Source organism: Trachypithecus francoisi, unplaced genomic scaffold (genome assembly GCF_009764315.1).
Source record: "Trachypithecus francoisi isolate TF-2019V2 unplaced genomic scaffold, Tfra_2.0 Lachesis_group14, whole genome shotgun sequence".
Taxonomy (NCBI): Eukaryota; Metazoa; Chordata; class Mammalia; order Primates; family Cercopithecidae; genus Trachypithecus; species Trachypithecus francoisi.
In genome coordinates this window covers 56,180,766-56,418,565 of record NW_022681459.1, presented here as the reverse complement: position 1 = coordinate 56,418,565, position 237,800 = coordinate 56,180,766, and the positions used below count along the sequence as shown (strand labels likewise).

The following is a 237,800-nucleotide window of genomic DNA, read 5'->3' as shown; positions in this document are numbered from 1 at the left end:
AGGCCCCCACCCCATCCCTGCTGGCTTCAGGGTGTCTGCTCTGTCTGGCCTCTCTCCACTCCAGTACCCACTCTGTTCTTGGAATGGGGTTGGGGCCAAGCCCTGGGGCTATGAATGGCAGTAGGAGGCAGACAGATTACTAGGTAGGAGCAGATGAGTCCCCAGTAAGGCCCCACCTTCAGGCTGAGGAGAGCCTGAAGGCTGGAAGCCAGGCTGTCAGCCCCGCAGACCAGAATGGGGACTCAGGTGCCTCTTTTGGGCCCACCCATGGCCATCCATTGACCAATCGGCATGCACTTCCTCCCCTCTGAGGCCCATAAAAGCCCCAGGCTCAGCCAGAACAGGGTAGAGGATGGTCAGAGGACCCTCTCCAGGGCCTCCTCTCTGCTGAGACTGGAACACTCAATGATCTGCCTACAGAGAGGAGCTACCCCCTGTGGGTCTCCTCTGGACTGTTGTAACACTCAGTAAAGCTCATCTTTATCTTATTCATTCTTCATTTGTCTGTGTACCTCATTCTTCCTGGATGCAGGACAAGAACTCAGCCAAAGACGCCATGACCACAGAGGTTTCTGGCCAGAAAATTAACACCCCAAAGGTCCTCTAACGGTGTGATCACCGTTCACTGCAGCCTCAGCCTCCTGGGCTCAAGTTATTCTCCCATCTAAGCCTCCCAAGTAGCTGGGAATACAGGCATCCACTGCCATGCCCAGCTAATCTTTTTTTCTTTTTGTAGAGATGGAGTCTCATTATGTTGCCTAGGATGATGTCAAATTCCTTGGGTCAAGTGAACCTCCTACCTTGGCCTCCCAAAGTGTTGGGATTACAGGCATGAGCCACTGCACCTGATCCTGTCCATTTTATTAATCTTTTATTAATCTTTTCAAACACCTACCTGGGCTTTATTTTCTCTATTGCTCCCAATTAAGTCATTAATTTCTACTCCTGTCTTGATTACATTCTTTCTTTCACTTTCGTTTTCTTATTATTATACCTTAAGTTCTAGGGTACATGTGTACAACGTGCAGGTTTGATACATAGGTATACATGTACCATGTTGGTTTGCTGCACCCATCAACTCATCATTTACATTAGGTATTTCTCCTAATGCTATCCCTCCCCCAGTCCCCCACCCCCGACAGGCCCCATTGTGTGATGTTCCCCACCCTGTGTCCAATTGTTTTCATTGTTCAATTCCCACCTATGAGTGAGAACATGCGGTGTTTGTTTTTCTGTCCTTGTGATAGTTTGCTGAGAATGATGGTTTCCAGCTTCATACATGTCCCTGAAAAGGACATGAATTCATCCTTTTTTATGGCTGCATAGTATTCCATGGTGTACATGTGCCACATTTTCTTAATCCAGTCTATGACTAATGGACATTTGGGTTGGTTCCAAGTCTTTGCTACCTTTCACTTTCTTTAGGTTTAATTAACTCTGTTTGGGGGTTTTTGTTTTTTTAGTTTTGTGAGACAGAAGTGCAGATCATTGATTTTCAACCTTCTTCTTTTCTTTTTTCTTTTTTTTTTTTTTTGAGACGGAGTCTCGCCCTGTCGCCCAGGCTGGAGTGCAGTGGCGCGATCTTGGCTCATTGCAAGCTCCGCCTCCCAGGTTCACACCATTCTCCTGCCTCAGCCTCCCGAGTAGCTGGGACTACAGGTGCCTGCCAACACGCCCAGCTCATTTTTTGTATTTTTAGTAGAGACGGGGTTTCACCGTGTTAGCCAGGATGGTCTCGATCTCCTGACCTTGTGATCCACCTGCCTCGGCCTCCCAAAGTGCTGGGATTACAGGCGTGAGCCACTGCGCCCAGCCAATATTTTCTAATACATGCATTTGAAGCTAAAAATCTTCACTAAAGCACTTTTTAGCCACTTCCCACAAGTTTCAATGTTTATTTTCATTATCACTCAGTTCAAGGTATTTCCTAATTTCCACTGTGATTTCTTCTCTGACCCACAGGTCATTGAGAAGTATGTTGCTTAATTTCCAAACCCTTGGGGATTCTCCAGTTATCTTTCTGTTATTAATTTCTTATTTAATTGCACTATGGTCAGAGAACACACTCTTATGTGATTTCAGCCCTTTGAAATCTGTTGAGACTTGCTCTAGGCCCGGCATATGGTCTATTTTGGTAAATGTTCCATGGTTCCATTGTTCCTCTCCCACCTGGGCACCATTGATAGGCATTGTAGCATTTACTCCTTTATTTTTACCTTACGTAGCTAACATTTTTGTATATTCAGCCAATATTTCCCGTTTTCTGTGTTTTTCATTCCTTCCTGCAGTTTGAGGATTCCACTGGGGGTCCCTTTCCTTCAGCCCAAAGAACTTGCACTGGGATTTCTTGGAGGTGGAGCTGCTGGCAATGAATTTTCTTAGCTTTCGTTTGGGGACATTTTTGTTTATGCTTCATTTCTGAAGAATATCTCCTCCAAAAGGTTGGCCAGTTTGTTTGGGTTTTTTCTTTCAGGAATTTAAAGATGTTATTCTGTCATCTCCTGGATTCCAAAAATGTGAAATGTTTCACCAATTTGCATGTCACTCTTGGGGGCTGTGCCGCCTTCCATGTGTCATTCCAATTTTAGGATACGTGCTGCCCAAACAAGCACATAGCACCGTTTGTAAAGCATTGACACATGCCCTTAAAAATACCTTTCTTTCCAGTTTCTCTATTCGGTCCCTCCTCTCGATGAGGAGCAGAAGGGAGAGGCCACACACCCTCTGCTTGTTTTCTTGGTGCGGGTTTCCAAAAGGTCCTAAAAAAATAATACCCTCTTCCCTCACCCGGGTTCTGAGCAAGCTGAGAAGCACCGTGGGGAGAGGCAGGTGCAGCTCTGCCCCTTTCATCGTGGACACAGGGGCCCCAAGTTGAGAGTGGAAGTGGCATCTGGAACAAGGAGAGCAGCTCCCATTTAATGAGAGCCTGCCCTGTGCCCAACACCACAATGGGCACATCTCACACTTTTTCTCACTCCACCCAGAGCCCCATCCTCTGAGGCAACAGCTCCACTGGACAGGCAGGGGACCAAAGTTCTAAGAATTAAGCAACATTCTCGTAGCAGCCAGGTCAGGATTCAAATCCAAGTCAGTCTCAACCGAGCAAGTTTTTTTTTGTTTTTGTTTTGTTTTTTGGGGAGACAGAGTCTTACTCTCTCCCCTAGGCTGGAGCACAGGGGTGTGATCTTGGTTCACTGCAACCTCTGCCTCCCAGGTTCAAGCGATTCTCCTGCTTCAGCCCCACTGAGTAGCTGGGATTACAGGCATGCACCACCACGTCCACCTAATTTTTGTATTTCTAGTAGATACAGGATTTCACCATGTTGGCCAGGCTGGTCTCGAACTCCTGACCTTGTGATCCATCCATGTCAGCCTCTCAAAGTGCTAGGGTTACAGGTGTGAGCCACTGTGCCCAGCCTCAAGCAAGGTTTTAAAAGTGGAATGGGTTTCCGATTCCCAACTACCTTGTGGGCCCCTTTTCCATTTCTAAGACACTGTAAACTCTTTCCCACATTGGAGTCATCTGTGCTTTCCTTTGGCTGAGATGCTTGTCCTTGCCCTGTTCATCGGCCAGGTCCCACTCCTACAGGTCTCAGTGAAAATGCTCCTGTTACAGTTGTCCATCTTGACCCCTCCCCAATTTAAATCAGGTCCTCTTGATAACCTTTTATCATTCCTATTCATTTGTTTTCTTTCTAGAACTTACCATATTTTATTTATTTATTTAATATTTTTTGAGACAGAGTTTTGCTCTTTTTGCCCAGGCTGGAGAGCAATGACCCGCCCTCACCTCACCAAAACCTCCGCCTCACAGGTTCGAGCGATTCTCCCGCTGCAGCCTCCCGAGTAGCTGGGATTACAGGAGCCTGCCACCATGCCTGGATAATTTTTTGTGTGTTTTTAGTAGAGACGGGGTTTCACCATGTTGGCCAGGCTGGTCTTGAACTCCTGACTTCAGGTGATCCACCTGCCTCAGCCTCCCAAAGTGCTGAGATTACAGGTGTGAGCCACCACGCCAGGCCTATACTTTGTAATCATACAATGCATCTTGTTATTTTTGTAACCTGTGTTGCTTCCTTTACAAGGCACAGGCACATCTGTTTTGTTCCCGGCCACGTGGGCACCTGGCACTGAGTACTTACTTGTCCGTGCTGATTGGTGTCCTCCCCCAGCCCCCATCTTCTTTTCAGAAGTTTCCTCTCTCTGCTCTGAGAGGGGCTAAGCCAGCTGTGGCTCCCTTCCATCCCGATTCCAGTAGAGACAAGCTGGGGAAGTTTCTGGGAGCTGTGCGGGTGAGCGGAGTTGGAGACCTGGCATGGCTGTACTGGCTGGGTCACTGCAGGGTGACTGGCGGCTCAGCTTGATAACACGTTTACTTGAGTCATCTTTGGCAAAGGTTACCAGGCTCCGGGATGGGAGAAATGCCCCTTCCGTGACACGCCCACCTCGCTCTAAAGTGAGACGAGGGAGGGAGGACGCGGCCACCAGGTAATGAAGTCTGGAGGTTACTAGAGTTGAGGGATTGATGTGTTGGGTAGGGGCTGGGTCTCATTTCTGAGAAGCTCAGGACAAAACCCTGTTCATGTTAGAGTGCTTTAGTCAAACTCTGTCCTGTGGTGTTTGGGTGAAGTCCTGTCATCACAACTGGTTTTGGTTCCTTCAGAGTAAGAATTATTTGTATTTTATTGATTTATTATTTATTTATTTATTTGAAATGGAGTCTCACTCTGTCTCCCAGGCTGGAGTACAGTGGCACGATCTCAGCTCACTGCGAACTCTACCTCCCAGGTTCAACCGATTCTCCTAGCTCAGCCTCCCAAGTAGCTGAGATCACAGGCATGTGCCACCACACCCAGTTAATTTTTGTATTTTTAATAGAGACAGGTTTTGTCATGTTGGCCAGGCTGGTCTCGAACTCCTGACCTCAGGTGATCCGCCTGTCTTGGCCTCCCAAAGTGCTGGGATTACAGGTGTGAGCCACTGCGCCCGGCCTGTTTTTAAAATTTTCTATTTGACAAATGAGGAAATGGAGGCCCAGGCCTGGCTGCACTAAGAGAGCTCTGGATCCTGACCCAGGTCTGGGTGAAGCTCAGGCCTCTTGACTTTGGGTGGAGGTGTAAACAGGGGAAGAAACAAGCCAAACCAAAAAAATGCATAATCACTAATGGCGTTGAAAACAATTACTTAAAATTTTGAGGCCAGGTGCGGTGACTCACGCCTGTAATCTCAGCACTTTGGGAGGCCGAGGTGGGCAGATCATGAGATCAGGAGATGGAGACCATCCTGGCTAACACAGTGAAACCCTGTCTCTACTAAAAACACACGAAAAATTAGCTGGGCCTGTTGGCACGTGCCTGTAGTCCCAGCTACTTGGGAGGCTGAAGCAAGAGAATCGCTTGACCCCAGTGGGTGGAGGTTACAGTGAGCCGAGATTGTGCCACTGCACTCCAGCCTAGGCGACAGAGCGAGAATCCATCTCAAAACAACAACAACAACAAAAAACATTTTGAAATGTAAAGCTGTAAAACCCTGTACAGCCCCAGGCTTGCTGACAGGCAGAGGTCAAGGCCACGTCTGTGCTGTGTTTTCCACTGCCGTGGGCTCTCCTGCCACGGCTCATTTATCTGCAGCACAAGGGCCACGTGGATTTCAAGGCAAGGGGGTGGCACTGGTCTTTGCTTATGCTGGGTGGGTGTCACCCTGGACTTCCTTTCCTGGGACTGCATAAAACAAACCCCCAAACCTCCAATGAAATGGGGTGTAACAAATCAATGAAGGTTCTGCAGAGAGGCGGATGATCGCTGCAGAGAGGCGGATGATCGCGTCTGTAAAATATTTCCAGAAACCCTGGCAGTTCCAGATGCACGTGATGGGAACACTGCCTTCGTGGGTGACTGTCCCTTTGCCTCACCAGAATGAACCTCCGAGTGCGCCAGGAGCCACTTGAGGAAGATGAGAAGGTACAAAGCTCACTTCAGCAAAACAGATTTGTGGCAATCATGTTGTGGCAGTAATTACAGTGTATGGCAGGAGATACACACTTAGCAAAAATAAATACAAATACAAATAACACAACTCATGCGGTGGCATCCTTCACTCCGGTGCTGGTTTTTATTTATTTATTTATTTTTAATTTATTTTTATTTTTATTATTTTTGAGACGGAGTCTCGCTCTGTCGCCCAGGCTGGAGTGCAGTGGTGCGATCTCCGCTCACTGCAAGCTCCACCGCCTCCCGGGTTCACGCCATTCTCCTGCCTCAGCCTCCCTAGAAGCTGGGGCTACAGGTGCCCGCCACCAAGCCCGGCTAATTTTTTTGTATTTTTAGTAGAGACAGGGTTTCACCGTGTTCACCAGGATGGTCTTGATCTCCTGACCTCGTGATCCACCCGCCTTGGCCTCCCAAAGTGCTGGGATTACAGGCGTGAGCCACCGCGCCTGGCCTTTATTTTTTTTATTTGTATTTTTTAGACAGAGTCTCATTGTGTCACCTAGGCTGATCGCGGCTCACTGCAACCTCCACCTTCCAGGTTCAAGCGATTCTCCTTCTGCCTCAGCCTCTTCAGTAGCTGGGTACAGGCATGCACCACCACATCCAGCTAATTTTTGTATTTTTAGTAGAGTCACGGTTTCACCATGTTGGTCAGACTGGTCTTGAACCCCTGACCTCGTGATCCACCTGCCTCAGCCTCCCAAAGTGCTGGGATTACAGGCGTGAGCCACCACGCCAGGCCTTTTCTTTCTTTTTTTTCTTTTGTGATGCTAGTATAGCTGTTAGAGGCACACTGAATAAAATTCCCAGCAACTGCTTAGGGAGAGGCACATGTGTCCTTTGGAAATGGCTCCAAGCCCATAACCTATCAAAGCAGGGAGGAGATAAACCTGAGCTCAGGCAGCCACTGGCTTGATAGCCACATGGGTTTGGAAGAGAGGTCACTTCAACTCTCTGCAACTATTTCCTGGTGGATAAAGTGGAACTAATAACACCTGCCTCACACCATGGTTATTATGTGAATTAGGGAAACCACGTGACAGTCCCCCGCCTGGCACTAGGTAGGGGCTTTGAAAATGCAAGCTGGGGCCAGGCGCGGTGGCTCATGCCTGTCATCCCAGCTCTTTGGGAGGCTGGGATGGGTGGCTCACAAGGTCAGGAGTTCGAGACCAGCCTGGCCAACATGGTGAAACCCCCGTCTCTACCAACAATACAAAAATTAGCTGAGTGTGGTGGCGTGTGCTTGTAATCCCAGCTAATTGGGAGGCTGAGGCAGGAGAATCACTTGAACCCAGGAGGTGGAGGTTGCAGTAAGCTGAGATCATGCCACTGCACTCCAGCCTGGGTGACAGAGCAAGACTAAAAAAAAAAAAAAAAAGAAGAAGAAGAAAGGAAGAAGGAAGGAAGGAAGGAAATGCAAGCCAGCTATCTCTGTGTGCAATCACAACCATTGCTATAATTTACTATGCTGTCTCCATTTTAACTATGGGTGTGGGTCTGCACCATAATTTCTGCTGAGAACCTCCTAGCTTCTGGGCAAGAGGCGAGCAAATGACATCTTAGGGAGGTTAAGGGACTTGGCCAAGGTCACAAAGCTGGTAAGAAGCTGAGCTGGAATTAAAAGACAAAGTTTCTTTTTCTTTTTCTCCCTTCCTTCCTTGTTTAAATACCTCCCCAAAGTGTTCATGAGGTCAGCTTTTTGAAGGGCCACCTTTCAAGGTAGCAGTTGTCACATATATAAACCATTATTGTAAAGGCTGTCCTCTCTGTCCACCCCCTGCCGTCCCCGCCCCCTCCCTGCCTACCCCTGCCATCACCCCCTCTCCCCCCAGAAGTCGGGGGCCACGCAGATATTCTGGGGAAGCCCCCGAGGCCACTGTCAGGCAGCCCACAGGAGCTTGGCTAGCCAGGAAGGTGTGACCTCACAGCAGTCCTCTCACGAATTATCTCCTTCCCGTCCACGCACTGTTAATCTCACCGCATATCCCCACCACCTCTGAAGGCTCTGCCGGGAAAATTAAGCCATATGGGCTACTTAGTAGCTACAGGGAGAAGAGTGGCCCTGAGCAGCTGGAGGAGGATGTATGGGCTTGTTGACTTTGCTTTGTGCTTGCCCTTGCTCGCCAGTTGTCTGCATTAAGCTGTGAACTAGGCGGTGGGATGTGAACGTGGTGATGGCCTCGCATCCCTCCATTGGCTCCTCCAGCAGCACGTGTCAGCAGCCCAGGGCTGTCATGAGCCGTACTTCAATAGATACACCTGAGGTTCCCATTTTAAAAATGTTTTCGGTCAGGTGCGGTGGCTCACGCCTGTCATCCTAGCACTTTGGGAGGCTGAGGCGGGTGGATCACTTGAGGTCGGGAGTTAGAAACCGGCCTGGCCAACATGGCGAAACCCCGTCTCTACTAAAAATACAAAAAAATTAGCCAGGCGTGGTGGTGGGAGCCTGTAATCCCAGCTGCTTGGGAGGCTGAGGCAGGAGAACAGGTTGAACTCGGGAGGCAGAGGTTGCAGTGAGCCGAGATCACGCCATTGCGCTCCAGCCTGGGTGACAGAGCAAGACTCCATCTCAAAAATAAATAAATAAATAGATTAATTAAATTAAATAAAAATGTTTTCAAGAGAGGAAGCAGGGGGATGAAGCGGGAGAACGTGCTTGCGGTGTCTAAGGAAATGGTGCTGGCGGCTGGAAGAAGAGGGGAGGGGGGAGAGGTGAGCTGAGCCACCACCCCAGGGAGGTGCAATCAACCAAGCGGGCCATCCAACCAATGCGGATCCTGTATCAGGACCCGAGACCCCCACGTGGGCCGGGTGGAGCACCAGACAGGTGACAGCTATAATCACTACTGGCCCGGTGGCGCACCAGACAGGTGACAGCTATAATCACGACTGGGGATTAAGAGAGGCGCACACATCTCTTTCAGCATCACAAGAACCCCAGAGGCGGCCCAGCTGAGGGGAGCAGTATGGATAAGAATGGGGTTCAGCTGGGTGCGGTGACTCACACCTGTAATCCCAGCACTTTGGGAGGCCGAGGCGGGTGGATCACCTGAGGTCAGGAGTTCGAGACCAGCCTGACAAACATGGAGAAACCCCATCTCTACTAAAAATACAAAAAATCAGCCAGGCATGGTGGTGCATGCCTGTAATCCCAGCTATTCAGAAGGCTGAGGCAGGAGAATCGCTTGAATCCGGGAGATGGAGGTTGTGGTGAGCCGAGATCATGCCATTGCACTCCAGCCTGGGCAACAAGAGCGAAATTCTGTCTCAAAAAAAAAAAAAAAAAAGAGAGAGAATGGGGTTCACCGCGTCAGAGGAGGGATGCACAAGCCCAAGTCGACCAGGACAAACCGAGTGAGTCTGGGGGTTGCAAAGATCACCAAGACCCCGGGACAAACAGACAAAATGAGCAGAGGAAACTGCAGATTGGTTTACCCTCTGGGGGTACCGAGGAATACTGTGGTCTCCTAGACAGCCAGGGAGGGAGGGAGCCAGACCCCGCTCTCAGTTGCCCTGGCAACGCAGCCAGCCTTGGTTCAGGGAATTAGAATGAAAAAGCTGCATGCAAATGAGGTAAATTGCAATTGGGAGGAAGAGCAAACACTTGGTCTGTCCTTGAGGCCGCACTGGGGAGGAGTCCAGGAGGTATTTGTGCAGCAAAGAATGAGGCCACGAAAAGAACTTACATTGTGTAAAAGCCTACACCGGGCCCAGGGTGCCCAGGGGTCCCTTGGATCCTGGTGGATCCCCCGCTTAATGTTGGTGGTGGTCAGATGTCTGGTGAACGTCTGGAGTCCCACGGCTGCCCCTGACCAGTATAATGCCTGCTGCAGAGACCAGCAGGAACAGGATCAGCTGTCAGCACTACTAGAATTATCTCCTTCTTACAGATGAGACAGCAGAGGCTTGGAAAGAGTGCAAGTTCACACAGCTGGTGACAAATTCAAAAGTCAGTTTCCAGACCCCTCAACCATTCACTCACTAAGAACCCCAGGGGGCTGGGCATCGGCCCTCATACCAGAAACAGTTCTCTAAAGATGACCCCCCCATATTCTGACAAGTGTTCTGCTACCCACCTAGTCACTCCAAACTGAAACCCACCAATGCAGCCCTGCCCACCTGTATCTTTAATGACTTCCTAAAACATGAGGGAGGGCTGGGGACCATGATGCACGCCTGTAAACCCAGCACTGTGGGAGGGAAGCCAGAAGGATCAATGGAACACAGCCTGGGCAACATAGTGAGACCCCATCTCTATAAATAAATAAATAATAAAGTAGAAATAAAATAAAATGTGAGGGGACAACCAAGGAGCTTTGGACTTTGAGGAAAGCCTCTACATTCAAGGTGAAAGTAAACAGCTGGGTGCAGTGGCTCACACCTGTAATCATAGCACTTTGGGAGGCTGAGGTGGGGAGATTTCTTGAGCCCTAGAGTTCAAGACCAGCCTGGGCAACATGGTGAAACCCTGTCTCTTCAAAAAATAAAAAAATTAGCCGGGCATGGTGGCTGGCATGTGCCGGTAGTCTCAGCTGCTTAGGAGGCTGTGGTGGGAGGATCACATGAGCCTGGGAGGTTGAGGCTGTGGCAAGCTGTGATTGTACCACTGCACTCCAGGCTGGGTGACAGAGTGAGACCCACACATAAAAAAACAGAAGAAACAAACAGAAGAAAAATCCCTAAAGTAACAGAGAATTAAGGAAATTAGTGAGAACTTCAAAAACAACCACCACAAAGACCTCTAATCAGGATCCTTAGAGAGATTGGAGAAGATGCTGTATTCATAAACCAAGAACAGACTACTCTGAGAAAGGAACATTCTGAAAACAGGAGAGAGATCGTGTCTTCAGTGATCAGCAGAGCAAGAAATAAAGGAATAAGTATATTGCAGAAAAAGGAGGCACAACAAGAGGACAAGAAAAGGTGCGGGGAAACGGAAACTCCCAGCAGAGGAAGGCGCAGGAGCCGGGATTTCTGGACAGTGCCTGAGGTCCCTGGTAACTGAGTGGCCGGTCCTGCAGCAGCCGCTCACCTGCCCCACCCCCACGCCACCCCTGCCAGAGGAGTGCCCAATCTGTCCTTTCCCCATGGGTCAAGAGGCAAATTGTCTACTGTTTCTCTGGCTAACCCTACCTTTAAAGTGATTCCTTATCCCCCAGAGCAGGCAATGGAAAAAGAGAAGCATTGTGCTCTGGTCTGAAACCTGCATTCCCTTCTGTGGGGGCAGGGGAGACGGGGGTTTGGGGGGGGTGCCAGTGTTTATTTTCCTAACTGACAGATAGCCCGGGATTATGACCTAACTTCAAACCACCCAAGCAAGAATGTGCTTCTATTGTTTTGTCTGCAGAAGCCACCTTAGTGTGTAGTGCAGGGTCGACCCTGGAAAACAGAAGTCATGGAAACTAAGACGTGATGAGGGACTGGGCTGATCAATAGCTCGGAGCTGGGCAGGTGCCAGCTAATCACTGCTGCAGAGAAGCCACAGCTCTGATTCCCCTAAGTTAGCCCAAACTGGAGGAATGCTGACAGTACTATCTGCCTGGCCTGGGAGGGGGACACCAGGTCACTGGGATAAAGACAGGCAGGGCTGGGCAGTCAAAATCCTACAACACAGCCCCCAAGTGCAGAGAACTGTAGAGGCCACGCCTGCAGATGCAAACAGGATGGAGCCACACTGGCGGACCAAGATGCCTTCCTGTGACCCTGACATCGTGAAACCAGAAGGATTGTCTTAGATTCCCAAAGGGCAGCTGCTTCTCAAAGGGTTACTACTGTCATCCGCCCTTGGTCAAGGGCATCCTTGGTGAGGGTGGGCATTTGAAGAAGCAGTCACATTTTGTGTATTTGTGTTTGTATGTCTCATCCTTATGTCGCAAAGCATCCACTGAGCTGGAAGTGAAAAAACAGAGTCACAGAGACTTCGGTAAAATTCCTGCTTCTGCCACATGCTGGCCTGTGTGATCCCGGATCAGTCCCTGAGGCTTGCTGAGCTCCAGTTTCCTTGTCTGCAAATGGGGGAAGTTACTTTTTTTTTTTTTTTTTTGAGATGGAGTCTCGCTCTGTCACCCAGGCTGGAGTGCAGTGGCCGGATCTCAGCTCACTGCAAGCTCTGCCTCCCGGGTTTACGCCATTCTCCTGCCTCAGCCTCCCGAGTAGCTGGGACTACAGGCGCCCGCCACCTCGCCCAGCTAGTTTTTTGTATTTTTTAGTAGAGACGGGGTTTCACCGTGTTAGCCACAATGGTCTCGATCTCCTGACCTCGTGATCCGCCCATCTCGGCCTCCCAAAGTGCTGGGATTACAGGCTTGAGCCACTGCGCCAGGCCTTTTTTTTTCTTTTTTAAGATAATCTTGCTGTGTCACCCAGGCTGGAGTGCAGTGGTGCGATCTCAGCTCACTGCAACCTTTGCCTCCCGGGTTCAAGCCTCCCAAGTAGCTGGGACTACAGCTGCGTGCCACCATGCCCAGCTAATTTTTTTTTTTTTTTTTTTTTTTTTTTGAGACGGAGTCTCGCTCTGTAGCCCAGGCTGGAGTGCAGTGGCCGGATCTCAGCTCACTGCAAGCTCCGCCTCCCGGGTTTACGCCATTCTCCTGCCTCAGCCTCCCAAGTAGCTGGGACTACAGGCGCCCGCCAACTCGCCCGGCTAGTTTTTTTTTTTTTTGTATTTTTTAGTAGAGACGGGGTTTCGCCGTGTTAGCTAGGTTGGTCTCGATCTCCTGACCTCGCGATCCACCCGTCTCGGCCTCCCAAAGTGCTGGGATTACAGGCTTGAGCCACCGCGCCCGGCCAAACTAATTTTTATATGTTTAGTGGAGATGGGGTTTTGCCATGTTGGCCAGGCTGGTCTCGAACTCCTGACGTCAGGTGATCTGCCTGCCTCAGCCTCCCAAAGTGCTGGGATGACAGGCGCGAGCCACCGCGCCTGGCCGGGAAGTAATTTTTCCCGAGGTGAGGCTCAAGTAAGTCTCCCCTCCTCAAGGGAAGGCTCTGTTGTTGATGGGTTCCTGTTCTTATATCCTTAATGCCTGAAGGAAGCACTCCTTCAAGACACAGCTTAATCATCCTAACGGCCAGCACCCTTGTGTGGTGGGTACCATGGGCAGTGCCACTTCAGGGTGCTTTAAAGGCAGCAGCTCATTGGATCCTGACACAGCCTTCTAAGCCAGTGTTTCTTTGCATCGCCTCCTTTTGCCGATGGGGAAACTGGGGCTCCGAGAGGTTGTGTCATGGAGCCAAGGTCACACGTCAGCAGGAGCAGCAGAATTTGCTGGCAGAGAACCATGTTCAGACTCCCTTCCCTTCACCTCTGTGCTCTAGGGCCTCAGAATACTTTCTTTTGAGACAGGGCCTCGCTGTCACCCAGGCTGACTGTAGTGGTGCAATCTTGGCTTATTGTAGCCTCCAGCTCCTAGACTCAAGCAAGCCTCTACCTCAGCCTCCTGAGCAGCTGGGACTGTAGATGCACACCACCATACCTGGCTAATTTTTGTACTTTTTTTGTAGAGACAGAGTCTTGCTAGATTGCACAGGCTGGTCTCTAACTTCTGGCCTCAAGTGATATTCCTACCTTGGCATCCCAAAGTCCTGGGAAGAACACTTTTGAAAATGAATCTTCTGCCAGGTGCAGTGGCTCACGCCTGTAATCCCAGCACTTTGGCAGGAGGATCACTTGAGGCCAGGAGTTCAAGGCCAGCCTGGCCAACATGGTGAAACCCCATCTCTACTAAAAATATAAAAATTAGCCTGCTGTCGTGGCACATGCCTGTAGTCCCAGCTACTCGGGAGGCTGAGGCAGGAGAATCATTTGAACCTGGGAGGTTGCAGTGAGCTGAGATTGCGCCATTGCACTCCAGCCTGGGCTACAGAGTGAGACTCCGTCTCAAAAAAAAAAAAAAAAAATCTTCTCAGATGGGTTTCCATCAAGATACTATATTCTAAAACCACCTGCTTTGTTTACATTGAGCTTTTCCTTTCTTAAAAGTCCACTTAAGCCGGGCACGGTGGCTCACACCTGTAGTCCCAGCACTTTGGAAGGCTGGCCACCTGAGGTCAGGAGTTTAAGACCAGCCTGACCAACATAGAGAAACCCTGTCTCTAATAAAAATACAAAATTAGCCGGGAGTGGTGGCGCATGCCTATAATCCCAGCTACTCGGGAGGCTGAGGCATGAGAATCACATGAGCCTGGGAGGCGGAGGTTGAGGTGAACAGAGATTGCGCCACTGCACTCCAGCCTGGGCAACAAGAGTGAAACTCCATCGCAAAACAACAACAACAACAACAACAATCCACTTAAAGTATTTGTAACTGGATCATTCAGAAAAAAGAAGGAAAGAAAGAAAGAAAACCACAGGTAAATAACTCTGGAACTCATCCTGGGGGATGGGGGCTCAGCAAAGATCTCCAAGCCAGGCTCCCATTGTGCTCACAAGAAAACTCTGTAGTTAGGTCTCAAGTACGAACTGATTGCAGCTCAAACAATTACAAGCTGTAAATGGCCTCTGCTCAGGGGAGAGGTCCAGGGATCCCCCCATGCACGCATGCATCACTAGGAACTATGTAGAAATGTTCCAGATCCATTCTCTACATGAACTTAACCCAGTCAGACGAACAGCAGCAAGGCCAGAAGCATTCCATTTACTGAGTGAGTTTAAGGTTTTTTTTTTTTTTTTTTCTTTGAGGCAAGGTCTGGCTCTGTCGCCCAGGCTGGAGTGTGGTGGCACAATCTCGGCTCACTACCAACTCTACCTCCCAAACTCAAGCGATCCTCCCACCTCAGTCTCTTGGGTAGCCAGGACTACAGGCATGCATCACATGCCCAGCTAATTTTTGTATATTTTGTACAGATGGGGTTTTGCCATGTTTCCCAGGCTGGCCTCAAACTCCTGAACTCAAGTGATCCGCCTGCCTTGGCCTCCCAAAGTGCTGGGATTACAGGTGTGAGCCACCACGCCCGGCTTGATTCTTCTTTATAAGCCCTTCTGATTAGAATCAAATGAATCCAGCCATTGGAGTCTTTCAAAGATGACACAGATGTGAGGTGAGTTTCACAGAATCACAGCCTCGGTTTAGAAGCTGAGGCTGTGGTTGACTCCAGGAGCCTCTAAGGCCTTACTTATTTGTTTAGTGGCTGGAAGGTCAAATGGGGAGAACACTGGGTGATGTTTCCTGGAGAGGTGGACAGCTGTATTCCAGTCTCACCCACCTCAAGTCAGCTATTATTCCCTGCTCATTTGCCAGGAACCTAGCTGCAGATAGGCTGTCCTGCTGGGGTAACAGTTTTACCGGAAAAAAAAGTGCCCGTCACATTTTTTACTGGAAAAGTTGAGAGGGTGGGAGGCAAGACTGGCTGGTTTCAGATTCCCCTCCTTGCACTCAAGGCAAGCTGGACTCACAAAAGCACCACTCCCTTAAAACCCAGGGCAGGTTTTAGACCAACAACAGCCAAGTTTGGTTAAAAACGGTGGAAAATGTTCGTGCTTTCTCATGGTTTTGGCCCCAGATGGACTTGATGCCACTCCAGAGGTTCTCCCAGCCTCCAACTGCGGATTCTCAGTTCCTTTCAGAAAACAAGATGCCTCTCAACCAGCAAAATTGGTCATTTTCAATCTCGATTTCCTTCTTGCCATTGTGTAAGTCCAATCTTGCTAAACCTATGAAGAGTGAGGGTCAGAGCCGTGTACCCCTAAGTTATATCCCCAACACTTAGAACCAGCCAGCTGATGTGTAGTTAAGAAGCACAATCTTCATTGGTTTTTACAATTATCAGGAGAGGAGCAGATGTAAGTCACGGGGCAGGGCAGTTTTCTGAGTCTGGTGAATTTCACTGATATAAGAGGGAAAGTGATAGTTTCAGAATCTGAAATTTGCCATAGAACAATGTCTTCTCTCCCGACCTGTGCACGTACCAAGGCCCTGCTCAACCTCTGTCTTCTGTGTCCAGAGAAAGCCTTTCCAACCCCTTTCAGGATGAATGAACCCCCTCTTCTGTGCTCTCATCTCTTTTCTAGACCCCCAACTCATCGCTGTCTGAATAGCTCCATCCCACTAGAACAGAAACTTCTCGAGGCCAAGAGCTGTCCGACCCGCCCAGGACACCCTCATTTGCTTGAATGAATAAGCAAACGGCTCCTTCCTCCAGCTGCTCCAGCCACTAAGTTTCACCTTGACCATGACTGGTGCTTCTCAGACCCAAACAAAGTAGCTACTGCAGGAAAGGAAACCCCTATAAAAATGAAAAGATGTTCATTGACATGGGGGAACACCTGTTTGACCTCCCAGTGTTCTGCTTGTGGGAAAATATTCCAATTTTTCCTCAGCAAGTAGATTTCCCTTCCCACGCCTTCAATTTCTTTTCTTTTTTCTTTTTCTTTTTTTTTTTTTTTGGAGACAGGGTCTTACCCTGTCGCCTAGGCTGAAGTGCAGTGGCCTAATCTTCGCTCACTGCAACCTCTGCCTTCCGGGTTCAAGCGATTCTCCTGCTTCAGCCTCCTAAGTAGCTGGGATTACAGGCATGCGCCACCATGCTCAGCTAATTTTTTTTTTTTTTTTTTTTGAGACGGAGTCTCGCTCTGTCACCCAGGCTGGAGTGCAGTGGCCGGATCTCAGCTCACTGCAAGCTCCGCCTCCCGGGTTTACGCCATTCTCCTGCCTCAGCCTCCCGAGTAGCTGGGACTACAGGCGCCCGCCACCTCGCCCGGCTAGTTTTTTTTGTATTTTTTAGTAGAGACGGGGTTTCACCGTGTTAGCCAGGATGGTCTCGATCTCCTGACCTCATGATCCGCCCATCTCGGCCTCCCAAAGTGCTGGGATTACAGGCTTGAACCACCACGCCCGGCCTAATTTTTGTATTTTTTTAGTAGACACTGAGTTTCTCCATGTCGGCCAGGTTGATCTCAGGCGATCTGCCAGCCTCGGCCGCCCAAAGTGCTGGGATTACAAGTGCCAGCCACCTTGACCAGCCCGATTTCTTTTATAATCTGTCCCCAAAAAGGAAACTTACAAAATCCTCTTAAAAGAATATTCTCCACAGCACTGGCAGATGAAAAAGAATGTTATTGAGCCGGCCATGCCTGATCTACATTCACTCTACTCTTAGCCATCTATATTTGTCTGTCTGACCGGATTCCTTTGTACGTATTTGTACTAAGGAAATTTGACTTGCTGTCATTTGAGGTATTGTGGATAAATGGGCTTTTTAGTTGGCAAATCCAGAACTTTCCATCGTCATCAACACACACTTTGTGAGCTCCTGTTAAGGAGTAATCTCCTTGCTCTACTACTACGGTCTTGTTACATGAGCAAGGAGATTACTAAAGTTTTTAAAGTCAGCTAAGAAAATAAATCAACATTTTTGTTTGTCAGTAAGAGGCTGATGGCATATATATGTACTGTGTATATATATGTGTGTGCACATACACATATGTAAATAAAGGACACACATGGTGAAAGCGATGTTATTTGGTTAAGACTAAAGGCATTGTTGGGAAGGGAGGTGGTGGAATTAGATGTTGATACAGTAGGTGTTTCAAATGTCAGATTTCAATGGTAATGGGAAGGAAAAGAAAGAAGAAAAATGGCTCCTTTAAAATATATCAATTCATCATTTCCCATTTGCAAACACTGAAAAAAAAAAAATGAGAGAAGCTGTATGTCTTTCCTTGAGAGCTGCCTTTTAGCTCCCAGAGAGATGGAGTTTGGGCTGATGTCAGGGTTACTAAGGAAACGATGTATGCTTATGAATAGCAAAGCAAATAGACATATAAAACGCAAGTAAATCATTAATTGATTAATATTATTATTGATGGGATCTGAAGAGACTTACATATTCCTTCTTTATTCCAAGCTCTCAAAAGTTTTCTTTCATCGCAAAGCAAACACTCAGATGGCCACTTTATGGATAATTATTCCCTCTTTGCTTCACACTCTAGAGACGAAGAAGGGCTCACTCTTGGATTTTAATGGATCAAAGAAAATGGTAAACCAGGCAAGAGAAGTGTGCTTCATGTTTTCTGCCTTTTTAAAAAAAAAAAAAAAAAAAAACTGATGGCTGTGGTTTTTGAAGAGAATGGAAAATGCATTAGGGATAGTTTGACTTAAACACAAAGCACCTTTTGGTTTGACAAACAGATTTGAGTAGAGGCAAAGCCACATCTTCTGAGCCATGATTATGTCAGTTTCAATGGTGCCTTTCTCAGTGGCTGGATTCCACAGCAGAGGGGTAGGGCCAGGAGGAGGTGCTGAGTGGTGCCAGGTGCAGGGTGGCACGGTGTGGGGACGGCAAAAGGTGAGGGAAGCCAGCATGCTTCCCTCACTGATGGAAAGCAGAGGGGGACGCCAGCCTGGTGGCCAGGTGAGGCCGACACACCCCTGGGAGGCCACGGTTGCGACACGAGGGTGTGTCCCAGCTTCCTATTAGTGAGTCAGCATTTCCTCCTCTGGTGCCCAACAGCCCTGGGGTCGCTGTGGAGGTTAGAGAGAGGTGAACCGTCCCATCTGGGTGATCCTTGTTTGCCTCTGGCCCTTCTCGTTGATCCAGACCATGACCGAGAAACCTTCCCTTCACATTGCATCCTCCTCCCCTTGGCACTGCGAGCGCCCAACCTGAAATGTGTCCATGATCACTGCTACCCAGGAAGTGTGCAGTTGGAGATGGGCCCTCTCCGGGGGCCATACCTGGGGTAGCAGAGATGGCAGACGGAGAACACACCCTGTGCAGAGACCTCCTGGCATTGCACCTGCCTTGCTGTGTGACCTCAGCCAGCCACTTAACCTCTCTGTGCCCTGGCCACCAACCCCCTCACAGCACCTCCCTTGAAGGGCTGCTGAGGGCACACCTTTGCATGCGTTGCTCCTATTCTTACAGTGAGGGAAGCAGAAGCCAGGGAGCCAGCGTCTTGGTTGGCAACAGGTCCAGCTTCTGTCCCCAGCTCTAGATACTGTGGGTGCCCTCAGAGCCTCCACAGGACTATCAGTGAGAGGGGTGCCTTATCCAGCCCACCCCTGCATGTAGGCTAAGGGGATAAACTATCTCACATCCCCACGTGGCGGCCCCTTTCCTCCACAGAGCTTGCTCAGGGAGGGACCCAAAGCCTGTTTGTTCAATGGGCAAGGCTGGTCTGTGCAGGGAGGTGCTGTGGTGCAGGAAGGTGAGAAAAACCACAGGCCAAGAGCTGGGAGCCCCAGGGGCCTGGAGCAGGAGGCGGGAGCAGAGTCGAGGGCAGTTAATTCTGTTGGGGGTCGAGGGACAGGAACCCAGGAAAGCTTCCTGGAGGTGGCTTTTGAGATGGATCTTGAAGAATGCACAGAAGCTTGGCAGAGGCTCAGAAAGCCAAGAGGGCAAAGCCATGGAGGTGTGGGGGGGGGGGCAGAGGGTGCCAGGGGTACCCGCTGTCCTAGGACAGCAGCCAGGAAGGGGGTTTCTACTTCTTTCTCCTCCTCCTGGTGGATAATCCCAGACCCTGTAGGTCCCAGGAAGGGAGGAAGAACCTTGATTCTCTGAGCCTGAGGTCTCTGAGGGCAGACCCTGTCCTATCCTCCTCACACCCTCGGAGCAAGTGCCAGTCTGGGAAGCTCTGAGGGCTTTTTCTTTTCAGAATGGGTGGGGATGGCTGTGTCTCAGCCTTCACAGTTGGTCAGCGACACAGACCCTAGGCCTGTGGTCCCTGGTCAGGAAACTGTGCTGGGGACAGGGAGGGGCCTGCCCTCGGGTGCTGGGTGGCCTTGGTGGAGAGTAGGGAGTGCTAGGGGCTGGGAAGGCTCCCTTGGGTCCCAGAGGGAGGGGCTGTGGAGGTGCTTGACTTTCCCACCTCACTGTGGTGGCTCCTGGTCTGAGATACATGCACCTAACTTCCCCTTTGAAGGGACAGGGCTGGCAGCTTGCAGGCCTCGGAATGAGGGCACACAGGAATCCCGGGGTCAGCGGGCCCTTTGTCTTTGTAGCAGCTACACTCGGCCTGAAGGGCAGCCAAGCATTCACGTCTGCCAAGAACCTCAGACTGAATCCTGGAACACGGTCTACACGTCCCCAACCCCAGGGCTAAAATGGGAAGGTGGACAGGGGAGGAAGCCGACAGAGGGTCAACCCCACCCTCCCCGTCCACCCTGGAAGAGGCAGAGGGGTGCTCCCTTACCCACATTTTGTTGATTGGACAGTCTAGTTCAGAGAGGTTGCCTGATGGACCGGAAGAAACACAGCCAGGAAGAAGCGGTGGTAGCCCAGACCAGGAGCCCCTGAGGCCCATGCTCCTCCCTCAGGCATGCGGGCCTCAGTCCGGTCCCGCGCCCTCCTCTCCGGGGAGCAGCCAGGCTAGGTTCACAGTGCTCATGCTTCAGTCCACACTCCTTGCTGGGCTTGGGCAGGTGCAAGGCGCAGCGGCCCGGAATCCCAGCTCCCAAATCCCGTGAGCTTTGCCATGGCTCAAGCTTCTGGGCCCATCTGGAAATGATGCGGTCGGCCTTACAAGGTGCCTGTGGGGTTCACAGACCGGCGTGTGAAGAGGCAGTGGTAGCAGGGGCCCATAAAGCAGGGCTGGGGCTGGGCCCTGTGGGACGGTCACCCCCAGACAAAGGAAAGGCGTGGAAGGCACAAGTAGACTCTCATGCTGCTCTCAAATTACCTGAGACGAAGGTTCCGTGCAGTCTCCAGGCCCAGTCCCCAGAGATCCTGACTGGGAGGACTGGGGTGGGGCCCCAAAAGGCATAATTTTTGCCAGCACTGCAGGTGTGGGGTCTGAAGCAGGTGGTCTGTGCATGGCACTCAAGGCCTTGGTCCAGCGTCAGTGCGGGGTTCATGCAGCAGCCACAGGGCCGACTGCCACTGGCCCTGGGAAGACAGGGCAGGGTGAGGCCGGGCTTCCCCGTGGGCTTGGGACGCCAAGGGAACACACGGATGTAGGGTGTGGGCCTACAGTGCATCCTGTGCTCCCCAAAATGTGCCACCATTCAACATAAAGCCCCTTGCATTTACTGTCCATGAGGCCTTCAGTGAACCTGTCTACGGGCACACTCTCAGAATCAACAAATTACGGGGCTCAAAATCAAAATCCACCTCCTCCCCCTATACCAGAAAGAGCTGTCTGCACCCAAATGTTGAGGGAAATGCATCTGCCTTGACCCTCTCCTTTGGCGCGATCTCAGCTCACGGCAACTGCTGCCTCTGGGGTCAAGCGATTCTTCCACCTCAGCCTCCTGAGGAGCTGGGACTACAGGTGCGCACCACTGCATCTGGCTAATTTTTGTATTTTTATTAGAGACAGGATTTAGTCTTGTTGGCCAGGCTGGTCTCGAACTCCTGGCCTCAAGTGATCTACCCGCCTCCGTCTCTCAAAGTGCTGGGATTACAGGCTTGAGCCACCGTGCCCAGCCACCCTCTCCTTTCAATGAAATGCTTTTACTTTGGTTTACAGGCTCAGATGAGATACTCCCATCTGTTCATAAAGAGAACAGATTCCGACTTGTGTTCCAATCCTGAGTACCAAAAACCCCCTGGAAGGGAGCTCTGCGTTTTCAGAGGCTCACTCACGTGCCCATGTAGGGTCTGAGAAAGGCCCTGCATGGGTGAGTGATTTAAGGACAGGCGGTAAACTGAGGAAGTGACACAAAGCCTCCTGCACAGGGATCCCACATTCCACCCGGTATTACTCCCGTTCTCTGCACTGCTGACAGCTCTCAAACAGATTCTTTCCACAGGGAATTAGCCCGCACGCAACATGAATGGGCTCGTTTTCTATCAGAAGGCTGAATTTTAACTGACAAATTGGACAGGTTCCCCAAGGCAAGGGTTGCTAAGCTTTGTCATTCTCGCTAAAAATGTGATTTATAGTATATATTTGCTAGACACTCCTTTTCCCAGGAATGAGGACCCAGCACAGAAACAGGAGGTCTGCTCGGTATCCTGACCCCGTATACCAATATGCTCCTCAAAAGTTTTCATTAGCATATAAACAGATGTGCGTCAATCCATATGCAGCATGGCCACCTCAGCTTTATTTCATTATGTCTTAATGATATTTTAAGCAGCCAAACACTTACGATTCAGGACAGGGCAAGACTAACCCACAATTTACTTTAGAATTTTATGTTTTAAAGGAAAGATCTAAGGGTCTGATGAAAGGAGTTGTATTTCCTTGGATCTTTTCTTCCAGTTTATAAAATAAAAACCATTTTTGTTGCTTCTTAAGTACTCTGGTATTTACGAATGCAGAATATGTCAGATGTTAGAGATCAACCCACACACACCTTCAGCCAAGCTTCCTCAGAGATCCTTTGTAAAAAAAAAAAAAACCACACACAGAAAAAGTCGGTGAAACCGTCTGACTTCTTAGAAGTCTGAGTTAAAAGTTGCAAACTCATTTTGCCCAAGATAACCAGAAATGCTCTAAGCTAAGTGGGCAGAAACAGATTTGATCTCTGTATCTGATTGCCTGGCAGAAGTCAAGCAGCCAATTTTTCAACAATGTCTCCATATCATGAAACTTCCTAAAAATCTTCAAGGGAGTAACCTGAGCTTGTGAAAAATGATCCCGAATTCAATAGGACAAAGCTTCCCTTCCAAGATATAATTAGGGGAGCTTGGAGCAGGCCTTTCATATTTGAGTTGACAAGCATCTTTTTTTCTTTGTTCAGTCTGTTCTGGAGGGCTTTAGGAGAGCTTCGCCATTTCTTTGTTAAGAGGAATGGTTGAAACAAAATTTATTTAAGAGGAATCATTTAAAATTGAATCCATCCACTAGGAATGTTTATTTTACCCAACATTTTTCTGTGTGAAAATAACACTAGTTTTTCTAGGTAATATATGTCTTTTATTTAATCACATGCATATTTAAGCCTCTAAGTTCTTTGTTCAAAACACTGATTTTTTTTTTTTTTTTTTTTTTTTTTTGAGACAGGTCTCACTCTGTCGCCCAGGCTGGAGTGCAGTGGCACTATCATGACTCACTGCAGCCTTGACCTCCCAGGCTCAAGCAATCCTCCCACCTTAGCCGCCCAAGTAGCTGGGACTACAGGCGTACATCACCACGCCCAGCTAATTTTTCTATTTTTTGAAGAGGTGGGGTTTCACCATGTTGTGCAAGCTGGTCTTGAATTCCTGGACTTAAGCAATCTGCCCGCCTTGGCCTCCCAAAGTGTTAGGATTCCAGGCATGAGCCACCGCACCTGGCCCAGAACACCGATTAAAGACATACCGATCGGCCAGGCGCGGTGGCTCACCCTTGTAATCCCAGCACTTTGGGAGGCCAAGGGGGGCAGATCACGAGGTCAGGAGTTTGAGACCAGCCTGGCCAGCATAGTGAAACCCCTTCTCTACTAAAAATACAAAAAATTAGCTGGGCATGGTGGCATGCGCCTGTAATCCCAGCTACTTGGAAGGCTGAGGCAGGAGAATCACTTGAAACTGGGAGGCAAAGGTTGCAGTGAGCCAAGATCCCGCCACTACACTCCAACCTGGGTGACAGAGTGAGACTCCGTCTCAACAATAACAACAACAACAACAACAACAACAACAACAAACTGATCATAAGAGCAAAGCATTGCTAAGGAGCCTGATGTAATTGTTAGGCTCCACTGAGAGACATCTGGTGTCTAGAACTCACAATGTTCAGGCTGGTGGGAGCTGGCCTGGAGTTAGTACTCCATGGCGATAGAAACATGAATGTATGAAGAGTATCTACAGAAGGGACCAGAACCTTGAGAAGACTCAGAGCTCTCAAGCAGAGGCCAGTTGTGATGGCTCAAGCCTGTAATCCCAGTGCTTTGGGAGGCTGAGGCGGGCAGATCACTTGAACCCAGGAGTTCGAGACCAGCCTGGCCAACATGGTGAAACCCCCCACTCTACTAAAAATACAAAAATTAGCCAGGCGTGGTGGTACGTGCCTGTAATCCCAGCTGGTCAGGAGGCTGAGGCAGGAGAATTGCCTGAACCTGGGAGGCGGAGGTTGCAGTGAGCTGAGATTGCATCACTGCACTCCAGCCTGGGTGATAGAGCAAGATTCCGTCTCAAACAAAACAAAACAAAACAGAACAAAAACCCAGAACTCTCAAGCAGGACTTCTCAACCTCAGCACTGCTGACTTTTGAGTGGGACAATTCTTTGTTGTGTGTGTGGCAGGGTGGAGGTGCTACCCAATGTACTGTAGGATGTTTAGCAGCATGGGGGCCTCACCCCACCAGATGCCAGGAGTGGTCTCCCTCCTCCAGGTAGATCACCAAAAGGTCTCCAGACATTGCCAAATGTCCCCTGCAGGGCAAAATCGTCCTCGGTTGAAATTGTCCACTGTTCTAAAGAATGCAGGAAGTTGGGCACACTTAGCTCGAAATGAATATTCACAGGGAACATTAAAGCTGCTTGTAGGCATCGTACGAAAAAAGTTATTCTGATTGTTTCAGAAGGCTGAACAAGAACAAACGGGGCAAACCTGTATTTTGACTAAGGAACAAGGAGACCTTTCTAGAAAAACTGCTCAGCTCCCAGTTCCCAGAGTGTGTATGTTTAGACCGGGTTAGGATCCTGACTCAAGGTCCCAGGCTTTTTCCTCGGAAGGACAGACGGACCTATGGTCCTCTGGGCCTCCAGAGGAGCAGTCAGGCCTCCGTAAGTTCCATTTAATCTGCTGTTGGGAGCGGTACTCAGAGCTTTGCAGATGGGCCTCTGCCGTTCCTCAGGGCCCACTCCAGTGCCCCAGGGAGGGTGGGCCGAGCAGCGGAGGCAGGGGCCTTGCGGTGGGGCTGGGGCCGGCAAAGGAACAAACGGACTCACAGGACGTGGAGCAGGCAGGAGAGCCCTCTCCCGACCTGACCGTCACGGAAGCCTCCCAGCCGGTGTCTGGGCTGGGACTGGAACGCAGAGTCCTCAGTCAGGCTCTTCTCTCCGAGGTGGGGAGGCGAAAGCCCGGGGATCCGCACCTGCCCAGGTGGACTCCGCTGCTGCGTGGCGCCTGCGCTCGGACCCACCTGCGCCTAGGCCGCACCTCCCCAGGCGCCCAGCAGGTGGCGGTGCGCGGCCTCGAATGGCGGCTGGCAGGGCCGGGCCGCGGCGGCTCCTCGCCGGGTGCGTTTCCCTCCAGCACTGTCTCACCCTGCTCCATACTGTCCTGCTGAACCGCCTGCCCTCTTTCCGCCCTGCCCCCGCCTCCGCAATGCGCCCTTTTCCCTTCTGTGGTCCCCTTACGGTTGGCAATGTCCCCGAATGGGGCTCCCAACACAGCCTGTGGACGCCGCTGAACTCCGTGGACGACCCGCTGTGAGCGCCCCGGGGGCGGGAGAGGCCGAGGCGCTGGTGGCTCTGGGCGTCCCACCCCGGGGGTGAGTGTCTCAGCCCCCGCCCCAGGCAGGGTCGAGTCCTCATCGACGTCTCAGGACGCCTGCAGAGCTGGAACTCCTGCCTGTCGCCCTCTACCCTCCAGATTGTGAGCGAATATCTCCCCCACTTTAATGCCCTACACCACATAGCAAGGCACACGGTGGAGTGTGCTGTTTGGGGTTGATGACACTGAAGGAATAAAACAAGAAACCTTTTAAACGTACACAACCCTGACAAGGAAACTTGTTCAAAACCAATCATTGCGCTCATCATAAAAGTAAAGAAAGCAAGGAGGTGCGTGTCCACGCACAGGGTAAATGTGGGCTGGGTGTGGGGTCCTGACTTGGAGAGGGTTTGAGGGCAGTATCAACTCGCATTGCATTGTGAGGGAGGCCTTGGCAGGGCACGGGGAGAGCCCAAGGCATGGGCTATTGCTTGGGGGCAGAAACAGACATCTGTGGAGCAATGAGAGGCTTCTGGCTGCAGAGGGGCAGCCGGGAGACCTGCCCCAACCCTCTTCCCGCCCTGGGTCTTGTTTCCTGACATCCCAGGTCGTGTACAAATGTCTCCTCTCCCAGAAGCCGAGGTTAAAAAATGGTCGAACCATTAATTACTTAACAGTTTGTTCGGACAGTACTGTCTGCAGCAGTGGGGTTTTTATGCAGCATAAAAATAACAGAAAACAAAGTTGGAAAGCGAGGACCACTCAGGATGAACGTCCACCCTTGGCTCATGGTCCAGGTCATTGAGATGTATGACCATCCTGAGACAGCAGATGGCAGAGGTGCTTGTGCCTTTGGTTAGTGGGGAGTGGGTGGAATGTGGCTATTTTTTGGTAGTAGGGTGAACTTGTGAACAGTGTGATCATAATAATGGCTAACAGGTTATTTATTTTTCTTTTTTTTTTTTGAGATGGTGTCTCGCTCTGTTGCCCAGGCTGGAGTGCAATGGCATAATATCAGTTCACTGCAACCTCCGCCTCCTGGGTTCAAGGGATTCTCCTGTCTCAGCCTCCCAAGTAGCTGGGATTACAAGTGCCTACCACCAGGCCTGGCTAATTTTTGTATTTTTAGTAGAGACGAGGTTTCACCATGTTGTCCAGGCTGGTCTCGAACTCCTGACCTCAGGTGATCCACCCGCCTCGGCCTCCCAAAGTGCTGGGATTACAGGAGTGAGCCACCATGCCAGGCTAGCTAGCAGGTAATGAGCACTTGCCAGCCACCGTCCTATGCCCTCTCGCTGAATGCTCACAGTGACCCAAAGGGATGACCCTGTCACCATCGTCCATCCCATCTTTCAGAAGTGGACACTGAGTCATGCTGAAGTGATATAATATGCACTCAGGTCACATGGTTGGTAGCATCTGAGGCAGGGATCTGGACACAGACGGCTTGACTCCAGAGCTCCTCTCAACCACAAGCTGGTATTGACAAGCCTCCACCATGAAGGTGCTGAATGATACAAATAAAATAGCATTTGAGGGACAGTGATCTCCTTGGACGCAGACCAAGTGGCCCATTTGGCCGTGGGTATGTACGAAGAAGCTAGGACAACTGTTTGCTAGCTTGCTAGAATGTCATCGTTTGCAAAGTATCTTCATGTACATAATCATATCTGATTCTCCCAGCAGCCCTGTGTGCTGGGCAAAGCAGATATTAGCAAACCCATGTTACAGACGAGGAAAGTGAGTCTCGGAGGCTGTTGAGTGGCTGGCCTGGAAGCTGGTAGCTTCCTGGCAGCTTCGGAAGCTGCAGTCAGGGAGTGGGATTTCAGAGTGCAGTTGGAACCTTCAAGTGATGACAAGGCCCGGGGTATGGTTGGCCATGGTGGAACGGAGGTGAAGGTCACCACCCAGGAGGTGTGGAAAGGGCTGTGCAGCGCTGGCAGCCCCCCGGACACCTCGTGCGCCTGAGCTGGGGCTGGCCTGGGAACCAGCACAGTCAGGCACCTGCTGTGGGTCAGGCCTGTCGGTAGCTAGTTTCAACCACTCTTCATGATTTATCTCAGTTTATCTCCCTCTCCTCAGCCATGCTTTCCAACTTTGTTTTCCGTTATTTTCCTCCACTTACTGAGGCTGAGTGCTGTGACTTGTGCGAAAGCGTGACTGGCAGAGCCCACAACTGTCTGCCTACGATGTTGTTATTTCTGTCCTCTCCGAGGGCCTCCTCTCGGCTGATGTCCTCTGCACACTTGCCCACCGTGGAATCCAGCCCGCTTCTCAAGCCTCACTGTTTAGATTTGCGACGCCAGTTCCTGGGGATGGTTTTAGCTCTGAAAATGGAAAGAAGGACACTTAGCTTAGAAATGTTCTGGACAAAATAATTCTTGAGGATTTGTAATAGACTCTGGGGGCAGGGAGGAGCCGAACCAGCGAAGAAGAGGAGGAAATGAGTGACACAAAAATTGGGGGCTTGGGAAGACAATGATAGGGTGGTTTAAAAAGGGAAGGATTTGGTATAAAGAAAATAAGTCCTGTTCAGTAATGTTTGGTGGTGGTGAGATACTGCTCATACGGTAGACAGAAGCAGGAAGTGAGGGTGAGAGGTAAGGCCCACAGAAGCACACCTGTGAGTCATCTGGGGATGCATGGAACCCAGGAACCATGCACACAAAGCCTCGGAGGACTGCCAGCGCTGCGCCGCCCTTCCCACACCTCCTGGGCAGTGACCTTTACCTCCGCTCACTGTGGCCACCCACGCCCTGGGCCCTGTCATCACTCGAAGGTTCCAACTGCACTCCGAGATCCCACTCCCTGACCACTTCCGAAACTGCCAGGCCTCTCACGCCTCCGTCCCATCACACCCTCGACCTCGTCCTGATCTCAGCTCCCTGCACTTTCCCGTGGACACCAGCCACCCCGGTACCCCATCTCCAGGCCTCCAGACCACAGGGGACATTATCCCAGCCACCCTCTTCCCAGTGCCCTCACATGCCTGGTCCTTTTGTCCTTCCACCCTGCTCATCCGCAACACTCAAGCCAGGGATTTACACAGCACCTGTCTCCGCCACCGCATGCTAGCCTCCGCGCGCTGATGGGAGAGAGCCCACACCAAGGATGTTTGGTGCCTGCAAAGCCATGGTACCCGGAGGCAGCTGCTTGCTCTGTGCCCTCCGCCTCCTCCTCTTCCCAGCATGTATTCCACATATCTGCCATATTTTCCGGCAGATAGCTCTGCCTTCTAGTTCACAAAGAAACAGGGCAGGGCACAGGCATGGACACCCAGGGTGCTGTGCTCCCCTACCTAGAAATGCATTTTCTTTCTTTCTCTTTCTTTCTTTCTTTCTCTTTCTTTCTTTCTTTCTTTCTTTCTTTCTTTCTTTCTTTCTTCTTCCTTCCTTCCTTCCTTCCTTCCTTCTTTCTTCTTTCTTTCTTTCTTTCTTCTTTCTTCCTTTCTCCTTCCTTCCTTCCTTCCTTCCTTCCTCTTCTTTCTTTCTTTCTTTTTCTTCTTTCTTTCTTTTTTTTAGATGGAGTCTCGCTCTGTTGCCCAGGCTGGAGTGCAGTATCACCATCTTGGCTCACTGCAACCTCTATCTCCCAGAATCAAGTGATTCTCCTGCCTCAGCCTCCCGAGTAACTGGGATTACAGGCACCTGCCACCACCCCCAGCTAATTTTTGTATTTTTAGTAGAGATGGGGTTTCACCATGTTGGCCAGGCTGGTCTTGAACTCCTGGCCTTGTGATCTGCCCACCTCGGCCTCCCAAAGTCCTGGGATTACAGATATGAGCCTAGAAATACATTTTCTGTCTGTGACCACCGTGCCAAGTGCTTTATGGCTGTGTCACCTCATTCTTCCTTGCGCCAACTCCCCCTTTATTCTCATTTTGCAGGTAAGGAACCTGGGGCTCAGTGAGATGGAGTGACTTTGACCTCCCTGATGTTCCACAGGCAGCAGGTAGGAAAACAAGGCTGCGGGGTTTCACATGTCTGCCCTGAGTCCACAGAGCCAGGTATCAGGCTTGGTGCCAAGAACAGAACCACAAGCTGGATAGACGACGTTCCTACCCTCATGAAGCATATATTTTAGGACAGACAGGCAACAAACAAGGAGATGAGTGACTCCACTGAATAATTACAGACTGTGTAGGTGTTGGCAAAGGGAGATGCAGAGTTCAATGACCCAGAATGCAGAGCACACTGACTTAGGTGTGGGGTCAGTGGAGACCCCAGCCGGTGAGTCACGTCCTGCCTTGCTAGCCACCTGTTCCTTACTATCCACCTTCACCTGTTGAAGGGCCGTGCACTCACTTGTGCTTGGGATGCCAGCGTTAGCAAAGCATCTCACCCTCACTGTGGACAAGCAGCCTTGGTATAGATGATGAGCTTAGGGGACGGAGGCCTAGAGGTAGAGAGGTTGTAGGCGTATTTCTGGGGTCAATCATCTATGGAAGAAATGGGTTCTCATAGAGAAAACCAGGGGCCAGGCGCAGTGGCTCATGCCTGTAATCCCAACACTTTGGAAGGTCGAGGTAGGCAGATCGCCTGAGGTCAGGAGTTCGAGACTAGCCTCGCCAACATGATGAAACCCCATCTGCACTAAAAATACAAAAATCAGCCGGGGGTGGTGGCGGGTGCCTGTAATCCCAGCTACCTGGGAGGCTGAAGTGGAAGAATCACTTGAATCTGGGAGATAGAGGCTGCAGTGAGCCAAGATGGTGCCACTGCACTCCAGCCTGGGCAACAGACCAAGACTCCATCTAAAAAAAAAGAGAGAGAGAGAAAACCAGGGTTTGGGTCACCAGCCTTGGATGGGTGCCTCAGCTGGGTCCCTCCATCTTTGGACGATGGCGTGGGCCGCAATGGAGGCAGGTTAGTTTGATTCCTGTCAGCAAATAGTCAGTGAGCATCTTGTCCCAGCTGGGACTCCCTAGGACATGGGGGATAGAGGATTTGGGCATAGGAAATTTATTGGAAAGTTCTCTTGGGATCACAGTGGAGAGTAAAGGAAGTGGGATTGGGCAGGGGGAGAAGCTAAACGTTTGATGGTGGCAGTGGGCAATCAGTTTTAGTGAGTGGCTGTCCGTGCTGGTGGGCTCATGCATGACTTCAATCCCTGCCACTGTCGCCAATCGATTCATGAGAACATTGTGTCCGTTCCATGGGGGCCAAGGACAAAGGCAGGTGGCTAATGCCATTGTTGGTTGTTGAATGCCTCTTCTGTATTGGTCACTCTCCAACGCACATGAAGCTGTGATACAAAGATTTTTTTTTTCTTGTTGCCCATTCTCTTCGTTCATTCACACCTTCTTTCTCCTCAAGATCCTCTGATTCCCAATCTTCAGGCTTCTGACCAGGCTATTTGCCACTGCTCACGAATCTATATAAACTTCAACCTTGGGCCACCTCTCTTTCCTTGTGAAATAGATGACCAGCCCACCCTGTGGAGCTCTGTCCCTTAAGATTTCAACTTATCGCTGCTTTCAAAGCCATCCCCAGATGGGGCTGCAATCCAGCCACATTCCACTTTTGGCTTGTGCCCGCATACCGAGTGTGGTCGGCAGAACAGTCTCCCAAGGAGGCCCCAATCCTAAGTACTGGCACCTGTGAATATGTTAAATTACATGGCAGAGCTGGATTCAGGTTGCTCATCAGCTGATCTTGAAGTGGGAGATTATCCTAAATTATCTGGGTGGTCCCAATGTAATCACAGGCATCTTATAAAAAAAAAAGGAGAAAGGAAAGTTCATGTTAGAGACAGAAAGGAGGTGTGATAATGAAAGCAAAGAACCAGAAGGATGGCAGCGTGAGAAAGGATGGCAGCCTTGTGTGGCTGGCTTTGAAACTGGAGGAAGAAGCCATGAGCCAAGGAGTGTGGACTCCTCTAAAGGTAGAAAAAACAGGGAAACATTCTCCCCTAGAGTCTCCAGAAGGAGCTGATGGGCCAGGTGAGGTGGCTCACACCTGTAATCCCAACACTTTGGGAGGCCGAAGTGGTGGTTCACCTAAGGTCAGGAGTTCGAGACCAGCCTGGCCAACATGGCAAAACCCCACCTCTACTAAAAATACAAAAGTTAGCCGGGCTTGATGGCACGTGCCTGTAGTCCCAGTTACTCAGGAAGCTGAGGCACGAGAATCGCTTGAACTTGGGAGGCGGCGGTTGCAGTGAGCCAACGTCGCACCATTGCATTCCAGCCTGGGTGATAGAGTGAGACTCCATCTCAAGAAAAAAAAAAAAAAGGAGCTGATGGACACCTTGATTTTAGCCCAGTGAGACCCATTTTGGTCTTCTGAACCGCAGGACAGTGAGATATTAAATGTGTGTTGTTTTAAGTCACTAAATTTGTGAGTATTTGTTACTGCACCACCAGGAACTAATACATCAAGCAGTTCCATCTGTGCATCAAGCCTGCTCTTTTTCCTGGTGGCCACAGGTGTGAGCTTAGGGACACGTAACAGTGCAAGGGAGGTGGATGACATGAGTTTGGGCCACTGGCTTGTGTGATGTGCTTTTGCCCTCTGGCCTTGCCAGTTCTCAGTCCCGGATGTGCCACTTCCGTCCTCTGGTGAATTGCTGCAGCACCTGCCAGGGTGTGATAGAATCAGGCTTGTGATGCACGGTACTGGTCACATGGACACTTGACATCATGGTCAGGGTCTCCAGATCTACCAGGGCTCGGTAGCATGCCAGGAGCTTGTTTTCTTTAAAAGTTTACTGACTGGGGCTGGGCACAGTGGCTCATGTCTGCAATCCCAGCAATTTGGGAGGCCGAGGCAGGCAGATCACTTGAGGTCGGGAGTTCGAGACGAGCCTGGCCAACATGGTGAAATCCCGTCTCTACTAAAAATATAAAAATTAGCCGGGCACAGTGGCACATGCCTGTAATCCCAGCCACCCCAGAGGCTGAGGCGGGAGAATCATTTGAACCTGGAAGGCAGAGATTACAGTGAGCCGAGATTGCACCACTGCACTCCAGCCTGGGCGACAGAGCGAGACTCTTATCTCAAAAATAAAAGAATTTTGCTGACTGTTGGTAAATTTACTCAGTGGCACAATCAAGGCATTTTAGAGCACTTCCATCACCCCCAGTTTTTCCATTTGTGGTCTATCTGCAGTGTGTCCTGTGGTCATTTGCCAAATATCCCTGTTCCTACTCCCAGCTCCAGGCAAATACAAATCTACTGCTTGCCTGTATCATTTTTGGTCTTTTCTAGAGATTTCATATACATGTAATCATATACTATGTAGTCTTTTTTGTCTGCTGTCTTTCCTTTATCGTAGTGCTTTTTAGGTATATCCATGTCGTAGGTATCTCCCCACTCTGACAGTCAGAACTGCAATGTCTCCTAGCCCTGTGTGAGCCCCGGGAATCGTGAAGGTTACAGTTGTTCTTTGTCTTGTTCTGTGGACTCTCCCCCAGTGCATGCACAGTTTAATATTTAGTCCGAGACCCAAGCACATGCCTATCTGATTTCTGGAGTTCATTCTCTGCAAAGCTCCCACCTCCGGAAATTCCAGCCGCTTCGATTTGCAATCTGTGATCTCTGCCACCTTAATTCATCGAGATTGTCTTGCTATCCTGAGCCTCTGCTTTCTGTGCTGTGATGTGGAACGTGAGTCCAGGCAGAAAGCCTGGGCGATCATAAAGATCACCTCGTTTATTTCCTTCTCTCAGAGATCCCAGTCCTATTCTTCCTGTTAATCGATGTCTGAGAAAGCGTTCTGTTTCCCGTATATTTTGCCCAGTTTTTTAGTTGTTTGAGGCAAGAGGGCAAGTCTGCCACTAGTTATCCTTCATGACCATTATTGTTGTTGGATTTTTTTTTTTTTGGACAGAGTCTCGCTATGTCTCCAGGCTGGAGTGCTGTGGCATGATCTCGGCTCACTGCAACCTCTGACTCCCTGGTTCGAGCGATTCTCCTGCCTAAGTCTCCCAAGTAGCTGGGATTACAGGGATGTGCCACCACGCCCAGCTAATTTTTGTATTTTTAGTAGAGACGGGGTTTACCATGTTGGCCAGGCTGGTCTATGAACTCCTGGCCTCAGGTGATCCGCCCACCTTGGTCTTCCATGTTATCACTACAGTTTTGTCTTTTCTATAATTCCGTATAAATGAAGTTACACAGTACACAGTCTCTTGTACATGATACCCTTCATTTAGTATGATGTTTTTGAGACTCACCCACATTTTTGCATGTGTTAGTATTTTGTTTCTTTTTATTGCTGCACAGCATTTTATTATATGGCTGTATCACAATTTGCTTGCCCATTCACCAGGTGATGGACATTTGAGTTGCTTCTGTTTTGGGCTATTATGAATAATGTTACTGGAAGGATTCACGTACATGTTTTGTGTGGACATATGTGGACATGCTGGGACATGTTGTAAATGTATGGTTAGCTTTTGTTTTTCTTGAGACAAGGCCTCACTCTGTCATGCAGGCTGGAGTGCAGTGGTGCCATCATAACACACTATAACCTCAAACTCCTGGGCTCAAGCAATTCTCTCGCCTCAGCTTCCTGAGTAGCTGGGACTACAGGTGTGCACTACCATGCCCAGCTCATTTGTTAATTTTTTTGCAGAGACAGGGTCTCCCTATGTTACCCAGGCTGATCTTGAACCCCTGGGCTCAAATAATCCTCCTGTCTTGGCCTCCCAAAGTGCTGGGATTGCAGGTGTGAGTCAATGTGCCTGGCAATGTTGAGTTTTTAAAGGTATTGCCATACTGTTTTGCAAAGTGGCCATATCAATTTGCACTCCAACTAGCAATGTGTAAGAGTTCCAGTTACTCTCGGCCTGGTGCGGTGGCTCGCGCCTGTAATCCCAGCACTTTGGGAGGCCGAGGTGGGTGGGTCACCTGAGGTCAGAAGTTCGAGACCAGCCTGCCTAACATGGTGAAAACCCACCTCTACTAAAAATACAAAAATTAGCTGGGCGTGGTGGTGGGCACCTGTAGTCCCACTTACTTGGGAGGCCGAAACAGGAGAATCACTTGAACCCGGGAGGTGGAGGTTGCAGTGAGCCGAGATGGTGCCACAGCACTCCAGCCTAGGCGACAGAGTGAGACTCTGTCTTTAAAAAAAAAAAAAAGTTCCAGTTCCTCTAATCCTCACTGACACTCATAAACTTTGTTTTTTCCAATGGGTGTGTATTGATAGCTTATTGATTTCCTATTTGAATTAAATTTGCATTTCGGTCAAACCCATGTTTCTGGTAAGACTATCAAAACGTCCGGTATATTCCACTACCTGATGGGCCATTTAAATATGTATGGACAGATGTCATCTTCAGTGCCTGTTTTCTGGTTGTAGAAAAGCTTTCCCATGCAAGAGGACTGATTTTATGACAGTGGTTCGTTATGCTCAGTGTTTTCTCTCCAGGTGAAGAAAGCTTTTCATGGTTCCCTGACTGAGGGAAATCAACCCCTCCACAATCTAGAACCTGAAGACCGGATCTTCTGAGAACATCAGAAATAGACTGTCTTTGCCATCCACGTGACAGCAAAACTCTGGGACCTTGAACTTTGGGTTCATAATCTCACAACCCAAAAGGTTCCCTCCACACTCCCGGAACTGCATACCCATTGGAAACTTTAGGGTAAAGCTAACCAGGCAAGTGTCTCCTCAGAAGATGATATTCTTGATGTGAACAGCTTTTCCCCAAGATCATGAATCAAGATTTCTCTACTACCAGGAGACTCTTAACCTTTCAAATATTCCCCCCTTGCTTATGCCTCTATAAGCAATAGAAGTGAAGTCGGGGTCAGTTGTGCGCACTCATGGGGTATACTTTTATTTGTGAAGGATTTTGCAGCCAGTCTTTTTTTTTTTTTTTTTTTTTTTTTTTTTTGAGGCAGAGTCTCGCTCTGTTGCCCGGACTGGAGTGCAGTGGCCGGATCTCAGCTCACTGCAAGCTCCGCCTCCCGGGTTTACGCCATTCTCCTGCCTCAGCCTCCCGAGGAGCTGGGACTACAGGCGCCCGCCACCACGCCCGGCTAGTTTTTGTATTTTTTTTAGTAGACACGGGGTTTCACCGTGTTAGCCAGGATGGTCTCGATCTCCTGACCTCGTGATCCGCCCGTCTCGGCCTCCCAAAGTGCTGGGATTACAGGCTTGAGCCACCGCGCCCGGCCTTATTTTGATATTATTAATAGTAAGCTGTGGGGATTCTGGATTCTGTTGTTTTCCTCTGTGGAGTGTTGTTTCCTTTGTTTTCATAGACAATTTTCTTATGTGGGCTTGGGCTGAAAACTCTGTTTCTTCAGGAGTAGTTCAGATCTTTAGTATTTAGTTGAGCTGCTTTGGGTCTGTACCACATGATATGGTTTATTTAGTGGGCAGTCAGCTATATGGATAGAATTAATTTGGGGATCCCCTCTATCTTGGTCCATTTTCTGCTGCTTATAACAGAATATCTGAAACTGGGTAATTTATAAAGAAAAGAAATTTATTTCTTACAGTTACAGAGGCTGAAAAGTCCAAAATTGAGGGGCTGCATCTGGCGAGAGCCTTCTTGCTGAAGGGGACTCTCTCCAGAGTCCTAAGGCAGTGCAGAACATCACATAGTGAGGGGCTGAGGGTATTAGCTCAGGTCTCTCTTCGTCTTCTTCTTATAAAGCCAGCAGACCCACTCCCACGATAACCAATTAATCCATTATTCTGTGAATAGATTAATCCATTCATGAGGACAGCTCTCATGACCCAATCATCTCTTGAAGGCCCTACCTGTCAATACTGCCACATTGGGGATTAAAATCTCAACATGAGTTTTGGAGAGGAGAAACATTCAAACCATAGCACCCTCTCTGGCTCTTTCCCTTGTGGGATTTTTCCCATTCTCTTCAGTGTTCGTATTTTCATACATTTACTTTTATGCTTCCCCAGGCCAGAAAGAATGCAGAGTTTTGCACATGTGCCCCCAACCACTGCTGTGCACATCCACGTGCTACAATTAGTCCCAGGCTAAAAGCTACAGAGATGTGAACCTACTTGTATAGCTCCGCATCTCGCTTCCTCCAAGTGAGCAGGTACTCCTCATCAGAGTCTGCTTCTGTTCACTCTCAAGCCCTTCAGGTGGTTATTTCTTTGTAGTATATCTAGGTTTTATGACTATTTACTATGAAGCTCATATGTGTGGGAGTCACCAGCTAGGGTCTTTGTGCGTCTTACCCAGAAGTGGAAGCTTGTCATGACCTGCAGAGCACTTTGAATAGCCCTGGCCTAAACCACTGTCTCAATAATGGCCCCATTCAGAATGGCATTTGCAAGTTTCTCTTCCATAGTTTTCTACCAGATGTTTATCATTGAGGTTCAATACCAGATAATGTCAAAACTAATAGAGGAATTCCCAGTTCAGGCAGAGGGAGCACAGAGTGCCAATAATATCCAAGTATTGCTTGGTACTGATTGGCTTGACAAAGCTCATTTCATAAAAAACAGTTCTGGCTTCTACAGACTGTTCTCAATGGATTTCCCTTCTTCCCTGTCAATGGATTTTCTTTCTTTGCTGGCCTGTGACTTTCTGTGATCTTGGCTACTGGCAAGTGTAAGGCAGAGGAGGTCCTTAGGCAGGAGATAAACCTGGGCCTGTTCCTACAGAGATGGTTTTTTGAGAAGCCTGGGAGTACTAGCTGGGACAGCAGAAGGCAAAAGTCCCAGGTAGTGTTATGATGGTTTGGTGTAGAGCCATGTTTTATTTTTAACCCTATGAGACATTGTTGCTTTATGATTGTTTTGTACATTGGATGTTCATTTAGATGAAGCTGATGGTAATACCATTCTCAGTCTTCTTTATTCCTTTCTGTGTCTCTCATCTTCCATCTGGGATTGTTTTTGTCTCTAATTCACACTCTTTTGTATTTCCTATAGCATGGATCGGTTGGCAGTTATTTTTATTTTTCAGCACATTGAAGATAGCATTCCACTCTTTTGGTTTCCAGTGTTTCTGTGGAGAATGCAGCTTACTCAATCCTCACTCCTTTAAAAATAAACTGTCTTTTTATTCCCCTGTGGCTTCTTATCAGATTTTGTCTTTGTCTTTTTCCACAACTTCACTGCATGTGAATATATGGTGTGTCTCTATGTAGATTTCTTTCCGTGTATTCTGCTTTCTATTCATTGAGCTTCTTGAATCTGTGGTTTGGAATCTTTCATCAGTTTTGGCAGATTCTCAGCTATTATCCTATGTATTGCCTCTGTCCTGTTTCTCTCTCCTTTCAAGACTCCAGTTACACGTGTTAGACTTTCTCCACTTATTTTCTCCATCTCTTAGCTCTTCTGTACTTTTGTATTTTAATTTCTTCATTCTGGATAGTTTCTTTCTAAATCTTCTAGTTCATTTATTCTCTCTTTAGGTGTCTCTAATCTGTTTTAATCACATCAACTGAGTTGTTACTGTGTTATTTCTCATTTCAGTTCCAGAATTTTTATTTATTATATAAATACACTATTTCAATTTTTATAGTTCAATTTCTTGCTTGGACTTTTGAACTATTTCTTTTTTCTTTTTTGAGACGGAGTCTCACTCTGTTGCCCAGGCTGGAGTGCAGTGGCACGGTCTCAGCTCACTGCAACTTCTCCCTCCCGGGTTCAAGTAATTCTCCTGCCTCAGCCTCCTGAGTAGCTGGGATTACAGGCGCCCGCCACCACGCCCAGCTCATTTTTTGTATTTTTAGTAGAGACGGGGGGAGTTTCACCATGTTGGCCAGGCTGGTCTCGAACTCCCGACCTTGTGATCTGCCCGCCTTGGCCTCCCAAAGTGCTGGGATGACAGGCTGGCCCACTGTGCCCGGCCGAACTATTTCTTTGAACATAGTAAATCTGTTGTGCCATTGCCATGTTTCATTCCAATAGCTTAAGTTTTTGTGGATCAGTTTCTGTTGTATGTTGCTTCTGCTGGTTCTTATAATATCTGGTTTCCCTGTAGAGTGAGTTATTTTTGTGTTGTTCACTCTATTTGAGAAGGATTTGTAGAGAGAACTTGATGCTTAGGATGGCACATTCTTCCAAAGATGGTTTTCATTTGCTTCTGCCATATGTCTAAATGTGCCACCATTCTGGGTCTGTCTTAATCCCAAGTCAGATATTTTGGTTGCATGGATCAACCAGGTGACAAAGAGGTTTTCGAAATATTTCATTTGGGTTTAAAATACAAGTTTTTCTCATTTAGAGGATAACTTTAAATAACTTGGTGTGACATTACCAGAAGTGAAACTTTTTCTATTTTATGAAGCTTCTTGTATAAGGCATCTTTTCTCTACGTTTGGTAGAACTCACATATGAAGCCAGCTGGTTTGAGGCTATATTTTGGTGCTTCATTTTCTGGAACGCACTTCCACCTTTGTTTGTCTAGTGCTCATATAATTATTTAAGATTCAGCTTACATGGTTTCTCTAGTTATATTTCTTCATCTCTCCAGCTTCCTAGCTCTTTTTTTCTGACATTATTTATTATGCTATATTATCAGTATATATTTCTGTTTTCCTTTAATAGACTCAGAGGTTATTCATGACTGAGGTATTATATTATTCATCTTCATAAGACTAGGTTCTAATGTAGTCTATGATAGATGCTCAAAAACTTCTGGTTAAATGGAAATATGAAAGATAAAATGTAAAATGGATTGGTGACAGTCATGAGGAATAGGTTAATAACTTTACAAATTATAAAAAAATCATTGATCCCTACAAGGCAACTATTACTAACATCAGAATGATCACTTCAAATACCAGAAGTCTATTGTCAGTCACTTATTACCAATTATATCTTGACCCTATCCACAATTTCCTACGTATTTCCTACTGTTTCTCATTTGCCCAACTACCTAACAGCTTTTGATCTCCTTGCCCAATTTCATTCTTCCTACTGTCTCACTTTTACACCATACAGTTCACTGTTAATATGTATTGAACTAAGCTAAATATATGACAGACTCAGGATTGACTATCATCAAATCTTCCCGACAACTTAATTAAGTAGGTGCTATTACTATTCCATTTTACAAATGAAAAAAAAAAAAAGGTTTAAAGAGATGATTACTTGTCCAAGTTGAGGTGCTAAGAGATAAAAGAGGGATTCACATCACCGAGGTCTGACTCTAGAGCTCATGTTCTTTACCAGAGGTTGGCAAACCTTTTCTAAAAAGAGCCATACAGTTAATATTGTAGGCTTTGGAGGCCATACAGTCTCTGTAACAAGTCAACTCTGCCACTTTAGTGCCAAAGTAGCCATAGACAATATGTAAATGAATGACTATGACAGTTTCTAACACAATTTTATTTATGAAAATAGGTGGCAGGAAGAGTTTGGCTCACAGGTGACAGTTTGCCAATCCCTGCTCTGAACAAGTACACTACTCTTTTTTTCTCCTTTTTCTCAATCTCCAGAGTTTTCCATTCAACAGATATTGATAGCATTGCTTCTAAGCACAGGGCTGGGATGAAGATGAGAAAATCCCTGCCTTGAGGGACCTGGGATGTGGAAGAGGACGGCATGAACACACATCTTTTTTTTTTTTTTTTTTTTTTGAGACGGAGTCTCGCTCTGCTGCCCAGGCTGGAGTGCAGTGGCCGGATCTCAGCTCACTGCAAGCTCTGCCTCCCGGGTTCATGCCATTCTCCTGCCTCAGCCTCCCGAGGAGCTGGGACTACAGGCGCCCGCCACCTCGCCCGGCTAGTTTTTTGCATTTTTAGTAGAGACAGGGTTTCACCATGTTAGCCAGGATGGTCTCGATCTCCTGACCTCGTGATCCGCCCGTCTCGGCCTCCCAAAGTGCTGGGATTACAGGCTTGAGCCACCGCGCCCGGCCTATGAACACACATCTATAGCAGAGGCTGACTATGGAAAGTCAGTGCCAAAAGAGAGGCACAGGCTGACCAGAGATTCTCCTGATGAATACATGAGATCTTGTGGAGTTGGTGATATATGACAAGAGCTTTCTAGCAAGAGCATCATAGGCAGAGATGCTAAGAAGGAAGTTTCCAAGAGAAGAGCCAGCACAAGCACACATTTTTCTATCCACCTGCATTTATCTTCTATTCTGTCTCTCTTTTTTTTTCTTTTTCTTTTTTTTTTTCTGAGACGGAGTCTCACTCTGTTGCCCAGGCTGGAGTGCAGTGGCACGATCTCAGTTCACTGCAAGCTCCATCTCCCAGGTTCACACCATTCTCCTGCCTCAGTCTCCCGAGTAGCTGGGACTACAGGCGCCTGACACCATGCCCAGCTAATTTTTTTGTATTTTTAGTAGAACGGGGTTTCACCGTGTTAGCCAGGATCGTCTTGATCTCCTGACCTCATGATCCACCCGCCTTGGCCTCCGAAAGTGCTGAGATTACAGGTGTGAGCCACCATGCCCGGCCTTATCTTTTATTCTCTTTACCAGTATTCACTTACTTTCTCTCTCTTTTCCTTGCCAAAATCATATACACTTTGGTCCAAATCTGTTTTTGCCTCACACTTCACCTACTTTCTTGTCTCATTTTCTTTTTTGTCTTCCTTTTCTTTTCTTTGTATTTACTTCTTTCTTGATTACTGAGTCATTGCTGATTCAATTCTTCTGCAGTGGGCTCAAGATACAAATTTATATCACAAATTTTGTTTGAAGTTGAATTCACGTACATCAACATGGTGGCATGTTCATCAGGTTTGTCTAAGTCAAACAGCTATACAACATTAAAAATGTCATTTAGCCCTAGTGAAATATTAACTTGGTTCTGTCAATTAAGTCAAGGTTGAAATCCTCTAGTCGATTTTGGGCAGTCAATAATATCCACTGTTTGACCAGTTTAATTTCCTTTAGTTTCTCTTATGCATATTTCTACTTTTTGTCTGTCCTGTTAATCTCTCTCTCTTTTACTCTTCTCCCTTATAATTTTTTTCTCCTTTTTCCATCAGCCTCCTTTTCTGTACTTTTTGGATTATTGCACTTCTTCTAGAGGCATACGATCTCCTTTTTGCTTTCTGCAGATATATGTATCTGCAGAAATATATATATATATATATAATGTATATAAAATAAATAAATAAATATATTTTTGTATATTTCTTGCTCTGTCACCCAGGCTGGAGTATAATGGCATGCTCTCAGCTCACTGCAACCTCTGCCTCCGGGGCTCAAGTGATTCTCCTGCCTCAGCCTCCTGAGTAGCTGGGATTACAGGTGCCTGCCACCATGCCTAGCTAATTTTTTTCTGTATTTTTAGTAGAGATGGGGGTTTCACCCTGTTGGCCAGGCTGGTCTCGAACTGCTGACCTCAGGTGATCTGCCTGCCTCCGCCTCCCAAAGTGCTGGGATTACAGGCATGAGCAGATGTGAGCCACCGCACCTGGCCTCTGCTGATATAGTCAAAAAGATTCTTTGTTCATTAATTCAACCTTTATTGAGCAATTGCCACATAGTAGGTCTTTTTCTAGGTGCTGGCTGGAGATACAAAAATAACCAAAAGAGACAAAAATCTCTACCCTTGTGGAGCTTACATTCTAGTAGTAAGTGAAGTGGATAAGTAACAATAAACCAAATAGAAAAGTAAGTTATATAATATGTCAAGTATTAAGTGCTACGTGGAAAATTCCTGGGGATCAGGAATTTGGGTAGCCTGTTACAATTTTAAATAGATTGATCAGGAAGGTCATTAAAAGATCATTTGAACAGGTAGTTGAAGGAAATAAGGAAGCAAGTCATGGAATATTTGTGAGGAGTTGTTCTATGTAAAACAACAACAACAACAACAACAACAACAAAACACACAAGCATATACAAAGTCCTAAGGCAGGAGGGTACTTTTCTTGGTGGAGTTGTGGGGTAAAAAAAAAGGAAAAAATAAACCTTATCTGAGGAATATGAACTCCTTTAAATGATCAAGCCTAGAGAAGCATTGGAATGAAACAGCAAATCATGTCACTCCTTGAGCTAAATACCTCTTTTTAAAAAGAATTATTATTATTTTTAGAGACAGAGTCTCACTCTATTACCCAGGCTGGAGTGCAGTGGTGTGGTAATAGCTCACTGAAGCCTTCAACTTCTGGGCTCAATGAATCCTCCGCTTTCAGCCTCTGGAGTAGCTGGGACTATTGCCATGCACTACCATGCCTAATTTTTAAAAAACTTTTTCGTAGAAATGGGGTCTTACACTATGTTGTACAGGCTAGTCTCAAACTCCTGGGCTCCAGCAATCCTCCTGCCTCAGCCACCCAAAGCTCTGAGACTACAGTGCTTTGGCCCAATTACCTCTTGAAGCCACATTCTATTTGGGCTCTAGACTGATGTCAACTAGCCACAAAATGGCATACAACCTATTCAACATTGTACAGCCAATCACTAACCAACATTGTTTCTTAAACCAATGAGAATTCATGACAAACAAACTTTTAAATCACCCTCTCTCCTGATTCGTCCTGTTTTCTTTAAAAAGTTGAGCTTCTCTTTTGTTCTCCAGGGCACTCCCCGAGGCAACTTGGATGTGTGTCCTGGGCTGCAGTGCTCATGTTGGCCCAAATAAACTCTTTATATTGATTTTACCTCAGCTTCTTCCTTTTAAGTAGACAGAGGACAATAAGGAGATCAGTATGGCTGAAGCGCAATGGAAGAGGAAGAGGCTAGCAGATGTGATTCGAGCCCGCAGGGGCTGGGGGTGACGGCGAAGGGGCGGGCAGGTCATTTAGGGGCTTTTCTATTGGAAGAACTTGGCTTTTACTCTGAGTGAAATGGAAATCCCTTAAAGGGTTTTGGGCAGAGTTAAATGTTGACATATTTTTTAAAGGATCTATAACATAGGGAAGCAAGTGCAGAGGCCAAAAGACCAATCAGGAATATATTGCAATATTCCAGGCAAGAAGTATGCATATTATGGGGAATGTTTTTCTGGGAATGTTGTTACATTTGAGGATAAGAAAACTAAAGGTCAGGTTTTGTTTTTTTTTTTTTTTTTTTTGAGATGGAGTCTCTCTCTGTTGCCCAGGCTGGAGTGCAGTGGTATGATCTCAGTTCATTGCAACCTCTGCCTCTCAGGTTCAAGCAATTCCCTTGTCTCAGCCTCCCAAATAGCTGGGACTACAGGTACCCACCATCATGCCCGGCTAATTTTTATATTTTTAGTAGAAATGGGGTTTTGCCATGTTGGCCAGACTGGTCTTGAACTCCTGACCTCAAGTGATCTGCCCGCCTCGGCCTCCCAAAGTGCTGGGATTACAGATGTGAGCCACTGCATCTGGCCTAAAGTTCAGGATTTTGGTGCATAATAAGTACATTTTACCATCCTGTGCTTCTCAAGGGAAAATTAAAGAGATTTTACCCTGCTAGCTTAAGGATTGTTAAACATTTTGCATTGTCTCGAGCATTGCTATTAATAAGTGATCTAATACCTGGCACATAGCACACAGCAATATTCATGGAATGAATATATACTCAATTACACGGGTAAACTGAATGACAATATCAAGTAACTTGCTTGTGCGGCAGCATTCATTTCCTTCCTTCCTTCCTTTTTTTTTTGATACAGGGTATCATTCTGCCACCCAGGCTGGAGCACAGTAGTGTGATCACAGCTCTCACTGTAGACTCGACCTCCTGGGCTCAAGCAATCCTCCTGCCTTGGCCACCCAAAGTGCTGGGATTACAGGCATTAACCACCATGCCCCACCGGGATTCACTTCTTCTGCATATTCTGGTGGTGTTTATTGTATCTTTACATTTTATTTAGCAAAGAATGTTAAAAGTACCATATTATAAACACACTCCTACCCTCCAAGCAGAATGTAGAGGTCCCACAGCAATTTGTACAGTTATAGCAGTTCACAACTATATTCAGTTATGTTTGCTTCTCTCCTTCTCAATAGTCTGTGAAGTTCCTTCAGGTTTGGAACTATCTTTTATTGATCTTTATATCTCCAGCACCTAGCACAGGGCTTAGCAACAATTTTTGTTGAAAGAAAGTATACACGCTGTAATAAAGGGCAGCGGAAAGAAAATATGTGATCAACACCAGCTAGAGAAGCCTTGTCTGATTCCTGTGAAATATATTCATTTCCCTTAGGAAAAAAACAATTCTGACCCTCTTGCTATGTAACTTAGCTTCTTGACTTAGAACGGTATTTTAAACCTTTGAGGAGCTGGAGCAATGTATCCTCGCCCGAGGCTGAGTGCCTGGTAAGTGGTCAGGTATTGGTCAGCAATGATCAGTAAATACTGGGAAGTGAGTTTTCAGGGTCTGAGACTTGCAAGCTGGTGACAGACCGCTCCAGCTTCCAGTGGGCCCGCGTGGGGGCACTGATCAATCCACTTGAGCGGTGGGATCAAGGTCGTCAGCCTTAGAAGGGGGAGCCTCTGCCCGGCCTTCTTCGTTCCCGTGCCCCTCAGACAGCGTCTCCTCCAAAAAGGGTCCCCTCCACCCAGAATCTCCTCCCCTGGGGGAGACCCCTCTGTCTGGGGCCCCTCCCATAGGAGGGCCCTTCTTCCTCAGGGTGAACCTCTGTCCCGGATACTCGCTCCCAAGACCGAGACCCTGTTACGGCTCAACCCCCTACAGGCCCCTTACCCCCCGGATCCCTTCCCCTGGGGGAGACCCCTCTGTCCGCGGGCCCCCTCCCATAGGACGCGCCCCTCTTCCTCGGGGTGAACCCCTGTCCCCAATACCCGCTCCCAGGACTGAGACCCTGTTACGGCCCTATCAACACGGGCCCCCTCCCAACACGGGGCCCTTCCCCCCGGCGTCCCCTCCCCCCGGCGTCCCCTCCCCTCGGAGGAGCCCCGTCTGCGATGCCTCCCAGTCAATCACCCCTAGCATCCCTCTCCGCCCTCACCCAGAACTTCCGCCGCGCCCCCTCCCCTCAGGCGGGACTTCCGCCGGCGCCCCCTCCCCCGCGGCGCCGTCCCCTCCTCCCGCCTGAGGCGAGTCTGGGCTCGGCCTCCAGCTCTCCGGCGCGGCGCAGCTTCTGGGCAGCGTGGGCTGCAGCGTCGGCGGCGGTTAGGGTTGTGTAGGGCGAGGCCTCTCCCTTCCTCCTCGCCATCTTACTCCTCCCTCCTCGCCATCCTCCCCCTCCCTCCTCCTCGCCTTCCTCCTCCTCGTCAGGCTTGGCCAAGCTGTGAGCGGCAAGATGGCGGCGCCCAGGCCGCCGCCTGCCAGGCTGTCGGGCATCATGGTGCCGGCACCCATCCAGGACCTGGAGGCCCTGCGCGCGCTCACGGCGCTCTTCAAAGAGCAGCGGAACCGGTAACGGGCCCGGCTGGGGGTCTGCCCCGGGCAGGGGAGGGCGGCCGGGACTCCCACGGCGGCCCCGGCCTGGGCCCAGGCGCCGCCCCCTCCTCGCTGGAGACGCGGAGGGCGAGGCCTGCGCGGGCGGCCCGAGCGCCACCCAGGCCTCCCGACTCCCAGGCACCGCCTCGTGCTTGTGGGTCCCCGCGGGGTCTGGGGCGGGCCCCCGCTCCCCCACCGCAGCCCGTCCGGGTGCGAAGCCGCGACGCCGGGAGCCCTTGCCGCGGCTTGCGGGTGCTGTTGACCCAACACACGCTTAGGCCGCCCCTGTCATGTGCGAGGGCTGCGCCAGGCCCTGGCTGCAAGACCCACACGGCCCCCAGAGTCATAAAGCGTGTATTTTAGCGGGAGAGACGCCTGTTACGGACGCGGGAATTGGGCAGTTGCGGGGATGCCAGTTTCTAAGCATGGAGTGGGATTGGCACTCCTTTCTCCTCGGCGTTAAAGCCCAGGCTGCACCATCCCCCCTGGGAGCAGCGCTCTGTGCAGTGTGGAAGAGCAGGGGCCTGGAGAGACCAGTCCAGTCCTGATGCCACTGAGGGGCGAGATAGCCAGGCAAAAAGAGAAGGTGCCCAGGAGTCAACAGTTGTGGATTTGGTTCCTGGCCTTGCAAGCTGCGTGTTACTGTGCAGTTTCTCCAAGCCTTAGAATTCTTGTCTAAAAATGGGACTGTAATACACAGCTTAGTTGCTGGATTGTATAGAGGAATAAATGAAATAAAGCATGTGAAAATATAAAATGTGCATAACACTCAGTCAATGCTTGTTTGATCTTGTTCTATCGGGGCCTCAGTTTTCTTGTCTGTTTAATGGGAGTAAAGTTGAACAGTACCTCCCTGGTGATAGTGTCATAAGGATTAAATGAGATATAATGCATATTAAATCCTTAGGACATACCTGTACATAGCACTAAATGTAGCTGATATTATCACTTAACACATTGGTAGTTCCCCATGTATCAGCTATTGTGCTAGGTGATGGGGTGGCAAAATGGAAAGTCCTTGCTCTCTCCTGTACTAGTATGTACAAGATAACTACAGCTGTTGGGGGTATGTATGTACAAAGAGCAGAGGGAACATTGAAGAAAGACTTGGGTTGGCCTAGGTGATCACTATTCCTCTCTTTAAACTAGACACCTGGTCTGAGCACTTCCTTTACCTCAAATCACTTGGGGCAATGTGGAGCTGCTGAAAGAACGCTATTAATAAAAGTCCCTGGTACTGCTCCATGGGCCTTTGGGGGAGATGTATTTATTGATATAATGCTTAGGCATTTCTGTACCATGATGGATCTTGCTTTTAGTTCATAACCCAGTCATCAACCATTTATTGAGCACCTACTATGAAACAGATTTTTTTGTTAGGGGCTGAGGGTACAAAGATGAATGATGTGATTCCTTTTATCAAGCATGTTTGGGAAATTGCTAAATAAACACATTTTAAATGGAAATCAATACAAGAGGTGGTGGCACAGGAGAACATGTGGATCCGTTGGAAGATTGGTGAGCGAGGAAAGGCTTTTTTTTTTTTTTTTTTTTTGAGACGGAGTCTCACTCTGTCGCCCAGGCTGGAGTGCAGTGGCTTGGTCTTGGCCCACTGCACGCTCTGCCTTCCGGGTTTACACCATTCTCCTGCCTCAGCCTCCCAAGTAGCTGGGACTACAGGCGCCCGTCCCCAGGCCCGGCTAATTTTTTGTGTTTTTTAGTAGAGACGGGGTTTCACCACCTTAGCCAGGATGGTCTTGATCTCCTGACCTCGTGATCCGCCCACCTCAGCCTCCCAAAGTGCTGGGATTACAGGCGTGAGCCACCGTGCCCGGCTCAGGAAAGGCTTTTTAAGATTATTTCAGGTGCTGGATTATAGATGAGAGGACTAGAAGGAACAGTGTCTGCAAAGGGGCCATATGTTAATTTTGCAAAACCGATGAGACAAGTAAAGTAACATAGATTAGGTTTCTCGTACAGAGGAGACATTTATTCAAACATCAGTTCCCTTTTTATAACTTGGAGAAAATCCAAGCCCCTGAGCTAGTTTAGAAGGCCTTTCTTGATTCTGTCTCTTGTGAGGGAAGAAGTTACAGAGAACCATTGATGGTTTTTGTCAAGGGAGTGGCATGGTAATAATCTACCTGTTAGATCTTCCTGGCCACCTCCGCGTCCATTGTGGGGAATAAATGAGAGAGGATGAAGCTAGCGATAGCGGGGATCTTTAAGGAGTGGGAGCAGAAGCCCATGTGAAAGAGAAAAGTGCCTAAATTAGGACATTGTCTGTGGGGATGAGTAGAATAAATACTGAGAGATATAAGGTTGAATGGACAGGACTCAGGGACCAATTGGATTGTTGGGGGGAGAATGAGGAAATGAGGATGCTTCCCAGCTTTCATCTGAGTTCTGGGGCAGTGTCCTTCTTCCAGGCAGAGATTGGAAACCAGGAAAGGTGAACTGATGTGCAGGTCCTGGCATGGAAAGACACAGTTGTGTGGTGGGGCAGAGAACTCATGATCAGGGTTTATAAGGACAGGCTTCTGGTCCTGGTTCTGTCACTGCTTCTCTTTGTCTTTGGACCAGTCATAAGGGTGTTGTGGGGCTGGGCCCAGACTCCCGCTCCTCTGAGAGGATCCCTCCAGTTCTGATGCTCAGGGAGCCAGTGTTTGTCCTTGGAGGTCTCCTCTTGAGAGAGGGCATAGGGCTGTTGTCTAGTATGAACAGGAACACAGATGGACCCAGGGGAAGGATCGGCCAAGGTGTTAGAAGGTGGACGAGACAAAAAGCCAAGCACAATGAGTCCTCAGTGTAGCAAATAGAAAACAGCAGACAAAAAGCAAAAACGGCGAGGAAGGTAATTAAGAGATTCTTCTTCTTTGGTGGAATACATTATTTCTCTAGGATTCCATTTTGTGTTTGAAGAATCATAGACATAATGTAGTTGGTGGTCCTTCTGAACTCTTCCATGCTACAAAACAAACTTCTGTCTTTGGTAGCCTGAGTAGTAGAAGTGTCATGCAGTGGAAAGAGCAGTGGCTTTGGAACCATGGAGACCTAGATACGAATCCTGGCTTAGTCTCTGTAGACTTCCTGTTTCTTGTCGTGAAAATGAGATGATGGCAGCCACTTTGAGGGATTATTTTGAGGAGCTGTAATATTGTATGTGTAGCATAGTGGTTTATGCATCGTAAATGCCAGTTATTTAGGGCCTATTATTAAAATATAGCAAGGGTATATGACCACGAATCCATTTGTGTTGAATCTCCTGTCTTATCAAAACCAAAAATTGAAGCTATTTCAGGAAGACGGTTCTAATTTTGGAGTTTCCAGAGAAAGGGATCTCAGGATCTCATTACGATGTTAGCAACCCGCAAGGGAAAAGAAATTCTTACATCCCATTGTGGTGATTTTCAATATGTTCACAAATTCTTTGATACCCTGACCTTCTCAAGAGGAGGAGGTTAATTCTCTTCTCCTTGAGTGTGGACTGAACTTAGTGACTTGCTTGTGGAGAGTAGAATATGGCAGAAGTGATAGTGTGCGACTTCTCGGACTAGGTCATAAAAAGCATCGTAGTTTCCGCTTTGCTAGCTCTTTCTTGGATCGCCCACTCGGACAAAGCCAGCTGCCATGTCAGGAGGACACTCAAGCATCCATATGCAGAGAGCTGTGTGGTGAGGAGCTGAGGCCTCCTTCGAACAGCCATGTGATAAACCACCTTGGAAGCAGGTCCTCTGAGCTCCAGTCACATCCTCAACCAAGTGTGCAAACTTGTGAGGCACTCTAAGCTGCTCAGATCTATGTGAGATCATAAATGTTGTTGGTTTAAAATGCTAAATTTTGGGCTCATTTGCTATATAGCAATACATCATTAGTACATAAGTCTACATTCTCCATGGCTTGTATTAAATGCATTCTGTAACCCACTTCTTAAACAGTGTCTTGGTCACTAAAATTACTGAAACATATTGCTTATGGTCATATAGTATCAATATTGAGATATTCCTCAGCTGTTTCTTCTCTGTGTGAGATAATTCTTTTTTCTTACATTTGTTTTATACTTTTTGCTTAATGTAGATACCAGTGTATTTCACATTTGTTTAACAAGTGATTTATCTTGCTGTGAGTCTTTGCAAGTCATGTTAAATTCTTTCTGAGCAAGTAAGACAAATACATTTAAAATTCTATTTTAGTTGCTCCTTTAGTTATTTTTCTTTTTCTTTCAAGACAGGGTCTCACTTTGTCATCCAGGCTGGAGTGCATTGTTTTTAGAGAAGGGGGTCTCACTATGTTGCCTTGGCTGGTCTTGAACTCCTGGCCTCAAGTGATCCTCCTGCCTCGGCCTCCCAAAGTGTTGGTATTACAGGCATGAGCCACTGTGCCTGGCTAGTTGCCTTTATGATGCATCTCTGAGGCATCTCCAGACCCCACAAAGGGTAGAGCCAGGTGAGATGGGTTGTCATACTCCATCTGTGCTATTAATTAAGTAGCCACTAGCTACACACAGCTACTTAATTAATTGAAAATAAGTAAAATTAATGTTCATTTCCTTAGTTGCATTAGCCATATTTTTTAATTTTTAATTTTTTTTTTTTTTTTTGAGACAGAGTTTCGCTCTTGTTACCCAGGTTGGAGTGCAATGGCGCGATCTCGACTCACTGCAATCTTCGCCTCCCGGGTTCAAGTGAGTCACTTGCCTCAGTTTCCTGAGTAGCTGGGATTACAGGCATGCACCACCACACGTGGCTAATTTTGTATTTTTAATAGAGATGGGGTTTCTCCATGTTGGTCAGGCTGGTCTGAAACTCCTGACCTCAGGTGATCCGCCTGCCGCGACCTCCCAAAATGCTGGGATTAAAGGCATAAGCCACCGTGCCCAGCTCCTTATTATTATTTTTTTAGAGATAGAGTCTCACTCTGTTGCCCAAGCTGGTGTGCAGTGCCACGATCATAGTTCACTACATCCTCGACTTCCTGGGCTCAAGCAATCCTCCTGCCTCCTTCCCCAGTAGCTGGGACTACAGGTGTACACCACCATGCCCAGCTAATTTTTTTTGTTTATTTTTTGTAGAGATGAGGTCTCAGTATTTGCCCACGTTGGCATTAGCCATATTTTAAGTGCTCAGTGGCCACATGTGATTGTGACAGCACAGATAGAGAATATTTCTATCATCACAGAAAGTTCTGGAAATAGTGCTCTTCTGTAATATGTTTTCTTATTAGAGAATAGTGGGGGGAGACTGTGTTCTGATTCTTGAGTATTCTTGAAATAATGGAACATTTGGATACTGCTTTCTATAAATTCATCTCATATTTAAACTGATAACCTCATTGGTCGTCCAGTTGATAAGCTTCTTTTTCTTTTTGAGACCGAGTCTTGCTCTGTCACCCAGGCTGGAGTACAGTGGCGCAATCTTGGCTCACTGCAAGCTCCGCCTCCCAGGTTCACGCCATTCTCCTACCTCAGCCTCCCAAGTAGCTGGGACTACAGGCACCCACCACCACGCCCGGCGGGCTCTACTACTGTACTAAAAATTTTTAATATTTTTAGTAGAGACGGGGTTTCACTGTGTTAGTCAGGATGGTCTCGATCTCTTGACCTCGTGATCCACCCACCTTGGCCTCCCAAAGTGCTGGGATTACAGGCGTGAGCCACCCCGGCCAAGCTCTTGAATAAAGTGGGCACCTCATATTCACTGTATGCCTGGCATCTAGCATACAGTTGAGAGTGGCAGACTCTTAACAGTTTCTTGTGGAGTTGCTATTTCTGTAAGTTATTACTCATTGTGCTTGCTTGGTCTTTTTCTTAGTCATGTAGACAGTAATTTTTTTTTTTTTCAGCTTCTATCAGTATAGCTCATTTTTTTCTCTTTAATCTGCTTAGACAAAATGAGGTTTTTGTTGGTGTTTAATTTAAAAATTAAACAATAAATTCAGGCCAAAAGATCTTTAAAAAAAAAAATGAAAAGGCAAGTCCTGGACTTAGAGAAGTATTTAAAATATATATGATAAAGAAGTTGTTTTAGAATGTATAAAGTACTCCTACAACTCAATAAAAAAGACTCCTACAACTCAATTTAAAAATAGGGCAAAATTTTTTTTTTTGAAAAAAGAAATATAAAGGCCAATAAGCTTATGATAAAGTGCTCCAAATCGTTAATCATTAGGGAAATGGCAGTTAAAACTGCAGTGAGAGACTACTGCACACTGTTTAGGACGGCTATTATCCAAAACATGGAAAAGAACAAGTATTGTTGAGGATGTGGGGAAATGGGAACCCTTGTGTGTTGCTAGTGGACATGTAAAATGGTGCCGCCACTATGGAAAATAGTGGGTCCTCAAAAAGCTAAACATGGAATATGACCAAACAGTTTTACTATTAGGTATATGCCTGAAGAAAATGAAAAAGGACAAATATTGTATGATTCTGCGTTTATGAAATACCTAGAAGAGACAAACCTGTAGAGACAGAAAGTAGATTAGAGGTTACTAGGATTTGGAGAGAGGGGAAATGGGGAGTTATTGCTTCATGTTGACAGAGTTTCTATTTGGGTGTTAAAAAAATTTTGGAAGTAGAGGTGATAGTTGTACAACATTGTGAATATAATTAAAGCCACTGAACTGTAGACTTAAAATGAGCAAAATGACAAATTTTATGTTTTATATATGTATTTTACCACAGTTAAAAAAATTAATAGGCCGGGCGCGGTGGCTCAAGCCTGTAATCCCAGCACTTTGGGAGGCCAAGATGGGCGGATCACGAGGTCAGGAGATCGAGACCATCCTGGCTAACACGGTGAAACCCCGTCTCTACTAAAAAATACAAAAAACTAGCCGGGTGAGGTGGCGGGCGCCTGTAGTCCCAGCTACTCGGGAGGCTGAGGCAGGAGAATGGCGTGAACCCGGGAGGCGGAGCTTGCAGTGAGCTGCGATCCGGCCACAGCACTCCAGCCTGGGCGAAAGAGCGAGACTCCGTCTCAAAAAAAAAAAAAAAAAAAAAAATTAATAATGCAATGTACCAAAATCTGTTTAATTGTACACTTTAAGTGGGTGACTTGTGTGCCACGTGAACCCTATTTCAATAGTGCTGTTACGAACAAAAGCATAAGAAGATACCTCTGTATCGCTGTTACAACGGCTACAATGAAAATGACTGACACTGAATTTTGGTGGGCATGTGAAGTTATATATTTATGATTTTTAAAAAGTCACATTGTTTGGAGTGGAGGGGAGGTGTTTAAAATGTGAACTCCTCCTTCACTGCTATTTTTGTTTCATAATAAAATACCCTTTTATGTATCTTTTTCCCTACTCAGTAGTGCCTTTCTTGAAGGGAGGGACTTTATGGTGTTTCTTAGCAGGGTGCCTGGCCCATTTTGGGTACTCTGTAAATGTTGAACTGAACTAAGTAGAGCAATGAGGAGCCAGTACCTCCAGTGAGCCAATCAGTAATTACTCAGATTACTAAAATGCTATTGATTAGTTTACCATGTAATTCATTCATTGAATCACACCACACATGATATATGTAAGATCTGTACTTAGTGCTGCAGCTGCGATTGATATGATAAAATGAACTATGTGTAGCTTACTTTGAACTACTAACATAGGAGTAGCTCTAATACTATTAAGTTATTAAATTTAATAAATTTGTAATTTGTTAAAAATGTATATTTGTAATTTATATTTACAAAATAAATTTGTAAATTTGTAAATATAAATGCCTTAAGCCTTCATCCTTTGCTTATACACACTCCCCGTTTTCCCTCAAGGTTGAATTATCATTTCACTTCCTTTTGAAAGCTGTTTCTGACCTCCCCTGTATTCCCTTGGCACTCTGTGCTTACCTCTTACAAAGAACTTCACATGGAGTGTTACAATCACTTAATTACCTACCAGTCTCACTAGAGTGAGAGCAGTCCGAGGGCAGGATTCTTATTTGCCTCTGTTTTCAGTACCAACTTTCAGACCTGCCACACAGTGAGCATTCAATACTATTTTTATTGTTTTCTTGAACACCTAATTTTCTTGAGCCATGAGAGAGAAAATGAGAGCGTAGAAGAAAGACTTTAATTAGGAGGTGACGGGAAAGGTTAACTATGACAGATGACTGATTTCAAGGGGTAAAAAATGACTTGGTATTGTTACTTGCTTGTATAAATATGTTGACTAACCTTCATAAAGAAAGTGAATGGATGAAGCACTTTAGAGGTCAACATACCACAGAAGTAAAAAATAAACCTATCCGTCTGTGTATTTACACGCACGTGGGTTTTCCCCGGACATTACTGAACCTCCAGCCAGCAAGTGTCTTTAACTGCACCAAAACACACAAAAACCCAAAAAACAAAAACCCACACGAGTCATCAGCTTGGCTAAGGATGCCATATGGCGTTTTGACTCAACCATGATTCAGCTCAACTTTGTTGAGAGAGAACATCAATTAAGTTACACTATAAAAAGCACATTTTAGAGTGTGATGGCAATTTCCTTTATTTTTACCTATGCCATGAGCTGGAATGCCACATGGAATTGTTTGGTAAGGTGTTCTGACTCAGTTTCAAAATACAGAAGTGGTCAGTGTGAGCCACGTCTTGCATTCAATTATCTTAAATGCATGAAGTAGACAGGAAAGAGTTTGAGCCAGCCAATCAAAATAAATAAGGTTAGGATTGTGACCACCAGTACCCTCAGAGCAGAGTTTCTCAGCTCTTTCATTCTTCCAGTCTTTTGTAGTGGTCACTGGACCCAAGGGCTTGGTCACTGGACTGTGGGCAAGGACACCCAAAAGCAAAGGAATGGTGGGACTACCGCTAGGGCGCCCTGGGCCCTCTGATGGCCACAAGCTTAGAGAAGTTATTAGAATTAAAAAGATGATCTATAAATGAGGGATACTCTTTCATGATAGCTGTTGAGGAGTTTGTGTACTGCTTAGAACAGTCCCTGGCACCTAACAGACACAGTTTAAGTGTTAGCATTATTGTTGTTGGTGTCATTGTCATCATCATCATCAATGAGAATATTATAAAACTATGAAAAGACATTTAAAAAGACTTAAATGGTAAGATACACCATTGTATTATAGGAAACCTCAATGACAAAGACATCAATACTTCCTAAATTGACGTATGGATTCAATGCCATTCATAATAAAACTGCAGCAGGGTTTTTGCTAGAAATTCACAAACTGATTTTCTAAGTTATATGAGAAACTCCTAGGTTTTCTCTTACTCTCTGAACTCTCATCCCTTTAAGGAGTGCAGTGGTGCTATCACAGTGCCACCATGCCCCACTAATTAAAAAAATTTTTTGGCCGGGCGCGGTGGCTCAAGCCTGTAATCCCAGCACTTTGGGAGGCCGAGACGGGCGGATCACGAGGTCAGGAGATCGAGACCATCCTGGCTAACACGGTGAAACCCTGTCTCTACTAAAAAATACAAAAAGCTAGCCGGGCGAGGTGGCGGGCGCCTGTAGTCCCAGCTACTCGGGAGGCTGAGGCAGGAGAATGGCGTAAACCCGGGAGGCGGAGCTTGCAGTGAGCTGAGATCCGGCCACCGCACTCCAGCCCGGGCGACAGAGCGAGACTCTGTCTCAAAAAAAAAAAAAAAAAAAAAACATTTTTTTTGTAAAGATTAGGTCTCACTATGTTTCCCAGGCTGGTCTTGAACTCCTGGGCTCAAGCGATCCTCCACCTCAGCCTCCCATAGTGTTGAGATTACAGGTGTGAGCCACTGTGCCTGACACCCTTAAAGGTTTTTACATGAATCCTTTTCTGACTCCCCAGTTCTTAAGATCCTTTTCTGTGCCCTCAGCAAAATTCCCTGTATCCTGAACTTCTGTGAACACCCATTCATCTTCTTGATCTAAATGAAATATGACTCTGAGGACATGCCTTTCCCAGGGTTCTTGAAAGTGGCAGGCTGTTTTCTGTCCTGCACTCAGTATAATGCTTGGCTCAAAGGTACGGTAGTTCACCGTGATTGTCATTGCTGCTTTCAGACCTTTTTTCCTCCATAGACCACTCCAACTTTTAATCTCATGACATCAGGGTATCACTTGTTCAGTCACTATTGTAGTTGAGAGACCTGTGGGTCAGTCTACCTCATTCCTTGAAGAGTTTAGCCCTGGGTTCACTTTTCACTCTTACTTCTCCTGTCTTAAATCTCAGTTATTTCATTGTTTACATAGATTATTTTCATTATCCTGACCTCGAATTTCTTTGACTTTCTCTCAGTGAGCTTGACCTCCATTCCATCTCAGCCACCCACTGCCATACCTTACCTAGACTTTATCCATAACTGTAGCTGCCTTCTCCCACAATCTCAAGAGTCCCAATCCCTGTTTTATCTTTTTTTAGGGCCCCTGCTCCATCAAGTCTTTAACCTCACCAGGACCTACAATCTTTTGACCCTATTTCCTATTTACTACTCCTTTTGTTCTTCATTCCCCTTCTTAATGTTCGCATTCCCATCTTGATCTGGCTTAGATCCATGGATGAGTAATAAGCATTTCTTTTTTTATGTACATCCTCAACTCCCCTGCCTCCTCTCTAAACTTTGTTATGTTTGCCTGGTAAAACTCCAGCTCTGGTCAAATCCAACTTGTTTCCTTTGTGCCAGCACCCAAATAGCTGAACACGGCTAGAGAAAAACGTACAGCCGTGCAGACTGCTCTCACTTTAACTTGCTGATGACTCACTAAGGTGGCCCGTAGTGCTACCTGTCAGTCCCGATGTTTGCCCTGGTCCCTTGACTCTCCTGCTCCCCGAGTCAGATATTTCATGCCCCACTCTCTTCAAACCTCTATCCCCTCATCCTCACTCTCAGCTATTTCCTGAAAAAGAGGAGCAACTAGCAGATAATTTCCAGGAACTCTCATCACCCTCTCTGTCCACCTACTTGTATATGCCCATAACCTGCCTTTGCTTCTGTTCTGAGGATGAGCGGTCTTGCTCTGAATGTAAGTTCCCCTTGGGTTTGCACTAAATTCCATTGCCTTTTGCACGTATTGCTCCAGCAGTCTTCTTCCCCCCACCGCCGTAGAAATAATCAGTTTTACCCTTTCTATTGGATTGCACTCATCAGTTTATAGATCTGCTGTAACTTTTCCCATCCTAAGAAAAATCTCTTCCTCCATTTCCCTGAGTGATAATCCTTCTTGGATCTCAGAATTCAGTCCTCAGACCGCTTCTTTTTTCTGCCTATATTTACTCTCACAGTATTCTCACTCAATCTTGTGGCTTTAATAACTTCCGTTTGCTGGTGACTAACATTTTTCTTTAGCTGGACTTTTTTTTTTTTGAGATAGGGTCTTGTTCCATCATCCAGGCTGGAATGCAGGGGCACGACCTGCAGCCTTGACCTCCCAGGCATAAGCAGTTCTCCTGTCCCAGCCTCTCTTGTAGCTGAGACTACAGGGATCCACCACCACACCTGGCTATTTTTAAAAAATTTTTTTGTAGAGATAGGGTCTTACCATGTTGCCCAGTCTAGTCTTGAACTCCTGGGCTTAAGGGATCCTCCTGCCTTGGCCTCCCAAAGTGCTGGGATTACAGGCATGAGCCACCACACCCAGCTTAGCTAGACTTCTCTCCTGAACGCTAGACTTGTTTATTCACCTGACTGTTTCACATTCTACTTGTATTTCTCCTGATCCTCTCATCCACCAGATATCCTCAGAGTACTCTTCTTTGTTTCTGCAAACAATAAATACATCTTTCGGTTTATGTCTCAGGCTGAAGTTTTGGTGTCACCCTTCACTCCCCTTTTTTAGACACCTTCATAAGAATCCATCATCAAGTCCTATTGGCTCTATCTTTAAAATATCCAGAATTTGATTTCTATTTACCATTTCTGCTGCTTTCCCTCTGCTCCAAAAACAGCCTCCTAACTGGTCTCCTGCTGTCTTCTCTTTCTCCCTTTAAGAGTGATTCTTTACAAAGCAGCCAAAGAGATCCTTTTAACACGTAAGTCAGATGATGTCACCCCTCTGCTCAGAACTTTCCGTGGGCCGGGCGCTGAGGCCAGGAGTTTGAGACCAGCCTGGCCAACATGGTGAAACCCCATCTCTATTAAAAATACAAAAATTTGCTGGGCATGGTGGCACATGCCTGTAATTCTACCTACTTGGGAGGCTGAGGCATGAGAATCGCTTTAACCTGGGAGGCGGGGGTTGCAGTGAGCTGAGATCCTGCCTCTGCACTCCAGCCTGGGCAACAGAGCAACTCTCAAAAGCAAAACAAAACAAAGAACCTTCCATGGCTTCACATCAGGATAAAAGCCAGCGTCCTTCCATGGTCTGCTGTGCCTGTGCAGGGTAGCTCTGTCTTCTCTCTCCGAGTCTCACTTCTCTTTCTTTTTCTCACTGGGGTTCATTGAAGCCAGCTCTGACTTCCCCGTGAGGTGCTCTGCATGCCTTTGCCTCTAGTCCAAGCTCTTCTCCCAGGAGGATGCATAGTTGGCTCCCTCACCTTTTTTGGATCTGTGCTCAAATACTACTTTTAAAATAAGGTTTAAATAATGTCTTATATGCAAAATCTCTCTCTAAGAATATAAAGACATTCTCTGTATATTTTCTTCCAAAGCCTTCCAATTTTGTCTTCCGTATATTCCTAAATCCACCTGGAGTTACTTTTTGGGTAGTGTAAGTGAGGATCCAATTCAGTTTTTTTTTCTTGGAGATTAACAGTTGTTACAACGCGTCTTCGAGCACAGTCCATCTTCCCCAGGTGTTTAATGCTGTTGGATGCCATTTACCAAGTTACCATGTATACACAGTTCTGCTCTTGGGCTGTCTATTCTATTCCAGTGGTTGATTTTCTGCCTCTGTGCTAATTTCACCTTTTCTTAGCTTCTCTTTCTTTTCTTTTCATGTTTTTTAGAGACAAGGTCTTGCTGTGTCACCCGGGCCAGAGTACAGTGTTGTGATCATAGCTCACTACAGCCTTGAACTCCTGGGTTCAAGCAGTCCTGCCTCAGGCTCCTGAATAGCTGGGACTATGAGGCACAGACCGTCAAGCCTAGCTAATTAAAACAAGTTTTTTTTTTTTTTTTTTGTAGGTACAGGGTTTTGCTATGTTAGGCAGATTCTTGAACTCCTGGCTTCTGCCTCTCAAAGCACTGGAATTAATAGGCATGAACCACTGTGCCTGGCCTTCTTAGTTCCTTTCATTTAGCACAGTGCATTTGTTCTGATGAAAGATGAATTTTGAATGTGATGAGGACGGTGGGAAAGAGGAAGTGTGTGGGTTTTGAGGAGTGGGGAGAGGACTGGTATGTTTGGAGCCCTTTAAAGCAGGGGTTGCCAAACTATGGCCAGATCTGGCCCACTACCTGTTTGTTTTATGACCCACGAGTTTAGAATGGTTTTTTACATTTTTAAATGGTTGGGGAAGTAATAAAATTTTATGACACATGAAAATTATATGAATTTAAAATTTTAGTTTTCACAAACAGTTTCATTAGACCCCAGCCACGTTCACTTGTTTAGGTGTTTCCCGTGGCTGTGTTTGTCCACTGGGGGAGTCGAGAGTGTGACAGAGGCTGTTTGGCCATCAGAGCTGGAAATACTCACTTTCTGACCCTTTACGGAAGAAGTTTGTGACCCTGAAAAATGGATTGGTCTGAATTGTCAGGACAGCTTCAGAATCCTGGATGTGACAGAAGAGGAGAGAAGAGTATAAAAAGAAGTTTGAGTTCTGCACAGATTTCACAATTTTACCTTAGGCTGTTTGTGGCAGGAGATACAAATGTTTTTATTTTCTGTTGTTGTTCAATCCTGCCCAGTCAAATCAGCAAGATTTATGGTTTTAAATAACAACCAGTGGTTGTTATTTTAATCTCTGAACTTTTGAGTATTTTAATAGTTTTTCTCACTGTCAGTTGTTAAACTACTCTAAACCACATATGCCAGTTTTTAAGTAAATCTAAGGTATTAGAATAAATCTTTTAACAAGTATGAAGGTCTTAGTTGTAGCATTACAATCACTAGCATGTAGCTTTTTTTTTCAGTAGGAGGCCCCACCTGATGATTTAACTGTAAAATGTGAGTACATACAGTATATTGGACCTATCTAACCTGTTACAAATAATCACAGGTAGTTTTCTTTAATTTTACTCAAACAGGACTTGCCAAGATTAAACCCTATAGATCTGTTCAAACTTGAAGGAAATGAAATTCCACCTTTTGTATAATTCTAAGGATTTTTTTGGTTCTGTACTGTAACATTTCATTTATACATTGTCTTCAGGGTATGCATTCCTTTCTAATAGGAATGTCTAATGGTTGAATTTTAATTGTTCTTGTAAGTACTTTCTGCCTTCTGTGAATGAAGTAGTTAAGCTTTTTAAAGTCTCTGTATTTTTTGTTTGGTTAAAGCAGAAATGACAGCAGTTATTAATAATGTTTGTAATATTGGAGTGATCTTTACTATTTCAGTGTCATTAATCATTACACATATTTAGCAGCATTGTCTTGACAGTGAACATAGATTTTGCAGACGAGAGTACACTAGGACTACTCTGGATCTGTAATGCCAGATAGTTTTCTTTCAAGGCTGTAGAGAAGGTAGAGATGTATAGAAGAGTTAAATGCTTTCATAATATTTACTGTTATTGAATAAAAGCCTCTTTGTTGATGTATTATATTGTATAAAAATATGGTGAATAGAAGCTATAGCTATTTATTGTATGACTCTAGAGGAAGAGTTTTACTGCCACCTTTTATAAAAGGAAACAGACATCTAAAACATGTTATTTGCTCTTAAGAAATTTAAACTACAGTTAATTGGGTTACAACTCCTCCGAGACCCGCAAGCTTATTCACTGTATCATTTAATGGGAAAGGAGAAATTCGATGTTTGCTTGATAGCAATCATAAAGTATCTACATGATATTCACATCTTAAAATCTGACAAGTTTTTAAGTTTCTGAGTTGAGATTATATGGATTTCTTAATGGGAAAGGGAGAGGTGAGCTGATGACTCAGTTTCCCCTTCTTTCAGTTGCTGACTCAAAGAGCACTGATTTCACTGCCTGTGTCAGGCCTGATGCCTGGCTCTGAGCACAAGCTCTATAAGTGCTTGGATTACATAGCAAAGTTGTGATGCAGTCAGGGGCCACTTTTGAGTGTGTGAACAGTCTCATCACTGTTTAAAACTTGAACAAATTCAATTAGTGGGTGCCAATTCTGGGCCGTAGAGATATAGAAAAGAATAAGATAGTCTCTATTTTTCAAGGACTTAACAGTCTAGCTGGGGAGATAGGATAAGTAAATATTATTGGATGTGGACAAGTTATTCCAGTCTTATGAACAGAGCTCCAGGGCGACATAGAGGGAGCCTGTCTGTCTGGAAAAGTGGAGGAGTTTCACCAGGTCTGTGAGTTTTCCAAAGGTTTAAAAGGAGACGCAGGCCGGGTGCAGTGGCTCACGCCTGTAATCCCAGCACTTTGAGAGGCCGAGGCGGGCGGATCACGAGGTCAGGAGATTCAGACCAGCCTGGCCAACATGGTGAAACTCTGTCTCTACTAAAATACAAAAAATTTAGCCGGGCGTGGTGGCATGCACTTGTAGTCCCAGCTACTCGGGAGGCTGAGGCAGAATAATCGGTTGAACCCGGGAGGCGGAGGTTGCAGTGAGCTGAGATCATGCCACTGCACTCCAGCCCGGGCAACAGAGCAAGACTCCATCTCAAAAAAAAAAGGAGATGCAAATTTCTCCCAGGCAGAGGATTGGGAGATTTGGAGAGGACTTTCTTCTGGTGGTGAGATATGTTTGAGCAAAGACAGAAGATTGGCGAAATCGGGAGTTTTTAGGAATCCATGGTGTACAACCTGGGGAGAACATATGACAGTGATCACAGCCCCACTTTATTTTTTCTTTATACCACAAACGCGAATTATTGTGTGCCAAATAGATGCTGTCATGATTACTCTTTAGTCGCTATTAATAGTTATTTGGATTTCAGGAATCTTTTGGTTGGCCTTAGCTCAGTTAAATGCTTTTCATTTCGTTAAAATTATTATAAATGCATGGTGCATATATAACAAATTAACATGTAGCACTGGGAATTATTGACAGCATAGTTTATGAACTTAATATTCTGTGGTCGGGATATCATTTTTCACGTTTTCTTTAAGAATATTGCTTTTCTTCTATCTTGTTTAGTCTGTACCATAGTTTGATTCCAAAGCTTCTGCTGTGCTAGATACCGATTTTGAGTAAAACAGATGTTAAGACTGTGAGGAATGACTTCAGGGAAGACCATTCACAGGGGAAAGAGGGTTCCCATGTGAGAGGCAGACAGCAAAGTGTCAGGTGAAAGAAATAATTTTCGCTGCTTTCTTACAGCTGTAAATACACATACCTAGTCATCTTAGTAGGAAAAGAGAGGCGTCATTGAAGCTTATTCAAGTTGCAGTGCTCTACTTTTATTTGACTGTAATATTAAATAATAAATGGCTTCAAAACTTCATGCAGATGGGGCAGATAGAGGTGATTAGATTTGTTCTTTGTCCTAGAAGTTGTGATCAGCCTTAGCATTCTTCATAGTGTTTTAAACTCCTGGGTATTTTCTTAGCTTATTAGTGTCTACAATATATTTGGTACTCCTTAAAGTTACCTTAAGAGTGTTAGTGAATCGGCTGGGTGTGGTGGCTCACACCTGTAATCCCAGCACTTTGAGAGGCCGAGGTAGGCAGATCACGAGATCAGGAGTTCGAGACCAGCCTGGCCAATATGGTGAAACCCTGTCTCTACTAAAAATACAAAAATCATCTGGGTGTGGTGGCGTGTGCCTATAGTCCCAGCTACTCGGGAGGCTGAGGCAGAAGAATCACTTGAACCCGGGAGGCGGAGCTTGCAGTGAGCTGAGATTGTGCCACTGCAACTCCAGCCTGGGTGACAGAGCAAAACTCCGTCTCAAAAAAAAAACAAAAAAACAAAAAGTGTTAGTGAATATTCTTCTTATGGCAATGTTGTCACTACAAATGGCTTATATGCTGGTTTCATACAGTTTATTGAGGCGGGATTAGTGCTGTACCCTTGAATTTTCATTTTATAATTTGGTCACTCAGTTGCCGAGACACTGAGTCAGAGTTTCATTATCTACACTCAGAGGGCTGACTGGGGGAGACATAGATAAATTATTGTATGTGCAGTTTCCCAGTTTTTAATTAATTTATACTCTGCCTCTTTCCAAAACCAAATTTGAGATGCCTTAAAAAATAAACACGAGAAAAAGATCGGGGGGAAATTACGGAGAGTGGAAAAGCCGGATAGAAAAAGTACGGATTCATATTGTTTGGGTCATAAATTTGACTCCAGACTTAAGAAAGGCCCCAACAGAGAGAAACCGTAATAAATAATGTGAGTTCTATTGTCTGTTCGTAAGATAAAAGCACACATCGCTTGGTGTATAAGAAGCCGTGGTACTGAAGTTCAAGAAGAGAAATGTTTCCTGTGGCCCCAGGAAAGGGGCCTCCATAGGTGCATAGGTGTCTTCTGCAGCAACTGAGCAGCTCCGTAACCTGGGCAGCTCAGGGTCTGGAGTTCTGAATGAACATGTGGCTCCCTGCTGGTCTGGCTCAATCCAAGGGTGAAAAGTAGGGCACTGTGAATCTACAGTGAGAGCAAAAGGAGAAAATTCATGTGGTCTGAATCATTTGGCATTTATAGAATCTCTTAAATTGTCCAATGTGGCAACTTTACTTCTAACATTAAAAGAGATTTGCTGTTTCTTTAGGGGATTTATGGAATGAGGAAGTTGGCTTGCATTTAGGTGCCATGTTGCACAAAAAATTCTTATCTTCAGAGCTCTGGAATGATAGCCAGTGCAGGCAGTACTCCTGGCATGAGAGGCACGCAGACTGAGATGCCCAGAGGGAACAGCCACAGGTTCATCTTTCTCCCTGGGCATACATTCTTGGTGGAAGAACGGGCACACTTACATTCTCCCTCCCTCCTTTCTCTCCCATCTATGTAGTTGACTGTGTAGAAGTTTGGTGTGTATGTTGTCAGCCTCACTGTGTCTACAGAGTAGATAGTATCCTTGTCCTACAGGAATATTGTTTCTTATAACTGAACTTGGGTACATATTGGGTGACAGAGGACCGGACTATATTCTCTGTCTGGAACATTAAATAAAGATACTGTGTTCTTCTGATTAAGGGCAAATCCATAAGCATGAATAGTCCCTGGAACTGGGATTTGGGTTGTCATGGGTAATGGAAGTACTTTGACCAGAGTGCTTCAGTTGGCTTTGTGGTTCTGCCAGTTATTGGCTGAATGATTTGGGCAAGTTACTTACCATCTCTACTAACTTCACTTACCTTATCTGTACATGGAGAGGACAGTGTTAGCTTCATAAGGCTATTGCAAAGACTGAGATAATACATGAAAAGGGACAAAAACAGTGTCTGCTGCATAGTAAGTGCTCAACATGTATAGATCGTTTATTTGGTGTTGTAAATTAAGGAGCTAGAACAGATAAGCCTAGCCTACCTCCCCACGATGGTAGATAAAAGCAGTTTTCTGAACAAGACATTTGGAAATCATAATCTTTTTTTCTGGTTTGTGATAATTTTATCCTTTTTCAGAGAAACAGCACCCAGGACTATCTTCCAAAGAGTTCTGGATATCCTAAAGAAATCCTCTCATGCCATTGAGCTTGCCTGCAGAGATCCATCCCAAGTGGAAAACCTGGCTTCCAGTCTGCAGTTAATAACAGAATGCTTCAGGTGTCTTCGCAATGCTTGCATAGAGTGTTCTGTGAACCAGAATTCAATCAGGTAGTTACACATGTACCTTGGATTCTGTTTCTTTGTATATGTGCATGCTGGTTCTGTCATTTGGTTTATCTGTTAGAAGTTGTTTTGGGCTGGGCGAGGTGGCTCATGCCTGTAATGCCAGCATTTTGGGAGGTTGAGGCAGGAGGATTGCTTGAGTCCAGGAGTTCAAGACCAGCCTGGGCAACATGGCGAGACCCTGTCTCTACAAATAAATACAAAAAGTTAGCTGGACATGATGGTGAGCACCTGTAGTCCCAGCTACTCAGGAGGCTGAAGTGGGAGGTTTGCTTGGGCCAGGGAGAGGCAGAGGCTGCAGTAAGCTGAGATGATGCCGTTGCTCCAGACTGGGCCACGTTGTGAGACCCTGTCTCAGGAAAAAAAAAAAAAATGGCATAGTAATATCACCCACCGTTACTGCAGGATTGCCCTTTACATCTGCGGGGAGAGGCCCTCTACAGGCCTTGCCATTGGAGTCTCTCTGACTAGTGTATAAAATAATAGAATGTGTTTAACATCAGGGTTAGATTTCTTGTTTGTTTTTATCACATGTTTTGAGGTATTTGGTTCTTCATAGTATTTTGAAGCTGATTTTGAGTCTTTGTTCCTAGATTTTACCTGCCTAAGTTTATATGTAGTTCTTGACCTCAGGTTGTAAATGGTTTAATTACTTTTAATTATGTTACTCTTGTGTTTGAACAAGAAGCATATTTTGTAAATTTACAAGATGACCTGTCTTTCCTAAAGATCGTGTAAAGTTCCAAGCTCTGTTTCCCCTATTTTATGATGTGCACATTTTTAAAAGTAGTTAAAACATGAGCAGGTGAGCTGTCCAGTGCTCTCTTCTTTGCTTTTACATGTTACTGTCTCCTCCCAGAGCCCAGCGTCTTTCTTCTTTGATTTTGTGGAACCTGCTTTTTATTAAAAATTTTTACTTGAAGTCAGAAGCCACAAACAGGATGCTCACTTTCTTTCCTGGACTTGGATGTAGACAGAGCCTCCAGGCTTCCCTGTCACCGCTGTGACAGGTGAGCTTGGGCTGGTCCAGAAGCCATTTGAGGGACTGCCTTCGGTTAGACACATATACCTGAGGCTTTGATATGATTAATGAGATTTTTAACATCAAAGGAGAGAGGGTAAAAAGTAAGTCGTGTAACTTCAATACTAAACCAAGCCTGCCATCCATTTGCAGATAAATGGATAGAAACAATAATAATCTTGATAATAACAGTCAACATTCTAAAACCTAACTAGTTATATGCTAGAAGCATCTGGCCAGAAGGCTAGTTTCTTTTGTCCTTTTCCAGTCAGGAGGTGCTCTAGTGTGATGGAGAAGGAAAGGAAAGCCTTAGAACTGACTTTTGACTGTGGCTGGCAGATACACTTTGTGCTTGGCTAACCTTGGTGGGGAAGGGAGCGAGCATTTGTTGAGCCTGCCTTCGGCGTTGGGCTTTGTCCCAAGTGCTTTGCTTGTAGTATCTTCTTTAATTCTTAGAACAAACTCAAGAAATTTTTCCATTTTTACAAAAGAAGAAACTGTAACTTGGAGAGGTTAAATAACTTGTCTGAGAGTCACTTGTTAAGTGAGAGAGGCTGGGAACATTCTCTCCATATCCAGACATCTGACTGTAAAGCTTAAGCTCAAAAGCAGTCTGCCCTTACACTCAAAAGCAGTTTGGGCCGGGCACAGTGGCTCATGCCTGTAATCCCAGCACTTTGGGAGGCTGAGGTGGGCAGATCACCTGAAGTCAGGAGTTCGAGACCAGCCTGGCCAGCATGGTGAAACTCCATCTCTACTAAAAATAAAAAATTAGCTGGGTGTGGTGGCACACATCTGTAGTCCAGCTACTCTGGAGGCTGAGGCAGGAGAATTGCTTGAACCAGGAAAGTGGAGGTTGCAGTGAGCCAAGATTGTACCACTGCACTTCAGCCTGGGCAACAGAGTGAGACTCTGTCTCAAAAAAAAAAAAAAAAAAAAATGCAATCTACCCTTGCTGTCCTGAGCCTTACACACTGGTCGTGTTGTGGCTGACTGCTCCATCCTGACCCTGGACAGGTGACTTGGTCTTCCTGAGTATCAGTTTTCTCCTCTGTAAAACTGGGTAAGCAATGTCTTCCAGACAGGCTGGTTATGGGGTGTAAATGAGATTATTTATGTAAATGCCTAATGCAGATTGTGTGCTCAGTAAACTTTAAATGTTTCCTCCTCTGCCTCAGGAACGAATGTACAAGTTTATGTTGATACTTTCTTTCAAAGCAGTCAATTTTTATTTTCTTTTTTGAGTAATATATGCAAACTATAAAAATTCAAACATTACAAAAATAAATTCTATGACAAGTAAGTTATCGGTGGTCTTTTGGTAGGGCCAGCAAAGCAAGAGCTGTGCTGTTTGTGATAAGATCTTTTTGTTGCATGCAACTTATGGTTGGGCTGAAATGAAAAGGAACATTTAAGGGTGTTAATTTTTCTTCCCTTCTCCGATTGTGTTATTATTCACTGTTGATTTTTAAAGGAAAATTTCAACCATTTAGGGCAGCAATTTTCAGAAAAGAATTTTCTAGTTAGAAATACAACAAAGATTCTAGTAAAGACTGTGGCCAAGCTTAACTAAGGCCACTATTTTTGAGCCAGTCAAGATGCAGATTGCAACTAGTACCTATTTTTCTGATATTTTATGTTAAGTCGCTAAAGAAAGAGTTAATCAAAAGGTGTGATGCTCTTAAGGCCTAGATCTTTTTACATCTTTTGCACTTTGTATGGACTAGGACTGCTTTTGCCAAGAATGCATGGAATGGGGTATAATCCAATAAAGCAAATAATCTGAGTCATGGGAAACTTCAGGAAGTGCTCAAAGAAAACTGTTGAAAGCAGTTGGCTCTGCATATAAATATAACCCCTACTGCTAGGGTTGCTATACTTTTCCTGTAAAGAGCCAGATAATAAATTTAGGCTTTGTAATCTCTATCAGATTTCTCAGCTCGCCCATTATAGTGCAAAAACAGCCATAGACAATATATGAACGAATGAACATGTCTAATTTGGTCTTTTTTTAAAAACTTGATACAGGAACTTGGATACGATTGGTGTTGCTGTTGATTTGATTCTTCTGTTTCGTGAACTGCGAGTGGAACAGGAAGCTCTGTTGACAGGTAGCATGCAATATAATTCATGGGTTATTTATATCTTTATAAAGGGTTCAAAACCAGTACTTTGAGTATTAACATCATTCATTGAAACACATGTTCTGTATTTCATGAGACAGGGAAACTTTAATAGTGAAATATTAAAGAATTATAAAGTTGTAACAACTTCCCTTCCTGAATGGCTGAATTTTGTTCCTTTCACATTTGTATGTTGAAGTCTGTCTGTTCGAGTTGCTATAACAAAATGCCTTAGGCTGGGTAGTTTATAAACAACAGAAATGTATTGCTTACAGTTCTGGAGGCTGGAAAGTCCAAGATTAAGGTCCCAGCAGACTGGGTGTTTTGCGAGGGCTGCTCTTGTCTTCGTAGATGGTGCCTCTTGCTTTGTTCTCCTATGGTGGAAGGTGGAAGGCAGAAGGCGCAAACAAGCTCCCTGGGCCCCTTTTATGAGGGCACTAATCCCATTCACGAGGGCTCCACCATCATGACCTAGTCACTTCCCAAAGGCTCCATCTTATATTAGCATGTTGGGGATTAGATTTCAGCATAGGAATTTTGGAGGGGCACAGATATTCAGATCACAGCATGGTCCTAACCCCCAGTACCCAGAATGTGACTGAATTTGGAGATAGGATCTTTAAAGAGGTAATTAAGGTAGTTAAGGTCAAATGGGGGTGTATGACTGGTGTCCTCATAGGAAGGGGAAATTAGAACATGGCCATGCACAGAGTAAAGACCATGTGAAGACACAGGGAGAAGATGACCATCTACAGGCCAAGGAGAGAGACCTCAGAAGATACCAGCCCTGCTGACACACCTCTAACCACAGAACTGTATAAAAATAAATGTCTGTTGTTTAAACTGCCCAGTCTGTGGTAAGACTAATAGACAATCTTTTAATATTTATGAACGTGACAGGCCCTGGTCTAGGTTTTGGGTGTGATTCAAACAGTGACAAAAACAGACAAAAAAATCTCTGCCCTTAGAGAGCTCACATTCCGTTGAGGGGAGCCACATGTTAAGTGTCTAAGCCAAATATCTAGTGTGATGAAAATGGAACTTGGCTCTGATTGTTAATGGTTGTTGACGTGGGATTAAGAGAAACACCAAGCTTCTTTCAGCTCATTAGTAGAATGGTTTTGGTCTTTGTTCTTCTAGTATCAACACCTTTCCATTGGACGGTGGTTGTTATCTTAACATAATGTTAAAAAAACATAGATTTTTAATATATGATCTCTTTGTCCCAGGAATTGAAATACTTTATGGGTAAACCTAAATTATTTGATAAGAAAATCTTAATGTAGGCTGGGTGCCGTGGCTTATGCCTATAATCCTAGCACTTGGAGATGCCGAGGTGGACAGATTGCTAGAGCTCAGGGGTTCAAGACCAGCCTGGGCAACATGGTGAAACCCTGTTTCTAAAAAAATACAAAGACTGGGTGCAGTGGCTCATGCCTGTAATCCCAGCACTTTGGGAGGCTGAAGCGGGCGGATCACTTGATGTCAGGAGTTCAAGACCAGCCTGGCCAACATGGTGAAACCCCATCTCTACTAAAAATACAAAAATTAGCTGGACGTGATGGAGCATACTTGTAATCCCAGCTACTTGGGAGGCTGAGGCAGGAGAATCACTTGAACCCAGGAGGCGGAGGTTGCAGTGAGCCGAGATCATGCCATTGCACTCCAGCCTGGGTGACAAGAGCGAAATTCTGTCTCAAAAAAAAAAAAAAAGAAAAAAGAATCGGGCATAGTGGCACACACCTATAGTCCCAGCTACTTGGAGGCTGAGGTAGGAAGATCGCTTGAGCCTGGGAGGTGGAAGTTGTAGTGAGCTGAGATCATGCCATTGCACGTCCAGCCTGGGTGACAGAGCAAGACCCTGTCTCAAAAACAGAAGAACAAAAAAACAAAAGAAAAACACCCTGGAAAATTTTAATGTAGGCCAGGCGCGGTGGCTCAAGCCTGTCATCCCAGCACTTTGGGAGGCTGAGATGGGCGGATCACAAGGTCAGGAGATCGAGACCATCCTGGCTAACACGGTGAAAGCCCGTCTTTACTAAAAAATACAAAAAAAACTAGCCGGGTGAGGTGGTGGGCTCCTGTATTCCCAGCTACTTGGGAGGCTGAGGCAGGAGAATGGCGTGAACCCCGGAGGCGGAGCTTGCAGTGAGCTGAGATCTGGCCACTGCACTCCAGCCTGGGTGACAGAGCACGACTCCGTCTCAAAAAATAAAAAAAAAAAAGAAAATTTTAATGTAAATTTCCAGTTGGATAAGTTAGATGTGCTAGATTATAGGTTAAATTTCATTGTTGTAATAACGTCTTTACCTTGTAATTCAATGGCTATCCTTTAAATGAGAAATCTCCAGTTGCATTTAAAATATAATTTGACTTATAAAAATTGTTTTATATACAGCTTTAATGCCTGTACTTCGCATATAACATGAGGCATGTTTCCTTTTTTTTTTTTGAGACGGAGTCTTAACTCTGTTGCCCAGGCTGGAGTGCAGTGGTGCAATATTGGCTCACTGCAACTGCTGCTTTCCCCCAGGGTTCAAGCGATTCTCCTGCCTCAGCCTCCTGAGTAGCTGAGATTACAGGCACCTGCCACAGTGCCTGGGTAATTTTTTGTGTTTTTTTTTTTTAGTAGAGATGGGGTTTCGCCATTTTGACCAGGCTGGTCTTGAACTCCTGACCATGTAATCCACACGCCTCGGCCTCCCAAAGTGCTGAGATTACAGGCGTGAACCACCGCGCCTGGCCACATGAGGCATATTTCTATTGATGTTAATATGTGTGCTTCTCTTGGTAGATAGACAAGAACTAGAGGCGACGGTCTTATTTCACAGGTGAAATAGGCCTAATTAGCGTGTTAGAGCCACTGCCTGGCTTGGTTTAATTTCTGTGATTTCCTAGTGTTTTCATTTTAAACTCAATTTGCTAAAAATTCTTGGATCTTGCTATTTGATTTTGAAGTATTCTTTTAGGAAATGGTAATTAAAAATTAATTACTTTCTTTAAGAATTTACACACAAAGTGCACTGCCACTTTTTTTGAGCATTAGTAGTTTCTAAAATAGTCTCAAGAAATTGAAAGGATGTAGGATTTAGTTGTGAAATGTTTTTATGATATTATATATTTAAAGATACTTCTGTAGCTCCATTTTATAATAAAATGAAAGCATCAGTACTCAAAATTAGGGAATTATAAATTAGCAGTAAAGTCCGTGTTTCACTGCGTCACTTGAGAAGTCAGCTGTTTTGAGGTCTCTGTGTGGTATAGTAATTGAGAAAGAGAGTTCAGAATGTACCGTGTTTCATAATTGACGATCCTGATGGGGCGGGCAGTGTGGCGCTCCAGAGCTGCAGTGCTGTGGTGGGCAGAAGGAGGTTTCTCTTTTAATGATATATCCTAAATAAAGAAGCAAAGGGGAAGTGCCGTACAAATGCTGTGATTAAATAACTATTAGAGTGGAGCCAGCCCCTCCACCATGTGCTGGATTTCATCGCCACCTGCCCACGCAGAAGCTTTTCTCCTGAAATTATCCCCTTACTCTCAGGCAGCCTCTCTTTTTTTCCTCTTTACTCCATCATTTTCATCAGCATATAATATGCTCTCCCATTTTTCATTTAAAAAATCTTCTTTTGACTCCATGTCCCCCTCAGTCCAGTATCTCGTTTTTCTGCTCTATCCCAAATGTGCCACAAAAGATGTATTTAGTTTTTATAGTATATGGCAAAAGATTATTTCATTCTTCACAGGATTTTCACTGAAGCAGGTAGATGACCTAAGAAAAAATTTAATGGAGCAGATACCTGAAACTACTTTTTTTTTTTTTTTGAGATGGAGTCTCGCTCTGTCACCCAGGCTGGAGTGCGGTGGCGCGATCTCAGCTCACTGCAAGCTCTGCCTCCCGGGTTCACGCCATTCTCCTGCCTCAGCCTCCCGAGTAGCTGGGACTACAGGCGCCCGCCACCACGCCCTGTTAAATTTTTGTAATTTTAGTAGAGATGGAGTTTCACCGTCTTATCCAGGATGGTCTCGATGTCCTGACCTCGTGATCCACCTGCCTCGGCCTCCCAAAGTGCTGGGATTGCAGGCATGAGCCACCGCGCCCGGCCACCTGAAACTACTTTTATGAACCAGTTTGTCATTGAGGAGTAAATTGGTTATTTGGTTACTAGCTTGGCTATTCACTCATATTCCTAGTTTGAGAGGGTAGATTCTTAAAGACCTGTTACCTGTTAGTTGTATTAAGAGTTGTTCTTAATTTAGGTAGTTGCATTTATATGAGTTTAATTATTTTTTATTGATCTGAGATTCACATGTTAACCATTTAAAAGTGAACAATCGAGTGGCATTTAGTACATTCACAGTATTGTGCAACTACCATCTCTACCTAATTAAATTGTTTTTTTTTTTTGAGATGGAGTTTCGCTCTTGTTGCCCATGCTGGAGTGCAATGGCACAATCTCGCCTCACTGCAATCTCCGCCTCCCAGCTTCAAGTGATTCTCCTGCCTCAGCCTCCTGAGTAGTTGGCACTACAGGCGCCCACCACCACGCCTGGCTCATTTTTGTATTTTTAGTAGAGACGGGGTTTCACCACGTTGGCCAGGCTGGTCTTGAAGTCCTGACCTCAGGCGAGCCACCCACCTCGGCCTCCGAAAGTGCTGGAATTGCAGGCATGAGTCACTGCGCCCAGCCTGAAAATCACCCCAAAAGGATACCCTGTTTTCATTGAGCAGTTGCTCTCTTTCTGCCTCCCCGTAGCCCCTGGCAACCACTACTTTGCATTCTGTCTCTGTAGATTTACGTACTCTGGATATTTCATATAAATGGAATCACAGAACTAATATGTGACCTTTGGTATCTGACTCCTTTCACTGAGCATAATGTTTTTAAGGTTCATCCACCTTGTAGTGTGTATTATGACTTCGTTCCTTTTGATGGTGGAATAATACTCTGTTATGTTGATGCATCATCTTTTGTTTATCCATTCATCGTTTGTTGGACATTTAGGTTGTTTCCACCTTTTGGCTATCATGAGTAATGCTGTTGTGAACATGCTGGTACATGCATTTGTTTATCTCTTTTTAATTCTTTTGGGTGTACACCTAGGAATAGAATTGCTGGGTCATATGGTGACTCTGTGCTTAACATTTAAGAGCTGTCGGACTTTTCCATAGCAGCTGAATCATATTACTTTTTGCCAACACTGTATGAATGTTCCCGTTTCTTGCATCCTTACTGACTATTTCTGTGTTGTTGTCATCCTGTGGATGTGAAGTGGGGGTACTTCATTGTGGTTTTGATTTGCATTTCCTAAATGATCACATACTTACTGGCCATTTGTAAATCTTTGGAGAAATGTCTGTATGAGTCCTTTGTCCAGTTTTTAATTGATCTGTTTGTGTCTATTTCTTGTAGAGTTGTAAAGGTTTTCTATATATTGTAGATACTTGGGATGATATTGAATCTATAGATCAATTTGGTGAGAATTGCCATCTTAACACTATTGAGTTTTCAAGTTCATGAATATGGAACATCTCTCCATTTATTCAGGTCTTATTTAATTTTTCAATTGTGTTCCTATTTAGTAGATGGCTTGTGTTTGGCCACAGATATTATTGGAAGGATATTATTGAGGCCAGAAGGAAAATGGAAAGGAGGTAATATTTCTCATCACCTTGAAAATGGCAGCCAGTGAAATGACTGAATTTTAGTTGGAATTCAACAGTGAAATTTGGATTCAGCAGTGAAACTTAGAAAAAATTTTATGGTGTATTAGTTCAAACCTACTACAAATAATCTTTTAAATAAAAGTATTCTGGTTTCTAACAAAGTGCCTGTACTCTTTCGACTCTTTTTCTGTGAGAACTTTATTCTAGGTAGATTTTTTAGCAGGGTATGTGTGCCAGTTTTTTGTTACCACACTTGAGGTAAGAACTGTAATTACATTGTCAAAATAATATTTAGAGTATTATTTTCAGGGAATAATTGCAGTGGTGTGACGAATATATTATGCTCATCAAATTTTATGTAAACACAAGCATGAGTTACTTTAATTGAGTTATTGGTGTTGTTTTTGGCCTTTAGTCTTTCTTAATCTGTAAAAATAATGTTGGGATTTTTGAGGGTCTTCATAACATTTGCAGTATTTACATAAAGATCAGTTGATAAGCTGTTTGGTAAAGTAAACTGTCATTTGTAACTGTCTGGAGTTTTCTTTTCTTATGTCTAGGACGTCTTTAAGCCTTTTCCTTTTCAGAATTGTGTTCTGATCCCGAGCATTAATCTTAGGTGCCTGATGAGTTGTTGGGTCAGTTGGTGTTCAGATCAACCTATACTGTTGGCTTTTTGCATGTTAAGTTTTACACAGATTTGAGTGTTAATATTCCAAAATATTCAGTAGAAATCTTTTTTTTTTTTTTTTGAGATGGAGTCTCTGGGTCTGTCTCCCAGGCTGGATGCAGTGGCTTGATCTCAGCTCACTGGAACCTCTGCCTCCTGGGTTCAAGCAGTTCTCCCTGCCTCAGCCTCCTGAGTCGCTGGGATTACAGGCACCCGCCACCGTGCCCAGCTAATTTTTGTATTTTTAGTAGTGACGGGGTTTCACCATGTTGGTCAGGCTGGTCTCCAACTCCTCACCTCAGGTGATCCGCTCCCCTCCCCTGCACCTCGTCTTCCCAAAGTACTGGGATTATAGGTATGAGCCTCTGCACCCAGGCAATAAGTTAATCAATTTTGTATGTACAGTATATTGTTTTGTAAGGCATATTAATTTTTTTTATTTTTTTATTTTTATTGAGACAGAGTCTCACTCTGTCTCCCAGGCTGGAGTGCAGTGGCATGATCTCGGCCCACTGCAACCTCTGCCTCCCAGGTTCAAGCAATTCTCAATGCTTCAGCCTCCTGAGTAATTTTTTGTACTTTTAGTAAAGATGGGGTATATTGGCCAGGCTGGTCTCCAACTCCCGGCCTCAAGTGATCTACCCGCCTTGGCCTCCCAAAGTACTGGGATTGCAGGCGTGAGCCACCGCACCCAGCCATGGCATATTCATGTTATTCCCAAAGTGACCTTGTAGAGAGAGACCTTAATTTTTACAAGAAGCAAGCAGAAACTTTCTGTTTAATAACATGGAGAATGTTTCTTAAGATGTATTTATTTATTGTGTTTGATCATTTATTTATTTATTTTAAACTTTTATACATTCTTAGCTTTTCGCTGTGGCCTGCAGTTTTTAGGCAACATTGCCTCACGGAATGAAGATTCCCAGTCTATTGTTTGGGTACATGCTTTCCCAGAACTATTTTTGTGAGTATATTGATAAGAATGTTTCTAACTTGTGAGAAGATTGGAAGTGTTCGTCTGTATCTTGACCTTAGTGGTGGTTACATGAATGTGTACATATCCAAACTTTGTTCATTGAGCTGTATGTACACTTAAGATTTGTGCCCTTGCTTGTATATCAGTTTACTTTTACGAAAATAAAAGTCATGGATAAAGTAAGTAATACTGTTAAGGACACTGAAATTTATAAGAAGCACAATTTAAATAAAACATCAAAATATGGGCAGTGAATTAAAATTCTTTATGTATTGAATACTGATATGTTCAGCACAATGCTGTATGTTTTGGAAAGTAAGAAGAAGATGTGGATAAACAGTCAGTTTATCCATGTAAGAAATGGGTAACCAGTCCGTTTATCAGTGTAAGATGTGGGTAACCATTCCATTTATCTGGATCGGATCCTGGTGCTTTTTCTGGTGATTCTACTTTTTAAAAACCAGCTCTGTACATAAGAAATTGAGCGTTGAGGTAAAAGGTGAGCAGGCAATAGAGTCATCATACCTAGTATGAAAGGCACAGTCTGAGAGTGGGAGGCCTGGCTTTGAATTCAGGCTTTGGTGCCAATGAATGGGGTAACTCTGGTGGTTGCAACAGTATAAGCAGCACAGCAGGGCAGCAGCTGTTGTGTACCTACCCTGAACTGGGCATTATCCGTATATTTCTTCTGTTCTCACAGTAGCCTGCAGAGTAAGTGTTACTGTCTCCCCATCTGGACAGATGAGAGACCTGAAGCTTATCACTGGTAAATGGCAGAGCTAGAGTTTAAACCCATTGCTGCCATCTGGATCCAAAGCCTGTGCTCATTGTAAACACTGTGCTGCTTAAATTCCGTGCCGCCCTTCCTGGTTGTACAGCTTTCCTGGGCTCCTCCGTGAAGTTTAGCGTTAAGATTGGATAAACTCTAGAAGCTCATGGAATTTCTCAAATTCCTGCAAATAATTAAAAGTTGAAGGTATATATATATTCATGCTATATATATATAAATGATATTTGAGCTTAGGTGGAAGAAGAGAATTATGAAATTCAAGCTACAGAAATAGACATTGCTTATTTTTGAGAATTCATTCCCTTAAAACATTTTGGACACCTAATATCTGCCAGGTTGTGGGATAGATGATTAGAATACGGTGGTAACTTATATATTCGTTAATCTTGAAGATTTCATTCTTTGGTCAGGGAAATAAAGGAACAGGCACGTACGTTGTGATGTAAGAACTAAGGTAATTAGGGTAAATCCAGGGTATAATGGAAAGACAAGGGAGAGGCTTAAGTGTAGGACAGTCAGAGAAGTCTTAACAGTTTACATGTTGCTTTTAGATCTCATTTGATCGTCATAAAAATCCTATGAAATAGAGAAGGTTTTGTTATTGTATTTTATTTTTTAACCAGAAAACAAGCTAAGAGAGGTTCTTTGCCTTCACTCTTTATGCATTTATGGGACAGATATAACCAAATTTGAATTCCAGTTTTGTCAGGTGCTGGCTTTGTGCTATTGACCAAGTGAAGCTAACAAATTCTTTATCTGAAATATATGAATAATGTCTCCTTCAGAAGAGTATTATGAAGTTTAACTGAAAAGCAAAATCCTGCCATATTGCATAACACATGATATAATTGGCAATCAGTATGTCAGTGACCTTCCCCAGGCCACCTGGCTGATAGCTAGAGGAGCTAGGAGTTATAGCGAGGCTCCTGACTCCAAATTCTATTTCTTGCTCCACTGTACCATCTCTCCTGTAGGCGTCTTGTCCCTAAGGACTATTAAAGCAGTGCCAGCAGTCATTGAGGTATCATTTTGTACCTGTTGGTTTTTTTCTAACAAGAATGAACATTTTAATGTTTTATAAATGTAATCATTTTAATGTTTATCTCTAATGGTAAGTTATTTGCTTTTTGCCTTCTGAGTTCTATGTCAACTTCAACTTTAATATTTTGGATACTTTTTATTGTGACTAAGTTTATATTTACTATTTTTACAGTAAATAATCTACTTATTTTAAAGTGCTATAATTCTCCCTTAAATCCTCAAAAGTATTAGTATGTAGTGAATTTGCCAATGGTATTACTGTTATTTTTGTGTTTTATTTTATCACATTATTAAATTGGGCTAACAGTCTCATTTCCTTGTTTGGAAGGTCTTGCTTAAATCATCCGGACAAAAAAATTGTTGCCTACTCTTCAATGATTTTGTTTACATCCCTTAATCATGAAAGAATGAAAGAACTGGAAGAAAACCTCAATATTGCAATTGATGTCATAGATGCTTACCAAAAACATCCTGAATCAGAATGGCCGTAAGTATCTTGTTAGAAATTTGATTGCTTTAGGACATCCTGACAGATCACTTTCCTTGCAGAGGTTTTAAGTAAAAATTTGGGCATTGTGATAATTGAACAATAAGTTAAAACTTAACATGTATTGACAAAATTAGAAAAGATGTTGAGCAGAATCTAGAGAACTTGTGAAAGAGGTGAATAAAGTGAGGCTTGAGTTGAGTCTTTAAGGACAAAGAGAATTCTTTAAGGTGGTGAGGAGCGGGAAAGACATTGTTGGTGTATGAAAAAACAGTGTGAAATGCCCAGGCACCTTTGGAGTGTACAGATCAGACTGTTGTGGCTGCAGAAGCTAGTTCATTAGATCAGAGGTTGGTGCGAGCCTTGTGAGCATCTGTGCAGATGAGATAGTCACAGCCATTCAAATTGCCCCCCATACATAATGTACCACCACCCTTCATACATAATGTATTATTTCTGTCTGATTGCTTTTAAGATTTTTCTTTGTCTTTTCAGAGGTTAATTATGGTATTGGCTTAGATTTCTTTGGGTTTACTCTTTTTGGGGTCTCCTCAACTTCTTGAATCAGTAGATTTATGTCTTTTACCAAATTCGGGAAGTTAATTTGGGAAATTTTAGCTGTTATTTGTTCGAATACTTTTTTTCAGGCCCTTGTTCTCTCTCTGCTTCTTCTGGGACTCCATGTTTTAGGCACACACATAGTCCAAGGCAGGGTCAAGGCTACGGCTCAACTGATGGGACTGTGAAAGTAATATAAGTTACAACAATCTACTTTTAGCTTTAGACAGTTTGTTACTTATATAGACAGAGAAAAGAAGAAGCCAAAGGGGCCAGCTCCTCCTGATCCTTGTCCCAGATACCACAAAGACCTGGATGATTAGGATATGAATTGTGAGGTACCGCATTCCTGAGGAGCCCTTCTTGACTGTTAAAAGGCTTTATATGCTAAGAGGGGCAGGGCAGAAAGCTCTGTACCTCATTAGTGCAAAACTCATCAGAACCTGTCTCATGACAGCCTCCCTTGGGAGCCAGAAGAGCAAAAAGGAGACAGCCTCAGAAGCCTCAGGCCTCCCATCTCGGGTTCCAGGAGGATCACAAGGTAGTCAGCAGGCAAGACTCAGATTAGCCGCTGTTGAAGCTCTGGCATGCATGGTATACATGGGAAAGTCCAAGGTCACCAGGGCGCTATGTGGAGCTGTTCCCCTAGACTCTGAAGATACAAGTGTTAGTCTTCTGTTGTTGTTTTACAAGTCCCTGAGGCTCTCTTCAGTGTTTCTTTTTTCCTCCAGTCCATTTTCTCTTTTTGCCAGTACTACGGTGTCTTGATTACGGTAATTTAAGAGTAAATTTTGAAATCAGGAAGTGTGAGTCTTCCAACTTTGTTCTGTTTCAGTTTTTTTTCGTTGTTGTTCTGGGTCCCTTGTGTTTCCATATTAATTTTGGGATCAACTTTTCCATTTGTTAATTAAAAAAAGCTGGAATTTTGATAAGAATTACATGAATCTGTAGACCAATTTGGGGGAATATTGCCATCTTACCTAGATTAAGTGTTCCAATCCATGAATAAAGGATATTCATCTATTTATTTAGGCCTTTTAAATTTTCTTCAGTTATGTTTTATAGTTTTTAGTCTATAAGTTTTGGATGTCGTTAGTTCAACTTATTCTAAGTATTTTATTCTTTTTTTTTGAGACGGAGTCTCGCTCTGTTGCCCAGGCTGGAGTGCAGTGGCCGGACCTCAGCTCACTGCAAGCTCCGCCTCCCGGGTTTACGCCATTCTCCTGCCTCAGCCTCCCGAGTAGCTGGGACTACAGGCACCTGCCACCTCGCCCGGCTAGTTTTTTTTGTATTTTTTTTTAGTAGAGACGGGGTTTCACCGTGTTAGCCAGGATGGTCTCGATCTCCTGACCTCATGATCCGCCCGTCTCGGCCTCCCAAAGTGCTGGGATTACAGGCTTGAGCCACCGCGCCCGGCCCAGTATTTTATTCTTTTTGATGGTATTGCAAATGGAATCCTTTGATTTTTGGATTATTCATTGCTAATGTGTAGAAATAAACTGATTTTTGTATATTAATCTTGTATCCTGCAATCTTTCATGCTGAACTTATTTATAGTTTTAGTAGATTTTTTTGTGTATGTGATTCTTAGGATTTTCTCTGTACAGGACTATGCCATCTGCAAGTAGATAATACTTTTTTCTTTCCAGTTGGGTTGCCTTTTCTTTCTTTTCCTTGCTTAGTTGCCCTGACTGGAAATGCCGATACAATGTTGAGTAGAATTGGTGAGAGCAGACATATGTGTCCTGTTTAAGATCTTAGTGGGGAAGTGTTCAGTCTTTCAGTGTGTTGTTGCCTGTGGGGTTTTCATAGAAGGCCTTGCTCAGGATGATAAACTTTTCTTCTACTTCTGCTGATTTTCTTTTACTTGTTGAATGTTTTTATTATGAAAGTCTATTTCATCAAATACATTTTGTGTCTATTGAGATAATCATATGGCTTGTGTCTTTTAGTCTATTCATACTTTGTCTAACAGTGATTTTTATACTTGAAATCAACTTTGGATTCCTGAGATAAATCCCACTTGTTCATAGTGTGTAATCCTTTTTATATGTTGTTGGATTTGGTTCATATTTTGTTGGGGATTTTTGTGTGTATATTTGTAAGGCATATTGGTTTGTAGTTTGTTTTCTTTTTGTGATTTCTTTTTCTGATTTTGGTATCAGGTAAATACTGACTTTACAGAAAGAGGTTTTGTTTTGTTTTGTTTTTGGAAGATTGTAAAGGATCAGTATTAATCTTTAAATATGTGGTAGAATTCACTGGTGAAGCCATCTGGTTTTGGACTTTTTATTATGGGAAGTGTTTTTGGTTACTAATTCAATCCCTACTTGTCTTGTTTTTTTTTTGTTGTTGTTGTTGAAACGGAGTCTTACTCTGTTGCCCAGGCTGGAGTGCGGTGGCGTGATCTTGGCTCACTGCAACATCCACCTCTTGGGTTCAAGCAATTCTCTGACTCAGCCTCCTAAATAGCTGGGATTGCAGGTACCTGCCACCACGCCCGGCTAATTTTTTTTTTTTTTGTATTTTTAGTAGAGACGGGGTTTCACCATCTTGGCCAGGTTGGTATTGAACTCCTAAGCCCATGATCCACCTGCCTCAGCCTCCTAAAGTGCTGGGATTACAGGCATGAGCCACCGTGCCCAGCCCCTACTTGTTACATACAGGTCTATTCAGATTGTTGTCTTCTTGGGTTGGTTTTGGTAGTTTGTGTCTTTCTAGGAATTTGCCTGTTTGGTCTAGGGCAGGGGTCTTCCAGTCTCCGACCTGTGCACTAGTACCTGTCCATAGCCTGTTAGAAACAGGGCCACACAGCACAAGGTAAGCAGCGGGTGAGCGAGCATTCCTGCCTGAGCTCCACCTCTTGTCAGATCATCAGCCACATTCGATTCTCATAGGAGCACAAACCCTATTGTGAACCGTGCATGTGAGAGATCTAGGTCGCACACTCCTTATGAGAATCTGTTATAACTAATGCCTGCTGACCTGAGGTAGAACAGTTTCATCCTGAAACCATCCCCCCACCCCTGTCTGTGGAAAAATTGTCTTTCATGAAACCAGTCCCTGGTGCCAAAAAGGTTGGGGACCACTGGTCTAGGCTATCTAATTTGTTGGCACAAATTGTTCATAGTAGTAGTAGACCCTTAGAATCTTTTTTATTTATGTAAGATTGGTAGGAATGTCCCCTCTTCATTACTGATTTTAGTAATTTGAGTCTTCTCTTTTTTCTTGTTCACTATAGCCAAAGGTTTGTTAGAGTTTTTGCTCTTTTCAGAGAGCCAACTTTTGGTTTGGTTGATTTTCTTTACTGTTATTCTCTATTTCATTTCTTCTTGCTGTAATCTTTATTATATTCTTTCTTCTGCTTGCTTTGGGTTTGGTTTGCTCTTTTTCTAGTTTCTCGAGATGGAAGGTTAGGTTCCTGACATGAGATCTTCTGTCTTTTTTTACTTTTCTACAAAGTTCCTGGTAGGAACTGCTTTAGCATCCCGTAATTTAGTGTTCCATAAATTTTGGTGTTTGTGATTTTATTTTCATCTATTTCAAATTATAGTCTAATTTCCCACTAATTTTAAAAAAATAGTCTACTTATTGGTTATTTGGGAGTTTGTTGTTTAATTTCCACATACTTGTGTATTTCCTAAATTTCCTTTTGTTATGGTTTTCTAATTTTATTCCATGTGGCCAGAGAACACACTTTGTATGATTTCATTCTTTTAACATTACTGAGGCTTCTTTTATGGCCTGACATATGGTCTGTCATAGAGAATGTTCCCTGTAGACTTGAAAAGAATGTGTATGCTGCTGGTTTTGGTGGCATGTTCTGTAGATATCTGTTGGGTCTCGTTGGCTAGATGGTTGATAGTGTTGTTTAAATCTTCTGTTTCCTTGCTGATCTTCTGTTTTAATTCTTTTCATTATTGAAAGTGAATTATCATCCATTTTCTCCTTCAGTTCTGTCAGTTTTTGCTTCCCTTATTTCCGTGCTCTGTTAAGTACACACACACACGTTTATATTTATGATTGTTATACCTTATTGATGCATTGACCCTTTCTCATTACAGAATTTATCACAAATTTTTGTTGTTTATATTTTAATAATCTCCCTTTTTTAAAAAAATCTATTTTTAACATATGTTTTGCACATAGTAGTCAGTGTGTGATTAGGCCACAGATTTTCTCCAGGGAGTAAGCCTTGATCAGGCACCTGTAGTCCCACTTGCATTCGTAGGTGAGGTAGGAGCTTTTTCAGTTTTGGCTTCTTTCAATGTAATCTTTTATCATTCTGTTGAAATTATACCTAATTTTGAAATTATTTCTTTTTCTGAATATTCATTTGTATTTCAGTTAAAATTTGCAAACAGAGGTTGGTACATACAATAATATAATATGTTGACTTAGAAAACTTCCCTTTGTATGCAAATGTAACATGACAGGATCGATCCTTAGAGTCAGCTTGCTTAGAGAAATTTTCTGTAGCTGAGTTCTGTTTTATTTGTTGAGTACCTTGGGTCTGTATTTTAATCATCTGTAGTTTTTTTTTTTTTTTTTTTGAGGCGGAGTTTCGCTCTGTCGCCCGGGCTGGAGTACTGTGGCTGGATCTCAGCTCACTGCATGCTCCGCCTCCCGGGTTCACGCCATTCTCCTGCCTCAGCCTCCGGAGTAGCTGGGACTACAGGCGCCCGCCACCACGCCCGGCTAGTTTTTTGTATTTTTTAGTAGAGACGGGGTTTCACTGTGTTAGCCAGGATGGTCTCGATCTCCTGACCTCGTGATCCGCCCGTCTCGGCCTCCCAAAGTGCTGGGATTACAGGCTTGAGCCACCGCGCCCGGCCCTTTTTTTTTTTTTTTAAGCAGCTTGGAATAAAGGGCAAAAGGTCATAAAGGGCAAAATATAAAATCTGTTAATAGCTCAAGTTAAAGTTATCAGAGACCACTACAAGGAATTCAGAAAGGAACAAAGGATGGATGTAGTAGTGGTTAAAAGATCACTTATGCAGTCCAGGTGCGGAATACTTTGATTTGTGTGAGAGGAACTGTACATTTGGTAACGAACAATGAGATCACAGGATATCCAGAGGCTTCCGACAAAATTGTTGTTTTTACTGTTAAATATAAACTCATCCCTAGAAATTGGAGAAAACCCACTTTCTGCCTTTTTTCCCCCCTACATTTTAGAAGATAGGTAGCAAATAGTACAAAACTAAATGGTCTCGGAATTCATGGTTTCATTGTGTTTTCTTTTCTTCCCTTGCTTGTTTCTTAGAAAAGGGCAAATGTGATTCCAATAACTCTGGGTTTTTTAATTTGAGTATTCTAGAGACACAGGAAAGTGTAGGCGAGAAAGTCTTTGGCACTAGTTGGTTTGAATTATTGGTATAATGTCTTTCTAAAAATGTCTGTTCTTTTGTTTGTAGGTGTGAAAGATGTTTTCATGCTCTTAGATAACCCTAGATGAATCCAAGGATCCTATTTTGGGTTCATCTAAATCTGAAAGTCCAGTAAATGTGCACTAGTAGGTCAGGTCAGTCAGTGCATAATTACACGGTAGAGGAAGAGATAGGACTGCCTTGTGCTGATCCTGTGATGTGTTGGTTGCTTTGTCTGTGTAATCTCATTTTCACATTGCTGCCATCCTGTGAATTGTATTTTGCTACTATGTACATATGAAAGTTAAGCAGAGTAAACCAGCTTGACCAAGGTCATACAGCTAACATATAGCAGAGGCAGGATTGCAAGTGATGCTGAACTCGAGGGCCTGTCCTGTTTTTATTAATGCCATGTCATGTATTATGAAAATGATCACTTTTCAGAGAGGTGGTCTGCATTTCAAAGGTGAGGCATGAACTCTTCCAGTTTTAGCCTCTTTTGGTATAAACTTTTTGTTTTTGAGACAGAGTCTCACTTTGTTGCCCAGGCTGGAGTGCAGTGGTGTGATCTTGGCTCACTGCAACCTCTGCCTCCCGGGTTCAAGCGATTCTCCCGTCTCAGCCCCCTGAGTAGCCAGGAATACAGGCGTCTGCCACCACTCCTGGCTAATTTTTTGTATTTTTAGTAGAGACGGGGTTTCAACATGTTATCCAGGCTGGTCTTGAACTGACCTCAGGTGATCTCCCTGCCTCGGTCTCCCAAAGTGCTGGGATTACAGGCACGAGCCCCCGCACCCAGCCTAAGCTTTTATTAATCCATTCAACTTTTACCCAGTTTCACTACAAAAATGAAGTTGTAACTGGGAGTAAAGCATTCTTTTTTGTTAATATTTGGGTTATCTAGTTGATTTATTTTGTATTCTCTAGGGATGTGTCTTGCCTTATGCATGTACATTTTATTATCAGCTTAAGTATAACGATATTAGGAAGATAAACATAATTGTCCATCCTCTTGCAGTCTGAATCTGTTGCCCCTCTTCTGTTCGCTCACAACAGCCATGCATTCCACTTTCATGGCACTTAGCACATTTAATTGTCCATTAGACTGTGAGCTCCCTGTAAGGCAGGATTTAGTGTTGTTTGTTATTGGATCCTTAACGAGAGAATATCTGGCATATGATAAGCATTATTTTAGTTATGATTCCTCTGAATCTAAGCGACTGAAGTCCACTTCAGATGGTTTATGCACAGAAAGGAATTTATTGGCTTGTACAACTGGAAAATTCTAGGGTCATTGGGTGAAGGCACGGTGAATCCAGGGCTGAAAGATGTCATCAGTATCTGTCTCATCTTTGTCTCATTTTTCTCCTGTGCTGGCTTTGTTGTAAGGCACATTTCCTGCTTCCTGTGTTGGCTCCTGTTCTTGCCTGCTCAGGGTTGGCATGGCCCACGGCTGGTCCTCAGACCACTCTTCTCCGTTACTGCTCGTTCTCTGGGTGACCTCATCTCATACCACAGCTTTAAATACGTCTTCTAAATTGATGATTTCCACATTTATGTTTCTGGCCTTGACCTCTTGCTGAAGCTCCAGATTTACATATACAGCTTCCTATTATGTGCTTCTAATTGGCATCTGAAATATATGAAGACTGCATCCAAACTTTTGATTTCCCCCAGCATAAAACCTGCTGTTGCTCTACCAGTGTTTATTGTTCAGTAACTGGCACCATCATTTACTCATTTGCTGAGGCCTGGAACCTGAGTCCTTATTTTCTTTCACTCTCACCCACTTATCAGTCCTATCTTCAAAATGTATTCCACATTCACCTACTTCATACCTCCTCTGCCATAGACATCTTTCATTGCTGCTGCCAGAACTTTCTCAGTCATCTTTCTGTCTCTCCTCTTGCCCTCTGAATCATCACACAGTAGCCAGAGTGACCTTTTAAAAATTACTGTAGCTCTTGTCACTCCTTGCTTAAATAAACCATTCAGTGCCTTCTTATTGCAACCTAGAAGCAAATCCAAAGTACTTGTCATGTCTTGGATTCTGACTGACCACCTCATCTTATTTCTTACTACTTTTACTCCTGCTCATTGGTTCCATCTGGTTTTACTGGTTTTCTTTTAATATCTCAAGTTTGTTCTGTCCTGAATCTTTACACCCCTGTCTTTCTGCATGAAACCTTCCTTTAGATCTTTGAGTGGCTAGCTCTTTTAGGTCTCTGTTCAAACATCTATCATTTCGACTGAGAGACCTTCCCAGCACTTTATGTTCAGTAGTGTTTCCTGTAAACCCATATCGCTTTACTCTCTTTTATTCATTTGTTTAAGAGCACTTACCACTATCGAACATTATATAAATCTTATTTGCTTTCTTGTTTATTGTTGGTTGCTAGAATGTAGGACTAGCTGCATAAGGCCCTGGAGTTTGTCCTGGTCATCATTCTATCCAAATCACCTAGAACATGTGTTTACAAACTACGGCCCATGTTCTGAATCCAACCCAGTGTTTCTTTTTATAAATATTTATCGGAACACAGCCAGGCTTGTTTGTATACTGTCTAGGGCTGCTTTGATGCAACAGTGGCAGAGTTGAGTAGTTGTGATGGAGACCATTTGGCCTGCAAAGCCTAAAATGTTTACTATCTGGCCCTTTATGGAAAAGTTTGCCAACCCCATCCATTGAAGGATTTTTGGTAGTAATAGTTGTCGAATAAGTCCAGTGATTGATGGCATTGTTGTCCTTCCATCACTTTAGGCTTATCTGGTTCTCCTGAACCAGATAAGACTTTGGTGAGAGACCCCCCCCAAAGGGTCTGTATCATTGTTCTCTAGAACTCTATACAGGCTTCTTCATTTTACGTTAGTAATCTATTCCTGAAAATCAGCCATTCTGTGCAAAAAAGTGGCTAAGAGCCTACTTCCTTCTTAAAAATAGGGACATTATAAAATGTTACATGTCTACCCAAAACCTCCGTCAGTGTCTTAAAATAGAATCAAACTAGAATACTGTTCAGCAATAAAAAGGAACAACTGTTGGTACAAGCCATAACTTAGGAAAATCTCATGGTAATTATAGCAGAGTTAAAAAAAACAAAAGCCAATGAATCCCCAAAGGTTAAATAATGTATCATTCCATTTACATGACATTCTTGAAATGACAAAATTATAGAAATGGAGAACAGATTAGTGGTTGTCAGGGATTGAGGAAGGATGCTTGAGTTATAGGTGGGTGTACCTATAAAGGGGTGCCGAACCATTCTGGATCTTACCTGTGAGAGGGGATCTGTGAACCCACATTATTAAATTACATAGAGCTAAAGACACGCTCACAGCTACTCATGAGTAAATGCACAAGTTAACCTGGGAAACCTGAGTAAGATCTGCATATTGTGTCACTGTCAGCATCTGGGTTGTCACATACTATAGTTTTACAGATGTTACCGTTGGGGAAAACTCGGTGAGGGTACACAGAGTCTCTCTTGTATTTTGTAAAACTTCGTGTGTATCTACAATGATCTCAAAATAAAAATGCTTAATTAAAAAAAAAACCCAAACTTGGTAAAGCGCCTGTATGTGTAACAGACTATCATGTCAGGGATGTGTACTGCTTAAAACCATTCTTTCTGATTGCCATAGAATTAGTATAGTTGTCAGCAGACAGTTGGCTTTGTATGCGGGAACATGGAGCCTCTTAATGCCACCATTATGCCAGAAGTTAACGCCACCATTATGCCAGAAGTGCTTCTTAAATGTCTGTACACAGTTCTGACTTTTTACCAACAATGTATGGAATGCATCTCGTGATTTTGTGTGTATGTGTACATCTTTTTGTGAAATGTTGTCTGGAATACTTTAGAATATAAAAAAAAGTTTCTCCTGTAAACATTGACTGGCAAGTGTATTGAGAAGTTTGGGAATTAGAAACAAAGAGGTAATAACCAGATGGATGTTTGTGAGGCATGCAAGTGTCTCTTTTTGGGTCGCATTGTCATCCCTGGAGCAGTGCTGTTTGTTGGGGTGTGCAGTCACATGCCCTCCCCTGGGGTCACAGGCTGTCAGGTTTGGGCTCATTCTTGAAGGAAAAAGAATTCTTGTTTTCCAAAGGAGGAAAAAAGGGGATGCTGAACAGGGGAAAAAGTGGCAGATAGCCACAAGAACTGTCAATGTTTGGCGAACGCTTGTCCTTTTCGTCATCTGTTTCTGCTTCAGGAGGTAAATATAGTTTAATTTCTCTGATTTTTGTTGGAGTTGAATTCTGATGTATTATTACCGGAAACAGGAGCAGCAGAATTCCTTGATACTGAAGGGTAGACAGCTTAGCCAGTGTCACTCTGCCAATGAGTGTTGGACTGAGACTCAAACCCAGCTCTTTCTGAGACTAAAATTTGTGCTCTTAATCTTTACACCCACTGCCTCTCTTAGAGGACAACACTAAAGGAAGGGTGGCTGGGATGTGCATGTGTGTAATGTGTTTTCCCCAGTGCTTGGCACATGTAGATTCAGAAAATCTATTTATATATTTTTCAGATTATAACTCATTTTCTTCTAGTAGAGGATGCATCGCCATTGAATCAGTGGACTGATATTTTTCTAATTTAATGCTACTCACATTTAACCCATTGGAAATGTTACTTAACTGTTTAACAGGAGAAGGGAGGTTATTTTCTAGAGCAGCTTTGCAAGCTTTGTCCAGATTGCTGTGTTAAGCAACTGTGGGTTACATTAACCAGATCTTACAACAAAGGAGAGTGGCATTTATTTTCCATAGCACATTTAAATCAAAATTTGTTTATGAGGTATAAAAACATTTTCTAGGTTTCTGAACTGAATGAAATCTATTTTACTCATATTGAGTATAGCATTGCCTTTGTATGCATGTATGGATATGGATAATAAATGGCCTTCATTAAAAAAAAATTTCCCTGAACCCACCTGCTTTTAGGACTGTCTCTGTCTACCAGTGAGGAGTTTGCCTTTCATTGTCTGTGGTTCTGCCTGCAACTGTTCACGTACTTTAAAAACAATAATCAATGAGAAAGAAAAAGATGAGAGGAGAGACCTTCATGCATTTGGTTTTTTAGCAAGTGTGGAGAATGATGTAAAAGTGTAGTTAGTGCTTTGGCATCAACAATGTGATTAGTGAATGTTAGCTTTTCTGTAATGACATTTAAATGATGAATTTCAAGATTAAACTGAGGAGTTCCTTAGGAGAACTTAGCTGAGTTCTCTTACATGACCGTTCCTTGTCCTTGAAGCCTGAGGAGCCAGGTTCATCTGAATGGTGCTTCCACCAAGATATAGAAATACTGTCACTCTTTAGCAGAATGGTTATTAAATAGAACTAAGTGTGAGCTTACTTTGCCTGTATATATTTCTTACATTACAAACTGAATTTTTTGATAGACAATGTGTGGTTCAAGTATCAAAATGCATAGTTCCCCCCCAGCCATCTACCTAGTTCCTCCAACCACACCCCCTAGTTCTCCCCACCCTGTTGGCCTTTTTGCTTTTTTCACTAAATAGTGCATTTCTGAGATTTTTCCACATTCCTGTATAAAGACCTTCCTCAATTTAAGATCTTTCATTGTATGAATGTACCGGGATTTATTTCATCAGTCTCCTCTCGATGGGCATTCCGATTGTTTCCATTTTTTCATGACTAGAAAGTACTGCCATGAATAGCGTTGGTTGCACATGTCATATTGCGTGTGGACAAGTATGATTGTAGAATAAATTCATAAGTGCAAGTATTGGGTCAAAAGGAATGTGCTGTTACAATTTTAACAAACCAGGTTGTCCTTCATAGCTGTTGTGTCAGTGTCAACTCCCCTGCCCCACATCATGGCTAATAGTGTTAGCAAGGGTTGGATTTGCCAGTTCTGCCAAGGTGTAAACTGACCTTCTTGCACAGTTTTATTTTGTATTTTTCTTATGAGTTGGAGAACCTTTTTTTTTTTCTTTTATGTGTATTCTAATTTTCTTTACCTATTTTTCCCTTGGGATGTTGATCTTTATCAGTGTATAGGAGTATTTTCTAGATTAGGGATACCACCCTTCATATAAAATAAAATACTTATATTTTTCTGTTTTTGTGTTTTGACTTTGTTTGTGGTACTTTATTCTTTAGTTTTTTGAGACAGAGTCTCTGTCACTCAGGCTCGAGTGCAGTGGTGCAATCACGGCTCACTGAAGCCTCAATCTCCCAGACTCAAGTGATCTTCCCACCTCAGCCCACTGAGAAGCTGGGATCACAGGTGCATACCACCACACCTGGCTGATTTAGTTTTTATTTTGTAGAGATGGGGTCTCACTATGTTGCTCAGGCTGGTCTTGGAGTCCTGACCTTAAGCAGTCCTTCTACCTTGGCCTCCCAAAGTACTGGGAATACAGGCGTGAGCCACTGTGTCCAGCCATGTGGTACTTTTTTATGTAAAAGTTTTTGATTTTTGGCCGGGCGCGGTGGCTCACGCCTGTAATCCCAGCACTTTGGGAGACCGAGGCGGGCGGATCACGAGGTCAGGAGATCGAGAACAACCTGGCTAACACGGTGAAACCTCGTTTCTACTAAAAATACAAAAAATCAGCCGGGCGTGGTGGCGGGCGCCTGTAGTCCCAGCTACTCAGGAGGCTGAGGCAGGAGAATGGTGTGAACCCGGGAGGCGGAGCTTGCAGTGAGCCGAGATTGCGCCACTGCCCTCCAGCCTGGGCTACAGGGCGAGACTCTGTCTCAAAAAAAAAAAAAAAAAAAAATTTTTTTTTGATTATTTTTTAGTAGATGAATTTATCAGTCTTTTAAGAAAATGTGTTCCAGAGTTTTGATAATAGCTGTAAAGGCCTTTCCTCTACCAAGGCTTTCCTCTAGTATATCATTTCAATTTATTTATTTAAGTGTTTGATTTACTTGGAATTTATGTTGGTTTAAATGTTGCAGTGTGGATTCACTCTCATTTTTGTTTCAGATGATGCTGGTGGTCCCAGCAACAGAGCACTGTCGTGGCTGAGACCTGTCTCCCCTTTTCCTCCATCCTTGCCCTAATCCCTGTACCCTTACTACTCCATCCATGGACAACTTTTTTACTTCAACTTTTGCTTCCTAAACACATATTCCAGCATGCAGAACTTAGTCCCTCCTTTACTATGTCTCAGTTCTACTATTTTAAGTCAAATATCAGTATAGACTGATGTTTTATACATTATATAAACATGATGATACGGATCAAGCTTGTCCAACCTGCGGGCCGCATGCGGCCCAGGATGGCTTTGAATGCGGCCCTGAACTTTCTTATAACATGAGTTGTTTTTGTTATTTTGTTGTTGTTGTTAAGCTCATCAGCTGTTGTTAGTGTTAGCGTATTTTATCTGTGCCACAAGACAGTTCTTCTTCTTCCAGCATGGTCCAGGGAAGCCAAAAGATTGGACACCCCTGATACAGATGATCTCGGTAGTACTGTTGTAGGTGGCCACCTTCACTTGAGTGATATTTATAGACCTTCCCTCAGCACTTCCAAACTCCACTTTCTTTTCACCTGCGTGTGTCATGTTCACCAAGTTAGACAGTAGGTTGGGCTGTAGAAAAGTCTCAGTAAATGTGTAAGGGATTGAAATCATAGAGTACATTCTCTTGCACATAAGATGATTTCTAGAAAAATTCCAGACTTTTGGAAATTAACACATCTGATTGATTTGTCAAAGAAGAAATCACAGGCAAATTAGAAAATATTTTGAACTGAAGTATCAAGTTTTGTGGGATAAAGCAAAGGCAGCCAAGTGTGGTGGCTCATGCCTGTAATCCCAGCACTTTGGGAGTCTGAGAAGGGAGGATAGCTTGAGGCCAGGAGTTCAAGACCAGTCAGGGCAACATAGTAAGGCATTGTCTCTACCAAAAAAATAAAAATAAAAAAAGCTGGGTATGGTGGCACATGTGTGTGGTCCTATCTACTTGGGAGACTGAGGTGGGAGAATTATTTGAACGTAGAAGTTTGAGGGTGCAGTGAGCTATGATCGCACAACTGCACTCCAGCTAGAGTGACAGAGCGAGACCCCGTGTCTTAAAAAGACAACAACAAAAATGAAAGCAGCGCTTAGAGGAGACTTTATTGCTTTGAATGCTTCCTTTTTTTGAGACAGAGTCTTGCTCTGTCGCCCATGCTGGAGTGCATGGAGTGCAGTGGCACGATCTTGGCTCACTGCAACCTCTGCCTCCGGCGTTCAAGAGATTCTCATACCTCAGCCTCCTGAGTAGCTGGGATTACAGGCATGCACTACCACGTCCAACTATTTTTTATGTGTTTTTGGTAGAGATGGGGTTTCACTACGCTATGTTGGCCAGGCTGGTCTCAAACTCTTGGCCTCAAGTAATCCACCCATCTCATTCTCCCAAGTACTAGGATTACAAGGTGTGAGCCACTGGCCTTGAATGTTTCTGTTAACAAAGAAAGGTTTGAAATTAGTGACCCACAGTTTTACTTTTAGAGGATAGAAAAAGAAGAGCATAGTAAGTCCTGAATAAGTCAGAAAGAAGGAAATAAAAGATGAAGGCAGAAATCAATGAAACATAAGACAAAACAGTAGAAAAAATTCACAAAGGCAAAAGTTGATCTTTAAGCAACAAAATTGATCAAGAATAAAGAAAAAGAGCAGTAATTACCAACATTATGAAAGAATGTGTAGTTATCATATCAGTCTTCAATAAACTCAAACCTTAGTTGAGGCAACTTTCTTTACCTGAGACACTGAAGACACACACTTTTGGGTCCTGATTTCCTTTTGAAGCTGTAATAGTATTTTATTACTTATAGTTCCCCAACACACTGCTGTTCTTTCCTTCTTGCTGTTTTTCTAAGTCCTTTCTTCCGCCTCTAATTTAAATGCTGTCTTCTTTTCCTTCTTCTGGGGATTGCCAAAACACCTCCTCTAGCCTCTTTGATCTTCTTGCCCCCTGTCCATCACCGCCTCTTGCCCCTAGCCTGTTGGTTAGATACATTTGTTTCTATTATATAATCCTTAATGTGTGTCTGTCAGCACTTAACATGTTCTTCTGTAAATTATCTGTCTAAATATGAGTCTTTATTGTTTGGAGAATATATTTGGAACTATAGCTTGTGACTTGGAATATTGTGTTTTGATATTCCTATGGGGAAATACTTTGAATCCTAAGTACCTGAATTATTAATGAGCGTTAAGATCTCAGTTTAGTCTGTGTATCCAGCTTGGAATGCATGGATTTCTATTGACCTGCCCAGAGTGATAGGAATACTGTTTGAGAATTCCAAATATTATCCGTTATTGTTAGGAATATTTTACATCAGAGTGTTGATCAGCTGTTTTAAATGCTGTAGAGGAAATAGAGTATGTATTTGAATTTTGCTTTTATGTGAAATGACAATGTATTGTAGTAGTTAATATGCTTCGTTTGGTTATCAGACTGAATATAGTTTTATTGTATTGTGTTTGTTAAGTGATTAAACTATGTGTCAGTATATTTAATGCTTACAGTCAATTTTTATTACTATAACCTGGTTATAAACAGTATATTCCCTAGTTCTTAAGTCTTTTCCCCAGATGCCTTCTGGTAAATATAATTCAGAATTAATTAATAATACTGTTGAATGTTTTCAGTTGTCACAGGGGTGCTTTGAAGAACTATGCCTATAATCTTTGCCTTGGGGTTTCCCTAAGTTGATCTCTAAGTTTAGATGAGTGCATTGCTTGACAATGAGGATGTTTTCTTGGTAACTTGAGAATTCTTAAAGAGTGAATAATCAAGCCAGTAATGGAAGTGTGACAAGTCTTTCTCTGGTTCGTTGTAGCAGTTAGCTTCTGACTAAAACAATTCAGTATGTTTTTTGTTTATACCTGATCTTGTTACTAAATGAAGAATTTTTCTTTCTCAACTTAGATAAAAGCTATAGTAGCCCGTGTCTTCCTGTTAAATCAATTTAAATTATTTCAATAAAGCTTTCAGAAGTAAAATTGGATAAAAATTTTTTTAGGATTTTTTTTTCCTTTTAGCTGCTAATAGAGTAATAGTATGTGAACCTTTTAAAACATTGAAGATTACGGCAAATCAAAAATTCACTGAAAAGAAATGCTTTTGTGTGTAAGCTGTGCTTATAAAGTAGATAAGGGCATGTCATGTCTCTTTTACTTTGTTTCAAGTAACCAAACTTCCCTCCTCTTTTTTCCCTAGGTTCTTGATTATTACAGACCTCTTTCTGAAAAGCCCGGAACTGGTACAAGTCATGTTTCCCAAACTGAACAATCAAGAAAGGTAACCCCTCAGCCGGCATGATTTTCAGTACTTAGCATTCCATATAGAGTATTCTGTGCACGTGACTGAAAAGCTGTGTGGTTTCTGAGTTGGCATAGAATCTCTAAATGCATGTTTCTGTGTTGGTAATGGTTTTAAATTGGTTGGTTAACATTACAGCTTAGCCACAATAGGCAGTGATTTATGGAGGGTAGCAGGATCCAGGTTGGTGCCATCATTCAGTAAATGCATATTAAGAAAAACGTTAAGAACAAAATCTTATGCATGTGCCTGGATTTTAGAATAGTAATTTATGTAGCTGTGTATTACAGTTGAATATTTGAGGTGTACTCATTTGTTTAGGTCATGGGTGTTATTATTTGTGATACCCTCTGCTAGGTTTATAGGTTTCTGATGGATAATTCGGACTAAAATAAAATTGACACCTGTCCACAATGTTAATGTAGTAGGAATGTAGTAGGAAAAGCAGTGACCTAGGAGTTCTAAGACACTGGCCCTGTGCCTTGCTATGATTATAGTTCTTCATGTGACCTTGTTGGGATTCAGTTTCGTGTGTCTGTGTGTGTGTGTGTGTGTGTGTGTGTGTGTATTTTTTTTTCCCCTAAACCTCTATGGTAAGGTACAAGGGATTCAGTTTCTTGACTTGTAAATTAAGGGTATTGAATAAATAATTTGCAGTACACTTTTCATTTCAATAGCATATATTTTTCCTAACCTTAGTAGAAATGTTGCCTTAGGAAAATAACAAAGTAAATTCAGAAACTACAGATCTAATGATAAAAATTTCTTAAAGTTGTTAATCTTTTGATTGTAGTCACGAGTTTTAGTGGTTTTGGACTTTTTACTTATTTAGGTTTCAGTAGTTAAGCTTTGTGTACTTTTTGTAGTCTTTTATTAATTAGGTCATTTTTCTTCTTTAATATCTTTAACAAAAAGGAAAAGCTTATGCTTTTAAAGTCATATGAAATACCAGGTTTAGGCCGGGCGCGGTGGCTCAAGCCTGTAATCCCAGCACTTTGGGAGGCCGAGGCGGGCGGATCACAAGGTCAGGAGATCGAGACCATCCTGGCTAACACGGTGAAACCCCGTCTCTACTAAAAAATACAAAAAACTAGCCGGGCGAGGTGGCGGGCGCCTGTAGTCCCAGCTACTCGGGAGGCTGAGGCAGGAGAATGGCGTGAACCCGGGAGGCGGAGCTTGCAGTGAACTGAGATCTGGCCAGTGCACTCCAGCTTGGGTGACAGAGCGAGACTCCGTCTCAAAAAAAAAAAAAGAAATACCAGGTTTATAAGTCCAATTCCAGTGCTCCTTTCCCTGTATGTATACCCCCATTACAGATAGAGAAGTATTTGTAGTTTTTTGACCTGAAAGAAGTAATACAATATACAGTGCTAAAAATTGGCAAGTTTTTTTGCAGTAAGGAACACCTGAATATAAGAAGAATGCACAGTTTAATTGTATTTTTAATATTCAAGCTGATATTTTCCATAGTCTATCTAAATTATCTATTTTTAAATGATTTCTTACATAACTACATGGAGATGGTAGACTAAAAATGTTCTATTTTTATTGATAAAGTTGTATCAGGTGCATCCTTACTTCATTCAAGGTTCTGCTCAGTTGCCACCTCCCCTTGCCCTTGCTTTATTTTTCTTCTGGAGGAGATGAGCTGTCATTTCATCGCATCATTCATTCATCATGTCGTGTCACATACCTGCTTGTTACTGTAGAACATTTCCATTAGATTGTTGGCGCCCTGAGGGCGAGGATTCATCCCTCCTTATTCTTCTTTCCACATTTCCAGACAGTGGTTTGCACATAGCGGGTGTTCAAAAAGAAAAAAAGTGTTTCAGTGAAAGCATGAGTGAATGAATGAATATTCTTACTCAGTAAAGTGTTCAGCTAGTATACTGATTAATGTAATATTGTCTGGTAAGTTGGAAACCTCAAGGTTAAACTCACCTTCTCCATTTTACCTTTTCAGTTCATACTGGTCAGTAAACCTTATCAGTTATACCATCCCAAAGTCTTATGTATTTATTCTCTTTTTTGTCACAGCCCTAGTTTACCCTATGGAATCTTTGACTAGATTTTGACAATAGCCTTTGTCAAAAAATTGTAGTAAATCATACATAATATAAAGTTTACTATTGTAACCATTTCTTTTTTTTTTTTGGAAAAGGTATAAGACAGGGTCTTGCTGTGTGTTGCCCAGGCTAGAGTGCAGTGGCTGCTCACAAGTGTGATCATGGTGCACTACAGCCTCAAACTCCTGGACTCAAACAGTCCTCCCACCTCAGCCTCCCCAGTAGCTGGGAGTACAGGTGTGGGTCACCATGCCAGACTACCATTGTAACCATTTTTTAATGTACGGTGCAATGGTGTTAAGTATGTTCATATTGTTGTGCAGCCAACCTCTAGAACTTTTTCATTTTGTATGTCAGAAACTCTGTACTGATTAACAATAAACTACAATGAGATACCACTTGATACATATTAGGATGGCTACTATCAACAAACTGAAAAGAAGAAGTTTGGGCAAGGATATGGAGAAATTAGAACCCTTGTGCACTGTTTATTTCCCACTGGTGGGAATGTAAATGGTGCATCCACTGTCTTAATCTGTTTTCTGCTGTTGTAACAGAGTACTGGATAGTGGCTAATTTATAAAGAAAAGAAATGTATTTCTAACAGTCTGCGGCTGGGAAGTCCAAGAACATGGCCCTAGCATTTGGTGAGGGCTTTCTTGCTGTGTTATCCCATAGTGGGACGTGAGAGGGCAAGTGAGTGCATGTGAACATTACAGAGACACAGTCCCTGTCCTCACCGTGAGAGTAATAACCATGCGTCCTTATGTACACGAGTGAAAGTGCTGTGTAAATTCTTAAGCTTTTTTCTTGTGCTAGTTCTTTTCATTGTTGTCAAAATTAGTTGACTTCTTCACCCAGAGGCTGTAGTCTATTTGTGCAGATTACTTGGTGGGGACATTTTGGATATAGACTCATCAATTCACGTGACATGTTTCAGCAAAAGTGAGAGCCTACATTTACATACTTGTCTGGTCTCCTTTCTAGTTGAATTGGAGTGATTATTAACAAATTGGACTAGCTGGTCATGGTAAACAGCTTGTGTAGTTTTCAGGTTTATAATGTGTATGTACAGCATAAGTAGTTAAGGACAGATGCTAGTGCTGCCACTTACTACTTTGGATAGGTTAATGAGGATAGTAATAGTAGCTACCCCATGAAATTGTTGTGACAACTGATTGAAATATGTATAAAACTCTCAGTGCCTGGCATGTAATGATCACCCCCGTAAACATGTTGCAGGAGAATTGACTTTGGCATCAGAAAGAGTTCAAATACCACCTCAGTACCTCTGTAACCCAGGGCAAATACCTTAATCTATAACGTGAGCTATTGCTATTTCTGCTTCCATGCTATTACTACTATTACTGCAACTACAAGTATAACAACTACTACTTCTATGCTGATGACCTTGCCGTTTTCTCCAGGTAGCATCACTGTTACGTATAGAAGGCACCATGTAGCCCTTGTCACTTAATCCTCACAAATGCTGTGAAATAGGTATTATTCTTGACATTTTCCAAATTGGAGTTCTGAGGCCTATGGTTCCAGCTACTCGGAGGCTGAGCCAGGAGAATCACTTTAACCCGGGAGGTGGAGGTTGCAGTGTGCTGAGATTGCTCCACTGCACTCCAGCCTGGGCAACAGAGCGAGACTTTGTCACATGAAAAACAAACAAACAAAAAACAGGAATCATAATTTTAAGGCAGACTATGTAAGTACTGTATTTAATCAGGAGAGAATTAGAAATAGAATGCTAACGACAGCCAGTGATTGAGAGACAAAATTATGGCAGCATGGCTCTGCTTGGAGGGGTGTGTCTGGTGACGTCAAAGCAGCCTGAGTGATGGTTTCTGGGTTAAGGGAGCTAGACTTTCACACCAATGTGTAATAATTCTAGACAGCTAGCCTCTAACCCCTCTAGCTGGGTCTTTCCTACTTTTGCATCTTTCACACCACAGTGAGTAAGTCAATGAGTAACTAGCATTTGTTAGACCACTTGTATTCTTTTATATTTTCTTTTTTTTTTTTTTGAGACGGAGTCTCGCTCTGCCGCCCGGGCTGGAGTGCAGTGGCCGGATCTCAGCTCACTTCAGCTCACTGCAAGCTCCGCCTCCCGGGTTCACGCCATTCTCCTGCCTCAGCCTCCTGAGTAGCTGGGACTACAGGCGCCCGCCACCACGCCCGGCTAGTTTTTTGTATTTTTTAGTAGAGACGGGGTTTCACCATGTTAGCCCGGATAGTCTCGATCTCCTGACCTCGTGATCCACCGTCTCGGCCTCCCAAAGTGCTGGGATTACAGGCTTGAGCCACCGCGCCCGGCCTAGTTTGTACTTTTATATTTTAAAGATTCCTTTCTGACTTTGCCCCCTTCTTTCCTTTGAAATCACTCAGTATCCACATTGTTAGCTCTCTCATCTTTTAACGATATAGTAAAGCTGCATTATACAGGCGGCATCTGCTGGGCCAGGGAGAATTTGAGCCAGAGGAGGCTGCCTGTGTGTAAAGAAGGCAGCGTGTGCTTCTACTTCCCTTTAGCACTTGCAGATCTCCCTGCACTTCATCCACTTGGACACCGGAGTCTCCTGTTGCTGCTGAACAACTTTGATTTCCACCACCTGGGGGCCCACCCTTCCTATCCTCAATCAGGACTGCCCATTTGGGATCTGCCCCTAATTCAGGATCTGTACTATTGTTTGATTCTTTTCTTCAGTTGTAACCCATCTGTTTTCTTTCTAATTTCTCCACATCACTATCTGTGGATACCTTAACACTCACAAATCTGATACAATTATTTTCTTCTATTTCATTACCTGTTCAAATAATAGTGAACTAGGTGCCAAATTCCCTGAACCAGGGATCCCGACTTCTTATACTTAGCAATAACTGCTACATTATGTAATCCGATTTAAAAGGAATATATTTAGAGCAGGCATTTGGGCCACACGCAATAGGTGGCCTCTTTCTTAGCATTCCTTGAAAATCTTTGTGTGTGTGTGTGTGCGTGTGTGTGTGTGTGTATGTGTATATATATGTAGATAGATCTACTTGTGATAGAGAGATATATAGATAGATAGATAGGCTATCTATTTTATATAGACAACATTTCAGTAGCTTTTGGGGGCACAAATGGTTTTTGGTTACATGGATGAATTGTATAGTGGTGAAGTCGGCGATTTTAGTGCATCTGTCACCTGAGTAGTGTATATTATACCTGATATGTAGTTTTTATTCCTTACCCTCCTCCTAACTTCCCGCCTTCTGGGTCTCCATTGTCCATTATATTACTCTGTACGTCTTTGCGTACCCATAGCTTAGCTCCCACTTAGAAGTGAGAACATATGGTATTTGATTTTTCCATTTCTGAGTTCTTCACTTAGAATAATGGCCTCCAACTGGGCGTGGAGGCACATACCTGTAATCCCAGCACTTTGGGAGGTGGAGGAACTCAGATCACTTGAGACCAAGAGTTTGAGACTAGCCTGGCCAACATGGAGAAAACCCGTCTCCACTGGAGATACAAAAATTAGCCAGGCATGGTGGCGCATGCCTGTAATCCCAGCTACTCAGGGAGGCTAAGGCATGAGAAGCGCTTGAACCCGGGAGGTGGAGGTTGCAGCCAGCTGAGATCACGCTACTGCACTCCAGCCTAGGTGATAGAGTGAGACCCTGTCTCTGGGGGGAAAAAAAAAAAAAAGGGCTTCCAGCTCCATCCACATTGCTGCATAAGACATTATTTCATTCTTTTTTATGGCTGAGTAGTATTCCATTGTATATATAGATCACATTTTCTTTGTTCATTCATCAGTTGATGGGTACTTAGGTTGGTTCTATATCTTTGCAGTTGTGAATTGTTCTATGATAAACATATGCGTGCAGATGTCTTTTCCTTTGGGTAGATACCCAGCAGTGGGATTGCTGGACTGAATGGTAGTTCTACTTTTGGTTTTTTGAGAAGTCCCCATACTGTTTTCCATAAAGGTTGTACTATTTTACATTCCCCCCAGCGTTGTATGCGTGTTCCTTTTTCACTACATCCATGGCAACATCTGTTGTTTTTTTTGACTTTTTAATAATGGCCATTCTGGCAGGGTCAGGTGGCATCTCCTTGTGGTTTTAATTTGCATTTCCCTGATGATTTGTGATGTTGAGCATTTTTTCATGTTTGTTGGCCATTTGTAGATCTTCTCTTGAGAAATGTCCATTCATGTCATTTGCTCACTTTTTGATGGAATTGTTTGTTTTTTTCTTACTTGCTTGAGTCCCTTGTAGACTGTGGATATTAGTTCTTTGTCAGATGCATAGTTGCAAATGTTTTCTCCCATTCTGTTGGTTGTCTGTTTACTCTGATGATTATTTCTTCTGCTGTGCAGAAGCAATAAATGAGACTAGGTCTCATTTATTTAGTTTTTGTTCCATTTGCTTTTGGGATCTTAGTAATAAATGTTTTGCCTTTGGCAACGTCATAAAGTTTTTCCTAGGTTTTCTCCTGGAATTTTTATGGTTTCTGGTCTTAGATTTAAATCTTCGATCCATCTCAAGTTGATTTTTGTATATGGTGAGAGATCTAGTTTCATTTTTCTGCCTGTGGCTATTTAGTTTTCCCAGAACCATTTATTGAATAGGAGGTTCTTTCCCCAGTTTCTGTTTTTGTATGCTTTTATGGAAGGTCAGTTGATTGTAAGTATTTGGCCTTATTTCTGGTTTCTTTATTCTGTTCTGTTGGTCTGTATATCTAGCTTTGTATCAGTACAATCCTGTTTTGGTTACTATAGCCTTGTAATATAATTTGAAGTTGGGGTGATGTGATGCCTTAGAATTGTTCTTTTTGCTTAAGATTGCTTTGGCTATTCGGGCTCTTTTTGGGTTCCGTATGAATTTTAGGACTATTTTTTCTAATGGTATGAAAAATGATGTTGGTGTTTTCATAGGAATTGCATTGAATCTATATATTGCTTTGGGCATATGGTCATTTTAATAGTATTGGTTCTTCTAATCCATGAGCATGGGATGTATTTCCATTTGTTTGTGTCATCTGTGATTTCTTTCAGCTATGTTTTATAATTTTCCTTGTAGAGATCTTTCACCTTCTTGGTTAAGTATATTTCCAGGCATTTGTTTTTTTTTTTTTTGCAGCCATTTTAAAAGGGACTGTGTTCTTGATTTCTCAGCTTAGTGGTTGTTGATGTATAGCAGTGCTACTGATTTGTGTACATTGATTTTTTTACCTGAGACTTTACTGAATTCATTGATCAAATCTAGGAGTCTTTTGGTAAAGTCTTTAGGGTTTTCTAGGTATATGATCGTATCATTGGCAAACAGAGATAGTTTGCCTTCCTCTTTTCCAATTTGGATGCCCTTTGTTTATTTCTCTTTCCTGATTATTCTGGCTGGAACTTCCTGTACTATACTGAATAGAAGTGGTGAAAGTGGACATCCTTGTCTTGTTCCACTTCTTAGGGGCAATGCTTTCATCTTTTCCCCATTAAGTATGAGGTTGGCTATGGGTTTGTCATGTGTGGCTTTTATTATTTTGAGGTATGTTCTTTCTATGCCTAAATTTTTATCATAAAGGGATGCTGGATTTTGTTGAATGTTTTTTCTGTGTCTATTGAGATGATCATATGGTTTTTGTTTTTAATTTTGTTTATGTGATGAATCACATTTACTTGGGTATGTTGAACCATCCCTACATCCTAAGATGAAACCCACTTGATCATGGTGAATTATCTTTTTGCTGTGCTGATGGATTCAGTTTTCTAGTATTTTGTTGAGGATTTTTGCATCTGATGTTCATCAGGGATATTGGTCTGTAGTTTTCTTTTTTTGTTATGTCCTTGCCTGCTTTTGGTATCAGAGTGATACTGGCTTAATAGAATGAGTCAGGTAAGAGTTAGGTAGGATTCTCTCTTTCTTAACCTTTTGGAATAGTTTCAGTATGATTGGTGCCAATTCTTTGAATGTCTGGTGGAATTTGGCCATGTATCCATCTGGCCCTAGTCTTTTTGTGTTTTGGCAATTTTTGTTATTATCGATTCAGTCTCACTGGTTGTTACTGGTCTGTTCAGACCTCCTATTTCTTTCTGATTCAAGCTAGGAGGGTTGTATATTTCCAGAGGTTTGTTCATTTCCTCTAAATTTTCTTGTTTGTTTGCACAGAGGTGTTCATAGTGTCTTAAATGGTCTTTTGTATTTCTGTGGTGCCAGCCATAATGTCTCCATTTCTGTTTCTAATTGAGCTAATTTGAATTTTCTCTCTTCTTGGTTAATCTAGCTAATGATCTATCGATTTTATTTATCTTTTCAAAGAATCAACTTTTATATTTTGTATTTTGATCTTTTGTTTCAATTTCATTCAGTTCTGCTCTGATCTTTGTTACTTCTTTTCTTTTGCTAGCTTTGGGTTTGGCTTGTTCTTCTTGAGACAGGGTTGTGCTCTGTCACCCAGGCTTGTGTGCAGTGACATGATCGCTGCAGCCTTGACCTTCCTGGGCTGAAGTGATCCTCCCATCTCAGCCTCCCAAGTAGCTGGGACTACAGTCATGCACCACCATGCCTGACTAATTTTTTAATATTTTGTAGAGGCAGTATTTCACCATGTTGCCCAGGCTTGTCTCAAACTTTTGGACTAAGCAGTCCTCCTGCCTCTACCGTGTAAGCCACCACACCTGGCCTAGTTGGTTCTTCTTTCTCTAGTTCTTTGAGGTATGATGTTAGATTGTCAGTTTTTGATCTTTCAGACTTTTTGATGTAGGCGTTCAGCACTATAAACTTTCCTTTTGGCACTGCTTTTGCTGTATCCCAGAAGTGCTGATAACTTGTATCTCTGCTGTCATTTATTTTGAAGAACTTTTAAATGTCTGTCTTGATTTCATTGTTAACCCCCAAATCATGTAGGAGCAGCTTGTTTAATTTCCATGTATCTGTATAGTTTTGAGGGTTCCTTTTGGAATTGATTTCTAGTTTTATTCTATTGTGGTCTGAGAAGATACTTGATATAGTTCTGTCTATCAATCGATCTATCTATTTATTTATTTGAGACTGAGTCTCGCTCTGTTGCCCAGGCTGGGGTGCAGTGGCACGATCTCAGCTTACTGCAACCTCTGCCTCCTGGGTTCAAGCAATTCTCCTGCCTCAGCCTCCTGAGTAGCTGAATTACAGGCCCCTGCCACCACGGCTGGCTAGTTGTTTTTGTATTTTTAGTTGAGATGGGGTTTCACCATGTTGGCCAGGCTGGTCTTGAATGCCTGATCTCACGTGGTCTGCCCTTCTTGGCCTCCCAAAGTGCTGGGATTTCAGGTCTGAGCCACCACACCCGGCCAATATATTTTGATTTTGAAAAAATTTATTGAGACTTGCTTTGTGGCCTGTCATGTGGTCTATCTTTTCTTAGGTCTAGTAATTGTTTTGTGAATCTGGGAGCTTCAGAGTTAGGTGCATATATATTTAGAATTGTAATATCTTCTGTTGGATCGATACCTTTATCATCATATAATGACCTCCTTTGTGTTTTTTTACTATTGTTGCTTTAAAGTCTATTTTATATTACATAAGAAGAGCTATTCTGCTCGCTTTTGGTTTCCATTTGCATGAAGTATCTTTTCTACCACCTTTAGTTTGATTCTGTAAGACTCCTTATGTTTCAGGTGAGTCTCTTGAGGACAGCAGGTACTTGGTTTGTGGTTTTTTTTTTTAATCCATTCTGCCAAGTGTATCTTTTAAGTGGAGCATTTATATGATTTATATGCAATGTTTATACTGAGATGTGAGGTACTGTTCCATCCAGTTGATTGTTACCTGGATATTTTGTGTTCTCCATTGTGTTTCATAGGTGCTGTGCATTTTTGTACTTTCAAGAGGTTCTAGTCTGGTGACTGTGGAGTTTTTATTTCAAGCTTTAGAACTTTTAGCCTCAATTTATTTTTAAAGATTATATATAAATAAGGGAAAACAGAAATTCTCTAATACTGTGCTCAACTGAGTGAACTGTGTATTTCTTTTATTTTGGATTAATTATTGCCACAAGAAATCTGAGGTTTTAGGAGTTTTGAAAATTGCTAAGGTCTGTAGGTGATTTTTCCAGACTGATGATATTTCCCATCATTTGGCCACAGTACAGGAAGCGTTTGGTATAGTTTTATTTCTTACTTGAAGCAGTAAATAATTTAAATTTTTCTCTTGGTAAGAAATGTTCCATGCCTAATTTGAATGTATTTACCCTTATTTGCTAATAAGCAGCTTAGATATTCATACCCTTTCTTCTATAGAAATGAGAATTATACATATAATCCCAAATCAAAATATAATTTTGAGCAAATGTCCTAATAGATTTATGCTAGACAGATTGACCTATGTGTGATTCATTTTTCCTAGGAGAAGGAAAGAGGTGGTTGAAAAGAAATATTTATTTGGTAATTTATTTATTGATGTAAAAATGTCACAGTCTTGGTCTTCAGATTTGTGTTTTTGTAAACTAAAACAAATAGTAAAGTTTCACAATAAAGACTATCAAATGAGTGGTTAAAGCACCTGGCTCAGGGCACAGGTTGAATCCTAGCTTAGACTCTCAGTGGTTTTGTGACACTGGACAAGTGAATTAACCTCACCAACCCTTATTTACCCACCTTTAATGTGAAACTAATGACAGTACCTGCCTCATGGAGTTTTTGTGAGGATTAAATGTGTAAAATGCTTAGCTCTGTAGAAAATAGTGAATAAATGTTAGCCCATTTCACTTTGCTGTTCCTTGTATCGTAGATGTATTCATACAAAAAACTGAGCATTTCTAAAATGTTGAATTATTTTCACGTTGAAAGTAATGGACATAAAAGGTGCATTAAGCGATTCTAGTTTCTGTGGCCAAGACACGTCAAAGAAACTAAGAATTTAAAAAATAGGTGATTGATGAAGATTAACTTTATTCATGTTTTTCCTAGCTAGACATGATAAGCAAGGTAAGGACTTTAAAATAATAATATTCCCTTAAAGTTGCTTTCCTAGGTATTTTTAGCATTGTATAATTTAAGTCTTATAGATTCATGCAGAAATCCTTTATGTTTTACAGAGTTACACTGTTAGACCTTATGATAGCCAAGATAACGAGTGATGAGCCACTCACCACGGATGACATCCCTGTGTTTTTGCGGCATGCTGAGTTGATTGCAAGCACCTTTGTGGATCAGTGCAAGACAGTGCTCAAGTTGGCCTCTGAGGAGCCTCCTGATGATGAGGTAAGGGAGGCAGATTTCCCAATCTCGGGTAAAAGAGAATGGGCAGATTTTCTAACTCAGTCAAGTCCTCTATGAGAATTCTTTTTTAAAAGCTTTTAAAAATATTATGTAAATAATGTATCCATATATGAGAATAGTTAGAAAATTTAGATAAGGGAAAACTGTGTCCTTATTCCTACCATCCGGAGTCAACGACTTAAACAAATTCTGGTTAATTTTCTAGGCGAATGACATCAGATATGTGCACACAGACATAGACATGAACACATATGTATCTATTAAAAGTGGAGCCTTTCTGTGCCTTCCGTTTGCGGTTCCCATTTTTTCTTCAGAATGTAAGCTCTAGGAGGGCAGAAATGTTGACTGTTGTGTCCATAGTACTATGTATATGGTAGGCACTTAGCAAATATTTGCTGAATGAATAAATAAATAATACATTGGGGCCAGGCGGGGTGGCTCAAGCCTGTAATCCCAGCACTTTGGGAGGCCGAGACGGGCGGATCACAAGGTCAGGAGATCGAGACCATCCTGGCTAACCCGGTGAGACCCCGTCTCTACTAAAAAAAATACAAAAAACTAGCCGGGCGAGGTGGCGGGCGCCTGTAGTCCCAGCTACTCGGGAGGCTGAGGCAGGAGAATGGTGTAAACCCGGGAGGTGGAGCTTGCAGTGAGCTGAGATCCGGCCACTGCACTCCAGCCTGGGCGACAGAGCGAGACTCCATCTCAAAAAAAAAAAAAAAAAAAAAAATACATTGTAAATGTCTTTTTAAATAAATGCTAACATAGGCTGGGCATGGTGCCTCACACCTGTAACCCCACTTCTTTGGGAGGCCAAGGTGGGAGGATCGCTTGAGCCCAGGAATTTCAGATCACCCTGGACAACATGGTGAAACCCCGTCTTGGCAAAAAATACAAAACTTAACTGGGCATGGTGGCACACGCCTATAGACCCAGCTACTTGGGAGGCTGAGGTGGGAGGGTCACTTGAGCCCAGGAGGTTGAGCCATGATTGCCCCACTGCACTCCATCCTGCGTGATGGAGTGAGACCCTTGTCTCAAAAAAAAAAAAAAAAAGCCAACATAACATTTCAAGTAAAGAATTTCCTGTTTATTTGTCCAAATCCCTGTAGTTGGACATTTAGGTTGTTTTTGTGGTTTTTTGTTTTAAGACAGAACCTTGCTCTGTCGCCCAGGCTGGATCACAGTGGCACAATCTTGACTCACTGCAACCTCTGCCTCCTGAGTTCAGTCAATACTCCTGTCTTGGCCACCCAAATAACTGGGATTCCAGGTGTGCACCACCATGCCCAGATAATTTTTGTATTTTTGGTAGAGACGGGATTTCAGCATATTGGCCAGGCTGGTCTTGAACTCCTGACTTCACGTGATCTGCCTGCCTCGGCCTCCCAAGGGGCTGGGATTATTGGCATGAGCCACCACATCTGGCAGTAGGTTGTTCTTATTTCTCCTTATTTTAGATAATACTGTAGTACATGCCTTTATAGTTACATCTGTGCACGTTTCCACAGCTATTGTCCTAGGACATAATCTTAGAAGTGAGATTGCTATGTGTAAGGATATCACATGTTTAAAGCTCTTAATACATACTTCCAAACTGCTTTCTAGACGGTTTGCTTCTTCTCTTCTTTATAGGAGATTCCTAGTTGTATACTGTCCTGGTTAATTATTTAAACTATTTTTTTACTCTCCTTAAGCCTACCTTAGATCGTTCAGGTCTCGTTTTATCAGGATGTGGAAGGGAGCTTGTGTTAATTCTCTATCCCTCCTCTTTACTTCAGAACTTGCTGATTTTATCTGTTCTCCTTTCTTCTGTGGTAAAGTTAGAATTGTTCTTTCTCTGGACCACTCAGCTGTAAAAAGGATGCACTTGTGATACGACAGGGAAGAATCTCAAAAGTGTGGAGGGAGAGAAGCCAGACAGACTAGAGAACATGCTGGCTGATTCCATTTCTGTGGGATTCTGTAGCAGGCCAGATATATCGTTCATGACAGAAAACAGATCAGATGTTACCTGGATCTGGAAATGAAGGAGTGGAATTGATTGCAGGGGGACACGAGGGAACTTTCTTAATAGTAGAATGTGGCATTTCGCTGTATACCTTGACACAACTCTGTACTGTATACTTAAGATGGATTATTTCATTACATGTATGTTATACCTCAATAAAGCTGATTTAAACACATTTTAATAGAAGATGATAGAGAGTTCCTTTGTATGCTGATATGAATGGTCAGGTAGAGAGGGAGTAATTGATGCTGGAATCACCATCGGCAAATGGGTGAGACTGGAGGAGAGGGATTAGAATCCAGAGTGGATACTCATCCACTGTCCACAGGTGGGAAGGTAGAGAATGTGATCCGTAGTGTTTCCCAGAGAGTAGTGTGCAATACTGTGAAATTGTTAACTCCTGTTGTAAATGCAGCTCATGGCTGTGACTGCTCGACCACTAGAGGGTATTTCCGTTTTTGTGAATATACTTTTGTTCAGGACCATTTTGGTATTGATTTTCTGTGCTTTGTCATATAGACCATGTTAGGTCTTATAATCAGGTCGTTACTTTAGTTCTCATTTTCTGTGATAGAAAAGAAAGGTCTTTATTCAGGGGCTTGCTTTTACTTGCTGGAGATAGATTTGCCTTTGTTTCCAGCAGGAGGAGCAGTGAGTCATGCTTAAGAAAAGTTTTAAAAATTCTCTAGGAGACAGAGAAAAGACAGATCACATCTTTAAACTTTTCAAGGCACTTCTGATTAAAGGATAGGTGATTTCAGTATTGTAGTGAGAAATTCCTGAAAATACTCTTCATATTTAGGAAAACTTATTTTTCCTTCAGACTTTTTTCTCTAAGATGGGAAGTATTTTTATATATTAATGGAATGGAAAATTTTAGACTGGGAACAGTGGCTCATGCCCGTAATCCCAATACTTTGGGGCGCCAAGGTGTGGGAGGATTGCTTAAGCCCAGGAGTTGGAGACCAGCCTGGGCAACATAAGGAGACTCCATCTGTACAAAAAAACAAAGAATTAGCTGGGCGTGGTGGTGTGCGCCTGTGGTCCTAGCTACTGGGGAGGCTGAGGTGGGAGGCTTGCCTAAGCTCCAGAAGGTTGAGGCTGCAGTGAGCTGTGATTGCGCTACTGCACTCCAGCCTGGGGAAGAGTGAGACCCTGTCTCAAAAAAAACAAAACAAAACAAAACAAAAAAAATCATAGGCAGTTTTCTTTTGCAAAGCCAAATTAATTTACTTTTGGAAGTTTATTGAGTTATACATTTATGACTTGTGCATATTAATGTAGATATGTCATACTTTTTTTTTTTTTAAAGGGGACCCCTTATGCCAGTATTTAAATATGCCAAAGACCACGTGGTATGCTGGAGCTGGCCTGTGGTACCTTCTAAGAGTTGATTATTGAGTACTTAGAACTCTATGAGCTGATTGTTAAATTGTTAGTACCTTGAAATCATCCATGGTGGAAGTAGTTATGCCATGGAAACCAGCAAAAGCTACAAATAGGGCTTTCCACCTGCCTCCTCCTCCCCAGCCATTCTTCTGCCAAACCACTGCATTTACTCATTGGTGATCTTTTTAGGAGAAGATAGATATTCAATAAAGTTCTCAATGCTATGACTGAAAAGTGAGAATGGAAACAGTTGTATTTATAGCACGTGTTTTTTAATTGATGTAATTGTTTGGCTTTAAAATCCCAAGGTTTTCTTCATGTTTCTTTATAAAAATAGTTTTGGGTTCTCATGTTAATGTACTTATTCCTGTCTTTTGATATATTTTGTATACTTATTTCCAGTTTTTGATATATTTTTGTCAGTTCTGAATCTTGTTCACTGGTGGCAAGCCTTGCCTTTTCTCTGAAAGCTTAAAAAACATTCTTTTTAGCTTTGTATTTTCTGATGCCCATATAATACAATAATTGTCCTCAGGTTGTGGGATTTGCATTCTGTTTTAATCTTTGCAACCCCAGTTTAGGCCATACTGTAGTACCTGTTATGCAGTAGGTATTACATATTTAGCTACATAATATATATTCTACAATAAATAGTGCATTTTTTTCCACATATGAAGGGCTTAAATGTTTGTATAAGGCAAATAGTATTTGCTTTGTTGTTAAAAATTATTTAAGCTGAAGTCAGTGAAACATAAAGTTTCAGTTGGGCCTGGTGACTCAGGCCTATAATCCCAACACTTTGGGAGGCCAAAGTGGGCTGATCGCCTGAGGTCAGGAGTTTGAGATCAGCCTGACCAACATGGTGAGACCCTGTTTCTACTAAAAATACAAAAATTAGCCTGGCATGGTGGCGGACGCCTGTAATCCCAGCTACTCGGGAGGTGGAGGGAGGAGAATCGCTTGAACCCGGGAGGCGGAGTTTGCAATGAGCCGAGATTGTGCCATTGCACTTCAGCCTGGGCGACAGAGCAAGACTCCCATCTTAACAAAAAAAAAGTTACAAAGTTTTCCCCTTTTTGCCCAGCCTCTGTTTGTTTTCTATAGATCTATATGCATATCCTTTTTTTTTTTGTTTTCTTTTCAAAGGTATTTTTTTGTATATACACACCTATATGTTTTTTGTTTTCATTTTTTACACTATTCTTCAACTTGCTATTTTTACTTATGATATAACTTGTACATCTTTGCACTTTAGCATGTGTATATTCATTGTATGTTTCTAATGAATAATATTTATTTAATTATATAGATGTATTTATATTTATTTAATTATATAGACGTATCATAATTTTTTCATTTGTTCCCTATAGACGTTTCAACTGCTTTCAGGTGGCTTTTTTTTTCTTTTAACCTTTACAAGTAATGTTATAGTGAACATCCTTGTACAAATTTCGGACAAGTAAATCTGAGATTATAAATTCCTGGGGTTGAATTGCTGGGTCGAAGAATTAGGTATTTTTAAAAACTTTAGAGAGATTTCTGAATTGCACACCAGTGCAACACAAGATTGCATGAGCTGCCCGTTGCAGATCTGATTTAATTACTATTTCTCGTTAATGTTTTTCAGTGACCATTATGTTTGTTTTGCATATTAGGTTACTCTTTAAAATGCATTTATTAAAAAGCATTTTCTGGAAATTAATCTTTCTGTCGTACATACAGTAAACTATTGTTCACGTAATTTTTGTTTGAATTTATTTCTGATATTCTGTTAGCCTTTTAGTCGTTTTTTGTTTGTGTTTAATCTAATTAAGGTTATCAATTTTATCCTTTTGGACTCTGGATTTCTTTTTTTTTTTTTAAGAGCTGACAGCCAAGAAGATTTTTGTTTGTTTTTTAAGTAAATTCTCCACTTAGATTGTGGAAATATACACCTACATAGTCTAGTTCTTTCAGTACTTAGTTCTCATTTTTATTTATCTAGAATTTATTTTTGAGCAAGGAGTGAGTTATGGATCCAAATGAATTATTTATGTCTTTTGACTATTCAAGATTATAAAATCTTTGGTGTGAGACTGACTGGGTTTGAATCTTGATTTCTTCTGTTACAGGTATATAATCTTGGAAAAGTTACTCATCCTCTCTCTGCCCTTCTTTTTCTTGAAATGGGTTATATTATTGTTATTTTTTTTTATTTTGAGATAGAGTCTTGCTCTGTTGCCCAGGCTGGAATGCAGTGGTGAGGTCTCGGTTCACTGCAACCTCCATGTCCCGGGTTCAACTGATTCTCCTGCCTCAGCCTCCTGTGTAGCTGGGATTACAGGTATCCACCACCATGCCTGGCTAATTTTTGTATTTTTAGTAGAGATGGGGTTTCGCCATGTTGGCCAGGCTGGTCTTGAACTCCTGACTTTGGGTGATCCACCTGCCTCAGGCTCCCAAAGTGCTAAGATTATAGGTGTGAGCCACCGTGCCCAGCCAGGTTGTATTTGAATATAAACATTTAATATGCCGATTGGTACAAGTTAATGTTCCCTAAATGTTATCTGTTCATTATTATTTCAGTACCATTTAGTGAATAATCTTATCCTTTCCACTAATTTTTTTTTTCTTAATTGAGACAGAGTCTCACCCTGTTGCCCAGGCTAGAGTGTAGTGGTGCAATCATAGCTTGCTGTATTCTCCAGCTCCTGGGCTTGAGGATCCTCCCACCTACCTGTATCATATCCTAAATTCTTTTATTTATTTGGACAATTACTGGTTCCCTCCAAACAAATTGGAGGGAACCAGTAAGATGTTAACAGCTAGAGAAGGGAGAATTCAGAGAGATATGTGTTTATATGCCATAAAGAAACGCTGAAACGAACATACAAATAAATGCAAAAACTCATCTATGGAGAAAGGAGTTGCAGTCCAGGCAGATATAACTAATTTGCATTTTAATAGACAGGAATAATTCTGTATTAATATAAGTTTTCTGTAACTTAGAAAGCTGTAACATTGCTCAAAGATACTAAATGACAGTGTTAACTGAGACAGGTGAGATAGGAGACTAATCTTTTTTGCTCACTTCAAAATCTTTCACAATATTCCCTTCATTTGCTTGTCTTTTTTTTTTTTGCACTAGTGCCTGATTTGATTAATACTAGTTTCATAAGACTTTTAAATATCTGGAAGGGCATTTTACTCATTAATCTTATTTTTTAAGAGAGTAAATTTTCCTGGCTGTTTTTTCATTACTAATTTCCAGATGCTCATTAAAAACACTTCATTAATAAAATGATTTTAATGACTAAAATTGGGGATGTGTTAGGTGGGGATAGATTAATTTTCTTTTAGGTTTATTTTAGTTAATATCATAGAATTTAAGAGCTGGAAGGAGACTTCCAGTTCATCTCTTCCAACCTCTAATTTTGTTCCTGTCGTTTTAACATGGAAAATTTCAAACATAGACTAAGAAGAAAGTGTACTTAAACTCCATCTGCCATCCCCTGGCTTCAGCAGCTTCCCCTTCATCACCATTCTTCTTTCCTCCACAGTTCCACTCGTTCTTATGCCAGTTGCCATGGACTGATTCAAAGCTCCAACATATTTCATCAGTTACTCTAAAAGAGAAGGAGTCTTCAGACACAAGTATAATACGATGAGAACATCTAAAATAACTAATAATAACATGTATTATCAAATAAATAGTATTCAGATTTCCCCTATTGTCTAATAATCTTTTTCAAGTTTGTTTTGTTGAAACAGCATAAAGAGAAGGGCTGTATGTTGCAACTGATTGACGTAACTTTACTCTAGTGTATAGGTTCCCCTTCCCTCTTCTTTTTTTTCCTCTTTGCTACTTACTTGTTGGAGAAACTGGGTTGTTTTCCCATAGACTTTTCTACATTTCAGATTTTGATGAGTATGTCTCCAAGGTGGCACTTAACATATTCTTCTTTACCTTGCATTTCCAGTGAATGAAAATTAGTTCCAGAGGCATATTCAGATTTGGGTTAGGTTTTTTTTTGTTTATTTTTGCAGTAGTGTTTCGTTGTTGGTGATACTATTTTCATCAAGAAGCACATGAGGCTTGGTTATCTCTTTGTGATATTAGCAGTCATTAATGATTACCTAGATCCACGAATTCTTTAGGGGTTGCAAAATGGTGGCATTTTAACATTATTGTTCATTCTTTGTTTATTAGCAGGAGTATTTTTTAAAGAGAAACTTTCCATAATCAATTCTTAGGTTCTGTGAGGTACACGGGATGAAGAAAGGCAGGATAAGTGCTTGATTGTTTTCCCCCTTGATTACCAATCTTCAGAGTAATGAGTTGGTTCTGTGGCATCATTCAAAGATGACCAGTGAGTTGTTTTGTTTCATTTTATTTTCATCAGGAAGCCATAGCTTTAAAACCACTCGCTTTGTTTTCAGTCTGCTGCCGTAATTCTTTCTGGTGATTAATGTGCCACCGCTGGCCAGTGGGAGCCTCATCAAGTTGTTTCTGATTCCGAATTTCTGACATGACCCTAGTAGCCTGTAATAGCATCTTTGTTATCTGCTAGGATGAGGTGTCCACGGCTACCTTTTGCATGGTCTGCCCTAGGTCTATTCTTGAAGGAGCAGTGGTATCTCAAGAAAACAATCTGGGCAACTACGCCTTTAATAAAAGAGGTTGTTGAAGCTTTGTGAAATTGATGGACTTGGTCAAGACTCGTTTTAACATGGTACTAACTTTAGACTTCTAATCGAGATTTTTCCCCTTTAACTCTTTAGCAAAAAGAAGGCTGTGATATAAAATTAAAGATCCAAGACATTAAAAATATGTGTTGTTTCTTGCTATTTATTTTGAGATTTCAGAATACTATATTAATATATTACCTTTAAATCTCTTAATTAGAAAGCAGTAAATACACGTTTAGCATTAACAAGGAAGTAATTTGTCTTTCTTTTGAAGAATGTTCTTTTTTTTTTTGGTTGAGACAGAGTCTTGCTCTATTGCCTAGGCCAGAGTCCAGTGGCATGATCTTGGCTCACTGCAACCTCTGCCTCCTGGGTTGAAATGATTCTCCTGCCTCAGCCTCCCTAGTAGCTGGGATTACAGGCGCCTGCTACCATGCCTGACTAATTTTTATATTTTTTTAGTGGAGATGGGATTTCACCATATTGACCAGGCTGATCTTGAACTCTTGACCTCAAGTGATCCTCTGACCTCGGCCTCCCAAAGTGACGAATGTTATCTTTATGGACTAACTTTATAATCTCTGCCACATTTTGTCAAATAATGGGTACTTTAAAAATGGGGTTAAAAATCTATACAAAAGTTACATTTAAAATTTTTATATAGACTAATGCTCTGCAGTTGGTACTGGGCAGTTTCTTGGTCATGCAGTGTATTTGATAATAAATTATTTAGTAGCTATGTGAAGTAGTGTTTTCAAATAATACTGTCTTTCTGATCTACCAAGATATTGCATAGAAGTTCATATTTACCCAGAAATTATGCAAGTTCTTAAAGCCAGAGTTTTTTCAACCACAGCATTTTACAGGATTTCTGTGGACAAGAAATTAATGTATTTCATGGGCTATTTGTATCTTTAAAGTGGAATTTGCATGCTGGGAATGCTTTAAAAAGAAAGTATTTGCATAAATGTCATGTACGTAGCTAGTAATTTTGAACATTTATTCCACTGTTGGAATGTCTTTTTGCTTGAATAAGAACTTTTCTGACTCTTTGCTCCAAGAAGACACATAATGACACATAATCTTGCATTCTTGATGGCAGATGTCTGCTGTTAGTGAAAATGATGAGTCGTGTACATATTTCATACTTCTGTTTTGTTCTTCATAGTTTTGTTTTTCTCTTTGACTTATTACAAGCACTGACTTTAAATTTATTGAAATATTTTATTCTCTTACAGTTATTTATAACAGTTAAATCATTTCACTTAAAATATGCTTTAAAGTTATGTTTTATTTTCTTTCTAGGAGGCACTGGCTACGATTAGGCTTCTCGACGTCCTGTGCGAAATGACTGCGAATACTGAGCTGCTCGGCTATCTGCAGGTTTTCCCTGGCTTGCTGGAAAGAGTGATTGGTGAGTGAAATATCACACATTGTATTTTTAGCTAAGAAATCTTTGGCTTGTCATACTGTAATGTAAATCCAAATACAAATCCTTAATTTTCAGTGTACTTTTGGGAATTTTGTGAATATATTTTATTGAGAGGAATCACAGTGTTGTAACAGTTCAGGCGGGCCAGATAAACCTGAGCCCACATGGTTGTGCAGCCACTTCCCTTCTGTTTAACTGAAGATGCCTTCTCAGTAATAGGAGGATAACAATGCCTGTAGATGCACATGGTAGATGTTTCATCAATATAGGATGTGATGAAGATAATGGGGCAGGGGAGGTTTGCAATGATGATTGTGTTTTATATTACTATAGCTTTGCAAAATGTGACAGTAAATTTTTCCCATTTACATTTAGTGAGCACATAGAATGGTGTTTTGTACACATTATATATACAAATTTTATGAGAAAGTGGTTTTAAACAAGAAACCATTGTTAAAAGTATTACCAACCTTGCTAAGAAGCTGTTTGCAAAATAATTGAAGTAGAACCTGTTCCTTGTGGCTGGCTATGCTTAGGTTTGCTATGCATTATTTGCAATTTTTTCCTTTAAAAAGATGATACTTACTCTGGAGACCAGTGTACTGAGAACGATGACTTTGTGTCTAGCAGGATAGATGAGCTAGCAGTGAGCTGTAGAGGAAGATCCTTAGAATTCCTCATCAGTGTTGTATTTTGAGTACAGTGCTTTTAGTGATAATTTGAATAAAACACCGTGAACCTGGGACACTGAGTGATTATGGAAAGAGCCTGAGTTTGGAGCCAGGCTCGATGTGGGTTGCCATCCCAGCTCTGCACTTTTCTGAGCCTGTTGTTTTCTTCATTATAACATTGGGGAAGGGATACTTTCCTGTATAGGTTTGTTGAGAGGGTTAAATGCGGAAACACTGAAATGCAGTTCCTGGAAGATTGTCTGTTTTCATTGGCTGCCTGGAGGTGCTCATAGAGTAGAGCAGTAGTAAGTTCTTTCTCCTGAATGTAGCTGGAGTGAAGTATGGAGAACACATGCTGGCTTCTGATGATTTGGCCAGTCGGATGAGGGAAAAATAAGCACTCTTCTTGGTTTCTGTCATATGCATCATTATGGATAGATATTGGGTTTTAGACTTCACTGACTGAAGTTATTAGAAGAGTTCTTTCATAAAGAAGTTGAGATTGGAAACCTTTTTGTAAGAAAGGTGCTAGTAAACTTTTAGCTAACTTTTCTTTGTAGATAAATAGAAACTCTGAGTTGGGGTAGTCATTATGGCTTATCTCCCCAAAACTAGAGTCACAAAATTTAAAGCAAAGGCAGAAGAGCCTTTTAATCCTTATTTAAAGCAAAGGCAGAAGAGCTTTGTAATCATTATTTAAATAAAGCTTTCTGTGCTCTACCTTTAGTCTATTAAAATAAATTAGATTTGGTTATAGAAAACTATTAGTACAAAATACTAAAAGTTACTTTTCTGTGGAAAATGAAGTTTACTCTTTTGGTTATAGATCTTTTACGGGTGATTCATGTAACTGGAAGGGAAACCACAAACATCTTCAGTAATTGTGGTTGCGTGAGAGCAGAAGGTGACATCTCCAATGTGGCCGAGGGATTTAAGTCTCATCTTATTCGTCTGATTGGAAATCTGTGTTACAAGAATAAAGATAACCAAGACAAGGTAAGAGGACTTCTTAGTATGTATTATACATGTATAGCTTCGTTTAGAATATAGTCTTTGGCAGACATTCACTCTTTTGGAGTGAAAACCTAAGGTGCTTAGGAAGTAGCTTGGATAGAGAGATGTATATTTTATATGTATACACACCCCCCCCCCACGTATACATACACCTATGTGTGTGTATATATATATGTTAACATATAGGCTCTTTGGAGCCTAGACAAATTTCTAACACACAGTAGATATTTAATAGACACTAATTATTATTGCCTATTAAGAAAAAACAAAGCTTAGATCTATATCGTATGTTTATGGACGATAGCATCATAAGCCTTTTCTTCTAGGTGTTTTAAAATGGATATAAAAGGAATATAATATTTAAGTATGAAGTCTTTGAGGACCTAGTAGGCTGCTTTTAGAAACCTCTTATGTGCAGAACAGCTTAAAGGTAATTATATCGAGAATGTGAGAGAATGGTAAGAAAGATCTCAGGGCAATTGGACCATATGCTTCAGATTGATCTCACCTTTCTGTATTTTTCTGGAGTTTTACTTTGGGTGGCATTTGATTTGCTTAGTTAAATATTAATTAAATTTGTGCCAGATTATATTTTTCTAAGATGGTGGCAGAATGTCTTGCATTGTACATGTGTTTCTTTGCAGTATGACTTTGCCACTCCTCTGCCAACGGTTGGCATCTGTTTCTCCATCCACTTGAATCTGGGCAGGCCCTGTGGCTGCTGTGAGCAATCAAATATGTGATCCTATACTATTTCTGGCATAGCCCGTAACTGGTCTAGCTGATTCTATTTCTGGCTTCTTAAAAGCCAGTCACCATGTAAGAAGTATAGATTCCCAGATAACACCTTGCTGTGAGTTGCTGAATACACATGGAAAAGCCCTGGAAGATGAGATACAATGAGGAGAGAGAAAAAGCCTAGTGAATGAACACCAAGGCATGAGATGTGTGTGAGAAACCACCTTGGGAGTAGATCCATCCTCAGTTTCTTACTTGCCCAGCTGATGCCACATAGATCAGGGCCCCCCTACTGGGCAAAGCCCTTTCTGAATTTATGAATTTATGAATTTCTGAATTTATGATTTTATGAGAAAAAGTGAAAAGTAGGGAAAACAAATAAGTGATGTAGGTCCTGCTTCTGTTAGTAGCCCAGGAAGTTACTGTTGGACTGATCCTTCTTCAAATAGCAATTATAAACTTCGGACAAAAAATAGTGGTGTGAAGACACTCAAATTTGACACAAATGGGCAGATTCTGGAGTGAAATTGACACTTGGAAGAAGGGAATGACACAGTGTGTGGCAGGCAGGGCAGTGAAAAGTCTGTTACAAAATCTTCAGTCTTTCTAGCTTGAAGAATCAAAGAACAGTTTGAGGGCAACCATAGCATTGGAAAGTGAGGGGGCAATTGTGGAAAGTAGAAAACAGACCCCAAACTCTGGGTGTCAACTATCTAAATCTCTGCTAATGCCTGAATCACACGTGTGGGGCAGGCTTCAAGCAGCTAAGCTAAGGTTGAAATAATTGTATTGAGATTTGAGCTCCCACCCTAGAGTTTATAGTGTAAGTCCAACTTACACTGTAGTTAATTGATAATTACCCTCTAAAAAAAAACCAACACTCTTTAGAGGAATATAATATAATCCAGAATTGCTACAGCATAATATATCCTGTAATGTCCAGGGTGCAGTTTAAAACTACTTGATGTTCAGGAAAATGTGACCTGTTCTCAGTTGAAAAGATAATCAGCAGAGACTGACTGTGAGAGGACTCAGATACTGGGCTTAGCAGACAAGGATTTTAAAGTAGCAAATGTAATCATGCTCAAGGATGTAAAGGAAATACGCTTCATAAGAGTGGCAAGATAGGATATCTCAGCAGAGAAATAGAAACTATAAGAAAGAACCAAATGGAAATTCTAGAACTGAAAAATATAGTATCTAAAATTAAAAAAAAAATACCAAATGTGCTTAACCTCAAGAAAGATCACAGAGGGAGGAGCCAGTACACTTTAAGATACATCATTAGAAATCATCTAGTCTGAAAATCAAAGGCAGGGAGAAGGACTGAAAATAAAATGGCCCCTTTAAGATGCTAAATGTTGAGGTAATTTGTTACGTAGCCATTGATAACTGGAATAATTCCTGTGAGACATGGCACAGAACCAAATGCTAGACAACTTGCACTTTTAGTATATGGGTGCACCATTTTGGCAATCCTCATCTTCAGGAGAGTGAGACTACTAATTCCCCCTTGGGAAATTACTGGACTGATTTTTGCAAAAGAAAGTTGGTAGAGAATAAAACACTTTACCTTTTTAATGACCAGGACTGCCTTTCTTGAGCACAAAAGAGGTGGTTTTTCTTGTGTTTAACTATTCTTTTGTTGCTAATTTGGACTGGCCTCTTATAGGAACAAAATGTAGTAACCCTTAAAAGGCTTGTGAAATAACTCACTGAAGTCAGGATCAGATTGCACCATAAGTAAATATGGAGTGTGCCCAAGTGCTGCTGTGTAGAGGTCACTGGGGCGCACAGGAAGTCGATGCTGTGTCCTGTCACTTGTGCAGTTGCTAATAGCACTGCTGATTTCTCAGCAAACAGTTTAGAGGGTATGAAGGAGTTCATTCTTCGAGTATCAACTCAAATGCCTCTGTTTCTCCCAGTTTCTTACCTGTGTCAACAAAAGGCCTGAACCTGAAAGCATTACCTCTGGGATTTTTTTCCTCCTTCCAAAGACTGACACAACACCGAAATCTTATTCTGGATGTGCTGGAGTCTTCTTTTTTCTTGTCGCCAAGTCCTGGTTCCAGCTGGGTGTTACAGATACTTGCCTCGCTCATTGTTGCCGCAAGAGATAGAGTTCACTAGCACTCAGATGACTTTGGTTATAGTTTTGGGAAAATGGAATGGATGGTTATGTAGCGGGTCCTTGTCACGGGACCAGGAATTCTCAGTGTTTTGTCTTGATGGGTTGTCTCTCTTCTAGCCCTCTAGGGCTTTAAGGGAAATTTGGCTCTGTCTCTGCTCCAAGACTAAAGATCCGAGTTGGGAGAGATTTCGTAGCATCTAGCCTAATTTAGGTTCTTCCTTTGCCCAGAAGACAAAAGGGACTGATGATTTATTGTTTAGTGTTTACTATGTCCTGGCATTGTGCTTAGTGCATTACATGTATTATCAACTTTAATCTTTGTATCAGCCTTGCAAAGCAGGTTCTGGTAACCACATTTTAAGGAGAGGCCATCCAGTCAGTGAGGTGCAGAGCCCAGGGTAGAATTTAGATTTGTTTGCCTATTGAGTTCCCAGGCCTATGCTTACTTCCCTGCCCAATGGTGAGAACTTTCCAAAAGGTTGGAGAAAAGGGTTTAAAATAGACTTCCTGAGGGACTTCAGGCTGGAGGCTGGTCAGTCTGGGTCTCCTAGGTCAGCCAGGCTCCTTCGACTCCCTCCCGGTTGAAGTCTGGAGCTCTGGGGTCCTCGCATCCTTGTTTCTGATTTCACCCATTCATCAAATACGAGTGTTCCCAGCCTTAGGGATCCTTTGGTGGGTAAGTCAGGCAAGGTATTAATATCTTCTGTGAAGCTTCCGTTCTGACAGCATCTGGGGACCGTGCTTGCCTCTTTGAATCAGAATCTCAAAACTAGTCATGACACAAATTTTCCTAAAATCTTTGTGCACTGCCTGAGTCCTCTGAATTTTGAGTAAGAGTCTTTTAAGCCCAGCTGTGTCTGTGTTGTCTGTGTAACTTCGTCCATTGCAGTGAGTATGGTGCCCACCTGCTGGATGGCCCCCTTATACTCTTGTGGCCCTTTCCATTTTCTGGAGCTCTTTTCATCTGCTTGAGTTAGTTGGAGCCTTATGATACCTCTGTGGAAAGGGCTGAAAAGATATTTCCACCATCATTTTCTAAATGAAGAAACCCAAGGCCCAGAGACCAAGTGTGATTTAACTCAGCTAGCACTTGCTGAGAATTGCCGTGTGCCGCATGCTCTGGAGAAGACAGTCACTTTAGTGGTGGAATGACACATGTGCACTAGAAGCTGTAGCAAAAGTTCGTGTGGTGAGGCTTGTCAGAGAGGAACAGGGGGCTGATGTGTCCTCTGGGCTGGCTGTGCCAGGAGCATTTCTCTCTAAGGACAGGCACTGGACTGCCAGGAGCATGGTATCAATTGGAAGGGTGGTCATCTTTTTTTTTTTTTGAGACGGAGTCTCACTCTGCTGCCCAGGCTGGAGTGCAGTGGCGGGATCTCAGCTCACTGCAAGCTCCGCCTCCCAGGTTCTCGCCATTCTCCTGCCTCAGCCTCCCGAGTAGCTGGGACTACAGGCGCCCGCCACCTCGCCCGGCTAGTTTTTTGTATTTTTTAGTAGAGACGGGGTTTCACTGTGTTAGCCAGGATGGTCTCGATCTCCTGACCTCGTGATCCACCTGTCTCGGCCTCCCAAAGTGCTGGGAAGGGTGGTCATCTTTCTTTGAGATATTTGTCTTTGGGCAAGATTGAAGAGAATCAAGGTAGCTAAGGTACCTGGCCTCAGATTGGAAATCTGCACAGAAATGTATTTTACCCCAAATTCTCATGAGTCTTTAATGCTGAAGTCATGTGATAGATGTCGTGTTTCCTGATTGTGAAGGAGTTGCTAGGCTTCCCTTTACCACGTCATGGTAGGGACGTGTCAAATCCTTACTGACTTTTATTCTTACCTTGTTTTTTTGTTCTCAACTTGCGTAGTATTTCCTTGATACAACTGTAGTGATTAGTTTACTTCTAAACTTTTGTGGACCTAAATGGAGATTCTGTTTTGGTTTCTATTGTAAGAAGCACAAAGATACTAATGCTGAAAACATGAAGAAAACCTTCTTCAGCTTCTTCTTTGTTAGAATAAGGAATGGCCGGGCGCGGTGGCTCAAGCCTGTAATCCCAGCACTTTGGGAGGCCGAGATGGGCGGATCACGAGGTCAGGAGATCGAGACCATCCTGGCTAACACGGTGAAACCCCGTCTCTACTAAAAATACAAAAACGAGCCGGGCGAGGTGGCGGGCGCCTGTAGTCCCAGCTACTCAGGAGGCTGAGGCAGGAGAATGGCGTAAACCCGGGAGGCGGAGCTTACAGTGAGCTGAGATCTGGCCACTGCACTCCAGTCCGGGCGACAGAGCGAGACTCCATCTCAAAAAAAAAAAAAAAAAAGGAATGTGTGGTTTACCTTTTTCTTCCCCATTCTTCTTTTCTTCACTATTGTCATAACCTCTTTAAGTGAATCTTTATTAGAAGAAAACCCAAACATTTTTATTTCATAAAGCTAAATGCATTTTTCAAATCAGACAGACAGATGATCTAGTTTATCTACCTTCCGCTCGCCAAGGAAATTTTATTGACTAGGATGGGCCATATGTCCATTCTGCTAAAGGTTATGGAAATGCTGTTCAGTTTCTCCTCCTCCTCCTCCTCCTCCTCCTTCCTCCTCCCTCCTCCTCCTTCCTCCTCCTCCTTCCTCCTTCTCCTTCCCCCTCCTCCTCCTCTCCTTCCTCCTCCTCCTTCCTCCTCCTCCTTCCTCCTCCTCCTCCTCCTCCTCCTTCCTCCTCCTTCCTCCTCCTCCTCCTTCCTCCTCCTCCTCCTCCTCCTTCCTCCTCCTCCTCCTTCCTCCACCGCCTCCTCGTTCCTCCTCCTCCTCCTTCCTCCTCCTCCCTCCTCCTCCTTCTCCTCCTCCTTCCTCTCCTCCTCCTCCTCCTCCTTCCTTCTCCTCCTCCTTCCTTCTCCTCCTCCTTCCTTCTCCTCCTTCCTCCGCTGCTCCTCCTTCCTCCTCCTTCCTCCTCCTTCCTCTCTCCTCCTCCTCTTCCTTCCTCCTCCTTCCTCCTCCTTCCTCCTCCTCCTCCTCCTCCTCCTTCCTCCTCCTTCCTCCTCCTTCCTCCTCCTCCTTCCTCCTCCCTCCTCCTCCTTCCTCCTCCTTCCTCCTCCTCCTCCCTCCGCCGCCTCCTCGTTCCCCTCCTCCTTCCTCCTCCGTCCTCCTCCTCCTTCCTCCTCCTCCTTCCTCTTCCTCCTTCCTTCTCCCTGATATAAAAGATTCCCAGCAGTCACATACTTGATGATCCCATGTCAAATATATGGCCTATAAATCTTTTATTACAAGCATACCTTAATTTTAAAGTATATCTGTACTGTATGGAAAAGTTCAACATGTAAAGACAAACTTTAGGCCGGGCGCGGTGGCTCAAGCCTGTAATCCCAGCACTTTGGGAGGCCGAGACGGGCGGATCATGAGGTCAGGAGATCGAGACCATCCTGGCTAACACGGTGAAACCCCGTCTCTACTAAAAATACAAAAAAAACTAGCCGGGCGAGGTGGCGGGCGCCTGTAGTCCCAGCTACTCGGGAGGCTGAGGCAGGAGAATGGCGTAAACCCGGGAGGCGGAGCTTGCAGTGAGCTGAGATCCGGCCACTGCACTCCAGCCTGGGCGACAGAGCGAGACTCCGCCTCAAAAAAAAAAAAAAAAAAAAGACAAACTTTATTTGGCCCCTTCAGTTCTCAATTTTGAAGGCAGGTTCATTTATATACATAAAACAATCTTTGTAATACACTTTTCATTAACTTTGTGTTGCTCATCGTGTTACTCCCAGCATCTAAATTGTACCTGGCACATAGAAGGCATTTAGTAAATTTTTCTAATTTTTCTTGAATGATAATTTATTTGTAAAATAAATTGAATGTTGAATGTCTACTACGTATCAAGTACACTTTTAGGTTCTGAAGATATACAGCAAATAAGATACAGTTCTGTTCAAGGAGTGTAAATATACTATATAATTTTCTGACTATATTTACAAAGACTAGTAAAAATAAATAACTTTTCAAATGAAAATTAATGTTCCTCTAAATTCTGATTCTGTAATTATTTTTGAAAGTCTTTTTTATGTTTGAATATATTCTAATTTACTGTAATTTGCCATAGTTTTATTTGATCCAAATCATATATTTTAGATTGTAAGAACATCTCTATTGTATAAAATTTCAAGTAATTAAAAAATATTTTTTAAATCCCAGGTTTAGGCTTTGTAGATCTGAATGCAGTTTTTTCATTAATCTTAAATAAAATTTAAGACTGAATTTACAGTTGTTAAACATTCATAACATGATGAATTTTTAGTGGGTTTTTTGGTGGGGTGTACTATTTTCTAGCCTTTTGTATCTAGTTGCGAGGAGCCAAGAACAGGCAAATTATTAACTCCTTTATTATTTCCTCCTGTCTGAAATGTTTTCAAGCAGCATATTTGCCTGTTAAATCATGAAATTGAAAAAAAAAAATCTATGGCTAGTTCCTAATGATTTCATTTAGGTTGTTGCTCATAATGAGGATTAGTACCTGTTTGGTACATCAGTACTCACTGACTTGTCAGTTACTCAGATAACTGATCGAGTGATTGCTCTGCAGAGAAACAAATAAATGCTAAACTAATATGTGTTAGTGTTTTTCTTTTTGCAACTGTGAAATAGGCCAGGGTAGCATGACCTTTGGTGCTCATGCAGGCCCAGCTTCTATATTTTCAGCCTATACTAGCACTGTGTGGACTTCCCAACCTTCATACTTTCCCTGAGTGACCTTAACTTGGCCTTCAGAACTCAAGGTCACAGGTACCGTGTTGACATGTGCAGAAACACTTTCTCTTCCACAGTCCTCACTATACTGTTCTGCCCTCTACTCGCCCCCTGACTTACACTCTACCTATAATCAGTTTCTGTGTGTAAATAGGTTGTGGGTTGTTGATTCTGATGCATAGTATACGTGTGCTGTTGTTTTTGGTTTTACTTAATAAGTCTTTAGTGTGATACACATACATAAACTGATCACCAGTAAAACTGTGACATAGGAAACATTCTATTTGGGTATCACTCAATTTTACTTTAGCAACCTCCATACCTTCTTAGTTATACCACTGTTACCACCACTTTTGTCTTTGCTCCTCCCTTGGTGCTTCGTCTTTCATGAAACGCACCTCCCAAGGTCTTTCTGGATGATAATGGCTTCCTTCACTCTCTTTCCCAGATGCACATTTTTCTTTCTTTATAGGAAGCTTCAGTACTCTAACTCCCTGCCTGTCTAATTGGGGAATTCCAGGCAGGCTATTGAAAATGCCTGGGGGGCTAGGTGCAGTGGCTCATGCTTGTAAACTCAGCAAGCACATTGGGAGGCTGAGGCAGGAGATTGTTTGAGCTCAGAAGTTGGAGACCAGCCAGACTACGTAGTAAGACTCCATCTCTAAAAAACATTTAAAAATTAGCTGAATATGTTGGTGCATGCCTGTAGTCCCAGCTATTTGGGAGACTGAGGTAGGAGGATTGCTTGAGCCCAGGAGGTCGAGGCTGCAGTGCACCATGATTGTGCCACTGCGTTCTAGCCTCAGTGAGGGTAAAAAAAAAAAAAAAGAAACAGAAAATGTCTGAGCACTGTGTTCTCCTGTCACTGGCTTTTCTGTCATTGCTTGGCTTGTAACATTGGATCCACATGTATGCTCTTCATAGAGGAACCTTACAACAGGCAGAGAGCTTATGAGACTTTAGAGTTCAGTAAACTCAGTGTTGCCTCTTAGTTGACTATCTATTAGCTGTTTAAATTTGGACAAGTGTCTTAACCTCTCTGAATCTCAGCTTCTTCATGTATCAAATAGGGGCAGTTACACCTTGTGGGGTTGGGAGGATTCATTGTGATCATGTATAGGAAGTATCTCATGTCTGCCATCCTAGTACTTGCGGAAGCCGAGGCAGGAGGATCGGTTGAGCCCAGGAGATTGAGACCAGCCTGGGCAACATAGTAAGACCTCCCATCTCTAAAAAAAATAGCCGGTATTTCCAGTTACTTGGGGGGGCCAAGGCAGGAGAATCGCTTGAGCCCAGGAGTTTGAGACCAGCCTGGGCAACGTAATAAGACTCTTTCTCAAAAAGATTAAAACATTAGCCAGTACTCCAGGTGCTTGGGGGTGCTGAGATGGGAGGGTTGATTGAGCCCAATAGGTCGAGGCTACAGTGAGCCTTGATCGTGCCACTGCACTCTAGCCTGGGCAACAGAGTGAGACTCTGTCTTTAAAAAAAAAAAAAAAAAAGTAAGTATATAATGGATTGCCTTATGTCTCTAACTATAATACTTCCCTGCCCCGCCCCTTCCCCTCCCCACCAGTCCCTCTGGGATTGAAAAGATATAGTTCCTTCCAGTGTCTCCCCATTGTATGTATTTACATAGAAATTTGTAGACGACATTTCACAAGGATTTGCAAAGTTCGAAGTAATCCTTATATTCTGTATTCTGTGTATATTACTTTTTATAATAGATGGGGCTTTATGGAGGAAGTAAAATGAAAACAAATGTGAGAACTTTCTTTAGGATGAGAGTAATTTTTATTCTTGTCATAAATGCTTTCTGACTTGAATTTCTCTCTCATTATTATCTATTAAAGAGCTGAAGTGTTTTTTGTGTGAATTCCAAAATCTGTTCTAGCTCAATTCTGAAAGTATGTTAAGGAACTTTTAAATTACAGGGCAATGTCTTACCTCAATTGGACTGTATGTTTTTCCTCTTGTCAGAAGCAAGCGTACCAAATCTCAGCTTATTGATTTGAAGATTGAGTGTATAGGCAAGATCTGGCTTGCTTAGAATTCCACTTCTTTGTAATGTAATCCCGGTTCAAGAAATATGTCAAAATTCATAAATCAAACTGTCACCATTAGTTTCCTGAACTTACAGTTCCTGTAACAGTAAATGAAATTAAAATTCCTCTCTAGAGGAAAGCTCTCATGGTTTAGTTTGTTGCAGCTGTAAATTTTTTTTAGAAGACTTAAAGGATGGTCTACCATTTGACTCCAAAAACCCCTTTTCTGTGTCTTGTTATACAATAACTGACTTATTCTTTTCCAGGAAATGCATAACATTATTTATAAAGAAGAATGACACTGATTATATAATTGCAACATAACAGTGTACTGTTGTCGACTGCCATTACTATTGCAGACCAACTGGGCTCCAGGCCCGTGACCTGTGCTTCATCGTGGAACTCCCATCAGCACGTATTCCTCCCTAGGCTTTAAGCACCTTGAAGGCAGACACATCACATTTGGCTTAACACCTGCTGTAACGCCGGGTACGTAGTGTAGTGAAATTAATGGACGCTGGATGACTTTCCCGGCTTTACTGGTGAGTCAAGCTTAGAGTAGTTACTTGCTTGGAGCGATAGCAGGCCAAATTCTGACTCCAGAGCCCGTACTTTTCCTGTTACCGTCCACTGCTTCCACTGTCTCCACAAAAGGAGATGTTTGAGACTTATCCTTTGAAGTCTATGACCAAATTTGTGTGACTCCTTGGGTTGGTGGGGCATTGTATTACAGCGTATTCCACAATTCTTACTGAACTTTTTTCATTATTGTCTGAAGTGTTTTTAGTAAATGTGGTTTCTTTTTTCTTTCCCTTTCTTTTTTTCTTTTTTAAGAGGTGGGGTCTTGCTCTGTTGCTCAGGCTGGGGTGCAGTGGTGTGATTATAGCTCATTTTAACATTGAACTCATGGGCTCAAGCGATTCTCCTACCTCAGCCTCCCACGTAATTGGGACTGCAGGCGTGTGCCACCATGCCCGACTACTAAAGAATTTTTTTTGGTTAGAAAAACAGGGTCTCACTATGTTGCCCAGGCTAGTCTCAAACCCCTGACCTCAGGCAGTCCTCTTTCATTGGCCTCCCAAAGTGCTGGGATTACAGGTTTGAGTCACCTTGCTTGGCCTGAATATGGTTTCTTTAAAGTTCATGTTGAGGGCTACATTTCAGGCACGTGCATATTTCTGAGAAGCATAATTTACCCCATAGTGTAGGCACAGAAAGGGAGACACTGGGGAAGTGATGTGCTGCCCATGATGACTCCACAGTTTGTAAAAGTCATGAATCCAGTTTTCCTAACTGCTCATCAGTTTTCTTTACTTATGCCATATGATCAATTTTTAGACAATAGACATTTTAATTTCATTTAATTTTATTTTATTTTTGAGACAGGGTCTCACTTTTGTCACCCAGGCTGAAGTGCAGTGGCATGCAGTCCACTGTAGTCCTGTGCTCAAGTGATCCTCCTGCCTCAGCCACCCAAGTAGCTGGTACTACAGATGTGTCACCATGCCTGGCGAACTTTTATATATTTTTTTGTAGCAGTGGGATTTTGCTATGTTGCCCAGGCTGGTCTTGAACTCCTGAGCTCAAGCAGTCTGCCCACCTTGGCCTCCCAAAGTGCTGGAATTACAGATGTGAGTCACCACGCCCGGCCAACAACAGTGATTTTAAATGGATTTATATTTAACAGTAAAAACAATTATTTCACAATATCCAAAAGAAGAATATCTGAGACTTAGGTGAGGGGAAAACCAGCTGTATAAACTGAGAGATGCACCTTGGTCCTGTATGGAAGTATGGAATATGGTAAAGATATTAGTTATTTTTAAACTAATTTTTTTACTAGGCCAATTAAAATCCCACTGTGAAAAATAAGCCATAATTTTGACTATAAAATGAAAATAATTGAGGAATTGTCATATCAATATTAAAATATACTTCAAGGCAAAAATAATCAAAACAATTTACAACAGTTTGTAGATTAGTGGAGGCGAACATAGTTTCAGAACAGACCCAGGAGAAGTTATAAAAAGTTACCATGTGATAAGGATAATCAACAACCCAGGGAGAAAAGGAAAGCTTGTGTAAAAGGGGAACCCTTAATAACTGGCTCACTGCTGGGAGGAAGCTAGGCTCGCCTGTAACAAACACCAGAATAATATTTAATTGATTTTTCAGGATAAGCCACTGTATTTTATGGATTAGAAACAGTAAAGATTATCGTAGATTTGGCCATAAATAAATGAGGCACTCTGGCTCTGGAGCCAGCCTGCCTACATTGAAACCTGGATTCTTCTAAATAATAGCTCGTAACCTTCAATAAGTTATTTAGCCTCTCTGTGACTCAGTTTACTCAACCAAATATGGAATAATGTTAGTATTTATGGCACAAGGTTGTGAAGAATAAGTTAGATAATTAATAGAAGACATAATAAGCACTTAGGATCAGATACATTTATAATTATGCTTATTTCAGCACTATTTATATTAAGAATAGTCTACTTTTTCCCATCAGTGGAAAATGGGCTTTTAATAAATTGTGGTTAAATGTTATGCATCCAATAAAAGACATGTTTTCTGAGAGTATTTAGTGTATTGTTACAGTGCTCATGATGTCGTAGTAAGTGGGAATTTGAAGCGGCAGACAGCCCTGTGCCTAATAAGTCCCTACTTACGTGTATGTTTTATATCTATGTTACATGTATATTTAAGGTACAAATACATACGTGCATGACAAAATGACCCAAAAGAAATATAGTACAATATTAATAGTAATTCTCTCTGGCCGAGAGGATTAAAGATTGGTTCTTTTTTTTCTGTTTACTTTTTGTGATCTTTACAGTGAACATGAATTACTTTAATAACAGTGAGATGCTGTTAGAAAAGAAAGGGGTACATGTCTAGGGGTACATGTTTTTCTCCATCATAAGAACAAAACATGCTCCGTTGGTTAGTGATTGTAGTAATTCTTTCTTTCTTCTACTTTGTTGTTTTTTTTTGAGACAGAGTATCACTTTGTTGCCCAGGCTGGAGTGCAGTGGTACAATCTCAGCTCACTGCAACCTCTGTCTCCTGAGTTCAAGCGATTCTTCTGCCTCAGCCTCTCCAGTACCTGGGATTACAGGCATGTGCCACCATGCCTGGCTTATTATTATATTTTTAGTAGAGATGGGGTTTCACCATGTTACCCAGGCTGGTCTTGAATTCCTGACCTCAAGTGATCCACCCACCTCGGCCTCCCAAAGTGCTGGGATTACAGGCGTGAGCCACCATATCCAGCCTCTTTGTTCTACTTTTATACTTTGTACACCTCTTAACCCTTCTTTGACCAAGATCTGAGGGCTTTGGCAATGACAGTTTCAATTATACTTTCAGTTGAAAGATTTTTAAAACTAAAACATTAACATTGGATCTGGAGATTTTTTCTAACTGAGATAATTAATAGCTGGGCTGGTGGTGATAGGCTGTGTGTATTTTTGAGATAGAGAGTGAGAGGAAGAGACAGACAGAGATGGAAATATAAAGATCATTCTTCCACTGTGTTATATGTGTTTTTCCCCTTTAAAGGAATAGGAATTTGAATTTTCTCTCTGTTGTCTGGTGTTCTGACTTGGGTATATCAGCTCTTACTGAGTGCTTGAATGTTCAAGATTTCTATGACATACCTCAATCTAGTGAAAATCTGCCTGTGAAATGTCTATATATCTCTCCAGGCTTCATTTCCTGAGAAAAGTACTCTTATTTCAAATGTTGGAAAGTAGCTCTACCCTTTTCTAAAAATAATAATAATAATAATAATAATAGTAAGGTGGAAATGTCTGTCCCACATCTAAAACCGTTTTGATCTTTAGCATATTTAGTTTTTTTTTTCCTGGCAGCAGCTGAAAATTAAGAGGATCAAAGTTATGTTCCTATAAAAGACTTTTCCCATCAGTGCTTGAAGGCATTGTCTGACTCCCCCTACCCCCACCTTTTAAAAGCTGACTGCTTATCTTATTCAGGTAGAATTTAATTTCATACCCATCATATTCTAATGGATCAAAAATGATACTTAGTTTCAGGCTGTGGGTTTTAGTTTGAATTCAAACCTACTGCTATATTGCAGTTAAAGTTGGGAATATTTTTTACTCCAAATAGGAATGAGCATGCTATTTTGGCATAGTGGTAAGAGCTTGTAGTTCAATTCAACAAGTATGTATTTGCCATATGCTGGGTACCAGCCAGTATTCTAGACACTAGGAATGCAGACATGGATTTGGCCTAGTGTTCTCTCGAGGGATTCACAGCGTAGAGAAGGAGGCAGATGTAGAAACTCTCATTTCAGTATCATAGAGTAAGTGGGGCGTGACAGGATTGAGAGGCAGTAGAAACGTGCCTAAGTGCTTTTGGTATAAATGGCCCCTACTTGGAACTTCAGGAAGAACCTCCTGGAACCAGGCCTTGAAGGATGAATGAGAGAATTAGGCAGGTAGTGGAGTGGGTCAGCCTTGCAGGCGCTGGGTGAGCAGGTGTGTGGGACAGTGCAGGACCCAGTGGCACCTGAGGGATTGGAGTTGGAGTTGGGGTTGGGGCTGGGGCTGGCCCCTAGGCTGCACGATGGGCTCTGCACTCACTGTGGGAGCTAAGGGTTGGGCCATTTTCAGCCTTAGTAGATTCCTTATTGTAGCTCTCATTTCTGAGAATTATTTTGCTTTTTTTCCAGATCCACTTACTCTTTTTTTTTTTTTACGGAGTTTTGCTCTTGTTGCCAATGCTGGAGTGCAGTGGCGCCATATCGATGCAACCTCTGCCTCTCAGGTTCAAGCGATTCTCCTGCCTCAGCCTCCTGAGTAGCTGGGATTACAGGCATGCACCACCACCATGCCCAGCTAATTTTTGTATTTTTAGTAGAGATGGAGTTTCCCCGGTGGTCTCAAACTCCCACCCTCAGGTGATCCGCCTACCTCGGCCTCCCAAAGTGCTGGGATCACAGGTGTGACTCACCGCGTCCGGCCCATCCGCTGAGTTTTTATTGTGTTGTCCATCTTTGTCTTGAGTCATTTAAGACACTTACTTTCTCTTGGAGGTTGTTTTTATTTCTAGTTTTTAGGGTATAGTTTTTCTCATTCGTTGTCTCTCATTTCCCTCTTCCCTAACCCCTTCCCTCCTCCTTCCCACCTGTGGTTTCTTCTCCCCATGCTTTTTTTGTCTTTTAACTTGATCTCATCTTCTTAGGAGAAACCTTTTTCTGTGGAAGTCCCATAGGTCCTGGCTGTGGACTTGCACTCACTGAGTGATTTGCTTTTGTTTTCATCTCCTGGGGTCCTAGAGGGTCCACCCACCTCTTACCAGCGTTTCTTTTGTTTTTTTTTTTTTTTGAGACGGAGCCTTGCTCTTGTCCAGGCTGGAGTGCAAATGTGCCATCTCAGCTCACTGCGGCCTCCACCTCCTGGGATCAAGTGATTCTCCTGCCTCAGTCTTCCTGGTAGCTGGGATTACAGGGGTGCACCACCACACCCAGCTAATTTTTTGCATTTTTAGTAGAGATGGCCAGGCTGGTCTCGAACTCCTGATTTCAGGTAATCCACCCGCCCCAGCCTTCCAAAGTACTGAGTGCTGGGATTACAGGTGTGAACCACTGTGCCCATCTCAGTTTTTATATTAATACAATTTCTTGACTTGGGATTCTAGTACCACACTGACAATGTGACTCTGGATGCATTAGTGCCTGTGGTAATGGTCTTCCCTAGTTCCCCACTGAGATGTCTGAGCAACGCAAAACCTTATTAACTGGCGCACAGAGATTTTTATGAAGTGGCAGCCTCTGATGGGGTCCCATCCTAGACTAGAGTTTTTCGTAACTTGTCTCTGCCCTTTGTAAGCCAAAAGCCACCTACTTGTTTGCAGTCCTTAAAACTCTTGCCTCTAGGGACCTTGTCCTGGTTGGATCCTGGATGCCTCCACTCTTGTCTGCCTCTCTGGGTTTTATTTCTGGCCTCTGAGAATGATACTCACACTGCCCAGTGGCAGGACGCAACCTGGGTTCCTGAGCCTTATGGGGTTAAGTGCAAAAGTGAGTCCTGTCAGCTAAGCAGGAGCTGCTGAGAGACGACCCACCTTCATGGTGCACGGGAAATTTTGATTTAGGGGAAAAAACAGCTTAAATTCTAGGATTTTCCAGGCAACACCTCACATGTTGACTTACGTGAGTCTCCCTTTCTTCTTCTGTAAAGTGGAGATGATTTTACTTGCCTCATGCATTTGTTGTGAGGATTAAATTACTGTCCATGACAGTGACCTTCCACGAATGCCTCCTGCATGGGCTTGAGTGGGATGTTTCAGAGGTGTGTTTTGTTTTATCTCATCCTCTTCAGAGCCCTCTAAGTTAAATGTGCAGGAAATGTGTCTTTCTGCCTCTCTAAGTTAAATGTGCAGGAAAGGCTTCCTCAAAGCCACTCAGTGGTGGGAGTGCTCTCAATAGTCCCACAAACCTGTAATCCCAGCACTTTGGGAGGCCGAGGCCAGTGGATCACCTGAGGTCAGGAGTTGGAGAACAGTCTGACCAACATGGTGAAACCCTGTCTCTACTAAAAATACAAAAAAATTAGCTGAGTATGGTGGCACATGCCTGTAGTCCCAGCTACTTGGGAGGCTGAGGCAGGAGGATCACTTGAACTGTGGAGGCGGAGGTTGCAGTGAGCTGAGATCGTGCCACTGCTCTCCAGCCTGGGCAACAGAGTGAGACTCCGTCTCAAACAAGAAAAAAAAGTCTTGGCCCTCCTTGCAACAGGCTCTTGGGCAGGCAGCCACCAAGAAGGGGTGCCAAGACTATGAGAAGCATGAGGTCCATGCCAGTTCTTCTCTGCCTATGAGCTACGAGACCGTCCCTCAACACACAGGACTGACTGACTCTCTCTCACAAGCCAGCATCCTGGTGCGCAGGAAAGCCAGGTGACAGGGCACGGGGAAGGAGTACCACCTGTGGTCCTGTGCTGGTCCTGTGGAGCCCTCAAAGCAGATCTCCTCTGACCCTCCATACCCTTGTTCAGGACTTCCTGTGCCTGCACAGTGCTTGTAAATCCTGCATCAGCAGCCCATTCAGATAGGCAGAGGTGTGGCCTGATTTCTCCATGACCCTCTATCCTTCTGTTAGTTTCATTGTGCTAGGAATTCCACTTTTAACTTTTCATTTCCTTTAGTTCAGACTATGTCAAAATGCAAACACACCTTGGAGGGGAAATGTTTTACGCCCTCATCCTTCTTTTACGTACTTGTGTGGATGTATTTCTAGTTTTCCTGAGAGCAAACTCTGATGAGGGGTCCTGGAGAGACCAAGGAGGAGCAAGAAGAGGTGCAAAGGTTCTCTGGCCGTTCTGCCTGGTCACTGCCTCCCAGGCTGTGCTCCTTTCCCCTTCCCTCCTCCTAGCCACGCTAACTTCTGGGGTTGATTACTGTCATCAATATCTTGTTTGTGTTTTTCATGCTATTAATAGTAATAATTTGTGTATATTTGGAAGTACCCATGTGTCTTTTGGGGGAAAGGTAATATTAACTTGGTTTCTTATATGGATTGGGAAAATAAAATTTTGAACCTTATTCAAGACCCTGAAAAGTAAACTGCTTCCAAAATGAGTAATAATGACCAGAGTCACAGTACTGCAGGCGAGCATTGTATAGTGCTCACTGTGTGTCAGGTGCTCTTCTGAGCCCTTAAATAGATCAGTGCGTTTATCCTCATGATATTTCCTAGATGGGAACATATTATCCCCATCATAGAAATTTGTGAACTGAGGCACATCAGGGTTCAATAACTTGCCTGAGGTTGCACACAGCCAGTCAAGGGTGCAACCACATAAGAACCCAGGTGGCCTGGCCCCAGACCCCTGCTCTGCACCACTACACAGCCGCCCACCGCCCCCCTCCTCCTGCCATGTTTGGCATAGACTCGGCCTTGGCCGAGTCTCTGAGAGAGTTGACCACTGGGGGATACCATTAGCTGGAGTTTTCCATGTTATTGTTAATTAAGTTTAAAATAGGATTCTCTTTGTTTACCTAGACTTTTTTTTTTTCAAAGAGACAAGGTTGTGCTTTGTCACCCAGGCTGGAGTGCAGTGGTGTGAAGAGGCTCACTGTAGCCTTAAACTCCTGGGCTCAAGGGATCCTCCCACCTCAATCTCTTGAGTATCTAGGATTACAGGTGTTCACCACCATGCCTGGCTAATGTTTAAATTTTTTGTAGAGATGAGGTCTTGCTGTGTTGCTTAGGCTGATCTCGAGCCCCTGGGATCAAGTGATCTTCCTGCCTCGCCTCCCAAAGCATTGGAATTATAGGCATGAGCCACCACATCCCGCCCCAGACCCTTTTAAAGTAATCAATATTCTGCGTACAGCCTTGAAAGACTGACATTTCCAAAAATATACATTTATTACAGGAAATTGTGTACCAACTTTAAGCAAGAGAATATGTATGCCTTAATCATTTGAGAAAAATGAACTATTGCATGAAAAGAAAAGAGCTAAATATGTTGAACTTTTCCCAGTCCAGCTGAGGCTGCCCTTCAGAGTTTACTGTGGGGTTGGGGTGGGGGTTGTGATTGTCCTTTTCAGGTTGAACTTTTTGTATTATTGTACATCTTATGTTACAAATCCTTCTACAAGCTGCACTTAGCTCGTATTACTCTCAGACATTTGAATAATTGGTTTAATGTGAGACTACTTGCTGGGAATGATTCATTGGTATTTACTTGACATGTTTTAGTGATAATGTTGAATGTATCCACTGGAAAAATCCAAGAGGAACCTTTAAATGAAATCATTTCCATGTCAGAGTTGGGGGCAAGAGAGGGAGCTGGAGTTGAGTTCTCATCGTGTGAATTCCACTCCGTCAGCACGTGGAAACTGAGGAAGAGCGAAGGAGTGGAGAAGAACCAGATGAGAGACACAGTTCCACATGCTTTCCCAAGTGGCTGTGCCCTCCTCCTTTTTGTGGAGGAATGGCTTTGGTCTGCACCTGCAGCTCTGGATGGACTGCCTGGGGCTGGGGCTGTGGAGGAGGAGGACTGAGGAGTCTGATGGGGAGGCAGGTGGTGGGGGTGTTGACAGGAAAAATCCGACTGGCGGCCTCGGAGCAGTTCGAAGAGAGGGCGTGTCCTTTGCCTACTGGAATTCCAACCCTGGCGACTTTCAACTACACCTTCCTCCCTCCCCTAGTCCCACACAAAACAAAATTGCCTCAGACCTTCAGTGCAGCTGGAGCAATACCAGCTGATTCTAACAGTGTGGCCCAGCAGCGCCTGCTGGCTGGGAGCAGAGGCAGAAAATGCCTGAGGCTCCGAGGTGGGAGCCCAGACTAGAATTCAGGATTTTGCTGCTCCCCCTTCAAGGCCTCTGGAGAATGTTCCAAAGGGAGGCGTGGATGTTTCATTCAGTACTTTGGAGGGAGAAAGAAACGGATTCTTTCTCTGTATTCTCTTTAAGATAGATTTGTTCTTAATCTTGAAAAATCATTTCTAGCCATTTTAGAAAAAAACCCATTAGTACAGTATTAGTAAATGTGGATAGGATAAAATTTTTCTACATACATGTAGGATTCAATGCATTTTTCATATATAAGTCAAATTGTTTTGAAATTGTATTTATTTAAAAATGTGATTAGAGTTATATTAATTAATTCATATTCGATTCTCTTTTAAGAGTTATTCTCTATTAGTACTTTTCATACATGATTCAACTTGTACTTACTAGAGAAATAAACTCTGGCACACTTTCTCCAAACAGTCATATTCGTTTAGCCTATATTTATAAAATTGGCATTTATTGGACCTCTCCTGTGGATACTATTGAATTTTTTTGAAATTTATAAAAGAAGGAAAAAAGTTGAGCTTTTATGATGAGACACACAAATTCAGACTAAATCTGATGCTTCCAAAATGTATGGCAGAGACGGATGCAACTATTTGTTACCAGAACAGTGGCGTCAGGAAGCCCTGTACAGTGGGTAGGTGACACCTGGTGCTGCCTCCACACCCCGCCCCTGCATCAGCTCCCATTGTCCTGAGCTTCCGGGGCTCCCGCCTGACATTTGGCTCACAGTTGTCCACACTGCTTACCTCCCTCGGCCGTGGAGCAGGGTCACAGTCTCTCTGCAGGGTTGTCTGGAGTTAGCTGAGCCACCGTGTGGAAAGCACAGGTACTCAATAGACCACCAGTGCCTCCATGGAGCACCACCATTGTTACTGCAGACTTTTCTAGCCATTTAGAATCCATATGAAGACTCAGAAAAACCAGTTTTACTTTTAGGAAATTACATATTCATGGCTTGAGCTGTACCCACTGACTTTGTGCTTGGAACAAAATACATAATTATTTTTGGTTCAGAAGATTAGATTCAAATTATTGATCATCAGAAACTGCAGTTGCCTAAGGCATATCACACTGAATTCAAGGTTGCTTTGATGTGTTATTGTGCTAATCCACAGCCGTGGAAGTTCCTGGTTAGTGCAGTGTTTCATGCTCTGACAGCTATCTTTAAGATGTTGTTTTTGGGTTGCCAGGTGTTCATTTAAACACACTGGCCATGTGTTTGCGCACGCATGTGTGCATACACACAGTCACTGCGGAGCGCCGGGGGCAGTAACTGAACATGGACCTGATAGAGCAGTATGCGATGTTTTTGTCTTCAGGGCAAGTTCTTGATGCATAGCTTCATGTGACATCTCGTTTATAAACAGCCTGAGGCATCAGCAATCTTTACAGCAAGAATTCTAGTGCTGTGCTATGCATACCAAGCTTACCGTTTATTCTGCCCAGTAAATATATGGCTTTTATGGAGTCATAAATCATGACAGTAGGAGTCATACCTATCTAAAAAAGAAGAGATTTAAATCTTTAGAGTTAACAAGATTTAATGTAATTTAGACATTATTCTTATGTTAGAAGTACCAGTCTTATTTAAAGGCAGTATATCTCATATCTTTAAAGATAACTTTAGAAACATACAGCCAGAGAAACAGATATTGATTAAGAGCACACTGTGTGCCAAGCATTATGTGAGGTGCTGGAGAGAAGGAAGGGGAAGAAAAGGTCCTCGCCCTCAAGTAACTTGAAGCTTACAGTATGATGCTAAATAGTAAAAGATTCTAGAATCTGGGCACGGTGGCTCACGCCTGTAATCCCAACACTTTGGGAGACCGAGGTGGGTGTATCACCTGAGGTCAGGAGTTCAAGACCAGCCTGGCTAACATGGTGAAACCCTGTCTCTATGAAAAATACAAAAATTAGCCGGGCATAGAGGCATGTGCCTGTAATCCCAGCTACTTGGGAGGCTGAGGCATGAGAATCACTTGAACTTGGGAGGCAGAGGTTGCAGTGAGCTGAGATCGCATCACTGCACTCTAGCCTGGGTGACAGAGCACGACCCTGTGTCAAACAAACAAACAAACAAACAAAAAAGATTCTAGAGCAGTCTGATCAGGGTGAGGGTTCCGTACTCTTCTTGTGCCATAAAGCAGGAGGAAAGGCCTCAGGAGGATGCACGAGGATGAGCAGGGTTTCGTAATGTCCTCTAGAGGCCAGTTTACTGAGCTGCATCAGCTCCTCCCTCCCACCTACCCTGCCCTTCATAAGGCTTTAGTTTTGCAGGGGATGGCGTGGGGTGGAGTCACACCTCAGCTGCCAGCACGAGCTAAAGGACCATATAATAGTCAGCACTGTCCACTGCTTGCTTCTCTCTCTCTTTCTAATTTACATACAGCTAAATGCAGATTTTTAAATGAATGGCTGATAAGTTTTGACAGATGTCTGCACCTATGTAACTATCACCCCAGTCAAGGTACAGAGAGCACCTCTCTCCCCTCAGAAAGTTTTTGCCATGCTGGCTGTTGTGTGCCAGTGTGCCAGGACAGCATGGGGCAGGGGAATGATGGCCCTAAGAAAGGAAGGAGGAACAGGGGGAATCTTGAATTACATTGTTTCCCCAGATGGAGATAGATTTGTGCTAGTTCCACAATGTGGAGCATCCTCCTTCGTTTGCTTAGACTTCCCTGGGAGCAGTAGCCCATGTACTGGTGGCCTGGCTCACACTGTGGCTTGGTTCTGGGTCTGAAAAGCTGTAAATCTTTCCCACCTACAGGTGACATTCCCTGTCTTCCTCATGTGCTTTTAGTTAGGTTTCCTGTGGGCCAGATGCATCTGAGAGTGTCCCATTAATATGGGACTCTGTGTATGTCCAGCACATGTGGGGTTTATTCATGCACCGGTAATTATTATTCAGCATTGTTCCCTTTAGTGCAGCAAGCACTTCCTGAGTGCTTACCGTGCACCACTTTCTGTGAACCTCCGCAGTTCAACAGTGGAGTCAGAGGCAGTCCTTGTTCTCAAGTAGCTCATGATCTACTGTGGGAGACAGATGGCTAGATGATATGGTATAGTCATATCCCATTATTTCTGATACCCCAAATCTTGATCAGAAGCCTTGATCAGAAGCTACTAAGGCTTCTGATCAAGATTTGTGGTGTCAGGAATAACAACGACAGCGATAGTAGTTGTTTATTGAGTGTGTCCTGTGTCCTAGGCACAGTTCTGGGTATTCATCTCTTAACTCATTTAATGATGACACCTTCCCCATGTTGCAGATGAGGAGACTGAGGGCCAGAATGGTTAAGTAGTGTTCCCTAGGCCACACAGCTGTTAAGTGGCATGAGAAAGAAAGAAATTTTCATTTTAAGTCACTTAGATTTTTGTGGATTGTTTGTTACTGCAGCACAAACTAGCCCATCCCTACTGATAAGAGCACCAGTGTGTGGAGTGGATGCCTGAGCCAGTTAAAAGGTTGCTACAGCAGTGGAGGCCTGGTCGGAGGGTGGTGCTAAGCCTGGAAATAAAGGGACATATTTGAGAGACAATAATTTGATAAAGAGTAATGAAAGAGGAAGCTTTCAAGTAGCTTATTCTGTTTCATTATTGTTATCCTTTTGGGAAAGAAGTTGAATTTTCATTGTTGCCTTATGTTTTCAAGGGTGAAAACACAATTGAACTTGAGTATTTTAATTTTTTTTTTTGAGACGGAGTCTTGCTCTGTCGCCAGGTTGGAATGCAGTGGCGTGATCTTAGCTCACTGCAACGTCCACCTCCCGGGTTCAAGCGATTCCCCCGCCTCAGCCTCCCAAGTAGCTGAGACTTTAATGTTTTTATATTGGTGATTTTGAGCAGAGACTATATTACCATCTAAAACACTATAAGCCTAGCATGTAAGCTCCATGTCTGTTTGCTCCTCATTCTCTCCAAGGCCCTGGCACAGTTCTGGGCCCACAGTGAGTGCTCTGTAAACTTTTAGGGATGAACAAATGAATATTCTTAAATCTGTTCATTGTTTTCACAGTTAAACTTTTCTAAGTGCTTATGTAATACTATGTTTACTTAATTTTCATTTCTCACCAACCTTTATGGAAGACTAGGTGATAACTAGTTAAATTGTAATACCGTATCATAGGTATAATCTTGAAAAGGTAAAAATTAAATGTAATGAAGCATTATAATCCAGTGACTGGAACATTTTATGCAAGCCTTTGCCCTATTATTATTTTTTTTGTCATACACTTCTTCCCAGTTTTTGCTTAGTCCTTGTTAGTAGTTACATTAAAATCTGTTTTAAGTTCTACCTCAGGGAATATGAAAAGTTGGTTGCTTGTCCAAATGGCCTTTAATTAAAATTTTTAAAAATTAGACCATTGTGTTAGATTTTTTTAAAATGTTGGCTAAAACAGAAGAGGTTGATTTAAGTGCAGTTGGGCTGAAACTATACTTAAATAGATTAAAGTATAGTCTGGCTTTTTAAAAAATCACATCTGTCTGGGATGAAGTAGGTGTGGTCCTACCAGAAGCAGGTGAATGGACCAGATACGCCTTTAAGAGCCTTCTGACTCCCAGGTTTTCTGATTTTTAAAAACTTCCTATTTAGTCATATGTTTTTACTTCACTTTATGGTTTAAGTGAGCCGAACAACAAAAGTTAATAATAAAAGATCGTATTTTACTTGTAACAATTACAGAAAAAGTGAAAAGCTTGACATTACAGGTAGAAAGGAAGTCGGTCTCCTCCGTCCCCTGTGTGTTTCTGAGACTGTGTTTCTATTTATTTGCCCTTCATCTGTTTCCTTGACCAGCCTGCCTTTCTTTCTGGAGGCGCAGCTGCCTCAGCCTATTTTTCTCTGTCTCTGCATTGCCTGACAGAGGACCCGACCCAGGGTAGGCACTCCCGCTTCATGACTACATCTCGTTTCTTATTTATCTTTGTTATGATAGATAGCAGATAAAGCAGTTGATTTCAGTCAGAAGCAGACTGCAGCAGCAGGATTCTTTCCACAGTGTATGTTCTGGCTCAGTGTTGATGGGCTCCATCCTAGCCAAAGCTGTGTCTGCACACCTGTTGCATCTTCCTGGGAGGCTCCCAGGCATGCTCCTGTCTGGCCGGGGTGCTTCCTCCTCACTCTCCAGCTGGCTGAAGAGAAGCTGGGCAAGAGTGTATGTGTTCAGGCCACAGGGAGAGCACAGACTCCCAGAGCATGAACCAAGGGGCTTCTAGGCCTCGGGGACTGCCCCGTGGTCCCCTAGAGGCCACCTCACTCTTACTCGTGTCTCCAGGCTGGTGACCTCATGTGGCCCCAGCCCTCTCTCCATATCCTCCCTCCCTGCTCTGGAGCCCCCACTGACAGATGCCTTCCCCCTGTGTTTTGGCCTAAATTCCCAGTGAGAATAATTGCACGGCTTCCCTTGGGCCTGTCTCCATCCCTGTTGTAGTCCCTCACAACCCAGACTGTGGACTGCAGAGGCATCGTCTAGGGGCTTGTCTGAGATGCAGAGTCTCAGGCTCCACCCCAGTATCTGGAATCAGACCATGCTCAGGGGATTGGGATGCACAGAAGCATTTAAGAAGCTTTGTAAAGCCATGGCCTCTCCTGCCTTTTCCTGGAGTTAGGAGGCTGTGGCTACAGCACTTTCATCTGGAAGGAGGCCTAGGAAATGACATTTCTGTGGCCTTCCTGCCCCCTCTTCCTCACCCTGGTGACTCTCAGTTGGGGAGGGCTGCCGGACAGTGTTCTGGGAGCAGGAAGGTGGTGGGAGAATCGGGCGCGCTGGAGAGAGTGTGGTGGTGAGGTGGGCCTGGCATGTTCAGGCCAGAGAAGGAAGGAACGTGGGAACTGCCTGGAGAGACTTGGAGGGCTCCTCAGAGATGAGGCTGAGTGGGAGTGAAGGTTCCGTCAAAGTTACCGAAGGCCTTTAAGTTCAAGCTGAGATCTTTGGACTTGGCCCCTCACCCGCTTTGCCAGGAGGCAGGCGGCTTCTTGCCTGACCTCTGTGCTTACGCTCCTCCCCACAGCCCCAGGTCTCCAGAGTGTGTGGCTGCTGCGCCCTCAGCTGTTTGCTCATCTCATCAGAGGCCTTTCCTGTCCCCTACTGGTTAAAAGTCGGACCCTGCCATGCCCCCACCTCTCTGTCCCAGCTCTTTGGACCCTTCCTTTTCCCCAGGTTGGGCTCTTGCCTTTTTCTCTGTTCCTTCACTGCCACAGGTCAGACTGTCTTCATGTGCACGCATTTGCGGCACAGTTGTGGTTGGTTTTGTTGCTCTGCTCTCTGCAATCCTAGAATGTAAGTACCGGGAGGGTAGGCAGGGGTCATTTGTCTCTTCACCACTCTGCTGCTGGGAACAGCATAGCATGGTAGGAGAGTGGGCTCACGGCGTGAGCTGCTAAGCATGGCAAGTCTTGAGGTGCCGGCTGTGTTAGGCTCTTAACCCTGCCTCCCCCAGTGTCTTCCGGGTCCCCTTGCTTCTTATCTAAGGCTGCTACGTGTTATTGGAGAAAATTATAATACCTGACTTGTGAGTTCCATTCCAGAATTCGGCCAGCCAGTTTCTCCCCGGCCTCTCCGGCAGCCTCTCTACTTCTCCCTGATCCTGCAGCGCGTGCTTGAAATCCTTCCTCACGGTGCACACGCATCTTCAATACTGCAGCATCTGACCCTGACTTCAGACGCTTGCTTGCTAAGTCCAAACGCTGCAGGAACCATCTTCTCCTTCCCCCATTGCAGGGGAGTTCCCTCTCTGCAGGGCTAGATCCACCCCCTACCCTCCCATCCTCACCCCTACTCAGGCAAGCCTTTTTGCCTGAGGCCCAGACCTTTCAGACTCCCTACTTTCACACGGCCTTCCTGCTCAGCACGTGATCAGGGCACTGGTAAGGTTCCGTGGAATTGTTTCCCTTAGCAAGGCTTCTGTTGGATAAAGTGTTTACAACTCCCCTCCTTTCCCCATGAGTTTGAGTCTCAGCTCTCAAAAGATATCTCCCTTGCGTCTGGCTAATCCAGGTTTGTTTGGCCTTGCCCTTTCAGGCTTCAGAATCCAACTCGCTCTTCACGAGCCTTTGTCTTTTACCGGTGGTAGTTTTGTTGACTTTTTACCCCATCATCCTTTGTGGGTAGATTGAAGCTAAGATAGAGGTTTCTCTTTTTTGGTATCAAACCCTTTCATGCTTTGGCGAAGTGGAGCAAAGCAAAATTTGAGCACCCAAATAATTTCTTCAGAACGGTGTAAAATGAGACTCTCTAGATGGAAGAAATAACATTCCTAAACCACACATATATTTAGTAAGCTCTGGAGTTATTGGAAATTCACAGGCGCTTCTGTTCCACACACATTCTGTTGAATTCTCAGCATCAGACAGCTAGGATGTTAGTGCTGTCTGCTAGTGTCCTTGCGATCGTGGGGACATTTGTCTGTTTTAAATTGTATGTGGTTTTTATTCTGAACCTCTTCACATCTTCAGTATATGCTCTTCATTTTTCAGTTAATTCCCAACAGTCATTGTCACCAGTAATCTTATATTTTACAGTTTAAAGGATTATATGATAAACTTTCCATTTTATAAATGGTAAAAATCCCTTTCAGGATTTCTGATGAAACATGTTTGAAGAAACATACTGGTTGGAAAGCAGCGCAGAGTAGGCCCCTGTGGAAACACTTCCGGGAGCCAAGGAGATTGCCATCTCATCGCGGGGCCAGTCCTAGAAGCCACTTCTTCCCCAAGGCAGTGGCTGGAGGAAAGATTGGACTGCGTGTGGGGATGATGAAGAGCAGGAGGTTGCAGCACATCATTGTAGGAAGGTACAGATAGGCTGTGAGGAGCATGACAAGTCTGAAAGCCACCAAGAGGGAGACAGAGCACTGGGGAGACTTGGCAGGCTTTGTACTAAAGCTCAACTTTGCCAGTCGTTAGGAATTAGTTTAGAGGCATTAAAATGCTGCCCAGAATTTGAAAGATAAGCTTGTGCTCTGGCGAATTGTTCCTCTCTCTCTCCCCCTAATTCCTAATTGCAAGAAGTTGCTCTAGAGTCAGCTGGGACTGAGGGGTTGATTGTGGTGGATTTGCTCCCTCCTCCACCTGCACCTTGGCATTACCTAAGTTGCCCCTTCCTGGGTGCTCACATCTTTAGTGCAAATATTTTAAAAGCCCCTCCATGTCATAAATCACTCCTCAAATATAAATTACTTCCTAAAAATTGCAAATCTCTCTCTTGCTGTTCAAAATATTGGTTGTTCTCGTGAAGACCCTACTGAGATGGAAGTAGCCTACATGAAAATTGTATCTATTCGTACCATGTGTTTAGGTAAAAAGACTCAGTTTCATTCAGATGTCATTTCTCCTTACATTAATTTACAAATTTAATATGATCTCAGTAATACCCTCAGGTTTTGTTTTTTTTTTTTTTTTGAGCTAGATTAGTTGATTCTAAGTTTATTTATATAAATAAATGAGCAGTAATAGCCAGGAAATTCTCTAAGAAAGAAAAATAACAGCTAGTTCTACCAGATATTAAAAATGTTATACAGCTTCCACTGTTCAAAACAGCCTGGCATTGACACATGAAGAGGCTGACAGGCTATGGGACAGAGTAGAAAAATCCAGAAATAGATTCAAATATTTTTGGAAATATAGTGTATGTAAAGTGGCATCTCAGATCATTGGGAGGAGAAGAAGGATTATTTAAGAAAAGGTATAGGGACAAGGATATCCGCTACCTCTAGATCAGGGGTTCCCCAATCCCTGGGCCATGAACTGGTGCTGGTCCATGGCCTGTTAGGAACCAGGCCACACAGCTGAGCTCTGCCTCTAGTCAGGTCGGCGGTGGCATTAGAGTCTCACAGGAGCGTGAACACTGTTGTGAATTGTGCACGCGAGGGATCAAGTTGCGTGCTCTCTGTGAGAGTCTAATGCCTGATGATCTGAGATGGAACAGTTTCGTCCCGAAGTCTTCCCCGCAGTCCCTCTTCCCCCAGGTCTATGGAAAAATTGTCTTCTATGAAGTCAGTTCCTGGTGCCAAAAAGGTTGGGAATTCCTGCTTTAGATAAAATTGGATTCATCCCTTATAACATATATCAGTTTGAATGAACTCTAAATGGCACAGGTGTAAATGTAACAGCACCTGAACCCATGCAGGTATTAGGAGAAAACATGAATGAGTTCCTTTATATAACCTCAGAGTCTGGAAGCATTAAAAGGTTGATAAATTTAAGTACATTAAAAAAAAGTTGGATGACAAAAAGCAAACAAGCACGTAAAATGATAAAGAAAAAATAGGGGGAAAGATTTGCAACTTAAATCACAAACAGGAAGCTAATATCCATAATACAAAGAGTTTCCAAAAATTAAGGAAGAAAACCAGTAGCCCTATGGAAAAATGGATACAAGATATGAATAGACAGTTTACAGAAAAATAAATGCAAAGGGCCCTAAACCAGTGAAACAGTGCTCAACTTTGCACATAAAAAGAAAGAATGCACATCAAACTACTCACTGAGATGCCATTTTTCACCTGTTTGATATCAAATGTCGTTGGCAAGACCGGAGGGCAACAAATATTCTCTTGCTGTGGTGGAAATGCCATCTTTGCAGATAGGAATTTGGTAGTGTCTGGTAAAATTCACATGCATTTGCTCTTTGACTCAACAGTCTTGCTTTTAGGATTCTGTACTAGAAACTAGTTCAAGACCATTAATTGCAACATGATTTCTTATTTCAAGGAGTTAGAAACAACCCAGGCGTCCATCATTAGGGGATATCTGGTATGTCCATATAATGAAATACAATGCATTATCACCATGAATGAAGTAGACTTCTATATGTGCTGCAGAGTGATCTGAGTGGTTATTATTATGTGGAAACAGCAACCGCGGAACATTTTTATAGTGTGCTATGTCTTGTGTGTAATATAGAGGTAGAAATAGGAATATATATACGTATTCATATATTTATATACATATATGTATATAATGTACATATGTGTGTGTGTATACACACATACACACACCCCCCATACATTTTTTGTATACAATTTAAAAAAGAAACCATGGAAGAATAAACTAAAAACTCATTTTAAAAATGGTTAACTTTAAGCGGAGAGGCCAGGGTGGAATAGACAGGGATAGAAATGAAAATTCTTTGAGTGTGCCTGTTTTACAGAATTATCTTGAAATCAGGTATATGTTTTACTTAATTAAAAAATGAAAAAGGAAATGAAATACAAACACAGGCTCTTCTTGAAAGAAAAAAGGGAGGAAAAAAGGAAGGCAGGAATCTGTGTATATCTCACAGAGAGGATATTTGAACTGATTTTAAAACATCATATTTTGACAATGTAATTCTAGTGGGATATAACCTAGGAACAGAAGAGCCACAGAGAAATTATAAACTGCATTTTGTTAGTAGCAACATTGGTGGTGTTACTCTAAAATTCTTACACTATGTGTATGTGTACACACTGTTTTATATGCGTGTGCTACATACTTTATTTTAGAATAGAGAAAACAGATTATGTTAAAGCTGTTGGGAAGCAAGAATATCAGCATCATAAGCATACAAAGATAAAAGCAAAGAGGTGGAGTTTAAAACCCTTAAAGTTTGAGCTGGAAATAGCAGTATGAATTCATAGTTAGTGTTTTTCTTTCCAGAAAGTGCCTATTTCCTAGCCTTGTTCACTGAAGAGAACTAAAATCATTGAGCCCCAGTATCATCCAAATTGTGCTTTCTTAATATCATTTTTCTCTATAAGGAACCAGGGCTCCTTGTAGATATGGCTGGTTCTAGGTGGGGCAGGAAATGGGGAAGGTGGACCTCGGACATATAAGATATACAAGAAAGTTGCCAAAGTCTCCCCGCAGCTATGTCACAAGGACGCAGGACCCTTAAAGAGTTGTCCATTGTCCAAAGCAGGAGTCGTTTGAGGATGAAAAAAAAAAAATGTAGTGGATTGAAGCACATAAAAACACAAAAATCCATATGTTCGTAACGATGCTAAGAATGTATGCAGTAAGTATGATACCACCTGTGAAGTTTTCTTGCTAAAACAAATTAATTGCAACCAAATCAAACCTCTAGATCTGCCAGTTTAGAGAAAGGTGAGAGAGGAGCATGTTAAAGAAAATGTAATCACCAAATCCAGAGGGCAGAAAAATTGATAAGACAAACAGCCAGCTTGCTCAGTGACAGATGGCTTGAAAGGAGTGGGGAGGAACATACCTTTACAGATTAAAACGATTTAGGAGGCACAGCAAGCAGATGCTCTGTGTTGACTTTGTTGGAGTGCTGATTTGAACAAATCAGTTGTAAAGGACATTTTTGAGATGTTCATGGAGAGATGTTCATGGATATTTGAACATGGACTGGCTCTTAGGTAATATTAAGAAATTGAAATTAATCTTTCTAGGCAAAACAACGGCAATCTGGTTATTTTTGTTAAGGTGCTATCTGTTAGAAATACCGAGGTGTTAGTTGGTGAAATGATTCGCTGAAATTTATTGTAAATACTCTTGGTGGGAAAAAGTGTGAGAAGAAGACATGAAGCAAGTTGACAGCTGGTGCTTTTTGGAGCCGAGTGTTGGGTGTGTGAGTATGTATTATACTTCTCTCTCTCTGTCCTTTGTGGTATGTTTGGAAATTTTCATTTTTAAAAATGGTTAAAAATTTTTAAAGAGTTGTTATTGTTGTTGACCCAAGGTCGAGAGCTCTTGGTGGGCAGGGGAATCATCATGGAATCTGAAAGGCAGCTTTATCAACAGGGTAACGTGTGCAGATGGTGCCGTTCGTCCCCCCTCCCCCATGTAGACACATTTTTGTTGTTATATTCATAGATACAACAGACGTTTCTACAGGATCTGCTTGGTACAGGGCACTGTGCTAGGTAGATGGGAGAATCGAGCATGAAATGGGCAGAATCCTGCCCTATGAGGGCACAGAAGGCCCCCCAGTGCCATAGTATAGGGGGAGTGGAGATGGCTTGGAAAAGAGGTCACCATGGAGTTGGGCCTTGAGGAAGGGTGGGCAGCAGTTATGTGGCGATGAAGAGAATATTCCAGAGGAATGCATTACACCAGCAGAGGTACAGAGGAAGAAAGGTAAAGGGTCAGTATAGATTTGGCTGAAGCTAGAGAGAATCTCAAATAGACTTGGTCAAGAAAAGTAGACCAAGGCTGATTCCCTAGGACCTTGAAGCCAGCCTTGGGCGTCCTCCTGGCCAGGAACCACACCTCTTTTCTCTTGCCTTCTTGAGTAGCCTGGTAAGATGTCTGCCAGGTGCTCAGAAAATGTCTGATGAATGAATTTATTCTGTATGCAGTAGAGTATGATCTGAACAAAAACTCTTAAGAGTGTCAGGAAGTTAAAAAATATAAAAAATTTTCTGATGGAACGTAAGTTATAAACATGTTGGTTGAATAAAAATTAAATGTTACCACAAGTATTTTGTCACTCTATAAATACAGTTCTAAATAAAGGTTCTCAGATGCAGTTTCACAGAGCAGGCTGTGGCCCAGATGGCAAGACTAAGAGCTGAAGAAGGGTGGCTTAGAGTTTCTAGACCAGTAATGGCTACTGTTTCTTGAGAAATGATTATGTGTCAAGCTCTGTGCTTTCTATATGCCATTTACCTAGGAGAGGTGTTACTCCTGTCTTACACATGAGGAACCAAAGTCAAAAGTAATTTGCCCAAGCAATTCACAGCAAATATAATTGAAACCCTTATCTGTTTAAATCCCATCTTAAACCGAGTTTTTAAAATGTGGGTTGCATCTGATTAACAAGATATGAAACAGATTCTCTGGTCATAACCAGAATTTTTTAAAAACGAGACAAGATAAGGACACATTGTAATAAGTACTGTCCCTGGTTGGGACAGGTGATGTGTAAAAGGGGGGGTATGTGATGAGTATATACACTAATGGGACACGCACGTGTGTTTCTGTATGTGTCTGTGAATGTGTGTGTGTATTAGGTTGCAATGCAAATGTGTTTCTTACAATGAGATAAATTCATCCAGAGCAGAGGGGACTCTGGATGAGCTGGATAATAGACAGACTTGGGCTCTGAGGCCTCCCAGAATGGACCAGACCTGAGGGCCTTCCACAGAGCCACGTCCACATGTGCGAGAGCCACTGATGGTTCTCGGCCTGTCTGAGGCAACCAACTTGTAAGCATGAGAGCTCACTGCAGCTGGGCTCAGCCCAGGATCTCAAGAGGGCTTCTCAAAGAAAGGGGGATTAAGGGCAGGATCCAGCCACCTCACATTCTCCATGCCTTGCCGAGACCGTTTAGTCAGTGAATTGTTTCGTTTGGTCCCATGGCCTGGGAATACCCCCAGATTCCCTCCCTGATCCCTGTGTAGCTTTTCAGGAAGTGCTCACTTGGAGAGAGAGGACAGGGCCACAGAGCCTTCTCAGAGAGAAGAACCTAGATCCATCCTGGGGGCACTCGAGGCCAGCCCTTTTGGCTCTCTGAGGCTGTCTTCTTCCCTCCAATGCAAAATAGTACAGCCACTCTGGAAAACACCCTGGCAGTGTCCTATACAATTAAACATATACTGTCACACAACCCTGCAGTCTCCCTCCTAAGTATTTACCCTGGAGAAGTGAAAACAGGTTCACACAAAAACCTCTACACACAAATGTTCACAGAAGCTTTATTTATGGTAGCCAAAAGCTGAAAGCAACCCAAATTGTTCTTTAATGGTTGAATGCGTTAACAATGGTACATCCATACAATGGAATACAACTCTGCACATCCTTGTCAGCACTTGGTATTGTCAGTATTTTTAATTTAACCATTCTAATAAGTGTGTAGTGGTATCTCATTTTGTTGTAGTTTTTATTGTCCTAATGGCTAATGATGTTGGACGTTTTTTCGTATGCTTAATTTGCCACCTTGGGTCTTCTTCTTCTTTTTTTTTTTTTGAGATGGAGTCTTGCTCTGTTGCCCTGGCTGGAGTGCAATGGTGTGATCTTGGCTCACTGCAGTCTCCGCCTCCCAGGTTGAAGTGATTCTCCTGCCTCAGCCTCCTGAGTAGCTGGGATTACAGGCACGCACCACCATACCGAGCAAATTTTTGTATTTTAGTAGAGACAAAGTTTCACCACGCTGGCCAGGCTGGTCTTGAACTCCTGACCTTCAGAGATCCACCCACCTCGGCCTCCCAAAGTGTTGGAATTACAGGGGTGAGCCACCGTGCCTGGCCTGAATCTTCTTTGGTGATGTATCTGTTCCAGTCTTTTCTTTATTTTGAAATTGAGTTATTTTCTTTCTGTCTTAATTTTAATTTTTTTTAAAAGAGAAGGGGTCTTGCTGTGTTGCCCAGGCCGATCTCAAATTCCTTGGCCTCAAGCCATCCTCCTGCTTGAGGAGGCCTCCTGAGGAGCTGAGCCTACAGGTACTTGCCACTGTGCCCGGCTGGATTGCTTTGTTATTGCAGAATTTTGAGCATTCTTTGTGTATTCTGGTTACAGGTTCTTTGTCAGAGATGTGATCCATAGTATTTTTTTCAGTTGGTAGCCGACATTTTCATTCTCTTAGCAGTGTGTTTGGCAGAGCAAGAGTTAAAATTTTTGAAGTTCACTTTATCAATTTTTGTCTTTTATGAACCATACTTTTCATGTCATTTTAAGAACTCTATTCCTAATTCAAAATCACGAGAATTTTGTCATAGATTTTCTCCCTAAAATTTTGTAGTTTTATGTTTTCTGTTTAGATCTAGGATCCATTTGAGTTAGCCTCTCTGTAAGGTGTGAAGGTTAGGTCGTCAAGGCTCATTGTTTTGCAAGTGGATGATGAATTATTCCAGCACCATTTGTTAAAAAGACTGTCCTTTTTGTTCATTGAATTGCTTTTGCACCTTTGTCAAAGATCAAATGGCCCAATTTGTGTGGGTCTATTTCTGGATATGCTATTCTGTTCCATTGATCTTTGTGCCTGTCTCTTCACCAGTACAGCATTGTCTTTATTACTGTCGACTTACGGTAAATCTTAAAATTGGGTAGTGTGATTCCTCCAACTTTATTTTAGCGATTTAATCTTCTGTAGCCTTCCATGTAAATTTTAGAATAGCTTTTTCATAACTGTATACAACTCTGCTGTGATTGTGATTGGAATTGCATTAAATATACAGCTCACTTTGGGGGAAATCATTGTCTTACTGTGTTGAGTCTTCCAATCCATGAACCAGGAATGTCTTTTTATTTAGATCTTCTCTGATGCCTTTCATCAGTGTTTTCTCATTTTCAGCATGTAGATCCTGTATATGCTTTGTTAGATTTATTTTTAGCACAGTGGTTGCTTGGTACCCATAGGGTATTCGTTCCAGGACCCCTGTGGCTACCAAAAATGGATGTTGAAGTCCCTGATACAAAATGGTGTAGTATTTGCATATTCATCTATGTACATCCTCCCGTATACTTTAAACCATCTGTAGACTTCTTGTAATACCTAATACATATAAGTGCTGTGTGCATAGTTGCTGTACTGTATTTAAAAAAAAATTTTCCACCCAGATATTTTTGATCTCAGTTGAATTAGTCTCAGGCTATGGAACCCAGGGATACAAGAGCTGACCATGTATAACATGTGGTGGGGGAGCAACTGTACATGTTATTTTTAAAAAACAGCCAGTTCCTGGTTGTTCATCTAGCATGTGGACATATGGTTAACTTTTGCGTTGACCTTGTCTCCTATGGCCTTGCTCAACTCGTTCATTCTAGGAGATTTGAAAAATAGATTCTCTGGGATTCTCTACATAAACAATCATATCCGGTGAATAAGGATGAAGTTTTATTTCTTCCTTTCCAATATGTGTATGTCTTTTATTGCCATTTTGTGTCTCATTGAGTCACAAGCCTTACTTGATCATGCTGTGATGGCCCTGCCTGCCTTCTTCTCTGTGGGGGTTAAATGGGAACAGAACCTACTTTGTACTGAATGAAGAATTATTTATTTATTTATTTTTTGAGATGGGGTCTCACTCTGTCACGCAGGCTGGAGTGTAGTGCTGCAATGTCAGCTCACTGCAACCTCCGCCTCCCAGGTTCAAGTGATTCTCCTGCCTCAGCCTCCCAAGTAACTGGGATTACAGGCACGTACCACCATGCCTAGCTAATTTTTGTATTTTTAGTAGAGATGGGGTTTCACCATGTTGGCTAGGCTGGGCTCGAACTCTGACCTCAGGTGATCCACCCGCCTTGGCCTCCCAAAATGCTGGGATTACAGGTGTGAGCCACCGTGCCTGGCCTGAATGAAGAATTACTAAACCTGAAGAGACAGTAAAAAATAATCACAAGGAAAACAAAACCACAGAAAGAAAAAAGAAATGACCTAATGTTTGTTTTGTTTTGTTCTTCCATTGGAAGAACAAGAGAAAGATGGGTGTATCCACAGGTTTATTTCTATGTAATGATTTCCCATTAGTGGGATACTATGTAGATTTCTCATTGCAGTCCTTTCTGGGTAGAGAGAATGGCCAGTAGAATCAAATTGTAAGAAACATGAAGCCCTCAAAACAGCCCCTCTTCAGGTCTTGCAGACAGAAAGAACCATTTGGTGCTATGTGCTTCAGCCAGCACCATTTCCGTGTGTGCATGTGTGCACTGGCATTCTGGGAAGCGCTGTGACAGCCTATTAATGTCGGGGAGTAGCCCTGCCTTAGTAGGCATGGTGTGGCACCTGCTTCCTACTTGGCATTTCTGCCGGGGGAGTCTTTGGCCTCCATAACTCTGTGACTGTTGACCATGGCCATCTGTCCAATAGAGTGAGAGCAGGAACTGTACCTGTCTGGAATGGCAGCCTGTCCCTGCCAGTCCCTGCATTGCTATTTTGGAGTGAGACAGATAATGCAGACACAGCGTGCGAGCAAGCAGTCCTGTGGGAGAGCTCCAGGTCTCCTGTTCCTTACGGTGGAAATAAAATCTGCCTTGGAGGCAGAGGGGAACTACTCCTTTGATGTAAGAGATCACTATTATGAAATTCCAGATGTCCACCTGACACCTCCCTGCCTCTCCAGTCCTGACCAGTGTTGTACAGCAAAGGATCCCAACCGTAGGAAATCTTCCATGTCAGGTTCCTGAGAAGGAGAAAGGATGTTTAACGTTTTTCACAAAATAAAGGCAGGGGGGCCGGACGTGGTGACTCACGCCTATAATCCCAGCACTTTGGGAAGCTGAGGCGGGCGGATCACTTGAGGCCAGGAGTTTGAGACCAGCCTGGCCACCATGGTGAAATCCTGTCTCTGCTAAAAATACAAAAACTAGCTGGGTGTGGTGGCGCACATTTGTAATCCCAGCTACTGGGGATGCTGAGGCAGGAGAATCACTTAAACCCAGGAGGCGGAGGTTGCAGGTTGCAGTGAGCTAAGATCATGCCAGTGCACTCCAGCCTGGGTGACAGAGTGAGACTCTGTCTCAAAGCAAACAAATAAATAAGTAAAGGCAGGGGGTGGAAAAACATTAAAGTTTTTTGTTTTGTTTTGTTTTGTTTTGTTTTGCTTTTCCCCCATCCCTTTTTCTGGTAGTTTGTGAAACTTTAGTGTTGTATTACCAGAAGCACTTATGCACTCTGCAGATTTTAAGACTCCACCATTTCTAGAGGTGGGAATTTTGGTCTGGGGCCTTCTTTGAGAAACACTGGCCATCAGTCCTTACCACTCCTACAGAAGGAGGGGATGGGAGTGGGCAGGGGACAGATATGTGCACACAGACGACCGGGAGGGCTAGACATAACAGGAGGCCACTGGTCCTGGGCATGGGGCTGTGTCCCTGTCTCTGTGCTCACATCTGGACCTCAACATAGGGCCTGTTAGCTAGATGCTCCCTCTCTTAAGTGGCTCGATGGAGATTTTGTAAGAAATTGAGACTAAAGTTGGACAACACAAACATTGTGAGGGTTTGTAGAAGGGGTGGGTGCTTGCTGAAAGTTTATATTTAGTCCATATTTAGTTGTCTTTATTCTGTTCAAACATTTTCTTATTTGCTTGTTGAAATAGGTTTAGAAATGATTATTTGGTAGTGTTTCAGTTTTATTAAAATGCAGTTAATACTGGAAAATATGGTTAGAATTAGGTGACTGCCAAATGTGGCTTTCGGCAGTGTTAGCCTGCATAATAACACTGTTTTTCTCCTTAGTGTGACTGTTTATAATAAAAATGTGACTTACAGTATTGTTATTGAGAGAGGTTTAGTGAAAAACAGCATTTGAGTAGTTTCCATGCTTAAAGTTTTTATTTCTTCATTAGTGCCTTATGTCATGACCTGGATCTTCAATTTATTCAGCACAGTAGCACCAATGAGAAATATTTCTACAACCTTTAACCTGTTATATCATTCAGCCCCTCACAGCCAGCCTGTGAGGTAACATTAATATCCTTTTGCTGTTGTTTGAAACCTGGAGCTCCCGGAGATTAAGCTGAGCCGCCGTGGGCACCGACATCCGTGGCCACTCCACAGCCCATTGGTTCCGTCCTTGGCCCACACATGACCCGTGTGCTAGAGGGTGACCCGACTGAGAGAGCCCAGGGCTGTGCATGAACACCCTTCAGCATGTCCTATTACCTTTCTGAACTTTAGTTTTCATGACCTCAAAATCAAGATATTCTCTGTAAGCCTATTTAACCAGAGGTAATATTTTGCAGAATAAAAAAAAAAAAAACAAAACACCCGTTGTGTAAAGGCTTCAGTAATTGTTTCCATTTCTTTCTGTCTAAAACTTAATGTGGAGCATGGCTACCTTAATCATAAACCACCCATTGGTTGATTTGTTAATAAGAACTAATCTCTTGATAGCACTTCCCATTCTATAAAGCACTTTCATAAGCACATCACTGAAAAAGGTGTTTGAAACGAAGATGATCATATCTGCGGGTGTGATGCGTGACACGGATATTTTGTCTGACTACCCTTCATTTTTTTCCCCCTTAAAATTTTCCTCTCTCAGGAAAGTTCACACACCCACCACCATACAAAGTTTTTCGTACAATTTACACTCCCTGATACCTTTTTTCTTTTTTTTTTAAATATCAAAGTTGGAACCCTGCTCTAAGGGAATTAAACTGTGATATGGAAGAGAAATTTGGACTTGAAGGCCAGGCAACCAGGTTCTGAAGCCTGCGTGGCTCAGCTGCCCACTAGTTGTGTGATCTGGGGCAAGAGTAATTGAGCCTTAACTTTCTCAATGGAGAAAATAAAAATAATGCATGCATTATGTCTTGCTGCATTGCTGTAAAAACAAAAGATAATATATGTAAAGTATATAACGTAATGCTTGATATATGAATATCACCCAAAATACTAACTGCTGCTGCCACTGTTTTTTTAAGCATTGGTATTCTAATTAAATTATGTTTTTGCCAGTGATTCTGAGAAAAATAAGAGTGTTTTAAAGTTTCTTCATGGAAGAATCTCCACCGTTTTCAGCTTTTTATTCCTATGCATCATTTTTGCATATAATTTCTCAATAAATGTATTGAACTTTTTGAGGCAAATAATATGTCATTTGAATAATGGACAACGTTGAACTTGAATGATTTTATGTTTGCATGAGCATTACTTTTAAATAAACCAGAAAGCTACTGTTATATTTCAGAAAATAATTCATTTGGGTTTTCCTGTTCAAACTTTGCCATGTTGCTTCTAAGTGACACCTTACTTACTGAGATGGATCAGCCTTAGGGAGAGCTTTGTCATACTTCGTTACATACTGAATAGCCTATAATTATCAAGATTATATCCAGTTAGCATAAAGTGCTGTTTAGTTTCTGTTATGTCGTTGTTACCATAGCTGGAGTCGGGTGGGTGTTTAAACCTTTGTGAACCCAAAATTCTTTAATGATGATGAAATATTTCATGTTTTAATATTCTCTGAGTATGTGTTCAAATGTTTTACCAGGTATGTGTTTTTTACAGGTTCATATAATATATAAAATGCATTTCTGTTCCAAGAAAAATACAAGTGGTAAACAGTTAGGAGAGAGCTTGCATATTTTCCTTTATTGTCCTGTCTGATGATTAATGCATTCAGCTATGTTCAGCCTCACGTTTAACCAGGTTAGTGTTTAGTTTGGTTAGGCTGTTTTCCTTATGAGAACAGAAATGGCCAATCCTGTGCCCTGCCTGTCTTCCAGATGGAGTCTTTGCATTGTTTCCAGATCACAGTACTTAATGTAAGGTCAGATTTTCTTGTGAAAACAGATTTTGGATTAACTATGTCTGTGCACTTGCACGTACCCCTCCACACCTGCCTGTGCACTTAAGCTCTAGCTGCCTGCTGGAGTCATGGTTCTGATTTCCAGGATGCAAATGAGAGTTGAGATTCTGCTTTATAGCCTAAAAATGCAAAAGCAAATTCTTACTGCATGGTTGGTCTGCAAGTCTCCCTTTCATAGAGACCATGAGATGTAGTGGAAAGACCTTGATTCTTATGAAGATTTAATGTAGGGGTTGGCAGACTATGCTGTCGGCCTCTATTTGTAAATAAATTTTTATTGGGACATAGCTGTGTCCATTTGTTTAATATTGCCTATGGCCATTCTCATACTACAACAGCACAGTTGAATAGTTGCAGTGGAGACTGTATGGTTTGCAGAGTCTTAACTATGTATTTTCTAGCCCTTTACAGAAAAAGTTTGCTGGCCCCTGACTTAATGCAATAAAAAACTCAGTAGTTGGAATCCCAGCTCTGTTATGCAATAGCTGTATGACATCGATCATGTTCTGTAACCTCTTTGTACATCATGTTCTGTAACCTCTTTGTACATTAATATGTCATTTATCCATTTGCTCATTGAATATGTATGATGAACTTCCTATGTGCCAGGCACTGTTCCAGGCTCAGGAAATACAGCAGTGGACAAATACTGGCCCTCATAGAGCTTGCGTCTCAGTGAAGCTTCCCTTTATGAGGATGATGGTAGATGCCTCGTAGGGAGGATTAGATGAATTAATATATGATACCTGTAAAGCATAAGTAGAATACATGCTCCGTGATGTTCGTTATTATTATGATGCCAGATATAGGGTTGTTAATGTGTAAAACAAAGTAGAACCTCTGTTCAGAGTTGGAACCCTTATAATTCCATGTTTACTATTCTTGAGGTTTTTATTGAAATAATGAATGATTAGAAGTAATTGGGCATATATCTGGTACAATTAGCCTAAAAAAGAGAGAAAGGAGCTTGTATGAAATTAGGATTCTCCATTAAGTGAATAAAATAGTGTCACTGATTTCCCAGCTAAGAGCAGTCTGAGGTTGACAAGATTGTTCTTGGTACACAGGATGGCTTAGATGGAAAAGATGAGAATGGAAAAAGTAAACATTTGATTAATATATGACATTAATACTAGTTTCTTTGTATACATTCAATTTTGATAATTAATTAATTTGATATTTATAGAGAAAGGTCCTAGGATGTGAGCACTCTCCATCTTGGCACTCAGTCATGTCTGGTGAGTGGAATGAATACGGAGTATCAGAGGATCTAGAAGCTCCTGATTGTATGAGTTGGGGAAAATTTGCTGTATTCCTCATTTGTAAAGTAAGGAGACTGGACTGAGTTTTTCCAGGCTCTTTTCAGCTCTGAGTGTGAGATTTATGAATTTTCTCTGTGACCAGATTCCCCAAAATAAAGCTTTGCGTTGTTCTCTCCTGCAAGAAGCCGCCACTTCTTCCCTTTCGTAATGAAGCAACACCTTTATTTCTTCATGTTTCTAAGTACAGAATGCATAATATTGGAGTAACAGGGCCCCACTCATCTTGAGAAATTATCAGTTTCTTCAACTTCTTAATGAGGATAATTTTCTTTCATGGGCCTTCTCTGTAAGTAGAAGTATGATTTTTGTTGGACCACATAGTCACTGAAGGCACTTTCCAGTTCTGGCATTCTGAGACTCCAGAATATAATTCAGAAGACTAAAGATGAACTGGAAGGAAGAGGGTTATGTTGGGCTTTTGTTGTTGTTGTTCTTTTAAGGAGGGCAACCTCCATAGCTGGGAGCGAGACTAGACTTGCTGTTGGGGTGAGTGGCCGTCTTGCAGTACGTAACCAGTAGTGATTTCAGGCCTCAGTAGGCTCCTTGTCATTTTTATGTGGTGTTTATGTAGTATCTTTTTTCCTCTAACGCTCTTCCTTTGGCACATAACCCTGTAAGAAGAGTTGAGATCTGAAAGCACAGATGCTGTGAAATGACCAATTCTGTATTGCCTTGCATGGTTACAGACAAGAAAACTAATCTAGCAGAGATGAAATAGAATTCGTACATACTTTTTGAGAGTATAAAGAAAAAGAATCATTGGTACTTTATTTGGAAATATGCCATTCTTCTGGAGTTTTCATTTTCAAAATATTTAGGAATTAATAATAATTTTTGAAAAAGAATCTCTGGTTGATAAAGAAGTAAAGTGGAAAAGTATACTCTAATAATTTTACCAATCAGGAGTCCTTGCACTTAAACATTTAAACTTAATATTATCTATGAGTTTTCATATCTAAGTATTCTACATTCATGAAATTCCAAATACAAAGGCTTATACGGATAAAAAGGCAGACTGTATCATCTTTTTTTTTGAGACAGAGTCTCGCTCTGTCACCCAGGCTGGAGTACAGTGACACGATCTTGGTTCACTGCAACCTCCACCTCCCAGGTTCAAGCGATTACCCTGCCTCAGCCTCTGGAGTAGCTGGAATTACAGGTGTGCGCCACCACGCCCAGCTAATTTTTGTATTTTTAGTAGAGATGGGGTTTCATCATGGTGGCCAGGCTGGTCTTGAACTCCTGACCTCAAATGACCCACCTGCTTCAACCTCCCAAATTGCTAGGATTAGAGGTATGAGCCACTGTGCCCGCCGGACTGTTTTCTCTCGTGAGAGCAGGGTGTGAAAGCCCCGCTGTTGCCCGTTTCAGAATTTATGCAGTGTGATCGGAGGAGATCTGGCTCTGGAGTCAGGCAGACTAGGTTCAACCCTGGCCCTGCTGTGGAGTGGACGTGACCCTGTGCCAGCCTCTTTCCCCCTCTGTAGAATGGGATAACAGGAAGTCTTGCCTCAGAGGCTCATAGGGAAGATTAGGTCAGATACTACATGTAACGTGAACAGTGTGAACAGTGCTGGCAAATGCTTAGTACATAACAACTGCCTTTATTTTTGTTTGCACAAATATATCCTAATCTTCTGAAACCTAAACCTGGATCATTGACTTGTGTCTTCATTTGCAAATGGAAGTCCTTTGGCACCTTAAAAACAGTATGTTGGGAATTGGACTTGGGGTTCTGGATTAGGGTGGTACAGATGCGCTTCCCTGAATCTCTCCAGCTAAATACATCCAGAACCCTGTCATCATATATGAAGCAATCATGGAAACACTGACAGGTAGGGAGAAGATGGCATACTGGCAAGGGGCCTTGGGACTCAGAAACGACAAGGTGGCAAGTTCCCTGGGTTTTCTCAGACTGATTAATATTAGAGAAGCTGTCAATCCAGAAACACCAATGGGTGCAGACCAGAAGGCCCCGAGGAAAGCTCACTCTTTCTCCCCAAAGGACCAAGAAGAGGGCAACTTAAGACAGAAAACTTTTAGACAATAAGTGCCCTATTTCAACCAAACACCACGGAAAAGAATGTGGCCCCAGCCCACCAACAAAGGCCGAATGGGGAGCCTAAATAGAAACCTTCCCCTGCTTATAATGAGGCACCCCTCACCCCTGCCAGGTGGTGTCAGAGAAGATGGAGCTGAGAGCCAGGTTTTTATCCCTACTGGGCAGTAATGAGGCATTCCCCAAACCCCACCCAGCTGCACTGTCAGGGAGCACGAACAACCAGCTCTGCCCAGCAGTAGTGAGGCACCCCCCTCTCCCCAGGTGTCAAAGGAGGTTGAGTGAGAGACCTAGATCTTCACCACAGCCTGGCAGTAGTGAGCTGCTCTGCCTTCCATGTGCTAGTGTTGAACGAGCTCTGCTAAAATAGGAGACTTAAACTTAAGATTCAGTCTTCTCATACCACTACACCCAAATGTTTAGATTACAATTAAAAATCATGGGTTACACCAAGGACCAGGAAAATCTTAGCTTGAGTGAGCAAAGGCAGTCAACAGATGCCAATACCAAGATGACGACATGGATGTTGGAATAATCTGATGAGGATTTCAAAGCATCCATCATAGAAATGCTTCTGTAAGCAATTATGACCACACTGGAAACAAATGAAAAAATCTCAGCAAAGAAATAGAAGGTACAAAGGGAAGCCACGTGGAAATTTTAGGACCGAAAAAGACAGCAACCTGAAATAAAAAGCCAAAACTCAGTGATTGGGTTCAGTGGCAGAATGGAGATGCCAGAAGAAAAAAATCAGTGAACTGGAGGATGGAGTAAAAATTATCCTGTCTGAACAACAAAAAGAAAATAGACCGTACAAAAAAAGTTAACCAAGCTTCAGGGATATGTGGGACTTTAATAAAAGGCCGAAAAAGTATTCAAAAGAATAATTTCCTCCATTTGGCAAAAACCATAAACCTAGAAATTCAAGAGGGTCAAGACTGGGTTGCGTTTCTTTGGTATAGCTTTTGAATAGCAAATGACTCAACTCTGGAAATTTCCATGATCCCATTAACCCATCACTCCTGTTAAAACAAGAAAGGATCTCTTATCAGTCTTTTATTCTTCATGATTCCAGGCTATTGGCCTTAGTCCAGGATACATCAACCAGCATTTTCAACAAAAGTGACAGTGTTTTTGCTAAATATATTGTTTTGCTAAACCAGCAATTACACTGGTATATATCCTGTAGAAATGAGTGCTCGTGTCCACCAAAAGCCATGTACACAAACGTTCGTAGCAGCCTAATTTATAATAGCCAAAAACTGGAAACAACCCACGTGTCTGTCACTAATGGAGTGGGTAAATACATTATGGTATTCATACCGGGGAGTATTACACACTGGTGACAGAGGAAGCTTCTGGGACGTGCAGCAGCTGGACGCAAGAGAGTGCCTACTGTATGACTCCATTGATCCAAAATCCCAGAAGTGGCCAAAGTAATGTAGGACGATAGAGGTTAGAATACTCACTTCTAGTAGGGGTTATGAACTGGGAGAGGACACAAGGGAGTCTCTGGTGCTGGAATGTTCTCTGTCACTATATGAGTGGTAGTTACACATCTGCCTACATATATAAAACTTGTATAAGTGATACATGTAAGATTTGTGCACTTTACTGTAATAAATTAAATGTTAAAGAAATGTTTATAGTCATCTCTTCTTACCCATGGGGGATATAGTCCAAGACTCCCAGTAGATGTTGAAACCGAGGATAGTACCAAACCCTATGTATGTGAGTTTTGTCCTATGCATACGTACCTGTGGTAAAGTTTAATTTATAAATTAGGCACAGTAAGAGATTAACAACAGCAACTGATGATAAACTAGAACAATTACAACAATAGATTGCTTACAGTTTCACAGATTTGTTCATACTATTGATCTTAGCAACCTCAGCGTACAGTTTTTTTCTTAAGTCTAGAACTTTGACCTTTTCACTTAAAGGAAGCACTTTATGGCTTCTCTTTGGCATGTTCAAATTGGCGGTATCACTACTCTTGTACTCTGAGGTAATTGTGAAGTGAAATAAGGGTTCCATGAACACAAGCACTGTGATACCATGGCAGAATGGCTGGGGAGCATAGATAGTGTGGATGTGCCGGATGAGGGAGGATCCAAGCCCTGGGAGGGATGATGAGAGATTTTCTTATGCTCTTCAGCATGGCACACAACTTAAAAAACAGGAGTTGTTTATTTTAGGAATTTTCCACTTAATAGTTTCAGACCACGGGTAACCGAAAATTGCAAAACATGAATCCTTGAATGGGGGGGTACAACTCTGTTCTTTTCGGAGACACCAGTCTCTGAAAATTCTTTCTGTTGCCTTCAGGACAAAGTTGACACCGGTAAGCTTGGCCTTCAGGGCCACCGCTGATTGGACCTTCCTGGCCGAGTCAGGTGTCCTCTTCTGTATTCCCACGGGCCTTAGTGTTTCCCTCCAGTGCTGGATGTGAATGGTGCTTTTTGCTTGTCTGTGGGGCCTTCTCTCTCTTTTATCCCCACCCACATCCTGACATTGGTAAGAGCAGTACCTGTGTCTGATTCACCTTTTAATCCCCACTACAAGGTCTGTCACAAAGTAGCTTTCTTTTAAATGTTTATCAAATAAATAAATAGAAGATTAAAAGAAGTGCCAGGTGCCAGGTGTTAGCACACAGAGAAATAGGTCTTGGAAAAGTACCTGAAAATGCTGTTGTCATGTTTGTATCATGCTGATGGCACGATTCCCGAGTGCACTGAGGAAATGGTCAGACTTCTTTCCTGTAGGTCAAGGCTGGTGAGAGTTTGGCACTTGAGGTCTCTTCCTAGGTCTGCCGAGGCTGGCAGCCCACTACCCGCATTTGTCCCTGACTGCTTTGCAGGCCGGCCCCTGTCCTACAGCAGGCCAGGTCTGTGTCATTGGCTCTCCCTCTCCCCTTCTTAATCCTCAACACTGTCAGTTGCACGCTTTGAGGTTTTCCAGCACATTTCATGTTATTTCAGCCATTCTCTCTTCTCTGAAAACCAGAAATAGTTACCTGCAATTTGTGTGGTACAATTTTTAAAAAAACACGTACATTTTTAAATTAAGCAGATCTGGGCTTTGCCACTCATTAAGCTCTGTGACCGTGAGCAAGGTAACCCTTATAGATCTCATTTTCTTTATCTGTCACCTAGAAACATCATTTTCCACCTTGCAAATCATTAGGAATACCACGTATTTGCATGTAGGAGATTTGTAATATAATAGGATACTTGGTGTATGTTTCCTTTCCCTCTCCTATTTCCCATTTTCAAGCAGAGCTAACACAGTTTCTAAGACACATGATCTTGATTCGTAAGACACAGTCCCCTAATTGTAATCTGCACCCCGAGTGTCACATTGCACAGTCTGCCTCAGGTAACAGTGGGGCTTCCACATGTCTCGCCTTGGAGGTCTGTGCTAGGCTGTCAGGAGGTGTGGATGGCAGGCAGGGGAGAAGGGACAGGACGTTGGCTTCCCGTGGGCTCACCTGTCGACTGCCTCCCTATGCCCAGGGGACACACAGCTTAGAGCAGGGCCCAAATGGACATCCTGGCTATTGTTACACATTCCAGATAGTCATTTCAAGGGCTGCTGTGTGGTAGATTCCCAGCACAGGCTGGACACTTGAGTTTCCAGCAAGCCTTTTATTTTTTTATTTTCTAAACACCATGGGCAAGCTGATCAACAGTTTCCAAGGCATTATTTATTGATGGCACGGAGCTTATCATAATACAACAAGCAACTGAGATTCTGTCCATGGGTTAAAAATTAAAGACTGAGTGTGTTCATGACAGAATTCTGTTTGTTCAGGCACTGAAGTATGACATTGTAGATGATGCATTATGGGTGGGGATTGCACCCCAAGTAGCAGAGGCAGAATGCATATTTTTAAAAACTTGCTGTATGGGTTATTTTTGTTCTGAATGTAGCTGTGCGTGTTAGCACAGATGTGCCAAAACAACTTTTCAGAGCTGCTTTGTTTTCTCTGCTGCTGCCATGGTTTACCCATCCCTTTCTGGTATTGTTGCTTTCTCAAGTCATGTCTTGTGGTACTTTAGGGAGGCTACTAAATAGAGTGGAGTTTTAAGTAATGTGCACTCAAGTACATTAGAGATAAATTCACTTCTTGATTCATATTTTCTCCTGCTTCTACTTAAAAATGGGGATCTTTCATCTAGCTCTTTAAATACTTCATTGGCCAGCTTTTGACATTTTGCCTAATTAAACTGTCTTAAAGAAATGACAGTAATGGAAAACTAACACTGCTTATACTTTTTTTCTTACGATTCAGCTAGTTTAAAGTTCTTTAGAAAGAATGCAACAAAAATGCCCTAAGTAGAAGGACAAATAAAAGATGATATTAAATTCTCCCATTTTATTGAGCACTTTCTAGAAGCCAGGTATTGTGTACGACTTTCTGTTTTCTTACCATTTACTAAAATGACACCTTCTGTTTGCAGTAGAGCTTTTTGGCCTGTTTTTCATGAGGCCAAAATGACTCACCTAAGTTCACATGGCTGAGCAGGTGGCAGTGCCAGGCTTAACTCAATGCTCCTGGGTCCTATCCCTGCTTTCTTGCCATTACCCCCTGTTCTGTGGAAGTCTGAGGAAGCCGCGAGGCTGAGAGTCAGAGACGGTCCTGTGCCAAGGGTCTGCACCGTCCTGTAGGAGGGGTATACTTGGCAGCCTCCGAGCCATGTCCTCCTGGACCAAACATGGGAAGATATTTTGCATTCCAAATCAGTTGAAAATACCTTTCTGACATTTAGCACTAAGGTTTCTGGTTGTTTTGCACAAAGCAGACAAATTTTGTAGCTATGCAGTGATAAGACATTCATTCACCAAATATTTTTTTCATCTTGTAATCAGAAATATAACTAGCTTCTTAAAAATCAGGTAATTTCATTCATTATTATTTTTTTTTTTTTTGAGACGGAGTCTCGCTCTGTCGCCCAGGCTGGAGTGCAGTGGCCAGATCTCAGCTCACTTCAAGCTCCGCCTCCCGGGTTCACGCCATTCTCTTGCCTCAGCCTCCCGAGTAGCTGGGACTACAGGCGCCCGCCACCTCGCCCGGCTAGTTTTTTTTTTTTGTATTTTTTAGTAGAGACGGGGTTTCACCGTGTTAGCTAGGATGGTCTCGATCTCCTGACCTCGTGATCCTCCCGTCTCGGCCTCCCAAAGTGCTGGGATTACAGGCTTGAGCCACCGCGCCCGGCCTCATTCATTATTTAAACAAAGATTTTATCTGCTAGTTGAATAATTCATGAGGAAATTGCACTAAATTCAGATGTGAATGTTTGCTAAAGAAAAGATAGTTGCTAATTTTTATGGAATTTGGTAGTTGAACTCAGAGAATATTTGTATTAATCACATTGTTTTTTGTACTTCTGGGTACTTTAAGAGCCTCTGCCATTACTATTCTTGAAAAGCATCTTTATTTTGTCACAAAAGCTTGGAGAATGCTGCTTACTACTTTACCCTATTGAGTTTTGCCGTGGAATTGCAGTATCATTCTTTCTGGATTCCTTTCTTTTTGGAGGTGTCATGGGGAGCAGGGTTAGTTTATGGGGTGCAGCCTCTGACATTCTCGGCCCCACTGTGTTCCTGTGTGGCCACTGAGGCCCCATGCAGTGGTGCAGTCCTTGTGTGAGAAGCTGGGCGCCAGCGCAGCCCACACTTTATCACCCATCCTGCCAGGGCGTTGCTTCCTGGTCGGAAGGATTATTGGTTCTTCCTTACTTAGGTCTTGTACGCACTCCAAATGCAATGCCGTGGGCACATCTCAGCTGGTTAGCAAAACTTGTACTACTAAATGCCTTTATCTCGTAAAATCTTAATTTATAAAATGTAGGCAGCTGGAGGAATGCTCAACCTTCCTTTAAGGCAAAGGAAAGTCCCAAAGAACATTTTTTACCTATCAAAAAAGCAGTTTAAAAAATCTGCAGCATCAGTCAGAAAAAGGGAAGCATGGACAGTTCTAGGGGTGGTATAAATTGGAAGAACCCTCTTGGGAGGCGTTTTAACAGTATGTCTCAAAGACAGTCAAAGGTGGTTTGGTTTTGTTTTTGTCCAGTAATTCTTTTGGGAATTTCTCCAAAGGAAATAATCAGTGATGAGGTTAAAAAAAATTGTATATATGGATGCTCATTACATTGTTGGTGAAAATTTAGTCATGATGCAAATGTCCTGAAATGTTCAGTAAATTATGGAGGTCGTAGTGACTGAATAGAATATACTATAAAAAAAAAAACACATTTTCGAAGAATTTTTATTATATGAAAAGATCTAAAATACTATATATATAAAGATGATCTTCATTTTTTAACAAATTAAGTATAAGTATTTAATATATGTTCATTGAAACACACAGAGAATTTTCATGGATAGGATCTGTCCTCATCTCAGGGTTGGGGCTTGGCTCCTGAAAGAAGGGTCAGACCCTCGAGTATCCAGCTGGGCTGCAGTGATATTTGAGGGTGATGATCCTCTAGCTGAAACAGACTTTAATTCTCACTGACTCCAAAACTGGAGGTGGTACCTTTTTCTGTCTACCCCTGTGTCTTGCTGTGCCTCCTGGCCCCTTTTCCCTCAGGGCATTAGGGAGACAGGAGGACCCAGGAAATGCTGAGTGTCCTGGCAGTTTCCTTCCTACCTTCTAGCCTCCAGTCCCCGAGCCTGGCATTTGCTTCTTTTCTTTTGGCCTTGGGTACTCAGTAGACTTACTGTATAGGAAGGAATGCTGTCCGTTTGTCTTGAGTTGAACTTTCTCATCAATACTTTTGTGGCTCTTCCCATATCCCGGCTTTGGACAGAATAGTCAGTTGGAATTAACATAATTTAATGCACTTCAGTGAGGTATATATGTATGTGTGTGTTATTCCTGTATAATTTTAACAGAACACAGTAGGAAATTTGCATATTTCACAGCCCACAGTTTGGAAATACATTTCTGAAAGAAGCTACCCTGAAAACAATCAGTGGGCAAATAATCTGATGATCACTGTAACTTTTAAAGAAAATCTTGTGCAATTTCAGTTACCGATGATCTTTTTCCAGGAACAAAAATATTCATATCATTTACAAATTAATCTATCAGGAATGAGTGTTTACATTTGCCTACAATATTTGGTGTGGATTGCTCAAATACTTGGTGCTGATGCCAGGGTTATACAAGGAGCAATATACAAGATTTCTCTCCTGAGACCTTTATGTCCTGAGCCCTTTGCTGTCTCCATCTACCCCCTTTAGGAGATTTCCAGTGCCCTAGATTTAAGGGCCATTTGTTTGCAGATGACAGCAGAATGCCTGTTGAGCCCAGACATGTCCCTGGGGCTCCACACTAGGGGACATACCTGCTCACATTCTCAATGTATGAGAGATGGAAAATATATAACTGCTAACATTTACTTAGGTGTTCGTCTCTAAGTGCCTCCCGCAAAATATGCCCAAACTGTGCTCTTGAGTCCCGCATCCCCAGATCTTTTCTTTGCCCTCTCAGCAAATGATCCCACCACACATCCAGCTCAACCAGACTCTTAGAATCTTCCAGTTGTTTCTTTCTCTTACCACCACTGTCCTAGAGAGCAGTTAGCGTCTGATCTACCTTTACCGTATATCTCATATCCACCTGCATCTTTCTGTCCCCACTGCTGTCGCAGCCTTCAGGCCTGCATCACCTTTCATTCAGCGTCCACAACCGCTTCCTCACTGGCCTTCTTGGTGCCACTCTTGCTCCTTTTCATGCAAATCTAAGTTTTTTTCCTGATTTCCAAGACTTTATATTTGACCCTTCTGTGAATCTGAGTCACCTAGGGAGATTTTAGTTCATTCGTTAGAGACATGGTCTCCCTCTGCTGCCCAGGCTGCAGTGCAGTGGCACAGTCAAAGCTCCCTGGAGCTTTGAACCCTTGAGTGATCCTCCCGCATCAGCCTCCCAGGTAGCTGGGACTACAGGCTCACATGCCACACGCAGCTAAGTTTTAATTTTTTGTAGAGATGAGGTCTCGCCATGTTGTTCAGACTGGTCTCGAATTTGTGACCTCAAGTGATCCTCCCGCCTCACCCTCCGAAAGCACTAGGATTACAGGCATGAGCCACCATGCCCAGCCAGGAGCTTTTAAACTATATATCTGTGCCAGAACCATCACCCCCAAGATACAGATTAGGTTGGCATGAGGTGGGGCCAAGAGATGGGTAGTTTTTACAGCTCCCCGGGAGATAGAGATTCACAGTAAGGATGGAGAGTCACTGCTCTGTCAGTGGTTCTTCAGACTGTATCAGTACATCATCATGATCTGAAAGGCTCACCTGACCACCCCTCCAACCTGACCACCCCTCTAACCTGACCGCGCCTCTAACCTGACCAGCCCTCTAAAACAGTCTGTGGCCGCTCTCTCAATCTCTAGTAGACCATCTTAATATTTCTTTTATAGGAATTACCATAATCTGTAAATGTATTTTTAGGTATTAATTTACTCACCTGCCTCCCCCCGGCTAAGTTTCATTCAGTACATATCTGTTGGTTATATTTGGACCCTGCAAGGGTGGAAGGTGAGCTTTTGCCTCTCACATGCGTATATTTTTTTCACCAAATCATTGTTAAGTATCCCAGGACCAGGCAAGGGATGCAAGGATGAGTGGAAACATGGTTCTTGTCATTGAAAGCCCCAGAGTCTAATGACAGAGTGAGACAAACAAATAAATAGCTGCTCTGCTCTATAAACGCTATACAGCCCGACTCAAAGAGGGATTCGATTGTCACCGCCCTGGGAAGGGGCCAGTGAAGGGCCTGGAAAAGTTAAGAGTTAGTATTTAATACAGCTCTCTCCATGACATGAAGAAGAGAGGGAGAGCCTTCTAACCCATCCAGCCACTTTGTGGTGATGGTGATGGTGGTGCACTGATGAGTTGGGCATAGCTTTGGCCATTAGGGATGTAGGAGCGTGTCCTTCCTTTGGAGAGAAGCTCAGTTTGTCAGGACCGTCCTGCTCCCACCTTCATGAGGCTGCTTTGCCAACTACACTCCTTTTTTTCCTCTTGGAGCACTGTTAAGGAGTGGAGATTTTACCCCCAGAAGACTCTTAAGTGGGTCAGAACAACACATGAATCTAATTAACTGCAAAATCACTTTGACCTCAAGGTGGAAAATTCATTCCATATTAAGATACTCCAATGAAAGGCCTACATTCATTGTAATAATAAAATGCCCATAAGAGACACTCCATATTTGAATATTAACTCTATCTCATTATCAGATTCCCAGAGAGATATTAAAATCCAAAGATTACATTGCATTTAAAATTAAAGTCCAAAGGCATTAAAGTCCAATTGTCTTGCCCGTGTGTGTTCAAATAAATTGAAATTCAAAATATATTCTCCCTGATTTCTTATTCTGCACAATCCCAGTTAGAGGGGCTCTTCGTGCCTGTGTAGGGTCAGGATTTTTTTTTTTTTTTAACAGCTGCAGCCTGGACTGTCTCTTGCTGGAATGTGTGTGTTTCTTTCAGGAACACCCAATACCAAACCTCTGATGTGCCTCACTTCTTAAAATTAAAAAAGTTAACAGGACACAGGATTATCAAAACACTGCCCCCCCACCCCACACATACACCAAAGTTAGAAAACAAGCCAATTTCTGGTCTTCTAATAGTTACCCCAAGCAAAAGTATGTCCCCAGAAACCAGCACTTCTTACTCATTGCCAACTAGCAGACCATAGCAGAAAGTCTGTGATATCTGAGGGAAAGATGGAGAAAGTCTTCATTTCTGCTTCACTAGATTTCAGTTAGTCGCTGACAGTTGCGGGGCTAGACATTTGGGAGCAATCTCCTCAGTAATTTCTTGGATCTTGCTGTCAGTAATTCCAGTGAGTCAAGACCATGCCTTTCTTTCTCGTGGGTTTTGTAGGACCCAGTCGCAGTTTCTGTTCGAATAGCCACTGAAACATCTACTCTTTTCTGAATTTCACTTTAAGTGTGTTAGAACACAGTGCGTTTTCATTCCTCTTTATATCTTTTTATCCTGACCTTCGATATCTTATTTCCCATTTCATTTATTTTTATTGTTTATTTTTCAGGACAGGGTCTCTCTCTCCCTCTCTCTGTCGCCCAATCTGCAGTGCAGTGGCACAGACATAGCTTACTGTACTCTCGAACTCCTGGGCTCAACCCATCTTCATGCCTCAGCCTCCCCAGTAGCTGGGACTATAGTCACGCACTATCACACCCAGCTAATTTTTTAAAAAAATTCTTTATTGAGATGGGGTCTCTCTATGTTGCCCAGGCTAGTCTCAAACTCCTGGCCTCAAGCCAGCCTCCCTCTTTAGCCTCCCAAGGTGCTCTTACTCCAAAAAAAATTACTGGTTTCCAGCTAAATCAGCTTTATTGCTTTAGTTTGTTTTTATTCTTTCATTGTTTCTGTTCTAATAGACTGAAATACTTTTTACATAACTCTAGTTCCTCTTTGATTTTCTGAGCATCCTTGATTTCTAGAGATAGAACGTTCTAAACAAAGACCTTTTAAAATTATAGTATTAGAATACAAAAAACTAGCCGGGCGACGAGGCGGGCGCCTGTAGTCCCAGCTACTTGGGAGGCGGAGGCAGGAGAATGGCATGAACCTGGGAGGGGAATGGCGTGAACCTGGGAGGGGAATGGCGTGAACCTGGGAGGGGAATGGCGTGAACCTGGGAGGGGAATGGCGTGAACCTGGGAGGGGGATGGCGTGAACCTGGGAGGGGGATGGCGTGAACCTGGGAGGCGGATGGCGTGAACCTGGGAGGCGGAGCTTGCAGTGAGTTGAGATCCGGCCACCGCACTCCAGCCTGGGCGACAGAGCCAGACTCCGTCTCAAAATAAAATAAAATAAAATAAAATAATAGTATTTTATTGAATTTATTTTTCTATATCAGTGCTAGGAGACAGTATCCGTGTGTTTTCTTCTGGTCTTAGCATCTGTGTAAACTTTCCTTTACCTATGACACTTACTATAGGTTTCTGACACGTAGCCTTTTTGAAATTAAAAAAGTTCTCTAGTTTTCTGATAATCAAAAAAATCATAAATAAGGGCTAAGCACGATCGGGTCCTTCTTCTGTGATGGTTGATATTATTATGAGTACATTAATGAGGTTCATTGTAGATTTTCTGATCCACTTGAATCTATTCTTGCATTTTTGAGAAAAGTCTGCCTGAACATGAAGTGTTATTGTAGCATGTTTAATTTAGTTATGCTAATATTATTTCTAGAATATGTTAGGGGAAGGGGATATATTTTCATAAGTTAAAAAGGCCTTTAATTTCTTTACAGTGGTCTATCTTTCCTGGTTTTGGAACAAAGTCATACTAGCCTTGTAAAATAGGTTGGAAATCTTTCCTTACTTTTCTGTTGTTTTGGAACAACCTGTATATAAAATAGATGTTCTGTTTCTTGCAAATTGGGTGGAACTCACTTGAGAGCTATTTGCGTCTTTGTATTTGTTAGTAAGTCTTGGTCATTTTAGAATCTTTAAAAATTTTTGTTCTTTTAATATTTTTTCTTATTTTCTTTTCAGGCACATTTTATTTTGGAATTCAGATAAGAACTGATACTTATAAACATTCCAAATGTTAATAAACATTTTTTCTTCAAGGCAATTACCTTTTCTTAAGATCAATCTTAGCACAATCCTATGCAAAAACAAACATTTTTAGAAGTCTAAATAGATTAAAATAGGAGAAATCAACTCTACCTTTCTCGTAGAAATTATTCTGAAAGAATTAGAAGATTCAATGATATAAATCAGATTAAGAGGGAAGTAGACTTAAATTTAGTGCCTAAAATATAATTATATTTCACGAAATAAGACCGTTATTTTTCTTTTTTTCTTTTTTTTTCTTTTGAGAGGGAGTCTTGCTCTGTCACCCAGGCTGGAGTGCAGTGGCGTGATCTCGGCTCACTGCAAGCTCCGCCTCCCGGGTTCACGCCATTCTCCTGCCTCAGCCTCCCGAGTAGCTGGGACTACAGGTGCCGTCACCACGCCCGGCTAGTTTTTTGTATTTTTAGTAGAGACGGGGTTTCCCCGTGTTAGCCAGGATGGTCTTGATCTCCTGACCTCGTGATCCGCCCATCTCGGCCTCCCAAAGTGCTGGGATTCCAGGCGTGAGCCACCGCACCCGGCAAGACCATTATTTTTCTAAAGAGGTCCTCTAGGCTGGCTTTTATGCTGCTCTAGTTTCATCTCACTAAGAGGGAGGGCAATCAATAAACTGGTCTTACCAAAAAGTTTCCACTTTTTAGTAGTGAGCCCACTAGCTTTAGGTAACTTAGAAGTTCGTCTTTTTCCCCTGGGTAACCACCTTTTCTCCACTGTTCTTGTAGTTGTAATAGAGCCCTGGTTTCTTTTCCCCCAAGAAATGCCCACTTTTCTGGTGTCGTGCCCACTGAATAGGAACTGGAGGAAGGGACCACAGCTGCTCTTCCTTTAGGGGATGATACTCTCCTTAGCTCTTCGGTAGTTCACATATGTAAGAAGTCACAGCAAGTTCCCTAAAGTCCCTAAGAAAGTCTTGGTAGGGTTTCAGTGGCTCTGAACCATCTATTGCTTTAATTCAGTCTTTTTTGTTTTTAACTGTAAATGAGCCAAGGTTTTTCTCTTCTTTTGAAATCGTCAACCTCCAATCCAATTTTGTAACATCATTCTGGACTTTGAATAATGAGGCCAAAAGAGTCATTGGCTTTGGTGAAAAACCTTCGACATTTTTACTGACTTTGTTAAATTCTTCTAAACTTGCGTTGGCAGTTACACCTACCTAAGGAGCCACATGAAGATCATAGATAAGGTGAATCAAATGATTTACATGTTTACTGATAAGAGCTTTTTTAGTTCCACCCAAATGCTTTCTCCTAGTAGCCCAGCCAGGCCTTTTGCAGGCTTTGCAGTTGCTTCTCAGGACCATGGTCACCAGGTTTGTCTACAGTTCTCCCACAAAACCTGACTTACCTTAAAATTCAAAAACAATTTTATTGTACTCTGTTGACGTCCAACAAACTTTTCTTATTTTAAAAAATCTCCATAACCATTGAACTAGATAAAGTACCATCAAAACCTAAAGACATAGAATTGATTGCTAGAGAGCTTTGTGTTCAGCATCTCCTAGTCAGTTGTGAATTTGTCCTCAGCTTGTCTTCCATCAGTGACAACATCAATCCAGGGTGTAGTAATTTCAAAGTTGTCTTCACGAAGCCTGGCAGTAATTGTTCTGTGCTTTTCTTCTGTCCATCATCCAAATACCAGCTGACGGAAGCATCTCCTGCATTTGAATAGGGGTAACAATGGTAGCAGAGTCCACATCTTGAGGTCTTATTCCATTTAATAAATCCCTCACTGCTCCTTCTGCTATTCTGAATTCACAGTTCTCTTTAACAAATAATTCTGCCAGGCTCTTTAATCTTTCTGTGACAAATGACCAGAATTCTGGAGCCTGCACCTTCATTTTAGGCAGCTGTTGCTTCAGAAGTCACAGTCTATTCCACCAGCCTTTGCCAAGGATGCAGGTGCCACAGCATCTCAAGAGAAATCACCAATCACACAGCTCCATGCTGAGGCCTTCTTGCCTGCTACTGAGGAGCTCTTGCCACCCCAACTCCTACCTTTCCCCAATGATGCAGGACAGGCAAGCCCCCAGATTTGAACTTAGCCTGGGAAGGTTCTTGGCTTTGCCCAGGAAATAATTCACGGGTGAGCTGGTGGTGGTAAATAGCAGCTTTGATTGGAGCAGCAGTGTATAGCAGCAGCAGAGGTGCTGCTCCTTGCAGAGCAGGGCTGCCCTATAGGCAGTGTGCCCAGAATTGCAGCTCAGAGGCAGGTCTGCATTCATATTTATACCCAGTTTTAACTATATGTGAATTAAGGGGTAGTTAATGCAGAAATTTCTAGGAAATTTTTTTTTTTAATTTTTTTTATTATTCAGGTCGTCAGGTTGTTGCTATGGAAAGGGGTGGTAACTTCTGGGTGTTGCCATGGCAGTGGTAAACTGACATGACATATTGGTGGATATGTCTTATGGAAAATGGCTTCCACCCGTGACCTACCTGTTTTAGTTAGTCCTCAATTTGGTCAGGTGTCCGAGCGCCACCTCCTACCTCTCCAGGACACGGTCAGTATCCTGGCTGGGCACTTTAAAAAGGACAGTTCTACTCAAGCCTTTGATTTTTTCTGTCAATTTTAACCTTTTTCTACTTTTCTCAGGAATGTCTACTTCATCTGGGTTTTCACATTTTTTCCAAAAAATTGTTCATATTTTAATATTTTACCTAGGTTGTCTAAAACCTGTTTCTCCCTTTTAATTCTTTTTTTTCCTTCCTCAGTCCTTCTGGAACTTTTCCATTCTATTAATGTTTACAAATAACCAGCTTTTGGTTTTGGCTAAGCTTCTCTGTAGTGTTGTTACTGTAATTCACTGACTTTCTTGCCTGTCAGTTTATAAGAACAAAGATAAAAAACGATAACAGGCTTTCCTTCAGAAATGATGCAAGACAGGAATCAATGGAATGACATCTTTAAAATACTAAAGGAAAACTATTAATCTAGAATTATGTATCCAGTGAAAATATCCTTCAAAAATGAAGGTCAAAAAAAAAGAAGGCAAAATGTCCTATAAGAAATGTTAAAGGAAATTCAGCAAGGTGAAAGTAAATGATAGCACATGGAAACCTGACCGATACAAATCGATGCAAAGGATCCGAATCACTGCAAAAGTTAAATATATGGGTACAAAGAAGATCTTTCTATTCTCACTTTTAATTTTCTTTGAAATGTAATTGGCTCTTTAATCATAATCGCAATATATTAGGGGATTTTTAATGTGTATATAGAAGAAAAATATATGAGAGTATTAAACGGAGTATACAGTTACAACATTCTTACCTTGTGTGTGGGGTAGTATGGTATTATTTGTAGATAGACTGCAACAAGGTAAAGATGTATACTCTAAACCCCAGTGCAACCACTTTTAGAAAAAGAGAGCGACAGTTTATAAGCCAGTGTTGGAGAAATAAGTGGAATATTTAAAAATGCTCAGTCTCAAAAGAGTCTGGAAAATAGGAACAAAGAGTAGTCAAGACAAATAGAAAACAGATGGCAGAATGATAAACTCAATCATGTTGATAAATATATTAAATGTAAATGGCTTAAATATCCAATTAAAAGACTGTTAGAATGAAGTCTTGTCTTGTCTGGTCTGGTCTTCTTTCGACGAAGTCTCTCTGTGTTGCCCAGGCTGGAGTGCAGTGGCGTGATCTCAGCTCACTGCAACCTCTGCCTACCAGGTTCAAGTGATTCTCCTGCCTCAGTCTCCCAGGTAGCTGAGATTACAGGTTCACCACCACACCCAGCTAGTTTTTATATTTTTACTAGAGATGGTGTTGTGGGAAGTCAGAGACCCCGAACGGAGGGACCAGCTGTAGCCACAGCAGAAGAATTATGAAGATTTCATGGACATTTATTAGTTCCCCAAATTAATACTTTTGTAACTTCTTACACCTGTCTTTACTGAAGTCTCTGAACATAAATGGTGAAGATTTCCTGGACATTTATCACTTCCCCAATCAATACTCTTATGATTTCCTATGCCAGTCTTTACTTTTATCTCTTAGTCCCATCATCTTCCCAAGCTGAGGATGTACGTCACCTCAGGACCCTGTGATGATCACGTTGTCTGCACAGATTGTTTGTAGAGCATGTGTGTTTGAACAATATGAAATCTGGGCACCTTGAAAAAGAACAAGATAACAGTGATTTTCAGGGAACAAGGGAGATAACCATAAGGCTTGACTGCCTGCAGGGCCGGGCAGAACAGAGGCATGTTTCAGAAAGCAAATAGGAGAAATATCACTGAATTCTTTTCTCAGCAAGGAACAACCCTGGGAAACGAATGCATTTCCAGGGGGAGGTCTCTAAAATGGCCGCTCTGGGAGTGTCTGTCTTATGCAGTTGTAGATAAGGGATGAATACACCCTGGTCTCCTGCAGCACCCTCAGGCCTGGTAAGATTAGGAAATTCCAGCCTGGCAAATTCTAGTCAGACTGGTTGTCTGCTCTCGAACCCTGTTTCCTGTTAAGATGTTTATCAGTGACAATGTGTGCCCAGCAGGACATGGACCTTCATCAGTAATTCTAGTTTCACCCTGGCCTTGTGATCTCACTCTGCCTCTCTGCCCTTGTGATACTTTATTGCCTTTGAAGCATGTGATCTCTGTGACCCACACCCTATTTGTATACCCTTCCCCTTTTGAAAGCCCTAATAAAAACTTGCTGGTTTTGCACCTCAAGGGGCATCACGGAACCTGCCAACATGTGATGTCACACCCAGAGACCCAGCTGCAAAATTTCTCTCTTTTGTACTCTTTCTCTGTATTTCTCAGACCGGCTGACACTTAGGGAAAATAGAAAAGAACCTATGTTGAAATATTGGGGACTGGTTCCCCCAGTAGACAGGGTTTCACCATGTTGGTCAGACTGGTCTTGAACTCCTGACCTCAAACGATCCTCCCACCCTCGGCCTCCCAAAGTGTTGGGATTATAGGTGTGTGCCTGGCCTAGACTGGATTTTAAAAGGCAAAACTCAATTATATGCTGTGATAAGAAATATACTTTGAATATAAAGATGAAGATACCTTAAGAGTGAAAGAATGATATACTCTGTAAACACTTATAAGAAAGCTGGAGTGGCTGTGTTAATATTAGACAAAATTGATCTAAGGACGAAGAATATCCCTAGATGTAAAAAAGTGATATTTCATAATGATTAAAGGGTCAGTTCATCAAGAAGACATAATAGCCTAAACATATATTGCTAATAGCAGAATTTCAAATAACTGAAACTACAACTGACACCTGAAAGAGAAAATCGATCTGCAGTCATAATTGGAGATTTCAGCGTTCTTATCTTTACAAATTACATAACAAGCTGAAAGAAAAGCAGGAGGAATATGGAAAACTGGAATACCATCAGCCACCTTGATCAAGTGAAATTTGGTGAATACTGCACCAATAACAGAATATACATTCTTTCCAGTACACATAGAACATTCACCAAGACAGACATATGCTGGGCCCATAACAGAATTCAATAAATGTAGAAGAACTGAAAACATAGACTATATTCTCTCTCTACAGCAGAATTATAAATTAAAACTATAAAATATCTCTAAAATCCCAAGATATTTGAAAATTAAACAGTACACTTCTAAATAACCCACATATCATAGACACAATCATATTGAAATTAGAAAATATTTTGAACTGAGTAAAAATGAAAAATGGCATATCTAAATTGTGAGATGGGGATAAAGTAGTGTTTACAAAATTTAAAATACATGAGAAAACAAGACAGATTTAAGATCAGTCATCTTAGTTTCCAACTTAAGCTAATTAAACTGAGTAGATTAAACCAATGTAAGTAGAAGAAAAGAATTAACAAAGATAAGAATGGAAATCACTGAAGTAGAAAATATAATAGACACAGAGTAGAGAAAATCCATGTAATCAGAAACTGGATGCATATTTTAAAAGATTGATCAGTCTTTCCAGATAAATCTTTCTACCTGTCAAGAAAATGAGAGAAAATATAAATTACCTCTATCAGCAGTGAAAGAGGAGACATCATTATAGATATTACAGACATTAAAAAGATAATAAGAGAACAGCATAAACAACTTGATGTCAAAAATTTTTGACCAAATAGACGATATGAACAGTTTCCTTGCAAGAAACAAAATAAAAACTGAATCAAGGATAAATAGTTTTAAAAATTAAATTTGTAGTTTAAAATGTTTCTACAACAAAATCTCCAGGCACACACATAGCTTCAGCAGTGAATTCTGTCAAGCATTTAAGAAGGAAAGCATATACCTAATATTTCTCTTTCAGAAAACAGAGGAGGGAACACTTCTCAACTTACTTTATGAAGCCACCACTATTCTGTTCCCAAATCCGGACAAAAACCTTAAAAGGGAAAAAACAAAGTAACTACAGAGCAGTGTCTCTCATGATCAGAAACATAAGAACACGTTTCAAAATATCAGCAGAGTGGATCTTGTAACACAGAAAGTGATAATGTGTCATGAACTATGGTGGTTTATCTCAGCCGTGCACTGTTTGTTTAATGTTAGAAGAGCGGACGCTTTCATTCTCCCGGATTCACAGAATACGAGGGAGGAAACAATATGATTATCTCAATAGAGGAAAAGCATTTGGCACAAAATTTACACTCATTCACATTAAAATTTGCCACAAACTAACAGTATAAAGGAACTTTCTCATCCTGAAAAAGGCATCTATGAAAAAAATTAAATAGCTAATTTCATACTTTATGATAAAAGACTGCTCACTCTCTGACATCAGGAACAAGGCAAGAATTTCTGCTCTCACCACTCCAGTTAACAATGTGCTGAAGGTCCAGAGCTACCCACTAAGCAAAGAAAAATCAGATGCATGAAGATTGAAAAGAAGTAAAACTGGCTTTATTCATAAATGAGATGATCATATATGTTCAGGAATTGATAGTTATGAGAAGTGAATTTTGAATGGTTACAAGATATGTAAATGGAAATTATATAAAGCTAGCAAAGAATAATAAGAAAAAATTTAAATGCCACATGCAATAGCTTCATAAAACATGAAATACTTAGGAATAAATTTTAACGAAGTATATGCAAGACCTATACTCTGAAAACCATAAAACATTGCTGAGAGAAGTTAAAATTTGACAGACAGCTCGATATTGTTAAGTATAAGATCTCCCCAAGTTGACCTATAGAGTGAATGCTATACCAGTCAAAATGCTAGGAGACATTTTGTTTTGTTTTTTTTGGAGACGGAGTTTCACTCTTGTTGCTCAGGCTCGTGTGACCTCGGCTCACTGCAGCCTCTGCCTCCGGGGTTCAAGAGATGATCCTGCCTCAGCCTCCTGAGTAGCTGGGATTACAGGCGCTCACCACCATGCCCGTTCCAGGAAACATTTTTTATAAAAACGGATGAGCTGGTTTTAAAATTTGGAAATGCAGAAGACCTAGAATAGCTGTTATGGGTTGAATTGTACCCCCAAAAATTCATGTTGAATTTCTAAACCCTAATACCTTTAACATGACCTTATTTGGAAACAGTGTTATTGCCAGTGTAATTACTTAAGATGAGATCATACTGGAGGAGGATGGGCCCCTAATCCAATATGAGTGGCGTCCTTATAAAAAGGGGAAATTTGGGCACAGATTACACACCGAATGAGAATGTCATGTGAAAATACAGACAGAGATCTACAAACCAAGGACACCAAAGATTGCCAGCAAACTATCAGTAGCTAAAGAGAGGCCTAGAACAAATTCTCCTTCATAGTCCTCAGAAAGAACCAACCCTGCCAACATCTTGGTCTTGGACTCCTACCATCCAGAACTGTGAAAGAATAAATTCCCGTGTTTCATACCATTCGGTTTGTGGTACTTTGTTAAGGCAGCCCTACCAAACTAATATAATTGCCAAAACAATTTTGAAAACAAAACAAAGAGGATTATATGACTTCTTTCGTGACTTACTGTAAAGCTAATTAAGATAGTATGGTATTTATGTAAATATAGATGTATATACCAGTGGAACAGAATAGGGTCCAGACTCAGTGGAGAAAGGATATTCTTTTCAACAATGGCACTGGAACAATTTTTTATCCTTACGGAGAAAAAAAGAACCTAGACTCTTAATTTATACCAAACAAAAATGATTTAAAACAGCAACATAAAAGCTGGAAATATAAAACTTGTAGAAGAAAACATTATGGATATGTTGAAGTAGGCCAGGGCTTTTTAGGATATAAAAAATACCATGAAAAAATGTTTTGATAAATTGTATCTCATCTATACTAAAAAGTCAGTGCTCTCTGAAACATATTATTAAAAAATTAAAAAAACAAGTCATTGTGTAGGAGAAAATATTTGCAATACATGTATCTGGCACAGGACTTACTCATATGCAGAATATGTAAAGAACCTCTTACAACTCAATGAGAAGAAAACAACCCAGTTAGTAAAATGAGCAAAATATTTGAATAACATTTCACTGAAGAAATAGAAATGTCCCATAAGCTCCTGAAGATACTTTACATTATTAGCCATCAGGGAAATGTAAATTAAGACCACAATGTGATGCTGCCTAAAACGTCTGAGTGTTGGTAAGGATCTAGAGTAACTCCAATACATTGTAGGGGAGAATGTAAAATGGTAGAACTACTTTGGAAAATACGGTGGCAGTTCTTAATAAAGTTGAACATATACTTCATATGACCCAGCAATTTCATTTGTAGGTGTCCACCCGAAAAATGAAAACATGCACCCATGAGAAGATACAGATGCATGTGTTCATAGCACCTCTATTCATTGCAGATAAAACTGGTATCAACCCAGTGACCATCAACACGAGTGGATAAATAAATGGTAGTATATTCATAATCAGAAAAAAAAAAAACCAAAACTACGGATACATGTAACAACATGAATGAATCTCAAAAACATTGGAAAACACTTTTTAATAATCCCATTTGTGTTATAGAACAGACAAAACATAGCAGTAATGACAGAAACAGATGCCTAGGAGGAGGTGGGGCAGGCGCCAGGTGAGCTGCATTGATCGCAGAGCTGCGCAAGGAGCTTTTGGGGTTGATGGAAACATTCTAAATGTTGATTTGTCTGTGGCTATGCAGATGCACTTGCAGTTTATTATATGTAAATTATACCCCAATAAAATGCCTTTTAGAAGTAAAGAAACCGAAGCACCAAAGGGGATAGCGTGTGCAGGGCAGTGCATGAGGTTTCCGGCGTTTCTTCTGAGTCGGTCTCACAGGTTGGCTTGATGGGTGCTGTTTGGCTTTGGGGGGATAGGTGTTTTCACCTTGGCTTCTTATTACAGTCACCCGGAGAGTTTGTCTAAAACACTGTTGCCCAGAGATTCAGATGCATTGGTTCTGGGGTTGGGACCGCAGCACGGGCACTTTTTAAAGCCTCCCCCAAGTGATTGTAAGTTGTAGCCGAGGCTGAGGAGCACTGGCCAGACTTTGAGTTTTCTCTCTAGAGAGCGTCTGCAATGCCCAGGCCACTTGCTTTTTTACTTCTGCTCAAGTCACACCATTTGTTGCTGCTCTGGCATTGTGGACAAAAGCAGCAGCGGAGGCCTGCAGTGCCCCCCGCTAAGTGGCACAAAACACTGTGGAAACAAATGCAACACCAAGATCGATGGTACTATATTTTTGTGAGACTTAGAATTGCCGTGTAAGGCTAAAGCCAGCAGAAGAGTATGAATGGCAATTACAAATCCAGACATACACCCAGTTCACGAGACAGTCAAGAACAACATTACACTAACTTAGAGTAACCCCATATCTACCAAATTTCTTATGATTGTAGAAGTATATCTTTCCATATTCAAACTTGGCTGAAGGACAACTGTTGGTTCGTGAAAGATGACCATATCCAGCTCTTTTCAAATGTGGATGGTAAAGGAAACCTTTAGAATCTCAGAGCCAAATGAAAGTAATATTACAAATCATTCCCATTTCCTGTGGTCTCATGATGTGCTGGGCACCATTCTGAATGCTTTCCCACACAGTCCTCACTGTAGCCCTGGGAGGTGGGTATGGCCCTCTTGTTTCATGTAAGAAGATTCAGACTTAATGAAGTTCAGAAATCTTCCCAAGGTCTCACAGCTAACAGGCTGAGTGGGAATTCTCCTGTATGTGTGTCTGCCTCCCAGAGCATGGTATTCGTATTCCCTCTGCATCGGAGGATGGTGAGTGCTTCCTCTCGGGAGGCCACTGCTTGTGTGTCTCCTGCAAGACAGTCAGTTTCACCCAGCAGCTGCTTCTGTGCTTCCAGCTTTCAGAGTTGGCTCTTGGCTTGCCCAGGATGGCATCACGCCTCAGTGGAAGCCTTGCTGGAGCATTGCCACACCCAGCCTGATCATTTGTTCCCTTCAGCATGAGGACTCTGGTTGTAGTGTTTGGTTCTGTTTTGTGGAGCTATGTCATAAATACATTTTTACCAAGTGTTATTTAGGCTGGAGTCAGTGTAGGAGATTTGGGTCCACCTTTGTATTGTACTCTTTCCTTCTTTTTATATTTGCCACTCAATTTGAGAGCATCCAGAATAATTGAAGCTCTGTTTTCTATCAACCTAATATGTTTTCCCAAAGGAGTTTGGTTATTAGAGTTGGGCCTGTACCCTTTGCAGAGTGCCTACTCTGGCATTATTGGCTAATGTGGGAAAGAACAGTTAGCAAATCTATTTGTTGTCCTCTGTTTACACTTCATTTCCAGAGACTAAATGTTAATTTGTTTAAGCCAGGCTTATTGTCTCCTGGAGATGCACTACCACAGGAAAGTGTTGACTAGCTTGGCTCCTCAGTGTGAACTGTAACTTGTGACTCATTAATTACGGGCCTACAATCAACTCCCAACATGTTAGTAAAGAAACAAACAACTTTCTTGTTTAATGAAGTGCTGACAGAAGAAAACTTAATTGTTTCTCTCCTGCCCCCAACATTAGCTTGACACTTGTAGTTACAGCAGTAAACTTGGGCTTTGTAATAACAAAATTGTATCATCAGTCACCCTTCCTGAAGGTGCTGTATTGGTGTCTACTTTTCCCAGTGACCTTAACCTGTGTTCACTCTTAAGTATATAATTGTGTATTTGTCATAATGCTGCTGTCATCCTTGTCCAGAATAGGTCATTTATGTTGGAAACATTTAATGAACTTCTGTAAATGGTTCCCTTGTATCCTTTCCTAATGCAGCTGTATGAATAAGAAATATTTATCCAGGAACGCATACCCTCAGTTGACCTACAACTCCAGTGGAACGGTGATTTTTAAGAACTCTTTAGTTCACCTTTATTGCCTGCTTAAATTTCAGTTTTTAGTGTGTGATTTCATTTCCTTCAAAGAACATCTTACCCATTTAGCATATCTCAAGAGTTCTACTTTTTTTTGTAGAAAGTGAGGTGTTTTCCATGCATTGAATAATGAATCCTGAATACGTTTATTTCTCACTTATCAAAAAAAACTGGTTTTTGAAAATAAATTTGAAATTTTGCCTAATGCAGAGAGGAAGTGTAAATTCATCTCTGTTGTTCAGTTTCTTCATGCATTTAGGAGCTACTGCCCAACTCCTTGTTCCTAAATGAACTAATTGCATTTAACAGTGTGAATGTCACCAACTACTGCTACCACTCCCAGTGCTCTTTATTGAGCATTTACTGTGTGCTAAGCATACTCACAGTCTCTCTTTGAAGTAGGCACTGTCATCCCCAAGTCTTAGGGGAGGAAATCAGGTCTTAGGGGTTTCTTGACTTGCCCAAGGCCGACAGATCTCATAGCAAGGCTTTGACCCCAGCAGTCTGGCTCCACAGTGGCCACTCTTAATCCCTATGCCACACTGCCTCCCCGTTCCATGAACTTCTTGTTTCATCTCATCTTCCAGCTTTTGCACATACTCTTCCCCCTGCCCAAAACACTCCCACAGTCCCCTTTGCCTTATTTAATTCCTGTTCATTCTTCTCACCTTAAGCTAAATGCCACTTCTTTATGGAGTCCTTCTCTGTGAGCCTCATGCTATATGTTCTTCTAGCTAAACAAACTATGAGCATGAAAACCAACCTCAGTCTGGCGTGGAGATGCACCTGTGTTCTAGAAGGGTTTGGATCACACATTTGTGGAGAGCTGGTGAGGATCAGCTGGATTCTTTCTTCTCAGTGACACTTACAGGGCCCTTGCTTCATTTCTGGATCTCTCCTTATCTTCACCCCAATATCAGTCAGCACAAGGCAAAGGCATTTGGCATCTCTTCTTTCCCATTTGCAGACTTTCCTGTGTGTACGTACCCCATCCAGCTGGTAGATGTGGGGCAGGTTATCAGAGGAGAAGTGGGGGGGTGAGGGCATCCTTGGGGAAGCTTTGGTTACAGTCTCAGGTGGGGTCATTACCAACTTGGCCATAAAACTCTCTCTGTGCTTCTCAAACACGTGATCGCCCCTACAAGACCCACTCTCTATAGTGATCTAACCCTCCATGCCAGTGCTTCCTAAACTAGCTGTGGTGAAGAGCCACTTATCTTTCCCTCAAACCATCCTGGACCTGTATTTGTATAGAATATAGTATAAAATGAATGACTAGAAAAATAAATCTGAAAAAAGACGTAAGAATTCAAGGCCAAATTTCATCATCATAAGATTCAGCAGACATTGCATAGCTGTCATATTGTCAGCAGTTTCTCAGCTTTTCCCCTCAGTGTCTGTTCCTACAAACTGACAGTGGTCTCCAGATCTCACCTTGAGTAGCACTTACTAGGTCAGTGACCACAGGGAGGGGACTTCTGAGCCTCACTCTTTTATGTGTAAAAGGGAACCAATAATATTTACTCTAGCATTTCAGAATTAAATGAAGTCATTAAAGCATCTGATTACCTAGTATATGCCAGGTGTCTACTAAATAGTAATTCATTTCCCATCACACTTTCAGAGCCTGGAAAAAAATTACAGAAATTAGATGATTACCAATTAATTTATTCTCTTCTTCCTGCCGTTTGTAAAACAAGAATCATTAATAGATTCCTAGCAAGTCTGTGCATTAGAATCAGCTGGAGATCTGGTTTCTTTCAGTGGGACATGGCGTTTGGAATAGTTAATGTTCAGTGGTTCTGTATCATCTTAGGTTATGTATATCTTACTAAGGATGTAAAGTCAAACTACTGTTTAATTCTGAAAAAGAACTTTATTTTATATTTCATTAGATTAATTTGTATGTTTTCAGTTTTTGTAACTTTAAATTTAATTTTTTAAAATTACATAAAACACAGAGGATTCCAAAGTCAAAATTATACAAGGCACATTCACAGAGTCTCCATTCCTGTTTCCTCCACCCCGTTCTCCTCTTTACCCTGGGGATAACCATTATTTGTTTTTGGTTTAACCTTTCATTGTTTCTTGTTCAGAGTATTTAAAAATACTCCTTTATCACACACAAGATTCTCATATAAGGCTATTTAACCTTTCATTGTTTCTTGTTCAGAGTATTTAAAAATACTCCTTTATCACACACAAGATTCTCATATAAGGCTATTAACATGTTGTAATCAGGCTACGTCTCCTGGCAGTCCTCCCGCAGCAGTCCATCAGCAATCTTCTCCACTCACATTCCCAGCCGTATAGCAGTCTACTGTGTTTGTACCATAGTTTATGTAAGCAGCCCCCATTCGTAGAGACTTGAGTTGTTTCATAATAAGTTATGCTGCACCCAGTATCATTAGTCATCAGAAATGCGCATCAAAACCACAATGACATACCACTTCACTTACACTAGAATGCCTAATACAAAAGACAGACAGTATCAAGTGTTTATGAGATTGTGGAGATGCTGGAACCCTCATACATTGCTGGGTGAAAATGTGAAATACTGTAAACACTGTGAAAACAGTCTGACTGTTCCTCAAATGTTTATAATTGTCATATGATCTAGAAGTTTGACTCGTAGGTATATACCCAAGAACAATGAATACTTATATCCACTCAAAAACATGTACATGCACATTCAGAGCAGCCTTATCATGACAACCTGGAGGTGGAAATAACACAAATGTCCATCAGTGGGTGAATGGAAAAATACAATATGGCATATCTATACAATGCACCGTTCACATTACTCAGTCACGAAAAGGAATGAAGCACTGACATGCCACAACACGGGTAGACCTTGAGTGAAAGAAGCCAGGTTCAAAAGGCTACAAGTCGCTCAGATTATCTGACTCCGTTGTAGGAAATGTCCGGAATAGGCAAATCCAGAGAGACAGGAAGTAGATGGATAGTTGCCAAGGACTAGGGGGAGGGAGAAATAAGGAGTGACTGACCAGTGAGTATGGAGTTTCTTTTAGGGGTTAGGAAAATGTTTGAAAATTGGATCATGCTAATGGTTATATAACTCTGTGAATATACTGAAAACCACCAAATTGCACACTTTAAAAGTGTAAATTTTATACTTTGTGATGATGCTCAGCAAAAAATGAACCGGGCCAGGCACGGTGACTCATGCCTATAATCCCAGTGCTTTGGGAGCCCAAGGCAGGAGGATCACTTGAGGCTGGGAGTTTGAGACCAGCCTGGGCAGCATAGTGAGACCTCATCTTTACAAAAAATAAAATAACAAAATAAACTGTGCTGTAATGAATAACCTTATTTCATGGGGTAGTGTGTTTTTGATCTGTAATTTCAGAAATGGGGTTACTGGATCACGTGTCATTTTGCTGCTTACACCCAGTTCCCTTTCATGGGAGTTGTACCATTGATCATTCCCTCCAGCACTGTACGAGCGTGCCTGTTTCCCTGTGGCCTCACCAGTAGCATTTGCTGTCAGACTTGGTTGTTAGTCTGGCAGGTGGGAAATGTTGTGTGTAATTATAATTTGCTTACCTCTGATGAGCAAGTTTGAACATATTCTGATGTCTTTTTAGTTTATTTGTGTTTTTGGTGCCATTTATGTTTCATGTATCTCACCTGTTTTTCTATTATATTGTTGGTGTTGTTTGAATTTTTACAAGTTCTTTATATATTGAAATATTAATCCTTTGCAAATATCTTCCAGATCTGTGATACCTTACAAATAGTTTTCCCAGTTCTCATTTGTCTTAAAAACAAATAGTCAGATTTTAAAACCTTTCCCCTGTTGCTTCCGGATTGAATCATAGTTAGGAAAGCTTTTCCTATTCCCAACTTAGAAGAGGAATTCACTCATTTTTTTTCTAGTACTGTTTTTTTTTTTTTTTAATTTAAGTTTAGATCTCATATCCATCTGGAGTTTATCCTGGTGAACAATATTAGGAAGTGATCTACTCAGGTTCTTTTTTATGCGGCTACCTAATTGCCCCAAATTTTTGAAGTCCAGTGAAAAGAAAAGTATCACTTTTTGTTTACATTGTTTTATATAGTTCTGGGTTGATATAGGTATTTCAGATAATAGTGCAAACAGTATTATAACATTGAATAAGAAAACACCAAAGGAACAAGTCATCTGTAATCTCTGTCTATAGCCATGCTGTTTGCAGTGTATAAACTTATCTTCTTTCTCTCTAGGTGAATGAGCTGGATGGTATCCCGTTGATCCTGGACAACTGTAACATCAGTGACAGTAACCCCTGTATCCTTGCACGTGAATTACTATGCACAAGTTTACAGCCGGGGCCCTTAGCAAAACAAGTCCCTTTCCTTGTGTTCATTCAGTATGTAGCTGGCTGCCTTGCTTGTTTACTTGTTCCTGAGAACCAAATCATTTTTTCAGAGTTATGGTGCTGGAATATCATTTCTGTAACCTTTGTAATATGGTAAGCTAAGTTTTTCAAGGTGAATAAGACGTTCAAATGAGCATGTGGCCAAAAAGCACTTTCAAACCTGGGGTGGAGGCAGCCCATGTAAGGCACTGTGCTGCACATCACCAGCATCACCTTTCCAGTGTGTGTGTGGTCTTCAGAGTAAACATGAACTATGGTATATTGTTTTGCTATAGAGATTCTGAGTATCCAGTCTTCGGGAAGTACTATTTTAACAAGAGTTTGGCAACATAGAAACATGAGGAGCACTCTGGCTCCCTAGGAAGAGGAAGGAGCATTTCAGTGGTACTGAATTCTCATCTTCAGAGGGTTTGTCCTGCAGCCCTCTGCTGCAGAAGCCGAGAGAGCTGGCTCTTGCCCTTGCTTGGGTTGGCCACCCTTGCTGAAGGGTGTTCTGCAGGGACCCTGCCTTTTTCCTACCAGTTCAAGTAAGTTGTACTATACAAAAGTAACGTAGTACAGTGGTCACTAACCAGGGACCAGATACAGCTTGTTTAGATTTGAGATAAAACCTACTGTTTAATTTCATGAACTTCCCTGGTGAGAGCCAAACTCAGTTGTGCCCCTTGTCCTGGTCACTGCTTGGCTGGGGGCGGGCAGGGGTGAGTAAGGCTACTGCAAGGACTGGGAGTGTAGCCTGTGAGAGGCAGTGAGGAGCCCAGCCTAGCACTGAGGAGACTGAGGAGGGGGGCCATTTTAAAAATAAAACTATGGCTTCTGCCAAGAAAAGAAAAGCAGCTGATGAAAATCATGTGTTTCAAACTAAGTAGACTGAGCAATGCTTATTATTTGTGCTGAAGATACTGTCATTTGTCTGATTAGCAATAGAAAACAATCTATTTTAAAGAGCACAGTAGCTTGTAAGTTCAGTCAGGAAAAGACAAATACACAGCCTCAGAAGACTCCTCTTCAGAGTAAAGCACATTTGGTTCAGTGCATGGCATTATCTTGAGTCCCTGCAGGCTGTGCTCATTAAAGAGTGTTGACGTTTTTTTAGCCCCTCAGAAAGGAAAGAAAAAAGAAGAAAGCTTCTAGTCATGGGAAAGCAGTACAAGAATGTTCAGGTACAATTGCAGATGTTGCATTTCTCAATGAAAATGATGATTTATTATGAAAAAAGAAATTCACTCACAGTTTACTTTTACATTCCCTGAATTGACCTTCTAGTGAAGAAGGGGTTTTCATTGCTAGTTTTTGGCTTTTAGCAAACACCAAAAAATAAAAAGACTGTTGTATACAAGCACATTGTAGGCCTACAGATGCTCACAGCACCTTCCGCCTTGGTGTCCTCCTTGCCAGATGGCCATTCGTTCATTCACTTCTTCCTTCAGGAAACATTCATTCAGTCCCTCTTGTGTGTTTACACCCTTTGCCTTACTGAACCCTGGCAACACCATAAAGCAGATACTATTACTATCATCCCTATGTTGTAGACGACGAAATAAAACTGAGTCTCTAGCTTGCCCAGAGGTCAAAACCAGATTTTATACATGTGAGTGCCTGACCCTTAGCCACTTCCCCACACTGCCTTCTTACAAGTCACTGGGAGGAGACAGAGCACATGCAGAGAACCACATAAACATATTCATGTAGTGGACAAATGATTCAGAGTTACACGTTTAAAAAAAAAAGATATAGGATAGCTATATCTTTAGCTAGATAACTGGCTTTTAGAATGATAATCAGTGAAACATTGCAAGATCATGGAATCTCCTCTGAATCATTAAGAAAAGATAAAATATCACAAGCATCTTTAGTGTTACGTGTATTCAGTAATTCTTTGGAGTTCTATTTATTAAGCCTGCCAGATTTTAAAGGCATATAAAATGTAGTAAGATGTGAGACCCATACTGAAATATCAGCGCAAAGGGAGAATGACAGTTGAATGGTCAGAAATGAAAAAGTATTACAACCTAGAGATTCAGTTTTTAGATGTGATCTATAAATTAAAATCTGGCCTTCATAGTACTAAAGTAAATAAGGACATGATACGATTACAAAATTTACCTTATTCCATCGGTAAAACCGCATTAATGCTCCTTCCAGGCTATTCCCCAAGAATTATCTCATGACTCTGACTTTACTCCTCACTTCCCATTCACTCTTTTTCCCCCATTCTTGTGGATTTTTTTCCTTTATTTTTTTAATTCATGAAAATAATACACCTATATGGGGATTTTTAAATACCAAAAGGCATTCAATAAGGGAACAGTATCTCTAGCTCCACTTTCTACACTTTCTAATTCACTTTCTTAGCTATTTCTTCTAGTAGTTACTTTTGTATACCTAAATAATATGCTTCACTGCTGTTTCTTGATATATCAAGTTTTAGTGTGACCTGTTTATTTTATGACATGAGCATTCACCTCCTGTGCACCACCTCCTCCCTCCCTCCCTCGCGCTTCCCCTGAAGTTAGGACTGCACATCCCGTTCCCTGTTGCCCACGCTGTGAATGAGGCTTAGCATCTTCTAAAGTGTTTGCTATTTGAGGGGGGTGTGTATGTGTGTATACATTACAGTGTCCTTGGTCAAACCTTATGCCCATTGGGATATTTTTCTTCATTATTCGTTTGTTAACACATCTTTATGTATTCTAGATTGAAGTTCTTTGTCAGCTACATGTGTTGCTAATGTTTTCTCTTTCCTGTTCTGTGATTACCTTGTCATTTTCTTTATAGTTTCTTTTGAATAACAGACGTTCTTAACTTTTAGTCAAATTCATCACTTTTCCTTTATGGTTAGGGTTTTTTGCACGTGTATCTTGTTTTAAGAAGTATTTCTTTACCCTGAGGTTTTGATGATAATAATATATTCTCTTTCACATGCTTTATAGTTTTCACTTCTATATGTATGTCTGTAATTCATTTAGAGTCAGCTTTTGTGTATGGAGTGTGTTAGAGTCTGTTTCTGTTCTCTCCAGATGGCACACAATTGTCCCGGCCCTAGTTACTGAAAAGAACATGCTTTTGTTCACTGTAGTGCCACCTTTCTCAGAAGTATTGATATAAGTTTGGGTCTGTTTGTGGACTCTGCCTTCTTTTCCATTCATCTTTTTGTCTATCCCTGCACCAATATGATGGTCTTAATTACTATAGCTTTCCAATATGTCTTGATAAAGGATAAGTCAGTTCTTCCAATTTGTCTCTTGTTTTTTAACAGTGTTAGGACCATTTTTGATTTGTTTTTTGCATAAAAGTTTTAGAACCAGCTTATTAAATTCTACACGTGTGCACACACACATACATGTATATACCCGTACACACACAAATAACCTCGTATACCACTAACAGAAACTAGTTACAGCCCCCACATACTGACGTATTCATTGAAATTACATTGACTAATGTAATTTAGTCAGAATTGACGTACAATACTGAGTTTTCAACCCATGAACATGTTATACCTGTCCACTTATTTAGGATTATTAATTTTCAATTTTACTCTTTTCTGTATACTTCTTGAACTCCATTACATGGATTTTCGTATGTATTATTTTGTTGCCATTCATTTAAAAGTGTTTTTCAGTTTTTACTATAACTTCTTTTTTGACCCGTGGATTATTAGAAATTCATTTCTAAACAATTGAGAATTGTTTAGTTATCTTTTGGAGCTTGATTTCTAGTATAAATGCATTGTGATCAAATAGCACCTACTTGATATCCTCTGTCTTATGAAATTTATTGAGACTTATTTATGACCTAGTAATATGGTCAGTTTTTGCAAATGTTCCATGTGAGCATGAAAAGCATGGCTGTTTTCCAGTAGTTGGGTATAGTAATTTATTTATTTATTTATTTATTTATTTTTATTTTTATTTTATTTTTTTTTGAGACGGAGTCTCGCTCTGTCGCCCAGGCTGGAGTGCAGTGGCCGGATCTCAGCTCACTGCAAGCTCCGCCTCCCGGGTTTACGCCATTCTCTCGCCTCAGCCTCCCGAGTAGCTGGGACTACAGGCGCCCGCCATCTCGCCCGGCTAATTTTTTGTATTTTTTTAGTAGAGACGGGGTTTCACCGTGTTAGCCAGGATGGTCTCGATCTCCTGACCTCGTGATCCGCCCGTCTCGGCCTCCCAAAGTGCTGGGATTACAGGCTTGAGCCACCGCGCCCGGCCTATTTATTTTTTTTTTTTTGAGACAGAGTCTCGCTCTGTCGCCCAGGCTGGAGTGCTGTGGCCGGATCTCAGCTCACTGCAAGCTCCGCCTCCCGGGTTTACGCCATTCTCCTGCCTCAGCCTCCCGAGTAGCTGGGACTACAGGCGCCCGCCACCACGCCCGGCTAGTTTTTTTTTTGTATTTTTTAGTAGAGATGGGGTTTCACTGTGTTAGCCAGGATGGTCTCGATCTCCTGACCTCATGATCCGCCCGTCTCGGCCTCCCAAAGTGCTGGGATTACAGGCTTGAGCCACCGCGCCCGGCCACTTTTAGGTTTTTTACAGATATTTTTGTCTACTTTGCTTTATCAATTAGAGAGAGAGGTGTTTTGAAATATCAGCCTATGGTTATGGATTCATCTAATTTTCTTTTTCATTATATAAATTTTCCCTTTATATGTTTTGAGGCAAGGTTTTTAAGTAAAGGTATATAATAGGTCCTGAGAAATAGTCCTGTTATCATTCTGAAATGACCTTCTTTTTCTCTAAAAATGATTTTCTGCCTAATATTAATATAGCTATCCTAGCTTGCTTTGGATTGTTATTTACATGGTACAGTTTTATCAGTCCTTTTATTCTCAACCTGTCTGTCTGAGATGTGTTTCTTGTGTAAAGTATATACAGTCATGTGCCACATTGTAATGTTTTGATCAACACAGACCTATATTCAGCCTTGGTCTCATAAGGCTGTAATACTGTATTTTTACTGTACCTTTTCTGTGTTTAGATACACAAATACTTATCATTGTATTATAGTCGCCTACAGTATTAAGTACAGTTACGTGCTATACGGTTCTGTAGCCTAGAAGCAATAGGGTATACCATACCGCCTGGGTGTGCAGTAGGTTACTAGGTAATATAGCCTAGAATGTGAGTACAATCTGTGGTGTTCACACAGTGATGATATTGCCTCCATCCCCAGTGCCACCATCTAGTCCACACTTGCATCATTACTGGTCCTGAACTTAGGCAGTGTCTTCCTAACTCATCTTGCAGTTTCTGCTCCTGCTGGGTCTAGGTGATTTTTGATTCCCCATTCATTCAGTGTGATGATCTTTTAAAACCAAAGCTGGATCATTCCTCTCTGACTCTCCCACTCCCCAAACCACCTCGCATAAGCATACCCCTGTTCACAGAGCCTCCTAGACTGCTCGTCATCCTCAGAATAAGCCCAGTCTATCACATTCTAAAAGGTCCTCTTCATTTGTATCCAGTGCTGTTCTCCCCTTCATCAGCATTCCCCAGGCACACCTAGCTTTTTGCTTCCAAGAAGGATCCCAGTTCCTGCGTGAAGGCAGTTGTCTGAGCTCCTCTCTGCTTGTGCTCCTCCTGGCTCTGTCATCCTTGTGCTTCACACCCGGCGTTCTGTGTCTCTTCTCTCAAGTCCCAGCCGAGATGGGCCACCCCCGCCGATCCCTGCCAAAACTTGTTCTGTTCCTTCAGCTCATCACAGGTTAATTGTTCAATATGTGTGCATTTATGTCTGGATTACCTGCTGGATTAGGTTTCCTAAGGGCAGGGATCAATGTTCCTGTGTTTCACCTCAATATAAATATGCCATTGTCTTGCATGTAGTAGATAACCAAAAAATATATCTTAGATAGATATCTGAATGGGAAAAGGAAAGAAATAAATGAGCAAACAGCAGCTTGGTGAAATATGTGTATGTGTGCATGTGTGCGTGCATGTGCGTGTGTGTGTATTTATTTATTTTGGGGGAGAGGGTGAGTCTAAGCTCAGGAGAAATGTCTCCCATGGGTTCTTTGACTCTGGTAAATTAAGTATTCTTGGTTTGTCAGTCATATTATTTAAAATTCAGTTTAACCCATTTTTCTAGTAATTAGCACCATCCAAGCTTTTATTGAATTTAATTTTAGTATTTTGTGTTAGAAAGCAATAGATATTTTGGGCATGCTAAGACTAGGAATCAGTGCTGATGTCGAATATCCACTAATAACAATACCACTCTTCTCTGAGCACTCTGGATAATGTCCTCCTTGGGATGGGGTGAGGCCTGGGATGCCTTTGGATAGGAGTTTACCCGTGCCCCGTGGGACATCTGCAGTCAGGACTGTGTAGAAGATTCCACTTTCTCGGCCACCCTAGGGGTTAGGAAATCCAGGCTGGCCTATCAGAGCAGATGAGAAGCAAAAACTGCCCCAAGGTAGGGGATGTGGCTGGAAGGGTTCCTTTTCCATGTCTTGGAGGTAGCTTTTAGAGACCACCAGGGATTTCTAAATCCGGGGAAAAGGTACCAGCTATGAGGGGAAGCTTAACTCTGAAGGACCGCCCTGGCTGCTGCTGCCTCAGGGACACAAGCCCAGCTAGTGCCCAGCTGTTCGCTCACCCATCTCACTTTTGGGTCACCCACAGTAATGACACAGTAGCCAATGCCATCGGAAAATTCCAGCTCTGCTACCACAGAGGCAATTTCTTATTTGTCAGTTTATTGTGGGATTTTTTGTTGTTGTTGTTTCCAAATAGAAACAGCTGAACTTTATTTGAAGTGTTTTTCTTTCGTTCTTTTTTGATCTGTGTTTTGATCGGTTGTCCTTGATGTGGGTTTTTTTTTTTATATATTGTTTTTATTCGGGGGATGGTGCGGGGACAGGGATAGAATGAGAATCCAGACTGGGTTGTTTTGGGTTTTTTTGTTTTTTTCTGTTTTCTTCCTTTCTTCATTTCTTTTTCTTTTTTGTTTTATATTGAAACACCTAATTTGTAAGAAAATAAAATTCACTTCCACACAGAAATGTAAGAGTTTGTAGGAATAATCACTGAACAGTAGTTTTCCCGGTAATCCTGTGTTGAGGAAGAATGGCACAGTGGCAAGAGCGTCAGCCCTGTGGCCAGGCAGACCCACACTCGGAAGTTCTGCCACTCCTTAATTTCCGAGCATTGCACTCAGTCTTTCTAAGTTTTAGTCTTGTCTGTAGAATGGGACCTACCCCGACAGGGTTATAGTGAGTGTGAAATGTTATCATGCTTATAAAGTGCCCAGAAATAGTTTCTCAACAAATAAGTGTTTTTGTACAAGTATCCTATGTAGCTATTCATTCCTGTGAGAAAGGTAAATTTTCATCTGTGATTGCACTGTGGGTCAGTGGTGAAACTCAAATAATATCACCGAACAGAATAGAGTCCAGAAGCAGACTCACCCACACCCAACAAAGGCCTCACTGAAGTTCACTGAGAAAAGGATGGTTTTTCCCATAAATGGTGCTGGACCAATTTAATGTCCATAGTGGGTAAAAAATGACCGGGGACTCCTAACTCAACACCATTCAGAAATGTCAATTCAGGTTGAATTTATAGACCTCAGTGTGAATGGTAAAACAAAAGAGCTTCTAGAAGAATCACAGAAGACTTTGGCTGTTATCTTGGATTGGGCAAAGGTTTCTTAAGGCACACAAAGGCTAACTGAAAAGCACTAACTGTAAGAGAAAGACTTTGAAACGATGTTTGCATTACATATATCTGACAAAGGATAAGGACTTCTGCAAAACAAGGAAGAGAGACAATTCAATTTTAAAAAATGGACAAAAGACTTGCATGCCACTTCACAAGAGAAGAAATCCAAATGGTTAATGAGCATATGGAATGAGTGCAGCATTTTTAGTCATCAGGGAAGTACAGATTTAATCCACAACATGTAACCACTAGACCCCACCAGAATGGCTAATAAAAGTCCCAACTATACTCAGTGATGGCAAGGATATGGAGCAGCCTGAAGTTTCATACCTGATAGTGGGATGTAAGTAGGAAGAATTGCTACGGAAAGCTTTTTGGTTGGGAGTGTCTGCTAACATTAAACATACACCTATCCTGTGAACCAGCAGTTCCACTCTAGTATATCCCCAAAGAGAAATTCAGGTGTATGTTTATTAGAAGAGGAGTCCCTATCCCCTCAGCCACAGACCTGGTACTGGGCAGCACGGCAGGAGGTGGGCGAGCATCAGTCACCACCTGAGCGCCATCTTCCATCAGATCAGCAGGAGGTGAGTGAGCGTCAATCACCATCTGAGCTCTGTCTCCCATCAGATCAGCAGAAGGTGAGCGAGCGTCAATCACCATGTGAGTTCCTTCTCCCATCGGATCAGCAGGAGGTGGGTGAGCATCACCACCTGAGCTCCGTCTCCCATCAGATCAGCAGGAGGTGAGCGAGCATCACCACCTGAGCTCCGTCTCCAGTCAGATCAGTGGCGGAATTAGATTCTTATAGGAGCGTGAACCCTCTTGTGAGCTGCACATGTGAGGGATCTAGGTTGCATGCTCCTTACGAAAATCTAATGCCTGATGATTTGAGGTGGAACAGTTTCATCTGAAACCACACACTCCAACCCGTCCGTGGGAAAATTGTCTTCCATGAAACAAGTCCCTGGTGCCAAAAAGGTTGGGGACTGTTGTATTAGGAGACACATTCAAGAATGCTCACAGCAGCCTTATTCTTCAGACCCCCAAAGTAGAAATAACCCGGATGTGCAGTAGTGGAATAAGTAGTTAAATTGTGGGTGTGTTCATGTCGTGGAATACTATACAGCAGTAAAGAGGAGTGAACTGCTATGTGTAACACATGGAGGAATCTCACTAGCATGATACTGTGTGAAAGAAGCCAGATTCAAAAAGACCATGTACTGTACAATACATCTACCTGAAGTTCAGGAACAAGCAGGATTCATCTATGATAATAGAAGTCAGAATAGTAGTTATGTGGGGTAGAAGGGTAGGGATTGGCAGGGAAGAGGGTGCTGGACGTGTTTTAAGTCTTCCTGTTGGGGGGAAGTCACATGGAAGTACACGTGAAAGAACTTACCCAAGATGAGCAGTGCAGGTAGGACGTTCTGCTGCACTCATATTAAAATTGTTTAAATCATTTATTGAGTGCTTTCTGTATGCCAAATCCTGTGCTACATTTTCAGAACAGTTCTCTTTGGGTTTTCCTGTTTTGTTTTCACTTTTTTTTTTTTTCCTTCCTTCCTTCCTTCCTTCCTTCCTTCCTTCCTTCCTTCCTTCCCTCCCTCCCTCCTCCCTCCTCCCTCCTCCCTCCCTCCCTTCCTTCCTTCCTTCCCTTTTCTCTCCTCCCTCCCTCTCTCCCTCCCACCCTCCTTCTCTCCCTTTCTTCCTTCCTTTTTCATGGTGTCACTGGAACAGTCCTCTTTGTTGGGAAACATTGTTTCCATTTTACAAGGGAGAAAATTAAAGCTCTGAGAGTTAAAGTAGCTGATCCAAGCTCTCCTGGCTTGTGTGATGGGGCCAGGTGTAAACACAGCTTTCTCTGACTCCAAGGCTTTGGTCCTAATATTCAGACGTCTAAACTCCACACAGGTCCTTCTTCCATGTGAAGGATTAATGTCACAGTGTTTCTTTCCATTGTAATTCCTAGAGGGACAGGTGACTATACATCTGTGTTGGATACAAAATCTTTTATTACTCCTACTGAGGATCTAGCACATAGTAACCACTCAATAAAATTCATTGCCTGGCCGGGCACGGTGGCTCGTGCCTATAATCCTAGCACTTTGGGAGGCCGAGGTGGGTGCGTAACTTGAGGTCAGGAGTTTGAGACCAGCCTAACCAACATGGTGAAACCCTGTCTCTCCTAAAAGTACAAAAAAAATTTAGCCAGGCGTGGTGGCGCACACCCTTAGTCCCAGCTACTCGGGAGGCTGAGGCAGGAGAATCGCTTGAACCTGCAAGGCTCAGGTTGTAGTGAGCTGAGATTGTGTCACTGGCATGCCAGCCTGGGTGTTGCAGCAAGACTCCATCTAAAAAAAAATAAAAATAAAAATTCACTGACCTATTTTTTTTAATTTATTATTATTATACTTTAAGTTCTAGGGTACATGTGCATAACGTGCAGGTTTGTTACATGTGTATACTTGTGCCATGTTGGTGTGCTGCACCCATCAACTTGTCAGCACCCATCAACTCGTCATTTACATCAGGTATAACTCCCAGTGTAATCCCTCCCCCCTCCCCATGATAGGCCCCGGTGTGTGATGTTCCCCTTCCCGAGTCCAAGTGATCTCATTGTTCAGTTCCCACCTATGAGTGAGAGAACATGCGGTGTTTGGTTTTCTGTTCTTGCGATAGTTTGCTGAGAATGATGGTTTCCAGCTGCATCCATGTCCCTACAAAGGACACAAACTCATCCTTTTTTATGGCTGCATAGTATTCCATGGTGTATATGTGCCACATTTTCTTAATCCAGTCTGTCACTGATGGACATTTGGGTTGATTCCAAGTCTTTGCTATTGTGAATAGTGCCGCAATAAACATACGTGTGCATGTGTCTTTATAGCAGCATAATTTATAATCTTTTGGTATATACCCAGTAATGGAATGGCTGGATCATATGGTACTTCTAGTTCTAGATCCTTGAGGAATCGCCATACTGTTTTCCATAATGGTTGAACTAGTTTACAATCCCACCAACAGTGTAAAAGTGTTCCTATTTCTCCACATCCTCTCTAGCACCTGTTGTTTCCTGACTTTTTAATGATTGCCATTCTACCTGGTGTGAGATGGTATCTCATTGTGGTTTTGATTTGCATTTCTCTGATGGCCAGTGATGATGAGCATTTTTTCATGTGTCTGTTGGCTGTATGAATGTCTTCTTTTGAGAAATGTCTGTTCATATCCTTTGCCCACTTTTTGATGGGGTTGTTTTTTTCTTGTAAATTTGTTTGAGTTCTTTGTGGATTCTGGATATTAGCCCTTTGTCAGATGAGTAGATTGCAAAAATTTTCTCCCATTCTGTAGGTTGCCTGTTCACTCTGATGGTAGTTTCTTTTGCTGTGCAGAAGCTCTTTAGTTTAATTAGATCCCATTTGTCAGTTTTGGCTTTGTTGCTGTTCCTTTTGGTGTTTTAGACATGAAGTCCTTGCCCATGCCTATGTCCTGAATGGTACTACCTAGGTTTTCTTCTAGGGTTTTTATGGTATTAGGTCTAACATCTAAGTCTCTAATCCATCTTGAATTAATTTTCGTATAAGGAGTAAAGAAATGATCCAGTTTCAGCTTTCTACTTATAGCTAGCCAGTTTTCCCAGCACCATCTATTAAATAGGGAATCCTTTCCCCATTTCTTGTTTTTGTCACTGACCTATTTTGATCTTAGATCATAATCAGGGGAGAGTGCTGGGCACTAAGATAGTAGTTCCTTGTAAAACAGATACCTCTCCTGTTCCCCCTCTTTCCTCCTTTTAGATTTGTGTCATGTATGTCTTCCTCTCGGGGTTCTTTCTATACTCCTTCAGTGAGCTGAGTGCCTCCATTTAAGGGTGTTATAGTTGGGTTGGGTTGCTCTGCCTCTCCCTGAACACGACACACCAGAATACCCAGATATATAACCTTTCCCCCCAGGAAAGTTTATCCCAGGCAGGAACTGTGTCATCTTGCTCCTGCACCCTGAGTGTGCCCCCAGCACTGGATGCTGTGAACCTGGGGGACTGTTTCCAAAATGTGCTCCAAAGCATATTTTGTCTGTAGTATCTTAATAGGTCATATATGGGAGAAGCCTTCTCCTAATAAAATGTGGGAAAGCCTGGGTGAAGCAGGTGTTCTGACTTGCAGAACCTCATGGAGTCTTTATTAGTCACATGTGCATTTTGGAGCTTCCATTTGGGAGATTCTGGACTGTAGTGCCACATCTTTGGAAAAGCAGGAATCTTAGAATAAACGTAGAAACATGTTCTGTTCTGTACTCTTCTTGGTGGAGAATCTAGCGTGGTATCGGGCCTCCCAAATAGCAGCTGGAAGGAGGCTCCTCAGGGAAGTGTCTTAAACACCTCGAGATGGTGCAGCTGGCTAGGCTCGGTGTGGTTTGTAAAAGATAGCAATGAATTTCCATGCCAGGGAGCGCCTGCAGTGTGTTCACAAAGCAATGTGTGTCTGCTTTAGTATCTCATTTTGGCCATCCCGACGTTTGTTTGATGCAGCGAATGACTAGGACATCTTCCTGCCAAAGCTAGCCTTTCTTCCTCTGGAGAGGAGGCCTCTCTTCTGCTTATTTCTACGTTCTCAGGATTAAACAGCTTATAAGCACTACGTGTTAATTCTTCAGTTATTGAAAACCCATTAGTGCTGTTTTGCTTTTAATAGAGAATCTTTTTGGTATGGCTTCCCATTGATTTAATTTGTCTTTTTTTTTTTTTTTTTAAAGACAGAGTCTCGCTCCATCGCCCAGGCTGGAGTGCAGTGGCATGATCTCTGCTCACTGCAACCTTCACCTCCTGGGTTCAAGTGATTCTCCTGCCTCATCTTTCCTAGTAGGTGCGATTACAGGCACATGCCAAAACGCCTGGCTAATTTTTGTATTTTCAGTAGAGATGGGGTTTCACCACGTTGGCCAGGCTGGTCTTGAACTCCTGACATCAAGTGATCCGCCCTCCTTGGCCTCCTAAAGTGCTGGGATTACAGGCGTGAGCCACCCTGCCCGGGCTTAATTTTTCTTTTTTTTTTTTAAGTTGTATAGTAATTCTCCCACCCTCAACTAGTGTGATTTATTTGTGTAAACCAGATCAACTAAGACAAACAAGTGCACACACAGAAGGTGATTTCACAGGTGAGCGGAGGCCTCCCAGGGCCCTGTGTGAGTGAAGGGAGCTGATTGTGGGGTGTAGGATTGTGAGATGAATTGGTGACACTCCCAGCCCAGACCAGTAAGAGTAGCCCGCAGCCGCCACCTGCCTCCACTACACAGATGCAGGAGTCACCATTCAAACAGACCCATCCCGAGTGAAAGAGTGAGGGGGACCTGCTTTAGCCAGCGCTCCTAGTATCCTAGCAACGGGCTCCCAGGGCGAGAAGCTGGAAGTTGGAGAAGGACATGCTGGAATGGATAAACTTTCAGAAAAGGGACTTCTTTTCTTCGCTCAGGTGTCTTGGCAGGTAGTCAAACTGTTTTAAAATGAGACTATACAAGTAAGTATTCCAAGTTGTGCTCCTTCGGGTTTTGTCTACTTAGCTTTTAGTTTTGTGCCCCTCATTTTCTTACACCTCCAGAATCACAGAGGCTAGAAGCTAAAGCCATGTCAGCACACTGGGAGTTTTACAGTGTACAGATTGGCAGACAGCCTGGCTTCTTTCCAGTGTGTTAGTTATGCACTTGTGTGTGTTTAGAACCACGGTCACTGCGTCCCTCTCTCTGCCTCAGGCCTCTGTGGTCCTGCAGGCCGGTGCTTTGCGTTTGTCCTGCCAAGCCTGGTTGCTCAGCTCTCCCTGGCTCTCAGGAGTCAAAGTGCATCCGGTTCTGTTTGTCTGGTTTACTTGTGCTAAAAGCAAGATTCTTCGTGTTTATTCTCACATCAGTCAGAAGATGCCAACCTGTTGTTTTTCAGAGCGAGGTTCTCAGTGTGAGCCATGTGGGTGGTCCTTTTTGGTTTGAAGGTGACCACCCTCGCTTTCAGTGGCCCAGGGCAGGGATCGGGGCATGACTGTCCTCACGCAGGAAGTTGTGTGAAAGAGGTGTGGGAAACTGCTTTCCTGGACTTGCTGTCAGTTACTTCAGCTGCCTGTCTGCCATGTTTTCCTAAGTGTGCTTCTCAGTGGTCGCTGTTAATGTTCTGAGGGCCACCATGTAACATTTATTTGAAAACAGAAACAAAATTGAATGTGGGCATGTATTGCCTGTTCCGAAGGATCTGCTCCTTAGAGCCAAGCCCTGTGACTGATGCAGGCTGATGGGAACGCCCTGGGGCCTGATCTTTGTGCACTGTGTCCCCAGCTTCTTTGCATGCCTAAAACTTGCATAGTCTGACACGTAGGGAAAACATGAGAAATCCATGCCTAAATAATTTCACCTTAATAGTCACTATTCTAGACCAGTTGTAAACTTAGTAGCTTAAGAAAGTATTTTAGGGCCGGGCGCGGTGGCTCAAGCCTGTAATCCCAGCACTTTGGGAGGCCGAGACGGGCGGATCACGAGGTCAGGAGATCGAGACCATCCTGGCTAACACGGTGAAACCCCGTCTCTACTAAAAATACAAAAACTAGCTGGGCGACGTGGCGGGCGCCTGTAGTCCCAGCTACTCGGAGGCTGAGGCAGGAGAATGGCGTAAACCTGGGAGGCGGAGCTTGCAGTGAGCTGAGATCCGGCCACTGCACTCCAGCCTGGGCGACAGAGCGAGACTCCGCCTCAAAAAAAAAAAAAAAAAAGAAAGTATTTTAAATTTAGAGGCTACATGAAATACTTGTTTTTCAAAATTGTTGACACAAACAGTACATTTAACAGAGTAGCCATCCTGCATTCCTCCTGGTTTCTCTGTAGTGTGAAGAATAGAATAGAATAGAACAGAATAGAATGAGCTTTTATAATTCTTAGCTTTGTATTTTAGAAATTTTAAATCTGATGTATAAGATCAGATCATAAGCCTAAAGTATCAGCCTGAAATCCACATGCCCGATGCTTTCCTTCAAACGCTGCCTCTGGATGGGAAGCACACTCTGATCCCACTGAGCCTGTCTCTGCACAGAACGAACACAAAGTCAGGCAGTCACAGGACGTCCTTGCCATGCTGGATAATGATGTCTCACTCTGTCCCCAAATGGCTTTACCAAGCCACGTCACTGACATATTCATTACAGTTGACTCAGAACCACTTGGACACTTCTGTGATCACAGCAGTCCCATGGAGGAGCTTTTCCTTCAGGAAAGCTGCTGGATTGAGACTGGAAGGAAGTGTGACTGCCTGTGCATGAAGTGCCAAGATGAGTTCCTGGCCTGTGGTCTGTGCTTATATACATTATTATTATTATTATTTAATGTATGTATTTTCTTATGAAGTTAATTATTTGCCAGTTTTTCTTTTTGCATTAGATTAATTAAAAACAGCAGTGACTTTTGGATACGTTGAGGAAGTTAATACCTTTTTAAATTGCCAAACTTAAATGCCATTGCTGCACAGAATATATATTTTGTGAGACACTTGAGAGACTGGGTAGCCAAAGTTTGGCATAAAGGAACATATTCCAGTAACCCTGGTAATTAGGATTTTTGTCTAAAAAGACCTTAGTCACATTTAGCAGTGACCAAGGGTCTGGTCAAAACATGAGTGTGTCACAGCCATTCAGCACTGTTGAAATGTAACTACTGGGCTGTTTTATTTTGAAATGATCATTCCTATCAGGAAGTGTTCTATATTTTGTACCAGTTATTCTAGGACCAATACATTAAAAAACAAAAACTTATTGGGCCTGTTGGATTCTGTGAAGGATTCTTTGAAGGAAAATGTGGGACTTATAAGCAGGCACTCATTTCCTTATCCAGGAAAAGAAAAGGCCGTGTGCTACAGTGGGGCCACCAAGCCAAAGAAGATGCAAGCTCTGATCACCGTCTAGTTGGAGAAGCAGGCCATTAGATAATACAGGACAGGATGCTAAGGGGTGGTAGAAGAAAGGCCGGCCTACTCAGAGGCTCTGACCCAACCTGCACATCTCTCATTTGTGTTTCTTCTGATAAGTGACTTGGACTCTGAGCAACTTGTAGGGAATTCATTGGTCTGCTTTTCTGCCTGGAGTTAACTGCTTCTTATGGAGTGACACGGGGTGGCTGGAGAAAAAGGGAAGCCTCTGGCTGCTTTGGGCTTTCTGATCCTTGTGGTTTTGTGGATCCACATTATCCCTTCATTGGAGAAAGTAAAAAAATAAAGCTAACTTTTAGACGTGCTCACCCTTGCAACTCTTACCATTCTTTAGTCTTAAAATCTTCATTGAAGTCAAGACAAAAGATGTTGGACCCTGTGGCCACAGGCATTGCCAGGGTGGTTTGCTTACCCCGGCCATCCCAACAATGGTGGTTGGTTTTTGTGAGCTGCCGGGAAAGTCGTCTTGGGGAATGGACAGACCTTTTCTTCAGGGTTAACTGAGCACAGCCGAAAACAGGCCCCGTGCTGTGAAAGAGCCTCAGTGGTGGACAGAAGCCAGGGAAAAGCACGAATAGAAATTGTTCGAGTTTCTACAACAAGGACCCAGCCTTGCCTTTGAGATTTTTCACCTGAATATGACGAGACTTAACTTTTACAAGACAATCTTGCCTTCGTCTTTGGAAAATGACCCAACTTTAACATTCTCCAGGAAGCCCAGAAAATGATGACTTTGTCAGATTCAGATAGAGATGTGCACTTTCTGACTGAAGATGGGAAAAGCCTGTAGAAAAGTCAAAATATTTTCCCAGTTTTTTGAGAGAAGCCAAAATGTATCAGAATCAAAAGTACTTCTCTTGTGTTTCTCTCCTAAAGCACTTGTAGAAACGAGTACCCGAGTACAATTGCCAGGCATAGTGGCTCACACCTGTTATCCCAGCTACTCAGGAGGCTGAGGCAGGAGGATTGCTTGAGCCTGGGAGTTTGACAGCAGCCTGGGCAACATAGTGACACCTGTCTCTTTAAAGAAAAACACAAACGAACCTAGCGCAGTTTCCTCCAGGCATACTTAGGAAGCACCAGGAAATCCTAATGGGTGTTCTTTTTTTTTCCCCCATGGGTTCAGTTGTTTTTGTTGTTGTTGTTGTTTGTTTTTTGTTTTGTTTTATACTTTAAGTTCTAGGGTACATGTGTACAACGTGCAGGTGTGTTACGTATGTATGCTTGTGCCATGTCGGTGTGCTGCACCCACTAACTCACCATTTACATTAGGCCTAATGGGTTTTCAAGAAGAAAATGATGGTTGTGAAAGACCCCGACCTCCTCTCCCTGCTAGGTTTCTGATGCAGAAAAAGCGAGTCAGGCACCTGAGCTGGGAAGGCACTGCACATCATGGCGACATTTGTGAGTCTATATCCAGGATAAAAATGATTTGTTCAGTTGTATGTGTTGAAATAGTCTCTCCCATCCATCTTTGTTCTTACTTTCCCATGGTGTCTTCTTTCATTGAGGTCTCACTTACATACAGTAAACTGCAAAGTTTTAAGTATACATCTTGACATTTGGGGGCCATATTTCTTGGTGCTGTCTACCTGATGCAACCTGTGAGCTGCATTTGGCAGATGCCCTCACACTTCAGGTCGCGTTCAGTCATCCTAGTTTTTTTAAAACTTCTTGTTTTATTTTGAAATACAACATGCATACTGAAGAGTGAAGCCAATATCTATGTATACACTTGGCAAATAATTATAAAGCAGACATCCACATACCAACACTCAGGTCGAGAGGCAAAAATACTGCCTGCTTTCCCTGAGGAATCCATCCAGTCCTCCGCTGGCCGGACCTGCACCAGGCTTTCCCTGCCGTTCCCCAGCATCCGCTCCAGAGTGTGTCTAAACCATGTCCGGTAGGTTGGCCATCTTTGAAGTTCATATAAACGGAATCGTCGTCTGCATTCTTTTGTTTCCTATCATTCAAAATCATGATTGTGAGAGTCACCAAAACTGTTGTGTTTGGTCTGTTTTATAGCATTTCATTGCAAGAAAATTTAACATTTTGGCCTTCTACTGTTGGTGGACGTTTGTCATGTTTCCACTTGGGGACTGTTACAGTTATTGCTGTGAGCATCTTGGTACAGTGTATGTGTCCTGCTGCACGTATGTATGGGTGTTTTTCTAGGCATGGGATTTCTGGGCTTCAGAGCATGTGTATCTTTATTTTAGGTGATGCCAAACTTGAGAGTGGTGGTACCAGTTTTCCATCAGCAGTGTATGAAAGCTGCCTTCACTCTGCCTTCAGCAGTGTATGAAAGCTGCCTTCACTCTGCCTTCTTGCCAACACTTGACGCAGTCAGACCTTGTAATATTTGCCATTCTAATGAGTAAAATATGTTCTGATTTTGTTTGAATTTCTCTAATTTTTTTTTTTTTATGAGATGGAGTCTCGCTCTGTCGCCCAGACTGGAGTGCAGTGGCCGGATCTCAGCTCACGGCAACCTCCACCTCCCGGGTTCAAGCAATTCTCCCTGCCTCAGCCTCCCGAGTAGCTAGGGTTAGAGGTGCTCGCCACCACACCTGGCTAATTTTTGTAGAGATGGGGTTTCATCATGTTAGTCAGGCTGGTCTTGAACTCCTGACCTCAGGTGATCCGCCCACCTTGGCCTTCCAAAGTGCTGGGATTACAGGTGTGAGTCACAGCGCCCAGCCGAATTTCTCTAATTTTAATAAACACAGCTTTGTGATTTTTGGCTATTTGGATTTCCTGTGTCATGAAGAATTTGTTCAAATGTTTTGCCCATAGTTATGTTAGGTATTTTAAAAACTGATTTTTAAGAACTTTTTTCTATATCCAGGATAAAAAGGATTTGTTCAGTTGTATGTGTTGAAATAGTCTCTCCCATCCATCTTTGTTCTTACTTTCCTCACGGTGTCTTACTATGTCATTGAGGTCTCACTTACATATAGTAAGCTGCAAAATGTTTAAGTATACATCTTGACGTAAGTACAGACGCATGTACCCATCACCCAGATGGAAATACAGAGCATGCCCATCACCCTAGAAGGCTTCTTGAGTGTCCCATTTCCCTCACTGTCAATCCCCAGGCGTAACCTCTGTTCCGACTCCTATGGTGTTTTAATGAATAAAAATTCCCAATTTTAATGTAAAATTTATCAGTCTTTCCTTCTATGTTTAGTGATTTTTGTAGCTTATCGAAGACTCTGAGGTCATAAAAGTATGGTAAAGACTTTACAGTTTTGCCTTCTATCTAGATTTGTAATCTATCAGAATTGTAATTCTTTTTTATGGTGTACAGTAGGGATTCTGTCTTTTTAAAATTTCTCCTGTGGTTATGCAGTTGTTTCCGTTTCAGTATTTAAAAACCTTCCTTTCACCCTTGGCTCTGCAGGACCACCTTGTCATAAATCATTGTCCTGCAGGCCTGATTCTATTTCCTGTGCTGTATTCTCTGTCCCTGCCCTGATACTATACTCTTGTAATCATTGTGACTTTATGATCTTGGTATCTGGTAGGGCAAATTTTGAATGTTAACCAACTTTTCATATATTGTCCTACTTATATGTTGCTGGATTCAGTCAGTTGCTTTATCATTATGTTCATGCATTTATTCAGCAGGTATTTATTGAATAGCTGGTATGTTATGTGCTGCACACAGTTCTAGCTGCTTGGGATACAATGGTTGACCAAAAAAGAGACACTGTGTGCTCCCATGAAGGTTTCAATGTCGTAGGTAGGCACACCCGCTGCTAGGCTTGGGGATAGGCACTTCAGGTCACCTGGGAGACTCTGTGCCCTCAGCATCTTGTGACGTGCCCTTGCTGGGTCTGTCACTTGTCCTTTTTTGTGAGCTCCTTGAGAGCAAAGCACATCATGTTTACTTCTTTGTTTTTTTGTTTGTTTGTTTTGGTAGTCCCTGGCACATAGTGGCACAGTGGGTATGCAGTAAGTTCTGGAGCAGGGACTTACCTTCCTACCTTCCTTTGTCTTCCCCACGCTCTTACCTGCTGAGTGTAGTCAACCCTTCCTGTTTTCCCTTCCAGCAGTCTGGCCACCCTCTTCTAATATCCCACACTGCCCCTGCACCTCACAGAGACCTGCACATACTGTTCCTCTCACTAGAGTTCTCCCCTTTCTACCTTTGGCCAACTCCTCACCTTTGAGTTTGATTTAAATATTATTTATTTAAGATAAGTCTTTCATGATCCCAACTCAAATTTAAGGCCCCCTTTTTATTGTGTCACTTTATCCTGTAATTTAACATTGTCGCTTTTACAATACTTTGTAATTATGTTCATTTCTCTGCATCTAACTCTCCTCAAGGCACTGAATTGATACTTAAAGTAAACATAGACACCATCTCTGCTCCCTCCTCCTTCCATGGTGACTGTCTGTACAATCACTATCCCTTAGTTGAACACTGGTAAAGGGAAAATGAGGAAACTCTAAGAATCATGTCGTATTTAATGAAATCTTCAAGTGGCATCAGATGCTAGTTGGGAACAATGACTTAAAAATGCAGTAAACATGCCACATATTCATGAGTGTATGGTGGCAGCTAGGAAACAAATGTGTGTTGATAACCAAATTGATAGAGGTTTTTATCTATGGACAGAGGTGATGTGATCTCGCTTTTTCTGTGATACCTAGAATCTATAACCTGTCTTTGTTGACCACAAGATAAAGACCTTGTAACAATAACAATAACAACACATTTGTGTGGGAGAGGGTTCAGGGAAATTCATGGGTAGGAGGTCCCAGGAATCTGTCTTCTCAGCTAGACTACATTTGTACTGAATCTGATGTAACCGTTTTGGTACTCGAGTCCATTGAAGTCTTCCGGTGTCCACGAGAAGGCTTGAATGGTAAAGTGGGGTTAACTTCTGTCAGTTTCAGCTCTAGCACAGTGGCAGCTATTCCTCTTCCATCCCCAGTGCTATGGCAGACAGCGGTACACTGTTCCTAGAGCATCGTGCAGACAGCTTGTGGGAGCCAGGTAGGAAGGGCAAAAAGGACCCTGTCCTGCAAATATCTGGGGTCAGTGCTCTGATGACAGATTTCAACTTTTGATCACAGAGGTACAGACAAAGGAGTGGAGACCATTGTTGTTGCACCTCCCCCCATTGTTGCAAGTCCTTCCACCTCTGGCTGAAGTGGCTTTCTGGGTATTTAAAAGGCCAACACCCTTTTTCCCTCTTCCCTTTATTTTTCTTTTGCATCTTTTGTGAACCAGGCATTAAATACTAGGACATTGAAAAACAACTGTATATACAGGGAAAATTAGAAAGTTACCGTAGTTTCCCAGGGAATAGCATAGGCCCAGAGAAGACCTGAGAAGATCTTAAATTTACACCTCAAGCTTATCATTGGCACAGAGAAAGCCTACAACAATCCAGAAATAATAATAATGAACAGTAATAAATGTAGCAAACACTTCGGCTTAGAATCTGAATTCTAGAGTTACCACATTATTGGAGTCAGATGTTCCATTTAAAGAACAATCATAAGGCATACATAAGAAACAGGAAAGTAGGCCCATTCAAAGGTGAAAAAATAAACAGAAACCATTCTTAGATTAATCTACTATATTTTAAAACAAGTGTCTTACTAAAGATGCTCAAGGAACTAAAGGAACTTGTGTAGAAAATCAATAAAACAATATATGGACAAGCCCAGGTGCAGTGGGTCACACCAGTAATTCCAGCACCTTGGAAAGCTAAAGCAGGCAGATGGCTTGAGCTCAGGAGTTTGAGACCAGCCTGGTGACGTGGCAAAACCTCATCTCTACAAAAATTAGCAGTGCGTGGTGGTGGGCACCTGTTGTCCCAGCTACTTGGAAAGCTGAGGTGGGAGGATGTCTTGAGCCCAGGAGGTGGAGGTTGCAGTGAGCTGAGATTATGCCAGTGTGCTCTAGCCTGGGGAACAGTGCCAGACCCTGTCTCTAAATCAAAACAAAACAAAAAGCCCAATATGGACAAAATGAAATGTCAACAGAGATAGAAGACCTGAAGGTAAATCAAAGAGAAATTCTGGTGCTGAAAGTACAATACCTGAACTAAATTTACTAGAAGGATTTGAAGACAGATTTGAGCAGGCAGAAGGAAGCTAGAACAATGGAAAATATTAAGTCCAATAAGCAGAAAGAAAAAATATTGCAGAAAAATGAACAGAGCCTGAGGGATATGTGGAACACCATCAAGCCAACCAACATACACATTGTGGGAAACAAGGAAAAAGAGAGAGAAAGGGCAGAGAGGATATCTGAAGAAATAAGGGCTGAAATTTTTCCACATTTGATGGAAGTCACGAATATATACATCCAGGAAACTCAGTGAACTCCAAGTAAGATGAACTCAAGGAGACACATTATAGTCAGAGTTTTGAAAGACAGAGATAAGGAGAATAGGAGAATCTTAAAAGCAGCAAGGAAGAAGCAGCCCATCACATGCAAGAGATAATCCATAAGATTATCAACAGTTTTCTTATTAGAAACTTTGGAGGCCAGAAGGCAGTGGGCCAAAATGTTCAAAGTGCTAAAAGAAAAAACTGTCAACTAAGAATCGTTTGTCTGTCCATACTGCCCTTCAAACACAAGGAATAAATTGAGGCATTCACAGATAAACAAAAGCTGATGGAGTTTGTTACCACTAGACCTGCCTTGCAAGAAATGCTCAAGGTAATCCTGCAGGGTAAAATGAGAAGACAACAGACAGTAACTTGATGCTGTATGAAGAAGTAAAGATCTCAATAGAGATAAATTCATGAGCAATATACAAACTAGTTTATAACTTCACATTTTGTTTTCTACATATTTTAAGAGACTAATGCGTTTAAAAGGATTACTAGTTTATATTTTGGGATACACAGTGTATAAGGTTATAATTTCTTTATGTTAGCCAAAAGGATTAAACAGAGCTGTAAAGGAACAGCATTTTTGGATGTTATTGAAGTAAAACTGGCATAAATTAGAATTAGAGTATTATAACTTTAGAATGTTAAATGTAATCCCCATGGTAACCACACACACACACAAAAGGCTATAGAATATACACAAAAGGAAATGAAAAAGGAGCTTAAACATTTCAGTATAAAAAATAAACTAAAAAGAAGACAGTAATGCAAGAAATAAGCTATCAGGCATATGGGAAACAAATAGCAAAATAACATAAATAAGCCCTTATCAGTAATTATTTAAATGTAAATGAAGTAAGCTTTATAAGCAAAAGACAGAGATTAACAGAATGAATAAAAACACATGATCTAACTGTGCTGTCTACAAGAGATTCAGTTTAGATCTAAAGACACAAATAGGTTGAAAATAAGAGGATAGAAAAATAGTATAAGGAAATAGTAAGAAAGAGAGAGCAGACGTGACTAACATCAGACAAAATGATTTTAAATCAAATAAAAGTTGCAAGAGACAAAAACAGTATATTAAAGGTTCAATACAGTAAGAAGATACAACAAATATAAACATTTTCACAGACCAATAACAGGCCAAAATATATGAAGGAAAAACTGAAGGAAGAAATAGACAGTTCTACAGTAATAGTTGGAAACTTCATTACCCTAGTCTCAATAATGGATAGAAGAACCAGACAGAAGGTAAGTAAGGAAACAGAGGACTTAATAAACAAACTAGATCTAACAGCCATACACGTAACACTCTATCCTACAACAACAGCATATTCATTCTTCTCAAGGGCACAGAAGACATTTTCCAGCATAGAGTATATATTAGGTTAACAAATTAAGTTTCCATAGATTTTAAAAGATATCATACAGAGTATCCTTTCTGACCACAACTGGATGATGTTAGATATCAGAAATAGAACTAAAACTGGAATATTCACAAATTTGTGGAAATTAAAAAATACACTGTTAACCAGTAGATCAAAGAAAAAATCACAAGGGAAATTAGAAAATACTTAGAGGTCAGCTGGGTGCAGTGGCTCATACCTGTAATCCCAGCAGTTTGGGAGGCCAAAGTAGGAGGATTGCTTGAGGCCAGGAGTTCAAGACCTGCCTGGGCAACATGGTGAAGCCCCATCTCTATTAAAATTTAAAAAAAAGAAAAAAATAAAAAGAAGAAGAAAGAAAATATTTAGAGACAAATGAAAATGAAAAGACAACATAACAGAACTTACGGTACACAACAAAAATAATGCTTAGGGGGAAATTTATAGCTATAAATGCTTACATTAAAAAATAAGAAAGTTCAAGGAACTAGATAAAGACATAGACAAAGTAAACCCAAAGCTAGCAAAAGGAAGATAGTAAAGATTAGAGCAGAGATAAAACAAACTAGAGAATAGAAAAATAATAGAGAAAATTATGAAAACAAAAGTTTGTTTTTTAAAGATCAACAAAAATTGACCAACTTTTAGCTAGGTGGACTAAGGAAAAAAGAAGACTCAAATTATCAGAAATGAAAGTAGGAACATTACTACTGATTCTACAGAAATAAGGGTTGGAAGAGAGCACTGTGAACAATTGTACACCATCATTTTGGATAATGTGGATGAAATGGACAAATTCCTAGAAACTCAAAACCTATCATAACTAAATCACAAAAAGTAGAAAATACAGCTAGACTTATAACTAGTAAGAAAATTGAATCAGCAATGAAAAATCTCACAAAGAAAAGCCCTAAACCTGACGCCTTCACTGGTGAATTCTACCAAACATTTCAAGGGGAACTAATACCAATCCTTCTGAAACTTTTCCAAAAAAATCGAAGAGAAGGGAACACTTCCTAACTCATTTTATGAAGCCAGCATTACCCTGGTACAAAAGCCAGACAGAGACACTACAGGAAAATTAAAGACCAGTATCCTTTATGAACATGAATTCAACAGCATACTAAAATTATTACACACCATGACCGAATGGAATTTATTCCTGGAATGCAGAGGTCGTTCAACATACTGAAATTGACCAGTGTAATACACCACATTAATAGAATGAAGGGAAAGAAACACCTGATTGATTCAATTGATGCAGAAAAAGCATTTGACAAAATTCACCATCTCTTCATGATAAAAAACACTCAACAAACTAGGAATATAATTAAACTACCTCAACATAATAAAAGCCATGAGAAACCAACAAGTGAAAAATCAACAGCAAACATACTCCATGATGAAACACTGAAAACCTTTTCTCTAAGATCGAGAACAAGGCAAGGATGTCCACTTTCATCACTTGTATTCGGTATCTTACTAGACATTCTAACCAAACCAATTAAGCAAGAAAAAGAAAAGGCATCCAAATTAGAGGAAGAAGTAAAATTATGATCTATAGAAAACTCTAAAGATTCCATCCCCCTCATACACAAAACCATTAAAACTTATGTTTTAATGAATTCAGTAAAGTAGCACTGTCTAAAGTCAACACACAAAAATCAGTTGCATTCTATTTACTAATACTGACCTGGAATGGAAATTACAAAAGTAATTTCTTTTATAATAGCATGAAAAACAATAAAGTACTTAGGAATTAACTTACTCAAGGAGGTGAAAGACTTGTACCATGAAAACTCTAAAACATTGCTGAAAGAAAGGAGACAAAAATGGGAACACATCCCACGTTCATATGTTGAAAAACAATATTGTTAAGATGTCAATACTACTCAAAGCAATTACAGATTTAATGCAAGTCATGTCAATATTCCAATGAAATTTTTTGCAGAAATAGAAAAACCCATTCTAAACTTCATATGGAATCTCAAGGGACATTGAATAGCCAAAACAATGTATGAGAAGAACAGAGCTGGAAGACTCACACTTCCAGCTTATAACAACTATTGAAACTTATAATAAAGCTACAATAATCAAAACAGTGTGTTAACTGACATGAAGACAGACATCTGGACTAGTGGGACAGAATAGAGAATCCGGAAGTAAATATCCACAAACGTAGTCCAATGATTGTTGAAAAGGATGACAACACCATTCAGTGGAGAAAAGGCAGTCTTTTCAATAGATGGTGCTAAGGAAGCTAGATATCCAGGTGCAAAAGAATGAAGCTGAACCCTTACCTAACATCATATACAAAAATTAACTCAAAGTGGATTAAATGTAAGACTCTTAGATGAAAATACAGGGCAGAAGCTTCACATGACATTGAATTTGGCAGTTATTTACTGGATGTGATACCAAAGGCACAGACAGCAAAAGGAAAAATGACAAATTGGACCCCATGAAAATTTTAAAATATTTTGCATCAAAGGAATCATTCAACAGTAAAAATGTAATCCACAGAATGGGAGAAAATATTTGCAAATTATTTATTTGATAAGGGACAGATATCTAAAATATAGAGAGAATTCATAAAACTTAACAACAAGAAAACAGCCTGATTCAAAAATGGGCAAAAGTCTGAGTACACTTTTCTCCAGTAAGATATACAAATGGCCAAGAAGCACATGAAAATATACTCAGCATCACTAATCATGAGGAAAATGCAAATCAAAACCACAATGAGATACCACCTCACACCCATTAAGAAGGCCACTATACAAAACGAAAAAAAAACCAAAAAAACAAGTCTTGGCATGAATGTGGAGAAGAACTCCCATGCATTAGTGATGGGAATGTAAAATAGTGCAGCCATTGTGGAAAATGGTTTGGCAAGTCCCCAAAAAGTTAAAGATAGAATTACTATATATGTGATTTAGCAATTCCACTTATGGGGATATACCCAAAAGAATTGAAAAGAGTGTCTCAAAGGAGTATTTGTACACCGTGTTCCTAGCAGCATTATGTGCAGTAGCCGAAAGGTAGAAGCAACCCAGGTGTCCACCAAAGGGTGAGTGGATAAACAAAATGTGGCCTTTACATTTAATGGAATATGATTCAGCCTTAAAAGGAAGGCAGTTCTGACACACAGTACAAGATGGAGGAACCCTGAGGACCTTATGCTTAGTGAAATAAGCCAGTCATACTGTGTCAGCTTATTTATAAGAGGTACTTAAAGTAGTCAAAATCATGGAGACAGAAAGTAGAGTGCTTGCCAGTGGTTGAGGGGAGGGAAGAAAGGGAATTACTGTTTAATGGGGACTGAGTGTCAGTTTACAAGACAAGAGTTGCAGAGAAGGATAGTAGTGATAGACACACACTGTTGTGAATGTGTTTAACTCTACCAAAGTGTGCTCTTTAATATAGGTAGGATGCGAAATTTTATGTTTTGTGTACTTGACCATAGTAAAACAAAAATTTTGGAGGAAAATAAATGTAGGCAGCAACTGTACCTCAGACTTTTCCTGTATGTCTCAGATCTTCATCAGGGGCCTGAGCACAGTATAGTTTTCTAATTAATCATTCTTCAGGGTCAAAAAAAAGCCAACAGTTCTGTCTGTTTAACAGTAATATCTGACATTGAGTGCCTCTTTCGTGCCTTGCATTGTGATCTTATTTCTTCTTTGTGTCCATCCTATGAAACAGTATTTTTATCTTCATTTTATAGAGGAGGGAATTTAGGCAAATGGTTTTATAACTGGCTAGGACCACCAGCTGTTTGGCAGCGGAACGGCAATGCAATTTGAACCTCAGCTTACTGCCCACAAGGCCCAAGGACATAATCGCTTTTCTGTACTGTCCTTTGACATACTGAGAGATCATTTCGTCTCCCCTCATTGGCAAAAGGATGTGAAGTCACATACCTGATAGAGGAGCACGGTGGCCTATAAGCCTGTCCAGGGCCTGTGCTGGAGCTCCACTGCACCCATGGCTCTCAGGTGCACTGAGTATGTTGTGCACATGGCAAACACCTCCTTCTGTCACCTGTACCCACTACCTGTCCAAGTTTATAGGTGGAACGACTGACTTGGTAAAGTTGTGTAAATTGCCCAAAGCCATATGGCTTGTAAAATGGCAGAGCCAGAATTGAACCCAAGTCTATATTATTCCGAAATCTTATTCTCACCATTATGAACTCCTGTTCCCTTGTTCCACTCTCCACGCAGCTGCCCCCACGAGCTTCTTAATTTTTTTACTTCAGCTCTTTTGATGAGTTCTCATCGTGTTAGAATGCAGTACAGCAGGCACCTTACCATAGCCTAAGAATCCCTGAAAGAGCTGGCTTTGACTGACCTCTACTTCATTTTATCCACTCTCCCTCACTCATTCTTCCCAGCCATACAAGTTTTTCTCATCAGTGTTCCTCCATGTGGAGGCGCTCTGTGGCCTGCTCCTGTCCGCAGCCTCTTTCTCAGCTCTCCAGGGGTCTGGCTTCTTTTCCTCCTTTGAGTTTCAGCTCTGATGTTAATTCCTCAGAGAGGCCTTCCCTAACTCTCCTCTTTCCCCAGGTTGTCCTCTTGTAATTATACTCTGTCACCCCTTTCAGACTTTGTTTTTTGGTGTAGGGCCTGCCTCTGCAAGTGCTAGAATGTAAACGCCCCAAGGGCAGGGACTGGACTATCCTGTTAGCTGTTGTCTTACCAGTATTGAGCATTTTGCCTTCATATGTGTTAAATGAATGAATAGATCATGATTAAATTCTTGAGAGACATTCAGATGTAAGATTAACAGTTTAAATTTTTGTTCATATCTAAATCCCTTGCTCCAATGCCAGTCTAAATATCAAGAGGTGTGTTGTTTATAGAGAAGAGGAAAACAGTGTTAAAATACTAAGTTTCTGTAATTGAATGAATTTTCTCCCCAAAATGAAATATTCAGTACTTCAGAAATTTGTTAGAGGGATATGCATCAAGGGAGAGTTTTAGAGCTAAGTGTCACCAGCATGACCAGTTGGCTTTTAAATAGTCTAAAGTGTTATAATTAATATTGGAGTTATTTATGTATTATACCCTTCTGCTGAAGGGTGTCCTCACTTTAAATGGATATAGTAGTGTTCCTCCCCTGATGAGGATAAATTCGAATTGAGATCTCCTTGTTGAAAGAAATCCAATCAGACTGCAGGTAACTCTTGAGTCACCTATTACTGTTATAAGTGAAAGCAGACAGCATGGATTGAGAACCTTTCTCCTGTGTTGACTTTTCAGCATAGTAGAGTCCTTGGGAAGCGCTTGCGTCTGTCTGGTACGTGTGCCTCTTCACCCTGCAAGCCCTCCGTACCCTTGACCACCGACCTCCTGGAGCTGCTGGAGGTGTTGGGGCAGGCGGGGTGAGGAGGCAGGTCAGGATGGCCATGGTAACTAATGCCATTGGAGCAAGTGCTACCAAACGCCCAGACACTGGTGTGTACAGCATAAGAGCGCTCCCTGACTCCTCAGGGCCTGCTGTGTCTTGTCTGTTCTAAGTCGCCAGAAGCTCCAGCCTGTTCATGTTCTTCATTTAATCCTTTCTAACTTAGAATTATTTTTGATCCTTGGCTGTACTTCATTAATTTTGAAATATCAACAGTGCTAGACGAACACTAATGTCTCATAACTTAGGTGGGTTTACTTTTTCTGCTCTCAATTTTTATTTCACTTTGAATTACTAGCTAGTTCTAAAGGTATTTTGCAGAGATAGTTACTCCAACTGGTATCTGCAAGTTTATTTTATCGCTTGGGATTTCTTTGAAGAGGAAAGGATGTATTTCATGTATCATAAAACCTACCGCTCCTTGTACTGGTTTGCAGGCATGGCTCAGAAACGTGCAGTCATAGCAACACGGAAGAAGAACTGCTCTGCCCTCCAGAGGTCTCTCTGGATGGACTGGTCATGAGAGCATACTTAGCAGCGATATGGCATCGCGATCAGGGGAGCGGATGCTGGAGCCTGACTGCCTATTTCCAAATCCACCTAGAACACATTCAGTTGCGGGACCTTAGCCGTGTTCGCCTCTGTGTGTCTTAGTCTTCTCATCAGTAGAATGAGGACAGTAACAGACATCTACCGCATAGAGAGTTTGTGAGGATTGAATGCTTTCACACTTAGAACAGCCCCTGGCACATCCTGTGTCCTGGAATGTGACAACTGCTGCTGTTACCTTTATTAGTTTTACTCGTGTTACTGTTTTATGAAGGTAAACTCATTTTCAGTCTTGGCTTATGTGAGAGACACTTAAATGTACAAAGCTTCGCTTGCCTTGAGAGTGGCAGTGTGCTCCAGGAACAGAAATTCAGTGGGGTCAGCTTATTCTGACCACTGATCCCAGAGATCACCAGTACTTGGTAAACATCCTCTTTACCTGGCAGGCGAGGCCTGACACTTCCCCTGTTTCTACTGGGCTTCCATGGACTCACATGCATAAATCCCCCTATCGTTAGGACTTCCCCTGCCACCATCTGGGCAGTGTGCTCCTGGCAGCGTCCCGGGTTGTGTGTGGAGACACTGAGCCCTGTTGGTTACTTTAGAAGTTTATTGTCCCCAGAATGCTGCTCCCCTATAACTGTCTCCTGCAGCATGAAGGCTGACATTGTATCGTGGCTGTGTATCCACATGCGTTTATTCAATCACACCTCCCTTACAGCCCAGATCTGACAGAACTCTGGGAGCTACCCCTTCATAAGTAGATCAAAGCCAGGCACCAACGGGCAAATATTTTAAACACTCGTACTGTAGCCAGGAGCTGCAAGGACTAGTAAGATAGGAGTCTGAGCACACATTCTCTGGAGTCAGAGCTCGTGCACCGTGGCCTGAATATCTGCGGTGTGCATGGGTGTGCCAGGCACTCTGTTAACCAGGCTGCATACAGTGGCTCCTTCCGAGTCTCAGATGTGACATTGCAGTGCTGCCCCAAATCCAACTGGAATGATTTCATGGCCCCAGAACCCTTTCGTGTGGTTTCAGTTAGAAGTGGTATTGCTTGTTTCTGACCCTGAAACCTGTGTGTGATGGGGCTGCCAGACTGTGACTGCTTCGTACCACGCTGGGCTTTGAAGTGGTCAGGAAAATGATTCCAGAGCATGTCATGTACAAAATTAGTTTCATTGCCACAGGATCCTTCACCGCCAAAACCCCGTGAATGTGAGGCACCTGTGAGCATGGCCCTCCGTGGGCCACAGAAGCTTTTGGAGTGGGCAGTGTGTGCGATGATTGTGCAGGGCACAGGTCATCTTCCCATGACTTCACTGCCCGATGGACGGGCTCATGGGTCCTGCTTTGCCTGGCGTGGGCGCTTGAGCTTTCACATCTGGGACTGGTGAGGGATGGAGAGCACACGCCCAGCAAGGCCTGGACAGCGCACGGGTGCCACAGCCCTTCGTTTAGGCCCACGAGATGCGGTGGAGGAAGTGTGAGCCTTGTAGAGAGAGAGGTTTCAGGCTTCAGAGAGGAGGCCTGTGAAGTCAGGAACATCTCCTGTCTCCCTTTACAGTTTATGGAATGTACATTGTGCCAAGCAAGGACAGTGAATTGGCCTTCGTTTCAGCACGTTTAAGAAAGTACTGATTGGGGTTCTGCACAGAGGTAAAATCTCCAGTGGACAGAGGTATGAAATGTAGTTCTGTCAAAACTCAGCAGTGTTTCATGGAGCCTGTGTACCACTTCCCTTAGAGCCTAGAAGCCAGGAAGCGGCCTCAGCTTTCCGTGCAGGGGTGTTGCTGAGATGGCTTTTTCCCTCGGGAAAGACTGAAACTGCTTCTTCTTATATGTGTGTTAAATGCAAATCTTATCCTGTATTCTTCAGATTGTAACCTATAATTTACAAATCTGACAATTATTTCTCTGCCTTCTTTAGTATTTTTTTTAACACTTTCAGTATTAGCAATTAGCCATTAATTGGCAAATTGGAGGGTATACATAGTCATGATTTTAACTTTTATTTTTAAATGCTATTAAGGCATAACAGGCTACAAAACATAGAACAGGACATACAGCACTGCATGGAAACATTTGAAGCACAGATGTTCTCTCGTATTAAAATATAAAAACTCAGAGGGAAATTAGATACCAGCTAGACCAACAATTTAGAGAAGGAAGAGGGAGCCAAAATGGGTGGTTTGTGGCGGGTATTGCACACATAGTTTTCAGCGTCACGCAGGGAGACCCTGTGTAGAATCTGCACCATAAATTAGACTTCTACTTTAATTTTCTGAATGAGAAGAGTACGCAGTGGGACCAGTGACATAAATGAGAGTTGAGAACAAAATATAGTCATGACAGATGAAGGTGGAAGTAAAATGAACTTTAGAAAGCAATGAAAATATCTCTTGACATTTGAGTTTATTCTGAAAAATGTGTGGCCCCTTGCAAAAGTAAGGGGATCTTCAGATGTATCTCTGCCCCGGGACCGCCATCTTGTCTGGCCCCTCCCTCTCTCCAGCCCCCTGCCTTACTCTCCAGTACCCTGCGAGCGGGGAGTACTTCTTTTTAAGGAGGTGGTCCCAACAGGTAGCACCAGTCCCATGAAACTCCAGGAAGCCCAGGGCTCCCTGGGCAGCACTTTGGGAAGTGTCTTTTTTCCTCTCAGTAAGAAAGTTCTTAGAGAACAGGGCCAAGGTCATTGAGGACACTCCCCTGGGAATGCACTGGGGTGAGATGGGGTGAGGGGATTGCCTTTTCAGGGCCACACTCTTGGTGTGTTTTCTTCTTTGGCTGACAGAAATTGGCATATTTTAAAGTATTTTGGTTTGTAGCAATATAACACATTTTGAGAACAGTTTTTAAACTGAACTACTACTTTGCACTCTAAAAAACTCTACATTTTTACCATGGTCCAAGAAGATATTTGTTTAGATGTGACAAGGGATTTGTGAAGCATCTTCATCTAGGAAAACCTTTTTCTAACAGGGCAGATAATTACACAGGTTTGTAAAAGCCTGGGTGGAGTAGGCTTGCCGGTGCTGACCGTGCTCTGTGCAGGCCAGCTCTGGGAGAGGTTCTAATTGTGCGCCCCTCCCTGCTCTACAGTGTACTTTGGAAAGCCCTGCAATACACAAATCCCTTGCCTTCATGGGTTTGTTATCTAAAAAGAGTTTTAAAATATATATCCTGGATGTAAAAACTAAATACAGATATTACATATAATATATGTATCTGTTATACAGATATTATAAATAAAGTCCATATATATCAGAACATCATGAAAAGTCTTTTAACACATATAAATCATTTTAATTTACATAATGCATATTTTTTCAATGCCAGTACTTTTTAAGGTTGGTTTATTTATTTACTTATTTTTGAGACAGAATCTTGCTCTGTCAGCTAGGCTGGAGTGCAGTGGCACAGTCTCAGCTCACTGCAACCTCTGCCTCCCGGGTTTAAGCGATTCTCCTGCCTCAGCCTCCCAAGTAGCTGGGACTACAGGCGGCTCACCACCATGCCCAGCTGATTTTTTTGTATTTTTAATAGAAATGGGATTTCACCATGTTGGCCATGCTGGTCTCAAACTCCTGACCTCATGATCCACCCACCTCAGCCTCCCAAAGTGTTGGGATTACAGGCGTGAGCCACTGCGCCTGGCCTGTTTATTTATTAATTCAACAAATATTCATTGGTGCTTCCCATGTCCTAGGCCGGAAGTTGGCACACCTTTTCTGTGAAGGGCCACATAGTAAATATTTTGGCTCTGCAGGCCGTGCTATCTCTTGGCAGCTCCTTCACCCTGCCCTTGCAGTGTGACAGCAGCTGCTGACACAGGCAAGTGATGGGCGTGGCTGTGTGCTGTAGAAGTTTATTTACGGATACTGACATTTGAATTTCAAATAATTTTCATGTGTCAGAAATCAGTATTCTTCAGATTTTTTTCCAGTCATCTAAATATATTAAAACTGTTTTTAGTTTGCTGTCATAAAAAGCACAGGCCATCATTTGCTGACCCCTGTTGTTAGCAGTCTTCTCAACACCGACAGAGCAGTGACCAGAACAGAGTTCCTGTCGCCCTGGAGTCTACATTTAGTGATGTACAGGACTTTTAAGTAGCACTGATTTTGATAGCTGGAAGAATAGTTTAGCTTGATGGAATCTGTCTCATCAGACAATTCCAGTTTTAACATTTCAGCTTACCCGACTGTACTTTAAAAGTGAGCTTGGCACATCAGTCTGCTGGTCATTAAAACCCTTACCATGGATTGTTTTTCTGTATCATGCTGTTTCCCAGCCTATGTTCTTCTCCCCTGCTAATATCTTATCCCCTTGCTGGTACAAGACCACCCAGTTTAGCGTTGGGCCATGTGTTGAACCAGCTGAGGCCCAGTGCAGTGCTGCCTCGGCCATTCAGCAGTACAAGGTGCTTTACTGACGCTGTGGTCTTGGTGGCCTGGGTCAAGACCCCAGAGTCCCCTGCTGAAGAGCTGGCCAGCACCATCAAGTCCCGCTCTAGTGCTGATTGCAGGGTTCTTTCAAGGCAGTTTTGCAACAAACAGGCTCATGCCTTCTATTTGTAGTAGCTATGGAAACGTTAGAAGCTCTCTTTCTAAAGCTAAGCATACAATAAAGCACTTCAGATGTTGGTAGGATTAGAGACTTTAGAAGATGTTTAATTTTCTCCCCTACTCTTTCTTTCTCTCTGTCCCTTTAGAGAGGGAACAAGAGGGCGATGTGAATATTAACTGAGACTTGCTTTAATCTCTCCCGTGACACTTCAGACTGTCTAGGTCTGCACAGGCTGCACTCTAACAAGGAGTGGCATGCATATTCATGAGCCAGGGCTGGGGACCAGACACGCTTCCTCGGGCTGTATTTTACAGTGTTTTTATTTTCAACTCAAATTTCATGAAAGAAACAACTATGAAAAATTGATTTTGTGATTATGATTAAGTCTAGAACCCAAGACAGCAGTGCTAAAATGTTCTCACTGAAAATAGGAACAGATTAGAGGAGGTTTGTGTAGTATTTGATTTACAGATGGACAACACAAACCCCAAAATGTTGGTGCTCACTTAGAGGGGGCAGTGGAGCAAACTTCACGCCTGCCTAAGAAGAATGCATTGGGGTTCTACCTTCATGAAGTCCTCCTTAAACCGGAAGGAAAGATGAATTTCACTTAAAATACGTAAGAGTATTAAATGTATATTTAAATGAAAAGTGTTGAGGTTTACTATTAGTGGCATGGTTGTTATTTCTGACTTTCAAGGCCCTGAAAGGGAGTTGATTCCAGAGTGGTCTTGTGGCCCTATTTCTTCTCAGCCTTTCACACTTCCTTGACTTACATTTTTTTGCACTTTGATACTAATTTTGGAAGAAGACAAAAATGCCTTTTCTGCTTTGGGCTTCAGTGCTTCTTCCATTAGGTTGTCAGGTCAGTGGCTATGCCAAGAATCTGCTCCTTGTGAAATACTGGACTATCATATTTTGTTCCTGAGGTAGTATGCCTGAAGCCTGGGGCTGCAGAGGGCTGAGCAGGACCTATCACCCCAGCTGCAAGCGGTGCCCCTGTTTGAGGGAGACACCTGGCAGCCCTTCATGTCCAAGAGGGCTTTTTTTCAGTCTCATTCTTTCTGTGCTCCACTTGTCTTATATATAAAGCGGGCGTTGTGTAAGTTTGTATTCTACAGAAATTAGCTACCAAACACTTTAAGGGTGGGTTGCTATTAAAATACCATGATAACAGTATTTTCACAAAATGTGATAGAAATGTTGCCCTCCAACCCCAAGATGAACAGATTAAACTCCATTCTTTGGTCCCATCCACATGGGAACTCTGGTGTTTTGCTGGCGTGGACCGTTTATTTACGCAGTCCAGCCTCCTTGCCTGGGTTGCGTTTATATCGGTTTACTTTCATCTAATCTCTCAAACCCTAAAAAGCCCAAGGTTGGGAAACCACACCAAGAACAGGAGGCAAAAACACAGCCTGTGGGTCACTGCAGTGCCACCGTGGCCCCACCCACGAGGTGAATGAGAGATAGCACGCTTGCATTTGTTCATTTAGCAAACATTTCCCAGCACCACGCTAGGGACAGAGCACAGAGAAGTGAGTACCACTGGGCTTGTAGCGAGGAGTTCACAGTGCATGAGGGCATCCAGAAATATAAACAAACAGTCATAGCTTACATAATTCAATAAGGCCAGACACGGTGGCTGTAGTCCCAGCTGTTCAGGAGGCTGAGGCAAGAGGATCACTGGAGCCTAGGCTTTCAAGACACAATTTCAATAAATACGTATTGAACGTGCACCTTGTGCTGGGAACTAGACTCGGTGCTAGGATCTCGAAGTCAATTAGATGGGACTCCTGTGCTCGAGGAGCTCACAGACTCATAAACAGATGAGTACATTGCAGTGTGATGAGAACTGTTAAAAAAAAAAAAGACTGCGTTGGCAACAGACAGCAGGTGCACCTAATTTAAGCAGGTGTCACAGGGTAGCTTAGACGGGGAAGGCTTCCGGGAGACTGTGATACTTTGCTGAGTCTCGAAGCCTAAGTGTGCCCCATGAGAAAGGAAGCAGCAGTGAGGAAAGCACATCCCAGGTCAGGGATTTGTGTGTGCAAAGACAGAGGCGAGGCCAGCATTGTGACATTGCCAGAGCCTGAGAGATGAGGGTGTCTGGCAGGAGAGGTTGGTAGGGGCCGTCTGGCAGGGTCTCACGTGCCCTGGAGTGGAGCACTTTGATAGTCCCTTTCCTCCAGAGACATCCTGTGTTTGCTGCTGGCAGTGACGGTGCTGGCACCAGACTCTTCAGTTTCTGAGCCAACCACCCCTCTGATCTCAGGAGCTCTGAATGCATTATTGGGAATTTCAGCTTTCCTACTTTAATTATATTTAAGTGAATAACCAGGATGTTTCAGAAAGAATTGTTATGCTTCTTTCACTTACCATTAGGGAGTTATACTCATGAACAAAAATTCCCCAGTCTTATACATGTATTTCTTGCTCCTTGAGTCAGTTCTCCTTATAATCTCTGACTCCTCCTTTTCCTACAAAAAGTGAGAAAATGAATTTGTATATTGCCAGTGACATCCTGGGTGTGAAATTCGAATAATTCATTGTTGAGAAATTCACGAATATGTTGTAAGTGCTCGATACCGGGGCTCATTATCTTTATTCTCTATTCTGGCACAAAGTGGGGGGGGGTTCAGTGATCATGGAAAAGAGGTGGATATTCAAATTTAAGATTTATGCACTTGAATATTTGAATAGGTTAGGTTCTGTCTCCAGAAAAGAAATGCAGCCATATAAAGGACCTGGACTTTGTCACAAGAGAATGACAGATAAATGACAAAATGAGAACATTTTCCCCACCGTAGACAGATGACTGATGATAGAAGCAGCATCAGCTGGGCACTGACAGTCCTTTTCTCTGCCATCTGGAAAAAGTCAGTCATTTATACCCACCAGTGGTTTCGATGCTAAACCTCCAAAGACCAGCAGGTCATTCACTCAGCACATGCTGGTTGGTCCTTTGCTTTGTGCTAGGCTCCATGTCGAGGCCCAAGGCCCCAGGAACACACAACCACAGCCCCTGCCGTGGAGGAGCTGGGAGACCCAGGCCAGGAGCTTAAGTGCTGTGAGTGGGGAAGCAGAGAGGACCCTGGGCCAGTTCACCGGGTGGGTACTGGAGGGACTAAGATGGAGCAACCTTTTTAAAGCCCCGAAAACACTTCCTGAGCACACAGCTGCCCGTGTTTAGTATGTTGACTGACTTCAGTTGCCTGACTTCATTGGACAGTCATTTTTACTGTTTTCTTTTGAGGCTGTTGAACTAGGGAGAGAAACTGTTGGACTCATTTTCTTTCCCAGATACTACAGGAAAGAGCACCAGCTTTATGAATGTTAAAAGTTTTCTCCGTGTTCCCATGCCGTGTTGGGGGAGCTAGAAATGTCTCAGAACTGGTCCACAGCGTTGCACAGGGGCGTTCAGGACAAGATCAGAAGACTTGGCTCTTTAGCTCTAGGGTTTGATACCCTGTGGGGACACGGACGCCCTGGTTCTGACATTGGCAGTGCCCGAGTGGGAAGCATCTGGTAATCATCAGGGGACAGGACTTGTTTGACTTGATGCCTTTATCTGCTCAGGGGCGGGGAGGCCTCTTTCTTTGGAAAAGTGTTTATTCCACCCTAGGTTCTTTGTTGTTCCCCTGGATCAGGGTGCCAGGCCCAGTAGGGACGCAGCCTCTCTTGGCAGTTTCTTATGTAAGTCCCTGAATCCAACCAGTGAAGACTGGTCCCTGCAGTAGTGTTTGTACAGTCCTTTCTAGAACTACATATAATAGCAATTTAATGCTTGCATGAAGTTTACACGGCTCTTGGTGATTAAATCAAATGCCCTACTCAGTAATGTGGCGACGCTATCCCAGTCTTCGTAGGTTGTCTCTGGTCTCCTGCCAAGCGGAACGTGCCAGGTGAGCACTTGGGCACAGTGAGCCCTGATGCTTTCAGGAGCCTGAGTATTCACACTAAACACAGCAAGTCCTTCAAAGGCCTTCCAGCTTCATCTTTAGAATACTGAATGCGGGAAATTCCATGGTGACTCCTAGGAAACAATTCTTATTTCTAACTGGGCTCCCATTAAACAAGATGATTTTCCTGGTTCTAACCTGACATCTTTGTGACTGATTCTTTAGTGCTCCCCTTATTCTTTCCCTAGTGAGTCAGTAACATAAGTATTCAACAAAGGAATGTGTGTGTGCACGCACACACGTGTGCCTGTGTGTGTGTTCTTGGGTTCCTAAACTTCAGTTTGAGCTATTCTAAGACTTTGCTTCCTTGTTCATTCATTCAGCAAATACTGAGTAAATATCTCTGGGTGCCAGTGGCTGGACATCACACACACATGTTGGATGTACATGTGCATATGCATGCATTGCCTCTGTTTAATGTGTTTGCAGTTTAGATGCATATTCAGAGAATGCATCCTCAAGAAAACCTGTTAATTGATCCTGGATGTTCCGTGTTTCTGTGCTCCTCTACTCCTTTTCTGATAATTCTTATGTGAAGTTATCAAACAGGAAAGTATGTTGTCACATTCCTTCACTCTGGCTCCAGTTCTGACCCAGTGGGTGATATATGCCATCCGAAACCTTACTGAAGACAACAGCCAAAACCAAGATTTGATTGCAAAGATGGAGGAACAGGGGCTGGCAGATGCATCCCTACTTAAAAAAGTGGGTTTTGAAGTTGAAAAGAAGGGCGAAAAGCTGATCCTGAAATCTACTAGAGACACCCCTAAGCCAGTAAGTACCCTCAAGGGAACTGTCCTTCCCTTTGGTTTGTAGAAAGCTGTTTCCACTTCCCCGTTGCGTCAAGCACGAGGCTCTTTGTAAGAATATGGATAGGAGAATTGTGCCCTCTCTAGTGGTTTACCAAGGAAAGCCCTAAAGAGAGCTGCAAACAGTTTTTTTGTTATGGCTTTATGCTGCCATTTTCTTAAAACAGATAAAATTTCAAACTCATTCTGGGTGAGAAATATAAAAGGCATATCAAAATGTATACGTGGTGTAAAAGTAAGTTACTCATAGGAATTAGATTTTCTTTAAAAGATAGTTAATGTTCACTATAGTTTAAAAAACAAAACTCCTTGAATACTATTGCATGAATTGTTTCAGGTTTCTTTAAGTTATTTGTGATCACTGACCAAAGTTCTGGGGTTTTTTCCCCTTTGTCTGATGAATTTTGTGAATAGATTTGTTATATCTGCATTTCTTTCTTTTTTCTTCTTAGTGAATGAACTGCATCCAAATACCTGAATTTTTGGAGTATGTTTCATGGATTTTTCATCTTCTGCAGTATGTGAAATCGCAAGTGTTTGAAGATTTATAAGTACAAATTCGGGAACTTACGAATTTTTTAGGTAGTGGAGTTTAATGTGTATAAGCTAGAAGTGGAAGTAACTGAGCGTTCTCTTGTTTCTTTGCATTAATGTAACTGTGTGGTTTGCCTTTGTCCCCCTGGATAGAACATGCATTTAAAGAATATATTGTACTTACTGTGACAGCAGATAATAAACCAGTCTCTTGGAGGGCACAACCCTTATTTGACAAAACTTGGACATTGCCTTGGACTCTGTTTGTCCCTTCAGATGGCAACTCAGCATCATTCTTTATATTCCTCTTCTCATTGGGTTTTCTGAACTCTGGCAGGCAGTTGAAGTAGTTTCTCACTGTGATTAATTCTGCCAATCTCTTTTCACCCCTCTGCCTTTCCAAAACATTGACAAGACTCATTTCCAGTTAAATAATTCAAGAACCCTCCCTCTTCATTTTAGGTACTGGGCTGTCTTGTCACTGAGCCCTATCCCTTTGGAATGTGGCAGGGAGCGAGGTTGGTGAGAGAACATGTGGGCCCTTAACTCTTCTTGTTCCAGTTTGTCCCAGAAGTCGACATCCCAGGCCCCATCTGTGTCAAGGTGAATGCCTGTGTCTTCCCCGGCTTCATGCCTCTGTCATGGGGGAGGAATAGCTGATGTTCTGCTCTGGTGCAGCGCCATAGCATTAAAGGTGCCTTTCTGTCTTCTTTGATTTAAAAAGCACCAGTCTCATGAAGGTGCCACTCAGTTTTAGCCATGTCTTCACTGGAATTACAAAAGTACTTTTAGGGAGCAGGAGTTTATTTGACATCTAGGTATCTGTCTGTCTGTTCATCTATCTGTCTGTCTGCTGTATGAGAGGTAGGAGTGGATTAAATGACCACTGAACTCACTGAATCCAGATCATTCATATTATCCACAAAAGCTCTAGGGGGAGGTCACGTTGTGAATGCTTAAAACATATTATCTTCTTCAACAGCCACATCACCAAACAATATATCCAGAGATTTTGCACAATTCGTGTTGAACCTTCCAAAATAAAAACAATAAAGACCTGTCCAAAAGTTTTTACAAAAATACTGATTGCTACCAAATAAAGTGCTTCTAAGCTTTGTGTAGGCATACTTTTAACTGATTTGTAAAAATAGCTTAAGCATGTTGAGAATGAAATAAAAGTTTTCCCATGTGCTATCTAATGTACTCCGTGTAACTCTGAAGACACATCAGCTTCTAGGATTGCAGCAATCTATGAATAACATTTTTCTCTCATTTATGACTTTCCATCAGTAAAGAAGCCATTGCGAAAGTAAAATTACACAAAGGAGTCATTCTCTTCTGGGACATAAAGAGTTAAAGCTCGTCCTCTAAATAGAAGGCTGGCCAAAGGGAAAAAACAGTGGGAGTCCCTTTTCCCTTTTAACAAGTTTGCAATAGACACTTCTTTTTTTCCTGTCTCAATGGATGTGTGCACACCAGTGGAATCACACAAACTTGTCGGTATGAGCTATATAATAACAAACACAAATAAATAAAAGGGAGCCTTGTGAGAATACAGAATGGGGTAATGGTTATGTGTTTTCTAAGTAGGAAGTGTGGGGCTTGCATAGTGAAAACATGCTGATGACTGCATTGTGGCTGCCTTTGATTCCCTTGGATGGATTAATTCTTGAGCACAACAGCTTCCCTGTCCTCTATCGTGGACTCGGAGCTCCTGAGAACCTTGTTTTACATGCTATAGAGGATTAATCACCACCTCAATCAGTCATTTAGAAGGAAGAAAAAAGCAGGCCAGCCTTACAGAATTTGTAAAGAGACAGAATGGTCACAGCAAGTTTTGTGACCATATTATTGTTTTCAAGAGCAAGCTGACAAAGCTTTTAGCTGGCTTCACTTTAAAAGATAGAGGGGAAGGCTCCTCTGCTTGATACTGAGTCCGAGTATTTGCAGAGTGATTATTTTTTAATACTTTAACAATGAATGTGAAGATTTCAAAAATACTTATTTTTGCAGTCTTAAAACAGTCAGCTGTCTGTATCCACAGGTTCTGTATCCCCAGATTGAACCAACTAGGGATTGAAAATACTCAGGAAAAATAAAAGAGTAGTACAACAACAAAAAACAATACCGATTTTAAAATACAGGGTGACAACTATGTCCATAGCATTTACATTTTATTAGGTGTTACAAGTAATCTGGAGATGATTTAAAGTATGTGGGAAAATGCGGGTAGGTTATATGCAAATACCATGAAGGTTCATATCAGAGACTTGAGCATCCATAGATTTTGGCATCTAAGTGGGGGGGTCCTAGAACCAATACCCCGTAGATTTCAAGGGCCAACTTACTAAACTGTTAGGATTTATTAATATTTGTTCATTGTCCTCCTGCCCCAGCCTTATAAGACATGCCTGCTTCCTCTTCTGTCATGATCCTAAGTTTCCTGAGGCCTCCCGAGCCATGCTTCCTGTATAGCCTGCAGAGCCATGAGCCAATTAAACTTCTTTTCTTTATAAATTATCCAGTCTCAGGGAGTTCTGTATAGCAATGCGAGAAGGCACTAATGCAACGTCCTGGTTTTGTGGTTCTGTTTTTGTTTTTGTTTTTAGGAGCTAACATTGAAATGCATTTTTTTGTTGTGGTTCAGTAACTTCACAATCTAAGCACAGGGCTTTGGAAACTGCTAAAACATGTCCTTTGCAAAGTAGGATATAGAAAAAATGATTGAGATGATTTGGGCAACCAATTAGTACATCTTTAAATCAAAAATTTGGCCGGGCGCGGTGGCTCAAGCCTGTAATCCAGCACTTTGGGAGGCCGAGACGGGCGGATCACGAGGTCAGGAGATCGAGACCATCCTGGCGAACACGGTGAAACCCCGTCTCTACTAAAAAAATACAAAAAACTAGCCGGGCGAGGTGGCGGGCGCCTGTAGTCCCAGCTACTCGGGAGGCTGAGGCAGGAGAATGGCGTAAACCCGGGAGGCGGAGCTTGCAGTGAGCTGAGATCCGGCCACTGCACTCCAGCCCGGGAGATAGAGCGAGACTCCGTCTCAAAAAAAAAAATAAATAAATAAATAAATAAATAAATCAAAAATTAATGTTTTTATTGTGCATCTTATATCCATTCTCTTTTGAAGTGATTCATGTGCTGCCCTGATAATACATGACATTTAAATGTTATTTAAATGGTATTTTTTTTTCAAGGCAGAGTCTTGCTCTGTCGCCCAAGCTGGAGTGCAGTGGCACGATCTTGGTTCACTGCAACCTCTGCTTCCCAGGTTCACGCGGTTCTTCCGCCTCAGCCTCCTGAGTAGCTGGGATTATAGGCATGTACCATCATGCCTGGCTAATTTTTGTATTTTTAGTAAAGACAGGGTTTACCCATGTTTCCAGGCTGGTCTCAAACTCCTAACCTCATGATCCGCCCTCCTCGGCCTCCCAAAATGCTGGGATTACAGGCATGAGCCACTGCGCCTGGCCTTAAAATGATTTTTTTACTGTCCTTTAATTTCTGTCATTGAATAAATAAACAAAGATGTTAGAACAAAAATGCCAGTCTTTGCATAAAGAAAACGTTTTAAAAAATCTTTCATCATCAGTAAGTTCTACACATAAGTGCTTCACATGTGAAGCAGTAGCATTGAGGCGGAATTTTTAAATGCAGAAAAGTTGAGGAAGAACCTTAACATTTAAGATCTAATGTAAAACCTAGCCTGTGCGGCAGCGGGGGGGACAGCAGCAAGGAAACGGCTCTCGGTGCTGTCCGAGGTTCTGATCATTTCAGCCGTATTGGCTTGTTCACATACAATCAATTAAAAACCTTCTTTTCAAAATTCAGATTTTTTGTGTGTGTTTGTATGACACAATATCTGTTTTCCTCTTCCCTACACATTTTATGTATTTATTTATATTTTGAGGTCACATATTATGTGCTATTTCACAATATGAATTTGATTTACTATCCACAATATACGTGAATTTTTAAGCTTTTGCCGTAAACATAGCGGTTATGGTATTAACTCATCCCTCAGACTCTCCTCATCTCAATCAGAGACATTCCTGTCAGTGGAAATTAATTTTCATAGTTTTCTGTAATTATTTATTCTTGCTTAAATTAGACACATATTAAATGTTTCTTTTTGTTTAAACAACATCATATACATTATTCATTTACTCACAAATTTCTATGCTTATTTCATATCACTGAAGCAAGGGCTTAGGTAATTTTTATCATATGGATTTAATTTTTCTACCACTTTGTAAAGTGTATTGGCCAAGAATATCAGCTCTGAAGCTAGAATTCTGGGTTCCAGTCCCTGCTCTTTCTCCTGCTTAACCATGGGCAGGTTCCGTAAGCTCTGGGTGTCTCCATTTTCTCATTTCCAGCCCCACTGAAAATGCAGCTTATAATACCACCTGCCTTATCAGAGCACATGAGAGAACAAGCAAGTGACTGTGTGTAAAGTGCTTAATCCTGGCATTAACCCCATTATATGAATGAGGAGGTTGAGTCACAGAGAAGTTATGCCCAAGGTCAAACAGCAGTTAATGCTTAGTGATTAATTGGGATAGTTAATTGGAAGAGAATGAGAAAAAATAGATAGCTTCTTTTCCCAGAATCGTGCAAAACTAATATAGCAGAAACGCCTGGACTGTGGCTTTGGATGTTGTATTAGTGCGTTCTCGCATTGCTATACAGAACTACCTGAGACTGGGTAATTTATAAAGAAAAGAGATTTAATTGACTCATGGCTCTGCAGGCTATACAGGAAGTATGGCTGGGGAGGCCTCAGAAAACTTAAGATCATGGCAGAAGGGGAAGCAGGACGTCTTATGTGGCTGGAGTAGGAGGAAGAGAGTGAGGGTGGTGATGGGGTGCTACACACTTTTAAACAACCAGATCTTGTGAGAACTCATTATCATGAGAACCGACCGCAAGGGTGAAATCCACCCATGTGATCCAGTCACCTTCCATCAGGACCCCCTTCAGCATTAGGGATTACAGTTGGACGTGAAAATTGGGCAGGGAACAAATCCAAACCGTATCAGATGTAAAGCAAGGAGAGTGCTATGGGAAGAACATAGGCTTGCAATTAGAAAAACCCAAGTTCAAATCTCAACTTCACTTGCCAGCTGTGTGGCCTTGAGTAAGTTGCTTAACCACTCTGAGCCTAAGTTTCCCCCTCAAGGACTGCACCATGCACTGGGGATACAACAGTGAACAAGACAAACATGGCCTCTGCTCTCATAAAGATTATCTTCTGGTGAGGGTGACAGAAAGTTATTAATAAGTGAACAAATACATAAAACAAGAGCATTGCTATTGTAGTAAGTGCCATGAAGAAAATAGGCAAGTTGATGGTAACTGGGGTGTTCTTTTTGAGCAAAAGCCAGAAGGTTGAAAACGTGCCAGCTGTGCAAAGAATCAGAGAAGTGTCCCGGAAGAGGGAGCAGCAAGTGCAGAAGCCCCAAGATTGGAAAAGCTTCACCTGGTCAGGAACCAGGAGGGTGGCCATTGGGCCCAGCGCCTGGTGGCCCGGGGAGAACATCATAAGACCAGATCAGAGGGGTCAGCAAGAATCAGATCATGCAAGGGTCTTCAAGGCCATGGGAGGAGTTCGAATTTTGCTTGAAGTACATCGGGAGGGTATTGAGCCAATTTTAGCAGAGGAGTATGAAGATTACGCTTGCAATTTTAAATGACTACTCTTGCTGCTGTGTGGAAAATGGGGAGGAGAAAGAATGAAAGTGGAGAAATTGTGTCTGGGGCTGTTGATGACAGTGATCCAGACAAGCATGGTGGCAGTGGAAATGGAGAGAAAGACTTGAGTTGGAACTATGTGTCTGAGGGAGGATCCGTAGGAGTAGTTGAGGGTGGGGTGCGTGAAGTCAACAAGAGTAGCTCGTAAGATCTGTTGAACAGCTAGGTGGTTGATGGTCCATTCACTGGGGGTGGAAAAGTTCAGTGTGAAGATTAGTTCTTGTGTATGTTTTATTTGTAGCAAAGAGAATCCAGAATTCCATTCTGGGCAAATGAAGTTTGAGATGCTTTTGAGACATCCAAGTCGTGATGATTTTAAAAGTAGTTGAACCTATAAACTAGGGCTCAGAAGACAGATCTGCACTGGAAGTAGATACTTGGAATCATTGGTTTTATGTATAGATGATATGAAGCCATGGAAATCAATGAGATGAGGGTGAGGCTGTAGAAAGACTAGTGAAGGAAGTCTGCTGTCAGCGTGTGACCCACAGTCTAAACTTGCTCTCGACATAAGAGCATGAGGCTCCTCAATATGTTAGAGACCCCTCAAAAAATTCTAATGGCTTTATCACAAAAATGTACCATAGTGGACTTGAGCATCCCCTTCTCTTTGTTATATATTTATGTATTGGGTGGGGAGGGGGTCTTGCTCTATCATTACAGGCTGAAATTTAATGCTACAGCCTTGGTTCCCTGCAGCCTTGAACTCCTGGGCTCAACTGATCCTCCCACTTCAACTTCCTGAGTAGCTGGGTCTACAGGTGTGAGCCACTGCACCCGGCTACCATTCCGTTCTTGTTAGACACTTTACTTTCGGCTTCTCATCGTTAGAAATGCTGCAGTGAACATCTTAGGGCATAAAGTCTTATCTTTGTTTTAGGTTGCATACTGTGAGAGGGCAAGGAAGGAACATAAAGGGTTAAAGAAGATTTGTCTCAGAGAAGTAATCATATTAGAAAAGAAAAGGCACTTGCAAATCTAGTGGTGATTGACGAGGTAGTTTTGACCAAACCTCTCTGAAGGCAACTGAAACACAGGTCAGAATAGTTTCAGCTGCTGCTTAAAGGCACCTGGGAGCTAGCAAGACACAGTGAGAAATTACAGGGCCAGGGTCTGGGAGTGAAAAGAGGCCCAGGAAGATAAGTGTATTTGGGTTGCTGTTTCCTCTGAGAGTATTTTTCATTTCAGAGGAGGAGGCAGAGCAGCTGAGAGGCCAAGGAGTGCTTGTAAGAATCCTGGGAGCCAGGACGGTGGGATGCTGTACTGGTGAACCTCCATTGCTACACAGGAACCCAGTGGGCTGAGTCAGAAGAGTCACAGTGAACCAGAAGTAGTTACTCCCAGAGACCACACTCGGTTTCCAAACATTTCCACCCCAGAAACTGAACTCAAGTTCCCCTTGTGTGCTACGACGTGTGATGTCAATGATATACTACATCCTGGAGTACTGCTCACCCAGGCATCTAGCAACAGAAATCTCAGGAAAACGGCACCAACCCTTGGTCTTACATTATTTGCATAATTTTTCATACATGTTGTCTCAAAAATAGGTGACAAGACAACACGACATGAAAGTCAAAAGAAACGATAACAAATAGAAACAAACATAGAGGAGCTCCTGATAGTGGAGTCTTCAGGCAGGAATTTCTAAAGACTTTATTCAATATGTTTAAAGAGACCAAGGACAATATTGGAAATGTCAGCAAAAGAAGGGACACACTGTAACAGGGAGACCAAATGAAAATTACTGAACTGGAAAAATATAACCAAAATTAAGAAATCAGTGGATGAGTTTAGCCACAAAAAAGATAAATAGCAAATGGAAGGAAAACAGGCCAGTCGGAAACCTCCGGAAGGGATCGCTAAGAGATCAAATGATGAAAAATATAGATGATAGAGTAAAAGACATATAGGATACAGTGAAAGGTTCTGATATCCCTATTTAGGGTCTAAGAAGAGAGAAAAAAACGGGTACTTTAGTTTTTAGTCATAATACCCGAAAGTCAAACACCAAACCTTGGGGTTTGAATGTTACCAAGAAAACAGTGTTGAGAGAAAATTCACATGAGCATCACAGCCCAGACAGGTGATTCATTTAGTTCCTTCAATAAGCCAAGCAGCAACTGGGAGTAAGCAGAAGAGAGGGGCACCATTTCCCGAGGCTGGTCAGTCTTTTTCTCTCTTTTTGCCTTAGTCTCACTTGCAGGTTTCTTGCCCCCGCCAGCGTGTCTGGTGACCACCACTTAGAAACTTCTCATCCCAGTCCGCATAAGGGGCTGGAGTCAGTATGTGGTTGGCATGCAGTGCTCTCTCAGCCAGCTCAGTGCACTCTAAAGAGACTCAGGTGGTCAGCGCTCACTTGATCTCCATGTGCTCTGACAGGCTGGGCATTGACCGGGTATCTGAGCACTTAGTGCGCTTCTTACCCTATGAGCTCACAGTTGCATTGGTCTGACTGGTTACGCCCACACTAACCTCCTCCGTTACATCATGGGTTAAGGGAGTTATTTACAGCTTATGAGTATAGCAGGGATTTATGCCTTTGGGTAAAGTAACTATGTTTTATCTCAACACACACAACCTCTCACAAACAACATACGCCTATCCCAACAGGGCACACATTTACGATTCTGGCAGGTTTTTGAGTAGTAACATGATTTTCACCTCTTCTAGAGACATTCTGTAGTGCATTTGAAGGGAAACATGTTTACAAGCAAAAGGACATCTTGGTGGGTGTTACGGGCTAAATTGTGTCCCCCCAAAATTCATATAATGAAGTCCTACCCTCAGAATGTGACCATATTTGGAGCCAAGGTTTTTAAAGAACTAAGTTAAAATAAAGTCATTAAGGTGGACCCTAATGCCGTATAACTGCTGTTCTTTTATAAAAAGAGGAAGTTTGGACACAGATACAGAGGGAAGACCGTGAGAAGACACAGGGAAAAGACAGTCATCTATAAGCCGGGCAGCGAGGCCTCAGAAGAGAGAATACATTTCTGCTGTTGAAGCTGCTCAGTGTGTGGTACTTTGTACGGCAGCCCTGGCAAACTAATGCATGGTGGGAACCTTGTTTGCCAGTTTGTTTGAAACACAGCAGATATACCTCATGTCCTTTGTAATGGAGGATAAGGCATGCACCACAAAGACTTGTTTCACATGTCACAACGGGGCAGAAGCAGTTTTGGAGAGATGCTAGCTAAGAATCTTCCAAAACTGAGACAGACATCAAGCCACAGATTCAAGAATCCCAGTGAACTCCAAGAAGGATAAAGAAAGCAACACATTGTAAAACCTCTGAAAATCAGTGACAAATATTTCATCTGTAAAGCAGCTTGGAAAATGGGGGCAGCAACTTCTGAGATGACTTCTATGATTTTACCTCATGCCTTCTGCGATCCCCTCCTATGGAGCATGGGCTGGACCTACTAAATTGCCTCTAATAGAATATGGTGGGAGTAATGGATGTCTTGCATGATTATCCTTTTAAAAACTGGAACTTCCATCTTACTGGCACTCTCGCCCTCTCACTTGCTCACTTTAATGAAGTCAGCTGCCATGTTGTGAGATGCTCAGTGGCAAGGAATTGAGGGAGGCCTCCAGCTACCATCTTATGAGGAACAGCCACCTGAGTGGTCCCGGAGGCCAGACCCTGCCCAGCCAGCCCTTGAGATGACCACATCCTTATGCAAGACCAGAGCTGGAGAAACCAGCTAAGCTGCATCTGTGTTCTTGCTTCGCGGGAACTGACAGATGTTCTTATTGTCGGCCCTTGAGTTTTGGGATAGTTTGTTATGCAGCAATAGTTAACTTACACAAGAAATAACACAGATTACCTTCAAAGGAGTAAATATTAGACTAACAGCTGACTTATCAACAGAAATATGTAAGCCAGAAGGAAATAGAATGCTATCTTTGAAGGGTTGAAAGTAAATAATTGCCAACCTAGAATTCTATATCCCTGCCCTGCCCCCTCGCAAAAAGAAAAAAAGACGAAAAATGAAAAGGGAATAAAGATATTTTAGATAAACTCTAGTGAATCATTGCCAGCAGACTTTCCCTAATAGAAACACTAAAGGGTATTCTTCAGACAGGAAAAAAGAAAAAGTCTCAGGGAAGATGTAGTTTCAGAAAGGAATAGAGAGCAAGATAAGGGAGATTATATCAGTATGGAGCGTAGCCTTAAAGTATGTTAAGCAAAAATGGACAGAACTAAGGAAAAGTAGAGAAATCCACAATCACAGTGGAAATTTTTAATAAATTTCTCTTAGTAAGGGCTAGAATAGGCAGACAAAAATAATATCTAAGTATATTAAATATTTGAACAATGCAGTTAAGGTTAGCCTTAGTAGACATATTGAACCATGAACCCAATAACTTCTAAAGCATGGAAAACCTAACCTCATGCATGAACATAAATCCAAAGACCCTAAACATGATATTAGCAAACTATATACTTTAAGGATGTAAGACTGATACAACATTTTTTAAAAGTGAGTAGCTGGGCATAGTGGTACATGCCTGTGGTATCAGCTGCTCCGGAGGCAATGGTGGGAGGATCACTTGAGCCCGGGAGTACAAGACCAGCCTGGGCAAAATAGTGAGATCACATCTTTAAAAAATAAATTTAAAAATTAAAAAGAAGTTAAAGTCAATTAGAAAACCACCATATTAATAAAACAAAATCATGATCAACCAGTACAGGAAAAAAGTGTAATAAAATTCAACATTCAATTGTGATAGTAAAAATAAACTTAGCAAATTTGGAGCAGAAGAGAACTTTCTTATTCTGAAGAATACCTACAAGAACCCCTACAGGAAACATTGGACCGGTTGAAGAAATGTTGAAGATTTTCTTTTTGCTGTTAAGAACAAGGCAAAAGTCAATCACAATTCACGGCTTACATTTATCCTTATGCTGGAAAGGTGAAATACTCAATGAAATACAGGGAGGAAAAGGGAGATGGAGGGGTAATCATGGGAAAAGAACTAAGACAGTAGGAGTTTTTACATAGCTAATGCAAAAAAGAAAGTCTGCATAAATTGTTAGAATGAATAAACGAATACAGTAAGGTTGCTGGATACGAGTTTAATATACAAAGGTTCATTGAATTTCTACATACTAGCAACAGATAGTTAGGAAATACATTTTTTAAATAAATTCTAAAGTGTATAACGAAATGCAATAACAAAACCAAGAATAGCCAAGATATTCTGAATGAAGAACCAAGTGGAGAAGTTGCTCTAGTAAATATCAAAACTATTAAAAGCAAGTTTAGTTAAAAGAATATTTTACTAGCACCCAGTAGATAAGTAGACTACAGAATAGTGTCCAGAAACAGACGCATATGTGGGCACAATATGTTTTAAAAGGTAGCACAGCAGAGCATGGGGTGGCAGGCAAAGGGGAAGGTAGTCGTTTTAACAAATCACACTGGGACCACTGAATATTGGGGCCTGGAAACAAGGATAAGTGACCCTTCCCTTACACCATATGAAAATATAAATTCCTAATGGGTTGTAGATCTGACAAAATGCTAAATGACATTTAGCAAAATGCTAAAACGTAATAGAGTCTCATGACTCTATTTTTTATAGGGAAAATTTTTTTTTTTTTTTTTTTGAGATGGAGTCTCACTCTGTCGCCCAGGCTGGAGTGCAGTGGCGTGATCTCGGCTCACTGCAAGCTCCGCCTCCCGGGTTCACGCCATTCTCCTACCTCAGCCTCCCGAGTAGCTGGGACTACAGGCGCCCGCCACCACGCCCGGCCAATTTTTTGTATTTTTAGTAGAGACAGCGTTTCACCATATTAGCCAGGATGGTCTCGATCTTCTGACCTCGTGATCCACCTGCCTCGGCCTCCCAAAGTGCTAGGATTACAGGTTTGAGCCACCGCGCCTGGCCAAAATTTTTTAAGTATGTTACAAAAGCCTCTGAGATGGACTTCATAAAAAATGACAAGAAACACCATTAAGAGAGTGATTTCTCCAGAGAAATCAATAGGAATATATGTAAAATAAGGAATTGGCTCACAAACCATGTAGACTAAAGTCCCACAATCTGCTGTCTGCAAACGGAGGACCAGGAAAGCAGTGGTGTAAATTCTAATTTGGGTCCAAAGGCAGAGAACCAGGAGAGCCAGTGGTGTAAGTCCCAGTCCATGGGCAGAAGTCCGATGTTTCAGTTCAAGCAGCAGGCAGAGACAGCATTTAACGTTCCTCTGCCTTGTTCTTTTCCAGCCCTCAGCAGATGGGATGATGCCCACCCACCCTGGGGTGGACCGTCTGCGTTATTCGGTCCAGATGCCAAACTGTTACGGAAACAGTCTCACCAACACACAGAAATAATGTGTAACCAGATATCTGGGCATCCTGTGGCCCAGTCACGTTGACACATAAAATTAACCATCACAAGTCCACCCTTTGTCAACTTGGCACTCATACCTGTCTCCAGAAACCATACTTCTTCAAATGAAGACAATAACAAAGTCGTGATTCTGCCTGAATGATACACATATCCCGAGTACAACTGAAAAGGCACTAACCCCTTCGCCCAAAGAGGAAGTAGAGTCCTTACGTGTTTATTCCTCTCCTTGATAACCTATGACTTAAGTATTGTGATGTAAAATTAATAATACTTAAAATACTATACTCTAAAGTCAGTACACCTTACGTTGCATGGTAAAGGAATAATCTAGAAAAGAAAATGAAGATACTTGCTATGCTATATAGAAATGCACCCACAAACATATTCATCGTAAGTCTGGTCATGTGGTTGTAACTGGTATTTGTAACTTCCTTCTGCTGCGTTTCATGTCGGGAAGGCAGTTGTACCCAGAGTGTCTGTTTCAGTAAAGACAAAATGCTATTTCTTCTCTGATGGGAGCAGTCGTGGTCATCTGCCTGCTACCAGGTAGCTGGTCAATCATCCTGGGAAGTGGTGCCCTATTGGGGCTCGATGTTGGTGTCTGCTCCTGGCCTACTGGATGCTTGGTGGTAGTCAGGCAGCCTTGGTGGGTGGAATTCCATGGTGCTGAGTCCATGCACAGCCTCCATCACTGCCACCATGGCCACTTTGTTCATGAGCCCATTGGACAGTGACAGGAGTGGCTGGGAAAACAGGCTGCCTGGCATTCCCACAATGGGCTATTCTCTCCACCAGATTTTTTAAAATTCTGCTTGGCTGAGGTCATCTTTTGGTGGGCATTCTCATGGAAAAATGTCTTCACATTTTTTTTTCCCCACTCAGAAA

General features: G+C 42.6%; 1 protein-coding gene across 1 annotated transcript; it reads left to right on the top strand.

Annotated features, from left to right (window-relative positions):
- The first annotated feature begins 44,999 nt into the window (after nucleotides 1-44,999).
- On the top strand, nucleotides 45,000-225,906 carry ATXN10 (ataxin 10). The gene is made up of 12 exons (XM_033233607.1): nucleotides 45,000-45,431; nucleotides 64,049-64,240; nucleotides 67,305-67,387; nucleotides 74,602-74,698; nucleotides 76,870-77,028; nucleotides 93,151-93,231; nucleotides 104,383-104,548; nucleotides 113,940-114,048; nucleotides 115,564-115,733; nucleotides 185,437-185,500; nucleotides 224,033-224,220; nucleotides 224,708-225,906. The coding sequence occupies exons 1-12, from the start codon at nucleotides 45,316-45,318 to the stop codon at nucleotides 224,708-224,710; spliced, it is 1,428 nt and encodes a 475-aa protein (XP_033089498.1). The 5' UTR covers nucleotides 45,000-45,315; the 3' UTR covers nucleotides 224,711-225,906.
- Nucleotides 225,907-237,800: the final 11,894 nt, after the last annotated feature.

Coding starts and splice junctions, on each gene's coding strand:
- ATXN10 (XM_033233607.1), top strand. CDS start 45,316: ATGGCGGCGCCCAGGCCGCCGCCTGCCAGGCTGTCGGGCATCATGGTG. Junction 64,241..67,304: donor GTGAACCAGAATTCAATCAG/GTAGTTACACAT, acceptor AACTTGATACAG/GAACTTGGATACGATTGGTG. Junction 185,501..224,032: donor CATCAGTGACAGTAACCCCT/GTATCCTTGCAC, acceptor CTCTGGCTCCAG/TTCTGACCCAGTGGGTGATA.